At 38.6% G+C, this 275293-nt stretch overlaps 1 protein-coding gene and 1 long non-coding RNA gene across 4 annotated transcripts; both read left to right on the top strand.

Annotated features, from left to right (window-relative positions):
* Positions 1–58991: 58991 nt before the first annotated feature.
* gabra3 (gamma-aminobutyric acid type A receptor subunit alpha3) lies at positions 58992–194536 on the top strand. 3 transcript variants are annotated; one of them, XM_056731536.1, is made up of 10 exons: positions 58992–59155; positions 81899–82005; positions 98936–99057; positions 102941–103008; positions 126254–126474; positions 158543–158625; positions 163442–163585; positions 166698–166850; positions 176833–177038; positions 188402–194536. In XM_056731536.1, exons 2-10 carry the CDS (start codon positions 81920–81922, stop codon positions 188741–188743), a joined length of 1425 nt encoding a protein of 474 aa, XP_056587514.1. In that variant the 5' UTR covers positions 58992–59155; positions 81899–81919; the 3' UTR covers positions 188744–194536. The 3 variants fall into 3 exon arrangements, with proteins under 3 accessions (XP_056587514.1, XP_056587515.1, XP_056587512.1); XM_056731537.1 differs by having other exon boundaries at positions 58992–59150; XM_056731534.1 differs by lacking the exon at positions 58992–59155 and adding an exon at positions 76113–76213.
* A 44167-nt stretch (positions 194537–238703) lies between these two features.
* LOC130408357 (uncharacterized) lies at positions 238704–266420 on the top strand. The gene is made up of 3 exons (XR_008904745.1): positions 238704–239195; positions 265631–265843; positions 266157–266420. It is a non-coding gene; the product is annotated as an uncharacterized LOC130408357 (long non-coding RNA).
* The last annotated feature ends 8873 nt before the right edge of the window (positions 266421–275293 follow it).

The raw sequence follows: 275293 nt of genomic DNA on the forward strand, positions 1-275293 counted from the left end.
TCACAACAGAGGTACACCCCTTATATTAAACAGACCTAACGGATACACACTGAGTTTACTATCCTTTCATTTGGAACAAAGAGCTGCTTTATATGACTTAAGGTATACGGTTCAGCACCACGGACAGCAACACAGTAACACTCTCACTGGTTCAGCACCACGGACAGCAACACAAGTACATTTACATTTATTTACAAGTAATATTATTATACTCAGAAAAGTGTAACTTATTAGTAATATCTTATGGCAAATTAATTAAAAAACTGTAAGTGATGCTTTAACCAGCCATACTAAATTCCACTGATTCTGTTTGTTTTCAACAGTCTCCCAAAAATCTATATGGTCTTCCTCTTGTACAAAACACTGCAACGAGTGCACAAGTAGAAGCCCAATAGAAAGAGTAGATTACATCTGTTCTGGACGCACTGTACAAGCTTATTTTGTCTTATAGGACTAGTTTGCTGCTTATGTTTCAAGTCACTTACCTGGACTATCCATTGTTGTTGTGCTCAATGTTCTGGAGAGAAATCTCCAATAGAGAAACCAAAAAAAGACTGCTGCAACTTAAGTAACAGACTTCAAATAATACACTTGCTCAAGATGGTATCTATGTTTGTTAATTGTCAATGTTCATTTAGAATATCACAGTTTTTGAATTTTTCATCATCATCTGTCATACGTATGACCAAAATGCACCCATTAAACATTTCGGCATACCTGTTACAATGGATGCAAACTATCTCTCTCTCTCTGCCTTCATACACTTTTAATTTAAGTGTGATTCATTGACCAAATAACCATTTGGGCACAATAATTAGGTAGTGAACATGTGATATCGTGACAGCCCTAACTGACATTTTACTTCTTTGAAGTAAATGAATGAATGAGAGCATTCACATTTTGATAATAGCTTAAACAGTGTAACATTTGCAGTTTAAAGGCTAATTGACAAAGAATTACATCTTCTTCAGGTCAGCCATATATGAGCTTCACTCTACACATTTGTCAGTCTCTGTGTTGAAGTGTAAAAGAGAAACTTCATCACACAGTATGAGAAACTAACAGGGTTTAGGTCATACAAGTAATGTCCTGCTAATGTCCTGCCATAGATCAGAGGGTCAAATATGCATACACTGACATAAGAGTATCCTCTGATAAACTAGTATAAACTCTTAGAAATGCATGTAGAAAATCGGAAGGTCATTTAGACATGTCTTAGTGACTTTTGAGTTTCACCCTCTATCAAACCTCAGGTTGAAGATACAAGACATCTCCGCAGTCATCTCATTAGCGTAAAGTACTTTAGCCAGAGCTCCAGGCTGTCAGAATGCCATTAAATGCTTTAATGAATTAAAATGACAGCTATGATATTAAAGACCACTGGGATAATGACAATGGAAATGACAGTGCTCTTTTGACACCACTGTATGTGTAGTTATTTCAATCTAAATTGCTCTACAGTCAAACAATGGAAGAAAAATCACTGCAGGCAGAACAGGCAAGATAATTTAAAGCCTTCTTTTCTTGTTTGATCTGAAATCAGTTTCAGCTGATGTCAATAATGGATATCAAAATAATCTTTTGTAGCAAAAATAAATACATATATTTTTGAATTAAACAATAGTGGACTATAGTGTAATACTCTATTTTTTTTTTTTTTGTCAAAATACATGTTGTATTCTTTTTAACACAACTCGTGTTGCCCCTTTCATTTTATTTCGCACAAAATCAACATAATAATTATTAAATAGCATAATAGTCTACACATCATTTAAAAAAAAATCTTGTAAATTGGCTTTGTGATTCAAGGTTTTTTGACCATATTTCAAAAATATGTGAAAAATCTGTAAAAACATAACAGTATAATAAAGATTGTGCTAAAACTGTCTTGGAAACTTTTCTTAATGTACTTTTATTTATGGATTTTAGTGTATCGCCCTAAAAATATTATTACATTAAAAAAAAACATGAAAACTTAAACAGCAAGTGAGATCCACTCAAAGCTTGTGGAACACAATGAACTTTGTAGATTTTTGTCCCTCAAACTACATCCCCCCCATATTTGTGGTGTAATTTTCATGGCAATGACCTTTTTTTCCAAAAAAAGATTAATCGTAAAGTCTTAGATTAGGGTAAATTTCGAATGGGATCTAGCATTTTGCTAGAATATAAGACGGATGATAGCAAGGTTAATACTTTGAATTATACATACAACCTGAAATGATCATTTAATTTTGTGCATTACATGGTACATTACAGCTAGCTCTTACCCCTTTGATAAAAAAAAACTTGCACAACATTTTAACATAAAATAGTATTAAACACAATGTACAACTTGATATGTGGCAGACAAGTTTATTAAAGAATGACTGATTTCTTCAGTGACATATAACATGTTGCCACATTTTATCTACTACTTTATCTACTAGTGATTTAAGAAAAATCATCAGCAGATGCACACAAGGCACGCAAGGAATTAACCCGAGATCATGTGCACACCGCATAGAGAGGGTGTTGGGAGCAGTAGATATAATCGCCTATTATCAGTAGTAGATTTTGCACACTCGACTTTTTGTAACATGTTGTCTCAGGGGAGCCTGTAAAGGAGAATGTGCTTCTGTCTCCATTTAAATACCTTAAAACTTAAAGCCATTCGAGAGGGACTGGCGAACAGCTACAGCAATTTCAGCTGTGCTGACTCACTCAAAAAATGCGCCTTGGAAAGCATGCGAGAACGTGTGCGCTTGGAAAGTGCTACAACGCTTGCATTTGTTTGTTGCAAATTCTCTTATTAAAAATGTCACTCAGTTGTGTTGCAAGAAGCTAATTACGTTTTTTTTACTTCTAGATCGTGTTGTATTGCTCTATCTGTGAAAATGCAGTCCCGAAACAGCTTAGATAGACATTCTTTCGGTCTCTATTGCTGAATTCCAAAAGTGTGATTTGTTCAGTTGGTTTGTGCTTACACCAATTATTTTCAATCTTGCTTAAGCGCAACGTACTGTTTGGTGGTGTGAGCGTTGAAGGTCTGGGGTACACTGCATCATTCACTGTGGTATAGGCTTTAAATGTGCAAATGCAGAACCCGTTCTCTTTTCTGCTCTGGACTTCGACATGCTAAGCACTCGTGTGGGAACTTCTTAAATCAAATATTCAAAGAATGAATCAGTGTATTCATATGAAGAGATTATAAAACAGAGCAATAATACCATAAAATTGCAACAAACACTGAAGTTTTCTAACAAACACGTCCACAATAGGCACAGAAAACAACCTTTTCAAATATAAAGCCTATATTTGTCAAGGAAGGCCAACCTGGCATTTTAAAAAGTACACATTTCAACCATTTAAGAAACATCTAGCGAAGGACAGAATTTGTGAATTTTTATATATGAAGGTATTAAATTTGTGGTATGTGTTTATCTACATACACTAAACTACTCCTGTAAACACATAATTGTAAATAGTCTGACATCTAAATGCAATTTGAACAAAAGCATTAAAAATATGCTTTCAGACTCTTTTTGCCTTATTGTAAACCTTTCGAAGGTCGGCCTGCTGAAGGTTTTGTTGAGTCTTGGCTTTTAAACAAGATCCCTTGGGAACCGATCCCAACAGTTGGTATATTCCCCTCACAGTGTGAGGTCCGGTGAAGAATGTCTACCTGTTTGTAATTGACTCCCAAGGTGGAAGCGTTTAGAATCCGAGAGGATTATATATGTTGAGTCCCAGACCGTGAACAAACACTTATTCATGCGAGCACAAACATGCACAAATGTTGCATAAGGCGTGTGAGTTACTAGGTCACACTCACTTCTGTGATATAAATAGTATCACATGCTTAATGCATTGCTCTCTTTAAGTCTCTTGCCTGTTCTTTTTATAACACTGTTCATTGCTCACAAAGACTTGCGTATAAAATAAGATCGTTGAATTAAGTTCATTTAAAATGTGTTTTATTTCTATTAATAAATTAGGAATCCATGTGCTGGCCAGCAACCAGTTGGATGCAGAACAGACAGGTGGCTGCTGTACAGATTCACATTTACTTCAAGATTTATATATAGATCAATTACAAATGCAACAGCTGATCTTCTTTTGAAAAGTAGTTCTGTTTCAAACCCTTTTCTCCCGCAAGCGGATGTACCGAGATCTCCAGTTTGGTCAATTTTGACTCATTTCCACACCAGGCCAAACTGCCCTTAATATGGTATCTGAACTGGATTTTCATGGTCCCCTTACCTAAAGAGGGAACACGGCGTTCCCGCACAAAGACACAAGGTTGAAAAACACATTCCTCTGCGAGTCTCACCTTGAAGGGAAGCAACACAGCAGGAGAGCTTGCGGCATGTGAAAATCAATGGTTGTAAAACTGATGAATGCTCGAGATTTTACTCTCGTATCATCTTGCTCAGGATGCTTCACAAGGCTTTCATTCATCTGTTTTCGGCTGCCAATCCCAGTCGTGTCCCAGAGATGCCAGCTGTGACGTTCATATTCTCTGTTGTTTAGACAGTAGTGGTGTTCTGACAATCACTGCCTCGTGTTCAGAATGCTACCTACCTCACCACAGGAGGGTAACCCCAATTCCATCCCTAACTTCAAACATGGCAACTTCAGTGTTACACATTCTAAATGGCTCTGTAAACTTGTAGGTACTTAAAGGTGAACTCCGGCCAAAACTGAAAATTCTGCCATGAATTACTTACCCTCTAGATAGTAGTTTAGCGTCTGTAGGACCACTGTTTTTGCCAAAACGCAAATAAAGGTTGTTTTGGAAGCTGTCTGACTCCTCCTTAGATTGCAACACAACCAATCTTCAAAGCCTTGAAAGTGCGTAAAGACGTCCGGTGGTTCAGTATAAATTAATATAATGCGACGGGGATGCTTTTTGTGCTCAACCGAAAAAACTAACGACTATATTCAAAAACTTCCTGATTTGAGTGATAGTTTCCAGTGCGCGTTTCCGAGAGTCACATGACATTGCATCTGGTGTCAGTATCGCTCGATGCATGCGCGTTCTGACATAGAGCAAGTGTGGTCAGAATGCGCATGCATCAAGAGATGCTGACAACGGATGCAATGTCATGTGGCTTGTGTGTTTGGTTGCGTTCCAATCTATAGAGGAGTCAGAAAGCTTCCAAAACGACCTTGTTCTGGGGGTAAACGGAGGTCCTGGAGATGTTAAACTACTTGAGGGTGAGTAAATAATGGCAGAATTTTCATTTTTGGTAGGAGTTCACCTTTAAAGGCCCATTTACCGAGAAAGGAACAGGTGGATTCTTGATTGTCATTTTGGACATCTGTTGATCATGCATTGGTAAACCTTTTGGGAAAATGTATTGACATTGTTAACATATACAGTGCTCCTTCAATAAGATTCCATGTATAATAGTAATACAAAATACACTGAATTATAATCCAAATACGATCTTTTGCATTTAAGTGCAACATATAATGGCTGTAACGCAATTTGCTAGAAAACTAAACCAGTCCTTATACACAGATTCCAAATGTATGGCTCATTAAATGCAATACATATTGCCTAATAACACAGCATGTTGCATTAATACAGATCATCTGTTTATATGTCAAAGATACAATGAATTCAGAGCTGCAATAACCAGGCTTTGTCTTTCACTTTGTATTTGTTAACCTGGGATAACACACACACATGACGTTCATTAATCTAACACACACGGTCAATTAGGTGCTTGTAAGGTGCGCTGAAAAGGTTAATTTACACAATAGCATTATTGAACCATTTCCCCTTTCACTCAGACACAGAGTATGAGCTGGGGTTACTGTGTTAACTGCACATCCTCATACACGTCTCCCTTTTTCATTGACATTTAGCTCATGTTTTGTCCTAAATACATTAAATGAACATTTATTTTGTTCTGCAGTTGAGAGTATATTTCCACTCTTTTCTATATACCGTACATCAGTCTTGTGCTGTTGTGACGATAATGTCACAGTGCAAAACATCTTAAAGGGGTCTGATTTTGGCTTTTTTTAAGTCTTTATTATGTTTATGATGCGCTCACTTATATGTGTTCATGTTTAGATAAAAAAATATATTTTTTTATACGTCATATTTCACTTCTCGATTCACAGAAAACAGGCTTTTGATGGTTCTTTGAAGTCTCTCTTTACGAAACGCTCTGATTGGTCGAGCTTAGCCAGTCTTTTGTGATTGGTCTACAAATTAGAGTTTATGTTGAGATGTTCTCTTGAGATGTTTAATTAAATTACATTAAATTGAGCGTGTGAGCTTTCTCACATCTGCAAACTTTTAGCCTGATTCTATGTAAAAAAATACAGCCGGGGACAAAATGACTAGATTTTTTGTTTTTCCGTAAACTTATCATTTTCGTTTTTTCAGTAACCGAGTGAACATTTCTCCCAATTCCAAAAGAAAATATTTATATATACATTTATTTGCAGAAAAAAAAGATGCAATGTTTGGTGATCTTGACTACTGCCATGTTAAAACAACACAATACTGATGTTTTCATATGTATTTTAGGATCAGTTAAAAATGAATATATGATGCAATAAGCCAGAATTTTTTCACAAATTTCATGTCTCTTTGCATTCTCTTACATTGCCGTTGAGGGACTGTTGATGTTGTGTCTAAGGTTTTGTTTCTGTTGAAATTCAACACACTGGACTGGAATTGACACAATACACAAAATGCTGCTTAATGGTAAAACTGGAGTGGTCTTCTAATTTTTTCCGCGGCTTTATATAAATATGAGCATTTGCAATAATTTATACTTACAGAAAAACCTTCACACATCTAAAGATAAAGGTCCTACAGTAAAGGCCCTGCTGTGCGTTTTGTGTCTACCAAAGCGAATCTGTTACCAACTGACTGGAAAGTTCCCTTTTGTTATTTACTCAACCCATGTATCTCTGAGCTATTTCACAACACTTTTGGTAAATCATCTGTTAGAATTATTATCACAGGCACTGCTAATTGATTTCCTTCACACATTAAGGCAGAAGAAACCCCTCCTCTAAAGCCCCGAACACCCCCCTCAATTTCCTTTTTTTATCTTTAACCGACACTGAAATCCGAACACTGCACATATGCTGGACTGGGCGAGCCTGCCGGATGTTAATACATTGGCAACAATAGATCCTTACACGTATTCCCACACAAATACTTTGGCAAAAAAAAGATGACATATGTGTTTCTGTGAGGGTTTAAATACGGCCTGCTGTAAATAGCAGCACCCCTGCTTTCCTTCAGCCAGTGTGGGCTATGGGTGAGGAAAGCCTGCGCGAGAGGGTTAAGAATCTCTCTAGCAGATAGATATTGCCATGGAAACAGCTGCGTGACTGCTTGCAGCTTGTATTCAGTACACACAGGCGGGGGGGGGGGGGGTGAGAATGAGGAAGAGACAGAAGAATAACGGCAGAAGTATTTTACAGTTCTGAGAGCACTGATGTTCAAAGCACACTTGTCTTGTGTTTAAGAATTTAGGAGGATGGAGCCACTCGGACTGTGGAAGTTCCCTGTTGTTGCTGCCCCTTTTATGCCCCCCTTCCCCTACGGAATGTATCCGAAATACACAGATTTGTAAAAGCAACCTCGTGTCGGACGCAATCTGATTATGGGGGCTTGACACTGCACTTCCTGTGCTTGCTTAACATGCAGGAAGTGCAAAATGAAACCAATAATAAATCAATTGCCAAAGCGAAAGACCTGAGGAAGTGCTCCTGAGAGCTAGAGAGTAAAAACAAGAGAAGAAAGCTATGATGACGTAGAGAAGGGGGCACACAGAGAATCCCTCACCCCCTCCTATGTTTTCTCTCCATCTTATTCCTCTTGTGTGCCCGCAGACCGCTGGCTGAGCTCGGTGTGCTACGTTTGACTCGATCATTGGTGCTCTGGACACATTTAGAATCTCCCTTCACTGCCTGAGGCAACTGGGAGAATGCATTAAAGACCAGGGAAAGGCACACCATTCATTGTAAACATCATTGGTACAACACACTTCACGTCAGATGTTCTGATTTAGTGCAATCTTGCATCAGAGCTGGAAGATTTTTATGTCTATAATTGAATTATGCAAACTCATATTTTGTAACAAATAATGTGTGACAGGTTATTAGATAAGCCTCAGTGTATTTCTTTGAGTAAAATCTGCTGCCCTGCAAAACTCATGTTTCTACTGTAATTGTATTGGCTTTTTAATATAGGAGATTTTATGTAAATGTTGACAAACGTGAATTATGTTCAGGTCAATAATATTTTGAGGTGCATTTAAAAGCCGTATAGTCCAGGGACGCTTGTGACTTGTGCTGCAGGGGTTTCTGGGAAAAAGACAAATGGAGCCATGGACATCTAGTGCTTTGTAAAAGTCGTGACCTCACGTGAGTCACGAGAACACACAACCCCTATTTTCTTTCTGTTTTTCTCATTTCCGCCTCTTGTTAGTTTTGTTTCCATGATCTATCGGTGAACTGATTTAATTATGAGACAACACTGATATAAAACTGATATAATCATAAACCCCAGTATTTTATTATAAGTGTATTATTCACATATGTTTGATTATGGGCAACAGTTTAAAAATCTTACTACGAAAAGCCTACATTTGTTGGCCAATGTTTGAGTAATCTTTTTTAATAAATACATATATGTATTTAATTGTACACATGAATAAAATGATACAAATAAGTAATAATATTAATAATATTATTCAATTTCAAAATGTATAATCTGCATGAATAAAATAAATTGTGGCACTGATAATATATTTCCTTATGTTGGCTAAAATAAACTGTACAGCCACAGTTATTCCTTTTTTCTAGGTAGAATGATTCATTTGGTTTTATTATCCGAACTACCATTTCTCCCAAATTTCAAATAAGATATTTTTTATCACAGTTTATCATGCATCTTGTCATGCTGTCAGTCTTTCACATTGCTGTTGGATGACTTTATGTCACTCATAGGCATTGACTGTTGAAATTCAACAGACACTCAACTGGAACGGCCACAATACATCAAGAAATACTGTAAACAAATTTGAAGTGGTCTTTTTTTGCTGCATGTCTAAAACACATAACCCTTTTATATGTATATGTAACATGACATAGGTTGAACGAGTCATCATCTTCACAGATTGTACAGATCAACAAGAATATTCTTATTCAACCCTTGCTGATTTTTCCTCGTACAGTAGCTTACATTGCAAGAACCTCACTGCACACAATGTTGACAGATTTTGATGGGCTGCGTTTTGGCCTAAACCTGCTGTTCTTGCATCCAGTGGGGGTCTAACAGTTGTTGATTCACTAGTGTGAAGCCAGGGGTGTTCATATCAATCATGCGTCATTGCGCAGCGCTTGACAAGGTAGGAGCTCCAAGGGAGGCCGATTTCACATCCGCCACGTGTTTTACAGGCTGTTTGGGTCTCGTCCGATATGCATCCGATGGTCGTGGGATACTAAGAGGCCCGGTTAAGCGTTCGGCTTTCTTTTTCTATATCGCTCTTTTTTTTTTGAGAGGTCACCCGTATTGATTCCAATCAGCCAAGAAATGTCAGCACTTCACTAGGGATGAGTTCATTCACGATTCCAGAGCCAACGAGCAAGTGGTCCGTGAAATACCTTCTCCATGTCTATTTTAAGGCCTATCAGCTGAAGCTAATTGGATAGTGCGTGTGTGTGTGTGTGTGTGTGTGTGTGTGTGTGTGTACTGACCGATCTATATGTGCACTAATGCACAAGGGTACAACTAGTATGATGACAAGGTCAGCTAATTATTGGCCGTGCTCCCTGTTTTCTTGGGCATATTGTTAATTAACCGCATGTTGAATTTGACAGAAGGATACTAGTACCTCTCCAGCAGAGGTGATGGTGTAATATCGCTCTAATGAGGAGAATTTATTGGTGCTGTGTTCTGTAATGTTTGTATACACAAGGTAGATGGAGTTTGATGATTATATTGTCATGTGACATATGTGACAAGGACAGCAGGATCAACGCACACTTTGGCCATTTTCACAGACCACAGAGATTTGTGGGTAAAGTGCACTGCAGTATATGACCAAAAGTATATGGACGGCCACCTGCCAATACATGTTTAACGCAAAGGGAAATCAATCAAAGCAAACATTCATGCTATACCAGTATACAATGACATGGTAAAAAGTATCAAAGTATCTTTTTTTGAGAGAATTTATGAAAATCTTGTCTGTCGTACTGATATCTGATAGCGTGATGGAGGTATGCAGTGAGTGGATTTTGCGCTGCTATCAGGACAAAGCTGCAAATAGTTTTCTCCAAAGGACCAGTGTTAGGGTCATAGAGGTCAGCGGCAAATCAAAATCCCAGGTGAGGAGTAAATGTGCTGTGCCGGGACACGGTAATTAGGACTGAACAGGATATAAAGGGTTGACTTTCTGCACCATCAATTTAAATGGACTTTAAACGCCCCGTGGTTGCTATTTATGATAACAGTCGAGCTCAGATGATCCGGGGCTGAATTTACCGGCAAGCGTGACCGCCTCTTTATTAAAACACAGTTCAAGACTGGATCAATCCTATAGTGTCTGTATCCTCACGTAGGAGTCTGTGAAGATATAACAGAGTTTATAGTATGTTTAAATACATGTGTTAAAGTTCTTCTAACTATAGGAATGTTCATATCAGCTGATGTTAAAGGAATATTTTACCCCCAAATTAGGATGCTCTTGTGATTTACTCACCCGTGATTTACTCACCCGCCATCCCAGATGTAAATAAAACTTCATAATGTTGAAGCTCAGTGTCATCTAAATGACAGTGGGTTCATTAATTATGAAGTGAATTGTTTCATGAAGTGAACCAATGGGTTTGTGTAAGAAAGATTCTCGCAAGCATTTCGCAAAGTTTACATAAGCATTGAGAAAAGCGCATAAACAAAATGTCAGTCACAAATTAGAAATCTTCAGGGAAAAATTTGCTTCTGTACAACATTCATTTTCCTGTATTGTAAAAAATCATGGTAGCACCTAACCCCACCCTAAACCCAACCACTTCTCAAACAAATAAACACACACAAATAAAGGTACAGTCACAGGTATTTATTGCACAAACTGACCAAAAGTATTTAAATAAAAACTTTTTGGCACCGAAACCGTACGATAACTTAATATGAGGATGCCATGTACATGAATGCACTCAGTTGGATCTCATTAAAAAAAATTAACCGTAACATTAGCTGGATGAATTCGACCACAAAGCCAAAGAAAATCACGCGATTGGTCACGAGTAACCCCCTTACTCGTTGTGTAAATACCATGCACTGTGCTGTGTTTTAACTTTTCTTTTTTCCAGTTTGCCCCTGTAAAGCTGCTTTGAAACAATACACATTGTGAAAAGCGCTATATAAATAAACTTGAATTGAATTGAATTGACACTGAAGAGCCAACGGCATCGAACTCTTCTTCTGGTGACTGGTGTTAATGTTTGAACGTCTGTTGTTCTTCACCGGATCTGAGATGTCTGGCTGATGGTGATCGTTTGATCTGTTTCTCGTACAAACACACACAGTGCTTGTAGTGTGGCGGTACATCTCTATTTTATCTCAAGCTTAGCTTCACTTTTTCCTATGTACCTGCACTTCTCACATGTCACCCATACTTTGCAACTCCAAGTTAAAGCGTTATTGTATTTGTGATTCGCTAGCGCCACTGCATTAGCATTAGCCATTATGCTTTTTTGGCAGCCTTTTCAACGGTCTTTGGCACGTAGTGACCCAATTTCAACAGATTGACCAATCAAACAGGGTTTATGGAATTCCAGCCAATCTATTTACAGGGGCCAATCAGCAATTCAGCCAATAAAACTAAAGAAGACAGAACGTTCAGCCAAGGCAGGCACTGATGACTCTGACTGTGTAGGGAGATGTGAGAAGGCAAACATAACAACGCCAACGGTTTTACAATACAAATGATTAATGGTGAGATTTCATAGATGCAAACTACTTATCTTCTGCTGTTTTAGATGAAAACTGGTGGTTTGTCACATGATGTAACCTATGTTCAGCAAATTATGCTCGGATTGCCTTCTCATAAGGGCAGTAAATCGCTTTCCCACTCATTCTTCTTCACAACTCCTTCCTGGTGGAACATTCTTCCTAACTCAGTCAGGCTAAATCTCTCACAACATTTAAAAAACTACTTCCAATCTCTTCTGTGAATACTTGATAAATGAGAAAAAAACACGAACCCCCTCTCTTTCTCTCAACAGGTTGTGGTCAAGCTTTTGCCAAAACTAGTAACTTTGTATTAGCACCTATTGTATTATTGCTCCTGTATGACATATCGCTCATTGCTACCTGAACTCACTGTACATCATTTTGAATGTAAATGTAAATCATTGTCTGCTTTAAAGGTAATGCATATATTTTTTGACATGATAATTAACAACCTGAGATGTTATTCTATAAGCTCAAACAGTCCAGTAATGGTAATTAAGGTGGCTTATCAAAACAGCACAACAAGCACTTCATATATTCTAAGAGGATGCTTTTATTCAGCCAGGTCTGATAACCGCAGAAAGTGTAACATTCAACACAATTGTATTTACATGTGCCCTATCTCGGCGACAGAAGCGCAGAGTAAACATTTCTACAACGGCAGAAAATGTGTTGCTGTGTTTTTGTCAGTACATCAGCTGAAACAGACACATGCGCACACACAAGCACACAAACTAACTTCAGTCTTATTGATAACATCCCTCACTGCAATAGAGGATGATTTCAGGACCACAATCTGTGTCTTTGAGAATGAAAAAATCAAACAATACTCATACATTAAGTGTAGGTTAAATGAATGCTGATAGGTCCAGAAGAGAGAAAGGATGTGTTCGCAACGTAACACTGTAGAATTTTTTAAGTATAAAATGTACCTTCCATATAGGATAATTATAATTTACTGTACTCTAAAATAAAAATGTATTCATTTTATATGAACTTGTCTTCAAATTCCAGTCTGTGAGATAAACATAATGCTATTGGCTAATTTACAAGGTGGAGGAGCCCTTCAATATGCCCCACCCTAACTTCCGGTTGCGGTGAAAAAAAACAGATCCATTTTTCATCTGTTAGAATTATTTCTGAAAAAATGTCATTGATGCTTACCCCAAAAGATGATCGCTTGGGTATTTACAGATTTTTTACGTCAATGAATTAAGAAGTAATTCTGCATTTCGTTGCAAAATCCAGAAATGCCACTGAAGTATGAACCTTATTGCACAAAACCAATAACTAATAAAGTTCATTCAGGACCTGAATTCAGCACCTTTAGAGTCCATGGCTCTCACATTAGATCACCGTCATTCACTTGGAGGCCCAAGCTAAACAGATGGGCTATAAATAACCCCTGTACACGTTGTGCACAGTCATGCGATCACAACAGCAGTTGGATCCACAGCTGGAGGATATCGCATCATCTGCTGACCGAAGTCCCTGGACATCACAGCGGGGCCGCGGGTACGTCACTGCTTTGTTTGCGCTTTGCAAATCCGTGACCGCCGCTGTCTGTGAGGTCACGCCAATCAGATCCGCCCATATCCGCCGCTCCATGTGCATCGGTACTATTTCGAGACTCTCCATGATGACACACTTTTTACATTACACTGAAGAAATTGGTGGTGGTGGGGGAACAGCTGAAACCTTGCAGTGAGGAATTATGTGGGCATCCTGGTTTTATTTTTCTTTTTTTCTGTTAATATGTCTGATGGCGGGGGGCAAGGTGGCTTAGTGGTTAGCACGTTCGCCTCACACCTCCAGGGTTGGGGGTTCGATTCCTGCTTCCGACTTGTGTGTGTGGAGTTTGCATGTTCTCCCCGTGCCTCGGGGGTTTCCTCCGGGTACTCCGGTTTCCTCCCCTGGTCCAAAGACATGCATGGTAGGTTGATTGGCATCTCTGGAAAAATTGTCCGTAGGGTGTGAGTGTGTGAATGCATGAATGAGTGAGTGTGTGTGCCCTGCGATGGGTTGGCACACCATCCAGGGTGTATCCTGCCTTGATGCCCGTTGACTCCTGAGATAGGCACAGGCTGCCCGTGACCCGAGGTAGTTCGGATAAGCGGTAGAAAATGGAATGGAATGTCTGATGGCTTTTCAGTGTACATTTACTGTAACTCAGCATGCACTAAATACAATGGGATCAAACTTACAATATGTCACAAATGTGGCTTTCTAGGCAGTCTGATTGTGTGTTCAACTAAATAAACCACTTGGAAAGAAATATTGGCCTCTACATAGACCAGGCAACATCGTCGTGGATTACTTTTACCATAGCAGCCATAATACCAATGCCTTGGAATATCTTTAGTGAATATTCTTGTCATCAATGGTGAGCATTGACATGTCCAACTCCCCTGGATGGAGGAACTGATGGAGCGGTGAATAAAGGGAAAGGGGATAGACATTGGAGACCTTCTGGTTCCTTAATACCTGGTGACTGATGATTCATTAATTTGACAAGCAATGCAGAGCAGGGATGGATTACACAAAGCAGTCACCAGCCGGCCGTCCTCGCAAGCATACAGATGAGCAGAAGAGAAGATAGTGACAGACAGGGGAAGAGCTTTTGGAGGGAGTGGGGGTTTGGGGAAGAACTCTTTTCTCAACATATCTGAGCTTGTATAAGACTATGGTGACCAAATACTGTATGCCACATGTTCAGTGACATTTAAGCACGGTATGCTCACACACGGGCAAAGGGAGGGTTTAACAGAGAGAATGAGATCAAGTGAGACAGATATAGAGAGAGCGGTGTCTGCGTTTGATAGCATGCACGCAGCGGTTATGTGCATGTACCGTTTTTGATTTATAGGTGGATCTTCTTTTTAGTAATGCTAGTTTATTAGAGAAATGCTGAATTCAATGGTTTCATAATGGACTAGTAAGTTTATTGTCTGTAAAGTAATGAGTAAATAATATAATGTTAGACTGTGCTCTTTTGTGTCGTCATTATGCGCGTTTGGGTAGAATAGGTGCATGTGCGCAACATTTGTATACTTTAACCACCAGGATAGTGGGGATCTCGAGTCACTGGCACCGTTATTTTGGGGGGGCGCAGGATTAAAAAAATTGGGAACCCCTGGACTAGTTCACTGGAGACTGGCTTAGTCTTGTGTATTATAGCCTATATGCTAGCACTGAAAATAAGAAATGTTTTTAAAGGCTGTTCACAGACTGGATGTGTTTCATTGTGTCAAAAATAAATAAGTGAAGCATGACAGTATTTTGGGGTCCTTCAGTGAGCGTTACAAATTGCAACAATAATGCTTTGATGTAAACTAATTTCTAGATTCAGTCCCTAACTTTTGCCTCATTATCAACCTTTTAGTTTGAAACATAAAATTGTAGGTTAACTTACGTATTTATCTTTAGGCTCTTCAGTGGCGTAACTTTCTTCTGAAGAGTGGTGGGGACAGAGATGACAAAAACATCACTTTAATAAATTGCGAGCGTGGATGATGCAAGCATTTCATACTGGCCGCGTTTCTGGAGTCATGGCTCTGTGTCTTCCGCAAATAACTTACGAGTGTGAGCAACGGGAGATGGTGAGAAAGTTGCGCATCCATCATTTTCCACGAGTTTTAGATGTTAATGGCCCCTAAACAATACACACCTTCCCCAAGCATTTTTTAACGACTTCATGTCCCACCAGTCCAAACCTTAAATTACGCCTTTGGGGTTTTTTTTACAGTAAGGTCAAATGAAGTGAAACAACCCATCAATAAAATCTTTTTTTATAAACTTGACAATGTAAATCAGTGTAAGTTAAAGAGACAGCTTTAAAGGGTAAAAAACACCAAAAAATGAATTGTCATCATTTACTCACCCTCAGGTTGTTCCAAACCTGCATACATTTCTTTGATCTGTCAAACACAGATAAAGATATTAAGAAGAATGTCAGTAACCATTCAGATCTCATCCCGCATTTATTGCCATAATCGGGAAAATAAATACTACGGGGATGAGATCTATTTGGTTACTGACATAGGCCTCCATAAAAGACGTAAAAGTATTGTATATGTATTCACAAGCCAAGCATCCTGTTATCAACACACAGCGTTGAAGTACCTTGCCTCCATCCAACAATAACAGCCTTGAGTTTGGTTTGCATCTGGTGGTCTTATGTGCCAGGTGATTCTCGAGGCAGCAAACTGTCCACTTTTGGCAACAGCGGTTTTTAAGGTCCACATCCTTTTCTGGCAACAAAACACATAGTCATAAAAAGTATTGTAGCGTTGTTATTGTCGCTCTTGGACAGCACAGGAGCTCAATAGCGCTTTAAAAAACACACTTCCTACTGATTACTGCGAAAATCTAATCTGAACGAGCCTTGCGACAACAATGGAGTCCCCGAACGCAAGCGTGCTCGCCAGACAAAAAAACACTGACAGGCTCTTCATCGCCCGACATGTAATTAAAACCGAAACAAAAGGATGGACGGAAGAGGTAATGTCAACACTGACAACGACAAAAGCTGCGCGGACTGTCCCCTCGATAAGACGCCCCTGCAGTCGGCAGCGTGGGACCCGGGGCCTCCGACCAGAGCAACATGAGCAGGGACATCCACCTTCACAGAGTCAGTGAGACGAGCCACGGCAATGTATAGACTCAGCACAGTGAGTCCTTTGAGAGTCCTCCACACCAGCTCATCTCACACCGTGCTGCATTAATCTTACTGCTGCTTTGTCCTGGGGCGCCCGAGCCCCCCGTAAGGTCAATTAAACTCCGAAAGATAAATTACTTGCCACGATATTTGGATATAAATAGCCCGCGATAGGGAGGAACAGACACAGTTGTTTAGAGTCAAGTCCATGTCATGCTGAAACTTTGGCATGACTTGCATCTGAATATACAGTGAGTGGGAAGGGGATACATTTTGGGGAATTCTATCAGGCATCAATTTTAATGAGATGGACACTTTACGCAATGCTCATGTATAAAGCACATCTTTGTGCAAAGATCAGAATCAAATGACAGTTACGATATATCTTTTGTCTTTGTGCACACTCAAACATGCGCTGACATTGAATTAAAACCCACCAAGTTTTACTTGTACTTTATATACTTGTACTATTTGTGCATGTGCAAATCTCATTTTTCAAATCTATGGTCAGGAGATGGAGACAAAAATATCCGCAGTCCAATAAGGTCACTATCAGTCACTATAAAAGCTGTTTGGCAAAATCTGTCCGAGTGATTTAGGAACAGGCTTAAAAAGACTTCATGAGATGCAGTAATGCGAAATTAATACTGTAATGCATTCCTCCTGCAGCCACGGGAGATATCTGGATTCGGTAGAATAACCAAATGGAAGTCAATCATTGGTTGCATTTTCATTACTCAGCAACCTTGTTGAATCATTATCATAACAAGACAAGGCCACAAGCTTCTGAATAATGAATCTGAATGATTTCCTTTAGTGTAAAGCTCGGGCTCATGTGATTATTTAGGTGATATATCTCATTACTATATATTATTACACACCTCTCCGGAATACTCGGTTGTGATCAATCACTGCCTTTCTTGGTTAAATGTTTGTATAACAAGCACATGACTGTGAAAAGAAAATCATTTTGTATATGCAGTGCTGGTTTTATATTGAAGCACTTCACAGTCTTGATCATCACACATGATTTATTCATTTTTATTTTTAAACATATTCATGGTGATTTTTTGTACTGTTTAGGAGCTGTCAGTGGCCAGCAGTGGTCAGGAGCAATGCAATAAGAAGTATTATATTTATTTAGATGATATTTATTGGGTTGATACAAGATCTGTATTTTTTTTAAATCAATATAACTGTACATTAACATACTGTATGCTTCGACAATTGTTCAAGAGCTAATATGTACACGATAAGGTATTTTTTACACATTTTTTATCAGTTTATGTGTTCTCTGGATTCTATGCATTACAAACATAATAATATAATGAACTACCAGTTGAGCTGAACACCACAAATCCGAAATGTTTAAATTTCTGAGGGAACTCAACCTACAAGCAGCTTGTGCTTTGTGAGCTGGAATAGAACTCGTTTTACCATTGAAAAAATGACACACTTGAAAAATGACCAAGCTTTAATGATGTTGTCATGAGGCCGTTGCTAAAAATATGAAGGCTGGTCATTGGAGGACAAACCAATGTGAGTAAATATTTACCTGACTCACTTACTTGGCAAAATAGTACGCATAAGGGGTGTAGACATTGTCTGCCCGCTCCTATGGGGGAAAATATTGCGTGCGTATGCTGGGCCAGCAATGGTCTCCCGTCAAGAACATCTGTAGAGTCGCTGTCTGGGGACTGGACCAACGTCACATCCTGGGACTATTGCATTTGGACAGCTGCTCCTCTTCACTGAGCGGCCACAATGGACATGATCTCTAAACATTTATCAACGGCACACAAAGGTTTTTTCTTTCACGTTTAAAGTATTTTGGAAAGCGCGTGTAGATATCAAATGTATTTATACGTGTTTGATTACATATGGAAGGGTCACGGTTTCTTTGCGCATGGCTGCATGAATTATTTTTAAAATGAGCGTAAATTCACGCATGCACACATACTGTGCCCAAAAATGGGACTAAGGTGTGATCTGATAATGATCAGATAAAAATGCACAAAAAGTGTTAAATGCAAAGATAAACGCAACTTACCATTTAATTGTTGGGAAAGAAACATAACTAATTTTTCAGCCAAATCTTTTGTTGTTGATGTCAAATGCTATGTAACTCAACAAATATTTTTATAATTAAAGACATGAAACTATGAAACATGTTGGGAATAATATTGAGTTTAATTGTAGACTTGGCAAACCTGAGCTGAGTTTGTGTCATTGTTGAGATCTCTTCTGAAATTCAGAATTCTCAATTTCTAGGTATTTTTCTCAGGAGAAATAAAACTTTTCCATTGAAATCCATTTAATCTCGCTGATGTCTAAAGGATTGAGATATTGAAGCGATCTCATCTGTGATTGTTCATTCTTCTGGGACAGCACTATTGCATATGCGTGTGTGTTTAACTCTCTTATTGGTCAATGTTGAACTAAGCACTCTTGAAGGCTGATTATGCACTCTTCCGTAATGCAGCCTTCAATGGCCACTAATTTGGGGTTAGAGAACCTCCCAAGGGCTTTTGTTCTGCCTTGCTTGCTGTATAATGGCACATATAGATGATTCAGTTCAATATATCAGCGGATGGGAAGAGATGCTGGAGGCTGGATCTGTTGGGTCTGGCCCCACACTTCTTGAATCTTGAATCCTTCGAGACAGAAGCAAACACATGGTGACAAAACCTTCCCCAACCGAATCCTGCAGTCAGAAATGTTATGTACTTTTATTTAATGGCCAAAGGCTCCTTTCCCCATGTGTTTCACACAACAAATCCTCAAACCCATTCGACTGCGCAGGCTGAAACGTATGCAGAATCATTTGAAGTGCAGAGCAACATGACGATACGTTGAATACAAACTTTTTGCATCCCTGCATCCTATCAATGTTCACCAAAATTAGTTAAATGCAATAAATTCTTGGCAGACTTTTGAGATTGAAACGGGAGGTCTCGCTCTTCTATATCACGGTGACTGGAGCAGCACATTTACCCACAAGTCTTTGCATGACCGATATGACTGTGGCCGTAGGGCTGTGAACGGCTCCCTGCTCTCAACAACTGATTTGGAATGGGCTTTTCATTCCTGCCTCAACATATTTCAGCACATCTATGACCAACAATAAAGCAGCGAGTGTAAAGGTCACGGAATTGTCAACGTCGGGGGGCCTCTCGGATGAGCCCAAACAAATGAACTGCAGCAGAAATACAAGGGAACCTCAGATATGCCGGCTTTCTTCAGTCGCTCAGCTAATTCAGTCTAGCAGAAAGTGGCCCTCTGAGGACATTTGGTTAGCAGCTGGCTAAAGTGCTTTCAGTTCACACTGCGAACTGGCCGCATTTTTGCCAAGCACAATGTCCAGTAACGCGGCTGAATGGAGCATAAAAGTGATCTTGCTGACTGCTTGAACGGCAACATTCTCACTCCCGTATATATATTTGTTTAGAGTAAATGTAACTTCATTATGATAGTTTTAACATAACTTTATGCAAGTACATATAAAATATTAATATATATATATATATATAAATACACAATTTTATTTTTTAAGGTTGTTTTTGTCATGTTTTTATTTTTTAAGGTTGTTTTTGTCATGTTTTTATTTTTTGCTTGTTTCCAAAAATATAGAGGTACAAAGCAGCACAGAAAAAAACTAATGAAAGATTTGAAGCCTTGTTTTAATGGCTTTCCCTTTTAATGACATACTGTACATTCACCGGACCATTGTATAGATAAGAAAAACACATGAAATGTGTAGAATTCAACAAACAACCCAGTTTAAAGTGTTTGTGTGTTTATAAGTAACATTATGTGTTAAGATTTAAAAAGCAACTAGATTCATATTGTTTATAAATATAACCTTTCAGTATAATATACATTCAATATCATTGTAATTGTTTACACTCACTAATTAAATAGTATTCATTTATTATTTTACTTACTGTAAGTAAAACAATATTTTTAAATGTAGGTCTAAAATTTTGATTCTAAATGAATGTGGTCTTTTCTGGTCAACAGTGACTCAAAGAGACTATATTACGTTACATTACATTAAAGTATTGTTGTCATTTCAAACCGATGACTTTAATTCTTTCCTCAGAACAAAAAGAAGATATTCTGAATAGTGTTGTTAATGTAGTTCAGGCACCCATTTGCTTCTATTAGCCCATCTTACTTCACAAAACCAATCCAAGTGAATGGGTGCCGTTTCCGTTTTGGACTTTCTTCAAAATATATACATTTTTCATCATTGGATGAACTATCACTTTAGTTTCATTATACTGGTATAGGATTAAATTATATAGGCTAGAAGTGCATGACCATGACATATGCTACTAGTTTACAAGATGTTATGTTTTGGTGTTTTATCTACTTTCCTTTACAACTTTAATGTTGGACACACACTTGACATGCTGAGAATATCTCTGTTTGCGATATTAATGCATTCTTTCATTGCTAGATATAAGGAAGATGTGTCTTATGTTATGGAAATGTGTTAATTACATTTGATCGAAGAAAATAATAAACTACTGATCATTAGAAAACACTTTGTCTTAAGGGAATGGTTTACACACATACACACGTATCCACATGTTCGATTGATTTCCCAGTAGAAATGCTCTGAAGTACAGAGGTCATGTGCCCTTGTCACATCTCATACACATACGTACATAAACATGCATGATAACTGTTAAATGTTAAATTCCTAAAGCAGATGTTGTGTACAGTATGTGGTTGTTGATCTCTTTATACTGTATAAACTTGACTTTGATTGCAGTTATGAATTATGTAAAATCAAAGCAGCGACAAATACTTATAATACAATTCATTAACTTTATTTGCCTAGTTTTATAACACCGTAAACAAATATTCCTGAAGAACAGAGCGAGTATATCATGATGCGGCACACATAAAATTGAAAATCTAGTGCTTTGTATTACTAGAAAGAAATCAAAACTCACTAAAATAGTTTTTAGTGTGTGTACATGAATTTGCCGTTGTTGATAAAATAGCAAAACATGATTATTTTACTGAGGCCAAATGGAAGTCATTGTATGTGCTACGTGAGAACACATGCAACCATACAATGACCATCATACATAAAGAAACATAACGGAACATTTTCTCAAAAATTGTCTCACGCTCATGTCAGATGTATACTGTATGACTTCCTCTCTCGTAATGATTTGTACAATTTTGACACATTTTGTGTGTCGTTGGTAAAAATAAACTTTTAATAGTTTGCCATGGAATTACATTAATTAAAGGGTCAGTTTATGAAGTTTAGCAGCATCTAGTGGTGAGGTTGCGAATTGCAACCAACGGCTCACTCCATCCCTCCCTTTTGAAGCACTAAGATGTCGTCACATTTTTGCTCCAAAGGAGAAAACGTGTTTATGAAATGTGCTTCGTAGAGCAGTTTGTTCGTTTAGGTCAGTTGCCGGGAATCTATGGCTCTTGAGCAACACACGGTGCTTTTTTATGTTTCATTTGAAGGTTGAGTTTTTGAGTTGTCTGTTTGTACCTAAATCAAGTTATACCTATTGAAGTCAGTAAAACATTTATTTTATTATAAAAAATAGTAGTTCTGCAATAGGCTCTTTTGCAAAAAAGAATCGACTGCAGTGCCAAAAATGGCTCCTTGGTGAAAAAGGTTCCCGATCCCTGGTATAGGGCTACTGTAGAAACAACATGGTGAATTTCATGTAAGGGGTGTGTAGCTCAAGGTAATAAAAACCTAACGCTTCATTATGTAAGGTCTTTATACACATCTGAAGACATTTGTGTATTCTTCACTATGTTCTAAACATATCCAATTATGTTTTCTTCTGTAGCTGTCCAATACTGCACAGTCTGGACAATACACACACATAGGTACAAAACACACTCTCTTGGAGCAAAGCTAGGCAATGTCAGTCCTGATGTACTGCAGATATTACCTCCAACCCTGATCAAGCACACCCCAAAAATGACCTGCAGGTGTGTTTCATTAGTGTTGGAGCTAAAATCTGTAAGAACAACGTTACCAAAATACCTTCAGGTAGAGGGCATCAGAACTCAGTAAATCATCTCCTCTTTTCTTACCCCCACCCACGCCCCTCCCCGGCATCCATCATGTTCAAAGAGCTGAAGGTTACAACTGTGCAGAATCCCAGTTTACTGAGAGGAACTAACCAGGCAATGAAGCATGCACAGCTCAGAGTTTTCTGCTCTACCCCAGATAGAGAGCATTGTCTGTCGGTCCAGTGATTCTGTCATATGTCTAACATCACCAATACGGATACCACATAATAACAGTAAACGGGCATGCTAAACATAAAAGAATAAGATAAAGAAAAAACATATGTGTCCAAAGCACAAACGGTGTATGACGAGTTACATTAAAGTTTTAACAGTTTGGAGCATTGCCATAGCAATGTTTTGAAAGCACCAAGGCTTTTGCCAGTTTCTGGAAGCCAACCCACGAGTGACTTCCCCGTAGTTGCATCTGCACTTGAATATTACAGGGCAGTTTAAAGAGTGACACGCATGACTTTTAATGAGAATAAAGAGTCACCTTAACTGTAACCAGGTCAGACTAAATGTTTGTTTGAAATATGCACCTCCCTTGCCGACAGTCATGCCATAAATATGCAATTACGGCGTATATATAATGAATTGAAGTAAGAGAATGCCACTCCCATTAGTCTCGTAAAAGCTTCAGTCATGTTTGGCCTGATTTCTTCTCTCCCTTCAAGAGGCACTTCCAGGAGGCCTCATCCCACATTGCACAAACACATCACTCCAGAGCGGGGGTGGACAACCCCACCTGCCTCATCTCATCTACAGATTACCAACGTCTCGAAGAGACAACCCAACCTGAATGACAAGATTGATTTATGCCAGCGGCTTCTCTGCCCTCAGCATTGGAAGGCTGTTGAGCCTGTCTATTGATAGGCAACCCCCGCCCCCCAACAGTTACCTTTCATCGCCATTATTGATCAGGCCGTATTTCAAAGGCGCGTGACCTGGGACATCTGTTGCAGATTGCCTGCTTGTCACTCAGGCTGCGGCGAGGTCGTGCCCCCTCGCCACTCTTGTGCGTTAGACCATTGTTTTAATATTCGCAGGAGAAGCACTCTGGAAGATTGTGTCGACGCATACAGAATCCTCCTGAGCGAGGTGACCGTGCCTGCTTTGGTTGAGGGGGTTGTATCGGAGAGATGGGAGGACAGACGGGGGACTGAGTAGGTGCCAACATGCTCAAGTGACTGGCTTATGTCCGCAGCATATTACTGGGTGTAGGGTAAGGGACCATTGCCAAGGTCCTGGCCTTCTGTCACTGAATAGCTTTACTTAGAAGTGCGAATGTGGCACATGAAAGATAGCGCTGAGGTAGAGGATGGACAGATGCTTTAGTTTCAGAGAAGAGGTTATCTCTGTCTAATTATCATGGAACAAGTATTGATTTTTTTGGGGAAGCTATTTATTCTGAAGACATTAGAGGAGTACAGGAAATTTTGGCAGGGACAAGGAATGGCACATGGTCCAGAAAGGATTCAAACCCGATTCCATCTTACAATACTGTATATATGTCACAGGCAAATGTTCAGCCATCTGGGGCACGGCTTTGACAAGCTTCATGTTCCTGCCCACTTTCCCTCCGAATCTCATTCACGTCTGCTTGTATTCAAACGCTGTGTGATGCTTTTGGTATGTGACGTTCAATAGCGTTTGACATTACTGATGGAACACATGGCATCAAGTTGACAAAGATGTTTATACAACATGAACTTGCTAGGCGATGAGCTTTTCGGACGGCAGAGTAATTTTTTTAAGGATTTTGGCAGGTGAATATGGGTGTTTTTAGATTACTTTCTTAAATAAGAAAAAATTTATATTTAGGCGATATGACAGATCCTCTTAACAGCTCCGTAGTGATATATAAATTAGTCTGCGGACTAAGAAATCTCACCACGCCATCTTTTGCAACTATCCCATTCATAAAATTGTCACTTTTACATGGCGTTAGGTTTGGGCGCAGTGCTTCGTTCTTACTTTTTCTAATCATCATACTTTTTTTATGACGCACATCGTGCAAATTCATCTACCGCATCATAAAATAGCAGATTTCGTAATATTGGATTTGAGAGCTAGATTTGTATTGTGTTCCACAGAAGAAAGTCACAAAAAGGGACTGCACATCCTCCGACTTTTTGATAGAGTGGAGGTTTACGGCAATTTACAGTAAAACGCAGATTCTTTTAGTGCATAGGGGTCTCGACAGCTGTTGGTTAACACTCGTGCTATGTTGTACCGTGCTTCTTAAATCAAAAGATGGCTTTCTTATCTGACCAGCTGGATGTGCTGCAAAGGAAAAGCTGAAATAGATTTACCACAATAGTGATGTGCTAACTGATCAAATTGGGCCGTAATCACTCTAATCAAAGTCTAATCACTGGTTTTTGCTGGAGTGGCTGCTCTACTGAGAACAGCTTAATAGAGAGCAGCCATCTATGTGTTTGCTGTGTTGCTTTGAAAGTCGATTTCACCCTAACATTAGTTTCACCATAACAAGACTAAACAAATGAAATTAAGCCTTGCAATACGATGTCAATTAAGTGTTAATAAAAGGATATCATTTCCTGTTTGTGTGCATGTAAGTTAGAAGGTCTGCCACCAATTTCAATCGAAACCATTCTGGTTAAGATCATTGGGTGGTGTTTATTCGGCATCCTTGCACCCTCATGCATTACTTTGTCAACAATGTAAGTTATCAGAAGGACGAGCTTCGCCAATAGGCCAATAAGGCCTACTTTTCACCCTACAGCCCACGTGTCCTTTTCCATTTGCTTAAGAAGAAGATGTGGACATTAGCATTTAACAATGCATTTAGAAAAATTTATGAACTGAATTACATTTTAATGAGTGAAATAAGTATTTGGTCCCCTACCAACCAGCAAGATATCTGGCTCCACATATTGGTTGTGTGCCTATATGGACCGCAGATTAGTCCTGTTACTTTAAGAAAGTACTCATAAGTCAGCTTGTTACGTATATAAAAGATGCCTGCCAACAAAATCTGTATCTTCATTTCAACCTCTCCACCACCATGGTCATGACCAAAAAGGTTTCAGAGAATGTCAGGGACAAGATTGTGATCTGCACAAACCTTGAATAGGCTACTGACAGAAGCTTGGTGAGAAGGAGACAACTGTTGGTGAGATTATTTTGAAATAGAAGAAATACAAAATAACTATCGATTGCCCTTGGTCTGCAGCTCCCTGCAAGATGATCATGAAAAAGGTTAAAGATCAGCCCAGAACAACATGGAAGAAGCTTGTTCATGATGGTAACACGCTATGCCACAATAGATTGAAATCCTGAAGCACCCGCAAGGTCCTCCTGTCCAATAAGGCCCGCCTGGCTCGTCTGAAGTTTGACAATGAGCATCAAAATTATTCAGAAAAGGCTTTGGAGAAAGTGCTGTGGTCAAATGGGAAGAAAATTGACTCTCCGTTTTTGGAGAGAGAGAAATGCTGACTGTGACCCAAGAACACCATCCCTACAGAGTAGGACAGAGTTGGAAACATTATGCTTTGGGTCTTTTTCTCTGCTATGGGTACAGCATGACTTCACCGCATTGAGGGTCTGAGGGACGGGCCCATGTACAGTAACATCTTGTACAAGAACCTCCTCCCATTAACTACACTCTAATAAACTGAAATGCAAATCAATTTATAACCTTTATATAACATTTTGTCCCCTACATTTTTTCTAATTTATTATATCAGGTAAAATAAACCTAACATAAAAATCATAAACCCTTCATTTCTTTGTAAGTTGGCAAACTTACAAAATCAGCAGGGGATCAAATCCTTTTTTCCTTCAATGTCTAATAAACAAACAAGATGTGATCTTTTCTTGTCCAAGTGTGCGCTGCTTAGCTAGTTCAAGCTTCCAAAAGCACCAGACCTGTTCAACAATCAAAGGTCTAACTCTGTTTCTATCTTCGACCACCATAAAAAACACTGTAATTCACACAATAATCTGAGAAATACATTTCATTGAAGCCTGAAATGCAATGTTTGACCTTTTAATGTTAAAGAAAATTGTATTTACTTTACAGGTATATACTGTATTCAATTACAGCAACAGACCCGGAACAAAATTCTGATTATGACGCATGGTTTTGTATACACAATGCCAAGTCTGCCTTATAACCAGCCTCTAAACTGTCCCTGTGTAACTCATTTAAGTACAGCATATGTGTTGAAATCAATTGAGCTGTGGGTCACGTGCGGTGCAGTGCACCATGGGGAATGCTGGCGATGCGACAGCTTTAGCAGGTGAAGCTATTACCGGCACAGTCAGCCACACTGCATACACCTGTCTTCCGCCCGGCAGATGAAACGGGGGGAGACGCCGGACACTGTAGGAAAAGCAAGGACACCAGTAGGAGAAACGTTTAGCATCTCAGGAGGAACAGCAGAGCCTTCCTGCTTAACGTTTAATGATTGGCTCAAATGTTAGGCCTAGTGTGGAGATGCATGGTCGCCGACACAGCATTGAGCAGATGGACAGGTCCTGGTTTTGCAGGGTAAGGAATATTCTTCGCCTTTGTAATTTATGTAATTCTACCATAGAGAATTATGGGAAATGTTGGTACAAAGTCAAGGCAAGTCAAGAAAATTTATAGCGCTGTTCTGGCAATGATGTCAGTGTGGCGGCGTTAGCTTGCAGTTGTGATCATTTCTACATGAAGATATTCCGATAAAATAATTGACAGTATATTTACATATCAAATGCAATACCGGTAAGTGGTCTGCATGAAAAGCATCCATGAGCAATAATCAATAGGACCTTACAGTGCTGCTCACATTAACTCTTGTTAAACAAATCTTGAATTCTATCACAGACCAACAGCACCCAATAAAACAGTAGCAAGAACTACAATAAATCAACATTAATACGATTTGAACTCAATGCAGTACAATTAGCAACATTGCCAGTGCAGCATTACTTCATATCTGTGAAGGCCGCCAGCTATTTTTGCTACAGTACCTCCAACGGGCTTGTCTAACCAAGTCCTTAACGTAGACTCTGATTCATTCTACAACAGCACACCGTTTGGATCCGGAAGGTAACAACAGCTCAATCTGGTGTAGAAAGGAGGAGGATGAGGGGTTTGAAAACAGCATGGCTTGATTTGCATGTTTGGGGGGATGGGTGATTCGGGGTCTCGTGGATGTATCCTGTGTGCTTTTGCCACAATCACGAAACGCCATCCGAGAACAGTGGCATTGACTAAAATGTAAGTTAATCAAAATGGGTCTGAAGCAGGAGGAATAAAGAAGGAAAAAAGCGAGGCATTTACTGGAGAGACAGCAAGCATGAGCCTGTTTGACTCGAGCTTTTGATAGTGTTGCCATGGCGACCAGGAGCAAATCTCCCAAGCGTCGTCATCGACATGACTCTTCCCGTGGAAACGGAGGGATAAAAATAGACGCAGGCCGAGAGAACAAAGGACTATTTAAGAGGGAGCGAGAAAACAAAAAGGAAGGAAAAAAACAGGCGATGATGAAAAGGATGACAAGCGTCTGACTGATGGATGTAAAGCAGACAGGCTGGAACAACTTTTAAAATGGCGGGCCCTTTGATTGACATGAGAGGCTGGGCTGCGGGGGCCAGGAAATGCCGTGGTTAGCGCAGCCCATTTTAAAGCAGCAGTGCTGTCGGACTGGCATGGCCACCTTCTGTGTCTGTACCACTCCCACACACTCGCTCCGTTGACTGTACCAGACAAATGGCAACTGTAGCCAAGCACAAACTTCTGCTTTTTGCTGTTCACGCTCATACCTAGCATTCCCATTTTTGTGGAACTCGCTATTAATGTAATAGCAACGTTTGTTATCGATAGCGGAACCATGCAGACGGCTTTAGTACATGCACAGACCCATGGCCTTTAAAATAATGCAATCTCATATTTTGCCATGCAAACTCCTGGGGTCTTGCGCACCGCTGGGGCGGCGAATGCTAAATCGTAACCACCCTCAGCGTCGACAATTAATTAACCATGCGGATTGGTAATTACGAGTAAGTATTCAATGTCAGCCGCTACGATTTCCATAAAGGTAGGTAAGCTTTGGCTTAGGGGCATAGCTTGACTGCTAATAAAGATGCAGCTTTGACCGTATTACTTTTAGTTTTTTAAACCCTGACCGACATGAACTGTTACTATATGGAAAAGAGATATGGGAAAGTTTAGCGTTTTGGGAAAAACACAGCGTAAGGAAAACACTTTATGATGAGTTTTTCTTTTGAATCCAGTCGTGTGCAGTTTCATCATACCGATTCAGCTAAACCTGACTAATGAGTAATTATCAGGTCGCCTTATTTCCTTTTTGAATCTGACCTGCTCTCGCTCTTATGGACAGCCAGGATCCTGATGTTGGAGGAATCTCCTGGGGGAAGCATCCCGGGTCTCTCTGGCCCGGCGAGGCAGCTGGCCTGACTGTGGGCATGTGGCTAATGGAATGCCTAAACCCATCTGGAGCTCTCCTCGCCCGACCCCCCCCCCACACAAATCCCAATGCCAGCTCTGGCGTCTGTACACCCACCTGAGTCTCCCAGGATTGCCAATAACATGGCAATGCCCACTGAGGACTCTGTGGTGTTGGGGTCTGGCTATGGAAACCAGACTGTAAACCTTAGGAACAGAGCACAGAATTTCAGGTTTTTTATTATATTCCATAATAGCAAGTTTTGTAAATGATATTTATCATATTTGAATCCCTCCCATGCCCAAACTGAGCATTCTGGTGTCATTTTCCAATAATTATCAATATTTATTATTTAAAATCGAACAATTTTTATTTGAATTTTATGCCACTAGATTGACAAATTCACGAAATAACTGCAAGAACAATGATTGTGTTTAATCAGATTTTTCCATTGGTGAGACAAACAGTTAATCCCGCCTTAAACTGAAGTGATTGGTTGATCCAATGTTGCTATGTCAAACTGGATGGGATGCTCCAACGACGCAGCAACATAAAAGCACCACACAGCCATAGTGTTTACACTTTTAGACTCGATTTCTAGACTGTTAATAGAAAATTGAAGCTGTGTAAAGCTTTAAAAGGGAAGTGTCAATAATTATTCAAATGTATTTTCAAATTCATTTATTCACCCTCATGTTGTTCAAAACCAATGTTGTTTGGTAACCAATATTCTTCGAAATATCTTTTTTCGTGTTATGCAGTAGAAAGAAACTCATACAGGTTTGGAATGACATGTGGGTGTATAAATAATGAAAGAATTAAAAAATTTCGGTAATGCTTTTATAGATAAGATAGCTATGTACATATAAACTACATGTCATTAAAAAGACATAAGGTCATTTAAAAAATGAATGGTCATAATCATTATGATTTATTTGCACACTTTTGTTGTAAACAGAATGTGACTTAATGAACAAAAACATATTAAATTAGTTATTTTATAAATAATCCATATTAATTGACAGTGAATTAAAAGCGTTCATAGACCAAGAAACACAAAGTCACATTTGCAGACACAGACCATCGTTGTGTTGAGTGGCAATGAGCAGGTTCTCGCTGTCTTTGCATGTTAAGCTAGCAGAACGTTTTTTAACAATCAAAATAACCCACAAACTTCAATTGTAATGTGTTGAATGCTATGGGATATACAGGAATGGTCTAATCCTCAAATCAATAACCCGACTGGATGACTTCAATTAGCAAGATTAAATACCTAATGCTCTTTAGTCATAAACTGATAAACCACTATAATCCATTTGGAATATGCTTAAAGGCAGCTGTGCCTCAGTTCATGTCAAATGCAGTCGTTTTCATCCTCCCATGGGGGTCTGGCAGAGTGCTGGCCCTGTTTCTGTGTCTGATTTATGGTGGACTGCGCTCTGCCCTCCAGACGCCTGGAGATATGATGATGGTTCTGATGTGGGTGCTCTACTTTCCCATCTCGCCCCTGGACACTGGCAGACCACAGCGCCTCCTTGGTTTAGCTCCATCAGTCTCTGTTTTTCTCAGGCCTCATCGTGCCTGAACGCCGCCACCTGCTGGACGCTTTCTCATCTGACAGGTTAGTGTGTAACATGGGTGCTGTTTACATTATTTGCGATGCTTTGGTCAGTGTTGTTTTGAATATCATAGATTTAAGTCCATTTGTGAAATAAAATTAAAGACCGGAAGACCGCTGTGTAGTTGGATTTTTATTATGCCATTTTTATGGCTGTATGTTGTTTTTGTGGATGTTTATATTTTGCTTTGCCCTTTGCTTTATTTTTTATGTTATAGTTATTTGTTTTTTTTTTGCTGTTAAATTTCCATTTATCTGGTAATATATTGAACAAGTTTTTATGTGCAAATGATGTGAAAATTAAGAATATACAGCTCATCAACAAATATGCAAATACATGTACAATGATATTTATATTTTATTATCTAATGTCTCTTCTGGAATAATTTATTATCTAGTTAGTGTCTCTTGTGTTTCTTGTGTGTGTGAACATTCTTGAAACCTTTTTTGATTTTGTTTTAATATCCTATGTTTTAATATACAGTTAAAAGGTACTTGAACAATACACATCGTATATTTCATATCCAAAATAAGTTTTAGAAATAAAAACACACAAACATACACCGATCTCAGTGACAACAAACATCACACAATGCTGCAGTACCGCCAACCACCCCCAGGGTGTCTCAAATATCCGTCCTCCGTCAGACAAGTCATCCATCACTCTGTTTTTCCTCAACGCTTTTCACTTTCTCGCTCTCTTTCAATCAGTCTTGTCCAAATGCTCCTACGGTGAGCGGGCTGATTTCTCGAATGGCCCTTTAACTGGGCTCTAGGGAGAGATTGAAGCCCGGCGTGCCTTAGGGCCGATCTGGGCCCTGTGTAAACTGCCAGCCAGCCCAACACACGGAGGGGCCGTCCCTCAGTGTACCAGATAAGAGGTTATCTGTTCAACCATGCACAATAAACTCCATAGTGAAAACCCTGAGCCCTGTTCGGACAGGACTAATTTCGCCCAGAGGATGTAAGAAACATTTGTGAATACCTTTTCTTATCAAAGATGCCTGTTTTTTTTGACAACCTGACAACAAAATATGTGCAAATTACAGATTCCCAGATTCCTCTTTAAAGTCTTATTCTGTTCAGATAGAAATATCTGTGACTGTGGATATTGTATTTTCACAGACCCTCTCCTTGTTTGCTTTGACCTTTGTTGAATGCCGTCTAATTTTCTTGCTGTGCACGATTTTTCTGACTGCCTGGTGCATCTTTATTATGGATTCAGACAAGTTCTTGCAATTTTCAATGTAAAACAATAGTTGGTGGATTAAATACTGCCTGCTGGCCTCCCATCACACATTAACAGACAATAAAAGTCAATAAAAAGCGTTTGAGATTCTGAGCCTGCTTGGCCACCATAATAGCAGGATGATGCTCACCTTTAATCTTTCCCTTATGCTCATAAAAACTGTATATGCTCATACATACTGTATGTGTGGCCACATCCAAAGAATATATAACCTCATGTTATACCCACATGCAGACAGAATACAATTCTACCTTAAATAAAAACTTTACCAAAATAGAAATTCTTTCATTATTTATTCCTCCTCATGCAAGATGTACAGTATGTGACTTACAACAATAAATGCTGATATACACCAATTTACAGTAAAACTATCAAAAAACTGTGATTCTAACCTTCATAACCAAATCCCAGATGTCCAGACAGCGGTTAAGATGTGCGATGTGGGAGATTCTGTGAGACTCTATGCCATGAACTAATAAAAGTGCCACGTACATGTGTGTTATTAATAAAAGTGCTCAAAACAGCTGTGTACCCTTGGACCCGGAAACAGCACTCCTTAAGTCACGGCGTAACAAGCGGTTTGTTTAGATATAGGTGTTACAGAAGGTCACGTGATCTTGATACATAATCAAGGATCAAACTCTGCTTATGGATTTAACTCTCGTTTTACATCTGATGAAATGTCAATAGTTCTTAATACCTACTGTTATTTAACCCAGAAAGTTTGAGGTAAAAGATCGATATTGAAGGTGTTCCAGGCACCCCAAAATGAAGTTTAGCTTTATTATTCGATGAAGGTCAAAATAAATGAAAAACATAGTGAAAAAATAATATGCCGCAGATATAATAAAGAAACTCCTGTGTGAACAGAATTTGGCTTCTCAGACCGCCTCCAAATAAAAAATACACCCAAAAGACGACTAGATTTCAAATCGATAGACACATCCGTAAATCGCTTGTTTACTGAACGTTCTTAAAATTAAAGAAATAAATAAGAAAAACTGTAGGCTTGACAAACTACAAACGTCATGATAGCACCCAAATCGGCACCTTTGTCTTCCAGCGCTAAGTCAAGTGTCACTTTCAGTAGAAAACTAATCCAATCTGAAAAGTGCGACAGAAGGCATTGCAACACCAAAGAAAAATAAGTGAGCAAGACAGGGAATAATGTGAGGAGCTTGTTCCCGGTAGGTAAAGTGAACGAAAGGCTAATGGACATAGAGAGTGCGGCCCTGCGGGGATATGGGGAACAAGGATACTCTTGCGGGGAAACGGCTGAGGCAGTAAAAGAAGAGAGGGGAGACTTTAAAGACTTATGGGATGTAGGCTAGACCCGGGGTAAGACGTCCCCGGGGCCCGAGAGCCCCGTTGCTCTGATCCAGCACAATCCCAGAGGTCTGATTATTTCACCAAGCAGCCTGACCACCAGCTCCAGAGGGTCTCTTTTGAATTTGGGCTAGAGCAGATGCCAAGCGCCGAAATGGCGACTAAAAGAGCAGTGCAGCGAGAGTGGACGCGGCCGGCCGGGCAATCAAATCCAAACACTCTCACCTGCAGCCATAGAATTTCATGATGGTCATTTGCATTGTGTAAAGAAGATCGCTCTTCTGCTGCCTCTGTTTGCTGCGTGTTGGGCCGTGCATATCTTAGATATTAAACTCTTGTTTTTAATACCATCTCTAAAGAGACGTACGATTACCAGCACCTTGCAATAACTCCTTGCAAAGTACTTTCAGGCATTAACTTTAGCATCGTCACATCTTTATCTTGTTTGTAAAGGAGGGCACCATCAAAATGTTCCTTTCGTAGACCGCTGATTGAATAATGTGGAGATATGTAGATATCTGAGGATGGTAAATAACAGAAAAGTTGGAACGATTGACTTGCTTTGCACTACATTCATTACGAATGTCTTTTATTCACCCACACGTTAAAGTTAAAATTGGGCGTCCACCGTTTCTGCCTATTGCTTTGTGAAATGGCTTTTCTCAGCTAGCGCCGAACGTCAATAACGCAGCGGCTCACTTTCTCCGTGTAATAAAATTACTGCTAGGTTTTCCCTTAAAATGAGTTCTCTCTCCATTCACAACACCTCATGGGTTTTTGGTTAACTGCTGTATGAAGTGTATTCCATATAACTGCGGTTATTTCATGTATCATAAAACTTTTATATCCGCATTAACGCACAAGGCTTTATATTTAACCACTAAAATGTTTCAAAGGAATCTATAAAAACAAATCCCCCCAGTCAGTTTTGTTTGCAAGGATGTTATAAAATGTAATTACGGTAAATGCCATTAACTAAATGAGGAAGGCATTGAACAGGTTGCATTATTGACATGTCACCTGGGTGTGGAAGTAGTTAAAGATTGCTCGCATTGATTTATTGATCATCCATGAGGTACTTGGTCATACAAATTTGATAGCATTATTTGTTTTGGTTATTTGTTTCCTCGCGGCAAGCATAAGGAAAAACGTTCATTTCCTCCTCTGATAATATCACATTTTTCTTTTCGTATTTGCCGGAACTTTGCCAGGAATTGTAGCGTCCCCCGGGTCGCCCAAGGACACGTCCTGATAAAATTTCAATCCTCATCCTATTCACTCGAAAGTACAATGCGGATGCTTATCCTGTTGATGTATATTTTTCTCGCCGACAAACAAAACAAAAATGATTTATGATTAACTAGCCCATTCCGCCTGCAAGACAGCTAAATGAGGTCAGGCTACAAAAACAAATCTCTCAACCGTAGCCATTGTTTGTATTTCATTAAAAACTCTCAGACACACTTGCAGGCACAGTGTGAAAGATAAGAAAACACACTACAAAAGATTAAACCAGAACTCAAGTATATATATTTTGAAAAAAAAAATAGCTTAAGGAAACCCTGTTTGACACAGATGGGTGCTGCACTTTTAGAGCAATAGGCAATTTTGGTCCTGCGATGTTTTGCTTTTTAAACTTTCTTGAAAAATACTTTTCTTACTTTAATTTTGTCTGCTGGTTATAATTTTGTTCTCTTATGAACCAAGTAATGTCATTTTTAGGACACTGGAAATGCTGTATTGTGCATATTTGTTGGTGGAAATTATATTTTTAAGTTAAAATAACCTGTAAAGGACATTTTATCTTTTCTTAAAATAGCTTAAAAATATATTTTCACACCCTTTGCAAAATATGACAAAATGACACCTGTCATCATAAGTTTGAACAGTTGGGTTTTTCATAAAAAACATGTGTGTCACTCATTGTTTATCCAGCAGTTTCACAGAAATGTGCCCACTGGCCATTCTGACTGCCACTCTCATTGAAAAAATTGTGACCCAGCAGATAACTTCTCCAGGAGCAGCCTCAAGCATTATTGTTCGCTCTAAAAAGTCCACGGTTGAGTAAAATATGGGCAAATTAACAGTTGATTTAAAATAACCTAGAAAATGTCCGTATGTGACCAAAGCGTGGATTAAAACAAGGTCACCATTTGAAATACTGTCACGATCGATTCTATGGCTGAGTCCGAATATCCTCACTTATGGTCTTTGCACTTGACCACGTGACTACTTTAATGACGTATTTCCTGTTTTTGGCCCAAGTGTTCTAGTAGGTGTGAAGATCCCAAGTGAGCATGCAGTAATTCTAACAAGATGGGACACACTTAGCAAGTGCAAACATGTAATGAATGTGGTGTTACTTATTATGTGATAAAAAGCGGTTTTTCAAAATAAATCAAATGTGCAACACTTTACGTACTACGGATTATATTTAATATCTAGTCAAGTCAGATTTATTTGTATTGTATTGTAAAGCAGATGTAATCCACAAAACTAAAAGAAAAGAAAAACACATGTTAGCCAAACATAGAATAAACAAAGATATAACCTTAAAAAGTACACTGGAAAGCTTTCAGCAAAACATCTTGCCAAGCAAAAAGTCTCTTTTATATTTAAATTTAGATTTATATCCAGAATGTGATGTATGATGGGTTACGCTTAGCTCTGAATACCGCTCAGAAGTTTTTGAAGATAGTGTGGGTTTATTGTGTGTTTAGGGCACTGCACTTTGGTGTTTTTATGACATTGGCCCTGTCCCAAATGGCGCAGTTAATGTGGACTTGCTGTCTCGTGGACTTAAATTGCGCTTGCTTGCCAAGTCTACGAGTCCGTAGTGTGTTAAATTTTTCTATTTAGTGCTCAGAAGTCTGCTTGCGAGCGCCTCCTTTGTGCCCTCGATGTGGTCTTCGGCGAAGCCCACATTGATGCAGATTCAAGTGAAGTCCCCTACCCAGGAATCCTTGCGAACGCCCAATCACAATCAGATGGGAGGACTGTCGGTGGATGTTAGACATATACATAAAAATGACGGATACACTCTCTGGGCTCTGTAAAGCTGAACCACACAGGTTCTGTATTATAGAGAAATATTAAATAACAACATATATGCATGTTAAGAAGTGTATACAGAAGGATAGTGTATACAAATAAATAAATGTACATAAACAGTTGCATTTACGTTATGACAAATGCATTACAAGCATAAGTATCTATTGCATAATGCTCGAATGGCATATCAACATGTGAAATGCAGAACTATACAAACCTGCAGGTCCAGTCCCAAATAACAACAATTGGTCAACAAGTGTGGTCAACTCCACACGGAGTTTGTGATCAGCATATGACAACAAAGAACCACGAGAGTGGTTAGAAAGCACTGCTTGCTCTTTCCGGCGCGATGACCTCAGGTCTGTAGCAAAATGCACTCCCATGTACCCTTGTGTTCTTGTGCCTAGTGCCCTATAGGTCTGCACTTCCTGACGTCATCAAGTAAGGACTCTGAGGTGGCCACATGACAGTAGTGCACCATTACGGACAGGGCCTATGTTTGCCTCAGTTAATTCCTGTCCTGTGCCTTGTTTTGTAGTCCTATGTTGTTTTTCGTGTTACTTGGTTCTCCCAGGTGTTGCTTGTCAACTTATTAGTTCTCAGTGTATTTAAACCCCAGTGAGTTATTTGTCTGGTTTGAGTTGTTGAATGTTTAGATTTGTTCCTTGTTTTTGCTTTGGATTATTTTTGTTCCTTGTTTCGTTGGTCTTTTATTACTTTGCACTTTGTTTAATATAATCTACGCTTCACTTGGATCCGCTTCCTGCCTGGATTAATTTTGTTACAAATGCAGTACTTTGAATGTGTTAAACTCTTGTTTTAATTTCAGAAATATAAACATCGATTGGCCTTTGACAAGGGAAAAACAATATAATCTTTACATTACACACACACACACATACACTGTATAAAGGATATCAATAAAAAGCAACTCCTGGGACAAAAAAAATTACCCGAAGTAAAAAAGCATCCGGATATTAAAACACTGAAGTATTTCTATCTTCTGTATAGTGATTTAGTAAACATATCCTCTTGGATCCAAAAAACTCAACTGTAGTTGCTTTTAAATGAAGGTTTGTATCGTCCTTTTGTTCTGCGGGCTCCTTTCCTTTGCATTTTCCACCTCCAAACTAATTATCTCGGCTTACTCTCAGGGTCATGCTTTTAAGCATGGCTATTTATATTGAATGCACGCTTTTTAAGTAATGTTTCAATAAGCTTTACATGCGAGACGTCACATGCTCTTCCCAGGAGAGGCCTTTGGCACCGCATCTGCCCGTATCCCACGAGCACCTCCACCACTGCAAAACAAAACGACAGGTCTTATGGTTTCACATTAAATACGTTTGGAATGATCATCCAACTTTTTTGTTACAGTATCACACCATTTTCTACTTTGATATGAAGTGTAATAAGCCGTCTCGACTATTCTCATCTCAGGTCTCCAAGGCTTCGGCTCACCAGGGGATAATAGATGTGATCATTATGGAAAATGATTGCTTATGATACACTGCTCATGGCCATTTTAAATATATGGGCGTTGGTGTGCTGTGTAAGACAGTTCGAAGGTTAATAGTCTCCCGCTAACCTCTGAGCTTCTGATTCTCCCACTATCACTCAATAATTTTAGCCCATCTTGTTTCGTGACCGTATGGCTAATGTCTTTCCCTCGAACTGTTGTGTTGATGTTTATTAGCTTGTATCAGTGAATGACGAACTTCATTCACCCACCACATCCATCACTGAGGTTCCCATCTGCAGCGCTCACCCCAATCCAATATAATCGTACCCCGTGGCTGTATATAGTTCCCTTCAGAGCAGTGGAGTTAATAATCAAACCTGATTTCTGAAAATCTTCACCTTGCTCTCATTGAGTGGATCAGGCGGGAGATTTAGCGTGCCTGGCAGCTGACCTTTTACCTCAGCTTGTAACCCCCTGCAGAGGGATTAGGAGACGGACCACCTGTAGATGAATAATTTGCTTTCAAAATGTGTTCTATGATGATTCAAGTTTATTGTTTACATTTTTTAGCAAATCATTTTTTCTTATTTTATGCATGAACTGTAATGATGCTCTCCGAGAACAAATCTTATTTTCTTACACATTTTAAAGGCAGTGTAGGCAATATTAAAGAGGCTCCTCCAAAACACACAAACACGCTGATAACAGAAGATTGTGTGCGAGTTGGGTGCATGAAGGTATGCAAATAGATAATTTGATATGAAAGTATGCAACGAATGCAATGATAGAACAAACACTTGATCCTGCACCTTCCCTACAATATATACATTTATATACATATTTAGACACCTTTACTAGTGAGTGCTATCAGAAAATGTACAGACTTTCAACCAGCATTACAAAAGATTATACTATAATATAATAACTGTAATATTAGCCACACCAATGGACGATAGTGTTAGGTTTATTTTAGGCATTTTATCATTTTAATTGAAAGATTTAAACATCAATGTTTCAGCGATCTTTAGATGGCATAAGAAGCGATAATCCGCTGTGGTTATTTTTAGTATTTTATTTATTTATTATTATTTTTATATTTTACTTTATTTTATAATTTTTTAATTCGTTTATTATTTTTTATTATATTATTTTGTTGTCCTAACAAAATATTGTATTTAATTATTTTGTTTTTATTAATTAATGTGTTTTTATTTTATTTTTGGTGTGCACTCTTAAAAATATAGTTGCGTCATAATGCCATAGAAGAACCTTTCGTGTCTAAATGATTCAATAAAAACCCTTAAACACAAAACAATTGGTGAAAAAAGTTCTTTGACATGGCTCTTTAAATAACTTTTCATTGAATGGTTCTCTGTGGAACCAAACAATTTGATTGCTAAATTGAAATGTTTTTGAAATATAATCTTGACATGCCGAGTTAGTTTTCCAATTTCAGTCTTTTCCATTCATTTACTTACTTTCCCAATACTTAGCCTGCTTTGTAAGTTGTCATGATTCTGCCTCATCATGTCACATCTTTCTTGGTCTCGTTCTCTCATAGCTTCCTTCCTCTGTCTCATTACCCACACCTGCCCATTGTTATCTCTCTTGTTAGTTACCCTATATATTGCCCTTGTGTTTTCTGTCCTGTGTGGATTCGTTTAGTTGTGCTTGTGTTCTAGCGCTTATCAATGTTACACTTCCTTGTTGAGTTTACACCCTTGTTGGATTCTTGCTGTGTTTGGTTTCTTGTTTTGCCCCATTTTGGGAAGTTTTTTTCCTGTTTATAGTTTAGTTGCGTTCCTGTTTTCTCCAGCTGTTCCTGACAGTAACTACTGTAGTTTTTGGGGCATCTGCGTGCTGACTAACATGCCTCAAAGGGACATTGTTGCTGTCCACAGCCACAGTTTCCATGGTTTGACCTAAAATCCGACTTCGCATCATCTTATGTCACGCTAGACTTCTCCCACTGACACACAGTACAGGACAATGGTTCTCATGTGAATACAAACCCTTGAATATAGCGGGACCTGACACATCTAGGTTATGACACACTTTTGTTTAGTTTTAGTAACTGAGTTCTGTTTTATCGTTATAAGGAGTTCTGTGGGGATGCATAAAGGTTATTGCCTTTTTCCAGCTACAAGATATGTGGGCCACTTTTCTGGAAGCAGTACAGTGCTTCTGGGACTTTTCTTAAGATAATGTCTCCCAGCACGTTGATCTGGCCTTTGTGCTCATCCTGTGCTTTGTTATATATTCTTCAACTTCCGCAATCCTTGAAATGTTTTGTCATCACTCTGAAGCTGTTCAAAGTTGAATAAATGTTTAAGTGCGGCAGAAGAGGAGAGGGAATTCCCTGAGCAGGAAGTCTTCAGTGTGAAAGGTTTCCAAGTCAAGTGCGTCTGTGAGCTTTAAGCAGTAATCTATGTTAAATTGAATGTGCGAACAACTCTGACACATAAGCACATTGTCGATATGAATGGCCCAAGTTATCCTCAGAAGAATCACAGGGATTTGACTGCAATGGCAAAGAGATCAACCTTTTACGAAACATGCAGTAAAATATTTTTAAATGGTAAATACACAACAAAATATGCAACATTAATTGTTTTATGTTCCCAGGTTTCCCCTCATTTTTTGTGTCAGTCACCACAACTATCAATACACATACCCCATGTGTATATACATTTATATATTTTTAACCTTATTTCAGGGCAAGACATACATATTTAACATATTTTCTATAAACATCCACTTACCCACCCAACCCTAAAATAACAGTCACAAATAAGATCATACGAATTAATACGAATCAGCCACCTTCTAATACAGGTACGAAATTCCCAGCAGGTTGAGTTGATACGTTTAGATTGCTTCTAAAACCTTGTACGTCCACATTTCGCTGTTTTTTAGGAGGTGAAAAAACACTTTAATTTTTAAATAATTACAGTCTGTGTTGTCCAAGTTGAAATCACCAAAAAAGGGCCTTTGCATATTCCCATGTGATTAACAACTTTTTATGATGTATAAACATTTTGTCTAGCATTATAATCTTTACATAAGAACACCACATTTTTTACTTTTGAAGCCGAAATACTATTGTAAAAGCTAACACGATGCTTAAAACAGACTACTGTCAGCAGGCAGACACGGGACACGGAGATAGGTACTATGACAAGGGAGTTTATTGAAATACCAAAACAGAATATGGGAACAGCACACACTGGGTAGACAAGGGGCTTGAGTTATGAGAGTCTATGAGTCTTATCTAATGTAGGAGTAGATTGTTAAGTCCACTGGAGCAGACGGGAAACAGGAGAGCCAGGAGCCGAAGGCACACACAAAGTTAGAGTGGAGTCCAAAGTCTTTGGTGAATCCTCAGGAGACAATGTGGTAGGGTATAATCTCGTAGTAGGTTTGAGACCAGACAGTGAGTGAACCGGGGAAGTGTGACTTTATGGTGTGTGGTTGGTGATTGGTGGCAGGTGTGTGATCAGGTGAGTGAGATCTGTTGATTGCAGTGGGTGAAGCTGGTGGAGTCTGTGTTGGCTCTCTGACAACTACACTGAAGGTGGCTTGATATCAACGTCACCACCACCAAGCCTCCGACATCTCTTTCAAACTTTATTAAAAATGTGTTCCATGGTAAGTGATTACTCTGTGAATGAATCCGCATCCACGTTTTAAGAGATTTGTGCCCAAGTTACAATGTTTGTGAGCTTTACATGTGCGATGACGTCTAACGTCCCCGCCAAAGGAAGTAGTCACTCTTAGCAACTTGTCACAATAAGGCTTTATAATTGGTGAGTTATAAGCAGGTTATAATTGGTTTGTTTTATGTCATAGAATAAAACATAAAAATATTTAGAGGTTATGTTTACCACAGAAACTATTTCGGGCGATTTACAAAAACCCCATAAAAAAACTCTGATTTTGCAGCTATGGAATCGGAAGTCCTAAAATGTGAACTCGCTACCGGGTTTTGAATGCAAAAATACGTCATCTCTGAGCCTCCCTATTATGACCTATGAGCTTGTTAAGCGTATTCGCGCCATATGATCCCTTTAACAAGCAAAGAGTTTAAACTAAAGCGCCCTCTAGCTGGCATAAAAATATTGGCAAAGTCGTCATGAAACTCTATAGGAATCCCGAACTATCACACAGTCAATCTACATTTAATCCATATGATGTTTTTAATCGAATAGAAATTAGGCAGTTACAAAATATGTACTCATCCAGAGTTCTCCTTAAAGTCATTGTGATTTTTATTATTATATTAGCATTGTAGTTTGAAGTCTACATCTGAGTTATTAGCGTCAATCTGTCTTTGCGAGTGTACTTTTGACTAACAGTGCCACAGCAATTTGTCACCGGTTAATTTGGTTGAAGCTGCTAAGTGCGGTTATTTCTTTGCTTGAATCAAGCAGCTACATTCAAAACACAAATGCGCATCTCGCCTCAGAAGCGCTCTGCAGGGCTCCATCATGATGTTTAGCAATCTGGTATGCATGATTACATGATCATGTGGGCTCAGCCTCGGCTGGGGGATGAGAGATACATACACAGCCAGTGCAGTGAAAGAGAGAATGAAGCAATATAGACCTCTGATGGTGGTGGGGAGATTGGGGGATGTACATTGGAATAGGCCAGGGCTAATCCGAAAACAGAGGCAAGATTAGGGGTGAGGGGAAAAAGAAAGCAAATAACAAAGGGAATCCAATGAGGGCCACAAATAATGAGACGTTTTCTAGTGTCGCTGTTAATTGCAAGATATGGATGCACTGGGTGGAATCGAAGCAGCATGAAAATCCAGAGAGCGAAAGAGAGAAAGTACATTTTGCTCTATCCTTTTGTTGAAGGTTTGATGAGTCTATTACTGGAGTGAGACGTGTGGGTTTTATCACTGTGTGTGTGTTGGTGTGTTTGTTTGTTTGTGCAGTCTGTCTGGGATGGGCTCCGTACATTTGGAATTATGTTTTGGAATTGTTTTTGGATGCATGGGTGCAAACACACACGGTGCTGTATCAAGTGTGTGTGCAGCTATGTTCATAATGGAATGGTTGGTTTCTACCAACCAGATACAACACTGTATACTGCTTACTTATTGTTCAAATGCAAGGGAGAAAATTTCAGAAGGAATTAGCTGTTTCATTTCCAGTTCATCACGTGGATATTTGAGGTAAGGGCATTGGGAGATCCAGTTTTCCAGTGTCTTCTGTAGTACAATGCACAGGGCTTCACAGAAGAGCAAAACATGTCATTTAATATAGATTCCTAGGCCTAGCGAAGTCATTAACATGAAAGAAATGCTGAAGGATTTTGTAAAAATTCAGATATTCAAAAAAATAAAATATTTTTTGAAAACAGTAAATGTGAATATGATGAACAGTATGCAATAGAGATGCACCGAAATATCGGCCTATAAACGCATTGGTTGATAAAAATCTTCAGATAGTTTAAAAACAGGCAATGAACAGGCCGATATATCCCGTCAATCAAAAGAGAACAATAAAATGCAATGGATTTGTTCTCTGTGTATAGAAAATGTTAAGACACATCACCAATTTGATGTTTATTATTAATAGTCATTATATGAATAATTAAAATTCAGAAAGTTAAGAAATATTAATCTTCAGAATCGTATTGGTATGATTATCGGAAGTTATCCCTCTGAATAATCGCCTTTTAGTATCGGTGGAGACATTTATCATTGACACTTTTCTAGTATGCATATATGGCAGTATACAGCATGCTATGCTACTATATATCCATACTGTTATATGCATGTTACAAGCTGAGAGGAGAAAAGCAACAAGCTCACAGCAAAACCCCAACAGAAAAAAATCCAAAACCCGGCTATCTTGTAGGGCTGCGGTGATACGCGATTTACATAAGCCTTCCCTTTCATCTGAGGAAACAGGGGAAAAGTTTACTGATTTCCTTTGTATGTTTTCCATTTCAGTGTGGAAATTCACCCTCTCTCACTTTTATTTCTCTGTTTTCCCCTTCTAAAAAACAATTGTTTCCCAAGAAACTAATGCACTTTTTTATGTGACGCACCAACTGAGGCAAAGGGGATATCACGTTCAGACTCAGGGGACTCATTTCTATGAAATTGCTCATAGCTTTTGTGGCCCCACTCAGTTAGATTAAATGAGGACACCAGAGCCATTTGTCAATGTTCTGTGGCATGGCTGGAGTGCGGCACCTGAGCCAGTTTGCTGATCCACCTCATTAGACCCGGGGTCGTGTTAAAGACAACACATGTAGAAATGTGGGCCAGCTCTCGAAAACGCACATTCTAGTACCTGCAAAAAAGGGGAAAGACACACTCGCTTGCAAATTTACAATTTAGTAGATTCCTGCTGGCAAGATCATGGTACCATCGTCATGGAAAACATGATTTTCAGGCCTGGAATAGTTATGGACATTTATACAGTCAACAGCTTGTACGTTTTTGTCTCTCTGTCTATAGCTTTCTATAGCTAAAATTATTCTTTGGCAAGAAATTACCTTTTGTAAATAGAACTGCTATAAAAAACTGAATATAAAGGATTTCAAGGTTGTTTTATGCTGGTTCGATGCGTGTTTTTATACACTGTAAAAATCGTATTGATTCAACTTAAAAAATAAGTTACCTGGTTGTCTTAACATTTTTTGTTAATTCAACTGAAATATATTAGTCAACTCAACAAGGAATTTATTTGAGTTAACTAATATTTTTTAGTTGAATGAAGGCAAAAATGGTTGAACCAACAATCTTTTTGCAGTGTAGTAGAGCAGCAAAGGCTTGTTTACCAGCAAAACCAAGTCGGTGGTCAGGTGGTCAAAAATCGCAGAAATTTCACGAAGCTTGTTAACTAAGAACAGCCAGTAAGTTTAGAAGCTTTCACCAGCATCTCATGCATTTAAAGGGACAGTTCATCCAAAAATAAAATTTCTGTCATCATTTACTCATACTCGAATTGTTAAGAATCTGTATACATTTCTTTGTTCTGATGAACACAGAGAAAGATGTTTGGAAGAATGCTTCTAACCAAACAGTTCTTGGCAATCATTGACCATTCAGTGGTTGGTTGGAGCATTGTTCCCAACCCTGGTCCTCGGGGCACACCTTCCATAATGTTTTACTTCTCTCCCTATATGAAACACCTGATTGATGAGTTGAATCAGGTTTTTTCTATAGGGAGAGATCTAAAACATTCTGGAAGGTGTGCCCCGAGGACCAGGGTGGAGAAACATTGGGTAAGAGCATGGCGCTAGCAATGGCAAGGTCCTGAGTTCCATCCCAGGGGATTGCACATAGTCAGAAACAAATGTATATAACAATGTAATGTAAGACGCCTTGGATAAAAGCTTCTACCAAATGCGTAAATGTAATTAAAAAAATTTAGACAATGTTCATTTTGGGTTGAACTGTTCCTTGCTTCTGGTAACCTGCTACTGTTTGGTCTTTTCAATAAGGAGAACATAATGCTCATAATATTTTACTCTTGTACTGCCTTATGAAAACAGTTTCTGAGACACACATACTCACTTCAGGCATTTGCTTAAAAAAGTCTCATTTTTGTCTTTTGTGAATTTAAATGGCTTTGGAGGTTGTGTGGGCCAGTCTGTGTGGGTGAATTTGTGTGAATGCGTGGATGACCCTGGGAAACGAGCAATAGTAGAAGTGATGGTGCTTTAACACGTTTGCCTGCAGGCCAGCAGAAATGCAGACTCAATGGTGTGTACTCGTAAACGGTGCACATAAACAATTCTCGCCGATCTGGGTAAGCGCAAGTAAGCAAGACTACTTCAAAAGTAAATGCAACAGATAAAAGGATTTTATACACATTGATGTGGTGTCTGACTGATATAGAAAAGGATTGGCCCAGCCGTATTTCATTGACAATTCTCTGGTGTTAAAATCGGTTTGCACTTGATCTTGTCTACTTTAAAGGTCCAGTCAGTGAAATGTAATGGGAGGGTTGCGAATTATAACCAACTGCTCACTCCACCCCTCCCGTTCGAAACATGCGGTGGCTGATAGAACATGGCGAATTATATGCAAGGGGACCAGTAGCTCATTCTAAGGTAATAAAAAAATGATGCTTCATTGTGTACCCTCTTCATACACCTCTGAATATGCTTTTCTGTCAATTGATCCTCCAAAAAATTACACACTGGACCTTTATAGGAGAAGCCACCTATCCAGGGTTTCTCTCTATCTTCAGTCCAAAACATGCTAGGATGTTCTCGTGCACTTTGTTTGACCTCACATACGATAAATGGTATAGATGGCATGTGCCCAAATATTATTCATACCTGGACGAAGCCTGATATGGGTTTACAAAAGTGTACAAGATGCAAAAGGTTGTGTGTTTGTGTATAAAGTAGGCATGTGTCTAGCTTGTAAGATTTACATCCTTTCCAAATCCCTCAGTGAGTGTGACATTACAATATCCTCCATGCCTTCTTGATGTAGAAACTGCCACACTTGGTGTGCAGAATATACAAAAAGATATTTTTAAATCAATATTTACAGAAGCAGTTCAACCAGGAATAAACATTTTGTTATTGATGCTTGAACATTTTGTCAATTGTTTCACAAAACATAATCACGGATTGAAACAGAATTAAACTTTCCTTTAAACCCTCTGTGTTTTATAAACAACGTCCTCCACGTGTGTGTGTGCATTGTCCTTATTTGTTAAGATACAGGCGCAACAGAATTCTCAGTGAGACTATAATCCACTTTCGCACTTGAACTCTGACAGTTAATGCCAAAACGCCTTTGGTTTCCTCACAAGCAACAATCAGCCGTCATCCCAGAGCGACCAATGAGCCATTAGAACTATAGTCCAATTTCTTATGCAATTCGCTCCTGGCTCTTCTTCTTTCTTCCATCCAACCATCCAATCCTCCCTCGTCAAATCTTGCTGTTTTATGGACAGTGGCCTTATTGCCTTGGTGGCCTGTTATAGACCCCTCAAGCTAAAGGGCTGACACTAATTTGATGAACATTCCCGGCTGGATGTCAGCCTTTTTAATGATTTCCGGGGGGGTCTTCACCCTGCGAGCCTTTTCTTATGACCCAGTAACAAGCTCTGTGCATGTGGCCGGGATGGTCAGTGAAAAAATTGCCTTCTTGGTGCGTGTGAATCTTATTAGTGCGATTACTGTCATTGGATGAACCGCAGTGATTGTGATGTATTTCTCTTGCAGGCGGATTCAATGCATCACTGTAACCCATAGTTTTTTAAATCGCTTGGATGCCTGTGCTGAATCTAAAGCACTAGAAAAAAATGTTTTCCCTACTGAGTTATATGTTTTAAACTTGCTAAGTGAACTGAGTGTGAAGAGAGACATATCTACCAAAGACAAAAAGTCCACACATCCTACTGACTGTTCTCAAACAAACATTTGTGTGACTGTTGAAGTCCAATTGACAAACAAATGATTTTAAAGAGGCTGTTTGTGTTAAAACATGTAATTTTGGATCAGTCGAAAACATCGGTTTCCAAAGTGTGGTTCTTGGAGCGTGACATGAATTTCAGAATTATGAATTTATATTATTTTTTATAAATGTGGTTTACAGTACAAGTTTGTTTTCTGATTGCACACAAACTGGATCGTTATCCTTTTACTTAATATTTCAAAGAATTTATTCTACATTTCTAATGTATTGTTTTTGGATAATATTATTTATTAATAAGTATTGCTCATTCCTTTTTCATGGTGTTCACTCTGCACAGGACATAGGAAGGTGGGCAGGCATCCCCAGGGATGCAAAAAGTGTGAGTGGATCTGGCAAAAGCTAACAAAGTTAAGGAAAGTTTGGGAGCCACTGGTCTAATGAATCATGCACTCAGTAACTGAATTCACACCTGACTCAACTGGAGAACCACAGCATTACTTACTGTCACGTCTGACTCCAAACGAATGTTTTGTGTACATGCGGTTTTGTTTATAAGATTGTGATTGGTCAGTCGTGACATTCCAAGGTTTGTTATCCCACCGATAACAACCATTAAAACCTGAACACATGTGAGTCATCTACACGGCTACCACATGTGTGTTTAATGTATTCTTGTCATGTTTGCATTTGTTACAAATAAGCAACGAAAATGTTTCAAATCAATATTTTTTGCACAACTATGGTTACTTATGTGACAAGTAGCTGCGTAATAAGCCTTCAGGTTGTATTCTGCGATAACAATAGGCTGGATGTAAATTATGTCTTGCTTATCAGACAAGTGCTTCATGGAGAAATTTTGAAATGTACCTGCAACATTTACTGTTTTTAATATTAAAAAGTTCAAAATTAAATTGTATAACTCTTGTAACCACACCACCACAAATCTACGTCAGTTCGTGGTATGATTTGACCAAGACCGCCCACATTTATACGCAAGTAAGGTGGGCATACCTGTCAGTACAATTGCTTTGGAACCTGATGTTACAAATATGGTAAGAGGCGTTACATTCCCATCACACGCTTACAGTATTCGACCAATCACTACACACTGGTTAACTGGCCAATCATAGCAAACCTCGCTTTTCAGACCCATGATCTTTGTAAAATATCTCCGCGTTTCAGAGAGGCGGGGCAATGAGGACATACAAAGATGCAAGGTATGTGGAAATTACAGCATATTTTTAACCTTAAATCGTGTATACACATTGCATTACATCCAAAAACCAATGATGATATATATATCGTTTTAGCGTGTCATATGACCCCTTTAACTACCTTATAAGCATAGAAGGGTGAGCTGTTGTTCTGATGGGGGCTCCCTTACTGCAAAAACAGTTTTCTGCACGGAAATCTACTTTATTCAAATACTGCCGTCTGGCAAGAGGAAGTGGAGAGTGTATAGTTTCACCACTCAATACACAGGCAGATGTAAGAGAGAGAGAGAGAGCGAGAGAGAGAGCGAGAGAGAGAGAGAGAGAGAGAGAGAGAGTAGATATGTAAAGGCCTGAGGCTAGAAGAGCAGAGATCACATCATCCCCATTGCACCACCACCCACACTGCAGACAGTCAACTGTCTACAGAAATCTGCAATGACTGTATTGTTATATATATTAAATATGTATTGAATATCGTAAACAACAACATACATCATATACCAGAGCAGACAGTGGAATCATTATGTCACACTTCATTGTTAATGTATTTTGTGTAAAAATAAAATTGTTTTACCTGAATATATGTTACCAAGGGGGTTGCGAAGGTGTTATTTCTGGTTGTTTATAAGCAATGCAAAAGAGCCCAAGCATTAATAAAATGTTATTTTACTAGAATATAGTGACAGTCACACATATTCAGAATATATCACTGTATTTTCTACAACTAGTCAAATCTTTATCACTTTTCATGTTGCGCACAGTTCCTGATTGCATTCAGTTTTAGATATTTATACATTCTTAATGCCAAAATAAAATTTGAGGGTATTGAAGGTAGTACTTTGTAGCCTCAGCATTATCATATTACTGTCCATGGTGAAATCTGCAGACTTGCCCCCCGTGAAATACTGATTCTGATACTGGTTTTCCATTTTATACGATTTTATAAGTCAATCCCCAACAATTTAAGTTAGTAAATTTAGTTTAATAAATTAAGTATTAAATAAGGCATAAAATGGGCTGCCCCAGTGTCAAACTTTAACCTGAAAATGATTTGGATTCATGCAAAGGGTAAAGGAAACAAGTGATAAAATATTATTCTTGTCAAGTTGCTTACCAGGCCCGAGAGTGCAAGGTGTGTTGGGAAGACTGTTGTTGCATCACACTTGTTTTTTCACAAGTTTTTACAAACTCAACATCTCCGACAGCCAGTGAAGATACTGCAGCAGCATCATATCTGGAGATTAATGTTTTATTAAAACCTTCCATTGGCTGAAATGAGTTTATACCCTCATATTCTATCGTTATTCTCTCCTTTGAGACAATATGACAAAATACTGCTGCTTTACAAAAAGTAGGAACAAATTGAAACACAAATATATTGGTACAGTAATAAATGGAGAGCGTGAGAAAACACACTTGAACAATATTATGAGTGATGTCATTTTGTCTATTGATTTAATTTAATAAATGTATTAAAATTAATATGCTTCTTAAATGTCATCATAATTCTTACATGTGCTTCATTTTTTTGCTAAACTTTGGTTGCTATTTACAAAAACGTTTGTAAAAGGAAAAGGGTACATCCAAAACTGTGTATTTATAGATCCCTTCAGGAAGACATAAACCATGCTGGTCCAAAAGAATATCCTGATTTCTTTATTAAAACGGCACAAACGTTTGAACAGAATACAACCAACAGAACAATTTTATTCAAATGTAAATATTAAACTTATCTTATAAAAAAGGTTAAAATGGTTCTATTCATTTGTTTACATCTTGTAAAGTCCCATATAACAGGGAAATGTATATTTAATTAATTTAGACAATGTAGGGTGAAATAAACTATGAATTTTAGGGTTTTCAGTGTGAAATGAGATCACATAGTTCAACAAAAACATTTGTGGACAATTTCCAAAAAGTTGTGATTAGAGAAGCAAGAATTGGGCATTCCGTTGAAAACTAGGGCAAAACATATAGTAAGACCTTTGAAACTTTTCAGACCCAAACCAGTAGAATGCATCGAGAAGCAAAGTTTTTTCTAATTAAAGTAGAACAAATAAAAGAGCAATAACAAACAAACAAGAACCGTATTCAATCCCCAGTGGAGTGAGTGCTTGAAACTCATAAATGTGCATGGACCACAACACAGTGTGACAACCAAAAGTTATCAGTTTATTCCTGAAGGTGTGTGTTCTCAGTCAGTGAGAGTACACACGAGTGTGAGTTAGCATACATCCCTCTGGGATTTTGTGCTTTAATTGCATGGCAGAATATCCCCTCAGTGAATCCATTTATCATATTGAGCCATTGTGTAAAGATCTCAGCGTTCTCCAGCATTGCCAGTTCTTGATTAGTAGCTACCCCCCAGGCACGTGTCAACTCACTGTCAAGTTTTTGGCATTAGCCTGGGCTGTCTATCAATGCGAAGCCAGCTTAAGCCAAAATGACAATTTTGAAGTAGTTCACCGAGTTCTAGGGATCCAAGTATTGACGACTGTGCTTTTTTATTTGCTAAGCAATAAAATCGAGATGCCACCCAAAGACAAACTTCATTAAACTCAGTGCACATCCGCGTTGTCTTCATGTTAGCCATAAAGCAAACAATGATTCATCTTGTCCCTCCCCAGTGGCTAGTGGTTATTATAGGAGACAATGTTCTCATGCTGCCTTGGAGAGCCATGTTCGGTCATCGCAGATTTACGCCTTGAGGTGATGCGTTGACAAAGGCCAAGAAAGAAAACACGCCCCGCACCATGTCCTGGATGACCCTTGGCCAGTGTGCACACTGCAAATTGTGACTCCATAACCAGCCAGGCCCACTCACTACAATTCCCTGACAAGTCATCTTCAAAAAATGTGCCCTTGTGACACGTCACTTCAGAGAAAATTGAATAACGGTTGTGTCTTTTAATGTTGCATCTTCTGTTGTTTAATAAATGGGAAATAAATGTTACTTGTGTTATTTTGGTGTCCTTTGTGTGTAACCCTGATATGGTTCTGTCTTTATTTTTATGCACCCAAGACCTTCAGTCTGACGGCTGAAGGTCTGGACTCAATAGCAACTTTTACTGACCAATGACAGAGGCCGACCGGTATGTAAAGCAACCAATTTAGCTTTGTTTCCAGGTGGACCACTGAAAAAACATGACACATGCACCAGGCGTTGTAATAACATTGCTGGAATGTCCACTTTTAATAAACTTTAAAAGGATACTCTACTCAAAAATTAAAATTGTTTCATCATTTGCAGAACTCACCCTCAAGTTGTTCTAAACCTGTATACATTTCTTTGTTGTGATAAGAGATTTGGAAAAAATTTAGGAATTCACATTTCTCAGACATTATAGACTACCATAGCAGATCAAATTCTTACCGAAAATGAGATAATTTTACAAGGGTGGTCCAACGTAATTAAAATACTACGAAAAATAGTATGGCAGTGGATTATGGCACTCTAGGTTGTTTGAAGGGTGTTTTGTTTAAAGATCCAGAAAAGACTAGAGCAAAGACCATTAAGTTTCATGGACTTTTCTTTACACTGCATAAACTCATTGGCAACTCAAGCAGTCTTACAGTTGTCAGGGCAGCAATAATAATCCACAGGCTGAGCAGTCAGCCACCGTTGCATACTGGAAATCCTGTTCTGTCTTCACGCGAGGAGTGATGATTAATGGGCAGACGCTGGGAGCCAAGGAGACGTGGAACATTTCCAACTGTTGGAAATATACTACGAGCTTGATAGCCTTTTTATGCAAATACACGACGAAATCACAGATGTCTGAAGGAAAGTCAATGCCAGGTAAATCTGGGCATTGAGATGTTTTTTCACATTTCAAAATTTAATCAGTGTTCTTCAGAACAATTACATCAGTCAACTATTACTTTTTCAGTGCTGTATTATACATATGCATCATAACATATGCTTCATAAAAAATGTTTGTTGAAGGAACCAGATGTACGATTTTTGAATTAAAATATCCAAAGAAATTAGCATGGCGTCATATATTTTGTATTGGGTACTTACTGTACATTAAGCCACATGTTTCTGACAATGTTAACCAGTTTAACATTAACATTAACACTCCTTGTTGCATCACCTGTAAATGGCGCATTGTCCATCCTTTTACTGCCGTAGAAATCATAAGTGTGTTTGACGTCCAGACTAGTCGGCATATAACATCAAAGTATTGTGAAATCTATTTATAAGCAGTACTGTCTATTTATCTCACAAACGTTGATGTCATTCCAGTGGTGTAGTGTCGGTTTGCAGGGTGTGTATGTTCATACGGGCCCGGGGGGGCCTGCATCCAAGATTTATTCATGGCCATACAATATTGTAAAAATGACTAGATTTCTGATATCAGATATGATCTACCTATGGACATATGTTAGTGGGACCAGAAAGTGTATAAACAACACCACTTTGCCAGGAGTTTCAGTTGTGTAGTGAGAAACGTGTGACAAATAGTTCTAACGCTACATATAAATGCAAGTCTTCTACATTTTCACATCACATATCAGATCATACAGGGCATTTATTAACAAAATTAAGAAAATATTTTTTAATTGGCTGACAGGTGTTTAATACTAAAGTGTATGGTGAGGTAAGAGGTCGTAGGGAGGTCTTTATTGTCCCCATAAGTTGGTATCCATTAAATAATTTAAACAAATATAATCATTTACACTCTATGATTATTGTGTAATGTACTTTGCTTACCTTGCTGTGTCGAAACGGAATGAAGTTTAATTTATATAGACTCTGAATGAGCTTTTCAATGTCAATCTGATTGAGGTGGCCAAAAAAATGAAAGAAGGCGGGATTTTCTTTTGACAGACACAGAGGGTGAAAGAGCCAACGCGATGTACAGTAAGTAACTAAATGTTTGATGTTTGACAATTGTATTGTCATATAAACGTTAGGGCCGTTCAGATGCTGTGTGTAAAACCACATGCAAAATGCTGGCTGTGTCCCTCCTTCTGGCACTTGGTAGTTTGCACTCCCTTGATGTCTGCCGTTTTGAGTGCGATAGACGCACGTCAACATTTAAATAAGGCACCCGAGTAAACAACCGATGTCCAGTAATGTGCAACGCAGTCCCTAACAGACGGATGGGGCCCGTTTCATATTTCTTGCATATGGGACCTGGACCTGACTTGCCACCCCACAGATGTGGTCTAGCACACCTCATGGCAATACAGTGAGTCTCATAGAAAATGTGGACGTCCCATCAGATTTATTTTCTCAAAGTATTTCAAGCCCTTTTACAGCATCATGAAACTACACCTTTGATATTGTTTTGTTACCTCTAGGGGGGGAAATTACTACTAAAATAGTGCGCCTATGAGCATCATGAAGTAAACTTGGCACTTTAGCAATAATACTGTTCTCTTCTAAAGGTGACTCAGACTTGCCAAACCAAACAGAACTCTAAGCTTGCCAAACCTGGGACATATTCAGTGTGCAAGCCAGGAATCTGTATGTATAGCTAAATGCTGGGTTGTTTCAACCAAGTGTTGGGTAAAATAAGGACAAGCCTTATAAAAGTTATAAAATGAATCATGGATTAAAACGCTCCATCATTTTTTATTGAAACAACCCAGCATATTTTATAACCCAATGGGTAGTTTTTCTTCGTATTTTACCAAAACAACCCAGCATTCACCATTGAGTACAAAGCACATACAGTTTAGCCTCATTAAAGATGCTGATGAGATTTGATGTCCACGAGCAGAGTGTGAGGAGTTATGCAGCTGCAGAAAAAAATTAAGAGACGATTCTAGATGTAGATGTGGCTATTCAAGTCCAGTGTATGTTGAATTTCAACAAAATGTAACTTCAGTAGTGACGTAAACTCATCCAACAGTAATGTGAAAGACTGACAGCATGACTAGACACATCAAAATAAAAATTGAGGTTATGACATAAACATTTATTTAGGAACGTTTCCTAAATACAAAAATATCTGTAAGAGAACTATGTGTTGTTCAATTGTTGGTTTAACCTAAAAATATTAGTTAACTCGTTTCTTGTTATGTTGATTTCACAAGGTTCATTAAAAGGATGAAAGGAGACTGGAACCGGAAGACATTTAAACATTTCATCAAAATAATAACAAAGTAAAAAGACCATGTTCGGGCCCGGTCCTCTCTCATCGACGGTCCGGTCGCTCGTTCTCGTATATGCTCCCGATCTCCTACGTGATACGAGACCGGTGCGCCAAAGGCGGGCGCTCATTAACAATTACTCACCGGTCTCGAACCATGGTCTCGCCCCGCCTACTCCACTACAGTTGACTAATATTTTTTACAATGTGTTGTATTGTTTATAGGGACCGATTACATTATTTCAAAAGTAATTAGTTACATAAGTTACATAACTACACCCCCGCCCAAGAAAAAAAAACTCTTCTCTAGCCTTCTCATGAAAATAAACCTTATTGGGAAGTGCATACTCGATCTCGCAACTCTGTCTTTAATGATTTAAATCGTTCTGCTTATTTCATAATAAAAGCTGTCATAAATAATATTAATTATAAAACTCTGTGACAACATTTTTCATATGTTAACTGTAGTATTTCTGAACGTGCATACTCCATAATGTAAAAAGTCTCTTCTTTCTTATAACTTGTACATCTAAACTAGTGCTTCTGCAAATTTCTATGATGATTTCTTCATCATATAACAAATATAACAGCGTTAGAGCTGCAAAAACTAGTCTGTCCAAATATAAAATGTTGCTAATGCCAGCCTGGTACTCGACAGAAGTTGACTCATTGTTCTCCGTGCCCTGTGACGTTACTTTTTGAGAAGTTTAACCGTGCTGTATTGCCCTTTCAGGTTGTTTTTCAAGGGAGAGAGGGTTTTGCTTATCTCTGCATGACCGACATCGCACACCAATGTTCTGGGCTTTGACAGAAATAAAGTCAAGATAATTATGGTATTTCCATCTACAGAACGCATTTGTTTCTCTCTCCATGCTTTGTTTTTGCTGGTAGTACCAAAGTTTGTCTTGTAATAGGGAGATGTATGGGTCTATAATACTTACAATTGGAGCATAAAGGCTAACATGGATCACAAGAGGCACCTCAGCCAATCATATCTGGTTTCTAGTCTCCTTGCCTGCGTTCCGCCCAATCCGCTGAAGCCGCAGCGAGTGCATTGGCCTCTACGAGTTTTTAGCTTAAGGCTGGAGGCTTTCCATGGAGTGGCTTTGGTAGTTAATTCCGCACAGGCGCTTATAGGTTTCAGTTCGATGATGACGGGAGTGCGACAGGCAGGCATCCAGACTTTGAAAAAGCTATTTTGCTATTTACAATAAAAATGATAAAACAGCAATGAAGTAATGTAGCTGTAATGTATAGTCACCAGGGCTTGGAACCATAATGTAATTATAATTATTGTGTAACCCACATATCTGCTTCAGTTCTTGGTATGATTTGATTAAGACCGCCCAAATGTATACGCAAGTAAGCTGTCACTATAATGCTTTGGAACCTGATGTTCCAAATATGGTAAGAGGCGTTACATTTCCATCACTTGCCTGCGGTATTCGACCAAGCACTAGGCACTGGTTTACTGGCCAATCATGGCACACCTTGCTTTTCAGAGGCGGGGCATGAAGGAGATAAAAACATGCACGGCATGTGGAAAATACAGCATTTTTGAACATTAAATCGTGTATACACATTGCACTACATTTAAAACAAACAATAATATTTGTTTTAGCTGTGTCATATGACCCCTTTAAAAGTAAATATGAACTTGTTTCTTTGCAGAAATTGAGGTATGAAAAGAAATACAGAGCATCTTTTCTGTTATTTTGACCTATTTCTCCAGTTTGCATTTGCTCCAAAAAAATGCTAATAGAAGCTATTTTTTTTATCTAAAATTGGTGAGAAATATTGATAATGGTTCACGGTATTAAAAAAAAATGTTTTTTTTACCTAAACACAGATCTGTAAGAAATAAATTCAGATATAAATATTATTGTAAAATCGTCTTTTTTCATTTATGTCACGGCTGTTGGCAGGTAGGGCACCCCATTATTGTATTCAGACCGAATGAAATGACTGCACAAACATTCTCCCACATACAGTATATTCCACATAATATATATATATATATATATATATACATATACATATAAACTGTATATATACTGTATATTAATATTTAGAGAATTTCAATGAATATAACAAACATTAAAATATGATCTGACTGTAAAAAACAACCATGTTCTGAAAAATATCAATAATACTGTATATCTAATATTTTAAAACTTTTAAAACAAAAATAGCAAGTAAATGATGGGCTTGGTGAGATTATTTGAATTGTATAAAAGGTTAGTAGGGATGGACCACACTTATTTTCTGATATTTTATCATTTTAAATAATCAAAATAGGGATTTTTAGTAGACTTTTGAAGATATCTGATACCTAAATTAAAAACTTCTTAAAATCATATTTTAGTCTTCTTTTATAATAGTTATTATACTATAGTTGTTTATTGGAAATGTTATCACATTTTCTTAATTTTAATACTTTTTAAAGACCTTTTCTCACCCTGACACCCTGTTACTATGATCATCTCACTTGATCATTTGGTCAAGTCCCCACCAGTTTAAATTCAGTGACTTTGTACCCCACAGTAAGGAAATAAATAATGAAAAATTGTGAAAAACCTGAAATTCTGAGGTGAGATAAGGTTGTAGCCAACCTAAAATAACACTGTATTCTACTGTGTATGCAAAAGATGAGCTCCAATGCAAAGTGCTTTGAAAGCAATAATTATTTCTTTAGGGTTCCCTATATAGACTTCTCTTTATCAACTGTGGTGGCAACCTGGAGTGTGCAGACAAGTGCCTGATTAGTTACCTCATTCACCGTGCAGGACTGGAAATCAAATGATATTGGTGATTTACTGTAGGGAGAGTTGATATCGACACACAAACACTGTTAATTCTGCTAATCTGAATAAACTCATTCAGAAACTTTTGATTTCAGAGGGCTATTCAGACTTATTCAGAAACAACTGTAAGCAGCTTGTGCGGAAATACATGACCAAGGGCATATTGTAGCGATGCAAACAAAATAAAGCTCCTTATTAAGGACATATCAACACATATGTCCATTCAAAAGGCAATGTACCAAGACAGGCTTGTTTGCTGCATATATGACCCTAAGTAGTGTGTTCTTGCCATTAATATTAAGGTAATTTTCAGGCGCAGTGGGACATTTCTGTGTCCCTAGTGGCATCAAACGTAATTATAAAAATAATGACTCATTGCCCAAACCCCTCTACCATTGGTTAGGCTAATGTTACTGTGTTAGGCTGTTATAAAAGATGTGTACGACACCATTTCTTTGATCCTTTTATGTGTTTAGTGTGTTTTTGTGACAGGTGCTGTTTTTCAAAGCACTTATTTTTGGTGTAAATAGCATCATGCAGTATTATTAGGCAAGCATATATAAAATGTAAAAAAAAAATCTAAGAATAAATGGCCAATTATACTAATAGTGCACTCAGAGGTGTATACAAATGAAAGTCCTGTCAACCATCATTAAGAGCATTAATAAGTCGCAGTCTCCGTGCCACCCCAGTTTCAGTTCTTATGGCATCCCTCCTCCTCCCCATCTCCTCCTACTTTCCTCTTATTCATCCTCTGTGCAGTTGTATTACAAGGGGGGTTAAGCTTTCAGCTCAAGCCGAGCAACGGGTCGGAGCCCCTTTCGAGGACGGCAAGCCAGGTTTGTTCACCATTATCTATTATGGCTGAATGGGCAGACGAACTCGTGAACTGCTCGGTAGCATGATAATGCCTCTCCCGTAATACCAGAAAGCAAAGTTCACATCTGTAACCAAAATAAATGGCTATTTAAAAAGAGCCCATGCACAGAAAACTTTGTCATTATTATTTAACCTGATGACATTTCACTTTTTTAAAGAGAAATATAGAACATATTTGTGCAGCTCATTTCCATACATTGAATTTCACATTAATGTCTTTGTTTTGGTCCAAAAATGACTATAAAAATAACTTTGTGTAAAAATCAGACTGAACTGTAAGTCAACATGTAAAGATGCAATGTTGTCTACAGCCTACCTTCTTTAAATAAGAAATAAATAAAAAAATAGCAGCATGTTTGACATCTCTAATGCTATGAGAATTCCTTACAGCATTAGCGTCCCACGGTTTTAAATTCATAAGGATTATTTTATGTTTGACACATTGACAGGTATCATATGTGTCAAACTTTCATACCAAGCTTGTTTTTTTCTCAAATTATTGAAATGTAAATTAGGACACAGACCTTAGTTTTCATTTCAACTAGAATATTTCTTAAACTGGGCTAAACTTACCGATAGGGGACATGCCTTGATCTACTCTGTTGCTTTGACACGATCCTCTCGCGAAGGTTTTTAAACCCTCCTCCAAGCGGGAAATTTGTCGCCATCCAGCACCAATCTGCGCGTGATGGAAGGAGGGGGCGGGAAGGTTAGTTTGAAGAGGGCAGGCTTTCCAGCGTTTACCAGCCCTCACCCACTTCCCTTCATTTCAGCATCTGAGGCAAATACTTTAAAATTCACTCAGTGGACGTGAAAGAATAACCTGGACAATAAGTGGAAACACAAAGGGGAAGAGCAACAGCCAGAGCTCCGAAAGTGTCTGAAGTCCATCGGGAAAAAGACAAGGATTTCTCTCTGGTGAGGTGCGTTTCATACAGTAATGATTGAATGGTGCGTAAAATGCTTGTCATGTAGATTTGGAGATAGGGAAACGTCGTAAAAGACACGTCCTTGTAAAAAGCCGCAGTGTTTGATTCACTGCTAACTGTGTTTTGTGAGGAACACGTTATTTGTTTGAAGGTTTAACAGGTCTTTTTTCACCACAACAGACACAGATGCGCTGAGGTAAACCTGACCAGGCAGCGAACGCTTATCACAGACAAGGCTTACGAGTCAAGAGAGGATGTATCAGTCAAAACATTTCATGAAGATAGTTTTAATAGCGTTTTTCCGTATCATTTCTTTTCAACAAGCCGAATTTCATTGACTTTATCGAACGGTAGCTCACTAACGCTCTTGTAAGAACGCGACGTAAATCTCTTGTTTTACTGAGGTGAAAGTGAACGAGTTTTTACTTTCTAAGTTGTTCATTTATAATCGCTTATTTTGCTGACGGGAAAGGTGAAAGAAAATGAATTTATTTCGTAACAACGAATAACCTTGACATGAATCGAAACTTGCTGCATCTTATTTCCAAACGAAATCCTGAAGTGATCTTGATGTTTGCATACGTATTAATATTTGTTATATTCACGTTAGCCCATAATATAATTATTGCAATATAAAACAAACTAGCTTTGTGTCGGAAATATGATTTGTCAAATATTGATACGACTTGGCTCTCACGTTTGTTCTGTCTGTTGAATTTCCTACATGACAAATCGATTTAGATTTAGTACATACATATTTTTCGATTTGCTTTCATCTTCAACACGAAGTAATTGATACACTAAATTCTCCCATCCAGATATGTAAGCTTGCTTTTCATTTTAAAGAAGGAATGGGTGCGAGATGTGTGCGTGTTTATTAAGGTAGAGAGAGGGAGAGCAAAAGAGAGAGACTTCGGTGCGCAAACATGAAGCGTTTTGGGCATGAATTCAAGCCATCATGAATGTCCTGCAGTTACATGTTGCTCTTTAAACCCCTTCAAAGCAGCACGACAGTTTATTAAACCTCTTGTTGCAGCTTTTCATCCAGATGTTGAAAAGAAATAAATCAGACCAAAATGAAATTCTAATGTAATGAAAAATGAAATCCTTTAGTCACCTTCATGTTGTTCAAGATCTGTGATTTACTGTGCTCGGTTACTGATGAATGCATGCTGTTTATACAGGCCTTTTACATACAATACAAATTTGATTTAAGTGGTATTTGATATTATTTTGTGGTAGGAACAGACCGAAATTGTGAACCTGTTATTTGTGGAAAGATGTGCCATGTCTGAATGAACACAAACTCAAATAAGATTTTTTAATTCAATTTTAAGTAAGTTTTGCCTTTAAATTTGACATAGCAGGGAAGTTACAGGGATATCTGAACAATAGAAGTGATAGCGAAGTGACAAGGATCTGTAAATGACTCAAACCAGACTCAAATCACCAATAGGTGCCACTGCACAACATTTTATATCATGTGCTTTACCCAACAGGCCACATGCTTTGATTTGTAAATGGTATTTGATTGATTTGAATGCCCTCGTGAAGACTATAGCGAATATAATTTTTTTCAGTCTTGTTACTCACGCAAAGCTATTGCATGGCTTCACAAGACATGGTGCACTATTAGAGTGCTTTTGTGTGTTTCATGGAATAGCCACACTTGTGAAAAGGGTGTACATTTTCCAGGCCTTTGAGGTTGTGGAAATTTGGCTTTAATTTTTTAATAAATTATGACATCATTTGATTCATATTTAAAAGATATAAATTACAAGTCAACAGTACGAAAAAATGAACTTATATGGTAGTCTATGTGTAGCCTAACCCCTGAGAGACAAGGCGTGTAGAAAAGCAGCAGCAAAATACACTGGAACAGATTGAAAACCACATAAAAGATTTGAAAACAGTTGCCCAGATCTCTTGGCAAGGCCATGGTAATGAGAGCAGTGGCAGATAAGAAACATGGCAGGTTAAGTACTGGAAGCAGGAGGTCCTTGAGCTCCAGAAGACTCCTCCCTCAAGGGAGCCATTTTCCGCTAGCCTGCGAGCTTCACTTAGCCAAAGTTACATTATAGCTCCAAATGCAAAGCTCAGAGCAAGAAATTATGCCCACTTTCAACACTTCTGCCCTTTTGACAACAGTTTGCGAAGAGGTGAAGTGGTGTGTGGTCTCAATCATGTCTGCTTTTTCTTTAGCTTTTCATCTACTCGCTTGAAGAAAAGATTGATGTTTTGCATTAGTGTGTAACTTTAATGAAATTGTGCCAAAGTGATTAAAGTTTATGGGAGGAACTATTAGTTTGTGCTTTTGTTCCTCAGAACCATCCATTATTCCTGACTTTTAAAGAAAGGGGCTATTTCCAAGATATCAAAACAAGCTGTCTCTTTTATCTAAAAAGAGCATACTTAAATGGATTTTTTAAAACATTTTTTATTTCATTATTTATAAAGGTCAAGGAAGAATTCTGGAAATTAAATGACATTTGACCACCTGATATTCATTACGACTCATCAACCATGGACTGCTGTTATTAACCCTGTTATTAACCTTGCCCCGTTTACCTCTTGTTTTTAGTATCACTTTGACAGAGCGAGGCATATAACAAGATGAATTCTTAACTGTGACTGTCTCCAAAGAGACTTTACGCCTTTACTTCAGCCTCTCATGTGCTGGGAGCTCGGAGCCTCTTTTACTCTTTACGGCTGGTCTGGAAAGAAGTGAAAAATCCAGATTTACACGTCAAACTTGGATGACTGTAGAAAAGCTGTGCTTTTTTCTAGCAGGGAGAAAGGTGTCTGCACTCACAGAAGCCTTAGCATTTGGCTTTCTTCGATGATTCAGCAGTTTGATTATCCTCTGAAGTAGGATTATTTGACAATCCCAACTGAAATTTGCATGTGGTCAGCATGCAGGAGGGATGAATGCACAAAGGAGTTTGTGCCAGCTAGACAGTCAAATTTATGTATACGGTTATCTCGAGCGAGACTTGGCCAGGTCATGTCTGGCAATGAAAAGCAAGCATTGGACAGAATGGCCTCAGTGTCCTTAGAAAGGACAAATTATAAATTTTGTAAAACATTTGAGTGACCTTCTCTTCAAACCAAATAGCTCAAGGGCACAAGGTACTCTTATGGTTCTATTCATGTTAATAAATTATGCCGTCTATCCAACTTTCTAGACCATGACGACATGGGTCAAGTGGTTTTCTTATTTTATTCTTTCTGTGTGTTCATTTAATTCTTATGTTTAAAAAGATATACACAAAACAATATAGCCTTTGATGATCTTAACCAGAATTTTTATTTATGTCTAGTGGCCCAACAACATTATTTGGGTACATAAACAGCCTGAGAAAAGTATGTAAAAAATACTAGATGTTGACTTTCTCCAAATGACAAGCAACACAAACAATTTAAATAAATTAAATGTTTGTAATTTACCTCTATTAAATCACATTTGTGTTGTAAAAAATGTTACTGGTCAAAAATCATGTTTACAGACAGTTTCATTGGACGTGCGCCTAGACTGCAGTTATCTTCCGGTCTGTTTTTGTCTGGTGTCTAATAATTGTCAAGGTTGTGTAGAGATCCCAAACGCAGACAGTTTAAGCTTGACAAAAAATACTTTAATTATAAAATAAAAACCCAAGAGAGGGTAAATAGGAAAATAAACAAGGAACCAGGGGTAGAATAATAACAACAAAATAAACTTTTCCCGCAAGGGGGCAACACAAGAACAAAACTGGAACTAACAAGGCTCTTTACGAGGACTGGTTAGGTGTAAGAGGGAGAAGGTAACAGGGAATTGATCAAAACGAGCCAGGACGGGACAAAAAAACAAGAGGGCCTTAAGTAGGGGAAACTAACAAAGGATAATTACATAGGGAAGGTGACGGACAGGTGATGGGAATCAACACTAAGGGTGAGATTACGGGAGATAAGGGGTTGGGGCTAAGAGACAAGTGGCGCAAAGTCATAACAAAGGCAAGTGTCTCCACACAGAACACAACAAGCACCAAATACATGGTACTGTCACGACTCTGTCCACAGTACTAGAAAAAAAGGACAAGGAAAGAATCATGACAGATAATATAACTATTTATATTCTATTTAATTTGTGTCAATATTAGTTTATATTATTATTTGTTGTATAATAATTGTATTAAATAAAATATTTGTTGAATTTTTTGTTTGTCATTTTATCAATTAAACTATTTGTTGAATGGGTCCTGTAGTTTGGTCGTACTTAAATAAACAGTTTCTTACATTGACATCTAGCGATTGAGCTTTCATGGTCTAAATTCAAAGTATTGGAGAAACAAGTTTAGTCAAGTAATGGACCTCTCGATGTGGAGGAGCAGCGGCTCTACTCTGAGCTCCTCCTGAGTGACCGAGCTTCTCACCCTATCTCTAAGGGACCGCCCAGCCACCCTGCGGAGAAAGCTCATTTCGGCCGCCTGTATCCGGGATCTCGTGCTTTCAGTCATGACCCACAGCTCATGACCATAGGTGAGAGGAGGAATGTAGATTGAGCGGTAAATCGAGAGCTTCGCCTTGTGGCTCACCTCCTTCTTCACCACGACAGACCGGTACAGCGACCGTATTACTGCAGAAGCTGCACTGATCCGTCTGTCAATCTCCCGTTCCATCCTTCCCTCACTGGTGAACAAGACCCCCAGATACTTGAACTGCTCCACTTGAGACGGAACTCTCCACCAAGCTGAAGTGGGCAAGCCACCCTTTTCCGACAGAGAACCACGGCCTCGGAGGTGCTGATTCTCATCCCAGCCCCAGTGCATGCTGAAGGTCCTGGTCTGATGGGGCCAGCACGACAACATCATCCGCAAGGAGCAGAGATGAAATCGTGTGATCCCCAAATCCGACACCCTTCGCCCCTGGCTGCACCTAGAAATTCTGTCCATAAAAATTATGAACAGAACCGGTGACACAGGGCAGCCCTGCCGGAGTCCAACATGCACTGGGAACAAGTCTGACTTACTGCCGGCAATGCGAACCAAGCTCCTTCTCCGGTCGTACAGGGACCGGATAGCCCTTAGCAAAGGGTCCCGAATCCCATACTACCAGAGCACCCTACACCCTACAAGATGCAGCGAGGGACACAGTCGAATGCCTTATCCAAATCCACAAAACACATGTGGATTGGTTGGGCAAACTCCCATGAACCATCCAGCACCCTGGAGAGGGTATAGAGCTGGTCCAGTGTTCCACGACCGGGACGAAAACCACACTGTTCCTCCTGAATCCGAGGTTCTACCATCGGCCGGATTCTCCTCTCCAGTACCCTGGCATAGACTTTCCCAGGGAGGCTGAGAAGTGTGATCCCCGATAGTTGGAGCAAACCCTCCGGTCGCCCTTCTTAAAAAGAGGGACCACCACCCCGGTCTGCCAGTCCAAAGGCACTGTCCCTGCTGTAGAGGCGTGTCAGCCAAGACAGTCCCAAAACATCCAGAGACTTGTGGTACTCGGGGCGGATCTCATCCACCCCCGGTGACCTGCCACCGAGGAGTTTCTTGACTACCTCGGTGACTTCTGCCCGGGTGATGGACGAGTCAGCCTCCAAGCCTGCCTCCGAGCTCTCAGCCTCTGCTTCCTCAATGGAAGACGTGAATGCGGGATTGAGGAGATCCTCAAAGTATTCCTTCTACTGCCCGATGATATCCCCGGTCGAGGTCAACAGCTGCCCCCTCCACTGTAAACAGCGTTGGAAGGGCACTGCTTTCCCCTCCTGAGGCGCCGGACGGTTTGCCAGAATCTCTTCGAGGCCGCCCGATAGTCCTTCTCCATGGCCTCACCGAACGCCTCACAGGCGCGAGTTTTTGCCTCCTCAACCACTCGGGCTGCAGTCCGCTTGGCCTGTCGGTATCCGTCAGCTGCCTCGGGAGTCCCACAAGCCACCCAGGCCGGATAAGACTCCTTCTTCAGCTTGACAGCATTCCTTACTTCTGGTGTCCACCACCGGGTTCGGGGATTGCCGCCTCGAAAGTTATTATGGCCTCCGAGTGACGGCGTTGACAATGGAGGTGGAGAACATGGTCCACTCGGACTCAATATCTCCAGACTTCCTCGGGATCTGGTCGAAGCTCTACCGGAGGTGGAAGTTGAAGATCTTTCTGACAGGGGATTCGGCCAAACGTTCCCAACAGACCTTCACAGTACGTTTGGATCTGCAGAGTCTGTCCAGCTTCCTCCCCCGCCATCAGATCCAACTCAACACCAGCTGTTGATCAGTTCACCCTCTCTTCACCCGAGTGTCCGATGAAACAACCACAAAGTCAATCATCGACCTCCGACCTAGGGTGTCCTGGTGCCATGTGCACTGATGGACACCCTTATGCTTGAACATGGTGTTCGTTATGGACAAGCTGTAACTAGCACAGAAGTCCAATTACAGAACACCACTCGGGTTCAGATCAGGGGGGCCGTTCCTCCCAATCCCGCCCCTCCAGGTGTCACTGTCGCTGCCCACGTGGGCGTTGAAGTCCCCCAGCAGAACGACGGAGTCCCCAGTCTGAGCACTTTCCAGCACCCCTCCCAGAGTCTCCAAGAAGTTCTCTACACTGCCGTTTGGCCCATAGGCGCACATGACATCGCATACGAGCCCCAATCCCGGGCCTGGCTCCAGGGTGGGGCCCCGGCTGCGCCATGCCGGGCGACGTCACGGTCCAAAAATGTATAGGCATCATAAGGGTTTTTGAACCTGTTAAAAATGAAGCACTAAATAAACCATAAAGTAGGTGGTTTTGAGATTTCATCACAGGTTCAAATCACTGCCATTCAGCCACACAACCAGAAAAGACTATAGAACTGGGGGTTAATAGATTTTGACACTAGGGTAAACTAGGTGAGCCGTATTAATGTTATGAAGCCTCTACAGGGCAATTCAAGAGGTTGTCACTCACTACAAGCTGTGAATGGACAGCGATATGTGAAGTGAAGAAGCAGAGGTGAGGTCTAGCCTACAGCTCTTCAAACCAGACTGGCTCATAATGATTCACCTCTTGCAGCTGTCGTGCTAGAGAATTTTTTTTGGGAACAAACAAGATGTTGTTATTTGTTACCTGGCAATATATTGAATTCATTTTATGAAAGTAGTTGTCAGACACACAGATAATGTTAATTGTTTTAGTTGCTTCAAGGCTTTGTCTTGACTGTTTGCCAAATCCACCTCAAATAAATGTTGATAACCTTTAGCTTGAAGGGGAGATGCCCTCATCAAAGAAGGCCGTTTTTGTCTTTGTTCAGTTACTTTTATTGGCAGCTGAGCTTGAAGTTGAAGAGACGAAAGGAAAAACAGTAGACTCTCAAAGTCAAAGATAAGGACGGAATTAATTTTAGGTCAAGCAAATCGAGGTCACAGACTCACATTTTCCCCATAGCTTAACTTATCTTCTTTGCAGACTTTTTGGAGGCTGCTGGCTCACAGGCATTTAATGACCCGGACTCGTCCATAAAAATTCAGCCCACTACCTATAGCGAGCTTTGGGCACTGAGTGGGATGGAGACCTCTGTCATTTCTCTACCTTTCACTCATCTGGTCTAACAGCCGCATAAACCATAACTACAGTATGTGTTGACTACACCTCGCTAATTTTCACCTCCCCACCAGTCAATTTTCTACTCTGCATTTCTTTTCTTTATTAATCATCCCCCACTCATCATTTCAATCAGAGTCACTTGGGATTGGAGGCGGGCCAGATTGTGAGCTATAGTGTTATTATGATTTCAACTAGCATTAATCAGAATGAGAAATAGAGTAGTGCTGTAGTACTTGAGTCTGGACGTTTTTCTGTAGTCTCGGACGTGTCTTGGACTCATTGATATCTACACTCGGACTTGTCTCTGACTCTGTCATAGGACTCGCCAAATCATCTTATTGGTCTCGACAAGTGCGATTTTTGGTGTCCTGTTTAAATTTAAATTGTAGTCTAGTCTTTGTATCAAGCTGTCATTTTAGTTTTATTACTTTTAGTCACGTTCATACTCTTTTAAGTCTAGTCAGGTTTAAGATGACTAAAAGTCTGAGCTTTTTAGTCTTATTTTAATCAGAATTATCCGTGACTATTTTCATCTAGTTTTATTCAACGAAAACTGATGACATTTGCTCTAGTTTTAGTCAATGAAAATTGTATTTTAGTCTCTTTTTAGTAATGGAATTCTATTTAACCCAGTCAATATAGTATAAGGACCTAGTAGTATAGATGGAACCAAAATTCTATTTTAGCTGAACCTATTTCAAACGAGGTTATCTTATTATAATATGGTTACCTTATAGACTCAAGAATACATCCATTCCAGACACGGAAGACGGTCTGATTTGAATTTACAACATATTTAAGTATACACACATAAATTTAAATAAAATATATGAAAACAATAAATAAAATAAAATAGGATCATATGACAATGCCAGAAAAATAATAATAAAGTACAGTTTAAAATAAAGAGAAAGTTGTAACACTACAAATGGTTTGGACCTCAGAGAGAAATAATGGGATGTGAAGCACTGGCTGCATACATTGGAATTCGTTGACAGAAAAGAACATACAGTACTGAATTTGACCAACTACTGAACCAAATAACCAGCAGTCTCAACAGCAACTACATAAACTGTAACCTCCTGGATGTGTTATTTTAAGACTGGTTGTCACAAAAAAAAACTATCCAGTACACATTACTCTTTGGCTATATTTTTGATATATTCTGATTCTGATATTTTCTTTTCTCTGGTGCCATAAAACCCACATTTGTCAAACTGTTAAAAGTCTACACCTTCAGCTTTCCAGTGGCTAAGGTTTTAAGCCTACCGTCGAGAGCTGACGTAAAATGAGACACATTAACCACAGCCTCATGAGTTGGCATGAGCTTTCTAAAATAGAAAGTAATGTTACGTTAATGTCTTGACTTGCCTCAATTTCATTATGGAATCCCTTGAGATGTCTATTAAGGTTTGTGGTGTTTTTTCCTGTGATTTTGTGGCCGCATTTCTTCCCGTCTTTTTCCACAACACAACCTGTTTTCTCTTCCACTTCTATGTAATGAAAGTTTTTCCAAATTTCTTGTCTTCTTTTTCTCCCAAAGACGAACCCCGGCTGGCCGGCCATCGGTCCCTTTCTCTGTGTCAGACTTAGTTTTGTTTGGTGTCGTTTATGCTAACTCCCCGCCTCTTCTAAATAATGCCGCGAGTGGGGCTTGAGGAAGTGATGTCGCCTGCATCTGTGCAGTGCGACCTGATGCAGCCTCTGAAGTGGGACACAGGAAACAGAAATACTAAGAAAAACTAAGTTTTCGTTGAAAATGAAAACCTAACGTTAAAACACAAGAATCAAGAACCCAACAAAAGAAAATACTGATCACAACAATGATGTTTGTTGAAACTTCTACATTCTTTCAACATTTATTGTGGTAGCAAAAGTGATGTTGATTCAGTGCAGTTATCACTAACAAGTAAACAAGCTGAGAATGTGAACATTTCCATTGGCAGCCCAGAATGTGATTGTTACACTACAATAAAATGACTGAAAATCTGACGTTGCTCTTAGCTTTATGTGACTTTGATGAAATTACTATACCTAAAGTAAATAAAATGACCTAATTTGATTAGCTTTTTGATCATTAGAAATAAAGTATGTGGTGTTGATATTTTAAGTGGATTCTGTCTCTGTCTGGACCGTCTTATTTGGAGTGGGTCTTGACTTGGATTCAAACCTCTCTGGAATTGGACTTGACTTGGACTCAAACCTTTTTTGACTCTTTCTTGACTAGTCCTTGTCTTGGCCTTGTCTTGGACTCAACAAAGGTGGACTTGTCTACTGCACTAGAATAGAGTTGCGGATTGCGTTAGCAATTGATCAATCCTGAGGGTTCAAACATGGTCGGTCAATGGAAGGGCGGCAGGTTATCAAATTATGGCGTCTAGAATTGACACGATATCACAAGATGGTTGGCTAACAGATAAGTTGTTTACGCAGCACATCAGTTTGGAGAGATGAGGGCGGTGAGCTTGAAACCTGTAACGATTGACGGGCAAGAGTGCCTCGACAGAAGAAATAATGCACAGTGACACGCAAGGCACTTGACTGATGGTATTGATAAGTCAAAAGTCCCAGCAGAGTGCACGCATCTTTTGTTTTGTTTACCCTTTGGGTGACAATCATCTGTGAAGCACGGTGTTAGAACAGAGCGGACTCGCTTAGTGGCGGTTATACTTGACAGACTGCACAAATGTTCCATCTCCAGGAGGATTAACAAGGAGCTCTCAAGTCTTAGAGAGATCGGAGAATACAGGCAAACTCCAAAATAGCAATATGTGTAGGTTAAGAGCAGTGGTTCTTAACTCCAGTACTGGGGCGCGCATACAATAAAAACCGCAGTATATTGCCACCTAGTGGTGCAAATGGGTAACTACTACCTCACATGTATAGTTATTTAAAGGTTACATATATTTTGCGGCTACATACATATTTTATATGTTGGGAGAGGGTCCAAAATGGCTCTTTTGGTCGTAAAGGTTATTGACCCCTGGCTAAGGGTAATGCCCAACAGCTTATTTTACCATAAGTTTTATGACAAGATACTGCAAAGGAACAGATGCAAAACAACAAAGCATCTGTAAATAGTGCAGAGGGTGTGTTTTTACACTTTTTAGAGACAGTTTTACTTTTCTGACGGTCTAACACTTACAAAAAGACTGTTAGTATGATAATGTGGAGCGCTCTGAAACACTTTTGTAAAAGACTTTTATTCTTATAGTCTGTAACTTCCACCTCTATATTGCTATTTCTGTTTAAAAACAAGAACACAATTGCACCTTAAAGTGCAAGTGTTTGTGTACTTGCTTCAGAACAGATTTTATTTATTTTTAACCACAAAACTTACAGATCTTTAAATCAATTGTAGCAGTTTCCAAAGAAAGTCTAGAATATAGTCACATCACTTTTCAACCCGCGTTTTCAGTATACAAACGTTGCGCTCAAATGCACACATGGACCTACAGTATTCCACCCAAACGCGCATAATGGCGAGACAAAAGAGATGGTCAAATTTGATTTGAGTGCTGATGGATGTGCCTCTTTTCGTACCTGAGGATGATGGCCCCTCTGACTGCGGCCCTTCTGCGCCCTTCTCCGCTGGCCTCCCTGCATTGTCTTTGGTCGATATTTATCAACGTTTCATTTCGACAAATAAGATCATCCATCCATCCATCCATTTTCTACCGCTTATCCGAACTACCTCGGGTCACGGGGAGCCTGTGCCTATCTCAGGAGTCATCGGGCATCAAGGCAGGATACACCCTGGATGGAGTGCCAACCAATCGCAGGGCACACACACTCACTCATTCACTCACGCACTCAATTTTTTCCAGAGATGCCAATCAACCTACCATGCATGTCTTTGGACCAGGGGAGGAAACCGGAGTACCCGGAGGAAACCCCCGAGGCACGGGGAGAACATGCAAACTCCACACACACACAAGTCAGAAGCGGGAATCGAACCCCCAACCTTGGAGGTGTGAGGCGAACGTGCTAACCACTAAGCCACCGTGCAAATAAGATTATCATAAATTTAAAGCCTGAAAAATAATCTGCGTGCACATGGGACTATTTAACATGTTACTCTAAATGGACCTTATGCGGTTGCTAATGTAGTTAATGTGACGTAATCACCTCAGGGGTCATGAATGATGGGAGGAAATTCCTAAATTTATTTTTAACTTAACTTATATTTTTTTATTTTTTTACACTTATTGATTACAAATGCTATTTCTAATAATACAAAACAATATTTCTGGAAATCCCTCACGGCCTTGCAAATCAAATCAAAATCAACAAATCAAAATCAACCTTTCCAATAGTTCAGCAGCATTGCAAAAGAGCAAAAATCTTCCCTAAATAAGTTCTACATGAAGGATTTAAAAGAGCATGTTTATCTAACCCTGTCAATCATCGTCTTAAGTATTGTCTGCATATCGCACTACCATACCTTTCTGTAACATCCCATGTCCTTTCTCCTCATTTATGTCCATCTATTACTAACTTCATTACTAGATTTGGGGGACCTTAGAGCTGGATTTAACTTGAATCTCCAGCTTGAAGCCTTAATTTTTTAACAAAAAGCCAACAGTTTTTCTTAGTATAAGTACTTTACGAATAGGTAAAACACATTATAAACACATTTTAACAGTATATTCTTTAATTAAAAGCCATAGTTTCGGATGCATTGCAACGCCATACGTTGAAGATTAAGAGTTTTTATTTGGCAGTGTGCCATACATCTATAACTAAAGCTAAGAAGAGGGCATGTGTCACTGGCACATTTTACTGTAAACCTTCAGACTCAGTGAATGAGAATTTAGGGTTGCCAAAAAGGAGGGTCAACAGTTTGCACAGGAGACACAGAGTACAATTTTTCTTCAGAATGTTAAGCGTATTTATCTCGCCCATACTATTTTCTGAGAGATTTCTTGTTGACTGTTCCCACCACACATACGCTAAACACATCTTCATTCATCATAAGACATGCAGGTGAACCTCCCCTGAAATTCTGTAGACAGCACATGCCTCTTCTTTACCTTATTACCTCCTTCAACGTTTTTGCAACATTACCGTCAAGTCATCATTCCTAGTTGTCACATGGATGGAGAGGCTTTGCACGATCCATCTTATTTGAAGCTCTTTTGTGCACCGCAGGCCTTGCCTGAACATTGATATTGCTTGCTCGCGTTCCTCGGAGAGGGCCTCGCTGGAGCGAGCGTATCATAAATGTGCTTTTTGACATTTGAGGCGCAAAGCATTTAAACCTCATGCGCCCTCAATCCGTCCGCCTGTCATCTCTCACATGCAACGCGCATGAAGCAGCGCTGACGCTGCAATGTCGATAGGTCATTTAATGCAGACATGTTCAGGCGGGTGGAAATTCATCTTGACACTGTACAAGTTTGGTTCCGTTTCAAAATTAACACGCCGTCCCCTGGAGAACTTGGGCAATGCGGTTGTTTCCTGTTAATAATTGAATTGCTTTTTCTCTTCTTGACATGATTGTTTATTAGACTGTCTGTGCACTCTAGAAGATTGTGTTGTGTGTCACTGCTTGTGTGAATGGGTTAGTAAGTGCGTAGGATGTTGATGTTTTGTCATTGATACTCCACAGTCGTAGAAGCTGCATGCAAATTGGGGAGACATTTGATGTTACAGTACCGAATATTGTACTGGTAAATTACTTGTGTTATAATGTGGGTGAAGATTTCAGTGTAAAAACTCAATCTTATCTAGTTATTAAAGAGACATTTTTGTAATATAGCCCAGTGAAAATCATTTGTTCCACAATTTTGGACAGTCTGCTTGTTGAATTTACAAGCAAAAATACCTGTAAAATGCAAATATTCTGGCAGCTGGGGCGCACCAGATTAAAACATTCTGTTTAAAGGTACTTTATGTAATTATTTGGAGGATCTATTCACAGAAATGTAATATAATGTACATACATATTCAGAGGTGTATAATGACCTTACATAATGAAACGTAATGTTTTTCTTACCCTAGAATGAAGTATTTCTATCTACATGTTGTTACTACAGTACTCCTAAGCAGACAAACTGCTCCACAGAATGTGTTTCGTAAAAACATTATCGGTAAAGAAGCAAAAACGTGACGACATCTTATTCCTCTCTCTGCCTCCATAGTGCTTCGATAGGGATGGATGGAGTGAGCGGTTGGTTGCAACTTGTGAAAATTACAAACAGCACCTTTAACTAGAAAAACGTGAACAACGAATAAAAAAAAATGAATGTTGTCCGGTAATGGACAGATATTTAAACCTTAAAAATCTACATTTGTGGTAATTAATCTAACAAGATCACTAGGAAATATTTGTTATATTCTGTTTCTTTATGAACTATCTCTTATATTTGTTTTTGTTACTTCAGCTCATTCTATAGTCAGGTAGTCTTGACGGAATTCATGATTTTCCCTGATCATTTTAATGCTGCAATACCTTAATGATGTGCCTTAATATAATCTGTTTTAATGAGCTAATGTGCATGTGAAATTTCAATACTGGGCTTTGTAATGACTCTGCCAGGGCATCAGGAAGCAGCGTTCAAGACCTCAACATGATGTATGAAGCAAAGGTTTGATTAAGTTTGTACCTAATGATACACCAGAAGCGAGGATTATCATCGTAGGCAAATGTTTATGTTGATCATCAGGTAAAACTGATGATCACTGTTTCATCTACTACAGATTACAAAAAAAACGATGTATGTGAAGAATGTCTGTGTTAGCCGTTTTCTTGTTTGCTACACAAGTAGAGCTGGACGTTGCTTTGGCATCAGAGCAAAGACAACAAGAACGCTTGCTTTCCATACTGTTCCTTCAGAATCACTTTAATAGACTTCTTGAATGACAGTCATTATTCCTAAAACAAAGAAAAATGAACAGATTTCCCAATGTTATTCCTCCTGACCCTGATGAAGAGAGTGCTCGGAGTAAACAGCATTAGCATCAGCCGGAAGCGATACTTGCGTACAGAAATGTGATGATGTGTGATCCATTCTGATCTAACGCACAGAAGACACAACTCGTAATGAGATTCCTTCTCGTCTGTAGCGAGAGAAAAGGAGAAGAGATGCCTTGTTACTGTTTTGCTCCAATAGACACTTTTGTGTTTTTCAGTCTGGGGATTTAAGTCACTTCCCGCAGAAAACACAATGAAGGTTTGTTCCATTCAAAGCACAGAAGATTGCAAAGTGAACTTGAGCTGTCGAAGTCCATTGTTCCTTTTCATTTCTTTTCACCTGTAATACAAGGAGCCTCAAGCTATTGAATACAAGCATGTACAATGTGAAAAACATGTAGAAGTTTTATTGTTTACAATAATATATTACATACAGTAGAAGTAGATACAAACTAAATACTGTAATGCGAAAAGGACCTAATGTGTCAGTAACAGTGACAGCGAAATTAAATTTGTTTGATGTATATTTGTATTCTGTACAGCATCACTGTTACACATCAAATCTCAACCTATTTTGACAATCAAAATGTTTTCTTCAGTTTAAAATTTGCTTTCTGTAAAGGAAAGCACTTATATTTTGTTGCATCTGTGTTGAAAATGGACTGCAGCATTTCATAGGAAACACATCATGAATGCTCCACTGCCTTAATTCTTAGTGACAGTCACAGCTTTGGGTCAACCCTCAATTGTAGAAAGTTACGCGTTTACACACTCACATTATATCGCCAAAACGTGCTGTTCCTGACTTGGCCAGAAACTCCAATGTAAAATTGCTATTGAAAAATGAAATTGTCAAAAATATGTCCTGCAGTTTGCCATTCAACAGCAATGGATGATGCTGTCAAAGGACAACACTTCCATACTTGTCTTATGCCGTTCAAAAAGTAGCCCATTCCTCAACCAATTGTTGTATAAGGGCAAAATGGTTGCTTATAGTCCCTTTGGAAGCGTAACGGTATGAATCACCAACCGAATCATACAACCTTAATGACTTGAGGGTGAGTAAATGATGATGGCACTTTCAGTTTTAAGATAACTATTACTTAATTTTTTCTGCCAAAACCACCGTAATTGGTTATCTGTATCCAGTTATCTCCATTCAAACCAGCATCCTTTATTGACAGAGAGTAATTACATACCTCCCAATGAGGATTTGCTACCTAGACAACCACTACTAGATATGCAGGCAGGCGGCCTATTGATAAATCTCATAATTACAACTTTCAGAGGAGCTTTCATGTGCAGCTGAAATTAGCTGTACGGTGGACCACAGCCTATGCCATAACACTCGGTTATGCGAGTCTTGTGCACTGGGTGACAAATGTGATAGGGCATATCACCAGATAAGAGTGCTTAGCGACGAGCACAGGTGGCAGTGGCGAAGTGTAGCCTTCTATCTTCAGAGCTAAGCAGTAATGCATTCGGACAGATTTCACCCACCAGGCACGCTGCCACTGCACTTGCAGCTGGTCCCCATTGTAATGATGAATGTTTGCATTTCATTTAGCGCAGTTATCATCTATGTGTGACCAGTCGTAGCAGCACTCTACAGGTCTTTCATGATCCTAATTGGCACAGAGTTTTGCATAATTAGCTAAAGCAAGCATCAATATTAATATTACTTATAGTTTGATTCATACGAGCTACTAAACCCATGAGTCTAACACTTGGATATGACTAAATGTGGTAAATCAAGCAGCTTGTTTGGGAGAGGCGTGATGATCGAACGTATAGTTTACGTCTTGAAGACAAAATGGATGAAAAGTAGTCTTACATTGAGAGAGGGAGCCAAGTCATATGTAGGAACAACACCAAAAAGACTTGAATTTGGGCTTTCTGACGACCACCAGATTGAAATACCCAATAAAACCTTCGAAAAAACCTTGAGATACCCTGGCAACCAACCTAACACACTCTAGCTGCTCCTTAGCAACTGCATGGCATTTGCAACAACATGAAAAACATTGTGTATTATAGTGATTAGTTTTGTTCAATAAATGCTATTTGTCTTATCTCAAAGTCCAAACACAGTATGGGAAAAAATATTTCTGCATTGCGTATTTTTGGTTGGTGTAGTTTCCAAATACAAAATGTAATGATTTGCACCAGTGCACATCTCAGGAGGGTGGCTGTTGTCTGTCAGATTCTGACTGCTTTAGTTTATCCAAAGATATGTTCTTGTGGTCTTGTCAGTAAATTGCCAGTCCAGCCTACAATCCACTTCAGCTAGCAGCATGCAAATCGGTTATTAAGGAAACCAAGGTCGCCTACAGAGTCATTATTTGTTGTCAGCTGCATGCACATGCTTGGCCGGAGTGTGTGTGGCTCCTGTTTCAACGTCATCCATTATCTGTATATTCCTGTGCCGGTCCCCTCCAGTAGAAATGCCAGAGATGACAGCACTGTCTGTGCCTCTTGATCCCGGGACCTGTCTGTGCGAAAGGGAGCAGGGGCATTAGAGAGGACAATGCCACTGTTGCTGCCACTCTTAACAGAGGTGCCTGAGCTAAAATGGTGAGTTGGCAGCAATGCCAGTTCAAATTATGGTAACAGGTGTTTTCTGCTGCATTTGCACCCCCCTCTGGACGGAGGTGGATGGAGGTTAAAATGTATGCTGTACATTGTGTACACTTCTCACTTTCAAGCCACGTAGCAATCTTGCAAAAACTTGTGACGTTATTGTCACAGACTTGTGTTCAACGTATGCGTGATGTGTAATACGTGTTTGCATGGATGTATCAGCACTACAGTGACCTTTATTGATGGGTCCCATTGGCTAATGCTGCTTTCAAATGTTTTCATCTCCATGGTAACCACATCATCCCACAAAAGATACACGGAAAGCTATTTTTAAATGCCTTACAATTTCCCTAGGCTAATATTGAAATGTATAAAAGATTTTCAGAGCCAAACAAATCATGAAGTGCCACCAAAAAAGTCTGTCGACACCTACTGATCCAGTAAATGGTCACTGCAACCCACAGCCATTAGGTTGTCAGTTTCCTCTCTGTTGTTCAGTAGACCTGAATTTATTAAATCTGTGAGGATTTCATCCATGTGACTTTCCATTTCACATAACTGACATTTAAGGCAGTTAACAGTGAAAGATTTTAATGTGATGACCTCCATATGAGCAAGACTTGAAATGTGAAGGAAGACATGACATTAACAATGGGAATCTAGTCTGCCATAATGGACCATGGAAATTGGAAATGTTATTTCTGGCTCTTGACAAAGGTAGGAATCCTACAGCTTTTATTACACACATAACCTCTACTAATGATACAGAATCAGTTGTAATGTTAGCTATTTGATTCTAAGCTGAATGATCTGACTCTTGCATCCCGTTTTTTTTTAAGCGGAATGAGGTATTTTAGAGCATTTGGTTAAACCACTGTTTAAAATATGGATATACCCAACTGTTGGTTAAATTAAACATAGAAAATGTACATATTTACCCAACCATGGGATAAAACAACTCAGCATTTTTGTGGTGAGAATTTATGAAGCCTAAAGTGGTGTGAGCCGTGGTCTATGTAGGACCCGGGTGCGCACTTGATCAGGAAGTAAAGTGACCGGCGTATGTGTTTATGCTGATTTACTTCAATGAAACACATGTTAAAGATAATAGTGTTTATGAGCCTGCATTGTATTTGCACGTTGCGAGTAGAAACAGAGTTGTAAGTCAATGGTAATGCACTGTTTCCTCAAAATAATAATAATTATTTTTAGTAATTCATTACATTTTATACAGCGCTTTTCTGGAAACTCAAAGTGCTTTACATGTAAGGGGGAATCTCCTCAACCACCACCAATTTGCAGCATCTACCTGGATGATGCAACGGCAGCGATATTGCGCCAGAACGATATTGCAAGCAGCAGTTATTGCAATTGCAATGCCCATACAGTAAACACAATTGTTGTTTACTCTGCTGCGCATAATGGCACCAAATCAATAAACACAACATATTGCCCTGGCTCTGTTTTGTGTCATGTGCTGTGCACATTTTTGACGACATGGGATGAACGCAAACACACCAGTGTTTGATAGACTAAAGTTGAGTGTGAAATCACACTAACGCTGCAGGGGGCACCGGGAAAATCATACTGAGGTTCGGACCGCAGCAAATGTGCCCAATCTAAAAACGGCCTTAGTCCCTTACTTAATCTGAGAGACCAAAGGTGGCCGCTCAGTTGAAACAACCCAACACCACCTTCCTTTTTTAATAATTACGCTGTTTATACAGTCGTAGCTCTCTTTGAGTCAAGCTAACAAGTGTGTTAACACAAACACACCATTGTTGATTAAAAGAGCAGCTACATTCCGAATCTGCCATTTAGATGAACTGCTCTTAAATTATTTAATATCTACCATGCCAGTAATGCTCCTGGGGCCATATGTATTTAATGGGCTTCAATTAGCCAGGCACTCATCAAACTACCTCCAGTGTGTGTGTGTGGGTGTGTGTGTGTGTGTGTGTGTGTGTGTTTGTGTGTAAATGCACCCGAGCGTTTAAAAGACAGTGATCGACAGGCAAGCAACCCGCACTGAATTACTGACACAGCTTGCCATGTACTTAAAGCTGGACGGGGTCTTTGACCCTTTGCTGATGCTTTGACAGTTTTCAGCAGCTACACAAAACTCTTCTCCATGTACGGTCACTGTTTGACATATAAACTTGATTGTTTGCTCTGTCTTTGGTAATGTTGCTATAAAGCACTTCAGGCATTGTCTGTTATTTTGACTGATTAAAAAAGATTAATCTCATTCAGTTATCTTTACGTAGTATGTAGTTCGTATATACCCTTTGAAATTCATACTGAAATTAATTATTCCGCTTTAGGTGTTATAACCTGCTGTGTTTGATTTTTTGGATCCCATTTGGGGTTTGGTTGTTTTATCCGACGCTTGGCTGGGATACAGAGGCTTGTGAAACATTGCAGCCTATAAGTAGATTGCTAGCTAATTAGAAAATGAAAACTTTGTGACTTACTGTTGCTGCCAAAGGTAATGTTGAATCGAATTCTGATTGGTCAAGCAAGGCATTGTGGTGTCTGAGCATTTGGCTGCATGGCTTTTACCCAACACAACATTATTTTCAACAGCAGAAAAAGAATATTCACGTTGAAAGTATACGTCTATATCATGAATATACACCATTTTTTTTATTATTGATTTAATTTGGCCAGTTTGGGGAGTCAATGTTAATGTTGTTTTAAGTAGTTTTAAAACATTTTCAAGTTTAATATATAATCAACAGGCAAAACAGATTGTGGGTTTGGCATGGTTCTGCAGTGCTGTACACCATACCCTCTACTGACATCCACAAAGTGTTCTGCAGTTACCCTAAATGCACGCAGGCTCTTGAAACATAAGGAAAAAGCCAGATCAATAGGGTAGATGAAGGACTTATTTGCGGCCCTCATACTTTCACTGTTCACCTCTTGCTGTATAGGTCTGGCAGCATAAAATCAAGAAAACACTATTGCAAGCCCAGAAGCACCATAGAACCTCATGTATTTTCTCCTTTTAATTTTAGATAAGCAACAGAAGCGGCCCACTGTGGGATGCCTGTGTGGGCAATATCTCATTTCTTCGCTGTTGATCATGGATCAGTCAAAGGTGCCTTCAGCTCGGCTCTTTCTTTTTATGTTGAATCAATTTAATGGTGCGTATGTGAATTTTATAAAAACTTTTAATCTTTTTGAATTTGTGTTTGCAATAACAGCTGCACAAATAATAGCAAAAAAATACAGCCTCTTAATGCATTTGTTTACTGCATATTATGTTTGTTGAAGAAATTACTTGGTGTTTGCCGTGTTCAAGTGCTGCTTCGCAAAGGAATTATATTACTGTTTTGGGCTCTTTGCAATTAGATTGGAGTCCACTTGTAATTCATCAATGCACTTAGCGAAATTCCAATGTTGGCGGCATATCAATGCTCCCCCAGTGTATTACAAGGGGAAAACCTCTTTCAGGCCTCCTATCAGCAACATGTTTGCCCCCAGCAGCTCTAGATACAAATATAAACCCACAAAAAGTTCTGCAAAAGTTAACAGAATAAAATGTGACTGCAGGCTTCCGTTTGGCAAGCTATCAGAGCAAACATCTCCAGACAGTTTTATCAAATTCTCTGCAGTGCTGCTCCGCACAGTAGGTTCCAGCGAACACTTGTCACAAACAGGTTGCATTCTCAAACACTGGCACGTCGGGGAATGCATCCGATACTGCGCTCATGTTTCCGCACTCGTTGAAACGTGTTTGTTGCGTAAACATTGTCACATAAAGAACAAGCAGCTGCGGAAGGGACCGTTAGTGGATTGGAGATATTTCAGAAGCTGTGTATCGATATTTCATGATGTATGCGTGACGTAAATTCATTGCCAATATTCTCGGCTGCTGTTGTGTGAGCGAGCGAGTGGAGTGCTTTGAACTCGCGAAGAGACACAGACAGACAAGAGAGTGTATTAAGCGATGAATGTACTCTCTTTCTCTCAAGTAGCATTGGGAAGTTTGTTTAATTGTAGTGAATTGGTTTGTCAGCTGTCTCAGCTGACAGGAAATCGTGACTTGCGGACTTCCAAACACTACTGGAGAGAAGAGGCGAGCAGAAGAGCGTTCTTATTTTTCTCTGCTGTGTGTTTCATTGCTGCTTGCTCATTTCTTTATCAAAGTATTATGATGCCTTGTATTTAGTGGAGTTGAAATTGTGTACAAATTAGTGATGCGCGGATGGTGGTTTAAACCGGGGGCGCTGCGGATGAAACACGGGTCGGGTAATAGAAAAATACATTGTGATTAATTGCGGGTGGGTCGCAGGTGGATGAGATCATATACAAATATAAACTAAATTTATTTAAAAATGCAAATGTGTTTTAAATGCATTTTTCATCAGGCAGATGCTAATTTGCACTCATTTAAAGAAATACGCGCATGAAAGCGGTAGAGGGGGGTCCATTTCTTTAAGCAGAAATGGAGGCGAAACAGATCGGAGAGAAATTTAAGACGGGAGAATTAAAAACAAAACAAGGAAGCAAAGAAAGAAAGAAAGAAAAGTACAGTGTCGGAGCGTTTTAGCAAAGTGGTTAAGGATGAATAAAGTGCTGGGTATGTATTATACAACGACTTTGAGGCACTGTATATACTGTATATGAAAGCCACAAGACAATTAACTCGAATATGATACATCATGTGTGTGTTAAATCGAAAGATTAGATTTAAGCATTTGCAGACACAGACTGTGCTAGATAATGTTATCCACTCATTCTTGTATGTTTGTGTGTTGTGTTTTCCAGTGACAGAAACGGCGATATTCAAAGTCTGAAGGGAGTAAAGCCTGTGTTTATTTTATGAAGAAAATTTAGGTTAATCTGGCCGAAGATAAACTTTTGTTTTATAAATAAATATTAATTAAAAAGCATTTTAAGATCAGCGTATTATTTTACTATCAGAGATTGCAGATTAGTTCTGACGTCACTTAATCTGATAACATCATGCTTAAAACAAAGAATTAGTGTAATTAAAGTTACGATCGGGTGCGGATATCTATATCAGAGTCAATTATATGTCGGGCGGGTGGCAGGTGGATCATTTATTCGAAGCAGTGGATGCGGGTGACAATTTAGCTCATCCGCACATCTCTATAACAAATGAAACGCCTCAGTCTCAAACCTTTAGTCCCACTGTAGTTTTCAGGAGTTTCAAAGTTATTTTCCAAATATTTTAAATTGACAGAAAATTTCTGTGTTGCCAAACTGTGATTGGTTGCTTGACATATAGGTGAGGTGCGGCAGTCCTTGGATAATAAAAGGTGCTATGGAGTCCAGACCTTCTGCTCTCCGCCTGAAGGTCTCTTTACGCATGATGTGTTCCACTATGCTGTACCAAAATTACAGCTTTACTAAATACATAAGTACTTGAAAATGGTTGATCACCTGTGGATCATCAAGGGTGGGCATCAGAGTTACAGGGCATCTTTTTACATTTAACCCTTCAGAAATGCATCGGTAAGTGCATGAGCGTGCATGCCAAAGTTCTCCAAGTGGGAGGACAAGCTCATTGCAAGCATGTGTTCGGGGAATGCTAATGTCTCACTCGTGTTGTCAACAAAACAGTTGCCAATTATTCACGAAATGGTGTCTGCCTCTTTGGCCTCTAATTTGCTTGTTCTCACACTCCTTCCTCTTTTCTCTCCGCAGGCTTTCTGGGCTCAGAGTGATATGGCTGGCGCTCTCCGCAAGCTCTCCGCATACATCCCTTGTGTGTGGATCGTCCTCATGCTTTTCGACCCCAGCTTGCAAACTGGGTAGGATGAATCATCAACCCTCCCCGTCTTGCTATGCTCTCTGTCTTCCTTTTTCGCCCCGTTGCAGGCTCCAGGGATGCATTGCAGTTAATACGCTCATTAATAAGGTTCTATTACTGTATCAGGGGCTTTACGATCTGCAAAATGCCATTGGAACTTACCATAGTTGGGTGTAAATCGTTGACACCAACTGCCACGAATTGGATTTCGGCTCGCTTACAAGTGTGACTCAATAAACCTGGAAAGAAACTGATGCCGGAGCAACCCGAGGGATGTCGAGACGGGTTTAGCCTAGATTGCACGCCAGTGATGCCAGACGGCTTTTACTGCTCATTAGCTCACTCATACATGTCATAATTGTGAAGGTACATCCAGACGGGGATTTAGGGAAAATGGCGATTCTGAGCTCACGATCAATGTCAAACGTCTGGACTAGCGGTGTACTGAACATTATCGCACTGTATTGATTTAGGCCAAGCCAACATTAAATCACACTACAGTGATTTAAAGACAAAAAGATTTAAAGATTCGGTTGAAAGAAGCAGCTTTTATCAGCTTAGAATTATCTCTAACCTAAAACATTTTTTGAGTTTTAGAGTTCTCGAGATTGTTATCCACGCTTTTATTACCACGCGACTGGACTACTGTAACTCACTGTATGTAGGGATTTGTCAAAGGCAACTCTCTCGACTGCAGCGCTAACAAAACGCCGCAGCTAGGCTTCTGAACGGCACAAAAAGGGAACACATTACCCCGGTGTTATCATCTCTCCAATGGCTTCCAGTCAAGTATAGGATTGATTTTAGGATTTTATTATGGGTTTTTAAAGCGTAACATAACCTCTCCCCAATCTATATTAGTGATCTCTTAGGGTCTTTCTCACCAGCTAGGTCACTTACATCACGAAATCAGTCATTGCTGACTGTCCTTCAGTCAAAAAAGAAGTGAAAAGGTGACAGTATCTGGGCCACAGTTAAGGAACAGTCTTCCCATGTATATTCTGCAAGCCCCGACTACAGTGCTTTTTAAGTCCCAGCTGAAGATACATTTCTTCATTCTGGCCTTTGAAGTAGGGAAAGTTTGATGGGAATCTTTTACAAATGTCGTCGTACGTGTATGTTGTTTATATGTGTATTTTATTGGATTTCAAATTTGTGAAGCACTTCGGGCAACAATGTATCATTTAAATGTGCTATAAAAAAGAAATGAAGTTGAAGTACTGTTGCAATATACTGTAACATTCACTGTTTCCTGACTAAGTGTGTGGTTGGTGTACGTTTGTAACAATGGCCTAAATCCAGATCTTCAATCATACCAGATCATCTCCTGGTAGGTGTTTAAAAGGGAATCATTATACTCCAGATTTCCAGCTATTTTTCTCGGCTTATGAAGATATATCTGCGTGTTGGTAGAGCGAGTGCATGTTGTGCCAGGCATGCTCAGCGGGCATCTATTCATCTGGATCCTCACCAGTGTTGTCAGAGTAATTAGTCAAAGAAGAACATTGATTGGAATCTACCAATTCCATCTGCCAGTAACGCAAGCAAATGAGAAACACATGTACGTGAGGGAAAGAGAAAGATGCATTCAGGGAGAAAGCAGAAAGGTCCCAACCGTTCGTTTCATGTCCCGCACACATAATATTCAGCAGGGGTCACTGAAAGTGGTCGCCTTGCTTTGTGATAGGCAATTCATTTTCCACAGTGTCAGCAGAGAAGCGCTGTTATGAATTTAATTCAGAATGACAGAGCATCTCTCTCCTCATCCACCTCTCAAGTACATCACACCACCTCAAAAACAACACCACCTTTTGCCAGGCCACGATTTCAGATGTTAAAAAATCTTGTTATGGGACACAGTGAGAAGTGATGCTGTTGAGTGTCACTGAAATTTGCATATGCACATGCACAAATAGATTTAAGTACTGGAACTGAGGGAACGTTTCAGAAAATAATCGCTTGGGTTATGCTCTGTTCCTCACACAAAGGAATGGGATGGCTTTAGAAGAGCACACGACTCATAAGAACTACAACTACCATACTTTGTGTACGGTGCTCTCTGACAAGCCTGGCCACGGTAAAATTTTATTTTAATGAGCTCATGAGAGTGCATTTTGTGGGTGAAATGTTTCTTTCAAACCTTTCATCAAACACAAAGTTTGTTTTTGTTATCTCGGGCTTCAAGATCTTTCATCAAGGACTTTGTGTCTGCTTGTAGGTCTGTCCCAGAAACAAGGGCTCATTATTTAGTTGTAAATAATTGATATAGATAAAAAATACAATAGCAACCAGAACAAACAAGGCTGTTAAATAGACAAACCGGGCCCTTGTTACAGTTTGCTTCATGGTGCTATTTACATTCCTCTGCTGAATACGTTTGCGACTAAAGTAAGGGTCTTCAATGGCGCCGTTTATTCCGCTGACCCATTTCCCGTACAGTCAGAGACGTTTCTTTGGATTTTATAAGCTTTTATTGTGATCCGTAGGCCCTTTGTTGTTTAGCCTCATCCCAAGTAAATTTAATTTTCACCCTTCCCAGGGCTATACAAATAAAAACATTTTTTTCTTTAATGCAGAACAGCATTGGAAAAATGCATTTTTGAGAATTGGATCGTACTGTTTCAAGCATTAAGAACTGTAAGTGTCAGTCCTCCACTTACATCCACCAATTCAATTCAATCCAACATCGGCATATCACAGACACTGATGGAAGACGTCATAATTACAAAAGGGCTCTTTATCTTTTGTGCGGTGTCCTTGTTATTCCCTGCTTCAAAGATATTTGCCTGGGATGCTCCGGCAAGCTAAAAATATGTTGTTAAACAAGACTAAATGACTACTGACAATTCTACAGTGACTGTCAGGTGTTGATATAAATCTATTCTGGACGGAAGATCAAACAGTCGCAAACCCCTTGCGCATACTAACAAGGGGGCGACCTCAATCACAGGAAAGGCAAGCGCAAGACTTTTTGACATTGACTTCGGTGTTCTCCTCTGCACTTTTTTCTCCTTGCACTGCAGAGGGATGAAATCTTCACAGACAACATGTATCCGAAAATATTTGCGTGGCTTCTCGAAAATGTAGTTGGATTGGAGGAGCCATAACCAAGTTTAGGAATAATCCTGTTAGACTTCAGAGCAGCAGAGTGCTTGTGCCTCAAGAGTATCTCTCCAAATCAGCACTGTCGCTCTGTGAGTCCTGCGGGCTCGGTGATGCCCAACGATACCATGACACGAGTCCAAATCCGCTATGTTCCATAGAGGGCCAAAGGGTTTGCTAACGGTTGTCACAAACAAATATCCTATATTAGCTCATGTTACCCTCATTGCGCACGTGTGCTCCAGGGTTTGTTTCAACCATTCTCCTCAACAATCCAACGTTTACATATGAATGAGCCGCATTTGTTTTTCCTTCCCAACAAATTGTCGCATAGACCCAATCCCTTACGCTCACACACAAACAGACCATTCGCGGTGTAATCTCGGGCTAACGATTGCGTATGGGTTAAGCCTCTTTTGTTGTCTGTTTTGTTTGGAATCAGTTTCAACGCACCCTTCCGAAGTGACACAAAATCAATGGAAGAGTGAGGGAGAGTGCCGTATGGATCGCTTCTGAACTTCTCCTCTCCCTCTCTCCAGCTCTTCACACATGCATTATTCACAGGCTTCTGGAGGATTGCGTTGCTTTGTGAGATGTGACCCAGCCAACACATAACATACTGTCAATGGCTGGAGCGATGTTGTCAAGGTTAACTAGTTACAGGATGTGGGGGAAAGGGTAGGTGAGGGACAGCAGGTCTCTTAGCAATCAAATGTTGGACCGATCCTCTGCCTTCGTCCTTCGCCAACTGGTCCATTTATCAGAATACAGTTGAATCACCACAGAGAGCATTACATACACCAGTTAAAAAGCAATGTTCTTGGTATCGGTTGTTTGTGCTGAGCAAAACCTTTTTCATACACTGAAATTTGTTTTGTTTACTATGTCTAGTTAGGACACAGTGTTAGCTATGATTGCAAGCCTTTGCATCCAATCGAAATTACAGAACTGGAACTAACAATTTTAAAAATGTATATAATATATACATTATAAATATGTATTGCATACATTATACCATTGCTCTCCTACTGAAACCCTCTAAATTGTCCAAATTCACTGTTACTACGAATGAATATTTAATTGATTACATACTGTGTTGCCAAGCACTTTTAAATACTTTTTATTGGTAAGATATTTGCGAAACCTAGTGACTTTCAAAAAGGGTGACTTCATGGCAAAAAATAAAAATCATGAAATAAGGAGATACAAGGTTTCAGAAGCACAGATATTTTAAATACACATTATATTAAATGTGATGTAAAATCTTTTATTTTAATTTTACTATTGTTACTCAAGATTTAATCTCAATTTTATCAGAATCCCCAAAACAAGACAAAAGTTGTATTGCATGGCTTCTGTGAGCTTCTGTATTTTGGCATATGAATTTGCTGTACTGTTCATTGAAACAGTATTTTATGAATTGCTTAGTGCTGCATATTTTCTCACAAAATTTGTCACAGCTCCAGTACTATTATAAAAATCAATGGACATTTGGATGAACTCCAGTAAGATGAAAAACAAACCATTCATTTTGCTTTGATTCGAGCTAACTTTTGCTACATATTTTAAATCTGCCTTTTATATGTCCGCCCACACCGGAGCAACGTTAGCTACTGACACTTCCAGTTGAAAAAAAAACATTATGTTGCTACTTCTCCATTGTCAGTAAGTAGCAGGGATTCAGCAAAGAGATAATAACCAACGACATGCTTATGTTATACAATGCACTCCCAATGCTGCAATTCGCATGTTAATTAGCCAATATTTTCCTCCACGACTCATTGTATCATTACTACACTTGTTGATAAACTGAGTAATAGCGTTGTCAACATCACAAACGATAAGTGGCTGATGGTCTCAGCTGGCTATGCTAGAATCTTATTACGCTCCCTGTTGGCCCAGCAGTGGGTATATCTGAAGGGCTGCAGGCCAATAGGAGGAAATCAATGTCACCATCCCGCTGCATGGGACAAACATCACCTCATTTTAGCCACAGCAAGGATCTTCATATTGGTAGGATGGCATGCATCACAATTGTCATGCAAGAGAAGAAGGGGAAAGCAGGTCTGATTCTGTCAAGATTTGAGGTGCAGATGACATTGAAGAGCCACTCTTTGTTTTTTAAGTACATTATTAAAATATGTTTAATTCATAGTCCGTTTCCTCCAGGGTGCTCTGTAGGACTTTTTAAATGTGCATTGAAGCTCTGGAGCGCCTGTCAAGATGGGAACGTCAGATGTGGATGTTTTAATCCTCCCCGCTGATTTGCTTCTTAATTGCGCTGAGGGAAAATCACAGGTTTAATACAGCTCCACTGTTCTGAGCACTTTTCCATTTTGCAAGCGTCTGTCTTCCTTGTCATATTTGACAGTAATGTTTCAAGTTTTTGGGGGGAATCAGAGTACTTGCTGTATGGTAAGCTATGCAGTATGGATAAACAGAGTAGATGTTAGTCTAAGGCTTTTGGTGGTAAATTATTACACATGACAATAATATAATACAATATTGTGATATTAATTACCGTGATTATGACGTAAAAGTGTTAATAATACACATGAAAATATTGTAAATAATTTTGCATCAGTATCTACACAATTAAATTGGTATTACTAGCATTATAAATAAATTCATGTTTGAATTATAAAACAAAAGACTGAAAATCTGGAAATGTGACAGCTCTAGCTTTGATCAAGTGCAGGAGATGGAGAGCTTTGGGTTCTAAATGTTACATTATGTCTGCATAGCACAGACTATTTCAAAACGGCAAGTTAAATCCTATTTCCGTGATATGACCCATTTAAGTCACTGTAATGTGGCATTAAATATTAAAATTAAGTTTAAAAACAACAAATGGAGTCAAGCATGATTTTAAATTGTGACTAATTTGTCACCTGCCTCGGAAGCAAAGAATATAAAAAAAGTCAAGAATACAGTATTATAATTTAAAATACAATATTATTCGGTCACGCAGCCAGATTAACAGTAGTCACATTATTTAGCCTTTAAATTATATTTTCGTAGAGACACTATTGTACCTTTATAATAAAATGTCACCCTTTCACCCTTAAACTTTCAGATTTTTTCCTTTTTTTCCGCACTTCTCTGAAGACTCTCCTCCTACAGTTCAGATTCGAGAAACCTCATTGATTCTTTTTGCTTGGCTGCTACAGGGAATACGGTGGATCTCCGCAGTTTTGAATTTAAGGTCCCAACAACATTCGGAGGTCCCTTTACTCGCAATTTCTACCTTCTATAGCTTGGCCTAACTAGAAAAAAGTCTTACTGTAAATAATTTCAAGGTCCTCTTGGAAGTTTGTTGTGGCCCACTGGTGGGTCACGGCCCCCTGGTTGAGAAACACTGGTCTATCAGAAAGCTTTGGTACAGGCAGCCCTGATGATCAGCAGAATAAAAGTCACCTCGTCTTCACTTAGCAGCATAGGTGAGCAGTGAAATGTTCGGTCTCCCTAATTGCTTTTTTTTAACAGGGTACAGAATGGGATGTATGCTTAGAAAGTGCCATCTCCAGTGAGCTTTCGAAGTGAAATTGGAACCCCTTGTGTGTCTGAGGAATTTCTAGCAGCCTCAATCTACAGTTAAATCACTTGACATTTATGTTCTGAACTTGTTTTTGCAATCAAAAAAAATACTCAAAAGTAGGTGTGCTTAAATAAGAGGTAAAAGAATAAATATTACAATGTCTTTAAAATTACATTCCATGCAGTGTGTAAAGCCGAAAGTACACGAATAAACACATTCATTGGCCTCGAAAAAAAAAGGTCTCGACTCGCAATAACGCGAACAAGTCGTCTGTCGTTCTAATTTCAGTTCTGGTTCAGATTTGCGTCACTCCGTGTAAACCCTGCCTAAGTTCCATTTGCGGCACTGCAAGTGGTAGACCAATTTACATTTACATTTAGGCATTTGCCAGACGCTTTTATCCAAAGCAACTTACATTGCTTTATCCTATACATTTTACATAGGTATTTGCAATCCCCTGGGTTCGAAGCCACAACCTTGCGTTGTTAACACAATGCTCTTACCTCTGAGCTACAGGAAAGACCCATCAAAGCAGACTAGACCATCTGACCAATCAGATCAGAGTAGGCTGACAGGAATGAGGGGATTAGACAGATGAAGCGTTTAACGAATCATTTGAGAGTCAATCAAGAAGTAAGCTAATAATAACTGCCTAACATTAGAGAATGAAAGTGTTTTATCACCGTACGCATGTACGTAAACTTGTTGTTGGACTCTCCATAAATCAAAGTAGGACTTTAAAATTCACAAAAAAAAATTCTCTTTAAGTTAGTGTGACATCTTTACAGATGAAAATTTTGGAAGGGACTTCTTTTATAAGCATTTATATTTAGTCATTAAGCAGATGCTTTTATCCAAAGCGACGTAAAAATGAGTTAAATAATGGAAGCATTTGGAACAACTTAAGGGCAACAAAGAGCATAAGCACAGTAAAACTGGTCTCATATAGCCTGCCACAGGTTTTTTTTCTTTAAGGATATAAAGCGTAGTAAAGAGATAGAAGTCAGAACTAATCGGTCAGTTGCTGACAGAAGAGATGTGTTTTCACCCGATTCCTAAAGATGGCTACAGAATCTGTTGATCATCTAGATGTGGGCAGATCATACCACAAATGTGGAATGGATCCACAGAAGGTACGTGAGAGTGATTTTTTTCTAGTCTGTATTAGCGAGTGAAGATACGGGGTTGCCGAACCAGCCGTCTGGTATGCTATGAGCAAAGCTTTAAATTTGATGCGAGCGACTACTTGGAGCCAATGTAACTTAATGAAGAGAGGAGTGATGTGTACTCTTCGGTTCATTGAAGACCACTCTTGTCGCTGCATTTTGGATCATCTGTAAAGGTTTCGATGAGCAAGCGGGAAGTCAAGCCAGTATCGCATTGCAATCGTTTAGTCTGGACAGAACAAGAGCCTGGACTAGGACTTGCGTAGCATGCTCGGAAAGGAAAGGTCAAACTATCTTAATGTTGTAGAGGATGAATCTACAGGACCGTGTGGTGATGGCAACTTGATCCGTGAAGTTTAATTGATCATCGATTAACACTCTCAGGTTTCTGGCTGTTCTGGGAGGTGTGATGGTTGATGAGCCTAGTTGAATGGAGAGGTTATGATGAATAGTTGGGTTGGGCGGGATTACAAGCAGTTCTGTTTTTGGAGGGTTCAGCTGCAGGTGATTGTCCTTCATCTTGAGAGAAATGTCTCTCAGGCAGTGATTGGAAAAGCCATTGTTTCATTGTTTCATTGTTCCATGTCATGTACAAACGTATTGAGATGTTGGGACTCAGAGACCTCACCTCTCCAGGATACTCTAAATGACCTACCTGAGAGGTAAGATTTGAACCACTTTAGCACCATTCTAGAGACGCCCATAGCCTTGAGGGTCGACAGAAGGATGTGGTGTTTAATGGTGTTAAAGGTAGCAGAAAAATCCAGCAGGATGAGTACAGATGATTTAGAGGCTGCTCTTGCCAGTCTCAGGGCTTCAATGACTGAGAGCAGCACAGTCTCGGTGGAAGGACCTCTTTTGAAACCAGAGTGGTTGTGAGAAAGAGTGAGAAAGAAGAAGAACTGGTTAAATACAACAACATCAAGAGTTTTGACAATGAAGGGAGGTGAGATACTGGTCTCTAGTTAACTGACAGTTCAGGATTAAGAGTGAGTTTCTTCAGGAGCGGGGTAATACGGGCCTCTTTGAAGACTGTGGGAAATTTACCAGTGGTGAGAGACGAGTTGATAATGTGGGTCAGACAAGGAAAAAACTATCAGCAATTCATCGGATCTTAAAAAAAGAAAAACTGTAAAACTTTGCTGTAGTTTTGCAGCAGGTTTGCCAGTAACTTACTGTAGATTTATATACATTACAATAAGTACTGTTTTCAATTTGAGTTAAACTTTACTTTAACCAAAAAAATCACATTCTGCCTTAGCATTTTTGTCAATTGTTTTGTACAAATATTTAAAACTTCTTAAATTACAAAACAGTTACATAACAAGAAGAGTGACCTAAGATATTTAGTCTTGTTTCATGAAAGAAAATATAAGAAAGAACTATGTTTATGTTTAAAACAAAATTGTACATTAAATCTACAGTAAGTAAATGGCAAAGCTGCAGCAAAACTACAGCAAATCTTTACTCTGTGCAAGATTGATGTTGGCTGGACTTCAGGTCAACATTTCAAACCTCTTTATTCTGCGAGCTGAGACAGTGGCCCCGGCGTGGAGGCTTGCAGTCAAGTTTAACCTGGAGAGAATCTTGACTTCCCAGTGGTAATGCTTCTTGTCTAAACTGTTTTCTTTGTCTTTCTTAAGATTCAATTACTTTAACGTTATCCTGCATTAAACTACAGCATAAACAATTGGCTTTTTTAAACAGCTTTTTTTATCCCATGCATTGTGAAAACAGCATATACAATTCTTATATATGAGCACGAAAGAAATGGAAACCAATTTGAGTTGCTAATAAAATATTACAAGGCAGTTGTGACCTGTCTGAGGCTGGGTTGAAAATCAATGTTCGCTCTGACAACCTTGGGCTATCTAATGAAGGCATCAAACCGTCTGTGAAATAAAGAATAAACACTGAAATAAAAGGAGGATGAAAGACATTCAAATTGAAGGAATTGTACAGAATAATCTTTCAGATCAGTGGTTCTCGATAGATTTTGCTTCAGGCACAGATTTGACATTGGTCATCAAGTGGCGACCAAAAACGATTGTTTATCATCAGTAAAAAAATCCCTAAACACTAAAAATCCAATATGTTGAAAATGCCATGAATTATTTAATAATATAGACTGAATACTAATTTCTAATTTTGTAAATGCATTTAAAAAAAACCCTGGGCTTATTTTGCATTAACGTTTTTATAGTTCCATCCATCCAGCCTTATATGTCCTATATAGACTTATTTAACACTAAATTTTACAAATCATTTTCCTATACCCAGATGTTACAAATTTAGCCGACAATATCTTGACACAAGGATACGAAAGTTTCTAATGAACAAGGATAAAAAATAGCCTTAAAAGAAATAGCTACACGCTAAGTGTCGGTTCAGCTTCTTTTTAAACTACTTCAGAGATTTGTACTCCCAGACTTGTCTAAATATAGAGGGGACTGAATAGGGTCTTGAATACATTAAACTCGAGAAGATGCTTGTGATTGTTTCATTAAGTGTTTTATGCTGACAAAATGAAGAAATGTAGACGCAGACTTGCAAGTGAGAAACATTACATCAGCACAGCTTAGCATTTAATATATTTTAATGAGACGCTGTGCCGTTGTGCAACCTTTAAGGGGCGTTCACCCTGACAGACGTTTTCACGAAGAGTTGCTGATTAGCGGCAGCGTGAGTAAACGTTGCGAATTTGATTTGGGCGTGTCCGGCAACCCGACAAAATCTGGAAAAAAAATATGATGCAAATGAGCAGACACACAATGATAGTGGAGACAGTGAAGACAAATTATATAGAAACGCTTTTCCCTCCAGAATCAGAATTTTTAGCAGCAAGAATTTTGATTTGTTGTTTAAATTGCATTAAATATTGTATTTACTACCCGTGCACTACAATACAAAAACCTAAAACTTAGTTCCAGGTGACCAAATGGCTTTAAGCGAAAAAAATATTCATCAAAGCTTCGAGAGATTATTAACAATTCTTATAAAAGCACTATTGAATTAATGATGATTTGAATATAATATAATATTAAACTGAGATCCATATTAAAATTTGTTCTTGTGGGTCGTCATATGCATTGTAAAGAAACACCAATACAGTTTACAACGATAGTTGTCAAAAACAAGGTTTTTAATATTCAGACCAAATCCTACCTTGTCTTTTTATTTTGTAATGGAATATCGTAATGAAACAGTTTTTTATATCTGTTTTGCTTCCCAGAGGAGATGTATATCAACATTCATATAAAAGTGATTCCCTGAATTATAAAGCGCCCTGCAACATTCTCAAGCCTGTGATCCACAGCGTAATTCAAACACGTTATACAATATTCAGGAGTTCATTTTGACACCACTTCACTCTGTTGAAACATTACGTCTATGTACACACACACAAGAGTGCGTCTCAGTGAAATGAATCACATTTGCTACTATTCGGGTCTTCTGAATATTTTTCTTTCCCACTTAATGGCAGATAGATGAAAAGGGAGGGATGTGTTGTGATGGAAAGAAGATTACAAAAAGTAGACGAGAGAGGGAAAGAAAGGAAAACTACTGTATGTAGAGCATGGTAGAGGTGGTTTGGGGTGGGGGGTGAAGGAAGGGAGTTACGGGGAAAAGTCAATTTTTTATTTGCAGGGATGATGTGGTGGTAATGAAGAGGGATGAAGCAGCTGCCGCCAAATCCCGTTATCCTCCAGCACTCCAGCCCCGCATTAAAGAGAAAGAGTGAGAGAGAAAAAGAGAGTCTAACCTCACAACACCAGATGGGTACACATATGTCTTACGTCTAGCTGCACACAGCCTTTACATGCTTCCTGTCATATCTGCTATCGGACTGACTGTGTCATGTGAAATCAAGAAGCGTTTGCTATATCTATTCATTGTGGGATTTTTTGAGAGTATTTGGGAACCGACATGTTTTATACACCCATAGCAGAAGCATGATGCTTGTTTTTACAAACCCCTTACCCTACATATTAAATGTGCCATGAACTACATTCCTCTATGGTCTACTTATAATGTTTGCATCCTCTTTTGTTTTCATTTTTCTCTGAAAAGTCTGCGTCCAGATGTGTCCTTAAAAGAATGAATCTTCAGTAGAATGGCGCAAATAAGTGAGCAGCATCTTTCTGTTGTGATCTGAAGCTTCATCCTCGATCATGCTAATATTAGTATCACAAGGAAGGCATTGCAAAGACACTGCACAATATCTCGTAATCCTTGGAGACATCACTATCGCTTTGTTGCTCAAATAATCCTGCGTCACATATTGACTTATCTACTGTATTCATGAATCAATGGCTGGGGAAAACAAGGCAATGGTGTAGAAGTGGATGTGGTTCTTTGTCACACTATGATATCATAATGACACATAATCTGACAAAACAAGAGTTGTTGGAGTAACAAATAAAGTTGAGTTCTGAAACTCACTAGATGTATTTATAGTAAAATAACCTTTTATAGTTCATCACTCTTTCACCTATAACTTGGCATGCTTTGTACACGAGTAAACTCTAAAAAGTCCTGGGTTGTTTTTGACCTATGCTGGGTAAATATCGGACAGAACACACTGCTGGGTTAAAATGACCCAATGCTGGGTTATTTTTAACCCAATTTCTTTTTTTTTGTGTGTTTTACCCATGCTGGGTAAATGTTGGATAGAACACACTGCTAGGTTAGAATTACGCAATGCTGGGTTAATTCAACCAAACTGCTAGGTTGTTTCCACTCATGGTAGGGTAAAGACAACCAAGCAATTGGGTTTAAAATTTTTAACCCAGCTGTGTGTTATGTCCAATATTTACCCAGCATGGGTCAAAAACAACCCAGCACTTTTAGACTCTAGTATCTCTAATCCTGGGCTTGCTGTGTGCTGTTCCTATTCTAAACAATGATTTTTGACTTGGTTCGGCACCACCTTATCTTCACTTGCTAATGCAGACATATGTACCCTCCAGATCCCTACGCTATGCAAACGAACGGCGTTCTGTGGTGCCATCCCAAAAGGGTAAAAAATCTCTCTCCCGCACCTTCTCCGGAATTGTTTCACCTATGTGGAATGATCTGCCCGCTGCTACAAGATCCGCAGATTCTGTAGCCATCTTTAAGAAACGTCTGAAAACACATCTCTTCCTCCAACATCTGACTGTTCTGTTCTGACTCTATTTTCCTCTCTACTCTTTAAAAAAAAAAATGAATGAATGAATGGCTCTGTATACTGTTTTGATTGCACTTATGCTGTCCCAATTGCTTCTATTGCCTACCCCACCTGTAAGTCGCTTTGGATAAAAGCGTCTGCTAAATGACTAAATGTAAATGTAATGACTTGGGCCAGTAAACTAGAAACCTAGCAGCCCCTTTGTCACACACTGTCAACTTTAAAGCCCCCAGAACATGCTATCAAGCAGCTAGCAATTACATAGCAACGTGTTAAAAAACACTTTGAACACCTTAGGCAACTGCACCAAGATTATTATCGGACTTGGATGTTTTGCCACATGTGGAGGGATAAAAGAGAGAGAGCGCATAAAATGATGGGATCTTTTTAGCCAGACTTTATCTTACATTACCTTTCTAAGCTCCAAATAAGGGAACTAACCACTGCGCCACTGCTCCAGGGAAAACATGTGCAGCTGTACATTTTCCTGTGGTGAACCATCGATGCTGGAGCCCAATTTTGCATGAGGCATGTAGAGCGGAACACATTTGAATAAACCTTTGTTAAACTTCTCAAAGGTTTGGCGTAAGGATTGTACTGAGGAGTTGCGTGGGCTGCAACAAAATCTGGTAGCTCACATTGTCTTTCTTCACCCGTCTGTTTTACCCTGACAATCACTTCATAGTTCACTTACTCCCTCCCTCCCTCCCTCCCTCTTTCGCTCGCTCTCATCCGCCTCTTCTGTCTTTAATGGGCTGTAAATTACCTTTAAAGCTTCAGAGGGTTACATAAACCCACTGAAAAGCTAGGGAACTAACGTGAGGGAAGACTTGGAGCGTAGCCTCATGAATCCTGCTAATAAACCTCTGGTTTGAGTTCAGTGAACGGCCTTCCTCACAGAGTGAGGTTTTCTAGCAAGATACAGGCTTTCATTAGCTTCAAGTCGATATTGAAAAAATGCAATCTGGAGAAATTGCGAGCCGTGGAAAGGAATGAAGCGCAAACCCATTGCCCCAGTCCATCAATTGGACGTTAGCTGCCATTGTTCAACCTGTTTGGTTTCTTTTGGATGCTCGTACATGTTATCTTCTTAACACACAGGAAATGTCAGGAATGGTCATAGAGGCAGGAACAATGGACCCTGTCTATATTGTGAGTTGTTAAATACAGCGGCCGTGTTCCTGTCAAGGGGAATGGACTGCATCGTCCACCGTCTTTTAATAGCAAGGCGCTGATATGCAAAGATGTTGCAGTGAGTGACATTTAGTTATGCGTGAGGCGGAACGGTCGCAAACACGGTTTCATATGCAAGTAGCGCTCTTGAGTGTCATAAAAATATCGCCTCGCTTGGAGTGTGCTATCAATCAGGGTGGCTTGTCTCTGTTTTTAAAAACGGTTGCCTGATATGAATACGTTATCAGGACCCCCTTTAATGACGACATACTGGGAAGGCCATCAGCTTTCAAAATGTCACGTCACTGAGGGTCCGGTTGATCCCCCCACCGGTCAGCTGACACGCACAGATCTCCACTTGTGATTTACGCATACTCGAGCAGCAGGTGAATTGCAAAAGGCCCCTTATCAGTCAATCAATGCGATGCTTTCTACTAAGCCCCCGCCACACTTGGATGAAGCAGGATGCAGGGTGAGAAGATGTGTGAACCCATAGAGAAAACAAATTAACGCTGGACGGAGCCTAGACCGCTGTTGATGTGAGCCGGAGGTGGTCGTGCTGCCATGTTTGCCATCTGCACTGCTGCTTTTTCAGCTCCAGAATAAAGATGACAGCCTCTTGAGTTAAAAATATGATGGAGTACTTTAATGGCAAAATACGTTGTGCAAGCACTCTCCTTAAACACAGTCTAGTGCTGCAGAATGGCTTGTTTTGGGGGGCTTCTGTTATTTGCAGCAACACAAAGAGGCATATTGGTCATGTTTCATTGTGATGATCTCTTTAATGGGCTCTTGTGAATGTTTTTCAGAAGTGCAAAGAGAGAAATTATCCATCCCCGCCTCTTTAAAGATTCATTCGTAGGGTAAAACTGTCTTGCAGTGCTTGATTTTCCTGTCACAAGAGGATCAGAAAGGCTTAAGAAATACAGTCACATGGATCGGTATGTTTCGAGGGTGAATTTTTGATAGACTTCCTGTTTTGGGTTCTATTTTCGGCCTTCAAAGGTCAGCATGTAATTGGTCCAAGGTCACTTCCATCGCATCTTTATTTGATTGAGGACAGCACTCATTATCTTGTCAGCTTTCTGTATTTCTGCCCTCCATCGTGGCACTCTATTGTTCGTGGAGGAATCACAAGCCTAGCTAGACATAATTATTTTGCATATTTCAGGTAATTAAAGAACCAGGGGTTGACTGCATATTCAAGACCCATTTGCAACTCAGGGGATATTATGCGGCCAAATCCCAGAGCGGGATTTTTGCAAAGCCATATTCAACTGTGACAGGTTTCATTAATCCACTTGAACTTTTCTCAAATCTGCCACTCTTTCAGTATTATGTGTATCCCTTTTTTTCCTCACTCATGTTCGTAGTGTTTCCTTGGTGCAGCCTGGTAGAAGCATAGTCCACGGACCACCCACATTCCATCCACTGATCGTATGATACATGTAGAAATCTTGCAAACATAAGCAGAAAATCAGCAGCCTATCTGATAGGGTGATTGCACACAACTATCAGTATCAGTATTGTCTGAATGGACTTAAAAAATATAGGCATAGTGGATCAATTAAATATTGTGCATCACTAGTAAATAAATAAACCTCACAATGAGCTATATAGTTTTCAGCATTTATTAGTCTTTATTAATGATAGTTAATGCCAATGCAACTGTTCATGTAAGTGAATTGTTTATTAAGTAATGTTAACAGTTACTACTTCTGATTTAAATAATTTATTAGTAAATCCTGAAGCTACTGTCACAATTATTATTATCATCTGATCTCAATTAATTCGCTTAAAGAAATAAATTATTGTGCACCTTTAAAAGGCCCAAAGTGATGTGTAATATCTGCCTTGTGCTTGTGTTTTATTACATTTGAATTACATTTCTCCATAATTTGAATTGTAATTTCAATTTCCTATCTCATTTTAGTTTGGGTACTTTGGATTTTTTTTACATAATCTGAAAGATGAATAAATACGATTTCTATTGATGTATGAGTTGTTAGAATAGGAATTAACTGGCTTAGATACAACCGTTTAAAACTCAGGAATCCGAGAGTGCAAAAAAATCGAATATTGAGAAAATGTACTTTGACGTTGTTACTCAGGGGTACTGTGGCAGGCAATACACTCACAAAAATAAAGTTTTTATATATTTAAGGTAGGAAACTTACTCTTTACTCTAAGGTAGGAAACTTAATCTTTACTTAATATGCTAAAGATTTCTGGCATAAAAGAGAAATTGATCATTTTGACCTATACAATATATTTTTGTCTTTTACTAAAAATGTTCCATTGCTATTTAAGACTGGTTTTGTGATCCAGGGTCACATTTGTTAAAGGCCGTCAAAGCTGTAAAATATACAATTAATTGACATAATCATAATTATGTTTTGGACCATTAATCGTTAGCCAAATACCTTCTGGATCATTGCGGCATTAGAGGTTTGTTTCAGAGGAAGGTGTAAGAATCAAGAAATCAGGTATGTAATAAAATGACCTAAGACCCAATTTAAGTTCAGGCTTTGGTTGTTTGTATAGTTAGATGTGTTAGATGTAATTTCTTTCCTAAGTCTGGTCAAAGTGATTCACAGTGATGGCGTCTTCCACCTGAGGAGGCATCAACCATAATAAATCTTCAAAAAATTAAAATATCAAAGATGCCGACCAAGATCTCTCTCAATCCTACCCTCACACTCGTCTTGTTATTTTGCTTTAATTTGTACGCATGGAATTCCCAAAATCTTAAAACCTGACCGTTTTTTCTTCATCTGCACAGGGCCGTAACAGGACATAGAGAACCCATTCCAGATGACAGCAAAGACAACATCACCATCTTCACTCGAATCTTGGACCGCCTACTGGACGGTTACGACAACAGATTGCGCCCTGGACTTGGAGGTAGGCTAAACAATTGTAAACATTTTCTTCCACACTGTCCCCAGTGTAAATATCCTTGCCTTATTGCTCAACAGTGATGAATTGCTTGATTACCTTGCGGGATGAGTTCGACCTTCCACTGCCGTCCTCAGCCTCGCTCTCATTATTGACATATTTTGTCAGGAGGCGCTCTTGAAGTCTCGCACCTCTCAGATCCATAACAGATTGCGTTTTGAAGCAGTGAATTACTCATCTTCTCTCTGCACTGTAATGTTTATCAATAGGAAACTCTGTCGCAGAACAGCGCTCTCCTGAGATCACTTACAAATCTTAAGTTTAAGGAGCCCCAGGAGACGCTTGTGTTACAGAACTGTGATGAAAATAAATAAGTCTTGCCCACTACTGTGATGTTTCGACCACCGAATGCTCCATTAATCATCATGAAGAAGTTGATCGGTTCCCTGATCTTTTCGGTTAGAGCCATATTTTGATTCGTCTTCTATCTGAGGATCAGCGTTATGGTACCTATTCTCGCAACATTTTTTTAGTTTATTTCACTTTTGCTGTATATGGTGGTTTAGGTGATTGGTAATCCTCTCGAAAGTATTTCCAGACATGAATGTGTCATATTGAGTCTCCTTATGACATTTTCAGAATTGCCATAAGAAATCCATTAGAGCATCTCCCTCTGTGTATGTTTATTATTCACCACGGAGGTCTGACAGAGTGAATCTCTAGTGACCTCTAAAAGTACAGGGCCTCAACTGTGAGCCCAGTGGTGGCCAGTCAAAAACCGTGATGTACATTTTTGATGAATGGGTGAAGTCACATTGGCGCACTAAGAGCCGTGGCCCATCGCCACGGCGGAGCTGGATGGCTTCCATCGACTGTTCAGACGGACTTCTCTCTTCCTGTTGTCTGTGCAATTCTGGCCGCCGTCCAGTCAATTCTCTCAAGCTCCATCAAACCCTTCTCTTTCAGGCCTGTTTTACATGCGGATGTCCAGTACACAACTTTAAATCACTTTTACAACTTTTCACATCTGTTAACTGGAACACTGAGGCATACAGGGTGTACTTAACCAGGTTAGGGTACCAAGGGGTACTCTTTACACTTGCTTTGTGAAATGTAGAAAATTTAAATTTATGGATGTAGTAGAGTAGGCGGGGCGAGACCGTGGTTCGAGTCCGGTGAGTAATTGTGAATTAGCGCCAGCTGTGCGCACACCGGCCTCGAATCACGTAGGAGATGGGAGCATATAAAAGGAACGAGCGACCGGACTGTCGAAGAGAGAGGACCGGGCCCGAACTTATGTTATGTTTGTATTTGTATTTATATTTATGTTCATGTTTTGTTCGCCGGCGGTCGTCCGTGAGGGGCCGCCGGCTGTTATATTAATTTATTAAATGTTTTGAATGTTTGCCGGTTCCCGCCTCCTTCCTTCCATTTTATGGAGATGTGTTACAATGGACATCAAGAGAGCCAAAGAAAGAAACCTTACTTATATAAAATTAAGTTATAAAATAATAGATTCCCTAGACTTCACCACATGATTGATTTTAGTTTTCATTTTCATCAGTATTGAATGTGAATCAGTCATAATGGGTATAATATTGAAAACTATAATGTTAAACTATTTCCAGCACAATGAAAAGACAACTTTTCTGATACACTTTTGTGTCGATAATGGGGTTACTGTGTTTTATTAATAGGGTTGTGGTTCATAAGATAACATAAGACAACTTTTCGTTTGGCTCTCAGCGGAGGCTGTCACATTTTCTCACTCCCCGTCCTTGCCCTTATTTTCCCTTCTCTTTGTCTCTTGTCTCGTCTCGTCTCATCTATTGAGAGACTCTCTCTGCTCTGCCCTCCAAACTTGGAAAATTATGGATTTGATCAACTGGTCTCTCAACGCAATTGAAACCATTTTCTCGACGAGAAAACTGGGTTTGGGGGAACCCGTCTGCCCTGACGGAACGTTCGAAGCTGGCTACACGATGAACGGAGAGATGGCGGATTGTGTGTATGGCGGCTCCTTCCGTTGAGGACATCGAAGATATTTACCTATTTGGAACCATGATAACAGGTCTTGTGCTGATTGGATTAGGCTTTGCCCTGGGTTATCGAAAAATTCATTAAACGGGAACAGCTGTCCAAAGCCTCACAAGGCTGCCCGTATCGATTGAAGCTGTGGGAAGAGCGGTCAGCATTGAGACTGAGACTATTAATTGAAATATGGTTATTATCAGGGAGATTCTAACAGCTTTGGGAAGGAAAATTGACAATATCTGAGATCAGAACGACAATTGACAATGAGGGTTGCCGTGACATATTGGAATACGGTTTCCCGACTAAACAAATCACAATCTAATCTTTTCGGCTCCCCGGCTCCAGAAACGGCCTTGGCAAAGAACGCAGCTGGAAAATTAACCCCTGTGAGAGCACTGCAGCGAGACGCTCTTGCGTTCCTCCCCCACTCTAAAGACTCAGAACTATCACACACACACACAGACTTTTGGACCTTATCCCTCCCACTCCTCCGTAGCTTTGAACCGCCAGCCTGACAAGTGGGTCTGTGAACGGTGCCGTAATGGCACTGGACCGGATGGCTGCATGCCGGAGCTGGATTATCTTACCCTGTTGCAAGTCTTGTCTATGGTGTATTATGTGTATCTGTTTTTCTCTCCACTTCCCTCATGTTTGCTGTATTTTTCTTCTTAAATCCATTTCGTTACACTGTACTTGTTATATGTGTAATGACAATAAATTGAATCCAATCCAATCGAATAAGACGGTACTTAGTACTTAAATGCTTGGGCAGGGGCTGTACGCAGGGAGTATGTCTATGTGCATCTTGGAAAAAGGTTGTATTTGTAGAAACTTACTAAAGATTCAGCAATTGGGGTCAATATAATATTTTAAGGCTTGTTCATACCAAAATAATAACTATAACAAAAACTTTTCTAGAATTTGTTTTGAATTTAGGAGGATAGCCTACACCCCAGTTATGACTGTAACAATACAGAAGAACTGTATTACATTTTTCCCAGCTGATAATGTTTTTTTTAATTGGAAAGCGCCCTAACCCATGGGTCTTCAACCGGGGGTCCGCTGCCCTAGGGGGTGCTCGGTGGAACTGCAAGGGGTCTGGTAATTACGTTTTACTCACAGGCAACTTTTTGTTAAAAATGTAAAGCATGGGTACAGAAATATTACAACCAATGTTCTCTTTAAGCTGCGCACGTGTGCGGCCTCACAAACTCATTGGAGCTCCCCTTATTGCAATTTCAACCTGCGTGCGGACAAAAACATCTATTCAGGCAGCAGAAGCAATAGAAGAAAGTTAACGTAACATCTGGTTCTTCGTCTCCCTTCCAATAAGTTCAGAGTACACAGAGAAAATCCTTTAAAATAATCAAACAATCTATATTAATCATAAAAATTATACACAGAAAAGTATGTATGTCCAACAATAACATGCATAACAGTGCTATGTAATGTCTTAACATAAAATAATAAAACACATTTACACATTTAGTATAAGGGTGTCCCAGCTCCATTCATCTCTCGTCTAAGGGGCTATAGTGCAGGTCCTGTGAGTACATCTCTTTAGTTTTCCAGACACTGCTCCACTGAGATTCACATTTTGTGGTAATCATCCTGCAACATAAGACATGAAAATTCTTCAGCTTCTCCAAAACAACATAAAAACAGTGGGTTTTATTTGACGTTTAAACTACCGGCTGTTATTAGTGGATTGTTGCACTGCTTTTACAGAACCCCAGTGATCAAGGATTTTAAGACTATGGACTTTCTGAAAGATTTATATAAGAAGCAACAGCCGCACAGTATGCTCATCTAGTAGTTATTTCAGGTCTTAATTTTGCTCTTCCTTACGTTTCAGAGAGTGTGACTGAAGTGAGAACAAACATCTACGTGACAAGCTTCGGACCAGTATCTGACACCGATATGGTACGTGAACTCTTTCATTGCATTTATATATTAACATTTTGGTTCCAAATTGAGTTTTTTGTTTTAAATCATATATTGATGTTTAACTTTTAAACACAACAACTTATCAAATAACAGTAAATACATACAAAAATGTATCGGCTCACCACTTATTTAGATCAGTAAAGCAATAGACAATTTTTAATGCAACAATCGCTGTATAACAAACTTGTATCTCCCTAAGCAAACCCTCTAGAGGAGATAGAAAAAAGACTGCTTAGTCCCATATATGTCAGATATGGTTCCCACTAGAGGTCGACTGATATGCGTTTTCAGGGCTGATACCGATACCGATTATTTCCATGTGAATTAGACAGATAACCGATATTTTGAACCGATATATACGCACTTCCTAATCTTGTTTTTCTTCGTGAAAACAATTAAGGAAACATGAAGAGAGTTAAAATAACCCACAGACTGCATATTTTATGATTACTCCCATGTTTAGTATGTGTAATTACATCTTTCATATTTATCTTTTTTAGATTACATTGTGGTTTGCTAAATTTCAACAACATCGGTTTATTAGATCATTGCTTTATTTATTGCACCGCACTGTATTCTGCCTCTTTCTGTGTTTTATTTGTCTTTTCTCATGTAAAGCTGCTTGGAAAGAAAAGTGCATTGTAAAAAACACTAAATAAAAAAATTAATTGAATGGAATAAATGATATTTATTTATGGAAAAAAATATGTTCTGATGACTTAAAAATTGCATACAACACTAGAACTATTTAATTAATCATTTTGCTTATCATTGGATAAACTAGCACAATTTGAATTTATATAGTAAGTGTAAATAATTTAATTGCCTTCATAGCTTTATTGTGTATGTTCTTGAAAAGACTGCAAATGTTTTCATGAAGCTATAACATTAAAAGCAAATTTTAGGCACACTTCGTTAGTACATTAGCCTATTCCTTGAGTGTATTGTCGGCAAGATGGGCATTTAATCATGTGTGTCTCTGAACTTTTATGTGTATAAATAAGTTGCGAAAAATAACTCTATCTAACATTTGTCGCGAGATGCGGAGTCTGTGTGTGTGTGCGCATGCATGAGAGCGCTTTGATTGAAGGCCGACGATTCAAGTTCTTTATGCTTTAAAATGGCTTGTATTTTTGAAATGGCGTAACTTAAAATGACGTGCAAACCGCCAGGTCGATCAATTACAAGAAACGCATGTGCAGTGTGCTGCTCGCTTACAGAGAAAAATCATTGTTATATTTTTTATGTGAATTATATTTACATGATAATAATGCGTAAATCCTGCGAAACATGCAGGAAACCCGCAAAGCTTCTCTGAAATTCAGGCACTAATTATATTGAAGTGTTTCGCATCTTCAGTGTAGTGGATTGTGATTTATTTCAACGTCTGATGCTGCCTTACCTCAGAGAGCATGAACCCGAAGCAGCTCCAGTTAGTAAGTGCTTTCGGTTCCGCAGCCTCCCGCGTTGATTGGCCGGACTCGTTGCTTAGTCCCAACAAATCAGAGGGGCAGTGGGCGGGCATTACTCTAGGCAACAAACTAGAGTAACGTGTTCCGACTGCTCTCACTAAATCCTTGGCTGCATCAAATCCAATTACCGCATTTTAAAATGAAATGACTTTATCGGCAAATTGGCTTTGAAAATTACCTATATCGATTATCGACTAAATCCTTAATATCGACTCCGATAATCGGCCAGTTAGATAATCGGTCGACCACTAGTTCCCACCTTATGTGAAATGTATGATTTTTGTTATGAGTGACACAAGTCAAGTAGTCTAAAGAAGCATATTCAAGAATAACTCAATGCCATTGTGTTATAGATGGGGATTTTTCTGATATCCAATTTAATAAAAAAAAAATGTTTTGCACAGAATCCTACAACATTATAAAGCACCTTTTTATGTTTATCTATAATGAAATTACAATGTATTCCAAGCAGCGTATTCAACGGGTCACACAAAACATTAACAGCCAAATTAGTATTGATCCCTTGTCCTACCGCCACCCAGAACCTGTGAATTTTCCTACAAACCAAAAACAATGAACAAGATCACCTTCCTCTATTTTACATTTTGGACACATCAAGGAGCAATCGTCTTTGAATTTGTGCCTCAGTGAGGGAGATATATGGGCTCTGTGTAGGATTTTTAACAACATTGCTTCGATAATGTTTAAAAATCATGTTTTTTTTTTATTCCAATTGATATCAATCAAACTGCAGTTGGTTTGTTTGATTTAAGCCATAATAACTCTTCATACACAGTTTGTATGTGTGTATTAGCTTCATTAGTACAATTTTGTTTACTTAGTTCAATCTTCATCTGTGCTAGTGTCAATATTTGTCTCAGATTTATTGCTTTCCAAAAACGGCATGGTTTATTGTAGGTGGTGGCAGATAACTGCACATGAGAAAATGAGATGATTCTATTACCTTTGATTTGAATTTAGAAAGATTTGAATGTCATAGGATATGACACAGTACCGTCCTTTATTTCTCTCTGTCCCTGTGATTGTGTGAGCTCTGTTTTCCTTTATAGACTCATTTAAGACACAAGCTAATTGGTTGGGAGACGGCACAGAGAAATGCATGCGTCTCAATCATACACACAATTGGCTCTGGTACGCAAGATGAATCGCTGCTGCCGTGCGGCACCACTTTGTATTTCGTATGTCATTTCTAATAGTGAAAAGGCAACATCACGATCTGTCAAATTATACGGAGCGTGAGATGATACTCAAATTACGCAGCAATAATTATCAAGGTTATCGTTAACGTAATCGACCTGTAAAGTTGCAAAATTACAACATTTCCAAATGGGGCTCCTCTTCAAAAAGAAGAACAGCTGTTGTGAAAGTCTAATTAAAAAAATACATAATATCTGTTGCACAAAGGGACAATGTCTTGGGGAAGTTAGTGTGGAATGTAATCTGTGGTGTATGAAATGCTCTCAGATGCATCATTGGGCACCACCATAGCACCCAGATTCAGGTTGGGAAGGACCAGACAGGAGAAAGGCGTGAGGTCTTTTGAGTTATCTGCTTCATCATGGTATCTTAAGAAAAGTCAAATGATGATGCATTATAACTATCTATCCGCTGGCTGAGGACCAAGGGATCTCTTTGTTCCAGCCAAGAGGATTAACAGGTCAGCTTCATCAAACCTCTGTGAGCATATGAACTGAGTGGTCAGTCACTGGACAATTGACCTGGGACATAACTCTGCAGGTGTACCTTTCATCACAGACCTCAGGGGTACATTTACATTCATATTTAGTCATTGAGCAAACGGGATTTCAAACTGCGGGTCGGGACACTTGGCTGTTAAATGACAATCTTTTTTTATATTTTACCATAAGGACAATGCCGTGAAAATGTCAACCTTACCATGAAGATGTTTTTGGTTTTTACTATGGTAACAGCACAGATTTGAACATTTGTTGGTTCAAATACCCATGTGAGATCTCTCTTCAAATTTTTAAAGCATTTGTTTTATTTTTAGTGCATGATTTTTCAGAGTCAGGTAAGGGCCATTTTCAGGATTTTCACATCCATAACGCTACATATTCCTCATAAATGGACACATGAAAATGAATATAAAGCAACTATTTGATGTGCTATAAAGAGGCCTCACTTCTACATTCATTGGGTATTCTTGCTTCAGGATTGTGCATTTTATTTTACAGAAATCCTACAAAGTTTATCGTCTCCCAAAAACCGTACCCTTTTTTTTGTCACATCCATAACACATGTTTATATCCCTTTTTTAAATATATATTTTTTTCATATACTGGATTTTTTTATGTTTAGACTCTATCAACAAGGGTTCAGTAAAATATAAACAGATGGTTCAATATAATCGTAAAAAAAATATTATCTGAGCATTTTTATGTCACTTCCATAACTCAAAATGTCACGTCCATTACGCTGGAAATGCCAATAAGATAATTTTGGTATTTCATCTTAAAATGTATTTATTCTATTTAGAGAAATAAAAACTACTCTATTTTAGGAGGACGAATGTGTATTTTCTGCCCATATTTACATAAGAAATATTTTGGTGGGTCTCAAGATAGATTTTAACTGTCTGGGTGGGTCCTGGAATGAAAAGTTTGGGAATCGCTGATTTTGCAGACGCTTTTATCCAAAGCGACTTACAAGTTGGGTAAACAATGGAAGCAATTGGGTCAACATTAGGACAACAAAAAGCATAAGTGCAATAAAAACATGTCTCACAAAGCCTACTACAGTGTACAGAGCCTAGTTTAGTTTATCTAAGTTTAAGTAAGCATGCTTTTTTATATAGATAGAGTAGAAAAGATATAGAAATCAGAAATGACCAGTCAGTTGCTGACGGAAGAGATGTGTTTTCACCCGATTCCTAAAGATTGCTACAGAATCTGCTGATCTTGTAGCAGCAGGCAGATCATTCCACAAATGTGGAACCGATCCAGAGAAGGTTTGTGAGAGTGATATTTTACCTTTTTGGGATGGCACCACAAGACATTGTTTGTTTGCAGAGCGTAGGGATCTGGTGGGTACATAAGTCTGCAATAGTTTATGAAGATAAGGGGGTGCCAAACCAGTGGTGGTCTTGAAGGCCAGGAGCATAGTCTTGAATTTGATGCGAGCGACTCTAAGGAGCTAGTGTGACTTAATGAACAGAGGACTTTTAAGCTGTTGGGGATGAGCCCATGACTGTTTGCTCCTGGGGTCAAAGCATATTTAAATAGTCCACTATTCTGTTTGACATCTTTTCATACTTCAACACTTGCCATCCCCAAAATGTTCACTGGTATTTCTGCAGAAGTTTGCATTCATCCTGGTCGTCACACAACTTTTTGCATTCATTACAGGATCTCCAGGGAAACCTTTCCCTCGTGGTATTTCAAATATGCACAGCCTCAGCAACGTCAGCACCCCTTAATGTAATTCACTGGATATTTGCTGTATTACCGAAATCACATTTTGACGTTTATATACGAGCCTGCATTCTTCAACGCTTCAGCAGCTTTTAAAGTTTGCCTACGATTCATCTTATTGTGACTGTCTACATGGGAAAACTCTTCATAATGCATAATGGAGAGAATCCATGTATCGGATGGCCATAGATGTCAAGTCCTGCAGATGAATAGACTTGTATCTATGAAGTCATACATTAGCTGATCTGAGCTGGCAGCTGTTTTCACTGTACAAGTTTAATGCTCATATTTATTCACAACTTTATTTACTGTTTCGCTGCAGTATGCTTAACGTATTCAATAAAACTTAAATTACTTTGACATTCATGCATCTGGCAGATGCTCTTATCTGGAGCAACTACAAATAAAGCAACAGGGTTTTTTTTTTCAACCCGTTCCTCTTGTTTTTATCAAGTTTCGTATTTCAGTTTCAAACCGTTCCCCTGATTTGCAAGCTGAGAGCTGTTTCAACAGTTTATGCAAATGTCAGGTTTGCGTCTGATAACATTATCTGTTGTCAGGCTTTGTAGCGAGTCTCTCCCGTGATTCCGCTCACGCTTATCCAGATTTGTCACAGGCTCATTGTTCACATAACTTTGTGTGGATTAGCACCAGAGTACATCACAGAACGGTTAAGACCAAACTCCTTTTCTGACATCCATGGCTTGACGTCTTTACCACGTTGCTCTAGCGTTACACAGATATCCATCTAATTCTCTTTGATGTGTGTTTATTAGGTCTCATTTAAGCCAAGCTGACAACACGTGACTGTGAGAATACTTGAATTGCTATGTGCTTACACTACACAACAAAGTTTCTCGTAATTCTTCATCTTCTTGTTGCAGCAGCACGCACACTACACAACACAATGTAGACAAAGTGCACTAACAACAAGACCATGGTCAAGGAGCAGATGCGACCAACAGTGAAAACTTATAGTTTGATGGTGGATGACAAACGAGTTATTGGTGCGTTTACGCCATCAATTGGAGTGTTATTAAAGGTTTTACATATTCTATTGTAACACAGTAAGGAAGACGGAGGCGGGAACTGGGGAACGTAGAACCAACTTTATAATAAAATAAACAAATAACAAAACGAAAGTCACACGAGCCGGTCACACAAACATAATAAAACATAACATAAAATCCAGGCCTGGTCCTCTCTCGTCAAATACTCCTGTCGCTCGTCCTTTTATGCTTCCGATCTCCTTTGTGAGAGATGTGAGACCGGTGCAACGCACAGCTGACACTCATTATCACTCACGTCCCTGGCCTCGTCCCGGCTTGCTCTGTAATGTGAATGAATATATGCCAGCAGTGTTTAATTCCTCCACACTATAATTTGACGTAAACCTTCTGCGCTGTGATTGGCTGGATTAGTTCCACAGTGTCACACACAACGAGATCACTTGCCGATAAAGTCAAGATGGTTTGAAAATATCGTAGCGTCTGAAATAGCTCGAGGCAGGTTCGGATCACGTTAGTGACCTGCTTATAATTAACAAGCTTCGGCGACCGAAACGAGCATCAATTTGGTCTCGATTCTGGGGTTTTGTCGCAGACCTTGAAAGTCTGTCCGCGAAAGTCCGCCGTTAGTTATTTTGAACAAGAGTTCTTTCGTTCTTAATATGCAGGAAAAGTTCTCAAAAAAAATGTAATGTAAATCCTTAAAGCACATGCTGGCAATAAGCATTAGACACACAGCTCCAGTGCTACAGGTCCAAGATGTTCAAATAAAGATGAGTATGCTGGTCTCAAAGCCACTTGACCACTGCTTTGATCTAATGATAAACAGCCTACATGCTGATTCTCACCAACACTCTGCACTGACCTTTTGGCTTATTAATCTGCATATTCCTAATAAAAAACGGTATATGTACTAGTAGAAAACATGTTGTAAAACAAAAAGACGATATAGGTACACACTGGGTAAAAGTAACAAAGCAAATGTTAGGTTAAATTCAGTGTTGGGTGTGACTAGTTACTAAGTCATTTGTTTTTCTTTGAAAAAGTAATTTGGTATTTTACGGTGCCCTTGTTACACATGTTTGATTACAGTTACTTCTGATGTAATTTAAGTTTATACTTTGTAACATATACAATAGTGGAATTGACATCAAAAGGACAAATTCAAAGTATAACTGTAAAATGTAGGCTTTAATGTTTCCTTCTCACATTTGTAATACGTTGGTCAGTTAAAGGTACAGTTTGTAAGAATTTTCCAGTAAAATATCCATACACCACTAGGCCAATGTTACATATTTTTTTTAGCTGAGTACTTACAATATCTCAAATGTTTCCAACTGCTTTTAACTCCTGAGAAAATCGCCATTCTAAACAGTGGACCGGGGCCGTTTTGTCGCCTGTCAATGGCGTCATATCTGCATTACCCTTTGTTACCGCCTTCACTGACGTAGCAACCGCGTGACATTGTCATAGAGAGATGAGGAAGTAGTTTGTGCCATCGGTCCGTCTAGCATTAATGCAAATGATGTGGGTACGTTCAAAATAACTTTTACTATGATTGATTTGGGATGAAACTATGAAATATAGGTTGTTTTACATTTCATTGAAATTTGAAATAACACAACATTTTTGTGAAATAGGGAAAGAATAACCTATACGGAAAGAAAACAAAAATATATAAAATCATACAATCATAAAACCATGAAAAAAATAAAATACACTGTTAATGATAAAAAACAAATCTCTTATAAACATATTCCATTTTTTAGCTGTATTAAACATGCATATGAAATTTGATGTAAGTTGTAGATTAGCGACAGTAACTGTAACTGTCTGTGTGATTGTAAATGGACTGTTGTGTACCCATAATGAACAAGCTGTGTTCATGAATCTATGGAATATGGTTACGCAGTAGATGCTTGACAGACAGTGTTGATGACAAATTTAAGGACAACATTTGTAAGGTATGAAACCACACCATCTGGAACACATTTTGGATCAGTAACACTTTGATGTGTATAAAATTCTATGTGTCACAAAATCATGGAACGCTCATATCATAATTATTCTACAGGTCTGTGTTAATGGTCAGTCTTATATCCTGTCTGCTGTCACCAGTTTTATTATGTATGTATATGAAAGTATCAATGCATATTCTAAATCTTTGTGTTAAGAGACAGCACAGTGTCAAAAATCCATCTAAATACACTGTTCTGTTAAACAGCTGTGTGACTTCTTAAAAATTCCTGGGGCAAAAACAGCATCGCTGCGTCCGCTGGGTCTGACATTAGTCCCATTATATCACAGAGAATGAGACCACAGCCTCGACTTGGTGCCTGAGCTGTCAGTCATATTACACTATTATGGACGAAATTAGGCCATGTAAAAAGAAATGGCCAATTCCAGCAGTACGGATGTGACATTTGCAGTCGAAACAAGAAAAATAACCTCTCAGAGAGAACGCTAATTACCCAAATATCATGCTCTATATGTGTGTAATGATAAACCCCTGCCAACTCCAGACAAATGTCCAGTTCAGATTGGGAAACGTTCTTATGGAACTGACAAAAATAAACAGAAACAATTTACGTACTCGGTGGTCGGTTTGGGTCGATTTAGATTATTATCATTCGATAGATGACATTTCTGTGAAATTGCATGAATGTCAGATAACTGAAGAGACAAAGAAATGACCAGTACATTATAAATAAATGTATGTTTCACTCAACAATTGGATCATTAAAATTCAGACAGATCAAAATACAACTTCTTATTTAATTAAGCTTTTCTTTATACTTTATTCCATTTGTATTAATGCACAAGCTATTGAAACCCATTTTAATGCACAACGTCGTTCTAAAATGACCCATATTCATTTTGAATGGTTTTACATGCATGGGTGAGTGATTTTTGTTTTAACTTTTGCAATAAAAATAATTTCAGAATTTATAATTTCCTGATCTATAAAAATTCATAATTCATTAATATCACAAACATTTTTTTTTTGTTTCCATATGAAGTTTACACAAAAATGACCAAAATGACAAAAATAGCCCTTCAATAGAATCATGCTCAAACAAAAGACCAAAGACAACATTTGTTCAAATATTCATTTTAGTTACTTAGACCAACACATTTAACACTTGAAAATTATTTATTAATATGCAATTTGTCATATGTAAGTATGTTATCAAAACTGATAATACTAATTTGAACTCTAGTGTATCTGCAGCACAACTTTAGTGAATTGTGGTGATGACCAAATAAGAGAAATTACACAGAGAAAACAATATCACACATTTCCATTGCCAACTCAGTGCTTACATGCCTCACACAAATGACAACTACACTTTGTGCTCCTGCATCCGGACTAAGAATGACATCATCTTCTTCATCCTGTTCATCACGCAGCATCTCTAAAACCATTTCAGCATTCAAGCTAGAATAACTGACCAGCCATACTAACATAAAGTCACAAGAACATTTTGAAATACACATAAGACGGATATGCACATAACCTTGGTCAAAATATATGCATCAATTATACACAAGTTGTGAAATGTGTGGCAGGTGAGGTGAAAATTTGCAAATATCAGAGGTTGAAAAAATTGATGTAGAAATAGTAGAAAGGAAAATGTTCACATTGGAATTATCATCTTGAAGTTTCATCTTACTTTTTGTCAAATCTGAGTTATTCAAATATTCTTAATCAGTGACACATTTTACATGATATTATGAATTTATCTTTTGTACATTTTTGGACTTTGTACATTTTTGGAAGTAGGTTCTCTCTACAAGGTCGAATTGAATGAAAAATCTCAATATCTCAAAACTGCTCAGAATGCAGATAGAACCTTATCATTCTAAGGTGGTTAGTCAAAATCAAGATTTTTAATGAAATCCTACAACAATAAAGATTTAGCAAAGAAACACTCAACCATGATTAAAATAACATAAGAAATTAATACGGGCTCATTTTAGACCCATGTTGCGCATTTGAAGGGTAGTGTCACAAAAACTATTTGTATTCAAAAAGTAAGAAAGGAAACTAAAGAATTTGTGATGATCAAAAACAAGTTAATTGAGGAATACATGGAATACTAAATGATGAAATTCATTTCTTGCAAATAAATACATAGTTTGATTTTCAACGCACAGATTCGGATTTCAAAAATGTATAAACATTTAGAACGAAATAATATGCGAAGTAAGGACGATTTTGCGCAAACCTACATTTTTCTAGGCGCGTCGGCGCCGCATCAAGATGTAAATAGCTAAACTTTACAGTGTCGCGCGCGGAAAACAAGGGCGCAGCTCACGTTTTCTGCACGGTTGAAGACACGAAATGTGAATCGCGGCGTGGGATGCAGCTGTGCCATCTGTGTGCCTATCTTGAGCATTCAGAAATTGGACCTCTGGATGCTAACTTGTGGCCAGCTCACTAGGTTTTAAATTGGAGCTATTAAGTGAAACAAGGTCAAGAAAAAGCTTGTCAGACGGATAAAAAGCAAAGCACTTATGTGGCGACATCATTTGCAGATTTTCCTATCGACAGACCTTTCTATCATTCTGCATTTCTTTCTTTCTTCAGTACAGCCATTAACTGCTGGTTATTTCGGCAGCTTTAAATATAGAGGATGAGCTGTTGCTATGTTCTCAATGGCTCTTTCGTTTGAACCAGTTCCACTTTCACCTCTGTCCTCCATCTCCTCCTGCAAAATCCTCGTTCTCGTTGCTCATACGAATCTATCTTACATTCTTTCAGTGTCCTTTAGTTTCATATCCCCCGTCTCTATTTTTATTTCTGCCTAATGCCTCTTTTTCCACCTGTCTTGTAAAAGATTGCGCTGTTCTGTCCCATTTGTTCGCTCGTCCGCACTGTCATTGCCCATTTCTCTCTTTCTAGGCTTCATCTGACAAGTTGTGTGCTTTGAAATTTAGGCCAGGCTAATCTGCCCCAGGTGATGTGTCAAACCTTGCGCAAACCCAGGATGACATTGTTAGTCGGGGGGCTAGTCCCGTTTCATAAAAAGTCCTCGTGTCAATTTTGAAGCTCAGGAGACCATTATCTGCCACACTACTAACACAGAGCTTGAGATTTCTTGTCATAACCTGGATTCAAACTCGAAACGCCCATGTGAGCACTTTTGTACGGTTATACAGAATTCTTTGACAGAAGAAAGTCAGCTTTAGAAGGATATGAGGGTTAAGTGAATCATGAAAACGTTTTTATTTTTGGGATTTACTAACCCTTTAAATAATAGTTTAAATAAAAATATGAATATGTTATAATTTTAATATTAATGATAACAAACCCAAAATTATATTATGTAATTATTAGGGCTGTAAATGTTAACGTCCTCACCTCAATACGTGCGTAAGCACACAGTGCCGTGTGGTTGGAAGAAATCTAAATCGTGTATTTTGGCTAAAACACTTAGATTTCTCTTGCTTTCTAAAAATAACTTTTATGTAAAAATCCTCTTCTGGTGCATTTTGGGTTATTGGAATTGGAATGTTAGCTGTAATAACATTAGTAAGCAATTTTTCGTGCAATGCCATGTGGTTATACTTTCAAATCGGTGTTTTTAACACTTTAATACTTTCAATTGCAAGTGGGTTATTCTCCTCACTATTTTATTTCATTTTATTTTCCTGCGGGAAGAGACACAAGCCTAAGTCTTCTGAGTGGTTTGGGTTGCTGAGTTACAGTACTGCATGTGTGGGCTGTCCATATCAGTCACTCTGTGTCCTCGCTTAAGGGAATGCAATAATCAAATTAAGTTTCCAAGAAGGATCAGATGAAAGTTAACTGAGGCTTACAGCCATTGTTGGCGGGATTCTTTCAGGAAAAAAGCATTTTAAGGAATGTGCACCAACCAAACACAAGGTCTATAATTTGATTTTACAACAATAACTCATCTTTCTCCTAGCATGTTCATGCGCTTTCTTATAATTTGCTGCAGTGTTAAATGTTTCCCGCGCAGTGTCTAGAAGAGCACAATTTGCATCCTTAATGGGTGGCACCCATGAGGGCTGGTATTGTGTTTCCATAGCTACAAGTCGTTACGACAGTTTGCACAAATCCATGCTGTGTAATTGCAGCGGAAGAAGAACCTGGTTTGTCAAGTCTCAGTCTTTAGATACTTATTCTCTCTTACATTTTCTTTGTTGCTATTTCTCAATCTTGGATCTCTAATGAGCTTTTATTCGGATGGCTGTGATAAATCATTTTGTTTGATTGCAATCAGGAGTTTGAATAATGAGCGCTTTATGATTTATTAACAGGGCCTGACTCTTGGGTGAGCATCTTTGTCATTTACCTTTAGACAAACTTTTTGACCTTCATGTGAAATATTCTGCAGTGTCGAAGAGGCAATACTCTGGGCTCAAAGGATTTCATCAGACATGTCACATAATCAATAATAATTATAAGTGAAGAGAATGTGACAGTTCGCTAAGAAAGCTAGTTAGAGGCAAAGGTGAGCAGCACCTGTTGAAATCACAGAATGCAAATGACGCCTGATCTTTTGGGATGGTTTACAAAAAAGTGCAATCTGGAAATCATTTATGTTTGTTTACTAAAGGTACTGAAAGTGCACATGTGCAATCAGTATGGAGAAATCTTTGGTGAAATCTATTTAAGGTTTACTTTAGAGATCTATTAATAGCCAAATACAGTTATATTCACTTATCTTGTTTTCAACTGACTCGCTTAAATTAAAAGATTAGAAATAAAAAACGTAATTAATTAAAAGATAACTAACAGTTAAAGTGATAGTTCATCTGAAAATGAAATTTCTGATTTAATCACCCATTTAAACTGACTTTCTTTCAGCTGCAGAATACAAAAGAAGATATTGTGAAGAATGTTTGTTACAGAACAATGGCGCAACCCATTGACTTTTATTGTATTGGAACACAAAATTAATGGAAGTGAATGGGTACCGCCGTCAGGTGAGTAAATTATGCCAAAAATTTCATTTTCGGTGAACTATCCTTTTAATTGAATTTTTTTAATTAATTAGCATATTGGATGGTAAAAGATGTATTAGCTATGAGCTAAACAGTATGTTTGTGTTCCACTAGCAGACATGTCTTAAGAGTCTTAAGGAACGATGACTGCATTTGTTGTTACCAAGTGCAAGTGCTTTGGAAGGCATTCTGTCAAAAATACTATATATAGACTATTGATTCAATTGTCAATCCGGCAATCATTTACTTCCAGTTTGGATTTGCAAAGACCAAAGATAACAAAAATAGACTTTTCAGCACAATAACTCAAAAACATTAGTCTTCAGTTCCTAGAAAAACGGATGAACTGACACCACTATATTTTTTCTTATATCAGTGCCCGCTTCCATTTTTAAAACCCCTGCTGCTCTACCCTCGTCTTTGCACAAATGCTTTCTCATGACTGTGTTTTGCCCAGCAGTCAAATGCAAAGACCTTCCAGTAGAAGTGGCAGTAATGGATGAGTGACAGCCAATCACATGGTGACAGGTCAGAGTATAGAAAGCTTTCAAAAGATGCATTAGAGCTTATTTTGAAAAACCAGAGCGGACGAGAGGCGGTCACTAAGGTAGGAGGGAAAAAGCAGAAACTTTGAGGTTCGAGAAAGGGAGTCGAGGCTGTGTGAGACAAAGAAAAATAACAAACAGCCTCATTTGTTCCTATAACTCACTGGCCCATTTATCTCTGTCTGCTCTGAATAGAGACATTCCAGATCGCTCGTATTTTTAGTTTCTTGCAATTCTCCTCAGTATGGCAGGTGATTGTAACCAGCACACTTAATGTCTGCAAGTAATACAAGCAGGTAATTCTGAAATAATCAGCAATCAGGCTGAAAAGACGACCTGTTTGAATATATGATATTATCATACCTCTTTAATAAGCGAGAGCTGTTCTTGAGTGTGAATAGCACACATTCATATGTTAATGAGAGAGTGTGCGGGGTTAGCGAAGGACTGTTGCCCACCAATGGGCTGTGTTTTACAAATCCTGTTATAACACTGCTGTTTAAAACAGCGACTGTTTTAACTTTTGAGGCCTTATGAGAGCTGCATTGATATAGTAAAAAGCATAAAATAGAGGAAAAAAACATATGGAGGAGAGTGTGCCACGCACTGTATACCCAAATGTTCAAAATAATCAAACAGATTAAGTAATGTAAACTTCATTTTATAAAAAAGTTTTTTTTACTTTTGAGTAAAGTATAATGATTAATTTTGATTAACTTGAAGTTTTGAAAAACTCAAAAAATGTATTTGCTCCTTGTTCAATTTACTTAATTTAAACATGTTATTTCAGCACAATTGGTCAAGAAGGATTTCCAATTCCCAGCATGCTTTGCGTCATACTGTATTAGGAGAGTTAATAAAAATGTGATTATTTAATATGTTTTTCGTAAAGTTAAAGACTTGTTAGTGTTTAATGTTCACTCCACTTAGATATTTAGAAGAGTTTGACATATTTTGTCAGTTTTGTGGTTACCATTGTTTAGAAGAGTGGAGCATGTGCCTAGTGTCTGCAAAGCCACATTTCACTTGATTTGATTTCATTTGATTCCCGGGAACACACTGATACAGTACTGATCAAACATGTAGCTTGAATGCACTCTAAGTTTCTTTGGATAAAAGCATCTGATCAGTGGAAGTCAGTGTCTACAATGCAAACAAATTCATGTGGAGGTCAAAGCTGCAATCAGACGTTTGTTAAGTCACGTGACAGGGACTTAAGCTTTCATAACGCCGCCCTTGATCATTGAGCATACAGCTTAAAAAGGACGAATAAAGGAGGGATGTCACAGTCTCATCGTTGGGGTTTTTACTTGTTGTGGGTTATAATCTGATAGGCATTATGCCTGCTCAGGAATCACAGAAATGGGCCGTGTTGCTTCCGCTTTGATGAAGTGCTTTCCACCAGAGCTGCTGGAGTACGAGCCGGTCCAATCTAACGTAGCAGCAGGGAATTAGAAGCCACAGATTGTGTCGCAGGCCACTTCACTGTGACATGGCCATGAGTAATCGACACTTCAGAAGACCCAGTACACTAAAGCAGCCTTTTGAATACTAATGAAAAACGAAACTGCTGGTTTTCGTATTTCTTTTAACCCCATTCTCTTTTAATGGCATGTTTAAAAAACAGGCGATGGTTTTGAAAAATTTGCAACTAAAAATAAGATGCACGCTACAAGGCACTGTTACTAGAAGTTAATGCAAAGAGATACCAGCTTCATAGAAATGTGCTGTTTTCAAGAAATGAAGACTTGTAGCATTCCTCAAAAAGTCCAAGCAAGCACAAAAAAAATCCTGATTTCACACCCAACGAGTTTTCTTCACTTCTCCTGAAAAAAAATCTCCATCTGATCGCTTTAGTGGATTAAAGAGGCTCGGCGAATTGAAGTGAATTAAACAGATCATTAGATCGATCGCTCCGTTGGACGCCGTTCCACTCAAAAAACAGTACAAAACACTCAGGCGCCTGACTGTTGTCTATGGGCGGTCTCCGAGTAAACGCATGTCTGGCACTTGCCTCCTGAGCCTCTAAGCGCGATTTAGGTGAGCAAAAATCTTTCCGCCAAAATTTGCGCAGTAGCTTGCATCCTGTTATTTGGCACCACACTTGCTCGTGTCAGACATTCTTGTAGAGCCTGCGCCCTGCAGATAAGCACCGGGACGTGGATGACTTCACAGCCCACAGAAACAAGCGAGCGGCTCAGCGGCCTGGTTCATCCTCTTCAGCTGCTCAGACAAACATATTCAAAGTGACTTCAATTAGGAACTAAACTAAGGTGGCCTGCCCACAAGCTTGTGCTCTCAGATACAGCCTATATCTACAGAAATACAACTGGAAAGCTTTTCGTTCGTTTGAGTATTTCTGCTCACCAAAAATAGCACTCACAGAGTATTAAATGGACGTTCTGGTTGTTTAAAATAAATGGTTTTAATAATTAATTGTGTTAATTTGCAGTAGACCAGAATGTAGTAATGACTCATCAATGGAACGTCGTGGAAAATCAGTCGTTCATTTTTCTGCTACGCTTTTATTATCATGTGACACAGATAAAGATGAACACAGCTCGTCTTAATTTTAAGATGTACAACTATAAAATGAATCAGATCACTGTCATATGCTTTACAGAAAGCTCTAAAGTCAACATGTAGTGAAATTTGCCACAAACTTTCTTAATACAGTAAGAGAAAAACCCTGAAATCTCATGTCCCCCTTAAAGATTTAGTAGAGATCTCATCTATGTCACAAGTCATAGTCTGTAATCAGAAGTCAATATTATGTAATATCATTTTTTGGGTTTTTATTTCTCCTAAGCAACTTTGGGAGGAATGTTTTAGACTTTTTGCTCTGATACCTTGCTGCACACACTATTCAATAATGTTAACAAAGAGCCAAAAATAGTAATAAATCACATTCAGCTTTGGATTTTATATTATTTGTCAAGGTTGTGGTGGAAGTACCCAAGTGCGGGCAAACAAAATTGAGACTTTAATAATACTAAATAAAAGACCCACAATGCGGATATCAACGACAAAACATGAACTAGGAACACGGTAAACAAAAAGAAGAATTCATAGCCAAACACTTCCCGCGAAGGGGCAAAAAATAAACCAAATACAAATAACGACAACGTCAAACAGGCAAGGCAAGGCAAGGCAAGGCAAGGCAAGGCAAGGCAAGGCAAGGCAAGGCAAGGCAAGGCAAGGCAAGGCAAGGCAAGGCAAGGCAAGGCAAGGCAAGGCAAGGCAAGGCAAGGCAAGGCAAGGCAAGGCAAGGCAAGGCAAGGCAAGGCAAGGCAAGGCAAGGCAAGGCAAGGCAAGGCAAGGCAAGGCAAGGCAAGGCAAGGCAAGGCAAGGCAAGGCAAGGCAAGGCAAGGCAAGGCAAGGCAAGGCAAGGCAAGGCAAGGCAAGGCAAGGCAAGGCAAGGCAAGGCAAGGCAAGGCAAGGCAAGGCAAGGCAAGGCAAGGCAAGGCAAGGCAAGGCAAGGCAAGGCAAGGCAAGGCAAGGCAAGGCAAGGCAAGGCAAGGCAAGGCAAGGCAAGGCAAGGCAAGGCAAGGCAAACTAACTAACAAACAATATGCTATGATGCAACATGCAAACACTCAAAACGAACGAGCACAGGACAATAGTCACAAGGGCATTATATAGGGGAACTAACAAAGGGTAATTAACAAGGGACAGGTGTAGGTAATGAAACACTGAAGGGAAGCTGACGAGGAAACGAGAGGGGCAATTATTGTCAAGTCCCTACATTACTTTCTTTGTTGAATATTTTATCTCTTTAAATGCAATGTATGTCCAACCTTTTTCATACTGCTCATCTAATTGGTTGTTTTGTTTTCTCTTCTGGTGATACTCAAAAATGAAAATTATGTAATTATTCATTCACCCTCTTGTCATTTCAAACCTGTATGACTTCCTTTCTTCAGCAGTCTTTGTTTGCGAGTCGTTCTGATCACAATGTGCGTTCATACTGGCGATCTTCCTCTGTACAGTATAACGCTGATTAAATGAGCCAACTTCACAGCTACAAACATAACAATGATGTACAGGATGTTAATTTAAGAAATTGAATGTAAAACACCTGAACAGCTGTAAAACACACCTAATACAGCTCCTAATAGCTCTTCTACTGAACTCTTCAGCACCTCACTGTGCTGATATCGAAACAGCACATACATTGTGGCTTAATGTCGTATATGCAGTTACAAATGACAGTTTGTTTAAAGTCCGCAATGTTTTTTGTGACACTCGACATAATTTCACAAAGAGTCGGAGGCGGCACGGAATTTGACTGAGGCGGCCGCCTCCAATTACTCTATGCATGGAAAACCCTGACCAAGGAAATGTTTCCGAATAGTGTTTCTCAGCTCATTACCCTGAAGTGGTCGCATTGTCCTCTTTACACATAATACTGCCGAGAGGCTAAAAACTAAAATCTCTCTTATGCTTGTTTTTATTTTCGTTTGAAGTGGCTCAGCATTTCAACACCTTTCATTTGGGGTTGACAAATCCCTGCCTTCCGTCTTACAGCTCATTAGCTCGACATGTTATGGAACAACCCAGTGCCCATCGCTGCTGTGTGCACCAGGAGCTGTTGCTGCTGAAGTGTCTTCAGAAGTCATGGACTCATGCAGAACACGCTTCTCCTGAGGTCTTCTTTATTTACCTCTCCTCCATCACTCTTTCAAAAGTAGGCCAAAACCCAGTGCCACAGCTGGGCTAGTGTTAGGAAAACCCCAAACACTGTACTGTATTGTCCGTTTCTCCACATTGATCAACCAGACCGTGCAAAATTGTTTTGATCTTTAAATTAATCTTGTTTTGGCAATGCGCTTCCCCCTACTGACTTTCTTTGAAGAAAGACTTGTGTGCTTGTATGTTCAAAGAGAAGAAAGAGTTTGCTGGTCCCTCATATTGTGTTTTATGAAATTTGTCCTTTGAAGATACCGTGGGAAAAGTGATCTGGGGAATATACTGTTAAGCTTAAACCTGGGATATTCTTTAACTTGTTCCTACTGTTATGTATCACATACGGTTTATGATTCTAGTATATCAGATAACACCCTGTGTGTGATGTATTATTGTGAAACAATAATAACCAGAAAAAACGCATTAGAGATAGAGCAAAGAAAATGTGTATGTTTATCATAAAAGAACCCTAACGTGTTGATCAGTTCTCGTTTAAACGACCAACAATATGTTCTCACTCATATTTTGTTCTCTACAGGGTCTCCACCGGGCTTCTCCTGCTATTATGAACGCATTCCATGTGCGATAATTAATACAGAGGACTTAAAAGGGATAAAGCAAGTTCTTAGGAGTGTGGAAAGGGCTGTGGGAAAAGACCATAATTAAACCGCTAAAGAAAGCTTGCTGAATTATTTTCACAATTAACTGACTGAAACATTTACTGCAAGTCTTGTTCTTGCAGAAGTTATACATGGTTTGTTTTGTTTGTGATTTTATTCTTTATGAGTCAATGAAAGAGGCAATATGTTGTCATATTCCGTTTTCTCCTGCACTGCTCGCATAACGTCATCCAACACACGTCATCCAACACACTCGCATAACGTCATCCAACACACAACGCACTGTAGTCTAGATAATAGAAATAAGACTGTTGAACTATACACTCTGGTGTAACCTACCGTTCAAATGCTTCGGATTACTTGACTGACACATATTTTTTGATCTTAAAAAATCAGATGATCTCAAAGCATGTGCTTATATAACTGCAGAAAAAAAAATTAAGAGCCCATTTCAAATAGGTATATGTTTAGGTATAATTATCATTTTTCTTCGACTTTGAAGTAGGGAATTCCAAATAAAAATATTCTTTCTATTTGTATTTATTTGCCATAAATTTAAGCTGGAGAAACAGGTCAAAATAACAGAAAAGAAGATCTGTATTGTTTCACACCTACTGCAAAGAAAACAAGTTCATATTCACTTTTGAGCAATTAAGCAACAGTAATAGGTAATTTGGACAGTAAATGTTGTTGTAAATGCAAATGTATTTAGAATAAAATAACATTTATCACAGCTTCCAGGTGTCTTATCATGCTGTCATGTCTTTCACATTATTGTTGGATGACGTTATGTCACTCCTTGATTTTGTTGAAATTCAACAGATACTTGACTGAAATGGCCACAATACAATGGTCAATATATAATGGTCTCTTATTTTTTGCCGCAGCTGTAGGTTATTTGCCCAGTTGCATACAGATACTGTTCAGTGAGGCAGGACAGGATTGGCTTTCTGTGAGCAAGTTAAGATCAGAACCCGAGAGGAAAATCCTGTGAAGAACAAATACAATTACAACATAATGCATGGACTTTTGAACCATGAACTGAGATACGGATGATAGAGGTTTACATTAACATCAATGGGAGACCCGTTCACACCTGGATAACTCACTGCTGTTCTATGTTGCTCTGTTAGAAGAGAATGTAGTACATGTTGGACACCCGTTGAGAGCTACTAAAGCTCAGGAACAGCAGGATTTGTTCCTGCATATAGGCGTGCAATTACATTATTTTCAACTTCACAATTATTCTTTTGCTCACACAGTCTTGCAGATGTGCGGTTTTCAGATATGTGAAATAGCAGTGCATTAAAATCATGTCATTAAGCTGAGAGCTGTCATGGTCTTGCTGGCAGTTCAGGTCTTATTAAAACTCTTTGCATGGTGCCACACAGTTGGATCGACAGTCTGCATTCTGTAACTTTATTCCTGATATCAGGACTCAATCCCAGCTACTGTGTTGACGTTCTAACCTTCTGACTGTCCCACATAGTCCACCCTAACGGGCTCTTGGGCTTATTTACAATGAAAATGTATTCTCATTGTCAAAATAGTTAAATCAGTATTTCTCCGAAGTAGAAATTTCAGCTATAGTTCTCAGAAGTAAGCAAAGGCGTATTTTGCTGGTGGGACGGGGGGACATGTTTCCACCACTTTTTGGAAGAAATGAAGAAATGCTTGCGATTGCTTAAGGTTTGTATTGTGTAGGCCCATTAACTTCTAAAACTTGTGGAAAATGCAGAAACGCGAGCAGTATAAAAATGCGTTCATTCTCCACGCTCGCAGTGCTTGCTTGTACATCCAGTGACCAAGCACAAAATCGCATAAACCAACGAACAAGTGACAGTTTTAGTCATAGAAATAAATAGATTTTAAGTGTAATGCACCGCAAATGCCAAGTTACTTTCCCCAAATGACAGTTTGTGAGAGCTGAAGTCGAAAACCGGAGTAGCCAATGCGGACCGCCCACTATATTGCCTATGATAAATATTCCGAAAATGTTATTGCAGAAACAATATATTAAAGGATTGTTTTTGTCGTCTTTGTCCCGTTAAGAAGAAGGATTGCTGTGAGATATGAGTGATAGATTTTTTTATATACTGTATGCTTGTACGTCCGTGATTTTATTAAACTGGAATATGTTCCAGGATAGACATTTGCCAACTGTGAACAGAGCAATGATGACCCTATGTACAGATACTTTATTTGGTCACCCTGACAGCATGTTGACAATATCTTGTTGATATGTGAACAGAATGTCACCTGCAGCATTGTTTCGCACATCTTTTGTTTCCATTTGCATTTCAATATGTGAGACTGTTGATGTAACTATGGGGTTTAGGGCACCACTGTTTTGTTTAGTCCATTTTTTATGTTCGTTCTCTGTATTGTTTTATTTCATCAGTTCGCATATTTATCAGTGGCTATAAAAAGGCACAGCATCTGTTGCTATCCATCGAGTGCCGTCTCTTTTTAATTTTGGGTTGGGATACGATATCCCATGACACTCATTTATCTGACCAAAGCTACAGTTTTAGGCCATTTCACACAGTCTTATGAATAAAAGCTTTGGGCAAATGACCTCCTCATTGGGTTTTTTTAGGGAAGCATCTGTGCTTGTCTAATCGCATTAGGAAGCCAACATTTGCCATAATGCAATGACAAATGCTGTCAATTAAATAAATGTTGATTTGCTGATTTTTACTTTCATCTCTCATGATGAATACATGTAGGGAACATCAATCTTGTAGACACTCACCGTAAACTCTTTTTGGCCACATAATTATATACAAAAGAGAAATTAAATACAATAGAAACAAAAACAACACTTTTTTAATATCTGGAATAACTCCCAACCATTTACGATCATGCTCATAGCTCCCTGTAGTATTCTCAGGCAACATCATTTTTTAGCCACACATGACACAAAAATGAAACATATGTAATCTGTGCATTTGTAGGACACTTGCTAAGAAGGAAAAAAAACATCCATTAAGAGCCAGACATGAAGCTTCATCGCCATGGGGTTCTGCCGTTGTTTATGTGCTATTTTAATGTGCATGCCCTTACAGCTTGTTTGTTAAAAAAACATGCTGTCTTCATCAGACGTTCATATTTAAGATTTTTAGTGCATTGCTTTTGTATTTTCTACAATCACTATACGCATAATATCAAAAAGAACGTATTCTTACAAATTTTACCTAGTCTGCTTATTTGTATGCCTTCTGAAGTCGACGTCACCTGATGTTAACTTTCACTTTGTTCCTCGCTTTCCACGAAGTTCTGGCGATAGACTCGCCCGCAGAATTTAAATCCGAAAGCAACTTTAGATAGAAGTCTGATGCTTACTAAATAAATGATGTACAGAGACACACATGAGCAGCATACACATTTTATTGCTGCAAACTCCAAATGGAAACTGCCATTCGTTATACAGCCTAAAATATTTTCCCTGTCAATATCTTGTCAACGCAGCAAAAGTGTACTAAAGACTAGAAGGCATTTGTAATGAATGCTTTTATCTGACTTGTTTTCTGCCTTCGTTTTGAGTGCGTCTTGACATTTCTGATTGACTGGCCAACATAGATTTCTGTCTGGTGCTTCGCAAGTATCTTTCCAGAAAATTGAACCTATTGGAGCGTGACAAAAACCTCATAGCACTCAGTTGGTAATGCAGAAAATAAAACCACCAAATGGCACATCCTATAATTGTTTGCTGTCACGTACTCTGTTACAAGCTACAGACCTTCTCTGTGATTAATGCGATGCACAAAATGTTTATACAGATTGGTTTTGATCTCATGCAGAATTTAGCGTCAAGCCTCTATTTTTATTCACGACTTAAGGAGCCAATCTGAAATCAAATGACTCGAAAATGAAATGCAAACTTTAGCGGATAAGATTGCGTTTGATGTGCCGTGGAGAACCTGTGGAGAATTGTGATGCTGCTGTCATACGGCAGATCTCAAATCGTGAGCGATACTCAAGCCTGTAGAAGATAGTGTGGTTTTTAGCAGAGGTTTACTGAGGACAGTGTCCCTTGTTCCATGATGGCAATATGGTCGGAGAGATAACTCTTGGAGAAGGCTTGTTTTATCCCTCCAGCGACAGCTGTGAAAACCCAATCATTCGAGTTTGAACTTTTGAAGGAGCCTTAAGGATCCCGCACCAAGCCAGGCTGCTTCTCTCTTTAAAGTGCAATAAATTATTGAAATGTACAACTGAGAAAAAAAACATCTCGACCAATCAAAAACAGCCAAACAGAAAATCTGTTAACTACAAGAACTGAGCAAAAGTCTTTTCCCGCTCTTGAGTCATTTGGTGAAATTGGAGAACAACTTCAAACACCACCGCGGGCTTTCTTGCTGAGAGGGCGGTAGATCAGATGAGTGGGGAAACTTGGGGGATGAAGTGAAGTTTTAAAAGGCCTGTCAGAGAATCTTGACTCAATCTGTCTCTTTCCAACAGGAGTACACGATTGATGTGTTCTTCCGCCAGAGCTGGAGGGACGAGAGGCTGAAGTTCGATGGGCCTATGCAGGTCCTTCCACTTAACAACCTTCTAGCCAGCAAGATTTGGACTCCTGACACCTTCTTTCACAATGGGAAGAAGTCAGTCGCCCACAATATGACCACACCCAATAAACTTCTGCGACTGGTGGACAATGGAACGCTTCTCTACACAATGAGGTACGACATACTCAGACCAACTAAATGATTAATGGTCATAAGAGTTTGAATGGATGTCGTAATTGAATTTAATTTGGTGATTTCAAGTTTCCACATTCAGTCTACATTAGAACCGAGTGGCAACGAGTGGCAAACGTCCTTTATGTACTAGAATTGGAGTGATCCAGTTTTTTCGTGTTGTTAGGTGTCACTTGTCTCCGATGAGGCTAAGGTGGTACATACAATGAAACACTGAAGGGTTACGGTCTTCTAGGCCTGTGACAATATCATGTTTTTCATATCACAGTATTTGCTGGCATTTTATCGCAGTGAACGATAACCGTGTATTATCTTACTAATTGATAAAATCTTCATTCCATTTCCTGTTTTAAATATATTAAGTTATATTGTTTCAATTACTTTTAATAAACTAACTGATGAAGAAAAAGTATCTAAATAAACATTGAAATAATTGAACAAATACTTTTTTATATCTAACTAAATAATAATAATTAAATAATCATTTTTAGACTTCTAAATATGTTGTTTGATAGAAATATTTTTGTAGTTTACTTTCATTCAATACTTTTGGGGTCATTCCAAATTCGGTTGGACAGTCATTTGTCAGTCCCGCCCCACTTCTTCAGCAAAGCTGGCAAAGGTACATGAAGTCATAAAGTAGTGTCTTTTTATCGACAGAGCTTAAGTAGTACTCAGGGGTGGCAGGGAGCTGGCCTAGCTTTTGCACTACCCTAAACAAACCAATTGCTTGATGAATGATTTGAGGGATTGAATTGTGACTGGCTTGGCCAGGAGCTGTCCAGAGCAAAGTGTCCAAACTGCCAGAGAGAAAATAGACAATTCCACCAGCCATTTTGACATAGCACCTGCCTGCCAGTGCATAGCCGCTGTGGTAGATGGTCCTCTATATCTCTGCCCGGATAGAATTTATATCTCCAAAACTTTAACCTCATCCTGAATGTTATAAATGGCCATCACAGTACAGGAAGATGGTACTATATCATCATATTACTACTAATTTATCAGACTGCCATAACCTTGAGGTTTCCCATAACCTAAAAAGAAAGTGCTTTCTCTGTCGAATGTATGAGGAATGGTGATTTTAAAATTGCTGCTAAAATGATCATGAGAAGCCGCTATGTGGTTGATAATCTTCTCAGATGAGATCAATGCTAAATATGTTTCTAAGCCCTAAGGAACTCAAAGCAATTGGTTCAAGTAGTAAAGTCAATGCTGACTTGGATCGTTTCAGAGGTAAACAGTAACATGCTGATGCATTAAACTGATTTTCACATATGAACTACATATATAACTTTGCAGGATTCATACTTTTGCCCTAAAGGGACAGACTTTTTCAGCGAGCGAGACTATAAAATTAGCGCAGCGGCATTCATCCTGTACAGTAGTTCCAGTGTGAATTCATTGCATTTTAATCGTCACATTTTGCATTCAAGACACGGTGTCAAAAATGTTTCCATTATTTCTTTTTCACTCATGTAAGGTGTCGAACCTCCGGGAAAACTAATTGAATCACTTATTCACCCCATCTCTCATCTGTCGTGGTCATTCGAGCCTTAACCAGAACTGCAAATCCAAGTTAAACTTTACAAATTCAAAGTCGGGCATTTGCACAGGGATCGAGCTGATAATGAAGGTGACATGATATAGTCCCTCTCCGGTGGCATTTTCGGGCACACTAGATATTTTGCTGGAAGGGCGATGCTGATCCGTTCTCTTGCAGGCCGAGTCTCTTATGGATTCATTTAATATGGCTTCAGCCCTCCCGGGGCTAAGAATAACATTTGAATTTGGATGCTTTAATGAAGGCTTGTCGCTCTCATTGTGTTCGCCCCGTGGGGATAGCGTGTTGCATGGAAGTTGTTAGCTAGTGCTTCCAGGGACGAGAAAGTTGATGTTTCAGGAGGATAATGGCCAAGGACATAATTGCGTCGTATAAGTGTGGGGTTTATTTGCCAATGTTTCCTGCACTGTATCTGAATTTAACAGAGCCTTATTCACAAATAAGACATAAAGTATCGGGCGCCTCCAGGCAATGGGGCCGTAATTGGCCCCGACTATCTTTGGCTATTGAGCATAGCATGCAAATACCTAATCTTTTTGTCGTCACCAAATTCATTTGTTCTCCTCCCAGGAAATCAAGAAGTTATTGTGATTTGCTTCGGCCCGTATGGTCTCACAGGCCTAATGTAATCACAAGAACGAGGTTTCCCACTGTTCCACTACGCTGTGACTAGAAACTTAGCGCCTTTGCCGTCCGCTAAGTATGTTTTGTCACAATATCTCAATGGATATCTAGCATGCTGCCATTATGGAAAACAGAAGCTCTACTCCAAAGCTCTTAAAAATAATACAATGTCTTATTTTGTTCTGGTAAGCACTGCACATTGTAAAGCCTCATTTGTGTCTTTTGTGTTGAGTTATTAGGAAGCGAAGCTCAATTATTAATCACCGCTTCCTTACGACGACAAGTCCGTTTCAGGCTATGTGCCAGACTAGCTGATTTCTTCCCGAGTGAAGTCAGTGCCAACACCTTTTTTAACAGTCTACAATGTATTTTCATGCATTAAAGAGGAGCTTGTCCAGGGTCAGGCGGTAGAGAATGTGACTAATACCAATGTCTGCTGCTCGGAAAATCTAAGTGGCGGGGATTCAGATTCAGGGAGATTTGCTGGCGAGGGACAGTGTGTGTTTTGTCTGAAAAACAAAGTCCTCCCTTGTATTCACCACTAAAAATGGAGGGGTTGAAAAAGGTCCATGCAGTGTAACCGTCAAGTATCCTGATCATTTTACAGCGTATTAAAGCATGTCAGGAGAAGTGCTAAGACAACAGTTTTAGTAAATGAAGTTGACATACAGTAGGACTGCCTTGGCTGTTATAATAATCTGTTATGATGTACTGGGTCAAGGGTAAAGCTGTATAAATGTTGACGTATGAACTATTTGATGTTAATCTGTATTCAGATGGGCAGCGGGTTGAAACTCATCTGTGTGCTGTTTACTTCCTGTGCGGATACATCCAAATTATTATAATAATCTGATAAATATAGTTCATAAAGGGCAAATATTATCTACTGTATGATAGCGTTACGTGATAGACCTGCTATTAAAGGGACAGTTCCCCCTAAAATGAAAATTCTGTCATGAATTACTCATTCCAAATCTGTGTAAATCTCTTTGTTTGGTTGAACACAAAGAAAGATATTTGGGCAAATGTTTGTAACCAAACAGTTCTTAGACCCCATTGACTACCAAAGTATTAAAAATGACAACTGTTTCCTGTCCTACATTGTTCACAATATTTTCATTTGTGTTCAACAGAACAAATAAATATAAAATATTTTTGGTATTCAAAGCATTTTTCCAAATATTTTTCTCCGTAACCTACGAACAATTTTATGCAGATTTGGAACAACTCAAATGATAAAAGATTTTTTTGATTTTTGGATGAACTATCCCTCAAACCAAAAATCAAAGAGACTTTTTATGGAAACAGGATATTTCTTGCTCCACATTTCTCAATAGGGTTTGGGTTAGGTTTCACAACTAAATAGTTATTTCATTTTGGATCCAAACTCTTCATCATATATTTGTGGTTACATGCGGAATAAAGTACTGCATTGCACAACTGAAAAACACCCTCTCGCTATAAAGCATTCCCACAACATTTTTTCTTTCGCCTTTGGAAAGCACACATCGGTGCTGCGCCTGTTCCAGTGTCCTGGAGGGATAATGGAATGTTGCGTGTCTGTTTGCTTTAATGTTAGAAACACCGAACACCAGCAGTGCTCTTTAATCTTTTAATTCCATAAATGAGTAGTTAATTGAAACATGGGGATTTGCAGCTGTTTTGGCCTACAGCATTCTGTTTCAGTGATCCTAAACTACTGCGGTGCATGGATGGACTGGAATGGAATGGATTTTAATTGGTAAATTCAGTCTCAAATACCTTTCCTTCCACCCTTGTGGCCTTGAATCAGTTGAAATCGCCTTAACATCACAACCTGGTGCAGGTCCGAAATGTCTGTGTTCTTCATTTTTGTGGCATTTAATTTGAAATTCTCCATGAGATCCGTTTGTATGTCAAAGTTTCTTTCAGCAAAAAAATGTCCTGCCTCTCTGAAATGCTTGGATTTAAATGGGCTGGCCTTGTTACTGTACCTTTAAGTATGTAAATTATGTAAATTACCTCCTCAACAAACTGCACGCCTTTCATAAACCGTCTGGATGGGCCGAGGGAGGACTGTGTAGAGTATCTCTACATGGTAAGTCAAAAGAAAAAACGCTGTTTTTCTCCATATCTCCCATTTAAATGATAATTTGACGTCCGCATGAAAAAGTTATTTCATTTATTTCTACATTATGAAACGAAAGAAAATACTATAATTGCTGGAGATAATAGTACAGTTGCAAAAACATAATAGTCTATCAAAGTCTTTGTACGTGTTTTCATTTAATTGCTGGATGTGCAGCCGTAGGCTCTCCTCTTGGACAAGGAACAGGAAATATGTGGCAGGAAAATCAATATGCCAAGACTCAAAGAAGTACGAGGATCTGATTGTTGTTTTGTTTTCTGAGACAATCTGTGTGGCACAATCTCATTAAATCTCGGACCAACATCACTTTTGCGATGAAGTACCGACCTCTAACATCCCGTGGAACTGTGATGAGGTTATTTCGCCTGCTATTTTTGGCCGTGCATGGCTGAACATTGACTGTGAGACTACCTAAGGAAATCTGCGGCAGCATTCTTGAATAACAACATAAGGCAAATAAACATCCTCCTCACCTCATTTGAAGAGAACAGCTTATCAATACATACAGCGAACACTTGTGGGGGAAATGAAGGGGGTGTGAAAAGACGCTTAAAATCGTGTTATAATGTATTTGTTCTTGGGTGAGGTATGAAAAAGAGGCTCTGTTGAGTGTTGTGGAAACTCTCTAGAAATGCCCAGGTCAATTTCGCTTCAAATTCAGGACAAGAATAATTCAATTACTTAGCATGAAAAATGAAGCCTATTTTTTTGTTGTTCAAATTTTTTGCATTGTGAGGTCCCATAAGAAAGAAAAATCACAGATGAGATCTGAATTGTCACGGATAATATCTGATGTTTCACCTAGACATCAATGAGACTTAATGTAAAGCACAATGGAAATTCTGTCACCTGAAATTTTTCATCTCATCCGATTGATCCAATTCCAGATTATCATTGCTATGCAATCTTTATTTATTTCGGTAAATGTATTTTAGCAATAGTCTCGTTTGAATATGTTTCTATACATCTTAAGCAGTTTTAGTGTTGGAAACAAAGATAATACTTATAACTTAAAATCTCAATCAGCATTTACATTTTCCTCCAGCATTATTTTCATTATCATCTATTTTTTGGTTGCTTTTTATTTTTTGTCATAAATAATTATTAATAGTAACCCTTTATGTTTGTCACTAGGTTTTGCAAAAATCTAACCATTAAAAGGTATAAAAAATGCTTGTCAACTTGGACGACACAGTATTTAATCATTTAAAAAATAAGGTGTTTTCTCCATTTTCTTAAAAACAGTGAATTTGGACACATAGAGGGTTTCGTATGAACAGCGACAATTTCTAACATGCAATTAGCCTTTTTGTATTATTTGTTATTCCTCATTTCTCAGGTTGTAAAAGTACACTGTTACTAACAATTGGTAGGATTTACTTAAGTTTTTAAGTTAACTTCACTTTAAAATATTGAGTGCAAAAACTTGACACAATTTTTTTTTGTAAAATTTACATTTTAAAAAGTACCTTTACATTTTCATGTAGTCATTAAGACACCTTTATCCAAAGTGACTTACAGATGAGGGAAACAATGGAAGCAATTGAAATAACATAAGTACAACAAAAAGCAAAAGTGCAATAAAAACTGGTCTCATATAGCCTACCACAGTATATAGAGCTAAGTATTTTTTTAAAGATAGAAAAGAGATAGAAGTCAGGACTGATCGGTCAGGTGTTGACTGAAGAGATGTGTTTCCAGATGATTCTTAAAGATGGCTACAGAATCTGCTGATCCTGTAGCAGCGGCCAGATCATTCCACAAATGTGGAACCGATCCAGAGAAGACAACCTTTATGGGATGGCTTCTCTTCCGGTTGATGACGCATATGTTGTATACCGTGCAGAGCGATGCGGTCCCTACCATCGGATGAGTGACGGTTAATTTACGCTTCGTTTGAACAGTTGGAGGGGCGAGAGTCAAAGACACGAGAGTTTGATAAAGTGTGATGCGCATGTCCACGAGCCCATGCTGAAAATGAATGGGGGGAGGGATACAGCGGGGCTGGTGCCAGATCGCTTCTACATCCACCCATGTCAAACAGCAGTAATGGAGAGCATTCCTAATGAACTTGCTGATGGCAAAAGATTATAGAGACATCTAGTCCATGTTTTCTTTGATCGTTTTTGACACCGGGACCCTCTTAAAGGAACAGTTCTCCTATTCTGCTGTCATTAACCTCATGTTGTTCCAAATGACTTCCTTCTGTAAAACACAAAGGGAGATCTCAGGCACTGAGATGTCTGAGCTTTTGTTGGCCATACAGTGAAAACTGATAGTAAATGATACTGCCAAAAAAGCTCCACAAATCTTTTGGAAACATAAAATAGCTTTGTGTGAGGAACTGAGTGCAAGAGTTGGGAATTAAATGAGAAAATGACAGAAGCCAGATGCAAAGTTGCTGCAGACTATCTGCCAACTGTTAGATTAAGTTTGTTCATAGTCAGTTATTCAAAATTTGGTTGATTTGTTCTGCTTATTCTAACATGGAAGTTTTCATATTATAATAGTGGAAAATGGTAGCATTTCTCTTTAGTTAAAAACTCCTAAAACTTATAAAATAAATGCTTGACCAATGCATTTTACAGGAATACTTGACTGTTGTACATACGCTGTAAAAAATTCTACTTAAAAATTGAAGGCAGCTTTTGAACTAAAGCTTTTAAGTTGAATCAAACTGGCTTTACAAGTCACTTGAATTTAAATTATATTAAACTGAATTAAAAGTGGAAATTGACAAAACAAGAAATTTTTATTCTAAGCAAAATGCAGGGAGAATTTTTAATTCAGTTTAATATAATGTAAATTCACCGAAAATTGTATTGCCAAAATGTTTTAACTTGAAATTGTAAGGCTGGTTTTAACTAAAGTTTTTAAGGTTAAATCTGTGTTATAAATTTAAAATTGCATTACATTTGAAGTACTCAAATCGGTGAAATTTACCTTCAGATATCTTTGCCATTAAACAATGTATGTAATATAAAATGATAATATAATAATTATAATTAATGTAAAAAAATATAATTTTATGGAACTATATTGTTTTATTTTAGAGAATTTCTAAGTGTTTTAGGAAAGTGCGGTAAGAAATGTTAAATTACAGATGTTAAACTGCAAATTTGTTGGTTGTAATATAACATCAAAAACATGGCATTTTACATTACAAAATGTGCATATATGTTTTTTTTTAGTATCCTAGCTGCCTTTTTTGTTGGTATCTATGCTGAAAATGCAACTTTCTCTGGAAGATTTTTGGCTAGAGCTCCCCTTGTGGAAACTCATGCAGTGTGCGAGTTTCTGCCTTTACACCTGATGTCAGCCATGAAATAAGCAAACCATTTAAAATTGAATCTAATGTATCAGCCCACCCGGAATAAAAGAAACGATTCTTCTTTTCACCCTCTGGTTGAATTAACGCTATCTGACCTCCCAATGACATACGCATCTTACTTGGGAATCCAGCCACAACGGTTTGTTAGTTTAGGATTAACCGGCGGATGAGTTCACAGAAAGAAGCCTGCCTTTCCTTCACAGCTTCCGTCCACACGCTGGCTCCAACCCAGGACTCAATACCAAGCCGCTCAGGTTAGTATTTAATTGCGTGTTCGGAGCCCTAACAGGTGCTCTCTTTGGAGAGAGTTGGCGGACTGCCATCAGGGAGCCAATACTGATATCTAACCCCCTGCACCAGGGGAAAAGTCACCGTGGCGGTGGGCAGAGAAGCAATACAGTGAGTTTGTATTGGGAGAAAGAGAGAATGGATGTCCCATCATGCTTAGGTGACTGACACAATGGCTTAGAGCTAGTTATTAATTGCAGCCTTGGGGTCTCAAATTGGGGTCTTTTGCGCTTTCAAGGGCGTCAGGTTGAAGAGAGGGCACGGTGTTTGCTTGCTCTTGCGCTGTGTGGTCCTCAGTGTTGATAACCGAACCCCATATTTAGTGTAACGCGTGCATGGCGCTATGAAGGGTTCCCATGGCGGCCATGACATTTGAAACTGTAGGGTACAGCAAACCTGCCAGCATAATGATATGTCGTTTAAATTTTTGAATAAAAAAGCAAATATTTCACCACCATATGAAAATCATTGAATTCAGTGACAATTAAAATAAATATTTACAGTAGTCATATTTGTATAACTATTTTAGGGCTATCAATTCTAAAATAAATGGTTGTGTTTATATGGTTGTGTGTGTGCCGTGTATATTTATATAGGTATAAATACTCAAACAGAGATCAATAAATGAAGGATATATGTGCAATATGGACATAATATAAACAATATTTACATTTGAAAATGAAATTGATTATTTACAATTAATGGATTTGACTAATTTATTTATTTGCTGGTTTGTTTATTGTTCGTTTATTAAGTTATTGTTAATTTTGAAGTTTATTTAGCTGTACATTGTCTTCGTACTTTTAGTCATTCAATTTAAATCACTATACTGTTGGCTTTAGTAACCACATTTTTTGTGTCTTATAAGTTGTATTCATGTTTTTCTGCATCATCATGAAGGTGATTTATGAGTATTCAGGTGACATTATGATGTACCCATTTCTCCCTATTTGTGGTACCGCTGTATAATCTTGAATAAAAATGAACCATCAACCTGTCAACTATCAAGATATTTTTATTTTCTAACAGTTTTAAGCAATAGATTTCAGCAAGAGCAAACATAGACTTTTACAAAGTTGTGTTTTCAGACAGCTTTGAAATCCCTGCAGTCAGAGATGCTCAAGTCAGCACTATTTGACAAATGCTTTCTCACTGCATTCATCTCCAGAGGTGCAGACACTTAATTGATCTTTACTCTGCTGTTTTACAGACTGAGACTTTATGGCAAGCCAGTAATAGAGTATTCTGTGCAGAGCTGGCGGCTAAATATAAAGCCATCCATAACACTTTATAACTTTCTTAAACGAGCCAGCATTATATGACACTTAGCAGACTCGTAGCTGATATACTTTTGTGTATGACTACAGATAATATAATGAAATATAAATATAAATGAATCGAAGTTTCACGGGACTGTAGCTACAGTGGTGTTCAAAATTATTTAACCCCCAATGCTGTAAATGGTTTTAGGGAATTTAGTGTACATTTGTAATTGTATTCAGAATGAAATCCTACAAGGACTTCTTAAAGAACCATATGCAACTAAAATGACATCAATTGGTTTTGTAATACAGTAGTAAATGTTTCTTTTGTGAATTCTTCATTGACATAATTATTCAACCCCTTAGGCAGCTTTAAAATGACTGTGATACTCAGCTCCTTCTAGACATTTACTGTTGTGGTTACAAACATGGTGAGGTCAAGAGAATGGTCCAGGAAGACAAGAGAACAGGTGATTACTCTTCACATGAAGGGCAATGGCTATAAGAAGCTTGCAAAGATGTTAAACATACCAAGAGACACCATAGGAAGCATCATTCCCAAATTCAAGGCAAAGGGCACTGTTGAAACGCTACCTGGTCGTGGCAGAAAGAAGATGCTGACTTCGACTGCTGTGCGCTACCTGAAGCATAGAGTGGAGAAAAGTGCCCGTGTGACTGCTGAGGAACTGAGAAAAGATTTGTCATATGTGGGTACTGAAGTTTCTGCTCAGACAATACGGCGCACCCTGTGTAATGAAGGCCTCCATGCCAGAACTCCCAGGCGCACCGCCTTGCTGTCCCCAAAGAATAAGAAGAGTCGAGTGCAGTATGCCAAAAGTCATGTGGAAAAACCACAGAAGTTTTGGGATAGTGTTCTGTGGACTTTTGAAACAAAATTAGAACTGTTTGGGCCCATGGATCAACGCTATGTTTGGAGGAGGAAGAACAAGGCCTATGAAGAAAAGAACACCTTGCCTACTGTGAAGCATGGCGGGGGGTCAATCATGCTTTGGGGCTGTTATGCTTCTGCAGGTACTGGGAAGCTTCAGCGTGTGCAAGGTACAATGAATTCTCTTCAGTACCAGGAGATTTTGGATGACAATGTGATGCAGTCCGTCACAAACCTGAGGCTTGGAAGACGTTGGACCTTTCAACAGGACAATGATCCCAAGCATACCTCCAAGTCCACTAGAGCATGGTTGCAGATTAAAGGCTGGAACATTTTGAAGTGGCCATCGCAGTCACCAGACTTAAATCCGATTGAGAACCTCTGGTGGGACTTAAAGAAAGCAGTTGCAGTGCGCAAGCCTAAGAATGTGACTGAACTGGAGGCTTTTGCCCATGATGAATGGGCGAAGATACCCGTAGATCGCTGCAAGACACTTGTGTCAAGCTATGCTTCACGTTTAAAAGCTGTTATAACTGTAAAAGGATGTTGTACTAAGTACTAAGATTGAATGTCACTTGGGGGTTGAATAAAACTGATGATGATGTGAGCTGAGAAAAGACATTTGTGGTTATTTCATTATAAATGTTATGTTATATTTGTCTGACCTACACGTGCCTCTTTGATTTAATTGTAAGCAGGATGACTGAATGATCATAATCAATGTCAAACCGACCAAAACTATCAATTTCAGTGGGGGTTGAATAATTTTGAACACAACTGTACATTTCAAAGATTTGAAACGGCAAGCTTATAGTGAGTCGTCAGTGCAATTCAGTGGAAATTGTCAGTTTGACTTGATGTGAAGTTTGTGAAGTAACCTGCAATTTTACGTTTCTAACGGAGACGGTGATCAAGTGTTATTGTTCGCAACTTTAAATGTATAGGCATCATGTAATGTTTGTTATTGTTCTTAATAAAACTGTTATCGGACTGTTTTGAATTCATGGTAACCACTTTAGCAGAGAAAATCTCATAAATGAGCATTCAAGGTATTATTCATACAGAATCTTTCAGTGTGGGCCACTGATTAAGAATGAGAAAAACTAATGTTACATTCAAAGGCTATCTGACTGCTTCTGTATTAAAAAAAGGGCTCAGGGCTCAGTTTAATGATGTTTGTATGCTCTAACTCGAACAGCAGGGGCACCTAAATCACATTCCGTGATTGCAATTAACAATGCCACAGATGTTTAGATTGATGGTCTGAGCGTACATTCAGATCTCTGCAGTGTGCTTGATATCTCACTAAATCTCTATGTTGCCATTCAGATCTGTTTAAGCTCATCTTTATCTAGACTGCAGTCAGAGAATGCCACTGCTTTTTGTTGTTCTGTATCTATACTGTGCACAGTATGCTACATTTTTCGTGTATGTGGTGAACCCAGATGGCTCTGTGATAAAACAAGCCGCATACCACTGAGCACCCTGCATGGGACACTTTATCCCAAAATGCAATGCGCTTGACTTTCCATTCCTAGTGAGATGAACCGGAAGTAGTATTACATAAGTTTGTTGTTGTGCACATTCTTGTGTTAATGATTTAGGGATTTGTGGTTTGGGAATATGTCATTTTTGTGTATGCGTTTATTACATTTTAGTATACAAGCTATGCTTACATACATATATGCCGGTTGTTTTTATACTAAACCAATAAATTTGTATGAGGGTTGGGCCGAAAGATGATGACATTGGCGATGCCTGACAGCCATCACGATGTTGGGCCAGCATCGTGATTCTCCTGCATGACGCAATTTTCGTCATCAGGAGGGTCCGCAGTCGTCCGCAAATCCCGTCCGCGTACGATTATGGCACATTCCTACTATAAGACAAAGTAATAGAAAACAATGAATTTTAGTATTGCGCTCACGTTGTGTGTGTGTAAACTATTCAAGGACAACCTGAACTGTGCGCATCCGTGATGGCAGCAGGAAACATCAGTGAGGAGAGAGACAAGCGTAGATGACTAATCACACACACACAGCCTACAAGTGGGCTCAAAATTTAATCGGCTTTCCATATGAAATAACAACTGGAAGAAATTCCAAATTTGCAGGTCGTATATGCGCGAGTACTTGCTCATGCTATCTTGAAAATTGGTCGCAAAATGCTATTTGGTCGCAGTCTGGAACCCTGAAATAATTGTTTTTAATGTTTTGGCAAATGGCCATTTAGCAAGCTGATATAGCCCCAACCCCCACCTCTCCCCCCGATGTCATCATCCATTGTTATGTTTCACTGTTTTCATCGTCCGATGCCAATTCGGTAGACATCGCCCAACTCTAGTTTGTATACTAAAGGCGAGGCTTCCATTTTAGTAGAACCTATTGGTTGATCATAATTACTGTGCAAACACAGCATAACCGAAGACAGGAATATAAACTGGACTTTCACAATACAATGCAATATCAGATACCTCTAAATATTGCATCCAACAGGTGAGACAAAATGTTCCATGTTTTCTTAAAACGTGTATACAGATGTTGAATGACGATGTGAGTGCAGGATTAATTTTTATTAACTAAAACTATAAAAAAAATGTTTTCATTGAAATGAAATAAAACATATGCATAAATTTAAGCCTAGACTTAAAAGAAGCAACAATTAGAAATGTTTCATTAGAAATTAACTAAAAAAGTTTGTGGCACTAAAACTAAAAAAACATTGGATTGACAGGAAAACTTAAAATATAGAATGAAAAGGCATAAATAAGGAAAGCTAATTCAAATATTAATAAAATAACAATAAAACTTGGTAAATAATGTCAAAATCGATTTTCTACATGTTACATCGATACATTAGGTGCTTCCATTTTATTTCACGTGTGATTTCCCTCTGATTTTAGGGGTAAGTTATGGTTGGGGTTTGGTGTGTGTTTAGGTTTTATTTATAAATATCTGGTTGTCATGAAAATATGTTGCCATGAGGACATCAAGCAATTGGCAAAATCAGGTGGAGCATGAGACCCAGTCTTGTTATAAATAGTTGCTGGCATACAGTGTGTATTCTGAGTGTTAGTGCATTCATTTCAAACACAATAGGCTTCCTGCAGAAGGCCGGCAGAAGAGGTCACAGTGCCTTTCTATCTGTAACTCCAACAAAAGCTAATCAGTAGAGTCTCTCCTATGTTGACCTGTTCTTTCATCAGTGTTCCTGTTGGGGTTTTGTTGAAGATGTGGTGAGCTAATGAGGCCTTTGAGAGAACAGAACAGCGGAAGTCATTATGACGTGGGAGATAAGTGTTTGGGATTGTACTGTTTCACCTCATGGGGTTGAATGAATAACTGACATTTACTTCAACAAGAGATTCTTACATGCCTAATCAACCCTCAATGAAGGTGTCAGACTATCAGATTTTCAAACGATTACGAAACAACTAGACAGAGAGCACAGAGAAAGAACCCACCTGTCATTCTCCTCTCAAGGAATGAGAACAGTGCATGATCTCTCAACAAACTGACTTGAGGTTATTCATTTTCAGTCATTGCCAAAATCAGTGGGTTGTTAGATGGCACAAAAATTGCTCTTTTATGGCTAAGATATGTGACACCTGCTTATAGTTTTTAACCTGTACCCTAATGCACTGAGAAGTTTGTAAGAAACGATACTTCATCAAACTGCTTTGGAATAAAATGTGTAAAGTTGTGCTACACAAACAAATACAAACTGATTGTTTTTTCATTGTCAATTAATTCAAAACATCATGTTGAGAGTAAGTCACAACCCTGCATAAATCAAAACAGCAATTTACATTCTAAAAGTAGATGTTGACATTTTGTATTTGAGAAAAAACGTGGCGCTTGCATGTGCAATTTTCTGACTGAGCACTGATCTGCTTCCTATGGATGCACTTAACGAAAAGTATTCTATTTTATTAATTGTATTATTTTTGTTTCATTTTTTTATTTGTCTTTGTTTATGCACAATTTACTGCCAATTTTTTATTCCATTACAGTTGATGCTGTGCACTGCTGGGCGGGTAACTGTTTTGTTTTTGCACTTTGTTACGTGGTTACTGTGGTGTTCTTTTTGGTTTCTTAGTGACAACCCATGACAATTCTAAGTGACAAAAAAACGCAGACGCAATATCTCATTCCCATAATGACAAACCTCAACACTCCAATTTTCCCGCCATTTGTCCCTGTAATATCAGAGAACGCGGGCCGCAATCTATTAAACATTGCGCAAATTAACGCAGGGTAGTGATGCTGATAATCCGCAGGTCGGGAGCTGTATTGGGTGTAACTAGTTACCAAGTAATTAGTTACTGTAATTTAATTACTTTTCCCTTCAAGAAGTAAAGTAAAGTATTACTTAATTTTTTTGTGTAATATCATTACAGTTACTTTAGATGTAATTGAACTTAATACTGTGTAATGTTTACAATAGTGAAATTGACAAAGTCTAACTTTAAAATGCATGCATTAATGTATATTTTTCACATTTTCAATAATTTAAGTTAGTTACTAAGATTATGTTATTTGGTTTTATATTATTTAATTGAATGAATTAAGAGTTGTTTTGAGCACGTTCGCCTCACACCTCCAGGGTTGGGGGTTCGATTCCCGCTTCAGACTTGTGTGTGTGGAGTTTGCATGTTCTCCCCGTGCCTCGGGGGTTTCCTCCGGGTACTCCGGTTTCCTCCCCTGGTCCAAAGACATGCATGGTAGGTTGATTGGCATCTCTGGAAAAAATTGTCCGTAGGGTGTGAGTGTGTGAGTGAATGAGTGAGTGTGTGTGTGCCCTGCGATGGGTTGGCACTCCATCCAGGGTGTATCCTGCCTTGATGCCCGATGACTCCTGAGATAGGCGCAGGCTCCCCGTGACCCGAGGTAGTTCGGATAAGCGGTAGAAAATGGAATGGAAAATGGAAGAGTTGTTTTGTGTCTATCCTTGAATCTCTTAAACTAATCAAGGTTGATATAAGATTAGTACTTATATACTTTTTGGAGAGAGTCATTTGTACAGTAATCAAATTGCACTATTGAATATGTTATTAGTAACTAGTAATTAACTTAACTCTTAACTGATAAAAATGAACGTTGTGTTAAGGTTCGGAGGGGGTTGCGATAACATGAATTATTAATGATGAAAAAATCAACACTATCTAAAATGAAAAACTTGTTTAAAACCTCATTTTCGCCAAGCATTGTAAAGTCTCTCGTCAGACTGTGAAATTGTTAGGGGACTGATATCACGCTGTCACTCTCCCCTGCGCTGAATGAATGAATCCTCTCTTCAGGTTGAATAAAGCGAAATATGGCTGTTTATCTGTGTTTAACCATACCTGTCAACATATGGGTTAGAGAATCTGAGAGACCTAAGGATCCTTTCCATCCATTCGCAGACGCCTTCTAGGGGAGTCCCCGTCTGTTTGCTTGCTCCGCGTTCTCTGATATTACAGGGACAAATGACGGGAAAACGGGAGTGTTGAGGTTTGTCTGTAACTATAAACTATCCAAAAAGCAACCAAGAACAATGTGGAAGTTTGATGCTCAAAAGCAAATTAAGCTTCTCGAAGAGGTTTTGCTCATTAATCTACTAATATCGGAATGCAAATTGACACGCGCCGCTGTTCCCAATCTCTCCATCGGAGCTGCTAAGATTCATTTTTAAAAGCAGATTCAGGTGACGTTAGAGCTCATCCATGCATCACTTGAGAAGGGTTTAGGAATTGCTTTTTGGGCGCCACAAAAGACGGTGTTAGTAAATCTGTTCTTTAGTGTTAACTACAGAGCTTACCTAAAATAGTGATGTTTTCTCAGAAAAGCACCATTAAAAACATTTGCATTTTTGACTGTGTGTGCAGTCACGATGTATCCTGTTCCAATTAATATCTTAAGAAACAACAAATACAGCCCTGACAGAGCTTTCATTATAATAAAACTCCAATACGCATCTGTTTTTCACAATCCTCCACGTTAGCTTGAAAGCACCAGCTGTTTTTCTTCCAGCACGGGTACATGTACAGTAGCATTTTTGAAGTGCATTTAAATAGCATCTCATTCAAACATTTTCTGCTTTTACTAGACAGGATATTTCCACGAAACTACGTATGTGCGTAAAGCCTCTGCGGCAAGAAATCGGCAGCCTTGCATTGGATCGTAATTGCTGCCTTTCATTCATTGCTCATTTCCTTTTGTAACAACACATTTCCAGGACCCACCGTACACACAATTCTTGAAGCACCTATAATCAAGACCGGCCCCTGGCGCAGATATTTTTCATTTTTTATCACTAAGTTTAAATAAAGGAACAATATGGGGTTTTATTGTGAGGATCTATTGACAGAGATGCAATATGATATACAAAACTATTTCTTCAGAGGTGTATAGAGACCTTATGTAATGAACCGTTAAGTACCACGTCTCTGCTGGAAACTCTTTATAATATTTTAACGCAGGCCCTAGCTCCTGCCTGAATTTTATTCTTTTTTTCCTTCTTTTTATACTTAAAATCCACAAACCTTTTATTTTATGTAATAAATAAGACATCGCTCTTTCTACAGTCTTTCTAAAGCTCGCATGATCTCTTCCCTGCGTCAACATTAGAACGACATCTTTTTGTACTATGGTGGCCACCGTCATGTTTGGACTGAGCGATTCGTTGCAAATCAATAATACAACGCTAGCGGTCAATGTAAATCAAAAACTGTGCCTTTAAACACCCTTATTGTAAAAATGTACATAGTTTGAACTAAAAACAATTCTCTCAGCTAGGTTTCCAAGCAACAGGCTTTTGACACAGATTAACAGAATGCTCAGAACGGCCCTGAACTCTGATGGCCCTGATATGTTCCTCCACACGTCCTCCTCTCCCTGCCGGATCATGGAAGACCCCCTAACCATGAGTGATTATCGCTGCTCTCACCGGTGCCACCTCTCCAGTTGAGCGCTTGCACCAGATAATGACAATTTCCTGAACGTGGAGGAAAATTAATTGTTTGGTGTGAGGCTGCCTGATATTAAAGCATTCCAACCAGTCACTTTTAATAATGGTAATTACTTAGATCGCTTTGTGCTAATTACCACGCAGTATTGTAGCTACAGAGGGCTTGTTTGTGAGACCCACCCTTGAGGACCAGGGAGCGGCGCTACGATTCTTCCTAAAAAAAATATAACTAATTAACTTCCATTGTACATTTTGCGGAGAAATACTTTGGAGAAATAGTTTTTTCTCACTGTCAGTTGTCCTGTTATGCTTTTAAATGTTATTCTTTGCTTTCCCCTGATATCACATCAATGACAGTGCAGTTGTTATTGTTATTGTGGAGAGTGCAAAGTGCAACATTCCATTCTGGCTAGTGTCTAATAATAAAACTAGTTAATTTATATTATTATTTTACATTATAATAATTGTATTAAATAAACGATTTGTTGAATTTTGTTATATGTTTTTTTTTTAAACAATCATTTTGTTAAATGGGACCTTTAGTTTTTGAAAAAACAATCAGTTTTTTTATTTCATTATTTGACGAATTGTCACAGTTAACAGTTACAGCCTTCTGGTTATAGTCTAAATGTGGCAAGAATAAAAGGTAAAAACTTTTTTCTTTGATGTGCCGCAATACCAGGTGTACCAATACAAATGGGACCTGTAGTTTTGGACGCATTTATAGAAACCGTATGTTACATTGACATCTAGTGGTTGAGCTTTAAATTCAAAATACCGGAGAGGTAAGTTTAGCCAAGTAATGGTTCTTCTCGGTTTCTTTTGATTGTTATCAGAAATGTACATGCGGTCTATTATTTGTGGATGAGTACCGGTAGTTAAGCGCATTTATGTTGTTGCTTTGAAGCCGTCTATAGCAAAAGAAGTCACACCTTCCAGTAAAGACTTTCGAGAGACTTTAAAAATTTGAAGCAGCTGGAAAAACCTGAAGGTCAAATTTTGCTAAAATGAAACTAGGTCATAACGTCAGGATACATTCTTGGTCATAAATGTTGAGTTTCATTGTGATTCTCGAGCAATTTCAAACCTATCAGTCGTTCTTGTCAACTTGGACTTGTAGCCCCTTGGTGTTGCAAATATGACCATCTGGTGCAGGACTTTGATAACATACAACTATAGCATGCCTAATGCATGTCAGATATTAATTCACTTACTGGATTATAATGGGTATAATAAAATTGCACTGATTTATTGTTGCGCGTGAGGAAGAAGTAATTAAAAAAAAGTATGCGACAAGGTGACATGATTATTGTCCTCTAATTCAAAAGAGAATTGACCTTTTTTTCTTTTTGGTATAAACCTGATAACATTGAATGCAGCTCTTTTAATGTGGGTGCTATTTAATGGGCTTGTAGGAGGGCCGTCTTTTTGTGGTCTTCAAGAATGTGACATCAAAATCCAGCCAAATCTAAGCTAAACTTCTGATTAACTTAATGTAGCACCCGGATTGCAAGTTCTTAAGTCACTGTGAGTCAGAAGTCACGGCATGTATTTTGGCAAAATACAGCAGTCAGGCTTATAAATGTAATAAAGAGAACATCTGAGATCTCAGTGTATAATCACGCTGAAATAAGACACAGTTGACCTTGAGAGCTTGATGAACTACTGAGAAACTGTTTTCATTTTGTTAGCAATACAACATGGTCCGTCGCCCAGTGCTCGAAACTACAGCTTCATTTGTCAATTAATTTTGGCAGTCCTTGATCCAAGGACCAGTGAGGTGGGTGATGCCTGTTTTCAGCTAACTGCTCTGAATACAGTTTAGAACCGTTTCCAAATTTCAAAGAACAGGGGATTCGATAGCACACGCGCATTTCGGTTCTGTTTATCAATTCCTGACTTTTTCAATCACTTGCAAACGGCAATGAGCATTTTACCATTGTATATCTAAAAATGCTACTGTACATGAGGACTTTATCTCATTACGCACATGCACAGTTAATTCCCATCGGCACAGCAAACGTTCAAAAGTTTGGTTAAACATTGTGAAAAAAGATGATAGCATTGCCACATGCAATACGTGTGGTAAAGATATTTTTTGAAAGGGATGAAGTACCTCTTATATAATGAAATGCGTCATTAATCTGAAGAAATGCACCGTGTTTAAGTCTCTCAGCCTTGAGTTCTCCTGCTACAACGCACAAGATAACTTACAGCTATTAGCAGCATCTCACACTCAGGTACAAAATACAGATAGAGATGAAAAAACAATCAGTTTTGTTAAAGTTACTTAATTTTTTTAAATAATGGTCACAATTAAATACATCTGGGAAGCTACAGGACAACATTCCATTCCATTCCATTTTCTACCGCTTATCCGAACTACCTCGGGTCACGGGGAGCCTGCGCCTATCTCAGGAGTCATCGGGCATCAAGGCAGGATACACCCTGGATGGAGTGGCAACCCATCGCAGGGCAAACACACACTCACTCATTCACTCACGCACTCACACCCTACGGACATTTTTTTCCAGAGATGCCAATCAACCTACCATGCATGTCTTTGGACCAGGGGAGGAAACCGGAGTACCCGGAGGAAACCCCCGAGGGTGATCAATATGAATGATTTCTGGAAAACAGTATGAGGTTTCAGTCTGACTGCGACCAATATCCTACCTACATTCTTCTTTAAAGTGTGTGTTTGCAATATTTGGATCAAATGGCCATCCAAATGCTATTCCTATTTTGTGACAATTTTAGTTATATTATATAACCTAGTTCAGTCTTGAAATTCTAGAGGTGTGGTCTGATATGTTTTGCAATGTGCCACCTAATCAGGTTGCACATCGGACTCAATTTGATTGTTTTTTTTTCTGATTACCAATAACCATCCGCACTGCATGCTTCTTCTACCTCTACATTCAAATAGTCTCAGCAGTGTTTTGTAAGCAGTATGGCACTTTCAGAGCTCTAGCAATCACCCGCCTCCACCCCCCAGTTCCACAGTCTAGATCGGTTTACAGTAATGGTATGTAACATTGCAAGAGCATAAGTGTATCAATTTGACTAAAAGACAATTTTACAGTGGCTTTGTGGAAGAAACCTTTTGCATGATGTAGCATTCCGAGCCTACAGGTGTCAGTATAAAGTCCAAGAACACTGTCATTTTGCACAGTTCTTTCACTCGTATGAAACGCAGCATACAAATTATTAATTTACAATAATTCATGTTTCTTCTTTGTGTATCATTTGACATGACTTGTGTCTTATGTTTGCCTGTCCTTAAGCAATTTATTGGGATTACCTTCTCTGTGTGAATGTTATAAATTTCTATACACGGGATCGGCTACAGGCGGCCCGCAGGCCAAAACTGGCCCGCCACCAATAATATCTGGTTTGCGCCAGCAGCATTATTATGATTATTTTGCCCGCAGCTGGCTCTGAAATAGATCTGTCACAATCATTTCTTTAGTGAATTTGCCTTCAAAATAAAAGTTTTTTTTTTCAGCAATGTATTATTTTGAAATGAATTGAGAGCTTTTAATTTGAAAAGTTCTGAAAGATATTCTAAGGAGTTTGTCAATCGCTAGACACACTTCTAAAATAGCTGTCATGAAATATGTGGTATGAAAAAACTAACAGTGAAGCATTGAAACCTTTGTGTCAAACGCGGGGGCTCAGCACCAGAGCATGTGAGCAAAGCGAGCAACAGCGCAGCCTTAATAATTCTCGCAGAGCGGAGATCGCCTTTCTGAAAATTCCGCCCAGTCACTCGCTCAGCCCTCTTGGAGATTTACTTTTTTGCCATGGATTGTTGTCCCATGTACACTGCATGAGCCTGAATCCTGAAAAATAGCACAACGGCAACAGCATGCACGTCAACTACAAACACCTCGTTCATTTGCAGAGGTGCGAGGGCGACAAGAGGTTTGATACAGGCTAAATTCAGTGAAGAAAACATTTTTAAGAAGACATTGTGTCACTTACCGAATGTAACTGTTGCTTTTCTGAAATAAAACCTGAATAAACCTCAATGTCATATGCGGCCGAGGCCAACAAATGTGATTTCCATAGGACGCATACAGCCTTCAAAGATGCAACTACTTTGTTCAAGTTTCTACTTTGTTCCATTTCCCCTTGTTTTGGTCTCTTTTTCATTAGAGCCTGTTTCTTTTATATAGGTCTTCATAGTGCATTTCATCTTTTGTGCGTTTATTTTGAATGTTGCACTATGGCAACTATATGTTCACGGAAATAAATAAAAAAGAAAATCGTATTTACTTTATCAGTTATTATACAGTTATTTTAGGCACTCTTTAAATAAAAAATGACAAAATATTGACTGAAATGTCACAGAATGTCGGACTGAAACATAACTGATCTGTGAGCGAATAAGTGAAGCGCACAGTCATTGAGCAAAAATTCATATCCGCTTTACTCCCATGCTCTTCTTAGCACCAACACGTGAACATTAACCAAGGAAATTTAGCTTCCCTTTTCTTTAAGTTGCCACGCTTTGTTTCATAGTGCCGTCTAATATTATATTCTTTGCAAACAGCGACAACTTCGTTGCAGATAAGACACATTGGCTTTGCATTCACAAAACTAGGTAGGATGAATGCATAAGTGTCTTTCCATTCCTCTTTGCATGCACTATTTTCGCTGTAAACTTCCTCTTTAGACTGATAGTGCCATTTTTTCTCAGCATCAAGCTTGCTTAAATATTAACATCACTCTGCATACGACGTTATAGCGTACCCCCAGCAGGCAAAAAAATGCAGTTTAGTTCGTTAGGAGTGTAAAAAATAAGCTACGTTGAATAATGATATAACTATTATATAAGTATATTTTTAAAAGTAGGCTACTATTGTAGTTGCATTTTTTCATCAATTATTTTTTTTAATTATCCTTTGACTATATCTGGCCCCCATTCAAGCGGCTAATTTGTTTTTTCGGCCAAATTTACTTGGCGACCCTTGCTCTATACCACAGTAAAGAAGTCTAAAATCACTTTAAACAACCCTTATCTCCCTGTTGACCCAAATGTTTCATTTTGTTATATCCCTTACCTTCATATCTTAGTTTTCCTCTCCGGGAACAAGTTTAATGGTCCTTGCTGTTCGTCTGTGTTTTTTTCATCCAGTATGTCCCTCCTGTGACTGCAGACTGGCCGAAGAGTCGCAGAATCAAAGTCCTACATCCAAAAGCTGTCATCATTAAGTACAGCAGAAACAGTGCAGTGGGAATCTTGTTTTAGCTTCTGCAAACCCTCATTGATCAACCTGCGCGTCCAGGGATATGATGATAAGTGTAACAGACAGCGCTTTGCTGGTCTGACGGTAGATTTGTCACACATCAAGAACGCTTTCCACATCTCATCAACGGTGAAAAAATCCCAAAGGCCAGGCCGGAGGTCAGCGTTGACGTTTTCTCTATGAAGAGTGAACTTGGGTAGGAATGAACCCCTAGCGGTCACAATAGTGTTGATGGATCGAGTGACACCTGTGAAGCCAAAGAGGCAGACAGTGAGAGATGAGACCTTCAGATCGGGATTTTAAAAGAGAGTGAGATTACGGGGAGTCGGGGAGGCACACAGAGTGATTTATGTCATTGGTGTCAAGAGGTATAGTGGTATAGGTGCAACGGGGTACTTCCAGCACGTTTCAAACGGGTTTCTTAAACACCTCTACCATTGAATGGACAAAATGGTTGTATTTTCAAAAATGTGTAGGACAAATGTCGAATGGCAAGCCGGATGTGTCGTGGGCGACTCATTTAACCAAGCGGTATTCATTTAACCATAACTCTTCAACCATTTATGCTATCAAAAGAAATTGAATTGCTACTAAAAGTAGACAAATTGAGCTTTTGAACATGTATTACGGTAATCACTTGTGTTTCACAAGGCATTTGCTGCAGTTTTCGTGGAGAGCTGTAGAGGGCAGATATGAACAGGAAGTGACGGAGTGCGACAGATTAGAGAGTTTTTGAGCAAATAAAATAAAATAAAGATAGGCAAACGAAACATGGCAAAGAGGAAATATACAACATCAGAGGTGATTGAGAAGCTTTTTGAACTTGAAACTGGCGAGACTCTTCTGACCTGGAGTCTGCATATTCAGAATATGCTGTGGGTGTCGTTCCAGACGTGGATGGGCAAGTAAATGTTGTCTCATGAGAAATGTCCGTAAAATAAACTTAGACTTACATATCTCGTGTTGTGTGGGTACGCCTTCATGCACATCCTTGGATTTGTATGGATGCGTGTGTTCTAATATATGAGTGTATATATGCACAAGTAACGTTATGCGTGTGCATACCCAGTGCATGTGTATATCTGAGTGTGTGTGCATGCATATGTTGAAGCATGTGTATGAGTGTTTGTATGCATTCATTTGATTGAAAAATGTAAAAAAACACCCCGGAAACTGGTGTCAAAAGGCTCCTGAATGAAAACTATGTACATGAGTGACATGAACTTTGCATGTACTACAGTATATTCTTCATGTCTGAAGTGCTCAATTCTTTCGTTTTTTGAGAATGTCTGAATAAAAATCTGTAAAAATGTATTTCCGTTTTTTTTACAAAATCACAACACACAAGAGCAGTGAAAACACTTATGTTATTGAAAGACAGTTGTTCCGAAAAAACAATACCTTTCACATGATGAGGACATTGTGGCTCTAAAGGGTTAATGGCACAGCATATAAGGTTTGATACGAGAATATTAACAATAACAAACATTTTACTCAACCTTTGCAAATAATGATGTATGTTGGTAGCCAACATGCTCTGAAGCAGCCTTGAGGTTCCTTCCCAGGGGAGATTTTTATCATTGTGGTTTCCCATAGAAGAGAAGGTTTCGGGACCTCTCCGGATGCTCATCCCGAGAAGTTTTCCTCTCCATGCAACTGCAATTTAATTTGCAGGGCCCAGAAAATCATAACCATTATGTGGGCCAGATTACCCGGGAGGCGCCGACTATATCTCATTAAACTGTTAAAGGTTCAAAGATTTTGCCGAAGACGAGTACAAGAAAAAAGACACAGAGGAAAAGGCGCAGACGCCATGACTAAGCAATCTGTACGTGCTGCAAACTCTAGCACTCGGTCTACTGCATCTGTTGGGAGCTTGGCTGAAATATCACTGTCAGCTTCTCAATTTTTTCCCTTTTGCTTCACAGCTCAGCGTGTCAAACTGCATTATGGTTGTGGATAGCAGATATGATCCTGAAAATGTAAAATAGTCCTGTCCGTGCAGTTATGGTGCACCTGAGCACCAACAGCTCAAGAAATCAGCAAGCCCTTTAGATTATCTCTTAAATTGAATGAAAACTCCATTGCTCCATTTGGCTCCGTGTACATATTGAGAACAACCTCTACAAGAATAATGATGCTGTATATTGCCGCTTGGTGCAACTTGATGCGTGAATATATTCAGGGAGGATAGATACGAATAAAAAAATAAAGTTGCAAGGGATGGAAGGACTCAGTGATTTCAATAGCAGTCACTTGGCTTTCACAATCATGACTTTTCAACACAATCTCATGGAAAAAAACTAACTATTTAACGATGTGGCTGAATCGTTGGAATTCTTACAATCATATTCGTTCATTTTTGTAGAATTTACTTTCGAGCCATTGGCGTTGGTGGTTGTGGCGGAGTTAGGGGGTTCAGTAACACTTTACAATAAGGTGGTATTTTTAAAAATGAACTTACAAAAAAACAATTCAAATACAGCATTTAAAATGTTAGTTCATGTGAATTTCAGCATTTACTAAAACATTATTAAAATCAAACGTTGTCACTGTTAACATTAGTTAATGCACCATGAACTAACATGAAAAGGTTTTAATACATACTGAAAAACCAAATTGTTCACTGTTAGCTAATGTTAGCTAAAGCATTTCCTACTGTTAACAAATACCACTTTCTTGTAAAGTGTTATCTTTTTTCTGGTAATCATACGTTTTTGTATGATTCACAACATATAAATTCATACGAATAGTTATACTGTGAAATCAGATTGGACTTTTTTATATACCAATGTTCACTGCGTAATATGCAACTGAAGAGCTTATTCTTCTATTCCACTATTATACTAACTTAATTCTCTTTAAAAAATGTAAACATTCAATAAGGTCCATTAGAAATTTAGTAACGCAAAAAGTGGAAAATGTTTTACTGCAAGAACTAACGCAAAATACTACTACACAAGTAACATGTCTCATGAGTTCTGACCGAGGCAGCTTACACTTTACACAGTTCACCAGTTTTCTACGTTTTTCAGACAGCTCACTTCTCCGGCCCTAGGGTGCAGTTAGCTGGAGGTGTGGGATGGACAGATGGTTTCACTCGTCCTCACAGGCTGTAGGGGCTTCTAACCTTAAATCAGCACGGAGGAACGTAGCTGGAGGAGAGACAGCTGTGTGCTAGCTGCTGTGCTACTTATACAACCAGCCCCCCTTTGACTCACGGACCAATAGAATATAGCATCCAATGTGTTTGATTTTAGTGTGTAACTTTAAGACAACACATTAATAGGAGATAAAAGGCTTTTCCTGGAAACCTTGTGAATGTCAAGCACCATATGCAAGGTAAGAGCTTTGTCAGTGGTTTGATGGTGTTTTTGATGTGCACATAAAAATGATACAGGCGGCCTACTAAATAAAAGGGACTGCTGCACTTGTGTTTTGGTGGAATTCCAGTAAAAAAAAACTTTTGCATCAATCCAAACTTGTGCAGCTACGATGTCTGATTTCGTGCTTTTATCCTGCTACATATTGAATGTTGATAGTAATAGCATATCTTTATAGCCAACTAAATTAGCTTTATAATTGCTTCTTAAAATGAAATTAAAGACCAGCTGAGATGGATTATTAAATAATTTAGCCCTTTCATATCAACAAAATTAAGGAGAAATTTCGGTCTAGCTAAATGAAAAGCAAATTCATGCCAGTGCACTACATGGCACCGACACAAGAAAATAAAGCTAAAAACAGTGGGTGCTTCTCAATACTGTAATTGATGCTTCGCCATTTTCTCGCCCCTCCAGCCTATGACCCGAAATCATCGATATCTGCCTTCATAGGAACACATCAATTCTCTAAATGCATCACAATAAAAGAGAAAGCCTCGGGAGAAGGTGCAAGCAAGAGAACACGGGTGCATACTCACACCTGAGATACCCATATATTCTCCAACATTCACATCCGGCACATTTAAAATACTCATTTAATCTCCGCTGTTTAAAAACTTCAAGAGCACATCCTGTTTTATTAGGACTTATAAAGGTTGTATTGTATAATCAAGGTTCACTGATAACAACAGGGGCCCTTGAAGTGACTTTGGAATGAGTGAGCGAACACTTCCTCACGTCTCATCCTCATACACTTTATTCAGAAGACGGAACCCATATGGGACCTTTAACAAAAACAAAGTCTTTCGCTGTTTTATGTGCTGGAATTCAATTCTCGAGTCAACAGTTAAAACATATTTTGTAAATAAAAAAGATTAAGTCCATAAAGTTCCGGGAAATTGGCCCACGATGTAAATAAGAAATGTGTTGCTCCATGTAGACAACCTCATTCATTAAACGGGAAATAAAGTCTATAACTCAATGACCTGCGCTGGATTGTAAGGCTCATGTGAATCTATAAACCGTGTAAACAGTGATACGGCAGTCAGAGTGATTTAGTATTCTTGGGATTTATTTATTTTCTTGTGTTTAAATTATTCCAGATATTGAGTACAATGTTTATTTATTTCTCATTATTGGTACATTTTGAACACAAATATTTTTGTAGGAATTTTCTAATTTTTGGTAGAGTTTCTATATCTACAGAGGGCACAAAAAAGCAAGAACTTCTATCTTACAACCTCATATAAAACATCATCTGGATTTTAGCTTTAGAATTCTCTTTTATATTATATTACTAACTAGTCATTGGAATTTGCTTTTGACGTGAATTTTAAAAAGTAAAAGAACATTTTGCCTTCCATTTCCAACCAAACCAGAAACATACATCACATTTACTTCAAAGTTCGTATGTTTCTAACTGTCTGTCTTTTTTATTTCTTCCATTTTGGATTGACAGGATATAATCTATCAATAATTGATCAGTGGAAGCATAGGTGGATGTTTCAGTGATGTTTGCTGAACCAGCCATATATCAAAGAGACATGGTTTGTCACTAAGTTTCTACCCAACCACCTATAGCAATTCTGTCGAATAAAAAAGAAACAACCATGACAGTTGTGTTTGCACAGGACAGATCGACACACATTTATTATATAATTGTGTCACTCCATGTACTGACAAATTCTTTACACACTAGCCAACATCAAAAACTGAACAAACTAAACCATATTCCAGTGTTTTCTGACAATGGATATCGCACGGCAAATATACAATAGAAAAGCAGCGAAATCGTTCTTTTGCTGTAGAAACAAAAACATATTCAACCAATAAATGTTATTGTAATGCAAATAATGTTTCTTATCTGGTAAGAAATCCACTATTCATGGCAGGTCATTTTTCTCAATTCAGGCAGGCGAGATAAAACGATAATTTTGTACCCTGCTTGGATGTTGCTATGCCCGGGGTAGAGACTTCAGAGAGCAAGTCCCTGCCGTTGGCTTTGGCAAAGCCGCTTTGGGAACAGGTAATGTGTTGGGGACCGTTGGGTCGATACGTTATTGAGAAAGAGTCGCAGAAGCTCAGAGAACCTGAGACAGAGCACAGAACTGAAGGAAAATCCCAGGGGGACCTGCCTGCCCAGGAGAGCTGCGGCGCTCGCTGACCGTGAAACTGACAAATGGGCAGTAAAGCAGCCACAGCAGCGTGCATGCGTGTTGACAGGCCAGCTGAGCTATGTGACTATGCGCACACATGTGCTCATCGCATTAACGCTGTATTGCAAGCATCCTGTCACGCTTTTTGTCAGTCTAGAGTATGTACAGAAACAAATAAAGGTAGATTATTTGCACTAGGTCCACCCAACAATATGGGATTAGAATAGAGAAAGTTTAAGAATTATGCCATTTCAAACTACTCCAGTGGTGTAAGGTGTAAAGTCTGTATAGCGTGGCACAGGACCTACTGTGGTCAACTTCTAACCCATTTAAAGACGAAAGAAAAATTTAAGAAATAAAGCATTTGAAGAGAAAACATAACTTCCTGGAACTATTTGAAGGCTCCATGAATCACGTGACGCTCCAATGTTTTGGACTTCCGTTGGCAGAACTCTCTCTCTCAATGGCTCTGGGTGGGTGTATCTGTCAATACAATTGCTTTGGAACCTGATGTTCCAAATATGGTAGGAGGTGTTATGTTTCCATCACACGCATGCTGTATTCAACCAATCACTACCAACTGGTTAACTGGCCAATCATAGCACACCTCGCTTTTCAGAGCGATGAGCTTTGTAAAAAAACTGTGTGTTTCAGAGAGGCGGGGCAAAGAGGAGATACAAACATGCACGGTATGAGGAAAATATAGCGTTTTTTAAGCATAAATCGTGTATACACATTGCATTACATCTAAAACAAACAATAGTATTTATTTTAGCCGTGTGATATGACCCCTTTAATCCTGTGTCCTATAATCACACTGGCATCCTTATTTATTTGTTGGGTCCGCTAATATGGAATTCGCCATGTTGTTTCTACAGTAGCCCTAAACGGACCAAAGGCAGAGCGCATTTCATTAATATTTAATCTCCTGACATGTTTGTCCTGTGTCACCCAACGTGGTGCTTTGAAAGGGAGGGAGGAGCAGTTGAGTGAGTCGGGCAATTTCCAACATTTCGCTAAATTGGCTCTTCGATTGGCGGCTCTTGCCTTTCATCAGTGGAGAGGTCAGAGATCTTGGACTTAAAAAGGTTGGTGACCTCTGAGTTACAGTATTCATCGAGTGATGAAAAAAGCTTTACACCTGGTCATATGGAAAATCTAAACATACATTCAAATGGATTTTTTGCCTTTTTAAAGAACAGTGGCAGATTTTCTTACACCCTTAACTTTGTGAACAGTCACACTTTTGTGTTTTGAGCTTCCGACACTACGTCTAATGTAGTGACCTATACTGTTCTCTCACACTCATTCACTCTGGTACTCGACGCACATTCTCCTCTCTGTCCTCTTCCGAGAAAATATATGTAACATCCGTCCTATCGCTTTATATCATCCAACACGACGGCAGAGTTTCACCCTCGGTTTCACAGCCCCGGCCTTGCAGCCAGGAGAACCGACGCACATTCAGACGAGACTAAATCAATCTGCGGAGGAGAGAACGGAACGAATTACCACCTGTGGTTCTGCGCAGACGTTCGCAGAGTGAATGAGAAACAAGCTAACGGCACCTCGCAGCTATTAAACCGTCTGAGAGACGACTTTGATTCACCTCAATGGATCAGACCTTGATATTTGCTAATTAAAAGCTTCAAGGGTCTATTTATAGGTAGATTTACTCAACGCCATAGGAGCTGTCGGCTTGTGACTCATCTCATTTCCAGCAAGAGCTCATACTGTGTACTCACACAGGACCTTGCTACGTAGCTTGTTTGTCTCCTTATTTTTAAACACTTCAGTTAAGGTAATCGCTTTTAAGCAATTATGCCTTATTCATGAATGTGCATTTAGCTGAGTTCTATATAAACAGTTTAAAGGTAGATTTTTTCACAGAAATTTGGTGAATTAAAGGAGCTGTATGTAATCATTTTACTGTATTAAATCCAAACAATACATTAATATGTTCTTAGACATTTAGGAAAGCTGCTAAATTCATAAATTGGTTTGACCAAAACATTGCTATAGCCAGTTATTCCACTCTGAAATGTGCGTTCCGTGACAGAATGTCTGTTTTTGTTTTAGTCTATGTGACAACGCATTTATTAACTCACAATATACACTACAGTCTCCAGGCTCAAAGAATTTATGACATCAATATTTGAATAAATTATGAAAAATTAATCCATGTGTCGTGACTGGGCATGTGGGATTTTGTTACAAAGAGAAAGGATAGGATCGTGATTTTCCGATAGCTTTACAGCTCGCCATGAGTGTATATAAGCATTTTTTGTGTATTTGCTATTGCATCTTATTGAGTGTTTGGAGCCCGAAAACAGTATATGACCATCCATATATGTGACCCTTGATCACAAAACCAGTCTTAAGTAGCATGGGAACATTTTTAGTAAAAGACAAAAATACATTGTATGGGTTAAAATTATAATTTTTTCTTTAATGCCAAAAATCATTAGGATTTGAATTAAAGATCATGTATTCATGATATATGATATTCATGAAGATATTTTTTACAATTCCTAACGTAAATATATAAAACTTTATTTTTGTGAGTGGATGGCCTGCCACAGTGCCCCTTGATTTACAACTTTAAAGGCAATTTCTTAATTCTTTTGCATTCTCAGATTCCTGAGTTTTAAACGATTGTATCTCAGCCAGATATTGTCATATACTTACAAATCAATAGAAATCTTATTTATTCAGCTTTCAGATTATGTAAAAATCTAAATTTGAAAAATTGACCCATAAGACTGGTTTTGTTGTCAAGGGTCACATATGGTGGTGCGTGACGTCAGACTAAACAACTGAATTGCAGCGAAAAATTTGATCTGTGTCAGATATAGCAGATTCCAAGCTTTGGGTACTATTATATTGCAAACTAGAAAGAATTACTTAATTATTTTACAACTTACTAGGAGTAATATACCATTTTATTACGGTAATTTAAACGATACAGAAACATGCCCTTCTGAGGATGCCGATTGTGAAACGAGCTGCTGATTGAGTTATATTTGCAAACTACAAAACCACTGCAAACGTATAAACTTTCAATCACTAGTATTGACGTGATTGTGACTAAGCGAGCGGAGGCAGAAATCCAAAACATCAATGAAGGACAAAATTAGCGTTGCAGTATGTGGCTACATGGAGCTGTACGATACATCTTACTTTTATCGAAACAGGCATAAAAAGGATCTTGCTTGGAAGAAAGTGAGTGAGGAGGTCGGACAATCTGGTAAGATGTAAAAAAAACGCTCTTCACTCAATTTGAGCTATATATATATATATATATATTTATATATATATAGGAGACTGGAGCTGCATGGCAGAAGCCCCTCCAATGATGAGAATTTGCATCTGTAGTGAAGTGAATGCCACGCGCGAATGAAGCGAGTAAACTCAACATGTTCAAATGTCCAATTAAGTGCGAATAGCGTGTTTTGTTTGCGCAAGTCGCGTTTGGTGTGTTGCCATAACACTCCTGGAAGTGTGTGACAACTCACGTTGAGCGTCGGAGGAGAGGGTACCCGCCATTATTTCGAATCTGGACTACGAAACCAAACTCGCTAGGTGTCAATGTTACATACGGATCCTTGAATGTCCTTGAACATTATTGTTTAAATTAAGAAGTTCTTCGTCGGTCTAATCGTCTACATTTAAGCCAACATCCAGAAGTACTCAAGTACTTGAATAACTTTTTTAAACAGTATTTGTAACCTTTGGAGAAAGTTTACTTCTCCACATTATAAAACAAATATTATACTTATTAAGTTTTTTGGTTTTCTCTTTTTTACTCAAGTTAATTTTTTGATTAATGAATGTGAATGTATTCAAGTATTAAAACTGCTCTTCTTCCTGTAACATCAAGGTTATGGGTTCGATCCCAGGGGATTGCAAATATTTAGAAACAAATGTATAGGATAATCCAATGTACGTCACTTTGGATAAAAGCGTCTGCAAATGCATGAATGTAAATCGTAGTTCTGTTTCAGCCATCGTTGTGTTTAGTCTATGTATCAGCCGATTATGTAATCGATAAAATGTTGCATCGCAAACTAACAGAAAATGGAGGCCTGGCTCATACTGTAAGTGGTATATGAGCATCTGATTAATTCCTGATGGTTAAAATCACATTGAAAGTTTGCTAAAAAAATATCTGGATTGCAAATACAAATGCTGATGTCAAATCTCTTGTTCTCTGTCCACACAGATTAACAATCCATGCTGAGTGCCCTATGCACCTGGAGGATTTTCCCATGGACGCCCATGCCTGCCCACTAAAGTTTGGGAGCTGTAAGTGTTCACCGTATAGTTCTTTTCAGTTAACTTTTATTGATTTTCACACTATCTGGTCTTATTTTCTGGAGCATGTGGACATGTATAACTTGTGCACATGTGATCTCAGTATGATTAGGCCGGTGATTATTTTAACATGTTAATCTCTCGTGAATCTTGTTTTCTCTCAAAGATAGTCGAGTTTATGCTTTAGTTTACGTTCTGGGCACATCTCACTGGACCCGACGACACAGTGCATTTTGTAAGCTTTAGAATGATACAAAATGTCACGCCCACTTTATTTCCCATCTACATTTTCTTCTTACCATAAACAAAGTCGTCCTCTGAATGCAACATTAAGTTGTGTCATCAATTGTGAAACAAGGCGAGCACGTTTCGTAACTCTCCTCTTGTGCAATACGGACCTTAGATTAATAGCCTGGCCAATGACAGCAAAGGTCACGGTGACGCAGCAGTCACGCCTGCATGAATAAAACATCCCAACGGCAATAAAACAGAAGTCCTCCACTCATACATTTTCAGCAGTACATCCTTTCCCAGAATGCTACATTCTGACAAGCACAGCATGGTGACCCTGCGCTGGATCAGCATCGCATGCAACAGAAAGATGGCGAACAATCGGCTCCTTAACAAGACTTCGTAAAGTGAGCTGTGTAATTACTGGCTTTGTTAACAGCACCCATTTATGAGTCGCCTCAATTCCCCAATCAGACAGTCATTTGCTTTTATGTATTTGTTTATTTTTTTATGGTCTGCCTTTCATCGCAATTCCGAAGTTCATCTCTCTCCCTCTCTTTTTAAATATGTGTCATATGTTTCCAGGCCTTTTTTGCTCACTTCAGTTTAAAGATCTGGGATATAGTATAAAGTGCTGATTTAGGATTTGATTTTGATTTCGTGTTGCGCCTTCGGAAACATTTTTATCAATATTGATAGCGTCTTGTTTATTCTCTGTAATCCAAGCACGGCAGTATCCAGAAATTGTAGATGATATTTGATGAATAGCTCCGAGCCAGAACGTAATGATGTTAACATATGTTTAGATTGATGTTAGTTAAATGTTTCCCTCTCTTTTTTGTCTGTTTTTGTCAAGTCCGCTGTTATTTTATAGCAGTAATTAATCTCTCAATTGTCAAAATAAGACATGTGCCAAGTATCGCAGAGCCATTATGACATGACTCTCGGGAATACTTGATGCTGATTGGTCAGTCTGCATCGTATAGACCACTGGTCTAGAAATTTCAGGTTTTTTTTATTATTATTATTTTCATACAATATATATATATAAATACATTTTCAATATATTTGATTAAAATTGTGATTGTATTTTGTTTAAACGTGTGCAGTGTTTACATTTTCCAATGTGGTCTATAATGAGCACTGAACATGTATTTTCTGAAAGACTTTGCTATATTTTGTATTTTCTCATATATTTCAACCACATTACAAGTGGAAAAACTATGGATAGTATTTTTATTTTATTACATATTCTAAGTGTAAAAGATATAGTTTTAGTTTTATCATTGTAAAGTAATTAGTGATAAATTGGTATATTTATAAGTATATTGTCTTTCTTATTTTGTCAATTTATTTTTATCAATTTGCATGAGGTTACACAACAACACAGACATATCTCCTTAGAATATCGTTTTGTCTATCTGTTAGTATTTTATTTGGTTGTTAATCTTGAATGAGTCATAATAGCAGTGCGTAAACACTCCCATAGTTTACAAATCTTGTTACGGTTTCTTCCGTTGTTTTGTTTCTTGTTCTACTAATTATTATTTCTTTTCCATTAGTTGGTCTAGTAAACAGATAAAAAGCTCATTTCACACTAGCACATTGAGTGCCCGGCTTTTGTATGGCTGTCAAGCGGGATGATTTATAATCGAGGCTGATGCAAAACGGCCAAACGAGAGCGAAATCTAAAACAAAACAAGCTCGTTCCTTCAATTTTAGGGCCGGGAAATATCCAGACTAGATTAAACAAGATGTTGTGTGTGTTGTGGGGCATAAACATTATTTTAACCCAGAAAACACCTTTAAACCTGCAACTGTCTATTCTTTTACTTACACAAGGTCATTCAAGGGATTAAAGATCTGCGTTGAACAGAAACGTGATGGACAAAAACAATCCTCTTCCAACCTAATTTGAGTTGTTTCAAATTCCTTTTCACCCTCAGAATGAATTGAGTTTTAGTCCAGAGAATAAATTTGAGGCTTTCCGTATTACACGGTGAAAGCCTGTGACACAGCTGACCTTTTACAGTCTGTAACATTATACGCCCGTCCGGTCGTAAATAAGAACCAACCGCGCGACGCAAATACATAATCGAACGCGGTATAATGCGCTTCATTATCACTGACGATCCATAATGGATGAAGTGGCATTAAAGTTGATGTGCTTAGCTTTTGATGAATGGCCTTCCAACAGAATAAAACAATAACACTTCTCTCCGGCCATCAAAATTTAATTAGCAAACCCCTGCCTGCTGCGTGAATTATACTTCTAGCTCTAAGCCTGCCAGCTCTGCCCCCGCTTGCTCTGAGAAGCGTGTGGGCGCACATGCGTCTATCTCCGTATACGTGTTGTTTGTTTCTTCGTCCGGTCCTTGGGATAAGTGTTTTTTGTTCCTTATTAAAGTTCGTTCTCGAGTATTCAAACAAAATAAGTCTTAAGTTACGTTCGCCCATAAATATACGTTCAACTCGATGAACCAAAACCAGAGGCTAATGGAAGAGAGCAGCTGACCCATGGGCAGTCGGCTTTTATTAAAGTTGCATTCAAATTGCTCTCATTGAGATACATTTATTCACACTAATGCCCTCCGTTTCTTCTTCATGAGCTTTGTTTTGTGCTAGCGTGTGAGTTTACTATTGTATTTTCCAACCCAGTGACTGAATCTTTCATGGAAGTTGAGGCTTGATATCACAAGGCAACCAGACCGAAAGAATCTGTGTAACCATTTGTGTTCATAGCATTAAACAACTGCATACCTTCATGATTTGATTCAGTCACTAGCCATCTACGTCTTACGGCTACAATCTTTTGGCATTCTTGGCCTTCGTAAACAAGTCATACTTTATTATTTGAAATATCTAAGCTTTGGTCTTTGAGCAATATTACTTTTGTATTTTTATTAAAAGCATAATTTCTCATTGTGTTTCATTAAATCTCTTCATCATTATGTGTGTATTGCTTGGCATTGTGGACGTTTTTGGTGCCAAAGTAAAATCAAAGGGAAAAGCTAATGTCGAATTGCAATGCACATTTGCATTTTCTTTTCTCATAGCTATAATCATTCATTACGCCACACATAAAAGTGAATCGTGTACCGAAATACAATTGTGGCAACACTGCTTATTCCTAAAAGAAAGATTTTCTGTGCAGTTTCTGTGCAGTTTAACCCTCTGAATGATCTAATATGCGCTATTGCATTTCTGTACCTTTGGGGCAGTTAAGATGACACAACAGAATGCAATGCAAAACATTCAACTGAACTAACGAATAATTCAAACTAAAATAAGTTTTTATGCAGGGTCATCACAGTGGGCATATGGGAGAAATCTTCCACTCAGTATAATGCCCTGCAAAAATGAACACCATGTTTAGTCGGGTCATTCTTATGAAATCGTTGAAACATGGCAGTAATGATTTTAAATGCAAAACATATAAGTCCGCAACATCAATGAACAAATGATCACAATGAAGTTAGTTGTTTTCTCTACAAGTTATCATTTTTACTTAAAAATTCATTATTTTTGTATTTCGTATTTTCTGCTGAAAAACTCATTACCGTAACACGTCATGCTCTGTGTCTGAATGCATTTAAAACAAAAATATTCTGAAAAATGTTGCTGGAAGTTCTAATTGATTTTTCTCCAATTATTAAAAATAAAAACTTTGACAGAATATATACAGTATGTGTAATTAGAAAAAAGTGTCAATTAGTTTTTTTCTCATTCTACGTAACTTTTAAAGGACTGTTTTCAACATGACAAAATGTTACATTTATCATTTTTTTAAACAAATATATCAAATTATTGTTGAATTATGCTACGGTATTGCCATTTTTAGGCTGTTACGGTAATGACATTTTACAGGTCTTATAGGGATGTAACAATATTATCAAGATAGTTTTTTTCTTAATAACAAAATTGTCTCAATATTATCGTGTTCACATGACTTTATGAAACGACAGGTCTTCCGGGCCTAGAGAATGTTAGAAAAAAATTATAGGTGTTACCTTTGGCAATGTCCGTCTGGTGCAATTTTTTTTATTTTATAAAAGTGATTTTTAGGTCATTTGACCCATCTCATACCACTAAGTTATGAATAGAGGATAAAGAAAAGAGGAAGCTCATGGCATGTTTTCAAGTCATCATTGGTCAATACAAATACTGCAAAAAATACCGTACTGTGGACTTTATAGTAAGGTATTATTGTATAGTGAGATTTTGATATTGTTACATCCCCGAGGTCTAATAAAAATAAATATAAAAACATGTTAAAGGTGCCCTCATCCTCTAAGGCACCCCTCTCAACCCCACGCCCAACTCCGGGCGGGCATCCGTTCAATATCCCTGCTTATAGAGGTAATAAGTAGAAAGACATTTCTAAGAGCGTGTGCTGTCTTCTCCTGCCCCAACCCTTTTTTTGTTTCGGTCACTGCCCCTCAAAATGTTTGTGCACGCTCCTGCTTTTAAGTAGGACATCTAAAATGGAAATTTGTTTTGTGGAAACCAAGATTTTGTGATAATCAGCCAGTCAGACTAAACCAATGCCCCATCTGCTGTGGTTTGTCTTCCTTAGATGCCTACACTAACAATGAGGTTGTCTACATTTGGACGGCGGATGATGAGAAATCTGTTTCTGTTGCTCCTGATGGTTCTAGACTTAACCAGTATGACCTGTTGGGCCATGTCATTGGCAAAGAGACCATCAGCTCCAGTACAGGTAATTACTTTTCTTCTTGTAGTACATCGTATTAATGTATATCCATAACTGACATGGAGTTACATGATCAACATTTGGATATTTAAATAATATATCAATACTTTTCGTTTTCAGATAATGTCACTGTTTAGGTATAGTTTGGTAAATTTCAATGAGACACTAAATTCTTGTATCATTTTTGTCAGTTACTCTTTCGGAAGTTTTCTGGTAATTTGGCTGCGTTTTTGTCTTCTTGTTTATGATTAAACAATATTGGAGTTCCAATGGCTGCTTTTCTTTACTTTCAAACTCATCAAAAAGTGATTAAAATGTGAGTTTATAAAAAGAAAATCATATGTAAGCACAATTTATGTTTGTCTCTAAAATCCCAGGATGCACTTTCAAAGATCAATCAGGGATACATTTTGTTGTGAGAATGCCCATAATAATCAAAGGTCTAATTTAGACAAAGAATTCCTTTAAAGATTTGCCCAACATTTTTGATCAGTTTTAAGGATTTTCCAATGAAATGTGCTCAAACTTTTGACTGGTAGCATGTGTGAACATTCATTTTATACAGTCGGATTAGTAAAGAATCTGTAGTCTGTTGTTTAAAAAAGCTCAAAATGTAAAATTTGGTCATTTGCAGATTTGGCACAGTTTCAGCCTCAATCTGATTGGGCGATTCACAGCCCTATTTATTTTTTATTTTTTTGTACACAACCATAATAGTTGTATTCATACTAAATTCTGCAGTCACTCTTTTGAGAGGTATAAAGAACACATCTGCCTCTCTTTGTCGTTTTTGAAGTGTGTGGTTACAGATGCATGCTGGATAATGAAAACTCTTTTTAGATCTTCAGTTTATACGCATGAATCTATACTCTCCTGTACACATTCACCAGGGCTTCTTTTGTGAAATCTCTCATTTTGCACCTGACAACCTGAATGAATTAATTTCGATTGCTTCCCACTCAAAACATTTTTTCAGCTTGGCATTCGCTTACAAATTCCATTTTGCCTGTTTGTAAAGTCATTTATCTGGTCTGCTTTGCAAGCTGTAAGATTATCGATTGCATTCTGTCACAGTTATTGGGGTCATGTGACCTCCGTGAAGCAGGAAGAACCTTCTTGTGCGACCGCACAAGTAAAGTGTGTGTGCAATATGACAACGTCCACAAGTGAAATGAAAGAGAGGTGAAATCGACCTTAAACCCCAGAGAGGCAAAGCAGTTACGGAAATTGTTTATTTTACACTTTAAACAAATTGTTGCAATTTTAAGTCGCCAATTGTAGGGGTTGTTGCCAGACTTGAATAGTCGAACACCAGTGAAATTCCTTGTTTTATTAAACATTTTTATTTCAGCTGAAGTAACTTTTGCCTCTTTATCACCACCTATGTTTGAAATGTAAATTTGCAGGTTAGATCGCATAATTTTCTTTTGGGCTGAAGTCTCATTAACTCAAACTAATGCGGAATCGTACCCAACACCTCTTATAAATCATTATTAAAACCAAATTTTAACACTTTTTCATGCACTTGCTCAATAATTGGAATATTTTTAACCTCAAAACTTTTCCTTTTCAGAAGTTACATATTAATACAAATACAAGAAATAATTTAAATATGAACAATTTTAAGATTCTGAATCTATTTAAAGCAAAATCTCAAAAAAAATGTCATTTACCCATCCTCATGTCCTCTGCAGAACGCAGAACAAGATATTTTGAAGAATGTTGGTAACTAAACAACACTAACTCGCAGTAACTTCCATTGCATGGACACAAAACACTGAGACATTTCTCAAAATATCTTCTTTTGTGTACCACTAATAAAAGAGTAATATTTTGGATTTAAAGCAATGTACGTGAGTATAAGATGACAGAATATTCATTCTTTACATGTATCCCACAGTACACAAAAGAGGCCTCTCTGACTGACAGCGCGTCCACTTTTTTATTGTGTGAATCATCAAGTTTCTTCTTGATCAAGCTCGGAACACTTGATTTAAGTTTCTGATAGCTGCGCTCACCTGTTAACCTTTAACCCCTGACGCCCACAACCAAGTTTCTTTCCATCAGTCCTCTGCCTCATTCATATTACGGCTCAATGAAATTGCCACCAGCAGTTGATGTGAAAAAGAATGGCGTGGTGGAGGATAACTTTTTTACACCTTGTTTCCATAGATAAAGCCGGCTTTGATTTGCCTTGCCTGATCTCACGACAAACCTCTGAATTAATAGAAACCATTTGTCAAGGCTCTGTTCTGAGGCAATGATTATTTAGAGACAGACACTGTTACGATAGGTTCAAACAGCCCCGGGTGTACGCTGGCTTCGGTGAAAGGGTTTCACTTCGGCTTGCCTGTGGATGAGACGCGTTTCACCGTCTCCCTCAGCTGAAATGGAAAAGACTAATGTTTTCGTTTTTGTTTGTAGAGCAGGAGAAGCATCTGTTTGTTCCTCATTTTGTCATTTTAATTGTTTTCTGCTCTGCCTCCCAGTGCAGCGAGATTGTTGACTCAATTAAACTCTGCTTTTTAACCTCTGGTCTCTTTTAAAGGGATAGCTGACCCAAAAGCGTAAAGTTCAGTAATTATTTAGACGCCCGCTCGCATCTTTCTTAACCCGTATAATGAGTTTTTTTTTTCTTTTAAAGTGTTGTGGCACTATATGGCCAAGAAACACAATATATTTTTCTCAATTCGTATAAAATGTTGAAAAAATCCATCTTTTCCGTATGATGTCAGCACTGCAAATTGGCTGTTCAACCTCTGATTTGAATGAGATAATCACGTACCCCTCGGGGCCCATCAGAGGTTCAGCGAGAGGTGAATGTTGGGATTGAGCAATTGTCTGTCTCGTTCTTCCTGCTGCTAATGCAAGAACATCCACCCCATGTTTAATTCCCAGCCATGCATGGAAAATGCTTGATTCCTTCATACATCTGTGCTGTTATATACAAGTAGCATTCTGTTAAACTTTCTCACAAACACAATGTTTTTCTACACTCATGTGACTGTTCGTCAAAAAAATCTGAATATTACAGTCAGTGTGTTGTGCGAGCGAGGCGTATCAATAATTCATTCTGTCTCTTATGGTTTCTCTCTTCTCTTCATCATTTCTTGTACAGGAGAATATGTGGTGATGACAACGTATTTCCATCTGAAAAGGAAAATTGGCTATTTTGTGATCCAGACGTATCTCCCCTGCATAATGACCGTCATCCTCTCTCAGGTGTCCTTCTGGCTGAACCGCGAGTCCGTGCCAGCGCGCACCGTCTTCGGTGAGGATTTTCATCCCTGTTGTTTATTAATGCGCAAATGCAATCCTCAAGTAAAACTGTTTAAATTATGAGGCTACATCAAACCGTGCCGCTGTGCTTCGTATAGTCGTAAGAATGCTTTTGGTTTGTTTTTTCCTTGTTTTTATCCACCATCATGAAACAACGGGAAGCGTCGAGTAAATGAGAGCACCAGGGATGGAATTAAAAGTTTGTGTTCTGAATGAAAGTTCGTACAGAGTTGGATTTTAACTTCTTTTTAGGATTTTGTAGAATGTACATTTTGACAAAAGAACAAATATTATTTGGAATTGAAAACAATTTATTATTTCTGTTTACCTCATTGCACCTTGTAAGCAACAACAGTTCTTGCTTTCATTAAAACTTGCTTACAAGCAAGAGGGAAGTGCTTTCGGTGAATACAAAGGTTACTTGCCTATTGTCCGGAAATATTTTATAGGATTTTAATAACATTATACATGCTTTAAATGGAAAATATTAATTTGAAGGGTTACCTCTAAAAAGTAAGGAGACTTCATTAAAACTTTAGGTTTTATTACATTTTCAAAAACAAAAATGCCTTATAACTTTACAGATCATTGTGTGAACACTTACATTTAGTCATTGTGCACCAGAAAATGTGCAGAATTGGAGATTAAAATCACTGGCAGAGGGTTTTTATGTTGTACGTTTAATTCTACTGGGCGGTGTGGGAGCAGGGCATCAACCTGCCCTCATGTAGGTGCTGTTAAAGTGCTGCAAAAGCGCTTGAATTTCACTCTTACAAGTCTGTCCAAACCCTGGGCGAGTGCGGTCACTGAGCAGCCCTGCGGTTGGACAGTGATGGATTTTGTTTTGAAACTGTGTAAGGATCACAGGATTGACTTGTAATTACCTCAGCCACCGCGCAAGCACATAATTAATTACAGATTAGTCCGACCCAAACTTGGAACAAAATGAAGTCGGGGAAAGTGAGGATGACGGGCCTCTCACGGGACGCCGAAAGGAAACATAAACCCAAATGCATCGGAACTGAATCTCCCCCCGGCAGGCTTTTCACATCCAATCCGGTGGTAAGAGATTATTGCTCATTGAGCTTGCATCAACTCCGCAATGGCTCTGGCCGGAGCCTCAGGTGCAGAGCAGGGCTCATCCTGCCAGCATTACTCTGGAAGGCGTTAGTCTTGATGATGCGAAGATTTCAGCAGTCGGCAGTTGAATGAAATAAGAAATCTGAGCCTTTTGAACACAACAGCTGATCGAGTGCGGCAGATTTTCCTGCCTGGTCTCTCACTGCTGCCAAATGTTCAACACCGCGGTTAAAGAAATCATATTTTGATTAGTTGTGAAATGTAAACAGTTTAAAGGGCCACGCAGCACAAAACAAACACTACACCAGTTTTTCCCACAGGATTTTGTGAGAATATGGCGATGGATGATGTTGCCTTCTAATTAGCATATTTGTGACATTATTGTGTTGGATTTACATCCAGGCTTAAATGTTGTTTAAAAGTTATTATGAGTAAAGTTATTTCGATTTTAAAGGGGTCATACAGTTGTGCTCAAAAGTTTACATACCCCTTGCAGAATCTGGAAAAAGCTGAAACATTTGGAAGAATAAGAGGATTTTTTAAAATGAAGGCTTATTTTTAATTTAGTCCTGCCCTGAGCAAGTTATTTCACTAAAGAAATGTTAACATAGAGTTCACACTAAAGAATAATATCAGAATTTCTAAAAATAGCCCAGGGCAAAAGATTACACAACCCTGATTCTTAATACTGTATGATTTTACATAAACAATCAATGACAGTTTTAATGTCTAGTCATAGTTGTTTAAGGGTTTCTTGTTTGTCATGATTCATTAGACTGTCAACTGATCTTCAAAACAATCATCCAGGTCCTCCACAATCTTTGCTTTAGATATCTCAGAGAGTTGAAATCAGGTCAACTTTATGGTTATGAGCTATGAAGACTAAGAGAGCATGGAGTTTAGACAGCGAGGTAGCTCACCAGTTATTGAATCAGAGCTCCTGTCATGTATGCATGATTCCTCCTCCTGTGCCTTTTCCCATCAGCCCCCTTCAAAATCCCCACTGTTTCTACAGCTACCAAATATAGTATCTAGCTTCAGTAAATACCGAATTACATCGTGTTTCTGTTTTGCCTCTGGCACCATAATACGCCTCCAGTGTTTTCTCTTTTATCCTTTGTTCTTCATAATTCTTTGCTCTGCTGTATTTGTCGTTGTCTTTAAACCAGAGCTATCTCTATCATTTTTAAGCTTTGCAGCACGGTTCGCTCAGGTGTGTGGTCATGGATTAATCTTAAAACCGTCATTTTTTTGCTGACCGGCCTCTCCATTATCCCTTGCACACCTAAAGTCTTCAAAGGAGATTTGCTAGAATTAATGTTTCACCCACACAGATATCTCCCCATATATCAATACTAAGCTGTATTTGATGGAGAAAACCATACTATTACTAACACTCAAACAAACCCTGAGTAACACGCATGATTTGTGATCAAATTGTGTAGATTATTGAGGTTTAACGTTTACATGGCGGATGATAAAATGGATTACAAAAAGGGCTTAAAATGAAGTATCATCCTAAAGATTGGGTCGATAAGCAGCCATCCAGGTCACCTTAGCAACACGAGCAACCACTCAGGACACCATAAAAGCTGCATCCCAATGACACAGCAACCAACCATCATTGAGAGCATGGACAACAGCTGCTGCATCATAACTTTTTGTTTGAGAAACCTTTACATAAATATAACACCCACATTAAGACTGCAGTGCTTTCTGTGAGTCTGGAGTCGAAGGCGTCCAGTTTTGATAAAAAATAGTGTATTCTGATACATGAGAACATAAAGTATAAAGTAGTTTGAGGCGAAACTGTTAGATCATTTATAATTAGCACAACGGATATTTGTCATTCAGAAAAACACAGTAGTTTCCAGCAGTTAAAGGGACGGTTCACCCAAAAATGAAAATTCTGAAATCATTGACTCACTCTCAAGTTGTTCCAAACCATTGTACATTTTGAAGTTATGTAAAACACAAAAGAAATGTATTTGGAAGAACACTTATCTGGGGTACCATAGACATCCAGAGTAGGGGGGGATTACTATGGTAGTCAATGGTGCCCCAGAACTGAATAGTTTACAACACTCTTTGAAATGTCTTCTTTTGTGTTCAACAGAACAGAGATTTTTATACAGTTTTGGAACAACTTGAGGGTGAGTAAATGGGATACCTAGCCCTTTAAGGTTTGTATCCCCTCCATCATTAGGGCCCTATGAAATCAGTTTTTTTTTTCATTTGAATGTTATTAAACAAAAATAACATATTTGCCCACATAAAAAAACCTCAGTGTACAATAGTATTTACTGATAAACTGTAGTAAAATAGCTGTACACTGCAGTGTTTTGGAACCTTATTGAAAAAAAGTCAATAGAGATATAGCATAATGTAGATCTAGGATAATAGACTAATGCATTTTATTTCGTTGTTTTAGTACTTGCCTAAAAGTGTAGTACTTTTTTAATCATTTTACTAGCACATTTTCTACAATTTACAAAAGTATGAAATAAAAAATAAATATTTTTATTTATTGTAAATAATACTACTTCTAGTGTAAACTGACAATTCCGGGAAAAACATAACCCCATAAACTGTAAATCATTATTTTAAGAACAGTTTTGAACACTGATTGTTTATGTACTAGCTCAATAACTGTTTTTGGTTTATTTTTTACCCAAATATCACGGTTTGCAGCTTTAACATTGAAAAACAGAAACACTTCAAGGTAAACACTAGGAAACTGCAAAGATGCATGTGTCGAAAATACATGAAGATGTTCATTTTCATACCAATCCACTTGTGTGGATTGAATAAAAAGCAGTGACTGCAGTGAATGATGCAGTAATTAGTATCATATCATACATCATTTCATAAAGACAAGAGGGAGGTTGTATCCAACTGATTTCACATTAGCCAAGTCGAGTCCCGAGTCTATAAACGGGACTAATCAGCGTTCACTCTCTGGGTAAGAATCGCATCATTAACCGGTCGCCGCTCTCACAAAGAAGCCCCACCAGGCGTCCTCTTCACCTCTCAGAAACGCCACTCCATCTCATGGGACTGTTTCTCTCAGACCTCTTCTTTTCATATCATTCCCTCCTGTTTACCCTGTCCAGAAAAGAGGCGATGAAGAGTGTGCCATAGCAACCCTGAGTGTCTCCCTCCGGGCAGCGTATGCGCGGGCTAATCAGCGATCCAGAGCCCGCTGTTGTTTAGAGTGCAAACACATGCCCAGGAGGAGCAGCTTTAGCTGGTATGAAATGTAGCAGCAAGATGTCATTGTGTCACAGCTCATGGAGAAAAAAAAAGAAAATGCCTTGGGAGGGATCATCTTCAATTCTGTGGATTGTGAACTTTTGTAGACTGTGAACGTATAGTATATTGACACAAAGCCCAGATCAATGAAGAGACGTCTTGGTGGTTTTAGTGTCCCAGTCCTCCAGTGCTCCAACACCATGATTCCTATTGAGCTTAATTTTACATGAATAATACAAAAGTGTCTTCTAATATACACAAACTGTGTACCTAAAATAAAAATATTAAGATTACTTTTTATTTTAACCGTAAACCTTGTCAGATTATGGGCCTTGTTCCTGAAAAAAATCGTAAATATATGTGTAAATTGCACGTAAAACAGACCTTCCCATAAACTCTCCTCCGAATTCACAAATACTTCATAAACGTCAATGAACGTAATTCAAATTCACAATTACCATAATCCCTGACTTTGAACTAAAGCTACGCAAATTTTGTATTTAGGAATGCTGGAATCCTCTGGACTTCATTCTCTGGTTTGGCTACATCATATTGCATAACTGCATAAGAGACTAATATGCTATATGCTTACCAATAAATTCATCGATTAAACTATCCACCAAAGCATTTTTAGCTAGCTAAAATAATAGTACCTGGTACTTTTCTGAAAACGACCAGCTAGTGGGGCCTCAGAACGCTTTGAAGGCACTGCGTGTTATTCCGTTGAAGCGTTGGTTGGTGTGATTTTGAAAATTCGCAACAGTTAGCATACTTGTTACTTGTATCTTATTTCAAAGAATATTACTTGCAACTTGAATATGAAAATGCAGTGACCGTTAATATTAATTTATCCATAGTGGTGTGTGATGGTTGGTCAATGGAGTGTTTGTCTTGTCCACTGTGATTGGAGGGCTGTGTGAAAAAGGACAGTGACAAGCTCTGTGTTTCACACAAAGTAAAAAGTGATAAAAGAAAGGGCAAAAGAACTGAGCATGAAAATACCATTATGATACATATTGCATCAAAATGCTGTGTCAACAATTTGTCTAAAAGAATACAGAACATAACGTGCGGTTTTACTCACTATTTACACATGGTATGGAGCAGTAGTACATTTCTTTCGAACCAACTAACATTTTTAAATTTCGAACATTTTCATTAATCCCAAGATTTGCGTCAAAACGACTTTACGAATGATTTACACAAAAAAATGTTCTATACTTGTTTCTTAAATGAGGCCCATTGTGTGCAAATTAAATCTGCTGTTTTCTGAGGTTCTCTGCTGCATCTCTACTGGTTGACAATCATTGTGGATATGTTGGTGGTCTCTAATCGAAAGGTACTAATGAGTTTCAGAGCGGACCCTCATTGATATTCTACAGTGCTCTCACAACAGTGTCTGCAGACGTGATAAAGCAGCACGAGTCTGAGGCCGCAGGCTAAACTCTGAAGCAACAGTGCAGTCAGGCTGCTACACAAGCCGCTCTAAACACAGTGTTTTCCAAAGCGCCTTGAGCTTGTGTGCGCCACATCCAAACCGGTCTCCACTAAAGCAGCAGTTTTAACTCACCTGCCCTCTTTCTGCTGCCTGTAGAACTGACACTACTGCCTGTACTCTTCAATTTAAAGTTTCTTGATGTATTAGGATGGTCCTTTAAAGTTATAGAAGAATGTCAAACCATGATAGCACACATCTTGGAGACGTCTGCATTTACATCTGCAATACGTCTCTGAGACGTTTCCTGTCAGATGTCTATGATTTAGAATATTTTTTAATACCGCTGTTTCTAATACGTTTATCAGACGTTTTTTCAAAGCAGATCTTTTCCAGATCTCCAGGGCCCGTATTCTTAAAGATTCTAAGAATCCTCTAAGAAAGTTTTTAAATTTAGTTTAAAAACTTCTACGTAGGAATCTTAGCTTAAAAGTGATTCAGGACCAATCTGTGAGCAACTTTGAGCAAGGAAGAGACAAAAACTTTTATATTAGTGTGGAGGCGGGGCTGACCCCTTTGCTATGTTTGACACTGTCTTTTAAAGACTGTGATTGGTTGGTTGACCAAAAAGGAAAAAAGGCCACTGTTAAGTATGGGGTCGTTAGTTTGAAATTGCATAACTAACTTTTGTCAGTTTTACCATACTCACGCACACACATGCACTATATATATATATACAGTATATGTGTGTGCGTGTGTATATACATATAATTCTCCATGCTGTTAATATCAATGTACAGTATTTGATTTTAAATGAACAGTGACACAGTTAGTTTCTGTAACTGCTGTAATTGTTTGTGCGATCAGATTGTGACTGTTGTGACAGAACCAAATCATCTCTGCTGCAAAGTTGTATTTATCCAGTTGCCAAATATTAATATGATTACTCCTATTCTGGCGCTATGGAATTTCTGTCTTGGAGATGTTAGCATGTCTCTAATAGGATCGGTCACAAACATGAACCCTGCACGATCTAATGTGTTGTGTCTTATTTACTCACTGTCAATCAAGCTAATTTAATAAAGCGCTTTAACATTTTGCATTGCATCAAAGCAGCTCTACAAGAAAACCCCAAAAAACTAAAGTTGAACAAACAAAAAACAATAAAAAATCAGATGAACCTTAAAAGTAATATGTTAATTGTCATGCATTGCAACTTTTTATGTTTCGTTCATTTTTCTCTGCTGCTAAAGAATCTCTTAAGACAATTAAAAGTTCTCCTTGCTACTCTTAATATTTTTGACCATAAGAAGCTCTTTTAAGGGTTAATGAACACCTTTCTTATCATTTCTGTTCATTCTTAGGGTAAACGTCCACATTTCTAAGAATTTGATTTAAATTTGTCACTAGGAGCACTTCTTTGCGGCAAGATTTTGATGAATAGGGGCCCAGATCTTAAGCAGACATCTTACAGACGTACAGATGCATGTTTTTGATTGTTTGCTCTTCTGCAATTCTTCTGTGCGCGTCTGCTGTCAGATGTTTATATATTGTAAGACGTTTTGCAGATGTTTTTACACAGCAGAGGTTTTCAGACCTCCGGATCTTTAGCAGACATCTTACAGATGTACCTGTGCTATCTCGGTATCTGCCTGACTAATCTGCAGAATGTATAGAACCATAGGACCATTTCAAAAACTTGATGAAGCGAAAACCTTCTTAATAAGATTATTTGCCTCACTATTCGCTTGTTTATTTTTTAAATTGCCCTGATTTTGGCCACCAAAATTATTCAAATCATTTAGAAAGGAATCTGTTAAAAGTGGAATCCCATTTCAAGTCTCATGGATCTTGTCACACGCTTTGAGACCTTGAGACTGATATTTAATCAATCTCTTATGTCTTGGATGGCTGCCAGTTTCTGTGATTTCTCATGATGGCTCCGACTTGACATTTCACACAGAGAATCCTGTTTTGTCATTTTCATCATAGCTCCACCCTGTAATTCTCAATTTATGGTTTCGGCACACGCAGCACACAATGGGCATCTGTCTCCGCAGAGACAATAGCTACTCGTGTGCCATTCTTTCTAATGTCCCTCAAGCTTTTCTCTCAATTTCCAGATGGAGATGAAGCCTAATGAAAAGTTTAATGAGAATCTTCACTGCCATTTGACTTTTTGACACACTACAGCTCCACATCAGCTGTAGATTTCAATTTAATTGTTCTCCGCTGACGTTTATGGAAGCAAACGGCGCTCGCTATTCATTTGTAACAGCCCACCGTATATTACACCTAAACTTGTTTTATAAAGCGCTCTTTTTTTGTGCGCTATAACTGTAGTGTGTTTGCACCTCAATCAACACGTCCTCCTGGTAGCGTTTCATTGTTTTTTTTAATTGCGTCATCTTCATCAGCCAGTGGGCACACAGTCACAAACAAACTGAAACTGTTACATTTATTTAGCTTTGATTGACATCCATTTAGGAAATTTCTGGAGTTTCCTTTGGCGTATTTAATTATTTGCAACAAAACTCCAGGGCCTGTGGAACGTTATGATTTCCTAGCACAACTAAAATATTTTTATTTAAAGGACCCAGTCTTTGGGTAATGTGCTCTTTAAGTTTAGATGTGTGTTGTCACCAGGGCCCCAGAATGCCGGTCCACAGCGAAGTCTGTTCTTGCCAACATTCACCTGTTTACATAGACAGTTTGTTAAAGGCTTTAAGCAAAGCTCATTTTGAAAAATTGGTTTAATCACAAAGAATGAACAAACTGAGGATTAAACAGAAAATATTAGCACAAATAAATGGCAGCTGAACAAATTTAGAGCAACATTATAAGTACAGAGACATAGCAACAGCGTTTAGATTTTTTATAAATATATATTTTGAATTAGCTTTTATTTTTATATTTTTTGTTTATTAATTAAAAGTTCAAATTTGTTTTAGTTATTGTTATCATTTTTGTTATGTGACTTTACCATTTTATTAGTTTTATTATTTTGTGATGCATTTATTTATTTTTATAATATTTTCAGATAATGTTTAGGCCAAGATTTTATTTGATTTCAATAAACATTTTTTTGTAGTTTTGGTTTTATTAAACTATAGACAATTTTGCAAGAAGTAAACAACAATGGTCCAGAAGCACTTCAAACAGAACAAAATACAATTAATGGAACATTTAGAACTATATGACCATGTTAAAGTGATTTTATATTTTATTTTATGTGTGAAATAAAAAACAGGAAGTGCTTCTGGACCAATGTTGTTTACATTTATCAAAACGGTCTATAATAACCTTGATTCGGAACAGGAAGAAAGTACTTTTGAAAGGGCGTTGTTTTGTGCATCCTGTGTTTTATTTTTACTGTATAGTTCAGCGTTAAGCATTGTCCTAATATAGTTTCAACCGATAATACGATGGACTGATACAAAATATATGTTTGGGACTAAATCAGCACTCGCCAGTTAACTAAATTGAACATATATAGAATGTATACTAGTAAATAAAATGTATGGATGCTTACACAAGGACACACCTTGTTTAATGAGAACATGTTGTGATTTAAGTGCCGTACAGTATAGGCTTATGAATCTTATTGTGGTTTGAGGGGAGAACATTTCCCTGGGGAATGTTTACTCCGCTTCCCTTTAAAAGCTCCCATCTATTACAAGGATGCGTCTTTTAACCTCTGACACTCGAGCGCATTGGCATTCACCCCAGAGCTAAGAGCTTATTTCGAAGTCCACTGTGATGCTTTACACAATAAAGTGCTTTATATCATAAGTGTGTCTGTCCTTGAATGTCCCCACAACATTATCGAATGCAATTCAAACACCACTTTTTCGGCTCACTTTATCCTCTTACGTTGTAAAGACCAATGTTTTGTCTATCTGTTATCAATACGGAGGTTATCTTTAATATATCTTGGAGCTCTTCTATGGGAAGAACTAACTGTGTTCTATGGAAAATCGAAATGCGGATCTCTGATGGTTTCCACGCTCATGAAACATTTATGACATTAATGATGTCTATGGACAACATCAACTTTATCAACAAGCACGAGTCCTCCCGTACTGTGGTTCTAATTGGTTGCTTTGAAAAATCATCTGCCAAATGCATAAATGTAAAAGTGTCACTGCGTATTTGGATGTATCACTGATCTGTACGTACATTAAATATTTCCTCTTTCTGGTTTCAGGTGTTACAACAGTCCTGACAATGACAACGTTGAGTATAAGTGCCAGGAACTCACTTCCGAAGGTTGCCTACGCCACAGCCATGGACTGGTTTATGGCCGTATGTTACGCCTTTGTCTTCTCCGCCCTCATTGAGTTTGCGACGGTCAACTACTTCACCAAGCGCAGCTGGGCCTGGGATGGTCAGAAAGAGGCCCAGGAGCAGAGGGTAGGTAGAATATAATATATAATATAATATAGTATAAGTGCCAGACTAATAAATGATAAAGTGTGCAATTCAAATGAAATGAATGCTTGTTTTGAAAAAGGCTCTATTGTTCTATTGTTTATGCTTTGGGCCGCTCGGGATTTAGACTAAATGCTGATTCAGGCCGCTGTTAGATATTACAGCTCTTAAGTAAAGGACGTGTTCGCACAAGTGCATTCTTGCATTCAAACTAGATTGAATGCTACAGAATGGAGCAAAACGCTCTCTCGTGGCATCATGCAAAAAACTGTGAGGCACGGAATAGAAAATAATACAAATTCACTACCTAATAAAATGGTTATTATTTCTAAGAGCATAATTTAAGTGAGATTGCAGGGGACTGTAGACTTTCAGAATCCAAAAAGCTCAAGTTTAAAAGTACATTCAGTTCCGTGATCAATCACTGTTTAATATTCCGGCTATTTCTTGCAGCGTACATCACAACGCACAATAAACATTCAGCACATAAATCCAGAACAAAAGCGGGCTTTCTTGTTAGCAAGCTCGTCACCATTGTAATTTTCACTGAGGTTGTTCAATAGTTGGATGCTGCCGGCAATCTTTCTCTCTCCAGCGCCATTGCTTACTCTTGATTATTGCCAGCTTCTGTCCTGGACCTGATAACCTTTGAAAAATGAAGTGCTCAGAGCTAATGGATGGAAATTGCAGTAGAGAAAGCTGAGTGAGTCGCTGTATCGCTCGCAGGATGAAGAGATGTTGTACCTGCGAACCAGTAATATAAATTCCCGTTTTGTCCTGCTGTAGTAACCCATGTGTAAGGGCCGAGAAGCACTTTACTTATTCATTAACTGTTCGATAGAAGGGAAACTTTGTGCATATGTAGGAAGTTTTGAGAGCAGCTGATGTGTCTCTCAAAAGACAAGATAGAACAATGCAATACTGATAGCAAGGCTAGACTTGGACAATAGAAGTTGAAGCTGAGAGGAAAAAATTAGATTTTAAATGCTGTTTTAATATAATAATGAAGTGAAACTTTTTCAAACTTGAAATTAAGTGAAAAATCATCTTCTTTCAATTCTAAACCCACTTTAAAGGTTCCATCACCAAATCGATATTTCACACAAATAAAAATGCTCTCATAATTTACTCACTGAACATTACTTGTTTTATATTGTCAATGATGTCATGTTATCTTAAATGGAATCCGGCATTAAAGTAATACAAAGAAGGGGGGCTTAATACATGCATTTTGAAGCGAATAATTCTATTGAGGTTATTAAGCGCGTACATACATTTGAATGCTTAAATTAAATATGGAGCCACTTCGATAACTTCAAATCTCATCTGTTCTTGCGTGTCTCATAACTGGTTGTCATAGAATATACTGTACTGCCATGAGACGCACAAGAACTAAAGACATGTAAAGCTTTCAATGTATCATTAATTGAATTATGCATTTTCTGGTGAACTATTCCTTAAAAGGGATAAAAAAAATGAAAATTCTGTCATGAATTGCTCCCGTACAGTAGTTCCAAACCGGTATACATTTGTGTTGAACAGAACAAAAAATATATAATTGCTTCTACTATTGTAGTCAAAAGTGCCCCCGAAATTTCAGTTGCTAACATTCATCCAAGTATCTTTCGTTGTTTTCAACGGAACAAAGAAACGTATACAGATTAGGAACAATTTAAGAATGAAATGACGGACAGAATTTTCATTGTTTGGGTGGACTGTTCCATGTTTTCCAAAATTGCTCAGCCCCTTGAAATGCATCTGAAATAAGTAACAAGGATTGTTTACCGACAGGGTGATCAGGACCACGACGTGAATTTTTGCGCAGAAATGAATTAACATTACAGCAAGAGATACAAAGTCTGTTTTTCAGAACAAATATTTATTTGAAAACCATGGTTCTTTTCCACATTGTGTTACAGACCGGTGTGGTCTCCGGGTGGGCTGCATGAGTTGAGCTGGTAATAATTGGTTACATGCGACAAGCTTCAGCAAGCTCCTCTAACGACAGGCCCCAGGCCTCTTGTGTCGGTGGTCCGCCCGAAACAGAGCTATAGGAAGAGACAGTTTGAAATTGCTGGACCTTCGCGATGGAAGAAAATTGAATGGCTATTTATAGCCAAAAAGAGAATGATAGAAAGCAGAAGAAAGCACACAGATGAAAGATAAATTGAAAACAGGCTCACTGGGGTCTATGGTTAAAAAGAAAGCCGAAAACTGATTTGCTATAGTTAGAAAGAAAGGGCAGCACAAGCGATGAAGAAACTAGATGAGACAAGCAGGAAGAAAAAGAATATGTTTTGAGAAAAGAGCAAAGAGAAGGTGGAAAAGAACAAGAAATGGGTTGGTATCGAATGTTGGGCCTGTAATGAGAAAGCAAACCGGCTCTCGCTTCACAGGAAGGGTTGATGAGGTCGCTGAGCGATAGGGTGTGATCAGAGCAAGGTGAATTGTTCCTTTTCTTGGTGTGTGAGAGCTGTGTAACTACTGACGTTACTAAACATCACTCGACACTAACTGGAGGCCGCTTACTACACTCATAGTAGACTGTAATTTCCCAGCACTGCTTTGAGTCGGACACTGACCCCTGTGCCGTACAGGGTTTACTCGTCTTTAAAGCATAGAATGACATTACAGATTGGGGTCAGTGTGATTTAACCTAGCGGGAACTAGCCGTGGTAGTCTTTCAAAGTATCGCTAACACTGTTCCAGTATGTTGATCAGGGGAGTATAACTACGGATACTGTGCCTCACACAAAATTATAGGGATATTTTAACCCAAAAAATATTTTTACCCTCATGTTGTTCAAAACCTTTATGGCTTACTTTATGCGGACCACAAAAGAAGATATTTTGAGACATGTGGCAGAAGATTTGTGTTCAGAGGATGGAAGTCAATGGAGTCGATGCAGTTTGGTTACCAAGGTCCTTCAAATATGTTCAAATAAAAAAGTCATGCAAGTTTGAATTGACATGAGGTCGAGAAAATAAATAAATAATTTTCATCCCTTAAAGGGGTGATTTCATGAAAAACAGACTTTTTTATGTTTAATTGCTCAAATCGGGTCTCTTGTGCATCTGCTAACTCAAAAAACGTGAAAATAGACCAATCATTAACTTTTTTTATGTGATTCTATCTCTGCAAGCCTGTGAGAAAACAAATTTGCTTCAGAAATCGCTCTCTTAATAACGTAAAAGTCGTTCTTATTATAATAATAGGCAGTGTATAAATATATTGATCGAAAATGTTTCTTGTGAGTTAGAATAAACCCTCAAAAGTATATAGTATAGATTAACAGTATATAGATATAGATTTATTGTATAGATATTTCCTTTTAATATATAGCTATTATTATTTGTATTACTTATTAATTCTCTGCCTAGGCATAAACATACTATATATTTTAAGCTAGTACCCATAAATCATGCCATCAGTGACAGTTTGAAGAGTGCCGTTGTTTCCATTTGTTGTTTAAATTTGGGTTTGTGGAGGGATTGGGATGCATTTTGACATGGGAAATGCTAATTTCGATTGTTGCATCTATGCTAATGCTTACCCAAATAAACACTGAAAATAGGTTAAGCATGTGAGACAGCAGAAGGGGACTAAAGGGAACAGTCGTGCAGAAGAGACAGCAGTTACCTAGATGAAAGACTTAAAGCATGTTTAATTCATTCTGCCTGACAAACAGTATGTAACACAGAGCCTCATTGTGAGGAAACGATACATTGTCATCCCAGTAGCCCACTGAAGCTGTCTTAAAATGTTAGCATACAGTTGAGCCTGTGCTTTGCCACATTTCTTAAACTCAATATGCAGGCTAAATGCACGACTGTAAAATTAATGGGTGCCACCCACTGGAAAGAAAAATTGCAAATATTGAAATGCTATTAAATTGAGAGGATATTGAGACTCATTCTGAAATGATACAATACCCCAGTTTCAGAGGAGTTTGTCTCAAAATATCTTCTGGTGAGTGTATTCACACAGATTTCAATATGAACTTAAAAATGTTTTATTATATTTTCAATGAATCAATAAACATCTATATACAATATACCAACCCAAAGGTAGATGGTTATTGCTCGGATGTTACTCTTTCATAACTTCAAGTTTCAGATTATCAACGTAGCCTAAGATGTTTCTCTTAAAATTGCTTAGGAGAAATAAAAAGCTTTGCGCTTTGAAATGAATGTTTTTTAACATTGCTGAAATATTTTCTAAAACTTGTAGGCGATTTCACAGCCCCATGTCAACATTTTTGTGTATTTGTCATCCAGGAATTTAAGTTGATACTCTTCTGAGCAATGTTCTTGTGTTCTAGTTTTGTGTGTGTTGTTCTCACAAAAATCTGAAATCAGAGACTGATAACATGAATTCATGATTCTTAGATAAAACCCAATCCTAGAATAGACGTATGTGCTGTTATCCAATTAGATAGATTTTATTAGCAATCCATCAAGATTTGAATCAACTTAAAGAGATTCTTCTCTCTCTGTGAATATTGCGATCTGTTTTGCAGTGATCTGCCCGTCACATCACCAATGACTGTCAAAGCTGTCAGGAAAAATGAAATGCTAGAACATGTATCAAAGAGTAATTATATGTGTAACCCGGCTCATCGTCATAAAGTTTCATTTCTTTCGAAGATGTTTGGCCTCCTTAAGGTTTTGGCAGGGTTGAAAACCCTGTTGGCACGATCTTCACTTAATTTAAATTGACTGGAGCATATTAAAGTGGTAATATATGAAAATGTGATATTTCCCCAGTGACCGCTTATGGGGTTTTGTCATTAGAAAAACACCCCTACAGATATCTTCAGCATTATATTCAGCTCCTATTACCAGTGGCCTTGTAGATGGGGTCTTCACATGAGAAATTTAACAGATGCAAATGGAAATAGGGGATATTTCTTTGCACAGCAGGAATGCAGAGTCTGCCTGCGTTAATCTGAGCATGTCCTCAGGAAAAAACAGAGATGCTGTCAAGACGGCGAGGAAAACATTTTGGATATTTGATGAAGCGAATAACGAATGGTGATATTAAAGGATTGCTAATTGAACACCAGCCAGATATTTTCTGCATTCAATTATGGTATTAGGAGAGTATAAACCGTATCAATTGTTCAATAGGGGAATGTATTGTAAAAGGTAAAGATCTGGTCTGGTAGACAATAGGATGCAGGTTTAATCTGCAATATCTCCATCTTGCCCTCTGCAAGCCACTAATCCAAGAGGCCTCCGGGGAAAGTGAACTACTAGCTGAAGATGGTATCATTGTGTTTCACACAAAGACTGAATAGTTTGCTAAACAAATAAATACCATGTAAATAATATTTCATGTTGATTCATTTTAAATAAAAATAATTTGCCTTATATATTTATTTAAAATTTCTTATAATAATATTATTATATATTTTTTGATAGATTGCAACATTTTTCACATATGTTTTATTTGTAATTTTTTTTTATGAAACAGATATTTTTCAGTCCTAGGTGCTAATAGCAATTTGTCATAATTGTAGAACAGAAATGTTCTATTTCAGTTTTTAAGGTAGTGGAAGAATGATGATAAATCAACGATGCATGATGAATAATCAAAAATACAGCGGTGAAAAATTTAAGAGACTACACCAAAATTATTATCATTTTATTATATCAAATATATCAAATTATTATTTTTCTGAAATTGCTATTTCTAGGTTGTAGAATTTTCAAAATTATATATATTTTTCTTTCTGTGAACTAGTGACAAAATTTCTACCAAATTCTGAATGAAAAAATGATTTATATTTATTTGCAAAAAAAAGAGAAATGTTTAACCAACAGAATACTGATGTCTTTACGTAAATGTGTATTTCAGTTCAAAAATGGAAAAAAGAAGGAAATAATCCTGTTTTTTTTTTTTACTGCTTTCATGTGTCTGTGCATTCTTCTGTTCTTCCACATTGGCGTTGAGGGACTTTATGTCATTCCTGAGGTTTGTTTCTGTTTAAATTCAACACACTGTATTTGAATTGCCACAATACATGTTAAGATTACATATTAAATGCAAAACTTGAGGGATCCATTACTATTTTTCTGTGGTGGTATGGCTGTATGTTATTATTATATTACAGCTGAAGTGGTGGAGTCTAGCGCCTCTCATCCTGGAATATTCATTCTAATGTATAACACAACCTCACTGCTTACAGTAAATATACAGTACTTGGTACAATGTTGTGCTCAACACATGCGCTAAAATCAGAAGTTTTGCTTTAGATACAACAATATGGTCAAAACCATCCACGTAAACAAATAAAAACACTGTATTATGTACGCTAGGCAGCAGATTGAACATGTGCATGACATCACCGTTTTAAATGTTATGTATTCAAAGAGAAGTTTTCAAAAGTTCTCCGGTCCCCAAAACGTTATTGTTTTGTTAATTATATTTTAAAAATATTTTAAAGAATGTAGGACTGCATAAAGTACTGGGGCACTTTTGACCACCATTGTCATTTTTCCTACTATGGTAGTCAATGTTTGGTGACAAGCATTTGTCCAAATATCTTTATCTGTGTTCAACCAAACAAAGAACTGTATACAGGTCTGTAACATTGAAAAACTGAGTTATTCATGACAGAATTCTCATTTTTGGGTGAACTATCCCTTTAACTGGACCCCATTCACTTGTATTGGTTTTGTATCTACATTTACATCTATGCATTTGGCAGACGCTTTTATCCAAGGCGACTTACAATGCATTATCCTATATATTTATACTTAGGTATCCGCAATCCCCTGGGATCGATCCCATAACCTTGCGTTGTTATCGAAATGCTCTTACCACTGAGCTACAGGAAAGCTCTGTACATTAGAAGTGAATGGGGGCCAGTGCTGTTTGGTTAACTCTCTTCAAAATATCTTCTTTTCTGTTCTTGGGAAGAAAGAAACTTCACCTTTAGTTGTTCAGATGTCCCATAAATTTTTTAATCTAAGCTTTCTTTGCATCTTTGTACATTTGCTGCTTTGTGCATTGGGTAATTTATACTTTTAATTTGATTTTTAATAAGGAATTTTACAATCCAATGAAACATCTTAGCACTTGTATACATAATTAAATGTTCTCTCTCTCTCTCCTTATTGTCTCTCTGTTGGTTCTCACAGAACAAAAGTGCTTGTATTGCAGCATTTGTGTCGAACACGTATTTATCCTCATCAAAGTATGTTCTCAGTGTACTCCGGGAGCTTATCTTGCCAATACACGATGCAAATGAGACCTAAGCCAAAAGTAACAGTTGAATCAGTGCGGCTCGTGTTGGACTTGTACCAGGGATCCTCTCCTAATGCTGACATAAGCCCAGACTGTGATTTAGAGACTCAGGTGCTGATGTAGCAGCAGGGATCGATGGCGTGTGATTGAGAAAGCAGCGTGCTCCAGTCCTCACTGTGAGATCCCTCGCACAGATATTGGCATTAGAAAACAGAGCCAATGGTCTGGCATCTCCCACTGCAGAATGCTGAGCTGAGCGGTTTCTCTTCAGTCTCCCATTTGTGTTGGTGTCAAGCGTTTCTTTTCTCTTATTGGAGGTCCACTGGGGCCACAAATTGTTTTTTTGTTCTTCCTTTGGCGTAGCGCTTTGTCAGTCCTGCCAGAAGATGCAACACAATGTGTTACGAAGAGGAATATATGGACTCTGGCCACATTGGACAGTTTTAGACAAAAACGGCACCTCGTAAAAGTTACGGTTTTCTGTAAGATCACGTCGTATAACACGATTGTTCTTATAACGGTCAAACAAGCAGCTCTAGTTACTTTGTCAAATCACTCATAAAGCTAAACTCTGCATACTTTGCCACTGTGGATTCAGCTTCTGCTGTCCGCTGCGCTTTTCCCAGTTCATTTCTGAACTGATCAGAGGCTTAAATAGTCATTAAAATGGATGCACGCAGTTACTGTGCCATGGACGATGATTATGCCATTTCAAATACTCGCCCATCAGATTCTCCTATGCTGCTTTAACGGCAACCAAATCCTTTATTGTGTCCTAAGTGTGTGACTAAATGACACATTTAGAGATCTTTATTGAGTCAAACTCATCAAGGCTATGAGAAACTGTGAAACCAGCATTTAAAGACGATATTTTGCTTATTCATAACACGCTATTTTATGCAGATTAAAGGAATAGCTTGAAATTCTTTTATCATTTATTCATCCTGATGTCAATTCAAATCCATATGAATAGATTTTTTTCTGTCCAAAATGCAGCACAATGTTCATTCTGTTCTCTTCCATACAGTGAAAGTGAATGGTGACTCCAGATTTCACAAGTCAAGTACATATAAAACTACTACATGTACGGCTTAAAAAAATCAGTATTCAGTGAAAGTATTTTTCTAAGGCCTCATATAAACCTAAACCCTTTATTACTGCACATAGAGGTCAATTCAGTGGATAAACATACAATAAGCTAATTCATGTATATGAATGGATTTTGATCAGAATTATTATAGTTTTGAGTTTAGTTTTATTCATATTTTAATTTAGCTTTTAATTTAAGATTTTTAGTTTTCATGATAATTTTAGTGAAATGTTTAGCCATTTTGTTTTATGCTTTTGTCATTTTATAATTTATTTGATTTGTGTTGCTAGATAAGATTAATTATTTTTATTGTAGTTTTATTTTTGTTTACTATTATAATTTAAGTAAAATTTTGAGGCAACATTTTAATTTTTTGTTTAGTTTAAGTTTTTCCAATCATTGTTAGGTCAATATTTGATTTCAGTAAAAAGAAACACTTTATTTTAATTTTAGTTTTTTATCACTTTTAATTTTAAAAGTGATAAATGGCATAGTTGCACATCAAACACTCCATTGCTATATCCTATAAGCTGTTGTATGGTGAAAATATGTGCAAATATTGCAAACATTCAAATCTCGTTTTTTCATGCTTTAAAATAAGAATAAGAATGCATGATAAAAACATACCGACTAAGGTTTTTTTAAGTTCCCCGCATAAAACGGAAAATGTATGGAAAATAGCTTCTTTTGATTTCCATCAAAGACATAAAATCATAAAGGTAAATAAGCCCAAATATACATTTTTGTAAACTATTTCTTTAAAAACAGATTCTCAAAATATAATATGAGCATGCATAGTTACACTGGACAGTACATCAGTTTTGTGTTTATTTCTCCTGTAGGTCTGCTTTTTAAAGACTTTGTTTGTTTACTGGCATACTAAATTTCCTGTTCTGCCATCCATACAAATGATCGTGACACAAAAATTGAAGCTCGGTTAGATAATCTCAGAGACGTGGGAGCACCGACTACCCAGACCACCCTAGTGTGTGTGTTTGTGCAACTGTATGATCTTTTCCTGGGCTTATTTTGCTTATTGTCATATTTCAACAAAAACAGCTTCAGTGATTTAACAGGAACACGCATTTATTTAGCTTCCTCAAGCTGTCTGATTCATCTCTGCTTTGAAATAACAAGAAAAACAATTCACTTTTGGGAATTGACAAAGAATGAAACGTACCCGCTGATAGCGTTATCGGCCCCTCAGGAGCTTTATGCGACTGTACGGCATGGTTCCACCCCAGAGGCCCAGAAACCCAGAGCCATTGAGAGAGAGTTTTCACAGCAATGGAAAAATGTAAAGAATTTATAGAATTAAAAGAAAAATCATAACTGAAGGCTCCATGAATCATGTGACACTCTAGAAATGTGAACATTCATTGCCGCGTCTCTCTCTCTCTCTCTCTCTCTCACGGCTCTGTGGAATCTGAATCAGGTTTTTAAAATGCATAAAGTGTGCTCGACTACACCCCCCATCTGGACATATGCCCGGTTACAATGCTGTTCTTCATTATTTAATCATCATTTAATGAATAACTACTGCCATAATCAATAGGACATGTACACAATGTCTCTTTTAAACCAAATTTCTTTCAGCACCTGCCCTCTGTATAAGCTCACTGGCTTCTTGGGGTTTATCACTTTAATATTTTCAGATGGATGTCTGACCATATTGGAACTATATTGTGTACAGATTTCATTTAGTTTTAATTATTAAACATTGGAATATGCAGCAGACATTTACACAGGTAAAGGGATACGTCACCCAAAATGAAAATTATACATCATCATTCCAAACCTGTATGACTTTTCTTCTTCTGCAGAGCACAAAAAAAGATATTCTGAAGAGCTTTGGTAACACAAAACCACTTTTTGTTGAGACATTTCTTCATTTTGTGTCACAATAGAAGAAGAATACAGCTTTTGACAATATAGAGTGAATAAATGATGACATCATTTTTATCTTTGGGTGAACTATCCTTTAAAAAAAGTCTATTTTATGTCATAGCCAGATTGTTAACAAATTGATCAAGCCAATACATCTCTATTAAATATGTATGTGGCAGGACTATCTCAGCGTTAATAGTTTTTGCTTAAACTGGATTACAGGTGCTTAATAAAGAAGAACTACTCAAGGTTTTGTCCTTAAATTGTCCTATTGTGTGGAAAAATACTGTGTTTAGCCGAATGGAAAAGCATGTCACGACAGCAAGTCAACTTTTGACCCGCACGCTTGTTATAAGCATCCGTGATGGCTGTGGGATTCTTCGCACTCCTTTTGATTTATGTACAAACCGTGGGGGACAGTGCAGTTATTTTCCAATTTCATTTACCTACACAAAATCTCTTATCTGGAGTTTGAGGATGCCCACGGTTTCAAGGATGAATCCCACCATAGCCTTGGCCAATGAATCATAGCAGTTGTCAAAAGAGAACTGAAAAAGCGCTTTTATCGTCCTGCAGTCATAACATAACAGTACCCAGATATTTGCCCGATTGGAGAAGTGGATGAGCACATCGGGATTTAGCTTGAAGGTATTTCCACACAGTAGATAAATGTCAGTAAAGCAATAGCAAACAAGCAAAGCCTCTGCCACGGCGCAGGGATAACAGCATAACACAAGCCAGCTAAAATATCACAACTAAACCATTGTATATCCTACGAAATCAGTAATATACATGTTTATAGCTTGCTGCAGGTTTTTCCTAAAATGTCATTACTTTAAATATGTTATCACCAAAATGAATAAAAAGTAGCTTTGCCTTTCAGGTCAGATGCTATCGTGAATAAATAGTTTCTTTACTCGATTCTCTCTCCAATCAAATAAAAAGTAGATAAATTGTACATGCTTTACCCCAATTTGTTCAATTTGTTGTATTTTGGGCAGTAAGATGAAAATACAATGAGCTGTTAGTTAGACAAATAATGTTAAACTTTTGCACGAGAGAGCTTGCACTGCACTTTTCCTTTTCCCATCATCATCGTCCTCATTTTTTCCACAGAGACGAGAGTCTTCTTCCTTCTCCAAAAAGACCAACAACACTTTCAACATCGTGGGAACCACCTACAGCATGGGCGTGGCCAAAGACCCAGGACTGACCACCGTCGCCAAGAGCGCCACCACCACGTCCACCCCGTCCCAGCCGGTCCGAGAGATCCGGTTGCCCAAAATGGATGGCGAGTACGTGCCGGAGGGAGTGAGTAAGTCGTACAATCGCGTCAGCAAAGTGGACAAGATCTCTCGTATTATCTTTCCCGTCCTCTTCTTCATCTTCAACCTGGGGTACTGGGCCACATATGTCAACAGAAAGCCGACCATCATCCGATCCAGCCCTCAAAAATGAACCAAATCGCAAAAAAGCTGCCACTCCAGTCTTAGCTGGCGACGTGAGGCTACTGCTTTCAAAACACACGTTTAATTTAATTTTTTTAAATTCATTGGTTTGTAGATACCAGTCCTGGTTTACTGGTTTGTTGTTTTTGTTTTTCCAGTGTCATTTCCTTTGTTGCATGAGTTCAAGTATGATTCATTTTTTTGACCGGTCTTGTATGGATGATCATTACATACCCGCTTTATCACACTGTGTATCACCGGAGGAAAACTCCCGTCACCATTGGCTGTCTGTCGCCCCGGCGAGCACCTTCAGCCTCTAAGCAGCCAGTAGCGATGTCTGTAAGCATCATTAATAACCGTCCTTTCCCAGCACACCGCAGACGCAAAGCAAAATCATCTAGAATCATGTTTTTTCGGGCTTTCTCCGTGCATTTACCTGTCCAGTGACTCTTATTGTTTAAACAGCCTGAGCAGGCTGCGAGATAAAGAAACTGTGCCTTTTTTAATCACTCGCCCGCAGAGATGAATAGTTTGGCACATGCTGACATTGTCTTCGAGCGTACGCCTACCTAATGAAAAACGTCAGCGTTGAATGAACTCTCACAGGTAGGTATTAAACTCGGTGTTCTGCTGCGTGCGAGTTGATTTAATGCTGACGGCTAACTGTGAGGCGCTGGGCCGGTCGACGTTGTTTTGATCATGGCCGACGGGACGGAGAAACTGTTCGGTTTCAATTATTTCACCGTAGGAGGCTGTAAAGTATTTCAGTTGTGAGGAATTTCAAGGCCTGACTTTAGACCCGGGTCCAGTGCCACACCAGGAGGTACATGCTTCGAATTCCATTACCTCATGCTAAGGTGATGCTGGCTATGATATTTATACCAATTTCTTAATTTCTTTATCGAACAATCCAGTATTCTTTTTTTGGGAATGCACTATTTTTATTGCTGTTAATATTTTAATTGTATAAACTCATTACTTTTGCAACGGCAAGCCACCATCGTTGTTTCCGGTGTATGATATGTCGACGTTTTGCGAGTAGTTTTCTTAGTGTTTTTTTAATATGTTAATCTGAGAACATACACACAGAGTGGATGTGTGTACATATTTATGAGTTACCAGTGGTCCTCTATCAATGGATTTATTTATGAATATTTTTTATTTATTCGTGTATTTATTTGTTTCACACAGTGTGATCGACTTTCTTATGGAACTTGAGTTTGGACAAAAATATCCTTTGCATTCACTTAGAAAGTGCCAGGTTTACATGTGAATTTAAAATCAAGACATTTTTTTGTAGATAAACAAAAAAAGTCGCGTAAAGTATGTACTTTTGTGACAGCAAGCTATATTAAGCAAAAAAGCATTAACTTTGACATTTCGTTCATTTCATGAACCATTGACGTAGCTGTTGATCGATAGCTTTAGACACACTACGTAGAATCTCACTCGTCATTTTTAATATGAATATTTATGAGCAGAAGAAAGAATATGACCTGTGTTTATTTTAATATCCTACACTCTAAAAAAATGTTGAGTTGTTTTAAAATATGGGCTAACTCAAACCTTTGATGTCCATTTTTGACCCAACCGTGGGTTGAAACAACCAAACTTTTTATTTGAGTGCAGATAAGACATGAGGAGGTTGTTTCCATAACAAAATACATGGGATGTATAAAGAATAAATTAATGCATGACAATCTCTTCATTAGCTACATCACCTCCACAACGCTAATGTGTTATCTTTCTGAATTACGGTTCATGTTTTTGTATCTTGTAGTGGCCCTTAAAATAGCCGTGTATCCGGAGTGCGTATGTGTAGGCTCCTCTTCATCCTATATGAGCTACAGTAGGGCTAGATCCAATGGTGGTTCAGTATTGATTGTCTACGCAATTAGTGCTAAACATAAAATAAAGCCACATCTAAGATGTATATTTATATAGGAGTTAAGGCATTTAAGCTAACTGCATATAAAATGGCATACATGATCTATGTTTTTTACCGTAAAAGATATAACCTTTATAGCGTCAGTACAAATGTACAAAAACAATATTGGGTAGAGCTATGTAGTGGCATGATAGTCGAATCAAATATTAGAAGTAGTAATATTTTAGAAATCGTCAGCCCACTTGAAATCCAAAACTTGGGAAACATTGTCGTGTCGATTACCGTAATCGTTCTGTAAACGTCAACATATTCGTCAGATATGTAGGATTTCTCACACACAGATAAGTGAAATATTACGTGTTCGAGAGGGTGACAGAAAAATGTACAGTACATTTTAGTGATGTTAACGTTTATAAGCGACGTTAGCTGTCATTTGAGTGAAGCTTAATGGAGTAAAAAATGCTAATTGGTCATTTTATCACTGCCGGATGCTAATTGAAAAACTGCTGAAACTTTTACTGATCTATTCCATGTCTTGCTTTAAAACGTGCATCTTACTGCCCCCTTGTTCCAGAACTGACCCGGATCATTCTGGATCATGTTTATCGCATCGGCTAATAAGACTACTCTGCCAGATGTACCACCTTGTGTGCACTTTTCAAAAGTTTACTGTGAAGAGGCAGATGTTCAATCTGCCAGGCTCCCTGTACATACTGTATCAAAAAAAAAATCTTCAGCAATTTTACTGCATGTCCCAAAGCGTCAGAGTCGAGATGTCTGACTCAACCTTGCGGTTTCATAGACAAGTGATTCCTTGTAGATGTTATCTTATAAAAGTTGGCGGTCCTTCCACAGTGTCTGGCTTTGATAAGCGAATTATTCTTTGTGAGAAGACTCCTTCTTGACAAGCTATAATAAACTGGAGAAACCCAGAGGACGTCGTTTGTACTTCTGTTAATGTAAAAGACGGTACGAGATGAACGTTATCAACCGAGGACGGTGGGTTTGTTTTGACGACATCAATTTCGTGCCTCTTGGTGGTTCGTCACGTCATGTGAACACTCATAGCACTCTGGCGCATGCTAGCTATTTCGTTTCGTCGTGTTACACTGTGATTTAATACCAAAAGGCTGATAGGACAAGTGACCTAGAACGTGTCTAGGAAACGACTCAAGTCTCTCTAAATCTTGTTATTGCGACACTTCTCCGCTCGTGACTCGAGTCAAATTGAACAGTGGAAATTGCTCTGACACGCTGGTTGATTCGATGTCCTTGATATAAATGCGGTTTTGAGATGAGACGCACAGTTGCTGAGATTTACGCCGTGAATACAGTATGCCTTCGCAATCAAAGCCGCGCCGCTGCTGTCGGAGAAGTCAGAAGGAATCTCAAGAAAAATGCTGTGCCGGAGCGAAAGTGAATTGATGAAGCCTCCTGCCTCAAAACAAACTGCTATGTTTACTTGACTTGCTGCCTGGGCCATACATCATGATTATTGCCAAATTATCAGCTGTGCCAAATGACCTTTAGAGATATTGAAGGAGGGATGATTTGCCCATGGATATGGCATGACATGTGTGGGTGTATACTGTATACACACACACACCAACACACACTTGCGTCGTTTACTCCGCGATTTAGTTTCTTGCATTAAAATGTCAAGAGGGCATTTGTGATTGGACAATTTGAGAAACGCTAATGACTAATGACACAGATCGCATTTGCATAGCGTGTGATTTGCCAGCACATTGGGGGCGGACCGCAATGATTGAGACATTCCCCAACGGTGAAACATCTGATACGTTTGACTGTATTACCGATTCAGGTCCTCAGATCGGCAGCCAAGCTCGATGCTATTGAGTCAAACACATCTAATTGAATTGATCCAAATGCCCCCTTTTGTTTTATCTTCTTTCTTTTTGCCCGGCGGACACCGCAGGAGTTTGGTCGATCTGTGTTTTAGATCCTTAATATGCATTTTTGAAACCGACCCCAGTGTAACTTTTTAGTTGATGCTGCAGAAATGAGGTTGCTTTTTGCTAGATTGTGCTTTTTGTAATTTAATCTATGTTCTGTTAATTATTAAGAGACTTGGAGCTACACAGGACACTAGCGTAAAATCGTATTTCTCTGTGGTCAGTTTTCAGGTCAGGTATTGTCATGGCTGAGCAACAGTTGGAGGAACTAAATTGAATAATAAGGTATGTGTAGTGCCCTTCGGAGATCAGCAACGATGCCAGAATGCATCGGTGCATAATTGAGTTGGCCAAAGATTTGCGTCTGCGTTCTTGTACAGACTGTTTCTAAGTAGGTTCCTCTTACTGTGAAGATAGTTGCTGTTTCTATAGACAGTTTAAAAAGCAGGAATATATATAAACATTATTGCGCATGCACGTGTTCGTGGACTGCCCTTAACTTTTGGTACACATTTGCAAATTATACAGTGCCTGTAACATATTTCTGAAAACAATTAAAAGAAACCGAGAAAAAACGTTACTTGGCTAAACTTGCCTTTCCAATATTTTGAATTTAGACCGCGATACCAAGCTCAACCACTATCATAAAGTTTCTTTAAATGCGATGAACTACAAGCCGCATTCAACAAATTGTTTTTTAAAAGCGGGGTGTCTGATTTCTCTGAGCCAACAAACACACCCCTACCCACATCTTTAGCGTTCGTCAGCGCTCGGATCCACTAATATCCTCTCCTGTGCACCTTACTGCTGATTGTTGTTTTGGTACTGTGCCCGACTTTGTCTAAACAAGTATAAATCGTATATTGGACACCCCACCTTTAATAAAATGAACATAAAACAAAATTCAACAAATCGTGTTTTTGATACAATTGATGTACAATACAATAATAATATAAATGAATATTAACAGAAATAAAAATAAAATTGTTTTTATAATTATTAGACCCTAGCCAGACCGATAAAAAAACACAGACCAGAAGTTTAATGCAGTCCAGGCGTGCCTCTGATGAAACGGTCTACAAGCTTCTTGCTTACCTGTTTTTAAAGCTGCACTCTGTAACTTTCCTCTCTATCGTCCAAACTGTTTGAAACAAAAAACTAATTTATGCACTTACCTTTACATGATTTGAAGTCAAATTGCATCTGACGTTTCCTGTGAAACATTGCAAATAAAACCTTATTTTGTCTTAGTTTATTTTTAACCACCCAAAAAGTTACAGATTGCAGCTTTAAGTACTGGCACATTAAGTACCTTTGTCAGAAGGGTGCGTGTGCATAGAACTGTAAAACAGGAAGAGTTACTGTACAATACAAGTTACAATATTCCCAGAATTTTTAGCACATCCACATTATAAACAGAGAAAAAATATTTACAGTGATTACAATGTTGTGGTGTTATTTTGTAACATGCATGGTGCAATTTAAGCGAACTGTTGTCAAACACATCTGGAAGCCAACACTCAATGAACCCTGGGAAACGATGTATGAGATTGTAAGGTAATGTACTTGGCTTAAGTGTGCAGATTTCTCTGAAATATAGCATTTTGCTCTGTCTTAAACAGTATTGTAAAAAAAGTATTGTGTTGATGTACGGCCAGCATTGGAGCAAATTTTGTGAATGCTAGAGTTTGTTCGCTCATTTGATTGGTGGTTTTCTCTGCCACTAAGACAGACAGTACAAGTCAAAAATGTTGCTTCTGTTAAATCTTGAATTCAAGGTGTTCCTTTCTGTTGTGGAAGTTTGTTTGTTGGGCTAATAGCAGTATCCTTGTATTGTTTTATATCTTTACGTGTCCCAGTTTGCTGTTATTTGCGTTGAATAAAGATTTGGTCGTTTCATTCCTTCGCTTTCGTGTTTTTTCTTGTTTCAGTTGTGATTGTGCAGAGTTTGTATGTGTGTCCGCCTGTGACCTTGGTCCTCTCCTTTACACTCTTTCCATCTGGACACTCCACAAATATCACACATACATTAACATTTTCTTTGTGATGCTCGCCTTGTGAGCAAATGGAATGCCGGATGGACCCTACAGACTGGATTCAGGCTTTAGAAATTTCAGTCTCGCATCACTTGCTCCTTTTTTTCGCCTTTTTTTGCAACCTTAGCTACTGAAAATAGACATTTTTCTAATGAGACTTTTTTAACAGATGCTTTTACAGATCTCAACATCTGTACCGAAGATTATGCGCAGCACATACTGAAGTTTAGATGTTCTTTTTAGAATGCGACGTGATTTGATTTCTTAAGAAGGTGCCTAATGGATCTGTTTATCTCATACTGAGCTTAATAAAACACTGCAAACTTTGCTGTAATTTTTTAGCAGGTTTCCCAGTAATTTACTGTAGATTTGATTTACAATTTTGTTTTAAAAACAAATTTATCTACTTCTTACGTTTTCTTTTATAAAACAAGATTAATTGTCTTGAGAAGTTTTTTAGATGTTTTCAATATTTTTACTAAAAATCAAAACAAAAATGCTTCGGAAGAATGACATTTTTTGCAGTGTAATGCCAGTAATTAGACCAGCCTCTTCTTGCTCATTTTATATTTCAAAAGTAAAAGTGTTTTAATTTTGATAAAGCTTAAGTCGAAATCAAATCTATAGTAAGTTACTGGCATGCCTGCTTCAAAACTATAGCAAAGTTTTACAGAGCATCTTACCCCATCTCATTTTTTTATTTATTACAATCAATTGCAAATTTGAATGAGTTTTCGTACATGCAAATGTATTCATATATTCAAAGGAATAGTTCACATTGTTGTAGACACAAAATATGTTTTGCAGATTGTAAAAGCCGTTTTTTTCCATACACTGAAAACTAAAAAATGACAAAAATTATACTTTTACAGTAAAACACGATTCAAACACTGATGTATAGTCTATGTTTTCTAAAGCCATACAATAACTTCTAATTAGCCAGGTTTCTATTACAGATTTACACTATATTTTCTAAATGTCGATTAATAAAGTATTGCGCAATTACTGCGTTTCAATTAAACAATGTTATGCAATTAAAGTGTAATTTGTTTCTTCTTGTGATAAGCCATTCTGGCCACACTTCTTCTTTTTACGTTTCATGGCTGGTTGCAAGCCAACTTTAGTGCTTAGTGCCACCTACTGTAAAGAGAGAGTGAATATATATATTTATTCCTTATATATTTTCCTATTAGGTAAGTTGGTTTCTAATAAAACTCCATACTGCACTCACTCATTTTCCTGTATTTGGGCCATCATATAAGATATTACCTAATGTAAATTCCTAACATCCTATCTGTCCAAATGTTCTGCCAAAACATACCGCGAATGGTCATGTGACTATTTTTGTACACCATGTGACTTGTAAATTCGACAAAAAGTGTTTCCATTGCAGTTTTGCGAAATATTCCTTTTTCGCATTTACTTTTTTGCGATACATGGTTTTTGTTAAATTGACGTGTTTCCATTGGGCGTATTGTCAATGCGCTATCTCAATTTGTGCATTTTGAAGAGTAATGGAACTGCCGCTACTGATAACCTTGCTCTCCCTCAAAAAAAAACACAATCCAGTAATGACGATAAATGAATGATGACAGAATTTTTCCATTTTTCAGTGAACTATTCCCAGAAGATATGTGGGTAACACTTTGCTTGAAGCATGCATGTATAATGCATTATAAAGAGTTATTAAAGTGTAAAATGCATTATAATTCTTTATAATGTGTGTTGTAATGCATTATATGTAGTTGTAAAGAATTATAACCCATTTAAAATGTGTAGTGTAACAATGAATTACTAAGTGTTGTAATGTATTAACTGTAATAACAATTATTTATAAGATGCATTTAAAGGTGCATTACAATGTTTTAAAGCTACTTTTATAATGCATTATACATACATGCTTCAAAGAAAGTGTTTCCGATATGTCTTCAACTGCAGAGTTTAAACCTACAACCTCATGGTTTCCCGTGCGTTCTTTCCAGTCTTTCCTGTAGCCTCCTCCACTTTCATCTCAAGTCGCTTTTCACATTTTCTGAACGTTGTTCTGGCAGCCTTTGAGATCCCTGAAGTTAAATAATCTCCTTGTTCTGAATTTCCAGCTCCACCCTTTGAAATCACCTGGCTAATGTCGTTCACCCTGCTTCGCTCAAGCCCTCCTCCCTGCCGCTGCAGCTATGTTATGTTGCTGCGGGCCTCGCCTTCATGAAATATGCATTATTGTGATGTTCTATTCTTTTTGAGCACCACATGCTGGCATCGAATGGAAAGTGAAGGGGCAACATGCACATGGAGACCATATCCATCATTTACAGGACTTCAGACTCGCCAGCTCCTTCCCCTGTGATGCCGGGTTCAAAAACACGCCGCTAACATGAAAGCAACAGGGCAGTCGAGCTCCTCCGAGCGATCAGGCTGCCATCCTTTATTATGTTGGAAAATCAATATGACGCACAGACAAACAGAAGAAGATGAACATCTTTCGGTGATTGAGCTGTCGATACCTGGTGATACAGGGTGATGTGAGGTGAGCAATTTTTTTATGTTGTTTTTTAGTTGTGATTGATGTTTTCTGTGAAACGTACAGAAAAAGAAGTGAAACAGCCACACACTCCTGCCACACGTAACCACTGAAGTACTTTTCCCTGAAATAGAAGGCATAATGTAATGCCGTTTGTCTGGATGTGAGGTTACAAGATATTACTGTAGAAACAGTACATTTCATTTTACATCAGAATATTTAAAAAAGATTATTTTATAATTTGACTCACTTGTAGATGACAAACATATGTTTACGGTAATCCACTTCCAATGGATATCTATGGGGAAAAATATCAGTCAAAAACAGTAAAAATGTATAATCGCTAGATTTATTTGTTTTGACATGAGATTATAAAAATGATATTGAATATTTTGTCTTTATATTTTTGCATGCTTTCTTGTCCACATTCCAGTAGATTCTATTCAAATGTATACACTTTTCACATTTTTGCATTGTTCCTAAGCACCTTTATATTTTAGAACAAATAGTAGGGACAAAACAGTTTAGAAATGAGAAAAAAATCAAAATAAAACTAAATGTATTATTGCACATTTTTTACAAGACGGCCATTAGCATTACTACAGCAAGTGCATAGGACTGTAATCACACGTTATATTCATAGCAAGTCTATGTGTCTTTATATACTGTATGGTCACATACTGCTTCCAATATCCATTCATGCTACATTTAAAAAATTACCCACTAACTTTGTTGGCTAAATTGATGACATTTAAATAAGTGAATCATGATAAAAATACATTATCCATCATGATAAAAAATACATCATCCACCATACAGTTATCCATCTGAAGGCTATACTGCCCGAAGAAGAGAACAATGCATTCTAAGAAACTAAAGTGCAAAAAACAGTAAAATAATAAAATACTTCAATTTAAATAAATTTGCAATAAAATTACGAAAAGTACATTAGCATTAATAACTGATCAAATAATTATAGTGTCCATACGGTTGTAATCAGACTGTTATATTAAAAGTGATATTACCAAAGTATGTCTCTTAATATATTACAATCTCCCAGTAAGAACGCCAAAGGCGACAGAAACCAAGACTTCAATAAAGTAGAGGAAAAACTGGCACATTAACACAACACTCCTGCAACTAGCAAGAAGATGAACACTGTTCAGAGAAGCTAACCAAGCTGTAAGAATACACAGAACACAGTCGACTAGCAGGTTAAGCAGGCAGATAAATTATTAAAAGATTATAGTGTATCTCATGTTTACAAGTGCCACATGTTTGATGTGTATGGCAATGATGTTGAGCTTCTGGCCATATACAACTAGGGTCTGCCAGTGTCTTATATGGACGCAAAGTTGCAGGACATTACCACATAATTGCACTACATATCATTAAAGTGATAGTTCACCCAAAAATGAAAATTCAGTCATCATTTAATCACCTTCTTGTTATGTCAAACCTTTATGACTTTCTTTCTTACCCAGAACCAAAAAAATATATATTTTAAAGAAAGATTGTAACCGAACAGCACTGGACTCCATTCACTTCTATGGACACAAAATCAATGCAAGTGAATGGGGTCCAGTTAAGAACATTTTCTAAATATCTTCTTTTGTGTTCAGCAGACAAAGTAAGTCATGCAGGTTTGAACTGACAAACGCAAATAAAAGGAGTAAAAGATGACAGAATTTTCATTGATCTTTCACTTTAAGCAGCTCAAGAAGATATTGACGACCATACTATTGAATGCTTTATCAAATATAAGCAAGATGTTACTGAACTTAATGCTCTGCCAGCACAATTGGTGCAAAATGTGGTTTGATAATTTTAATGGATGCAGTAAGGACTCTTCTGTGTTTTAAAAGACCTGAATCTCATTCAAGAGCCCTGCTGGACACACACCCATAATTGAATTACATAGTAACCTACTCATGATGTCATAAAGTCATGAATACGTTTCTCAGCATCTAAAACAGAAGATGTACTGCACTATTAATATTTGTAATGTCTATGGTGGAAATGCTAATACTAAAGTGGAAATTTGACAAATCACAGAAATGTGATAATTTTCTACGGTACAGTAAACAACAACATGTCACAGATGTTATACATGGAACACAGACTATTTCTTTATATGTGAATGTGAATGCTGAATGCTGATGTGTCAATTCAGCATTTTACATATTCACATTTTCTCCTTATCATTTGAATTGATGCCTCAGCTAATATCAGATGGCAGACAAACCAAATGCAGCCAAATGTAAATGATCAACTCTGAACAGTAATAAAATCCATCTGCAACATACTGTATATGCTAATAAAAGAAAACAGTATTTCTAGTCCCGTGTGTGTGTTGGCTCCTTTGCCTCCTGGCCGCTGACGTTGATCACTGGCTTACTCATTTCAATGGTACTTGCTGTTATATAAGCACTCAGTGTAGGTCACCGAACTGGGATTTCCTTTCATGTTTCATTCATCCGCTTTAGACAGGACACATTCACTGGGACTCTAAGGCAAGGAACATCAATGTGACATTAGCTCAGATTTCCTTCGACTCTAGGCTTAGCGAGAGGGCATACATATACTGGATGGAGGGATGAGGGATGATAAGGTTTCAAGCACCCAGCAGCTAAAGGTCACGGTGGTGTGAAACACAGCATCCTGTTGTTCAGTATTGTACCGGTGATGGGAAACATCAAACCATGGATCAATTACAGCTCATCCGGAGATACAAACCAACTGCGCCGTCCACATTCCTTGTCAATTGAAAAAAAAATATATATAGGAAACTGAAATAGTAGATTACAGTCGCCTGTCTGACCTTTTACAAGCAATATTTCCATATTAAAGTCAACATGAAATTCCATTTCTTCCATAATGCGACATGCAAGATTTTTGAGAAAAATATATAATCGACAATTCATAGAGACATACCGTCACGCTCGTCAAGAGAGAGAATTCAAGTGCCGGCAGCAGTACAATAACTCAAAATATAGATCCACGAAGGGGGAACACCAAAACAGAACTAAAAGACATATGCAAAACAAAGACTTCCCACCAGGGGGCAAATACAGAGAAGCAGGATAAGCTAAACAAAACACCTTTTACAAGAACTTGACAAGACTGAGAATTCTGAACAAGGACACGAGGTAAGTACTTCAAAAACCAAGGCAGACAAAACGAAACAGCACTGGACAGCAAACACAAGGGCAATAAATATGCGAACTAACAAGGGATAATTACACTAGGCAGGTGTGGGGAATGAATCACTGGCAGGAAGCTACTCGAGGAAATGAGGGTGCTGGGTCAAGAGACGAGACAGGAGAGCACATGGCCATCATAAACAAACAATGACCATGCGATTCCACACAAAACATTTAGGACTTCACTTCACGTTTACACATGTTTTTTTTATTCGCCTCATTGGTTCCCTTTTGACTACTTCTGTCCTGATTGCTTTGAAACATGCAAGTTTGCATTAGGGTTGGGCAACCAGTAGATGTCTACAGTAAAACATCGCGATGGACGATGACATCACACTGCGGCATTATAAATTTAGGCACGTCTTTATACAATGCGAGAGTCTGCGCAGACGTGAGTCTTCTTTAAAACAACACGGGCTATGCAGACACTAGTCTTCTTTAAACAATGCGAGATACTCGAGCCAGCTTTTTTCGAGACATTTTTCATAGTTCATACCCAAGCGATTTTCACTGCCGATGAGCCAAGTGAACGTGCAAATTCACTCCCTGACATAGATGGCGCTTAATGAAACACAGAAATAACCCGGTACACAAGGTGGCGCTGCGCAAATTTATGCTTCTGACACTCACTTGCCACACAGAAGAAGAATTCATCTTGCTTTCTCTTGTCAACGTGTGATTGGCAAGACCGTTTTGTGCTTGAGCGCCACCAAGTCGTGTTTTACGCTTTTACGCCTGCCGTTTTGCACATCGAAGTGCACACTCACATTGGCGCCCTTTGTTAAGTTACGAGGCGTTAAACATTGACGATAACCCTCTTTGATTATCGTCCTGGAGTGGCCATTACAGTTATACTGTATTTTTTTCTTCAATCAAACTTCAGAGTCTTCAGCCGGCAAAGTTAAAATCCTGTCTGGCTAGCGTGCTTCCCATAATGTTTACGCATTATGTCCAAAGCTGCAGAGTACGCTGTCTTTAGTGGCTGTTCGAACCCATTCGACCCCATGAGTCGCAAACAATCAGGCAAGATGCGTTTTCAACTGAGTCTGGAAGTTAGTGGACATGTGTGTCGTCCACTTGTGATCCGAACAACCAAAACATATCTTTTTGCCAATTCACAGTACTTTACATCACGCTGGTAGAGTTCCAAACTGACTAAACATCCAATGTGTCTGAGTGAAACAGGATTTGATTAGTTCATGAATGTAGAGCTGAATGTGACCTGAAGATCACAGCATCTTTACAGATCAAAATGATGACTCATTTTTTGAAAAAGTTGTCATTGCTTGCCATTGATTTTGGTCGTCATTTTCTAAATACGCTGTCAGAAGAAAGTTAACCTTTTTTTCACATTGGGGCTTTTTAATTATTGGTTACCATTGAGTGGTAAGCCTGGGTGACATCATCTGAAAGGAAAGTCATTTCTGGTGCTTTTATTACGTGTTAAAGACATACAATTCTTTGCAATAATATGTACTGATGAATCAAGCACAATAATGCCAAGTTAACATTTATGCATTTGGCACTTTTAAAAGTGCCAACAACCAACACATTTTAATGTATCAGCCTGTGTGTTTCCTGGGAATCAAACCCATAACCCTTGCACTGCAACACAATGCTTTACCAATGGAGCTACAAGAACACCTGACTTCATCTTCGATATCGTATTGACTTAATTATTATCCTTTCCCAATCCATACAGATTTGCAAGTTAGCACACAGCATTTGGTCATTATACATATGGTAGCTGTTCAAAAATCGTCTCTCTTTGCTTCATTTTTTCCTAACTGCAGTGTGATTTATTCAAGGCATTACCTCAACACGAAGTCTGAGAACAATAGCCAATCTTCCAGATAATTAACAACAGCTATATTGCGGCCTATAGCAGCTCTAATACCTCATGTCATTGTCGTTGCTCAGTTAAAGAGATGGATACCAGGTGACGGGCGTTAAGAAAAAGATGGATGTAGCCCCAAAGTTAATCCTGGCTTTAATAAGTTCTCCAGAAACTTGATCAGTTATTGATGCTATTCACCGTACAATAGTGATCATTCACACTCACAAACTCACACATACGCTCGCACTCCCTTTTGGCCTGCGGGGGGGTGTCTGATGAATTGGATGAATAGATGAGAAGGTAAGGTTATAGAGTTTGATCGACTCTGATGTAATAAAGATCTACTCCAAACTCGATGACTGCAGTCTTCACGGTGGGGTAATATAAGGTCATACACACACAAACACACAAACTCACAAACCAGCCTTCAAATGAAATAAAAGTGTGTACCTCCAAACTGCAGTCAACAGTCTCCGGGAAATAGATCTCATGATTTATACTTGTTTTTCTATTGCAGTAAAATCAACGTTGCACGTAGCCTGAAAAATCGTTCCGTATTTTTCAGCCCAAGGTCACCATATAGCAATAAATATTTACTGAAACCTTTCATACGCCGCAGTAGTCGTTTATTTTTCTGTTATTAACCATTAGCCACAGGGAAAAGGAGACTGACGTGTACTGCTTTGAAAATATCCAGTCTATTACTTTTATGAGCGTGAAAGTCATTTATAATGTAAATGTCTACGCATTTATCATGCATTGCCTGCCATTATCTCAATTGCTTGTGGTTTTACATTCGTTTTCCATGCCTATGTTCTCGAATGAGATGGGAAACACTCCAAAACAGGGGAGGCAAAATGTCAAACGCATAACTAGAAGAAGAATCATCACAATCATAATAATAAAATCAATATTGAAAGGTCCTGCATTTCTGTGCGGTATTGATTCGTTCGTTCATATCTGTCCTGCAGCATCTAAAAGACTACAGTTTTATTGCTGGAGCATTTCAATCAAGCCCACCGTTGTGATTTTTCAACCTTTTAATAGATTGGAGGTGCTTATATGGTTTATCACCCTGTGGCGACTGATGCCTCTGAAGAAGTGAGGATTTAATGACTTGGAGACGTATGGAGGTCGAAAAACAAGCTCAGAAATGAATACAAATGGTTTCATTTCATTGTGTCGTCTCCTTCTGCTGTTCGAGATGATCTGTCAACAAACAGAGCCAATAATCAGAGTGAAACAGAAGTGGGTTATGAATTTTGCCTTGGAAGGACTGTTTTATAAACCAGCTGGAGAAATGTCAAAATGTTTCGTATGTCAAATGTTGTGCATATCAGCTTATTTATAACTCCTGGATACAACGTGACGCTGTGCTTTGTGCCTTGAAGCTTTCCTCAAGACATGAGCAGAAGCATAGCCTTCAAAATTCGCTGATGTGGCCACTGAGTTAAGCACCCTGGGCTGAGAAATGACTGGAACGGAGTGATAAAATAAAAAGAGGAATAGAGAGAAATTTAATGGGAATTAGCAATACAATGTGAATGTATGAAGATTAAGAGGAAATATTTCACACTTACTGCCATCTTGTCTTTTTAATGACAAAGTCCTACAAAAGCACGGAGTTCAAAGGTTCATATCTGGATTTTCTCTCTGCATGGCGGACCACAAATGCACAGAAAATACGAGACAAAAAATTGCTAATCTTACGGGACTTTTTAATTACTTAATGAAGTAGTTTTGTTAAAACACTATGTTATTTGTGCAGATCCAATGTCAGTGAAGGTTGCATCCCAGATGAAAATGTTATTTTTCAGAGGTTGCTCTTTAATAGCTTGGGAGATGTCTATTTTGTGTTTCATTTAAATGTCAACCAAAATTGCTAGAAAAAATAAATACAGTAACAATAGAGACGATTGTTGAAATACATGAATGTTATGCAGGTGGGTTTTGGATGGCAGACTTGGCAAATCTGAGTCTGTGGCATAGATGAGATCTTTCTGAGCAAGACTCTCACTGACCACCGCAAAATACAAATGCGACAATCAAAGTTTCTTTCACAGTAGAAATATCTGAGATGCAGAAGTTTCCATTTTGCTCTCCATCTATTCTCATCGATGTCTAGTTGCAGTAATTGAGATTTTTAAGAGATTTCATCAGCATTTTTCTTGTGGGACTTTCCTTTTGCTCTGCGAAATTAAAGAAGTTAATTAAAAACGAAAAACTATCGATTAGCATTCCCATTGATCAAGTCAGTCAATTGGACCAATCACGACAGACGTTTTTAGAAATGGTTTCTATTTCTGCGACATCACGGCGGACAGCTCCGACCACACAACAATCTCATTCAATGTAAGTTCTGCACCTCATGAATATTAATCGGCAAACATGGATGAGGACCGGGGCCATTGATAGAGAGAGTTCTGCCATTGGAAGTCCAAAACACTGGAGCGTCACGTGATTCGTGGAGCCATCGGATAGTTCCATGACCTTATGTTTTCTGAGGTTAGACGTTTACCTCAGTTGGTCTTTTAAGTCGCAGCTCCATGCGTTACTGGTAACTTCCGGTAACTATTGAAACTGTGAAAAAACTGTTCCATTGGAGTCAACGTTGAAGACACGACTCTTTCTATCAATGGCTCTGATGAGGACAGGCTATATACGTTTGATCACATATGTTGGCACAGATTTAGATTCTAAAAAGTTATAGCATAGCGTCCGCTGAGGCATCACGAGAACAGAACGCATCTCTCCACGTACACTCTTCGGGTGCAGCGCGAGAGGGTGCGTGGACAGAGAAAAGGTGTTTTGATTGGATGTGTTGTGTGATTGATTGTGGCGCCACGCCCCCTTTTGTGTTCAGAAACGACAGACAAATTGCTTATCTCAGGAATCTCCTTGCTTTAGGATGTGGTGTTAAACGGTGCACAAACCTTTAGACCTATGACATCAAAATACCGAATAATTTGTGAGAAGACTGCTTCATGCTCTCTCGCAGTATTTTGATGTCATACCTCGATCAGTGTGCACAGTGCTCCATGAAGTCAAACAGACTTTTTTTACTTTCATATCAAATAGCCAGCACACAGAGAAGCGTAACTGGGAAAGCATTTAATATTATTTTGACAGTGCATGTTGCCAACTACCTTTTCGAAACTGCTTTGCATCGGGATCGCATCTCATTTGTCTTTAAAATGTGTCTAGTTGGTTATCTAAGAAGGTTTTGGGGCACAGCCACACACACAGTTTGGAATATAAAGGCAGCACTCTCACTGGACCGGTGGGCCACAACACAGCAATGATTACCACACACACTCGGCTTACGCCCTTGACTCACAAGAGGACAGGTTGTCATTTGATAATTACGGCACAAGTGAGATGGGATGTACCATCGTCTGCCTGCCACGCTCACCTCACCGTGACTTTGCTAAAAAAACCAAGCTGCTCAAAGGATGCGATATAAGAAGGCGCGGTGTAATGTTATAAACATTTCACAAGAACCTTCTCCAACAGAGTTTTGTGAATAACTTGTTTACCCTCTGCTCTTCTTCACCTCCTTTCATCTCTCCCTCAAGGGCTGTGTTTAGAGGTCATGTAATATATTGGCATCATGTTCTCACAGACTCCCGTTTGACAGGCCATCAGCTTTTTCAACAAAAGACCTTCTCTACACCAGGATAGTATGTGTCACCCAATTAAAACTTGACCCGTGTGCCGATGTCCAATCCAAACTGGCTTTGTCAGAAATAGAGATCTTGATTAGCGCACGTCGTTCTCACTGTGGCCTTTGAAAATGGCTCTGCCCATTTAGAAAAGGTGCCGGTCCAGCTGTCGAACATGTTCCAGCGCAGCTGCTCAGTTTGTCACCTCGCCAGCGCTGGTGGAGATTTGACAGCTGTCACTGGCCCATGTGACAAGAGAAGGTGGTTGTGTCCTTTTTCACTCAGAAAAACAAGCAAAAAAGTGAAAATTCAAGTTCAAGAGAGAACATTTTCCACAAATAATCATGTTAAAGTAATATGCGTCGTAATAACAAAAAACGAATGATAAATAGGCTCGTTTTAATGAACTGACTGTGGTATTAGGAACCTTGTAGCTAACAGTAAATAAAACAAAGATTCTGGATCGCCTGTCTACATTTTAGTTCACCTTTAGTCAATCAGCGATCGCCCTCCTTAGAGTCCTTTCGGTCGGTTAGTGATCGCGTTTTCCCTCTTGTTTCCAGGTCCGATTAGTACAAAATTCCCCATGGGCCCCCCAAAAGTGTGTGGGCCCTTAAAATCGATCTAACCTCATCATCCCTCCCTGTCATGAAACTCGGTGTGGAAGAACCCAATTGCAGGCAGCAGTTTAGGAGGAATACGAAAGGATTAATTATATAAACACAAAACAAGGATCCACGGGGGGGGGGACTAACTAAACACTAGACTAACAAAATATAAACTAAACGAAACTAAACACTTACTAGACTTGACGGAACATCCACAGGGAACGATAGCATGAAGCACACATGTAGCCACAATAAATACAATGTACAAGCACATTTCAATGAACATGAGGTCTATTTAAAGGGGAGGAAATCAAGGTGTGGGGCATGAACTAATTAACAATCCAACTAAAGAGACGAAAGGGCGGGAACAGAGATGAAACCATTGAGAGCATATGGAAGAGCGAAAGGGTCAAAATGTCTCTCTCCACATAAAACAAGAGATCCTGCAATGAAACAAGAAACACCTCCCAGCCTATCCCTTCACATAAATAAACCACTGTTATCTCCTGTATGCTTGGTATAACAACACAAGTGAATCTTTTTCTAGACTATTTTACCACTTTGTGTCCTGCCTTCTGTTCTTTACCTCCATCTCTGTGAGTATTCACTCACAACAGAGTTTCACTATCGTTGAGTAACAAAGTCATTTTCGTTACAAGGAAATTTAGTGAGACCTAGTGCAAGAACTAGTGAACCATTTTTATTTTTGCTTTTTATGGATTAGAAAACATTAAATTGTATATGTATAAATTGGTTGCACAGCACAAAAGCAATAACACATTTCAAAACAATTACTTTAGTTTCACATTTAAATTTTGCAGACACCTACATTTAGCGACAAAGAGTTTAAGGAGCCATCCATCCATCCATTTTCTTCCGCTTCATCTGGGGCCGGGTCGCAGGGGGAAGCAGTCTAAGAAGGGATGCCCTTTTTTACTTCTCCCTAGACACTTCCTCCAGCTCTTCCGGGGGGACACCGAGGCGTTCCCAGGCCAGCCGGGAGACATATTCCCTCCGTCTTCCCCGGGGTCTCCTCCCGGTGGGACATGCCCGGAACACCTTCCCGGGAAGGCATGACGGAAAAGATGCCCGAGCCACCTCAGCTGACCCCTCTCGATGTGGAGGAGCATCGGATCTACTCTGAGCTCCCCCCGAGTGACCGAGCTTCTCACCCTATCTTTAAGGGATCGCCCAGCCACCCTGCGGCGAAAGCTCATTTCGGCCGCCTGTATCCGGGATCTTGTCCTTTCGGTCATGACCCACAGCTCATGACCATAGGTGAGAGTAGGAACGTAGATTGACCGGTAAATCGAGAACTTCGCCTTGCGGCTCAGCTCCTTCTTCACCACGACGGACCGGTACAGCAACCACATTACTGTAGAGGCTGAACCGATCCGTCTGTCAATCTCCCGATCCATCCTCCCTCACTTGTGAACACGCCCCAAGATACTTGAACTCCTCCACTTGAGGCAGGAACTCTCCACCAACCTGAAGTGAGCAAGCCATCCTTTTCCGACTGAGAACCATGGCCTCGGATTTGGAGGTGCTGATTCTCATCCCAGCCGCTTCACACTCGGCTGCAAACCGTCCCAGTGCTTGCCTTTGAGAGTTTAAGGAGCAATTAGCGAAATGTTATACAGGAGTAACAATACAATAGGTGCCAATACAAAGTTACTGGTTTCAACAAAAGCTAGACCACTACTTGTTGAGAGAAAGAAAGAGTTTTTTGTTTGCTTTTGCTGTCAAGTGTTCACAGAAGAGATGGGATTTAAGAAGTTTTTAAAAAACGATTCTAATCCTGATAGTTATCGATTTTCTTACTAATTGTTATTGCAATCTTTTTAATGTAACTCAGTCCTGATCACTGTGATCCCGTTACTTGTGATCAGTTACTCCACAACCTTGCTGAATGCTTAGCACAACACTTGGATGTGTGAGATTTTGAGTAGTACACGGTAAAGGCTTGCCTTCATAATCCAACGTGATGGAAACAGCCATGTGGGAAAATGTCAGTCTCTAACCTTTCATGCAACGCACACACGTCCCATTTCATCAAGCGCCCGGGCACTAGCATGAAGATGGAGCAGACGGATTATTTTGAAAGGATGTGTTAAAAATGTAAAAATGTGAAATGATTTGTCTGTCATGACTGCTTTGCCCCTCCACGCGGTTTTGCACAATTATGTGGATGCTAATAATAAGGACATCGCTCATTCAGTGTTTTTGGCAGGGCTATTGCGCGTGGAAGGTAGAAGTGATTCTGGGTAAATTAGTTCCAGCTGAATGAGTAGCCTTTCATGGATTTGGGCCGCAAATTACCTTCAGTTAAGTTACTTTACTGTGAAGGATGACGGCTAGCTACATCTTGAGAAATAGCATGCTTTTAGCACTTGCAACATTGTGTGAGTTGTTGCCTTAAAATAAAAAGGCTTGGACATTTAAAATGTGAAACTGTAGCATACCAGCTTAGAATAAACATAATGTTATCGTCTGAATTCAGTGAATATTGTTTTTTTTTTGCGTGAAATGAACGCATGTTTAGTCGCCAGACAAACAAATTGTAGCTAGTGCATGCATCACTACGTTTTGTTTTTAACCCCGGACAAAAATATCTGAGGCGGCAATATAACGGGTAAGTGTGTCCTCAGCATCTGCTATCTACAACGTTATCTGTCCTCATAAAATGAATATAAAGTGTCAGTCTCAGTTCGAATTTAGCAAAGTGAGCTGTTAGCAAACATGCTTACTGGATCTTGTTGTTCAGGGACATGTGCATGTGGAGCTACGGCATAATGGGGTGTTTCCTAGCGCATCAAATTTCACCCATGAGCAGTGAGGAGCATATTCACAGTCTTCACGCAGATGTTGAAAGCAGGGCCATTGTGAATAATATCTGCACGCTCTCGGGATAAATAAATTTCATCTCATGCAGAAAATTAAACAAAAGCTGTTTGCTTTGGCACAACGGGCAGATTAGCTGAGAGGAACAACGAAAAAAGATATCAGGGGGCTTGTTTCCTGCCATCCAAAAAAGGGGAAAAATAAACAAGTCTCAATTCCTTATGAACATGGCCTGTGAATCTCCACGGCACAAGTGGCCCGCTGTGCTGACAGCTAAGCGTGTGAAAGAGCACATCGGGTGTGTTGGAGCCAGAAGCCAGAATGGAGTAGAAGTTTATGGAGTGCAGATGTCAACGATTTAACACCATCGCTGGAGCCATTACATGGGCATGTAGTACGCAAACAGGCCTATGCATCGCTATGCAGTTTCTTAGCAACAACCACATGGAGGGCTCACCACACTTATGGACTTGTAGCAAAAATGCACTGATGCCGAGAACAGACTTAACAATGATTTTATCTGCTACAATAGTCTAATAGTCAATATAGTCAATAGAGAATTATTTTTTGTTGTGTCATGGACAAGAAACATGTCAGGCTAAACGTTGCTTTCTGACCAATCAACCATCGATCGACCGACTTGTATAACTGACTGAGCATAGGCAAAAAACAGCTAATGAAACGTTGTGTTTAGAACTGACTGTCTTGTCACCATAAAGAAGGATTTGCAAGCTTGAAGGGGTCGTATGAGGAGACTTAAACGAATATTATGGTTTGTTTTAAATGTGATGTAATGTGTATACACTATTTAAGGTTCAAAAACGCAGTATTTTCCACATACGCTGCATGTTTTTATCTCCTATTTGCTCCGCCTCTCTAAAACATAAGCATGGTGTGCTCCTCATTGGCCAGTTAACCAGTACCTAGTGATTGGTCGAAAACTGCAAGCGTGTGATGGGAATGAAACCCCCCCTTACCATATTTGGACCATCAGGTTCCAAAGCAATTGTACTTACAGGTACGCCCACCTTACTTGCGTATCAATGTTGGCGGTCTTAGTCAAATCATACCATGAACTGACGTAGATTTGTGGGGGTGTGGCGTTTCAGGCAGGTCTGGGTGAGCATTTGCTTTATTAGAATACGTCTCTGTTTTCCAAAACAGAGATTTTTTTTTAATTTTTGCAATTTTACGTGTCTAATAAATGCATGGGCAACCAAAGACAGAAAACACTTTGTCATGGTTGTTGCTCGAGCAAACATCATAAAGGCAGGAATATTGCCACAACAGAACCACAAGTCTTTCAACAAAATATTACCCAGCAGCACCAATACCATTATCTCTTTTTTATTTTTAAGCTGTTAGCTTCTGTGCTCCTATTGGTTGACGTCACAGATGTCACAGAAACTAAAATAAGCTTCTATTAAATTAAATGATTATACGTAGCATATTCACTGTTCTTCCCTAGTGTTAAATTTGTTATTTAATTTTTATTTAGTTTTAAAGTACTTATTATTTAAAATAATCATTGTTTTATTACTTACATGTTGTTTATACGGTGGGTTTTATATGTTGATATATGTTATATTAACATTGCTTTCATATATTTACAAATGATTTCTGTTTTTAAGAGTTATTTTGACTTTTCCACAGAAACTTCATCTGCCCAAGTCACTGGGTTATGGCTTTTATTTTCGCAGAGCATTTCTGAGATACCTTTTCCACAAATCTTTCATGAAGTTTTAAGTTCAGCACCAGACCAGAGAAGCCCGCGGGCACTCGGCGTTGATTGACAAGTGAACCGCAGTGGAGTGTGATAGCTCAGCTTTTCACTGTAATATCTGCAAACCACAGTAAACACATTGTCAGTTTTGAGGTTTGCTGCAAACTATGTATAAGTATAAGTACTAATATAAGTATTGCTTATATAGGGAAGTACGTGTATTAACACTCATTGTGTACGCAATATCCATTCCTGGCTTGCTCATTCTGCTTTGGAAAAAAGTCTCCTCTGTCTACCCAAGAAGATACAAATATTCCCAGGCAAATAAATTCCATTAGCGAATGCCACTCTGGTCAGGGTTTCCAATAGTGAGGGTAATGAAATAACAGCAAACAACGGCAAACTGTACGAGTGAGGCAAAACCTTCTGCTGAAATAATTTAACTGTCAACAGAGGGACATAATATGACCTGTAAATATTTTTGCCGTCACAGCACAGCCACAGCAGATTAAAAAATTGACAATTTATTGAGACTGTATGTAGAGAGAAATGTGTCAGACTTAATACTGTGTACAGAAAGAGAGAACTGTCAGGATTGTTGGTGTCCAACCCTAACCTGAGCATCGGATATTTGGGTTTGGAAAAGGATGATGGATACACAGTATTGATTGAAATTATGAATTTTTATTTTTAAATGTTTTATTATTTTATTTCAAACAGTATTGCAGTGCAAGGTTATTGTAGTTCATTAAAAATTTTGAATTGCTAATCGAAATGAAATATTAACCTAAAGGTTTTTGGAAAAACTTAACTAAAGGAAAATTTGGAATGTTGCCTCAAAAATAAACTGAAATTAGTATTAAGTACTAAAATAATGATAATAAACAATAACTTAAATAAAACTTAAATAAATATTAATTAATCTTATATAGCAACATAAAAATAAACAAATAATTGATACCATGACAAAAAAATATTCCAGAATTGCTCAAATCTTTATGTAAAATTTACATAAAAATTGAAGCTAATTTTATATATACAGTTCCGTATATACATTCACCTAAAGGATTATTAGTAACACCTGTTCAATTTCTCATTAATGCAATTATGGTGGTGGTGTAATGGTGTGGGGGATGTTTTCTTGGCACACTTTAGGCCCCTTAGTGCCAATTGGGCATCGTTTAAATGCCACGGCCTACCTGAGCATTGTTTCTGACCATGTCCATCCCTTTATGACCACCATGTACTCATCCTCTGATGGCTACTTCCAGCAGGATAATGCACCATGTCACAAAGCTCGAATCATTTCAAATTGGTTTCTTGAACATGACAATGAGTTCACTGTACTAAAATGGCCTCCACAGTCACCAGATCTCAACCCAATAGAGCATCTTTGGGATGTGGTGGAACGGGAGCTTCGTGCATCCCACAAATCTCCATCAACTGCAAGATGCTATCCTATCAATATGGGCCAACATTTCTAAAGAATGCTTTCAGCACCTTGTTGAATCGATGTCACGTAGAATTAAGGCAGTTCTGAAGGCGAAAGGGGTTCAAACACAGTACTATGGTGTTCCTAATAATCCTTTAGGTCAGTGTATATATAAAATGAAAATCAAAACTATAACAACTCTGTTGCAGTGCTGTGTCTATTTTGGGCATTAAACTTCAACACTGTACATTTCCACTAAAATGTCTAAGTACAACAATATCCTATTGTATAATTGGTAATAAAATATTAAGGACGTTGATTCTATTGGTGAAATCTATAATGTAAGTCACTATAGATAAAAGCGTCTGCCAAATGCATAAATGATGTCATATGTTTCGGGGTTTTGTTTGCAAAAAATGACTGCCATCAACTCAAAACATTTTATAGAAAGAGCAACTGTATGTATATTTACATAAATAATTTACTGTCCTCTTGGGAACTTTCAGACTTGGCTTAAATACCTAAGATTTATTAGTGTTATTAATAGAAAATCGAAAGATTTTATGTTATTGCTACTATTAATCACATTAGCATAAATGCTTTAAATTGCACGTCTTTAAGAATTGAGAACATTAGTTTGAAATCGACTCTTGGGAGCAATGAAAAATAATCGTAATCAAAGAGCCCTGATGAGATGCGAGTTTGGTTTAAGAGATCTGTGATTTATTAGACAAAAGTACATTGACATCTGCTGCTGCTCATTAGTAGTTTAACCTCCGTCCGTCTCTTGCGTTTCAGGTAGGTAACAGAGATTTGCTAAATCCATTTGCCAGATGTTCTTTATCCATAGGAATGAGTAAACCAGCTGTTATTGCCTGGGCACTGTCTGATGGTAAGAGAATGGTACACATTTGTAAAATGTGTTCATTTCACAAGAATTTTGGACTTCGCTATTAAACCCCCAGGTAACGTTTCCCCAGCATGTCAATGTCTCGTCCACAGTTTGTTTATCAGTTTTATCCCCCCAACCACAGCTTAGTGGAGGTTGCAGAGATTTACACTAAGCACAAACAAGACAATCTCACTCGAAAAATACAAATAAACAGCAGACTGCAAAAACCAACAACAAAGCACTGGTTTCTTCTGTTTGCTCTTTTGTGGTTTCTTTTCTTTTTGTGGTGTATTTGTGAACAGCGCTTTGCACATTCAGGAGAAGTAGTAGTCATATGGTGTGTGTCATCCTGCTTACGTTAGACTGGTGCTTGGGTCTCAGGTAGTGTCCTTACCAAGTGTGTCCTTCAGGTTAAAAAAAGAATAAGACATTACATTAGCAGAGCTGGGTAGTAACCGATTACATGTAATCTGAAATCTATTTTTATTCATTAAAATATGATTAAGAAGTTGCAGGGCATCGTCAATACTAATTTGACCGTCACACTTTAATCTTGCGAGATTTTATGGCACATAAGATAACCTTTCATTTTAAGGAAACTCATGGGAAAACTATTCAGTGTTATCAGTAAACACTAACAACTGTCAGGCTTTGCCTGTCGTGTTATTTTATTTTGGGTTTATTCTTATCCAGTTTGCTGTGTTTTGTCTTTTGCCTTTGTCTCACGTCTGGTACCCCATTTAGGCTCTTAGTGTTGTTGATTTCCCTCACCTGCTCCTCGTTTGTGTTCCCTCTATTTCAGCTCGTTTTGCCATTCTCTCCGTGTGGTGATGTAAATTGTTTGAAACGTGTTTTGCTGTTTGTACCTGGAGTTTACATGTTCTTCTATGCCTACATAGGATCGAGGCATCCTGTGAGCTGGTTTGGACTTATTTTTCCCTTACGGCTCTCTTTTGGTTCTCGTGTTCCTTATTTGGATTTCAGTTGGATTATTCTCACAGAGTCTTCTATTACGGAGTACCTGTGTTTCGGTTTGGATTTCCCTGCCTGTCTTCTCTCTCACGGAGGTTATTGCCCGGCCGTGTCTACTCCGTTCCCGTCAGGAGTGCCCTGCCGATTTATTGTTTGAACCTGTTAACGTTGTGCAAATAAACTGGTTTTGACTCACCTGCATCTGAGTCCTTTTGCGAACCGTGACAACAAGTTAAATGAGTGCTAGTATTATTTCCGTACCGTACTTTTTAAAATGTCAAGGCTCTTGTTGATAAAAAATAGAAAATTTGTCCTTTTGTTTTCTGTTAAAATAGTACAAAATCATCCTTCTTCAATATATTTAACATCAAATAAGATTTTAATCAAAAGTAATATAAACTTTATCCAATAGTAGTCAGATTATGTTACCAAAAATATGTAATCTAAGAGATAACCTTACTGACTACAAATGTTGTCATGTAATCAGTAGGGCCTGGTTTTTCAAAAGTAATCCACTAGGATTTTGGATAACGGATTGGATCAAATCTTGAAAATGTGTTTTTCAAAAGAAAAAACTGATTACATAATCGGATTAGATCACGTTATCCAATTTGGGTTTTGATCCGGATCAAACCTTTAGTTTGGGTTTTTCAGAACTTTTTTTGTAGGATTTGGATCACTTTGATCCAAAATATCTGGATTAAACTGATTCCATCAGAAGGGTGGATTCAGTGTGGATTTCATGCCCAAAATGTAATGAAAACTTTAAAATCGTATCAAATAATACTATATTTGGATCATGCAGTATCTTACAAGATATCATATTTATTCATAAGGTTTTAATTTTATTTGTTCATCCGTCAGGCTACAGTGATTAGGTAAGCTTTAACATATTCAGCCTTTCAGTATAGGCCTAAAGCAAAGTAGAAAGAGTTTGGCCTCATAAAATAATCCTCCAAACAGCTGTCAAAATTGACCAAAAACAATACATTTTATTCTGTCACTATTTGATATATATATTCATCACAATCGAAAATATTTTTGTTTTTAGAATATTTATTAGTGATGCATGCAATTATTACAGAATAACCAAAAAAATGCAAAGAATGGCAATCACTGATTTTTGAAATCCAAAACAAATCCAAATCAGAAATAGTGTCTAACTATTCCCTTGTTGCACGTCCTGTTTGCTCGTTCTGGCAGAATGCAGGGGGTTGGTTAGGGTCTCCAAGGGGCTCAGGTGCATCATTGTCAGCATAGAGAGGGACATTGCGCTTTGTAGCGATGTTGTGCAGGACAATACAGGCAAGGGTTATGTTGCAGATGAGGAAGTCTGAAATTATTGTGGAGTTTTTGCATTCCCGTTATAATAAATAAAGCTGTGTGAGCGTGAAAGCACTTTTCATTCCTAAGAAACAGCAGACAGATGTTCTGAATTGAGTCTATGTGTCAGTCTCTTTCTCCTTTTTTACATATGCTGCTTTTCTATGATGAGCTTCCTCTTTCAAATCAACTACAGAGCAACATTTTGAAGACAATCTTTTCAAATTAGTTTTACTTTGTCGTTTTTAGAGCGAGAGAGCTACCTGATTCAACATTTTTTTAAAGCCCCTTACTGAGTACTGAGAATTGTTTCAGCCGCAGTCAAAGTGCATCGGTAACTTCTTTGACAGGTTTTCAATGACATTAATTAGACATCCTTGAAAGGCGGATCTGAAACTGTTGAGCTGCGCACAATTTCGCGATCATTTGCCATGGATTATTTTATTGTAGTTTTTTTTTTTGTTTTTTTTTGTTTTATTTATTCCGTTTTCATGCAAATTTTTGTTGAATTTACTATTGTCATTTTAATCATTATATTCCTATTTAATTAATTTGAATAGATATTGTTTCAAGATTTTTTGTTATTGCTAGTTCCTTAAATGTCTTTAATTTTATTCCTAAGACCATGTCTACACCGGACGCGACAGGTCGGATCCATTGTGGACAACATGTATAATTTATAATTGTCATGATTCTGCTGCATCATGTCATGTTTCCTCTTGATCTAGTGGCAGAATCATGACAGAGCCTCATGTTTTATGTGGAGCAATTATGGCCCTTATGGCCTTCCATACACTCTCTCCGGACTCGTCTCTGTTCCTGCCCCCTGGTTTCCTCATTATTGCTTGTGCATGATTTCATGCACCTGTTCCCTTCTTGATTTGACCCCTTTATAATGCCCCTGTTTTTAGTCTTGTGGTTCATTTCGATTCACGTGGGTGAGTTCCTGTCTTGTCAGTGTGATTTAGTTAATTGTAGTCATGTCTAGTGTTGTATTTTAGTCTATTTTAGTGTAGTCAGTCCTTTGTAACCTTTATTCAGCTTTGGCTGAATGGTTCTTTGTGGAACCAAAAATGTTTTTTCAATAACATCACTGTGAAGAACATTTTAAATGGGTCTTATAAAACGGTCAGTTCTGGTCCTTGACTCTGATTGGCCGAATGGAGTTCAAAGCCTGTTATAATCAATCATAGCACATCCGCTTTTCATAGTGATGAGCTTTGTCAAAAATCCTGCACGTTTCATAGAGGCGGTGCAAAGAGGAGATACAAACATGCACAGTATGTGGAAAATAAAGGGTTTTTTAACCTTAAATCGTGTATTCACATTGCATTACATCTAAAACAAACAATAATATTCGTTTTAGCCATGTCATATGACCCCTTTATTTTAAGAGTGTACAGTAGTCTTCAGACAGGAGCGTTCTTCTTTGTTGTATCAACAGCTTCCAGCTTAGACACAGTGTCAGCGTTCACATTGCCAATTCATTTCACTTAGCTGCTGGCATATTCTTGTTCATCATATTTGAGGCGGCAAGTCTAGTCGGAGATCTCTTGTTGGTAGATGTGAAATTGCACACCGCTCTGCTCTCAGGAAACAAACGTCATGGTGTGTCACCAGCTGTCACCTAATAGTTTCTGTCATCAGTGATTGATTCCACTGCACCAGCAGAGATGGCAGTTTCATTTTTATTGAACTGTGTCTCAAAAAAGATCTGCAGAGATACGGAAAAATAGGGTTTTGGCCACTTTCCTCATCCAGCATTCCCATTTCAATAAAATGATTAAAACTTATTTTCCAAACGTATTTTTACACATTTACCGTACACATTCTCGCAGCACTTAGAGTGCTTTCACACTAGGGCCGGTTACAGGCATGGAAAGGGGAGGCTGAGCCCACCTAAATGTCTGTCTTGCCTACCCAATGAAAATAAGTATTTTTCTATTGGCTGCAAGCAACGCCGCTCTTCACTCACACGACTGCTTTAGTTTGTAACAGAGAAGCATGCTACATGCGATGGTGGAAGCAAAAATACTGTGAAAATAAATTTTAGTTGAACTGCACGCTTGCTTTGAGTTTATTATAAACTGCATGTAAAAGTAATGATGCAGTAAAGGACGCTCATGGACCTCATAAACAAACAGCAAACATTATGTAAAGATGATTGTGCGGTGTTATTAGATTTATTCATTAAAATGGGAGTTTTTTTCAAAATTAAACAGAAGTCAGCAATCGTTCAGTGATGGGGATTGTACTTAGCCTACTTTATAGTCTTCTATTTATGTCTAGTTTACATAAGCGCTTTATTAATGCCTAATCAGTAAGATCAAACACAATTACTATATAAAGGGAAATAATCAACAATATATATATTTTTTATCTCTCATCCTTCTATAATGAATGCGTTTTTTTAAATATTTATAACATAATTATTCACTTAAATCCTGCATGTAGTGCAGTCATATATTGGACTGTTTGTTGAATTCCAACAAAAGCAAACTTAAGTGACAGTTAGCAATATTTTTTTTTTAATCAGGGTTATTTCATAAAACATTTTTCATTTCATTTTTACTTTATCCAAAATGTACAAACATTAGTTTTGCTTAAAACTAAATATGAACTTGTCTAGTTCTTTTTGTGATGTTTCTGTTTTAAAAACGCAGATCATCTTTTCTATTGATTTGACCCGTTTTTTCTCCAAAGGTTTTATATGAAATTTGGGAGAAAGGTGTCAGAAGTTCACAAGAAATAAACAAAAATGATGATTTTACCAAAACAGAAAAAAAAAACTTTTAAAAATGGTCTCTTAATTTATGGCGCTATATACTGTGTGTATATAGGATATCTGCTAGCCCACCCTTTTGAACCTTTCAGGAACCAGGTCTGTTCCACACCTGACTTATTTAGAACTGTACAGTTGAATCGCAGTTCGTTCGTTTTTCTTCTTGGTGCAGTTTGTTTGGGCAGTTGTGAATGTAAAGCTCCAGGGTTCGTTTGAAAGCATACCGAGACCACCTCTTCAAGAGGTGCACACTTTTGGTGCGCACTCGAGTGCGATTGCTTGGACTTAACCAGCTTCCGTAGTCAAAAGGGGGACAAAATCGGACGTTGATCCGGTGCGAATGATGCTAGCACAGTTGACCGGGCTAACGTAACCACATCTGACATGTGATGTTGGCGGTGAGTTTATTTCGTTTAAAAATGGATTTTACACGTTTTTTGCCAACGAGTGATGTTGTCACGTGACTGCTTTCTGGTTCGTTTCAACTGTTTCAGACCAAATCAATCAGTGTGGTGTGAGAAGGAACCAACTCCGCTGAAAAATGCTACAATATATAATTTTGTCCCATTGGTCTGGATTAAATGAACCAAACTAAAGGTGAGAAAGGGTCCTTAAATGACGCCGGGCGAGGTACAGATGTTTTCTGTCAATGGTGTCTTTGCCAATATGGGAACACAGTCAACATAGTCAATATAAACAGCCAATGCCAGTGTACAAAGTACAGAAATGTGCAATCCTATGCAATGATGACCATATACTATGCATTACAACATACAAAATATCAAGGTTGGCATCCACAAAGTGCCAATTTAAACGTTTTATCTATTGTTTCATAATATCAGACACATTTTTCTTGGCTGACAGGAGGGCCACCTATGTGGTCTTCTGCTGCTGTAGCCCATCTGCGCATACACCAATTGTAGTGAGCGGTTATTTGACTTACTTTTGCCTTTCTATGAGGTAGAATCAGTCTGTAAGAACGGTCCACTTTTACCCACAGGCCAACTAGATATATTTTTTTGCAGGACGATTCTCAGTAAAATCTAGAGATGTCGAATCAACGTAGATCAGCTGTTTCTCAAACCAGCCCATCTGACACCATTACATGCCCCATTAAATCACCTTAAATCACCTTTCCCATGGACTGTCTAATTGGTTATTTGCATTACCAAGCAGTAAGTCTATACTTCATCATACTTATTTCGTTCCCTGGGTGACTGGTGAGTATACAAGTATGAATTAAACCTTATAATAGTTTGATTTAAAAAGGTTATGGTCCACCTCAGGCTGCAAGTATACAATATACAGTATACTTAGCCGTTGGCACTAATTAAACATATTAAAGGGGACGCCACCCCTGAGGTGTTCCACCAAGGATACTTTAAGCCTGAGGAGGAAAAATGGATACTACCCTTTTTAAATGAAATGCTTCTATTTTTTCTTTTATTTTACTGAGATAGATAATCATAATATTGTCACATGCTGAGTTAATCCTTGAAAGGAATGTTTATATCTTGGAAAATAACACTGGGGGAAAATACATTAGCAAATGTTTTCCATATTTATCATAAGTTAACAGTGATGAATTTAAATACAGCTGAAACTGAACACACAGATCGAGGGTCACAGAGGGTAGGAACCAATAATAATGGCTGCAAAACATCAAGCATCAAATTAATGAGATTATGACCATGCTTTAATGAATATAGCAAATATATGACGATAGTGATCTGCATCATAATTTGTGTGTCAAAAAACCCCATGAAAACTCCGGTCAGCTGTACTGTGTCGTAGCACACCAAGAAATAAAATAATAATCTGATCATTAGCTATTTTTGACAGATGAGGTTTCTGATGAGAATTATACTGTCTTAATCTAAAGGATCCTGTTTCTATGATGAGTCCAACACAATGTAGACATTGTTTGGCTGTGTGGCACTGCAGATGTTCTCAATCGTACATCTGTGGCACTTTAATCAGACACAGTTGTACAGCCCTGGGATCAGTCCCAGGCTAGGCATTATATTTTCAAACAAATTGTTGAGCTGAGGTTTACAATCACACTTACACTCTATTGCTGATCAAACGGTGGGTACCTTTTTAATATTGTAGGCAATCAGTACGTTATATGATATGCTCCGAAGCAGACCCAACACAGCATTAATATTGCAAGAGCTCATTGTGTCGGAATGCAAGAATAAATCTGTATCTTTTGTGTAATGTAAGCCAGTTAAGATAAGTCAACATTACTGCGGACGGTGCAGTTTAGCTCCAGCCCCTTGATCATTTTTCATGTTATCTACCCTCTCGTGTGCCTGGATTGACTTCTCACTATCGGTATGAAGTCACATCCTTTGTTTAATTTTTTTAACTGCCTATTAAGACAAGATGAGACCATATACCATCATACAATACAATACAATACATGTAAATGTGCAATGCAAATACACTTTACAATAAAAGTGTGATCCATTATGCATGCTTTTGTCTGAAGCGACAATATTTTTTCTCAGGATGTTCCTTGCTAGCACAAAGCTTGTCAATAGAGCACGAACATCAGCAAGGATTATATATGGTAAATATATTAAAAGACATTCAGCCTAACGACTAATTGATGACTTTTCTTTTGCTGTATGAAATATTTGTCACTATAAGTGTTGTTGTCACAAAACCCCCAGCGTTTTGGTTGTCAGAATCAGAAGAAAGCGGCAGCATTTCAAAGTTGAAGTGTCCCAATTCTCCAAATTCTGACTCGGTGGGAAGCGTGTCGCCTGCCAATCCATCAATACCTTGTGCTGAGTTAACATGTCACGCAGCCTGTCAATGAGACAGCGATTTGTGTCAAACCGTTTCCCGCAGAGCGCAGAAGAGCAGAATTACCCCATCCCGCTTTGAAATGATTTTCCGCGACCCACCAAACTCTTCCGTGTTTTGATTGAACACATTCTGTTGATTGAGATGCATTCTGGTTGCTCACTGAGAGCATTTTTCATCATCGCTTGAGGAGAAAGTGTGATCTGTCTGCTTCAAAGCTTCAAGGTGAACATCACAAACACTGTTAAAAAGAATAAATGTAGCCGTGGGGCCCCGAGCAGAAATCAATGCATACACGGATGTCCAAACTGTCCTGTTGATGCTTTACTTTCCGAGCTTTGATGTGACAACGTGTGGAACATCAACCAACCACAGGATCCAACATCGCCCGCAAAGCTCCCTTGGCAATTTCAGGTGCCCGAGAAGACAGATCTTTAGCCCGCTGGACTTTGATTTGAATTGCTGTCACCATGGCAGACAATGAGAAATGTAGCAAATCGCTGGTGTGTCTAAACTGTCCATTTAAGACCAGCTTAAATACCATCCTCCATTAGCATAACCATCTGACTGCTCTTTGCCATTTATTTTCCCTTTCCATGGCTTCTAATAAGCCTTTGAGAAACAGAGAAAAATCACCCCTGGATGTGCATTACATACCAATGGGGTTTCCCAGCAGTTGTGCAGTTAGCATCTGCGAATATTGTCCCTGTTATAACCACTGAGACACTGAAAATGAGCTGTTAGTGTTTATCAAGCACATGAAGGTAAATACAACCTGTACTTATGTTGGAATTGCATCATTTTACACATTGAGTGGGCTATTTTAGATATTAGGTTCAAATTGCTAACATACGGAACCTGTATAGATTTTCTTTTGCTAGTTTATTCTTTTCAATTAAAAGTGCATATATTCAATAAAACCTCTAAATTAATATTCGGTCTCAAAAATGCAGGTTTTTGCAATTACAGAGGGGAAATCTGCATAAAATAATTTTTAACGGTAAGCATTTCAGACCGCAAGACTTCCCGGGAGTATCTCATGTCAAACACCCAATTATATGTATTATATTTTTCTCTTTAACTGCTCTTATATTCATTTTAACATTAACTTCTTGGCTTAACAATTGTGATTCTGTCTCCACTTTCGCTCCCTGGAGCTTTCAAAGACAACATTTCATTTCCAGCAATTACTCCTGCATGCTGTGTTGCTGTGCCTTTGATAAAACTTAGACTCAACTTTGACTTGATAATCGAGCTTTAACTTTGCAATACTTTAAACACACAAAACCAAATCTGGTGTTGGTTGACAGTAGATTAGCGGTAACCACCCATGGCTCAGTTTGCATTGAGATACAAACAGCTTTGTGGTTGGGAGGTATTTTTCCCAAGGCTAAAACATTATTCAGTCGGAAGATGTTCAAAACTTAATTGGAGTTAGAACTATTGTGACATTGTTTTCATCTGTGAGTGAGTTTCTATAGACCCTGGTAAAACCAAAGTACGTTTACAGAATTCGTGTCATGTTTACAATGCCTCCGGGCAACTATATCAATCATCGCAAGAGCATAGTCCTATCTACCTGAATGGTGAAGACAGTAATTGCTTAAAAAATCACAATTTAATAGCACGTTTCAGGCCAACAATAAAACCTGACATCAACGGTACCATAACTGTTAATATCTAAGCTTAAATTGCTACCTTTTTTCAAGGTTGCTTCAGCTACGGCACAAGCTCACAAGTTGGCAAGCGCAAGACTCTGTGAGGATCAATATTCTTTATCAATTGACGATTGGCCTTTTTTTCCATGTTGACCATTGCATTCCCTCCCCAATCATAGTAATGTCAATAAGAACATCTTTACTATAAAAACAAACTTACATTTACAGAAGTTTTCTGTTATTTTTACAGGTTTTCCATGGAAAATATGAAAAACTGAATATGTATTTTTGGAATATGGTCAAAAAAGTGTAAAATTACAGGAAAAGCTAATTAACAAAAAAAACAGGGAAAACATGTAAGTTTACAGGGAAACCCGTTATTTTACAGTTTATTTCTGGCATCCCACCTGCTCCCAGCAGCCAGAATATCTTGTTTTTTTACAACATTTTATTTTTACCGTTTATTTGTGAATACGGTCATAAACTGTCAAATTGGGATTTTTTTATGATATGTCCTTATGTCCTGTTATTTTACAGGAATAAACTAATATTTTACGGTATATTTCTGTCAATCTTTCTGTCAATCTGTCAAGACAGAAAAAACATGGATTTTTGATTAGTGTTGTAAATATCCATTAGTCGAAAAACCATCTGGTCAAGTCTATTTTACAGTATGCTTTTTTGTGCCGGTCTAGTTGGTGTACCACCAAAACAGATCCCCTATCTAAACTGGTTTACCAATATCATCATTCTGATGAAACTAGATGATAAAGATAAAGCTTTTCACAGCAACTCAACAGACCACCTTCAGATCTAGACTAGAGGTGAAAATTTACTCCTCACCCATCACACTACAAAGTGCATATTTTGAGTTTTCACAGATGTATTTTGGCAGTCGATTCATCTCCATTTTGCACCTTTTGAACCTCCACCCAGGTAGAGAACCGCCGCTATAGGTAAAGCAGAGGCAAACCTTGTGTAACCTCATGTCTGGTATTGTGCGGATTTTTAAACCCGAAATATTCTGCCTTAGCGCTTCATTTCAAGATGGCTTTGAGGAGAAAGTCAAAGCTGTCACAGCACTAAAAAGAGCGACAATCAGTAGCATGTGATTACCCTTGCCCGTTGTAATGTTCCCAGAGGTGAATAGCTGTAGGGTAGGTATTGTGCATCACTTGAAAAGGAAACGGCGCGGTGGTGTCTGATGGCTCTATAGCATCTGATTAAGGTCTCCTCCCTGACTCTTAATACAGTCAGATCTGTCAGCGTGAACCCCAATTTCCTCTCTTGTCCTTTACTGAATTTATCGTCTCTTGTGCTGATTGCTTCTGTTCCTGTACTGTCATCTCACTTTAGGGGCTGCTGGAGAGGAAGAAGGGTCCTTTTTTACAAGACGGCTGAACAGTGAATGTGTTTGCGCAATTGGGCGACTGAATTGTGGGTGATGTTTAAGGAACAGAACAGAGCATGGGAAATTGTGAAGAGACATGCCGTGCTTCCAGCATAATACGTAGATTGATTGTAGGTATGGTGGGGCGATGCCACCATGGGGGGTAAGATGTGCCACGTTGTACTTTGTTTATGTATTCTGGGATTAAGTGGCCTAAATTCTGAGAAAAACATTATGAAGAGGGTCCCTGCAAAGAATCAGATTGAATGACGCGTTATGTTCAACTTTAACATCAACTCATCATTTATTTGAAAATAATTGTAGTGGACATTTTTCCGTTATTTTTAATGTTCCTGTCTACTAAGTTGATCTCAAGGGCTGAAGAAATGACATCAGGGATCATCATCTTAGGGTACTCGCGCCAGACCGCTAGCCATTAGCATGAACGATGTGCACTTGTTTTATTTAGTGGTTTATTTCAGAAATGTCATTTTCATCTGCATGTCAAACTTTATTTTAGCAGCCAGTTTTATTGAGTGGTAAACCATATGGGAATATAAACCGTAAGTGCTCTTCAAAGTGGATACATTTATTTGGTTGTAGTGTGATGTGGGAAAACTGAGGATGATGCATTTGTTGTCATGTGATCCTTTTTGCATAGACCAAAGTCATCAAATATAAACTTTTATTACTTTATTTATGTATACAATTTTTAGGAGCTTGTTTTACCCACAGCAACAACTTTAGCTCATAGTCTGTCAATGTCTCTCTAAATTGCAGAGAAATGTCAAAGAGGCGGTAAATCAACAGTTAAATTACAGTAAAATGTATAGATAGTATTGTATTACTATGGAAAAGGAATAATGATTTTCAGCTAGTTGTATAGGAATGCAAGTATTATATTCCAGTCTCACGTACTCATGTTGGGACGAAAAAAGCAATGAGAACAAGGCAAATCCCATGGTTCATTTGTACTCTGCTGTAATTCATTTAACTCCGTATGACTACATTTGCGTTGAAATGTTCTCAACGGTTCATTAGAATGCCCTCAATACTCTGAAAGATCCATCACATATGGCCTATGCCGACAGTGCCACATTTAGGGCCCTAAGGTGACGTAACAAATTCATGATGCTTGGCAAGACTTTGTGGCTGACTGGTGACGAGTAAAACTGTTGTGACGGTCATTAAGTGTAGAGATGGCAAAAAGGAGCTGGTAGTTAAAGAAAAATGCAAGGTATGCATAAATCACATCCACCAACTGTGTAGCGTGTCACAGAAGTTCGTCTCCGGAAGTGAGCCGGAAAGAGAGACAGTGTTGAGGAAGCGCGATTAAGATCCCGTGTTGCTCGGCTGCGTTACGCTTCTGTGGCATGTATCTGTCAGAATGTGATTAATAATGGAACATGTGAGAGTCTGGGCCAAAAAATCACAGACTCATGGAAACAGATGTTGGGAAGCAGAGAGAAAAGAAGACGGGTTGTCTTCTTCAGTTTTGGGATTGTCAAAGAGAGTAGAAGACGGACTGAAGGAAAAGAGCATGACCGCAGGGGCTTAACTAGCGAACTGCACTTAATGCAGATGGCAAGAATCCAACCCGCTAAACCTATTCAACCTGCATGAATCTGGTGGGCTAATGACATCACCCCCCCCCCCCTGCCCAAATAATTACTTACAATGATTTATAACTTTAAAAAACATATTCAGTTATACAATGCTGGAACATTAATTTTGTTTGGATGGTGGTCTTATTTTTCTGATGTTTGATTCAATAAAATCTATGATAAATGTCTGTATTTCTTAAAGTCCACCTTGGGGCTCCCCAATTTGAAAACCACTGCCCTACAGAGTGTCCTTTTGATTCAAGCAAAGGCTTTTTTGTTGAGGTGACAGCGCTACTCACTGCAAAATTCAGCATCACTCCATGTGCTTGGAAAGTGATTGACAGGACTGTACCGAACGTCTTTTTAGAATTTTCTAAAATGATTGACAGGCTATACAGGGGTGCTCGTTTAGCTCCTTTGTTAATAGAAATACTTATACAAAGGTGAGGTTAATAATTCAATGAATTCAGTTCATCAGAGTGTACTGTGTCAAAGCACAGACGTGATCCCTCTACACTCCTGCTGGGCAGAAACAGGTGCAATACTTCTCCCATGGCTGTCAGAGCTGGAGAATTTGTTACACTACAAAAATCTGTGAGGAAACCAACCATTAGTGCCCTTGATTCCTTTCTTTATTCCTCTCTTGCTCTCTCTGACCTGTCCCTCCCCCTCTCTCTCTCTCTCTCTCTCTCTCTCTCTTTCTCTCCCTCTACCCTAGGTGATATTTGAAACCATATTAATCAAAAGATTCATCTACTTTGTAGCCTACTGTGGACAGTGAGCGCCCCGGAGGAAGGAGTCCATTTCACAACACTGAGAGAAACCTGTTCATTTCATCACAACACACAGATGAATTACGACCAGAGCGTAAGGTCCGAAGGTCTAGGTTGTACGTCTTGTGACAGATACTGGCTGGATCTGGATTCATGTAATCACAGCACAAATGCACTGTTGTCACCACTGTGATATATTTGGATGGATTTTGTTTGGGTCAGAGGTGTAGTTGGTGTTAATAGATCAATTCATTGGCCATTGATCAAGATTATTTACTGTCAAGACGCAAATGTATTCGAGAATCATTTACATACTGAACGAAACCGTAGATCCACTGTAGCTTGTACTGCACAAAATGCGTACCCGAATGCACATCGTTGATTTAGAAGCACAAAGCTTTTATTGCTACAATAAGTTGTGGTGGAATTTCTTAATACCTAACAGGTACATTTACTGCAAAAAAAAACACGATGGTGTATGAAGGACAAGTGACAACAAGTGCAGAGATAGCAACCCTGAGACATTGGGTTTGATCCCAAGGGAGTATACAGAAAAAAAATGCATACCTTCAAGTGATGAAAATGAAAGTTAAAAATTCCAAAAATTAAAATGTACTCATCCTTATGCTCTTCCAAACCTGTGTTTCTTTCTTCTGCAGAGTACAAGAATATTTTGAAGAATATTGCTAACCAAACAATGCTGGACCCATTGTCTTCCATTGTATGAACACAAAACCGCCATGACATTTCTCAAAATAGAAAAAGAAACTCAAACAATTTTTGATAGAGAATGAAAGATGCCCGTATTTTTAAATGCAAAGTCACTTAAAAAACGAATAAAACTTGTCTCCCAAATGCATGAATGTAAATATTGATTTTATCTGTAAGAAATGTAAAAGTTTGAGCATATAAATCACTATCCAAGCTCTTGATGTCACATTGTAATGCTCATGCAAAGTAAATTCGGTTTTACAGTACGTTTTCCTATAGTGCACTTACAGTGTACTTACGGTGTACTTACCTAAGAAAGTAACGGAAGTTAAATGCATGGTATAAGTTTAGGGATAGGTTCAGGGTTAGTACCCAGTTATTATATTTACTATAATAAGTACACATGCACATGGGAAACAGGACTGCGAAATAAAGTGCAACCGCAAATTCAATTATTTAAGTGCACATTAGTCCATGTGTATTTTTGAAGTGAAACATTCACATACATAGTGCTGTATATTTATATTACTTTGTGTTTTAATGTACCTTGATAATTTGCTGACATAAAACGATGACTAGTTTATGGCTTGAGAACTTGCGTTTTTTCATATTACTTTTCGAGGACTGTCAGACGGTGGACACGTTCCATAGCTTTCTCTGGAGCTGATAAGAGAGCGTCGTATAAGACGTTAATTAACTTCAAAGGGAAATGAAAGCAACGGGTATTTATGGCAAATACTCCAGCCTGTGAGACAGCTTACAGTATCTGCTCTGTATATATCTGACTTCCTTTCAAGCTGGCACTGAAAGTCTAAGGGAAGCAGAAGAAATTTGACGGCAGACCTCGTCAATAAGTTCATACATGGGCGCATTTGAAAGTTATTGATTATTTAAAGAGTCCTCACTCACAAACACTTTCCTCATGTCTCTGTGAGGAAAAAGCTCTGCATTGCATGTATTTTTGCTGCATTGCGTCTGAATGGCTCGTACGCTTTCATGTTTGCGTGAAAATATTCATGGGAAAAAAAGTGCTTACGGACAGTTTATGATGAAATGACCTCATTATGATGGCAGTCGATGAGCATGATGAATGGAAAATGTTTGCGCAGTATTTTACCTATTAAGATTAATAATGCATATACGCATGCTCTCCGAGTAAGCGCGCCCAGCGTGATATGTTTTAGAAATAAGAGGGTAGTGCAGCCTTCGGTCAATAGCTGTGCTATATCAACTTCCAACTGGCTTAACAAATTGATTTATTGACCCATCAAGCTCTATTTAGGTGTTATTTATGGTATTAGAGAACTAATGAGAGTAAAAGTGCTGTTGAAAGGTAAAGTGCTGTAGGAATGTGTTGCCTGGAGAACGACATTAGCCAGTGTAATTACAACGGCTGGTGAGTAAGGCTTATATTTTACACTTTATTCCAAAGTAAAGCCACAGTTTAAAACTGCTCAGTCACATAGGCCAAGCACACTTGAGACTGTAGCTTTTTTCTAGGGGCTGGAAGAATTTTCATGTATTAATGCATTTTATCACCAATGTGTGAACAGCCTGTAGCACAACTTAAAAAAGAAGACCTTCCCTGACTTACTAGGTTGTCAATGAAAGCCTGTCGACTGATATTTATATGAAAAAAATGTTTTGCCATGACAGTTCAAAGGATTTGATGAGAGAGCTTTGCGTTTATGTAGATTAACTTTATCTGTCGACAAAGTGGCAGAGAATCACGTTTAGTCACTGTATGCTCGCTCGTGTCATATTGGTGAAGACCCCCAGTGTCAGAAATAATAATAGTGTGGTAATAATAGTGTTTTATTCTACAAATAACTCATTTAAAGATAAACCTCCATGTAGTATATGAAACAGTGTACTTAAAGATGGACAAGTGGCTAAAACATTGCATTGTCCTGTATGTCACATGCCAGGCAAGTGCTTGGCAATGTTACTTTGTAAAGATGTAACATGCATCATAGATATAAATATATTTCACAATGGCAGCTGTTTCTATAGGCTGGTCTATCAAACAGTGTTGCAAATTTCCCAGTTTCCTGCAGAAATTGGGTTACTTTTAGATGGTTGCTGTGGGTTATTTTTGCACAGGTTAAAGGTGGACAAATGTTGTTATTCAGGTATCATTCATCGGATGCACACATCTCACCCCAAGTTAATTTCTGCTCTGTATTTGTTTATCGGTCTGGCAAGTGGCTTATATTATAACTAGTCATATTTTAATCAATTTATATTAATATTTTATTGTATAATAATTGGGGATGTAACAATATTATAGATATTGTATTATCTCAATAGCAAAATTGTCGCGGTCACATGACTGCATGAAACGATAGGTCTTCCGGGCCTTACATAGAGAACTGAGGCTAACTATCTGGTGCAATCATTTTATTTTATAAAAGGGATTTTTAGGTCATTTGACCAATCTAATACAATAACTCATACCTCTAAGAACAGTTAAAGAAAAGAGGATGAATCTGTTAAGTTTCCAAGTCATCATTTGTCATTTTAAATATTGCATTAAATATCACACCGTGGACTTTATACGCGATATTATTGTAGAGTGAGATTTTTTTATATTGCCTAATGATAACAGTATTAAACAAACAATTTGTTGATTGAATGAAATAAACTATCTGTTGAATGGATCGTGTAACTTTCTTGCATTTCAGTTCTACTGGTAACCCCCCCAAAAAATGGCTAGACATACTTTTAAATTGCTAGCTACTGTAATTAACAAATTTTCTTTGCCATTGGGCTGTGCTTTAACCATTTTTTTAACTTTTAACATACCATGATTTTGCTGTTGGAGCGATCTATTTTATAGTCTTAGCGTCCTACTATTCCTTTGTGATCGTTTTACGAGTTTTTACTGTTGCGGTCTCTTTTTCATTTTGTACAGCAGTTTAAGTCAACCCCGGCTGTTTGCTAATGTGGTTTTAAAATAAAATTAGCATTGTTTTGGATTATATTGTATTTGGGTATGTAGATCTGGCAACCCTGCCAAACTGGCCCTTGGACACTGCAGAACAAGCCGACTATGCACCTGTAGTTAGTTTCAAGTTTATTTGTCATAGAACATTTAATTACGCAAATAAATATCTCATGTTACCTCCAGTAGTTTTAACCGCGACGTTATATTTGCTAAACTAACACAATACGACAAAATAAAAGCGTTTAGACAACAACACATACGTTTTAAAAACCGGTGATACTTACAATGAGTTACTGTACATTAAAAACACAACATATTCTCAGCTGTGAATGAGTATCTAAATTCTTTGAGACTGTGCCATGTTGTGGCATCATGGTAAACTGTGTTACATCAGTGGACCGTTTCAAAATAGTGAAACCAATTTTACAAATTTGTCATTGTTTACCAAAAATGGCACTTTGAAACCAGTTTGCATTTCAGGCCCAAAGAACATCTTTGTTGTGTAAATGAACAGCTAAAATGCATAAATGGTTAAGAATGTCCCCTCAGCCAACTCACATTTGCCTTTTTGTGCACACAGACACGTGACATTTTAAAGTGGTTTGTAATCTGGTTGCCATGTGTGTGCTGTACCCAAAGTGATTTTTTCATATTGTCCAAATCACTTTTTCTTTTGCTATGGCTGAGAGTTTGTGAACAAATTAATATGGGGATTGTTGTCACAGTCTTAGAGAGGAATTGATTCAACTAGTTTACAATTGGGTTTAAAATGTGCACCTAATATCTTAAAATGTTCACAGAACAATGAGCTTGGCAATAGTACAACACTGTGAGGTCTGCACCATGATACATTGATGACGCGTAGTGGCCATGGCACATTCCTACATTTCACGAAATCATCTCACGGACTTCATCCTATGCTGGAAGAAAGGCCGTCAGACCTTCACCTAACAGCTAATCCATTTTACAGTGCATATTATTTTTTTCTTTTTCCACATGATCCTCCGCTCAGCGATTGCACCGAGATCTTCTGCCCTTGCTGAGGGTCCATGTTCACGCATCTGCTAGAAGGATGATACATTAAACAGTAGTTCTGCTAAGTTATTCACATTATGAGATACGGTCCTGAATGCTAAAGATCCCTTTTCCCGAGAGCCCCTGTGAGAAGAAAGTCCCATTGGCACCATCCAGGTAGCTTTAAAAATGCATTAGGGTAACGGATGAGTAAGGGATCGGTTTGAATCCATTAAAGATTGAAAGAGGTGAGTCGTGTTCCTGATCTGGGAACAGGGATTTAAAGAGCCTGAGGTGAACGTGCAGGTGAGGGACGAAAAGCAATTTGGGAGGTTTGGTTAACCGTGGTAATTTTACAGGGCAGATACTTTGACGGAGGACTTTTTATATGATAGTATAAGTTCTCTGAAAACCTGATTGTAATATTGGTACTTAAAGGAAAAGTTCAGCGACAGTCGATGTGTATAGACTATATAGAATGAATGTTGGGCTGAACAATTCCCTTAAAATATTGATTAACATTTCGTTGTTACCTTGTGAATTTCATTTCCCAATCCTTGACTTTTTGTTAAAGAGTAAATAACTAGGGATTTTTAAGGTTCTACTTTGGTTTATGGAGTGTCCAACAATAAGTTTATGTACAAAGAAGGTGTGAAAACAGTATTATTACGTAATATTAGGCAATTATTCTTACCTTACTTCTTGACTGACCCTTAAATGATTTGTTCCGCGATTCATCTGTCTTATCCCCTCCTTTCAGCCAGCCTACTCTGATGTGATTGGTCAGATGGTCTAGTCTGCTGTGATTGGTCTTCGGCAAATGAGGCTCACAAGCTACAGTGTTTGGGGGAGACGATTTAAGTTTTTGCGGGCAGTCCTAGCAAAACATAGGCAGGGACTATATGTAGAGATGTAAATCCGCTGCGGTTAGCGAATTGGACTAGGAGCGACTTGTTTGCGCTATTCCGAGTCGACTCCCTTTTTTTCCAATCCAATAACTTTGTTATTCATTCATTTTCGGCTTTACAACTAGTCAACCCAGCATCCTCCTCGGCCTGCAACACTATGTTTAGGGAGCACATTATTTGAGAGCCAAAGAAAGGCTTTATTCATTGTTACTTGCCCTTTGAGATAGTCAAAAATGGAGAGATTGCTTCAATATATTTCACCAGCGCCTATACCGGACATATCAATTATAGGCGCTATTTGTCTTTTTCCAGCACACAGAACTGAACCAAAGACACATTATTCTGAGGAGATTTTGTCAGGAATAAATGAAATATCAGTAAATTAAACCATATTTTAGGATATTTCTTACTAAGACACTCATTACCGTCTATGTGAATTTTGTCTGATATCTTAAAAGTCCTAAGCTTACTGTTTAAAAGGAATAGTTCACCCTAATATTAAAATTACGTCACGTTTACTTAACACTTCAAACCTGCAAAGCATGAGAGGTAAGACACACAATGAAGGTGTATAAATGACAGCGTTCTGTGTAAATGTGGACATCAGCAAACTTTCACATAATTAGCATCATTTGAGCATAAAATTGGTTTTCATTTTCTCAAAATGATGTGACAATGAAAACAATACACTGCTCTACAAACCTGACATACAAAACATTTTGTGCATGCAAAACATCATCTTACGCACACAGAATAACAGCGCTACCTGAACAGATATGTGAGTGAAACAGTTTAAATAAAAAAGACTAGGTTTTATTTTTTGAGGTAAAATATTTATTTAAATGTAAAGAGCGTCAGCATGTTTTGGATTAAATATTACCTCCGGCCAATGTGATTATCCTCAGAAGCAGCTCAAGTGTGGATTTTTAATTAAAGGCCAAAATTCTGATTCCTTATCCAGGGTTGCCACTCCACTGCAATTTCTCCTCCCAAATCTTGGAAATCACATCAATGCATTAACTATTCATCTATTATCATATTAACAAGGACTCTGAGTGAATCCAATATATAATATTACGCCGCAATTTGCAATAAAGAAAATTAAAACGTTGAAGCTGAACAGAGGCCCTCGAAGGGAACGTCACATCTGCAATGAGTCTGAAACTAAGTAGGCTAATTATGTGATCATAAGGAAAGCGCTTCATCACTGAATTCACATTCACTAGCCTTGTGAGTCACAGGACCGTATTAGTTTCATTAATTTACAATCAACGAAATATAATGTGCAAAATTTATCTATATAGTTCACCTCAAAATGAAAATGTTGTCATCTTTTACTCAACCTTATGTCAAACCTGTTTGACTTTCTCTCTACTGCAGAACACAAAAGTTTCCAAGTCATTCCAAGAACAGTGCCCGCACCAATTCACTCAAAACCAATGTAGCAGATGGGTTCCGGTTAAGACGTTCTTCAAAATATCTTATTTCATGTTCTGCGTAAGAAAGAAAGTCATACAGGTTTGAAATGACATGAGGGTGAGTAAATGATGACAGAAATTTAATTTTGGGCTGAACTATTACTTTAAATGGACTGCCAGGCAGTTGAATGGATATTTCACAACACAAATGACCTAAAAATTTGCATTAAATTACTTTGACTTTCTTCCAATTAACAAGGTCTAGGTCGCCTCTATCGGTGCATATATATATGTGTATTAAATTACTACTAGTAGGCTGCTGGTCCAGATTTACTAACAGCTCATTGAAAAAATGAGCGATGAAAGGTCGTGGACTGACTTTATTGCATATGCATTTGTAGGAGTTAACTCTTCAGATGCAAACTTTATGAGAAGAGAATATTTAAATCAATCACACAAGGCGATTTACTAAGGTTTGCGCTTGTCATTGTACTGAAATTTGCGGCTTTATTTAACGGCCGAAACAGCACGTCATACACTCTAAAAAATGCTGGGTTATTTGTTTAACCCAACAGCTGGGTTGAGCCTGTTGGGTCATTTTGTTGGGTTATTTTCTTAGTGTTGGGTCATTTTTTGAGTAACCCAAACGCTGGGTTAGCAGTCGGGTCCAATTGAGTGACAGTGAGAGAGTAAACCCCTCCCACTCCTCGACGCATCAGACAAACTCTACCTTCGCGGGCATTTTGATCCACCTCATCTCGAATAGTTGTTATTCGGAGAAAAAAAAGGTATGTTTACAAGTTTTTAATGTATAAAACTATTACTGTACAAAAAAATGCCAAAGTATGCAAAATTCGGCTGTTCGCATTAGGTTTGAAAGTAACGTTACAATCTAGCTTCGTTAGCTTTGTATAGCTAGTCTGTAACGTTATGCCCACGTTGTTCTAACTTACAGCTTTTTAATCATTTAAACTTCGTTTTTGGTCAACATTTCCCTTTGAAATTTCTGACTCGTGTGAGTCATTTAGTTCAGTAACTTACGCATCTTGATATTAGTTTAAGGTCGACACGAGAGAGCGTCGTGTAAAAAGCAAACATCCAGCAATTTTTTTATTTTAAATACCGCTAATGTTCGGTGAGGGAACTTAGTTTAAATAGTCTTTTAGACGAGAATGTAGTTGTTAAGAACACAAATACGTGATTTATATATAAACATAACGCCTCTTTGAGATTTTGTTAAGACGCTGTCGGAGGTGTGAGCTTCAGGCTGTCAGCGGTCGTGGCTCCGTGGAGAGCAGCTCTATCTCGGCCATTGCCTCGGGAGTAGCCGCTCTTATAACGTTAGTTGTTAACCGTGAGATATAATTTATTTTGGGTATATGAGACGAACAATTGTTGCTCTTTTTAGACTTCTACTTATTCCCGAGTGTGTCGAATTAGTTAAGAGTTGTGTTAACGTTTATAATATTAATTTTAAGACTGTATTTCACTTTCTGTACTATATCCCACTCTTCTTTTTTCCCCCACTGACAGCGTGCAGAATAACAGCTAATATTAATGGATCATTCTATTCAAGAGAAAGTCAACTGGAACGTGGATGTTTTCATAACAGGCTTAAAGGTAAACATTATTTAGGTAAAATGTTAATGTACTTCTTTATATGTTTATTATAATCCATTGTGCTCTGGGTAGGCCAGTTTCCTTACATTCTTCTCTTGTCTCTTTTTCTCTTTATAGATGAACAAATTGATAAAGAAACCCTCCTGCTGAACATCCACTTCCAAAAGTGCACGCCACACTGTTGTCTACAACTCCCAGGAAAAGAATCCTCTTTAGTAAGACTGCTCCGTGGATATGTCAGGTTAAGCAGTGCTGAAACCGAAAGAACTAACACTATTTAAAATGTTTTGTGAGTTTATATGAAGAGGAAAGTTACGGTGTCCCTTTTTCACATCCATAACGCTTGTTTATTTCTTTTTTTATAGAAAAATTGTGCATAGACTGATATTTTATCATATAAATGCGGTTCTATCAACAAGGGTTTAGTAAAATACTTTTTATAGTGTTTTTATGTCGCATCCATAACGCTGGAATTGCCCTAAAGCATTTTACTCGTGCCACTTTGTTAACTGTATATGAATTTTTGAAGTGTTAAGTTGTCTAACTATTTATATTTACTTGTGCCACTTTAATAACCTTGTTAAATGTATATGTTAAAATCTAAACTAATGTAATTTATTGAAGTTAATTTTTCTTAAATATGTATAAACATACATTTCATCAAAGTGTTTTATATGCCATTTTATTGTTCATTGAGCATAACATATTGCATGTTTTTATGAATTCCTTTTGTCTTGCATTTTGATCCTTAATAAAACTTTTGATTCTTACTGATGCCTCAAGTATTTCTCTGTGATTTTGTTATTATTATTTTTAAACATTTCGGGTTTGTTTTAAACCATCAATGTAATTTTTAAGCAAAAGTTGATTTAAATAAAACAACCCAGCATGTTGGGTCAAAGATATAACCCAACTGGCTGGGTTAAAATAACCCAACGCTGGGTTTGTCCATATTTGACACAACGTTGGGTTACCAAAATAACCCAAATTGGGTTGTTTTAACCCAGCCTTTTTTTAGAGTGTAGGCCCGATTCACATTTCGCGTCTTTTCCGAAATAGCGGGCGATTTTTTTCAGGAGCGTCGGCTTAACTTCGAGATGAAAAATGTCAACTGTGTGACAGGAACCAATATAGACAAACTCATTGAAAATGAAGACAAAGATGATCACAGCATACTAAATCTAATAGCAGAGTTCTTGCAAGTTATCTTCAGTGCATATAATCCATATCCATAATCCAAATCAACTCCGACTACTTTATTTAAAGAGTTACTACCTGCTGTAATTGAGCCCATTTGTAACATAATCAACTCGTCCATTAATCTAGGACATGTCCCAGGACTCTTTTAACTGGCTGTAATTAAGCCTCTTATCAAAAAACCAAATTTAGACCCAAATGAACTTGGAAGCTATAGACCGATTTCAAATCTCCCGTACTTGTCTAAAATACTAGAAAAAGTAGTGTCAACTCAACTGTGTACCTTCCTACAAAATAATGACATGCACGAAAAGTTTCAGTCTGGCTTTAGACCGCATCACAGCACTGAAACTGCGCTCGTTAGAATTACAAATGACCTTCTTATTGCTTCAGATAAAGGTAACATCTCACTATTAGTCCTGCTTGACCTTAGTGCTGCTTTCGATACTGTAGACCATAAAATACTACTAGATCGTTTACACCATTATATCGGTATTCAGGGACAGGCACTGCAATGGTTCAGATCTTACTTAACAGACCGATATCAATACGTCCATTTAAATGGGAAATCGTCAAATCTTACGCAAGTCAATTATGGATTACCTCAGGGATCGTTTTTAGGACCCTTGCTTTTCTCCATATACATGCTGCCCCTCGGCAACATTATTAGAAAACATGGAATTAGCTTCCACTGTTATGCAGATGATACTCAGCTATATATCTCATCAAGACCAGATGATTCCTTTAAGCTATCCAAACTGGCAGAGTGCATCGAGGACATAAAACATTGGATGACTAGTAATTTCCTCCTTTTAAACTCTAGCAAAACAGAAATATTACTTATAGCACCAAAATTAAGTAAACCGAATATCTCCGATTACAGCCTGCAAATTGAATGCTGCACTGTTACTCCAACAAATACAGTTAAAGACCTAGGCGTTATATTAGACGGCAACCTGTCATTTAAAAATCACATCTCAAATATCACAAAAACAGCCTTCTTCCACCTTAGAAATGTTGCCAAATAGTTTGTGTGTTGCTGACGCAGAAAAGCTTATTCATGCATTTGTGACCTCACGGCTTGACTATTGTAATGCTCTACTTAGTGGTTGTCCTGTATCATCGATAAACAAACTACAGTTAGTTCAGAATGCAGCTGCCAGAGTTCTTACTAGGTCAAGAAAATACGATCACATAACCCCAGTTTTATCATCGCTTCACTGGCTACCCATTAAGTATCGCATTGATTTTAAAATTATTTTAATTACTTACAAAGCCCTGAACGGTTTAGCACCTACTTACTTAACCGAGCTTTTATCACGTTACAACCCATCACGCTCGCTGAGATCTCAAAACTTAGGACTTTTGACAATACCTAGAATAACAAAATCCACCAAAGGTGGACGAGCTTTCTCATACGTAGCACCTAAACTCTGGAATAGCCTTCCTGATACTATTCGAGGGTCAGACACACTCTCCCAATTTAAATCTAGATTAAAGACACATCTTTTCAGCCAAGCTTTCACTTAATGCATAGTTAATGAACAGCAGCTACGCTAATTATTCTCTTTATTCTCTTTCCGCCTCTGCCTCGGGATGCCCATCCCGAGGTAGGAAGAAGTTCCACCATGTCCAGACGACCGACAGATGCCCATCCCCAATTTGAGATTACACCAGATACAGCTGCAGACTGACTGACCATCCCAGCTCCATCTAAGGCAATTCCACCAGCTGCCAAGAGAAATATGACCATCGGACCATCCCAGCTCAGACCACTACATCCCCAACCAAGAGCAAAGACGGACTATTTGTCTTATTAATGCTGAAGTTACAATATTTGGTATTAAATGCTAAACTAAAATCACATGTCACCAGTCTGAGTGCAGCTATGACACGTCAGAGGGGATCTGGCCCTCCCGGTTGAGCCTGGTTTCTCCCGAGGTTTTTTTCTCCATTAATCAATCATTGGAGTTTGGGTTCCTCGCCACAGCAGGGCAGTGTTGGCCTGCTCACCGGGAGACTGCATTCATTCATTTATTTATTTATTTATTTAGAAATTAGATGTTATTTATTAGAATGAACTTACTCGTTGTATAAATACCATGCACTGTGCTGTGTTTTAACTTTTCTGTTTTTCCTGTTTGCCCCTGTAAAGCTGCTTTGAAACAATACACATTGTGAAAAGCGCTATATAAATAAACTTGAATTGAATTGAACTTTGTTTATATCGGCTATCGTGGCCCATGGTTGCTTAGCGACGACAGACGCCAGGAGAGTTCAAAGTCCAGGCGCTTTGGAAAAAAAGAGAACGCAGTGAAGATCGCGTTTTCCGCGCGGATTTAGACGCGAAATGTGAATCGGACATTAAACCCCGATCGAGCTCAAACTTCATCCGAATTTACTTAAAAAGATAAACCACTCATGGTGAGATGTGGATCTGTGGCGCATGTCAGTTTGCATTCCGTTAGTGGCAGATCAATACATAAGAGCTCTTAAAGAAGTTTATTTTGCTTTTGAGCACACAACTTCCACATTGTTTTTGGTTGCTGTTTGGACCGTTTATAGTGAGCGTTACAGACAAACAACAACACTCCCGTTTTTCCCGTCATTTTCCCCATTTAACTCCAAGAACGCGGGGCGCGCACGGACAGACGCTATCCCACCCGGAGGACGAGGGATCGCAAGCAAACAGAAGGGGACTCCCCCGAAAAGGGAATCCGAATGGACGCATGGGAAGTTTAAATCTCCCATATAATGTAACCCAAACGTTGACAGGTATGGTTGAAAACAGATAAACAGCCTTGCACTTTATTTAACCTGAAATTAGGATCCATTCATTCAGTGCAGGGGAGAGTGACAGCCTGATATTATTCCCCCACATGTTCATAGTTTGACGAGAGACTGTACGATGCTTGGCGAAAGGTTTATGTTTTAGAAAGTGTTGTATTTCGTAGTTTGATAGTAAAAAAAATCTCATTTACACTTCCATCAGCGCAATTTTTTTAAATCATGGTATTTTGCCCTGTTTAGTAAATCTGGCACATAGGTTTAGGTGGAGCACAGATTTTAAAGCTATGAGATTGATGAGATTAAACACAAATCTTGTCGAAAACAGATGTTAAAACGTTTAAAAACGTCTTTGTTTCACTCAAATATAACAGGATACTGGTTTGGAAACACATTAGGGTGAGCAATAATGACCATCTTTTCGGTTTTAAGTGAACAATTGCTCTACACCTCAGTGCTTCATAGATATTTTAGAAATGATGCATGCAAAAGACAAAACCCCTCTTTCGTGCACTTTTAAGGAAGCGCAAACTGCAGTAAGAAAGTTATTGCCGCACTGCCATTAATAAACTATATTAAATGTCATCCTTCCATTATTCAATACCTCCGCTTCATTTCACGCCTGTTACTCAACCTGCATACATAAATTCTATCAAGCCTTAAGAGCACACATATTCTAGAGATTGAAAAAGCAGACAAACGTAGCATCACCAGACTGAAGAAGTTTGTGGAGTGACTTGGCAAAAGGTTATTCATCTTGAGCGATGTTAAAACACTCTTAATTTCTTCACATTTGGCACCTCGCTTGACTCCAGCTATCTTTCACCATCTAATGATCTGTGGAAGGGTGACAAACTCACAGCACAAGCAAAGGTGTTTGAATTTCTCATTAACTCTGGGTGATATAACAGTAATGTTTTTTATTTTGCTGTTTTGCAAACGTTTCGAAATTGAAAAAGCTGATCACGACGCAAGTGTAGCGTGATGCAGATCACTTTGTGCTGAGAATGAATTCTGTGCGAGATCTATCTTTAGATGCATTTGCTTTTGCATTACTGATGTCATTTTACTCTTTTTACGAGTATAAACAGATGATAGATGGTGGTCATCTCCTGGTCTTACAAATTGAGGTCTGTGTTCCTACGGTAGATTTGTAGTGTCACATTTTGGATCCTGGTATGGGTCTGGGGGGATTGCACCAACCCCACATTTTTCTTGGGCCCTTCCAAAAATATCCGGCAGACAATTAAAATAATTCAAAATCAAAAACTTACAAAATACATATTCATATTATCTATTAACTAAAGATCTGTCATTTAATCACAGACAAATGTAAAAATATTGCACGCAATGAACTATTTACGTATCTACCAAACAAGAATATGTGATTGACCCCCGCAGTTGAGCCAGCCATCGTTTATCCTGCCACCCTAAATCTCATAAATGAAGGAGCCATAATATGTTTAATGCCATACACTTGTACATAATGTTGTCCATAACACGCATTCCCTTTACTGAGATAGAAATAAACAGTAATACTTAGATTGGTGACACCTGTGTGAATGCATGTTATTAATTTGATATTGATTTGATTTGATCGATTTGAGAATAATTTATTGCATTTAATTGAGATTTGTTACGTGGATTTACGAAAGAAATTCATGTGTTTGGAGGAGGCGTGGCTTTGGATGGCGAATCGCATAGAGGGTGGTATTATAATTTCAGTGCCAGCATGCTTAAGCTAGCACCTTTCCACATCATCCACCCCACCTTTAATGACGATGACCGCAACATTTTGACGTATTCCACCACTATTAAGTAAGGGTTCGCATCAGGGTTTTACGTCCTGAACCGTAGAGTTGCCATTTGTGCTGCCTTCTATTGAGAAGTTGATGACGCTCATCTCCCACTTATTTCCGGCTCCATACAGATCCAGCAGCATAGAAACTTATTTGAGGCCAATGTTGAGTTCATCACCCCACTCCACAGAGCTGACCACCTTGCTTTCAACCCCAGAGAAGAGTCCTGACAATCGTGTCCCATTCTCTCCCTCTGTGTTATTATTTCTTCTTTAGTGATAGCATCAGCGAAGCTCAGAGCAATCACCAGGGAGCTCAGACACTTTGTCAAACCTTCATCTATCTGGAGAAGATAAGCGAGTCTTTGTTTACTAAGCACAAAGAGTTCTGGCTTCCTGCGTTCCAACTGTTAGTTTTGATTTGAGTTTCCTTTACTGCTTTTAAAGCAAAAAGGATGGTAAACAAGGTTCTTTTACGCGAGAAATTGCTATGTTTTGAGACCAAGAGCATGGAAATGCAGACTTTAGGGAACTTATTTTATAGAATGTTTCACCCATGTTTCAGTTGTTCACAAAATATGATGTAAGGACCAAAAAAGTAGTCCAAATGACTCTACAGGCGTTCCAAGCCTTTTTGAGGAATAGTCTGACTCAATGGTACAATCTGCATACTGTCTCCATGGCGAAATCTGCAAATCATGTTAATATGTGAAATCGTTTCATATTTAGTACAGCCCTTTACATAACAGACATTTACATTACATTTACATGCAAGACCAGATAGACTTTTATATAGTACATCCCTTTACATCCCCCAGGTTGTTAATACTGTGTTTTGTTACCTGAATGATGGATGACTGTTTATATTTTTTGTGAAAGTGTCCTGAGCAGTGAGGCCGCCCACTGTTCTTTAAAAAAAATATTCCAGGCTCTGCACATTCTTTGATTCGTCAGCATCTTTAAGTTCTGTCCAGCAACGGCTCTTAGATCCAGCTTTATAAACTCGGGACAACTGAAGGAATCATACACAACTATGACAAAAGACAACAAAACATTCATTAAAGCTTGAGAAGGCAGCACACTATATAAAGAACCAATCTTCTATAGCATCTATACTTTTTTGAAAGTCACAAAATAGTATTTTTTTGGATATTTTGCAAGGGGTTAATGCATATACACAACTGTCTTTTCCCTCAGCCAATAGTGAAATTTCATGTGTAGTTGTGTGAACATTCACATATAAACATTATACCAGCTTTGATATTATCAGTGCAAAGTGGCATTCCTTCGTGTGTGCCATGTAATTGATCACCCACCCTCATCTTTTCATGTGGAAAATATTCAAGATCTCCTAACCATGGCGTCTTCAGTTCCGCCAAAGATATTAATATTAACAAGATGAGCCCCTGCCTTTACAATGAATGGGGAGGAATGCAACGCTCAATATGACCGCTTTAGCGAAGGATGTCTTGACTCTCAGTGAAACCAGTCAATAGTCAATCAATATTGACTGACAATTCTCTGAGATGGGGCTCTGGTGACATTTACATTTTACATTAGGCAGACGCTTTTATCCAAAGTGACTTACATTGCGTTGTACTATACATTTGTTTCTGACTATGTGCTCGATTGCTAGCGCCATGCTCTAACCACTGAGCAACAGGAAACGGGAAAGCAAATGTGAGGCACTTTCCAACCAGTCGAATGGTGATTTTTAGCGCAATTTAAGTTTAGCAAATGAAAGTTATGATACAGTTCATGTCATGTTTAATTATTGATAGGAAAAATGTTGTTTAATTTTTTGCAGGCGATTTAAAAAAATATGCCTTGCCCCATTCAACTATATAGGACTGTGGACTTTCTACGACGTAAATAACTGCCCAGAGGCATTGCAAAGACACCGGGTGGCACGACCTACTTAAATGCACTTTGATTTCATTCCATCTTCACACAAAGGCAACATATTGCTTCAGATGATTTGGAACCTATGGGGATTAGTCGTATATGATAGTCTTGCGGTCCTTTTAGAGCTTGGCAGTAAAAATCACCGTAAACTTTCAGCTTGCACTTCAGTCTAGGATCTCCTTTGGCAAAGCATGTCATAAAGGTTTGAAACATGGGAGATTTATTCCTTTAATACTTCATTCCAATGGCCCAAGTGACTTGTAAAGCAAACACAGGTTGCTCTTATGTGAAAAACTGGTCCCAGTTACGACCAGAGAGACAATGCATTTGGCCTCATTGGTGTCCTTTGTGCTGATGTAATCAGCTAATTTGATTAGGCGATGGAGACAGTGTTGCCATCTGGACTCGTCCTCTCTACACCAAGCGGCGCTAAAAATAGACCTGCCAGTCACTATAACACATGACAGAATTGGGAACACAACCAGCAATGAGAGAAAGCGTTTGCTAACAAGCCTCAAAATTAGTCTGGCACCTGTTTTAAACAGCCACGGCAGACTTGCATCAGCTGCTGTGGAGCGTTTCACCTAGAGACGGCCATTTGTTCTGCACGTCAACATGCCCTATCCTGACCCCCAACATACTTCACATATTCTGTTTTTGTCAAAGACTCAATTCTCTACAATGTTCATATGTGTAATAGCTTTATGGTCATTTTCATGCATTGGTTATCACTATCCATAAATTATTGAAAACTGCTTAGAATGTTAAAAAGTGGTTGTGTGATCTTACTTCTAGGCATATTCTTGGTTATATTTATGTCAGTGTACTGCTAATGATATCTTGCCAGCCTTTTTCCTATATAAACTCTTCTAAAAATAACAGGGTGTTCCTTCAAATGTTCTCGTCAAGTGATGCCCCAGGGGTTGATTTTTATTCAAACTAAAACAGATTTTTCTCTTTGAAATATGTAGGTCACATTAAAACTATTGGATTTTTACCATGGCCTTCATCATTTATTTTGCTACTTCGGTGTGATTATTTTACCTATGTCCCAGAAGCAGATTCAGTTGTTCAATATTTTAATGTCAACAATTGTCATAAAAATGTTATTTTCAACTCATTGAAAATTTGGTGAAATAAAAAAGAATAAAAAATATTGCAGAAAGCATAAATTATTTAAATAGGAATTGTGCGGAAATGTTTTTATTTTAATTCATATACATAAATGCATAGCATTTATAATTCATACACAAATTATGACTGATTTTGGTCACCAAGGGGATAACAGTGAATGTAAGCAACATGCACGAAATATAACCTATGGGATATAATAAATTACAAATGTGATAAAAAATACAAAACACTGGGAATATCATCTGGGAATTTACTTTGATTTCAAACAAGCTGTAATCTTGACAAATTAACAAATAACTGTACAAATGTTATTCAATTGTCTGCATTGAGGGTACATAAAATGCCTAAGCGAGACAGAAAAGTCTGCTATCAAAAGTTTCAAATGTCATTTTCATCTCAGGATGCCATAAACATAATGTACCATGTGGTGGAAATGCCATTTGTATTGAAAAAAACAACAAAGAGAGCATGAAAACTGCTTTTAGAGAGCCAACTCTAAACTAACGATAAGAAACATAACTAACAAAGTACAAAACTGGCAACATGAATTGTCCTCAAGTTCAAAGTAAAAGTGCTCACCACTTCACTGCTAATGTTTTACTATTTAATTAAAGTCGTCACACCACACCGCATGTTGCATCGATTTAACATCATATCATCTGTTTAAGGACGATGTGCGACACAATCATCCGTTTAGCCGCTGAAGTCACACTAAATGGATTAGCCTGTCAATCTCTGGCAGCTATACACTGAAAGCTTAAAACCAAATCAATTATCCTAATGTCACGCAGACTAATCCATACAAACTAATAAGAAAACAGAAAGCACAATTGTACAGATAACTTTAAATCCATCTTGACAGCCATCTTAAAACATATGGACATCTACTGATCTAAATAAAACTCACTATAGGAAATCTGTCCGAAGCTTCTGAGATTTTCTGAATTGATGGCTCCAATGTGCCAAGAAATGTCGGGTACAGCAGGAGTGTTTATCAGAGGATATTTGTCATCTTTCGGGGTTTTTACTCTGAATCGAAAACAAATTCTGATGACTTCTTTACCACATGATGTCCTAATCAATGTCGGATAAGTTATAGCAAAAAAGTTGTTCATTAAATATTACACTGTCGACTTTCTTTACTTCTATTTTACTGTTTAAGTAGTAATCAGTAAATACAGTCTAAAATTAACTATTTTTAAATTCATCTGTAGGCCTACATTATTTAACGGTGTTTTGCAAGTCTCAATACATACTGTCATATAAAAAAAAACATTTCGAACATGTGTCTAACTCATTTTAAAACTAAACTGAATTTAGATCATACTAAATTTTACATTTTAAGTTCAACATTGCTTTATGTAGAATTGTCAAAGTCCCAGAGTAAAATTAAAATAAAAAATCGTATTTTTTCATGAAATATTGCATTGCAGTTTATAGTAAATAGCTTATAAATGTGGGTCATTTTCTTCAAAAAAATCATGAACCCACAGAATCTTCAGTAAAACTATGAAAATACACTTCCGCCCTGAAATGACAATCCATCTCAAATGACGTCAAGCAGTGTTTAAATTGTGTCAAAGCTCTTGGGGGGTCCCCTAACCAGCCCTTAAAAAAATTACTATCGATCTGACTGTTATTTTTATTTTATTTTGCAATGTACGTTTTTTATTCACAAAAACAAACGTATTATTATTTAGCCTCTATGATGTCTGTCTTGCTGAGATTTCCCCCTTTTGCATAAGATTTTTCTTACCAATTCAGATTTTCATTTCCTTTATTCGTTTATTTTCTTGTCCTGTGATTCTTGTTCTTTATATGCTATTACTGTAATGGTGTGCTGTTCGTTTTTTTCAAATATTAATACAACAATTCATTGAAACGAGTGGGGGAGAGGACACGTCAAAGTCAATAATGGCTGTCAGAAGTTTTAGTAGTATAGTTTTAATGGAAAACCAGGGGACCCCCAAATTCATTATTTCAGACCTTTGAGGTTGTCCTTTAAGGCTTATGAGGGGTCCGGGACCGCCCCAACCCCCCTTAATTCGGACCCCTCCGGCCGGAGCATCCGTTAACTCCTCCCCTTCAACTGTCAGTCTGCTGACAGCTTCACTTAAAAGTACACTTTAATGATTGCAATTAAATTTATTTCAAAATTAAGATTTGTTTTTCATGTACAATATATTTAATTACAATAATTAACTATTAAATAATCCATTCCACCCAACACTGGTCCTGAAGCAAAAAACGCACAATAGTTAAAAAAATATATTTTTGATAATTTAGCGGTAAAAAAAACAAGGAACACAAACCCCTTAGGCACATTCGGTTGACTGTCTGTAGAATACACTAATCAAGCTCCCTCACTAGTCACCTCATTGTATGAGGCACTATGTAAATAATGAATACAGCCAAGACCAATCACATTCAATTTCATGGCCAAACATGAGAGCAGAGACTTCCTGTTTGCATTTCATAATGAAAAAAATGAAATATCCTTCCTCCTTTCTCAAATCGGCTTGTAGAGTGTTAATTATTAAAGCCACGCTTGTTAACATTCACACTTCCTCTATTGTTCCATGAGAATACAAGCTAAATATGAAAGATGGAAAATGAAAACCGCTGCTGTGAAGCTTCCGCCACAATGGAAACGTTTATTGAAATATAATCCAGAGTAAATCACGCTGTCACTCAAGCGACTGTTTCAGCGAAGTATCGTTAAGCTTGAAAAAGTGATTATGAAGTGCTACCCAAGGCATGGGCCGATCTGAGGACATTTATATTTGCCGTCTTTCAAACTCATTTAACAAACGAGCTTGAATGCTTGGAAGCTTTCTGTGAATTTGATCCAACTTCCCATAAAATAGGCTCATAGTGTTTTTATCTGAAGCGCACATAGCCGCATACAGGACAAGCATCAGGTCTTTGATAAATTGAATCAAAAGCTTGGCTGTACCCCAGATTGCATTTGCCGGCTTGAAAGACTTGTGTCCTATTGATCATATCACCGGCCAAACTCTCTCGGTATATACTGTAGATCCTGTTATAAGCATAAAAGCTAGTTGCTAGAGGAAACTCGGCTCGCTGGTGACCTCTCATTGACAGATTGTCCTCTATGACATCGGCTGTGTGCCAATAATATGTGTTCCTCACTGTTGGAGTGGTGTAGCTTCAGTAGCCCTTTTCCACCAAACAGACCTTCTCCTTGAAGTTAGGTAGCCGTCTGTTTCAGAGACCAAAAAAACGATTTAGTCAACATTACATTGATCCATATATATATACGGTATATATTCCAGTCCAGTGTCTGTTGAATTTCAACAAAATCAAACCTAGTGACATGACGTCATCCAACAGCAATGTGACAGACTGTGAACTGTGATTTACTGTGAAAAAAATTCACGTTATCACATAAAAATATTATTGAACTTTTCCTAAATGTATGAAGATAACTGTATTGCTTAAAAGTTAATAGGAACTTATTTTCTTTGCAGTATTGAGGTAAGATCAGTATTCAATCTTTTCTGTTATTGACCATGTGTCCCCAGCTTTCATTTTCTGTGAATAGAAAAAAAAATGTTTGTAATTTGGGAGAAATGTAATTAGTAGTTCACAGAATAAAACAAATATGATAATTTTACCTAATCACATACCTATAAAAAGTAATTTCAGGAAAGAAAATGACTGAAATGACCTCTTAATTTTTTCCTCCGCTGCATACAGCATATACAGAACTATTCAAATGTAAACTTATTTATTTACACTACCAGTCAAAAGTATAGAAACCTTTACTGTTTATTTCAGAATTTGGTTTACTTGCCGTTTATTTAAAAGAACAGCAAACTCATCAAAACCATAAAATAATAATTATGCTTTGAATAAAGCCATTCAAAATAAATGAACACTATGTTATATTTTAGCATCTTTAAAGTTGTCACTCTTTGTCTACAATTTGTAAAATCACATTCATTTTATCATCCAGCTGCTTGGGGTCTTTTTAAAATCTTTTTAAACAACATTAAAGGAATGTCTATGCTGGACTCTTATTGGCTGCGTCTTATTCATTATTTCATCCAAGTAATCATTTCCAAAATATGGTTTAATATAATTGTAATTTCCTGTAGTTTAATGGAAGAAATGAACAAGCAATAATAATATATTTTTGTCTATGTTTTGCTCTTTTGATGTGATAATTCAAAGATGAAATATGATAACATATACATAACAAAAAACAAAGACAAAGCACCACAAAAAAAAAGCTTGAGAGATATGATGGAAGTGATATACAGATAGTTTGGTGCAATCTGGTTTTCTTTTAGAAACAGACTTTGCACACTGTGTCGGTTGCCCAAAACTGAATATGACCTTTTCCGTATTTGGAAATGCATGAAAGAGCGTCATTTTGCATTTTTTGTGAAATTTGTTATTGTCCTGCCCTCTGCTGAACACAGCCCTATTTTAAGCGCTATTTTAGCTTTGCTTCTTCCACAAAAAGCAATGAGTTGAATTGGTGACTATATTTATCACTGATCATTTATTATATACTATCTGTATATAAAAACTGTGCTCCCTTACAACGTGCAATAGCCTACATTCATGTGTACACCTTGACCAATGATCACAACCTCAACATTTTGTTCCATAAATTACACATGAAAACGAATACATATGAATGCAATAATTAACAGCCATGTACTAAATAACAGGAGTTCTCAAGGACTGCATCAACTGTTCTTCTAGCTTCCCTGCAGCTCTGCCTTACTTCTCATTTCTAAACATAGGAAAACCCAGAGCCGGTGCCTGCAGCATTAGCTCCACAAGCCACCCTGTACATTTAGAAGGCTGCGTTGTAGTGCCCTACATTTGTCAAGTCGAATTCATCAAGTCTATTGCATTATCGCCACCATGTCAAGAAGTGCCACACAGACTCCCAACATGACAACCCGTTTAAGAGGAAGTTCTTCAGAATCTTACAATCACTCAGATTGGAGGAGGCACGGATACGTCTTATTTAGGGTTGGAAAGTGCGCTCTGAACAGTGCAGAGCGATGGACGTGTTTTCTGTGGCCTGCGGGGTTCTCAATTCACTGTTCCGTCTATACCAATTCATATTTAAACCCAGTAGCCATCAGGGAAGTAGTCTTCAATTGGATCGGTTGGTGTTTGGCTTCTTTCTGAAGTACAATTCGCTTTCTATGGCTCTCCCACTGTACATCTCTTCTCGTGCCTTGACATGGCATCTTATTGGTCCCCTGGGGCCCAGGGCATATATTCACGGCAACACAGGCCAAAATAGCGGATGACAAATTGCTCTAAGGCAGTGTTTATTCGCTGCCTGCTTTTACAGCAATTCCGGCCAATTATTTTGAAAGCTGACACTTAAAGCGCAATCAGTGGTGGATCATTATCTGGCAGGAATGATAGCCAGCAGCCTCCTTCCCTGGTTTGCCCAATTTGGCAGGGAGATTGCAATTAAGGGCGCACGTCTCCAACTTTCTCCATGCAGTTATCGCTATCGAAATGTTCGAATGTTCTTCAGAACTTCACGCCATGAGATATTGCGTTCGATAGCGGATAAGGCAGCATGAGCCTTCCGAGCGATCCATCTCGATGACACGCACAGTTGAGACATCAGATTCTAGCCGAGTTTAATGTTCTCTCTGCGTGGTTTACGAGGTAGCGGCGACGTTCGGAACAGTCATAGGTGAAAGGGAAAAACGGCGTGGATTGGCCCTTCCACACAATGTCAGAGTTACAGCTGGCGCTGGGAGAGAGGTGCTAAATGTGTGGATTATTTGCGGAGCGATAACCTCAGGTGTCCCGCTGTCAAGACAGACGTCCCTCATGGAGCAAATTAGAACAGCTGTGCGATGTCCTTGCTACGAAGTCAGGTGAGGACAACAAGGAGGGGGTGGGCCGTATTGTTGAATGAAGAACAAATGAATATTTACTGTTCTTCCGACCACGCCGCACTCTCCCACAGTTCAGTAAACACACACATTCACCATCAGAATACCTAAAGTTAAATTACGTAACGTCTTAATATAGCACCTGTAACTTTGAAACCTCCACGAAGCAAAAACCGAAGATGACGAGTTGTGATTTAAAAATATTTAAATAATGTAAACACGTTCGCACCCACTGACAGCAATTCTCAACTCGCAGTGTTCCCATAAACCAGTCTCCAATAGTCAAAACAGAATGGAGTCAAAACTGCAAGGCTCATTACTAGTTTCTTATCGGAACATTAGCCCGTTGTCAGAGCTGACTAAAGCTTTTGGTAATTCAGATTACACATCGAAAAAGAGGCTCAGAAAAGAAAAGCAGTTCTAATGACGAAGGTCTCCCGGGTGGTGGTAGCATGTCTGGATTGTTGGAGTCGCTCCAAGCATAGCTCTGTTTGTCGGTGACCCTCCTTCGTACATCTTCCCTCAGGAACGCTACGCATGAGTAGCTGAATTCTGCTCTGTGACTGCTTTGCATACATGACTGATGACCGGCAGATATTCCTTGACTGATTCCTCCGCACAAAACCTCCCAGAAACTGCATTTTTGAGCATAACATTTTGGGGTTGCCCTCAGGTGTCCAGTTTTACCTTGGGAGGGTAAATGAGGACTGTGTTTGTAAGATACTTCAGAGGATAAACGGATATGGTCTACTTGGAGTCCTTAAAAGGATAAATCATTCTCAATGTTCTATTAAAGCGGCCCTAACACACTGGGTTTCTGCCAATCGCACATTAATCTTGAGAACCTGTAGAGTAGTATTACATACGTCGTATCTTCGAAGAGTATTTAGTTTGATCACATTCATGAAAGATAGTAACAGCTGTACTATTACTTCCGAAATCATAAGGCGTGTGCTTATGAGGCTGAACTTAAGACAAAAAACAAAACAAAAACATCAGTTTCACTCATCACATGCGATTCATGTCCGGCATCTTTTAGCGCTGGGGCAGCTCCATTTATATGTTTCAAACGATCTCGAAATCCAGCGTTATATCCACAGTTTATATAACATTCATCACCCAAATGCAATCAAACAAACACCTGAACTTTGCGAACATATGCTCTCTCTCTCCTCCACACAAGTGAAAGTGACGTCTGTGCATGCTCGTTCTCCTGCTCTTCCGGGAGAATTGTCCAATAAGGGACTTAGAACAATTGTTTCAAAACTGTATTATGTGTTAGAAAAAACGTACCGAAACCTGTATGATCGCTGGCTGAGTGTATTGAGCACATAAACTCGTTTTTTGACAAGTTGACCATGTTAAGCATGAGAAGACAGTACGTTTAACATTGTAAAGAAGTCAGAATGCATGTCACATTGTTGCAGCACCCCTTTAAATTCAATTCATCTGAGCATTTCAGACAAAGCATCACTTGAATCTTGGGAAAAACATTAATTTGTGAAGGTTAAGACCACACTTTAACTTCCTTCCGAGAGCTACTTTGAATCTACTTCAGATACACTGGCATACAGCATTCTTTCGTGGCTGCAATCTTACATGAAATGCCCTCTAAACTGCCATCCAAGCAAATAAAACAAACTGTCAGCAAGGTCTTGGATGCAAAACAGAGAAGTTCTCGATGCACCAAAGCCCTTTTTCAAGGCAACAAGACCAATTGGATTCGGACAGAAGGTTGCCACAACACAGAGCAACAGCAGCATCTGCTGGTGAGATGCGAAGCGTCCACTAGCCGCAAAACAGCACTGTGATCAATGACAAATACAAACATGTACGCCTTTAGGGATCAGCTGCAAACGCTCAGTCATTAATCAAAAAGCCCCATCAACATAGCTTTAGCTACATCTTCATAATTACCATGCCATGTTTGTGGTACAAAACAGAGATATAAACATTGCCAATAACAGCAACGTCACACTTCACAGCGTAAATCCCAGACTGCTGGACATCGCATTTAGATTTTTTTTCAAAATCCTCTTTACCAGTGCCTGTTTATCAGTTAAATGGCGATAAAGGACTGTGAGTACTTTAAATACAAATAACCTTCCCAAGTGCAACATTTGAACAGTCATGGCGAAAGTAAACCTTATTAAGCAAACGGCCTCATCTGAGAAGGGTTTGTTGATAGTAGTGTGTGGAACGCTGCAGATAAATAATCTGGAAACAATTTCGCAAATGATAGTGCTGCTTTCTAATCGATATGTAATTACTGTCCCATAATCCTGCACACTTCACTTGCTGGTTATTTCTGACATGGATTTTCCCGTTTAGTATTTTTCCTTTTTGAGATGGCAGGTTATTTTCATATGACTGATTCAAGATCGGTCTTGTCATGAGATATTACCCAGTGCGTTATGAACCCTATGAAATCAACATCCTTCTATGACACGCTGGCATATTAAGTACATGTTGTAGATCTCCATGCTGGATTGTTTATGAGCGGTGTGTTGGAGGCGTTGCAGCAAATCTTTGGGCGATAAAACCTGCAGTCCCATCTCAATGGTCATTAAATGCCATGGCCATCAAGGTCGTAACTGCGGGGCTATGGGTCAACGGTGGTCTAAACACATGTCATTTTGTGCTCAACTTGTGCTCAAGTGATGGTGTGAAGCCAAACCTAAATTGTAATAGCAGATTATCACTGAAGGCTGTCATATATTTTCCTGCTTTTGAAGATTCATTAAATCATGTAAACTATGGTGCTTTTTGTCATTGAAAAAAGCTGATTGACAGCCCTTGGTAACCATTCTTGTCCATGACATAAAAGATCACCACCAACTTTCTGCTGAACTACTTAGTGTTATACGCTAACAAGAAAATCATGCAGCATTTCAATGACATTTGTGAATAATGACGGCAGTTCCTTTTTCTGAGAACCTTACCGGTGTTTTGGGGGTTCACCATGCTAGTGCACTTGCCCTCAGGGTCTGGCTCACGACTAGGCAGATCTCTTTTAGTGCTAGCGGCAAGCTGTTAAACTAAAAGCGCACCAGCCGCCAAAACCCCTGAGCAAGATGGCACGACCTGCTAAAATATTTATCAGTGGATGCCACAGTTGAAATAATCCTTCATATGATGTCAAACAGCTTACTTTTCAACAGAGTGCATTTCTTTTGGAGTCTGATTTCTGTACATTGCGTTCTTGGACTAAATGAGATATTATTGGGATATTAATAATATCTTTCTCTTGCATCAAATTCCCAGAGGCAAGGTAGTTTATTAAGTGGCCACCATGTTCATGCCCCCAGTCAACCATCTGAAACATACAAATACAGCTTTTATGCACTCATTGGACAAAACCTGAAATCTGCTTGTCAAGATCATGTCGTATAACATTTTGTACGTTTCAAGTATTTCCTTTATCTTTAAATGTGGACTTTCCAATACACATGCTTTGTTTTGCTCCCATGCAGGTCCTTTATGATTGTTCTGACAAAATGTGTGCAGTGCACAACTAGCCTACTTTTTATAGTTCTCTGTTACTGACAGACTTTTTCCTTGTTTATAGATTAATTTCACTGCATTTTAGCAGATTCTTCTTCTTTTTGGGATGTATTAGCACTTATTTATCAGTTGAATGATTTCATAATTTAAGTCAACAGTAACGGTACAGTATGTATTATATGTTATGAAACTGTAATGTTACAGCGTAGAGCTCTTTTTAGTATGCAAAATATAAAAGTAACATGATATTTGGACCAATTCAGATTGCACGATGGGTGGTGGAACCAAGAAATAAAAAAATAAAAAAGTGAATATTAACTGCGACCAAATTAACTTCGCTATATAGTATGTAAAAATAACAAATATGTCTGAAGCCTCGGATTTCTACATAAAGTTTGTGAAATTACCCAGATGGTCTACTGCTTCCTTAAAAGTTTGTCAGTATACATTAAATTGATGATTTTCCATGAGGTCATGGGAGCTAATGAGCTGCCATATTTAAAAAGTAAAAAAAGTAAAAAAACAGAAAATCTTTAAACAAGATGATTAAATTGTAATGTCAATATCAAGTTTATTTATATATCACTATTTTATTCAACCGAGGTTGGCAATTTAAACAGATTTAAAATATATAAATATTGTATTTGATGTGGACCACAAAATGTATTCCTTATTTCGTACTTGTTTAACAATCCTCAAGTAATTTTTAGCCGTTATTTTTAGAAGGTAAATGAACATACGTGTCAGTTAAATTTGAAAACATGGTTGATGTAGTACGTTCACTCTGTATGCATACTGCAGCAACATAGGCCAAAACTACATAACATACTGCTAAAAAGATAAAGAATTACATACTTCATGTAACGCAGTACATACTTTCACCGTTCAGGGATTTATGGCTTTGTCCGCCTGTCAGGCACAAAGCAGGGAACCTTTCATCAATAGGAAATGGGACTCTACTAACATAAAACAGATTAGCTGTAAGCTAAATAACTTTAGCACATGGTGTGCTATCAGTAGCATGGTGAGATAACAGCTGCAGACAGTGAGATTAAAGCATGGTAATTTCAGCTCGACACTAGATGGTAAAGCTGCTCATATGTAACACTAAAAGCATTAAGGAAAGACAAGCATTTAGCAACCCTTGGGCTTGAAGAGACACACTGGGAGCTGCATGCAATATCCATAGACTTTAATAATGATCACCTTAACGTGCCATTACTACACAAAAGGTCATTATTTTTGTCTAAAGTCTTAAAGGCTTAAAATTAAGGAATTTATTATTTATTATGATATCTTATTGTTCTATTGTCTTTCCGGTTGTAACAGGGATATTTCAGAGGCAAAACAAAATTTCCACATGTTGTACTCACCCTCAAGGCATCCTGACTGAATGTGACTTTCTTCTTGAAGAATAATGCAACCGAAGTTTTAATACCACATATCGTTTTTCTTCCAAGATTTAGAATGAGTGAATGGGGGGCAATTTTTTTGATCGATCCATTTGTTTAAGAGAAATATCTATATTGCGAGCGTTATTAATGACTTTAACGTCGCTAGCTAAAACTCTATAATATTACTTAGTATATGAAGAGTTTGGTTCCAAAAGGTGATAAACGGCATTTCAAAAAATGGGTTTCCGCCAAAATCAGCAGTGTATCAGGTCGGTATTTAAAAGTCACTTTTTAATTTTACGCAAAATGCAATATCCGGCGTGTTATTCTGTCATGTTTTCTTCCTTTCTTTCCAAACCGCAATATACGCCAGTCTCACTTCTCTGCAGAATGGAATACATCCACTCAACCAATCACAGCACACCATTCCATGCACTGTAAACAGTAATGGCGGCGCTCTGATTTCATTTACATTTATGCATCTGGCAGACGCTTTTATCCAAAGCGACTTACAATGCATTTGTTTCTGAGTATGTGAAATCCCTGGGATCGAACCCATGACTTAACGCCACGCTCTAACCACAGAGCTACAGGAATACGTAGTTCCCTTTCTGTTGGTCTCTCGACGTTGTGTCGAGAACGACACATGGGGTTCGCCCTTGAGAACCTATCAACTACTATAGAAAAGGCCAATGAAATTTGGCAAATGAAATTTGCATGCCGGTCTCCGCCCCTGGAAATCCGGTATAAAAGGAAGCCGGCGTGCAGCATTCATTTACCTTTTGTTCTTCAGAGCCATCGCTCATGAGTACAACTCAGAATTCTAAGAATTCATCTACAACTACACTGACGGATCTAGGACCTTCCCCTGGGCGTCTCGGCGGTTCCGGTGGTGTCAGAGAAATTTTCCAAAAAGTCATTTTCAGGACTGAGCACTCTACAGTCCCGCTGTTCTCTTGGGTGAGGCATATGGAAGCAAATAAGAGACATAATGTTTTGAAATTTAACAGCTTATGAATACTTGATTTTGAATTATTTTACTTTGGAAATCATGTATCTGAATTTATTTGTTTCGAATTTACCTCTATGAAATTTAAATATGAAAATTCTTGATTTCCAATTTAAAAACCTGAATTTAATGCTCACATATTCAAATACAAAAAAAAAACTTACAGAATTTCAGATAAAACACATTCAGATTGATCAAATTTGATTGCTCTCATTCAGATCTCAAATTTCAAGTTAATACTTTTCAAAGAAAACATATGTCTAATTCGACTGCTCAAATTCAGATCGAAAATTTCAAGTTAAATATTCACATGGTAACATCCGGGCTACCCAGGATAGGAAAAACAGTTGAGCCCAGAGCCCGTCTGCAATTGAACCGAACCAATGAACCGAACCGACGTCGGTCGAAAAATAATAATAATAATAATAGTTCCAAAAAATAATTAGCAACAACATACTTTTGTTCTGTAGAGTCTGATTGTACACAAACAATTTTACCGGAGCGCCTTCGTTTTCCCTAGAAGTCATCTTCTTTACAGGTTTAATATCCGTGCCTTGGCCTCTTCTTGGATCATGACAGACAGTCAGGTTGTCGTGCTCTGATAGGCCGCCCGACGTCGGTTCATTGGTTCGGTTCAATGGTTCGGTTCAATTGCAGACGGGCTCTGGGCTCAACTGTTTTTCCTATCCTGGGTAGCCCGGATGTTATCATGTGAATATTTAACTTGAATTTTTCGATCTGAATTTGAGCAGTCGAATTAGACATATGTTTTCTTTGAAAAGTATTAACTTGAAATTTGAGATCTGAATGTATTTTATCTGAAATTCTGTAAGTTTATTTTTTTTTGTATCTGAATTTGTGAGCATTAAATTCAGGTTTTTAAATTGTAAATCAAGAATTTTCATACTTAAATTTCATAGAGGTAAATTCGAAACAAATAAATTCAGATACATGGTTTCCAAAGTAAAATAATTCAAAATCAAGTATTCATAGGCTGTTAAATTTCAAAACATTATGTCTCTTATTTGCTTCCATAGAGGCACCCTCATTGAGGAGGGGGACGGACACGTTCGCTGCATTAGGTGTCTGGGAGTCCGGCACGCTGAAGCAGCGTTCGTTGACACATCTTGCCCGCAATGCTGGCAGATTGTCATTCAGAAGTTGCGGTCACGGCTGACTGTCTTCCTACGGGAACCAGCCGCCATTTCGTCTGCTACCTGGGCTGTGACGTTGGCGGCTAAGGCCCCGAAGTCCACCTGTGTTAGCGGCGTTAGTGATATGGGGACCTCAGCGAACGTAAACCCGCCAGCCAAGTGCTCACGGGCCGATCACACCCCGATTCGCTCCTCTGAACGTTCCCCAACCGGTGGTGGCACACCGTCCGGATCCTCAACAGCGCACTCGGAAACGATGCGTGGTGAAGATTAGATGTCGCTCGCAGCATTGGAGGGAGAGTTGCTGGCATCCGACCATGACGAATCCGAGCTCCCCCTCCAGGGGGGTCGAGCTCAGGAGGAAGCAGAGGTTGAGATGTCGGCCATGCTAACCCTGGCTGCCACGAGTATTGGGCTGCAGTGTACGCCACTGCCTCTCCCCCAACGCGCGCGGTTGGATACATGATTCCTGGGGTCGGAGCGCGGTGCAAAACCGCGCCCACCGCCGGTTCCATTTCTCCCGGAGGTGCATGAGGAGCTGTGTAGGACTTGGAGCGCGCCACTCACGGCTCGCTCCAGTCAGATAAGCTCCGCCTCCCTCATTGCCCCTGCCATGACGAGATGCCCCAGGTGGAGCGTGCGGTTGCGGTGCACCTGTGCCCGCAGTCGGCTGCCACCTGGAGGAATCGGCCTCGACTTCAGTCCAAGGCCTGTAAGACTTCGGCATCTCTGGTGGCGAAGGCTTTTAGTGCTGCGGGCCAGGCTGCCTCCTCTCTCCACGCCATGGCCATCCTGCAGGTCCTAACGGGAAGACCCCGGGGGAAATAACATCGGGCCCGACCCTCACAGTACCACCTCTGACCGGTCGGTACGGGACGATCCCTGCCTCGTCTCCAAAGCAGGGCCCTTTTCAGGGCCTGGTGCCCACTTGCTCACAAATATGCAGAGCATCCCCGGATTACCTTGAATTCGGCCCTGGTAACTCTCACGTTATCTTGAGACCCAGGCCCTGGATACGTGCCCAAAGTTCCCACTACTCCTTTCCGGGAGCAAGTGGTGAACTTGCAGGCGCTCCCCATCGGGGAGGAAGACCCAACCCGATCCATGTTGTGTCCAGTATGCGCACTGCGCCTCTACTTGGAACCCACGCAGAGCTTCAGGAGCTCTGACCAGCTCTTTGTCTGTTTTGGAGGACAGCAGAAGGGGAAGGCTGTCTCCAAGCAGAGATTAGCGCAATGGATAGTGGATGCCGTTACGTGCCCATTGGCAGTGAGGGCTCACTCAACACGGGGTATAGCCACCTCCTTGGCACTGGCCAGAGGCGCCTCTCTAGCAGACATCTTTAGAGCTGCAGGTTGGGCTTCGCCCAACACCTTCACAAGGTTTTACAACCTTCGCGTAAACCCTATGTCAGCCCACGTCCTGCGTGGTGACATGTAGGACTGGCACCCGGCGGGGCGTATGCCTGCGAAAGCACCTTCCCACCCTCCAGCAGGTTGAGTCAGTGTGCTATCTACCTTTCTTCTTACCTGTTCTTAGCCATGTGTTTGGGTATCTCAGCAACCTTCCTTCTTACCCAAACACTGGCTAAGAACAGGCATTCCATTCATCACTAAGCAAGCACTCCCTGGGGGTTGGCTGGGCAGAGCAGCCTTCCCCCTTAGGCCGGAACACCATATGAACTATCACAGATAGCTCTAACCGGACCTAGTGCTACCGGACGTCTCTAACATGGGCTCCATGGGCTGTTCCGTCTCGTGTATCCTCATGAGAATGGCTCCCACTCCTGGTAACCCATGAGCTTCCCCAGGTGGACCTCCACCTCGCGGTTAACTACTCAGTCCGCACGTTCCATGTGTTCTCCTCCAAGGACGAGACAATACCTATGTCCACCATATAATCTATAATATATAATATAACTGATTAAGGAAGTTGTGCTTACCCGGTGTAAACCCGAGCCGGACGGCCTCTCGCCAGTCAAGAGCTAAGACCTCCGTCCGAGAAAGGTTACCAGTCAGGGCTGTACCCATCTTTCTCAAAGAAAGCTCTGGAACCCCGACCACCACACTGGAAGGTTAAATTTTCGCGAAAGCTTCGAGCTGACACGCCCAGGCCTGTTACCATCGCTTTGCTAGAGATTGTGAGAGATACAGTGTTGTGGCGTTTTCCACAGGTAACCCCATCTGTCGTTCTCGACACAACGTCGAGAGACCGACAGAAAGGGAACGTCTTGGTTAAGTCTGTAACCTCAGTTCCCTGATGGAGGGAACGAGACGTTGTGTCCCTTATGCCACAAACATGTATTGTATTCTGCTGCAGTTCTGAGAGGCTCTCAGGCTCTTCAGAACAAGAGGTAAATGAATGCTGCACGCCGGCTTCCGTCTATACCGGACATCTGGGGGCAGAGACCGGCATGCAAATTTAATTCGCCAAATTTCATTGGCCTTTTCTATAGTACTCAGAGTTGATTGGTTCTCAAGGGGGAACCCTATCTGTCGTTCTCGACACAATGTCTCGTTCCCTCCATCAGGGAACTGAGGTTACAGACGTAACCAAGACGTTTTCCTGATCTACTTTGTACTTTGTGTTCGACAAACAAACAAAATAATAATTTTGAAGGCATTGATGAACCTTTGGTGGTTTTTATGTGGGGGGGGAAGAAACGTGAGCCATCGAAATCTAATCATTTACGTGAGGAGATTAAGAAGATGTGGCACACTGGAGGAGGAAAAATTCTGCCTGTTGCTTGTGTTCTCACATGCAGCATCAAACGTCTGTCACGCTGACACATTGACCCCAGGGAACCTTTTGAAAAACATTCAATTTTTTAGTCGAAGTCAACAAAAACGGAGCAGGACCAAGCTATTTTTCAGCTAAAAGATGACCAGTTGAAATCATTTTAGGAGCGATGACTGATTATATGTATTTTTACTCCATTGCCTGAAAGATTTGTATTGTAATGAGTTCAAAAGCTGCCATATCTGGATCAATTCACTTTGTTGTGTATTTTTCAACAGTTTCCATATGAAAAATAACTTTTATATTGGTTCAATGGATTTATTGCATTTTTAAGAAAATTTGTCATGGATATATTGCATTCATTTTTTATAATAAATCTTTAAAAATCTAAATCTGGATTTGAATTTCTTATGTTATTAGAATCTAAAGATGCTATGTGAATCTTCAAAATAGAAAATATTGGTTTTCATCTTGGCACTTTCTTTGTAAAGAAAACACATTTTAACACATTTATAAATTCATTAGGATTTTGGAAGTGATGAAGGCTAGGATCATGACTTTTCTGTATTTTAACAATACACCTAATGTGCACTGTGTATTAGTTGTTTCCATTAAACTGCAAAAAAAACTTGTCTAATCATTATTCGTGTCTTGTTTAACAGAAAAATATGTAGTCATCTTCCTACACAAGATAGATACATTTACAGAGAACATACTAGACCTTAGAGGAACCTAAATAGAATTACCTAAGAATGTTGATGTAATGAGAATGTCATTCTCTCGCTCCATACATCAGCGCTGTCTCAAATATTGGTGATAGGAACATTTCATGTGACAGGGTGATATAGATTACATAATGCTTTCCTGTGGCAGCATCATTCATTCTGCACACACGCTGACGAATAATCCCAGAAATTGGTATTGAATCCATAATAATTGCCGTGATGTATTAATATGTGAAGTGCACATCAGCGGTAGACCTTAATCACTCAGATCTGATGGCTGTTCTATAATTCAATTCGATTGGGATGTGTTCTTTGCGTTTGTGTGGGCGCATGCTGGAAAAATATATGTACCCTTTCAGACAACCTCTGCATTCACGCCCTCACTTCTTCAGGCACTTTAAATCACAGCAGTGAAGGAGTCTACACCCAGGCCATTCAGGGCAGTGTACGGGCGGGTCGCTTGCAGATGAGATTTACGATTAAGGCTGCGCCACTTTAAATTTCCCCCTTACCCTGTTACTCATGGATAGACATGTAGATAATGGATGACTATCGGAGCCGATCTAATGCGAAACAGAGCTCCACATGAACACTTTCCCTCATTCTCATATGTCCAACAAAACAGAACAGGCCCGGCTAACTACTCATGCGATAGTCTGTAAACATTCTGATGTACTGACCATGCAGGGCCAACGACATGGCCAGATTTCACGGATTACATGGTCTTCGGCCCAGAATCCCTTGCATTTGAGAGACCAAGGAACTCTGTGTTCCAAACGCATTTATCACGTGCCAGCATTTCTCTGGCGGTCTCTGATCTTTCAGGCAGCCCTGCTTACAAGACTTTAGCACTATGTCAGTGATCACAAAAGTTTTCAAAGTATTCTTATGAGAAAATGGAAGTCACCGGAAAGTTTTAAAGATCACACTGGCTTCATCCATCATACATTTGGCCAACTGGTAAATAAATTACTTTTCCTGAAGTCATTCGATCTTTCGGCCATATAGTTCATTAGTCTAACTATAGACTGTTTGAGTTTGTAAACAACTCAAGAAACTGTCAAAGGTGACTCCAAGGAAGAAAATGTCGATTAGAAATCCAACCAGGCCTCAAATCACTTGCATTGTAACTTTCTAAGTTTTAAGACCTTTTCACACCAAAAGCCAATGTTTGCTGTAAACCAAATTAATTTAATTAATTTTGATGGACTTATTTATTCCATTTTGCATGGAGAGCAGATACTGGAGTAAATTTGTTTGTTGTAGAACCACCTTTTGTTCAAAAGCCAAACAAATATAGCACCATGTCAATGATTTATATGTAACCTCTGATGCCACCTCTAGATCCACATAACCTTCATCATTACCTAACCTTCATACCTTCTTCCAGCTGATTATTTGTAGGAAAGAGCTGAGTTAGTTTTAGTGGGAGCAAGCTGGATAACCCAGAAACTAGGGCATTTTGATAACAGCTGGCAAACATGGGAAGCTGCGCTCAGAGCAGGGGAAAAGAGTGCTGAGGAGCAGAAAGAAAGTATGGAAGAAGAAAAAAGGATTCAACCGACAGCAGCGAGGCCCCGGGGAGCTGAGAGGGAAGAGAGGTAGTATCTGATCCAAGTCCCTGCCGGCTTCCTCCAACTTCCCCTGACGGTCTGCAGATCGGGGAGGGAACACTTGTCAGAAATGATTCAGCAAAACGGAGATGAATTGTTTGTTCTTTTTGAAAAGAAAGCCGTCATGTAGATACTTTGGTAAAGTTTCAAGAAAAAAAATAGGGAAAGGAAATATTGTGAAGCTATTTAAGCAAGGAATGCGAGCCCTCCAGAAAACAACTCTTGGGAGTGCTTAAAGTTAGATTTTTTTTTTGACTAGATTCAACTTTATTGTCATTACACATATTCAAGTACAGTGTAACGAAATGTAGTTTAGGTCTAACCAGAAGTGCAATTAGCAAGTGCATGATATACAGTGTGAATAAATACAGAATACAATATTAGGAAAATACTATACAATGGGCATGTACTATGAAATATGACAGTCGGTATGTACTATGAACAATATAAACAGAAGGCTATATACTGTAAACATTAATGTACAGGTGGGTATGAACAGATAACAATATAGACTATACAATAGTGCAAGTGACTTGAGTGTGCATTAGTTACAGACAGGTGCAGTACATTAGTTAATGCAGTTATTGAAGTTATAGTGCAATACATGAGTAGATGCAGTTATACATTTACAGTGCATTAGATGAGTTTGTGCAGTTATTGAAGTTACAGTGCAGTAGATGAGTTAATGCGGTTATTAAGGTTACAGTGCAGTAGATGCGTTAATGCGGTTATTAAGGTTACAGTGCAGTAGATGCGTTAATGCGGTTATTAAGGTTACAGTGCAGTAGATGAGTTAATGCAGTTATTGAAGTTATAGTGCAATAGATGAGTAGATGCAGTTAGTTATGCAATAGATGCAGTAATGCAATAGATGAGTAGATGCAGTTAGTTATGCAATAGATGCAGTAATGCAATAGATGAGTTACAGTACAGTAGAGAAGTTGGTGCAGTTATTGAAGTTACAGTGCAGTAGATGAGGTAATGCAGTTATGAAAGTTACAGTGCAGTAGATGAGGTAATGCAGTTATGAAAGTTACAGTGCAGTAGATGAGGTAATGCAGTTATGAGAGTAGTCCATTAGTGCAAATGAGCATTCAGTGTAATATTCCTGGTGTGCAAGTGAGCAGTATAGAGTGCAAATGATGCTATGTGTGTGTAAACAGTCCGATAGAGCAGATAACATGAAGTAATGGTGTGTACAGTTCAGTCATGCATGGCAGCCCTGTAGTGCAATGTAAACAATGTAATAGCAGCATTGAAGTTAAAGTTATGATGGGTAGTGGAATCAGTGGGGAGCAGAGTTCAATAGTGAAACAGTTCTGGGAAAAAAGCTGTTTCCTAGTCTGCTGGTTCTTGTCCGGAGGCACCTGAAGTACCTACCCAAAGGCAGGAGAGTAAACAGTCTATGAGCAGGGTGAGAGGAGTCCTTGATAATGCTGCGAGCTCGACGCAGACAGCGTTTCTTTTGGATGTCCTCAATGGAAGAGAGTGTAGTCCCTGTGATGCGCTGTGCTGTTTTCACCACCCGCTGCAGTGCCTTGCGCACAGCATCAGAACAGTTCCCGTACCAGACTGTGACACAGTTGGTCAGGATGCTCTCTATCGTGCAGCAATAGAAGTTCACCAGGATAGTTGAAGACAGTTGGTTCTTCTTCAGTGTCCTCAGAAAGAAGAGACGCTGGTGAGCCTTCTTGACCAGGCATGAGGTGTTGGTGGTCCAGGACAGGTCCTCCGCAATATGGGTCCCCAGGAACTTAAAACTGGAAACACGTTCAACAGCCGTCCCGTTAAGGTGGATGGGGTCGTGTGCGCCTCCTTTCGCCGTCCTGAAGTCCACAATGATCTCCTTTGTCTTGGAGTTGTTAAGGAGCAGGTTGTTGTTTGAGCACCATGTGGCCAGGTGCCGTACCTCCTCCCTGTAAGCAGACTCATCGTTGTTGCTGATGAGACCAATCACTGTTGTATCGTCTGGAAACTCGATGAAGGAGTTAGGTCCGTTCACAGGCCTGCAGTCGAGTGTGAAAAGGGAGTAGAGAAAGGGGCTCAGTACACAGCCCTGTAGTACACCAGTGTTGAGGTTGATGGTGGTGGAGCAGATCTGGCCTAACCTAACAAGCTGAGGCCTGTTCGTCAGGAAGTCCATAATCCAGTTGCAGGTTGAATTGTTAATGCCTAGGTTTCCAAGTTTGATGATTAGCTTGGAAGGGATGACGGTATTGAATGCAGAGCTGAAGTCTACTAACAGCATGCGTGCATAAGTGTCCTTATTATCCAGATGTGTGAGCACCGAGTGCAGCGCCATGGACACCGCATCATCTGTGCTGCTGTTGCTACGGTAGGCAAATTGGTATGCGTCCAGTGTGGATGGTAAAGAGTCTTTTAGTTGTGACAGGAACAGCCGCTCAAAGCACTTCATAACAATGGGTGTGAGTGCTACAGGGCGGTAGTCATTCAGGCATGTCGGGCTGGATTGTTTTGGAATGGGCACAATGGAGGTGGATTTGAAACATGCTGGAACCACTGCTTGGGCGAGGGAAAGGTTGAAGATATCCGTGAAGACCCCAGCGAGCTGCTCCGCACATGCCCTGAGTACGCAACCAGGGATGCCATCAGGACCAGCAGCCTTGCGTGCGTTTATCCGGCTTAGTGCAGTGTAAACATCTGTGGAGTTTAGTGTGAAGATTGGGAGGTCAATAGAAGGTGTGAGCCTGGTGGCGGGTTCATTATTGTCTCTCTCAAAGCGTGCATAAAAGTCATTAAGCTCGTTCAGAAAGGCAGCATCTGTGGCTATGGGGATGGAGTGGTTGGGTTTGTTTTAAAGTCTTTTAGTTGGACCTTTTTGGTGTTTAAATAAGCATGCGTTTGCTCTTTACTCTGATGTTTAAAGAGAAATCGAACTCTCCTCTCATAAAATTGTTTATGAATAAATACATCCTTGGTGTAATTTTACTATCTGGGACACTTGATAGTAAACAATTCTAATATTGCAAAGTCAAAATATGATTGAATAGCGATTACTAAAGTGTGGATGTAATAGCTTTACAATACACATTAGGCACATTATTTAATATAATTTAGTATAAATTACTTTTACAGCCAATTTGATTATACTTAAAACTTGCAAAATGCTCAGTTACTGCCTTCATTACAATTTTTTACAATCGCTATAATAATTTCTTCAATACTTTTAACAATCTGTCTGTGTAGACTATAAAATTATCACATTTATTGTTGCTTTGACACAAAATGCATACAGTTAAAACAAATTTAAAATGCTTTAACTTCTTTAACACACAATCTCAACCAAGACCAAAACAATGTAATTTTACTGCCAAATTTTCACATGCTTTCACACACTTTGTCAGAACAGATAACATCATGTTCTTAACCTAACTTGTAGGCTAGAGTCAAAGTGAACAGCTGTGTATATATATATTGTGAACTGAAACACTAATATGCCCCCTGTATTTTATTCCATTGCTATTGAGAAACAGCTGATCAAAGTTATGCAAATATATACATTACAGCTGATTCCCTTATAGGAAACACACTCAGGTGTTGAGGTTCACACAGAAAAAACTGCACGAAGGAGAGGAAGACAAGTACCAGGACAAGAGAGAGGAGTGGGACAAGGGAGAGGAAGACAAGTACCAGGACAAGGGAGAGGATTGGGACAAGGGAGAGGAGACAAGTACCAGGACAAGGGAGAGAAAGACAAGTAACAGGACCAGGGAGAGGAGTGGGACAAGGACTAGGTAGAGGAGTTAGAATAGATAGAGTTAGTGTGGTGGCGCTCAAAGAAGGGCCAGAGCTAGGGTTACTGATGAAATAAGAGCTACTATAATAGATCATGTCATAAACCATGGGCTATCACACAGGGAGGCTGGTGAACGACTACAGCCAAATCTCAGCCGGGACACGATGGCATCCATTGTTCGGATTTATTGAGAAACCAACATTTATGATATTGTATTAGAACTTCTACTACTGCAAAGTGTAATTTCAACCATGTATTACAGTGACTGTATGCCTCCTGTCTCTAATATATAACTATTTTGTCTCTCTAAGGATTCAACGTCTACCTCCCTCAGGGGGCAGAGGAAAGCTCCTAAATGAAAAACAGGAACTTGCAATTGTCAACATGGTGATTGCTGACAATGAAATTAAATTGAAGGATATTTAATCGAGAGTTGTAGAAGACAACCTTGTCTTTGGGAACATTGCAGCAATCAGCATTACATCCATTTCTGTGACTCTAGATAAACACAAAGTGCAAATGAAACAACTATACAAAGTTCCTTTTGAAAGGAACAGTGAGCGCATCAAAGAACTCCGTTGCCAGTATGTCCAAGTAAGGTTATGCATTACAATCATTACTGTACACTACATAGTGTGTTTTGCAGTAAACTTCTCTATAAACCTGGAGTACAATAGGACATACATTAAAGCATTTACACACACTGAGTCTGATTACTTTCAGAGAGTCATGGAGTTTGAGGCCAATACAGTCCCTCATGAAATGATCTATGTTGATGAGGCTGGCTTCAACTTGGCGAAAAGGTGTCATCGCGGAAGAAACATAATTGGCAAAAGAGTCACAGTAAGTGGGCTGGGCCAGAGAGGAGCCAACATCACCATGTGCGCCGCAATCTCCAACTATGCTGCACTCCTGAATAAATGTGTAATTGGCTCATACAACATGGACCGCCTTCTCCTGTTTATAGAAGACTTGCATGAAAGACTTGTGCCAGAGGTAGAAAGGGGACAGGTGGGAGACCTGTCAATATATGTGATCACATGGGACAATGGGGCATTCCACCATTCCCGTTCAGTCACAGCCTGGTTTGATTCCCATCCGAGGATGATGTCCCTTTTTTAGTTCCCCCCTTACTCCCCTTTCCTCAACCCCATTGAGGAGTTTTTCTCGGCCTGGAGATGGAAGGTTTTTGACCATCGTCCACAGGACCAAATGTCCCTCCTGGATGCAATGGATGCTGCATGCCAAGACATCACAACTGAACACTGCCAGGGGTGGATAAGGCATACCAAAAGATTCTTCCCAAGGTGCCTTGCCAGAGAAGATATCAGATGCGATGTGGATGAGAACATGTGGCCAAACACAGAAGACCGGGCAGATTAGATTACATTTATTATTATAATTTTTTAATTCTTTGTGTTTTTTTGTTTTGTTTTTGTATACACATAATACAGTAAATGACAGCTATCTTGCAAGTTTTGTTTTCTTGCATTCTTGTTTTCTTGTTTTTCTAATGCAAATAAAGCCTTTACTGCAGCAATTCTGTCTCTGTCTCTTTTTTCCCGCACAAACCATTCATTATATAAAGCTACTCTGAGATTGGTCATTCAATTTTTGTATTTAATTTCTGCAGCAAAATAAACCTAAATAGAAAAATAAAATCTACAGTAAAATATGATCAATGCAATATACTCTCTATTTTGTAAGGTCAGACCTCTCAACTCAACTCAACTTTATTTATATAGCCCTTTTTACAATTTTCATTGTTACAAAGCAGCTGTACATGAGACACATTGAATACAAGTATGAATTCGAAAGTAGCCCCCCCGGCCAGGCAGATAGTGCATAACAATATGCAAACGGTGGTGAGGAACCCAAAACTTCCATTGAGAAAAAAAAAACCTAAAACATTGCAGATTCTGGAATTCGATTTGATGTTAGTGTTTTTATGATAATGTGCTATGATTGAATAAATGCTTCTGTTGGAAGATAAGATGTATTAGTGTTTTGGACTAATAATTAGATTTTGAGACATGTTTGCAGTGTTTTTGTAGATGTATTGTTTAAGTATATTATTGTAATTTGAAAATTAGTGTTGGAGCTTAGTTTGCAATGTGTGATTTTGAGCATGAAATTAACTGTTTTATCAATTGTGTGTTGTAGGAGTGTTGGTGCGTTAAGAGTTTAGGAAAATTGTTAGAAGTATTGGAAAATATGTCATAGTGACCGTAACAAAACTGTAAATATATGAAATCCTTTCACAGTCGCCCTCTTTTCATATAAATGCAAGTTACAAAAAAATGTTTTTACCGTCTTGTGAATAAAAATAGGTCTTACGTATTACATTTAACACCCTATATGGGGGGTTGAAAACTTCAAAAGATGGCTTAAAGCTCAGAAGGCCATATTTAAAGAAAAACATAAATAAATAGGTAGATATGTTACATGGTAGCCGAATTTGTCAGCTAATAAAAAAGCCAGTTTGTTAAATAAATAAAATTAGAATGAAGCTGAGCTAAATGAATAAATACAAATGAGATGAAATTAGTTAAATAAGAGATTGGAGACATTAGGAAAAAATGAAAATAATAAATATTTCACACTTTCAAAAATGATCAAATAACACATTATTTAATAAAAGCATATTACTAAACACAGTATTAACAATTTACTAAACAAAGAAGACTGTTTATGACCTATACTATCCGATATCACAGCTATCACAGGTAACGCCCTGTTAGTAACTTCCACCAATTTTTGCTTTCAACTTTGATTTACGCAGACTGCACAAGCAGATCCAAGCCTCATATTTTGTATTCAAAGTGATGTAGTAGCATCTTGGTGCAGCGATAGTCAATGACATCACTCAGCATCCACCCGCTTCACGCCGTCACCACGGGAGCAGACGGTTACTGGAGATGGGCCGTTCCGCTATATTGAGTTTAATTTGTCGAAAAAGTGCCTGATACAGCAAAACATCTTTTATTTATTTGCTTGGTAAAGCCCCTATCAAATGAACCAGTGAACCTGAGAATAGCCTGCCACACAATCCCTCCTTTCACGCGTTCTAATATTCATTTTTATGAGCAGGATTCTGCCCTCGTGGGACTCGTCGAGAAATGCTGCTGGATACAAAAGCTCAGAAAGCTACAATACTTATAGGTGTTTTCTGCATTGATTGTCATCGGTACTTTTCACGCCTACGTTAGCAGACCATTGTGCAGACTAGTGCTACATCATTTCATGATGCACAGCCTATTTATCTGTTTTGTTGCAACACACTCCCCAGTGAGAATTTAGTAGTTTTGATAGTACAATTTTATGACATTTAAAGGGATACTCCATCCAAAAATGAACATTCTGTCATGAATTACTCAACCCCAAGTTGGTCCAAACTGGTATTCATTTCTTTGTTCTGTTGAACACAAAGAAAGATATTTGAAAGAATGTTCGCAATTTTCAGTTCTGGGACATCACTGACATCATCTGGGTAGTCACTGACTACCATAGTAAAAAAATTGCTGAAAATTGCTAACATTATTTCAAAGATCGTAATTTGTGTTCAACAGAACAAATGTGTACAGGTTTGGACAAAATAATAAAAGTACTTTTGGGAATACAGTTCTTCATGCTTCACATAATTTTTAACATTTGCAAAAAGACTATTCATTTCTTCAGATGTACTGTGTTGAATAAACGCTAGGCACCTTTTGTAAATTATGAATGAAACAATACACTTTAACAATGGTTGTCAACACAAGAAATGTCAGTTAATGGATGTGAAAAGGAGTTTTAAGTCTACAGTGTTGACACCACATGCATAGACACTTGCCAAGTTTGTATGGGAGGGTTGTGGAAGGCTAATAGCAAATCAATCCAAATAAAAAAGACCAGTGCTTGCCAAAAGATGTGAGAACCTATGAGAATCACGAACCAATACATCAATTCATTTATAAGGAAAATTAATAAGGAAAGCACAGGCTTAGGGGCCATTCTAAATAACGTTCAAAAAGAAACAACCACATGTTTAAATCATTTCCATCAGGGTATGAACAAAATATGAAAATGTAGCATTATGCTCTATTTAAAGTCTATGCTTTTTGGAACACACACAAATACATAAATCAATAAACGGTTTTCTTTAAACTCTCACAGCAGATCTGAGCCAAAGGCCGGGATTCCTGTCACAGTCACCTGTTCCAACATACTATCTTACAGCGAGTCACATTGAACATGATATTCACTCTCGTAAGCATTTACTATGACAAGGGGAAGTCTCCTCAGGAACTTAAATTACATTAGCATGTAAACAAAAATCCTCTTTATTACAATCAAATCTTTCAAGTGAATGCAAAACTATCTTTCATCTGTTTCATTTGTTAAAAAATTGCGTTTGCATGTTTATTGCACCTATAAAGGCCTCCACGTGTGAATTTGATTCCTGTGCATTTATTACAGGAATATTTCCAGTCTGTTAATACAAAATCAAATTTGCATGATTATAGGAAGAATGTGCTAAAAGACAAACAAGCATGTCAGTGCGCAAATTTTATGCTCTGTATAATCTTACTATAGACCTACATCAATGCATGTAATGTAAACCTAGTAACGTGCACATGCTCTGTGCAAGAATACAAGACATAGACTTGAATAGAGCAAATTTCATCCATATGCTCCCTCCCTTTTGCTCAGTGGCTTGTGGTCATTTATAAATGTATTGAGATTCTTTCAGAGAGATAAACCAAGCACGTTTATCTTCTCACAGTGAGTATTACAGTGCCACATCTTCAACATCTCGCCACTATCGCTACATTTGTTGCACTTGACGGCTGAACAAGGCACAAGAAATGCACCTATTTCCAAAGATTGCACAGTGTATCTGTATCCTGCAGGACAAAGACGGTATCAAACTGAAGCTTTGTTAGCACAAATAAATCCACACAGGAAAAGTGATATATCAATTAGAGTGTGGTTTTGTAGAGGTACACATACATTTAGTGTGGATGTGGGAACCTTTTCATTTCCAAAATTAACTTTTCACTGTTTGGAAATGCAAAACAAACATGTTTTTTTATAGGTGTCAGTAAGAAACACATACAGCTTTTACTGCAGAAATGACCTCTGTGAAATATTTATTAGATTTTTTTATGTTTGTTCATTCATGTGAGTCTATTGTTCATTAACTAATGTTTAGAGATACAACTTATACAGAAACAAAATGTTATAGTAGGCCTACATGTTGAATTTAAAGTCCTAGTGAATTTAAAAATGGCAAATCTTCTGTTCATTAAATATTCAAGCGTTTATATACAGTATAAATAGTTTATCAATTTGGGTCATTTTCTTTAAAAAATGTATGTACCCTCATAATCTTCACTTAAAATCCGAAAATGCACTTTTCCCCTGCAATGACTATCCATCTGACCTAAATTAGACGTCTTGGTCAGAGCAGAGCCATTGGGAGAGAGAGTTATGCCAACGGAAGTCCAAAACACTCGAGCGTCACGTAATTCGTGGAGTCTTCAGATAGTTCCAGGAAGTTATGTTTTCTATTTAAATGCTTTATTTCTTTCATTTTTTTATTCATAAAATGACTTTAAATGGATTAAAAGTTTACCTCAATTGGTCTGTTTAGTTGCAGCTCCATATCCGTTAACTTCTGGGAACTATTGAAATTGGAATCAACGAAGAAGACTCTCTTTCTCAATGGCTCTGGGCCAGAGCATCCATTAACTCCGCCCCTTCATTGGTCAGTCTGCAGCCAGCTTCCTTTAAAAACCCGAGCCACGCCCACTAATTTACTCCTTTGAAATCCCTTTTCGCTCGGAAATGAGTCAGATTACGGAGTAAAAATTATCGCAACTTCCGGTTCACGGGGACTTTAACAATAATCCTTAAAAAATCCTCTAGAAGTAATATTAAAAGTTAGTCTCTGTCAACTAATGGTTACTAACACTATCTTTGAACTTTATGCTCTCTCATTTCTAAATCGCTTTGGATAAAGCATCTTTTAAATAAATAATTGTAAAGTTATGTTATTCTTAAAAAAATAATCTTAAAGTCTCCAGTTAAATTTTTACATTAATAGTAGCTGCTTAAACAATGAAGGTCAGTAACTAAAGGACATGTTAAAGAGAGGTTTTATTTACTGTACAAAAATATATCGTGATGTTATTAATAATTGAGCAGTGGAATATAACAATCTTGAATACAAAATATTTTACTGTAAGTAAACCTCAAATAAAAATTCAGCCTGACTGGCTGATCACCACCCAACAGCAATTAACCAATCAGGACTCAGTATTCACTGCACTGCCTCTCCTCACGCCACTAGATGAATTCAGCAGGTAACAACCTCATACATCTTTTCAGTATTCATGCATTTTATGATTTATATTGTCACATGTAACTAAATTGATCCTAAAATAAAAGAAAGATTGGAATGGCGATGCGTTTTGTGATAGCCGGGGAAGCTGCTGTTACGATCGTGGAAATGAGAACTCCTCTCGTAATAGACAAATAAATCTCCAAGCAAAATCACAAGTAAATACTTGGAGCGTGGAGGTTAGGAGCAAAACGTGAGCTATGAGACTGTCCGTCTTCCAGAGTGATGTTAATTGAAACTCTCCGTGAATGTTTGTTGAAATATGCAAAAAGACTGACAGCCATCGAACAGATCGCTGTTGCAGAAATATGAACTTGTTCGCTTTCATTTCATTTTACACTCTCTTTGACATCAAAATTTGTTTTACTATTTCCTCTTGCTTTAGCGACAAAATAAAAAAATGAATTTAAGGCTATTTCATATGTCTCAAGTCTGTGGTATTCTGGTTAGGCCTGTGGCTCCTTCAATGTAAGTCTGAGGGAAGTCTGTAAAAGTTTTCTGCTAGACAAAATTTGATCCCTTAGAAAGTAATAGCATACACCGGCTAACCTGCCTGCCCCTAACCTCAGGTAATAAACAAAGGTGAGACATGGTAGCTTTATTTGTGACAGGAAAACACCACCTTCCTTGCTCTTGTGTTTCTCATACCTTCAGTGGAGGGCCGAGCGATATGTGTGTGTGCTTGTGTCACCGTATGAACTTCATCCCGTCTATTTTGGAGGTGGTAATTAAACACTGTCTGCCTCTGGGACGTCATTGTCCACTGCCTCATCGTCCCCTCTACCATAAATATATCCAGGGGCCAACAGGCATCTCATCAAGCAAAATGCCCTCCAAACACACACACCGAATCTCTGCGCCAGTCACTTCCTCCACACGGACGGACAGAGATACACACATACTGCACACACACACACACGCGAACGATTTATAGAGGTTTCGGCTTTACAGTCAGCGGGCCTTCACACTCAATAAACGGCAGCATTCTGCCATGAGTAATAACCTGTAAGTTGATGTGCAAGACGAGAGAAACTGCTCTCTCTCCGTCAGTCTCCGAGTGGGACTATTTCGGTCTCAGGACGAGCCCCGTTACACACACCCGAGCCGTTCTGTTTTAGTGGGGTTTTACACCAGACCTTGATACAAAGTGGTATAGGTTTATTGTATGCTGTGTACGGTGATAAATATGGGATGTTTATTTTACATGAGTATCAGCACTTCCAGATGTTAGAAACCTGGATCAAGGCCTGAGATCGCATTTCTGGGGGACAAAAATGCCGTAAAGCATAACGGTGTCTTAGCTTGCCACTGTGTAAGAAGCCATAAACCTCTACTGTCACTGTGAGAACATTAAAATGGCATCACAGCACGCGTCAGTGTAAAACAGCTTCGTTTTTTCTGGTTGCGTTTTATGGCGGTAGCACTTTCCACAGTTTTTATAATTGTATTTTCCATGAATGCGTTTGACGCTTTTATCCAAGGGGACTTGCATTGCAATTTTTCTCATCTACTTTTTTATCAGTATGTTTGTTCTCACGGATTCAATCTGTGATCTTTGTGTTACTTATGCTCTAACAATTGAACTACATGTGAAGAGTTTGGGTCCAAAGCTCTAAAAATTCATTTAGATTCATTTGAGTAAAAATTTGTTTTTTAGAGAGAAAGAGGCAAGATGAAAACCACTATTTTCTGTTTCAAAGTTCACATAGTTCTACATTCTACACATTCTACACATTCTAGTAACATAAAAAATTCAAATCCAGATTTAGATTTTAAAAGATTTAATATAAAAACTGATAATTTCCCCCCCAAATTGCAATAAATCCATGACAATTAAAAAAATGCAATAAATCCATTGGATCAATATAAAAGTTATTTTCATATTGAAACTGTTGAAAAATACACAAAAAAGTGAGTTGATCCACATATGGCAGCCTCTGAACTCAATACAATACTAATCTTAAATACAGGCACTGAACTCAAAATACATTCAATCAGTCATCGCTCCTAAAATGAATTCATCTGTTCAATGCAATAAATTAGTGCTTCATCTTCTTAATCTCCTCGCATAAATGATTAGATTTCGATGGTTTACGTTTCTTCCCCACCGCAGAAACCACCACAGATTCATAAATGCTGTCTAAATTATTCTTTTTTTTTGTTTGTTTGTTGAACACAAAGTACAACTAGATCAGGAAAACTAGCCCTGCGTTCCATTTCGAAGCGCTCATCCCTATACCCTAAGCCTTTTGAATGGTTTACCCACCAGAGTGAGAGCTTTGATGGGTTAAAGAGTGTAGGGGACCACACAACTGTTTCTTGAGGTGCCCTTCTGTGTAAACATCCCGCGCCCATAAGGAGGCGGCGTCACCACGCAAAGGATCATGGGAGCCCGAACTGACCATCATTTGTAACCTTCGAAATCCTTAATTCTGAAGGGCCCTTTGAAGTGGCCAGTTATGAGCACTTCGGTTTGGAACGACCCTTCAGTATGGCGGCCATGATTGTTGTCACTCTGAAGGGCCCTTTGGAGGGCGATATATCCCAGTTGGAACGCAGGGTAGAATGCCGACCGTATTCAGTGCGCAACATTACAGTTTACAATGCGTGGAATGGTGTGCTGTGATTGGTTGAGCGGATAGATCGCATTCTGTAGAGAAGTGAGACCGGCGTATATTGCGGTTTGGAAAGATAGGAAGAAAACATGACAGAATAACACACCGCATATCGCATTTTGCGTAAATAAAGGTGACTTTTCAATACTGACTTGATACAATACTGATTTTGGCGGAAACTCGTCGCGTTTTGGAACCAAACTCTTCATGTATTGTCTTAGACAAATTGTGTTTTAATTGAAAAAAAATTATAACTATTGAAAGAAGTGATTAAAACCTGATACACATGTGGCCATTTTGTAACTTCTGAAAGCCTCGCACACTTCTGTGAAGGAGAAATTCTAGAAAATTATTTAGGCTAAAAAGTTTAAACTTCACTGTGTTGTATTTACTGCTGAGTGTTGTGGCTTGGGAAATACCCACAAGGCCGCGCAACTTAATAACTTTG

The sequence above is a fragment of the Triplophysa dalaica genome, chromosome 19 (assembly GCF_015846415.1).
Source record: "Triplophysa dalaica isolate WHDGS20190420 chromosome 19, ASM1584641v1, whole genome shotgun sequence".
Classification (NCBI taxonomy): Eukaryota; Metazoa; Chordata; class Actinopteri; order Cypriniformes; family Nemacheilidae; genus Triplophysa; species Triplophysa dalaica.

Coding starts and splice junctions, on each gene's coding strand:
- gabra3 (XM_056731534.1), top strand. Junction 163,586..166,697: donor GACCATCAGCTCCAGTACAG/GTAATTACTTTT, acceptor TTTCTTGTACAG/GAGAATATGTGGTGATGACA. Junction 177,039..188,401: donor AAGAGGCCCAGGAGCAGAGG/GTAGGTAGAATA, acceptor TTTTTTCCACAG/AGACGAGAGTCTTCTTCCTT.